This window comes from Cynocephalus volans, chromosome 14, assembly GCF_027409185.1.
Source record: "Cynocephalus volans isolate mCynVol1 chromosome 14, mCynVol1.pri, whole genome shotgun sequence".
In the NCBI taxonomy this organism is placed as follows: Eukaryota; Metazoa; Chordata; class Mammalia; order Dermoptera; family Cynocephalidae; genus Cynocephalus; species Cynocephalus volans.
The window spans coordinates 67,772,347-68,058,519 of NC_084473.1; the positions used below are offsets into that span (position 1 = coordinate 67,772,347).

Genomic DNA, 286,173 nt, shown 5'->3' on the forward strand with positions numbered 1-286,173 from the left:
CTGCTTTCCTTCTAAGATTGGGAAAAATTAAAAGATATCCACTCATCACTTCTATGCAACATAGTACTGCAAAGTTCTAGCCACTTCAAGTTCTAGGCAAGAAAAAGAAATAAAAAGCATACAGATTAGAAATGAAATAAAACTGTCTCTATTTGCAGGTGACATGATTGTCCACCCAAAAAACTCCAAGAAATCTACAACAAAATTCCTAGAATCAATGAGTTCAGTAAGGTTGCAGGAAACAAGATCAACTGACAGATGTCCATTGTATTTTCTCTACCCTGACAGTGAACAAGTGAAAACCAAAATAAAAAATGTAATACCATTTACACTTGCTCCAAAGAAAATTTCTTAGGTATAAATGTACCAAATATGTATAGGCTTTGTATGGTGAAAATTATAAAATGCCTAGAATAGCTAAAGTAATTTTGAAAAAGAATAAAGTGGAATCACTTTCCAACGTTAAGTCTTACTATATAGGTGGTGTAATCCAAAGCATGTGGTACTGGCAGAGGGAAAGACACAGATCAATGGAATAGAATAGAAAACCTGGAAGTAAATTTACACAAATATACCCAATTAATTATTTACAAAGAAGCAAAGGCAATTTAGTGGACGAGAGTAGCCTTTTCAATAAAAGATGCTGAAGCAATTGGACATCTATCCACAAATAAATGACCCTTGACCTAAATCTCACACATAATATTAAAAACTCAAAATGGACCATAGAGTTAAAGGTAAAACATAAAACTATAAAACTTCTAGAAAAAGACCATACAGGAAAATCCAGGATCTAGGACTTAACAGAGTTCTTAGACTTGACACCAAAAGCACAATCCATAAGAGGAAAAATGAATAAATGGGATTTCATCAAAATTAAAACTGAAAATTGTTCTGTGAAGGATCTAGTTAAAAGGATAAAAAGACAAATTATAGACTAGCAGAAAATATTTGCAAATCACATTCAACAAAGACCTTATAGATTTCTCAAAACTTAACATTTAAAAATCCAATTAGAAAATAAACAAAAGACATAAGATACTTCACTGAAGAAGAAATATAGCTCAAAAATAAGTATATGAAAAGTTCTCAATATCACTAGCCATTAGAAAATACAAATTAAAACCACAGTGCGATATCAGTACACCACTATAAGAATGGCTAAAATAAAAAATAGTGATAATACCAGGTGCTGTCAAGGATGAGGAGAAACCGGCTCACTCATACATTGCTTATGAGAATGTAGAAGGGCACACACAGCCACTCTGCAAATAGTTTGGCAGTTTCTTTCAAAACTGAGAACGTACTTACCATATGACCAAGAGTACTCTTGGGCATTTATCCCAGAGAAATGAAGACATTTTCACACAAGAACTTACACTTAAATGTTCATAGCAGCTTTATTCATAATAGCCTCAAGCTGGAAACTACCCAATTATCCTTCAGTGGGTGAAGGGTTAAACAAACTGGTATATTCATACTATGAAATACTATTCAACAATTAAAAAAAAAAAAAAAGAAACTTGATACACACAACAACTTGGATGAACCGCAAAGAAATTAGGCTGAGTGAAAAAAAATCTCAAAAGGATACCTACCACATGATTCCATTTATTTAACATTCATGAAATAAGTTAAAGATGGACATACCAGTTATTGCCAGAAATTAGAAATGGGAGAGAAGATAGGTGTAGCTGTATGAGGGTATTATTAAGGAGTCCTGTGATAGTACAGTCTAGTATCTTGATCGTGATGGTGGGTATGCAAAGCTACCTGTAACAAAATTGAATAGACCTATATACACACACAAATGGCATGCATGTATAACTGGTGAAATCTAAAAAAGCTTTATGCCATTTGTTGATTTTGATATTGTACTATAGTTGTTTCAGATGTTAACTTTGGGAGAGGATGGGTGAAGGATGCTCAGGACTTCCCTACACATTTCTTTGCAACCTCCTGTGTTTCAAAATAAAAGTTTTTAAAATTGGATTCTAGGATTGCATTGGTCATATAAGCAAGGAGTGCATTGATAACCTCTTTGCCAGGGGTGAATGGGACATAGTAATCTGTCATGTGCAGTGTCATCACAATTATTCAAATTATTATCACGAGTAGCATCAAGGGTGAATGAGCACGGTAGAGGACAAAACACTGGGAGACCATGCGTCTGAAGCACTTAAGTCACTATAACAACCATAGTTATTATAGAGATTCTAAAGTCACCTTTTTTTAACAGCCTCATTTGAGCATATTTTGGGAAAAAATAAAAGTTATGAGCATACTATTAAAACAGGCACTAAGAACCAGAAGCCGCCTATGGCAGCTATGAAGGAGTCCCACGTCTTCTGGAGTCACGGGGCAGATAAGGGTGAGGAGTCCCTGATATGACACATTCCCCCAAAGAACCTGCCAGCCACCTGATAGTAGGATAATCATACTCAACCCTCCCCATAATGAAGGGTACAGTGCTTTGTCCTCACAGCTATATACGCATGTTCTGGGTATGGATTTGCCTTCCCTGAACTCAGGGCTTCTGATGACACCACGATTTGTGACTTATGGATGGACTTATCCATCACCATAGAAGACCGCCCAACCTCATTTTGACATGGAGATACATTTTCTAGTAAATGGGCTTATGCCCACAGACTTCACAAGTTTTACTATGTGTTCCATTACCCAGCAACAGTTGGCTTGATAGGTGGAATGACCTGCTAAAGACTAGTTATGACACAAGTTGGAAACATCTTGGAAAGTGTAGATGTTGTGCTACAGTTGCTTCCTGTGTCTTCAATAGAGGCCAGTATATGGTACCATCTCCTCGATGGCTAGAAACACGAGTTTGGGATCCAAGAAGTAGAGGTGGGAGTGCCCCCTCTCATTATTACACCTATTAACCCACTTGAAGGACGTCAGTTTCCGTCTCTGTGACCTTGGCCTCAGTCTTTCTGGAAGTGCCTAACAGAAACGTGCATACACCAGGAAATAAGAGCACGAGTCTAATGAATGGGGAGTTGAGGCTGCTCTCTCACTTTTTGGGGTTCCTCATGCCACTAGGAACCAATAGGAAAGGGAAAGGATCACTGTGCCTGATGAGGATGATTGGTCTTGTTTACCAGGGGGAAACTGAGTTGCTGCTACACAGTGGGGGCAAGAAAAACTATTTTTAGAACTCAGGAGATTCATAGGAGTGCTCTTTATGACTCTCTTAACCAGTGGTCCTGGTCAGTGTAAACCTGTGGCTATCCAACGAAGACAAGACCGGTTCTAGAACGTTGCTGTGGTAGCGCTCGGGCGCCGTGTTAGGACCAAAGGGAGGGAAGAGAAGCGCTTCAAGAGGCGAGAACGCGAGTGGGAGTGGGGTTGCAGCCAGGGCTGAGGTGGTCCCCCCACCTCCTGCCTCAGTGGGTCATGCCCAGGGCGGCAGCAGCGGCAGTTGCTGGGCATGGGGAGAGTGACTGGGCCGTGCCGGCGCTGGGGACGGTGCCATGTCCAGTTACACCGCAGCGATCACATCAAACGGCCGCCACAGAAGCACTATGGCCTTACTTGTCATATCAGTTCAGGAGCCCCCAAGGAGACTGACTGCATAATCACACAGAAACTAAGTGACACTCTGAAACCCTTTGGGGTTTTTGATGAGGAAGGGGAACTGCAGCTCAGGATTTTAATTTTGGGAAAATCAAATAACTTGGTAAAAAAGTGGATATGAGAAATGACTGAAAGCGAGAATCTTCCATGATCTGTAATTGAAAATGTTGGAGGGAAAAAAAAATTTTTTTTTTTTTAAAGATGACCGGTAAGGTTATCTTAACCTTTGACTTGCTGTTGTCAGCACCACACTCCCCAAGTGAGCCATCTATATAGGGATTCAAACCCTTGGCCTTGGTGTTATCAGCACCACACTCTCCCAAGTGAGCCACAGGCCGGCCCCCAAGGAGGAAAACTTTACATTTGGGATCTTACAGATAAGGAGTACATACAAAAGGTGCAGATATTGACCTCTTGTGTGTTGCACCAAGACCTGCTGGTGACTTTTTCAACTCATTCTATGATAAATTGAAATTACAGGAAGAAGTAAAAGATTTAAGAGCTGTTGAAGAGGCATTTGTACCAGTTATCAAACACTGTTTTGATGAGATAGAGATTGGTATTTTGTTTGCCAGATTAGCACTGCAGACTATTCCAGAAGATCTGGACTTACGAGATGACAGTCTGCTTAAAAATTTAGACATAAGATGCATGAGAAGTCTTAACAGTTATAGGGTAACCGATGAAATTTTACTTCTAGTAACAAACATTGACAACTTCAGATTAATTCTGAGAGCTATCAAGCTGTGAGCCAAACACCACAACATCTATTTGAATGTATTAGGTTTCCTTGGTGGTGATTCCTGGGCTATGCTAGTAGCAAGAATGTGCCAACTTTATCCAAATGCAATAGCATCAACTCTTGAACCTAAATTTTTCTTGGTATTTTTAAAATGGTATGTGTTTAGATTATATTAAAATAAAATTGATTGTAGACCTGAAATATAGTCTTATTTCTATGACATTTCTGCACCTGATTTCAGATTCAAATTTCAATTCATGATATACACATTTAGATAGCCTTGGGGAGATAACATATATAAAATGGCAAACTTAAACCCCATTCTTTTACTCTAACTTCTCTGGGATAGTAAAGCAGATTCTATTAATATTTCGTTGCATAAACTTACCCTCCAAGTGAACTCTGAATTTTAGCTGTAATGTCTTCTAAAATCCAATTTATTGATAGGTTGGGATGTCCACTATTTTTGGATAAAACTTACACATTACCACCTCTTTCAGAAACTTTTTGAGTTCTTGTAAGTCTATAGGCCATTAGTTTATGTGATTATTTTTTGCTTTCATTTTACCATTTGTCTTTGTAAATGTAAATTTTATAAAAAGCTTTTTAAGAATAAATTAAAGTGCTTGGGGGAAAAAAAGCAATTGATAATCCCTTTTAAATTAGACATTAACCCAGGAGAAATTTTATTTTTAAAGTTCCCTCATTTCAAGATGTCCACATTTGTCAACCATGATTTCTTTTAAGAAAAGTCATATCTTCTTAGATTTATAAATCTTCTTAGATTTATCTTTCATCCCTATTCCTGCCAACTCCTGCCCACTACGCCCCTGCAAAAATAATTGTTCTTCTTTAGTAATTTTATAAAAATTAGAGTTATTGGAGACCATTTGAAATTCAGAACTGTGGCACACTTTTCAATACACATTCTGCTGTTTGGGATTTGATACCACTTAATCATATATAACCAGTGTGATAGGATTAACTAAACAATGTCAGAATTTCTCTAATTACTGCACACACATAAGCAAATAATACTTTTAAGAAACTAACCTTGACATATTAAGGATAGCAAATGTTTCCCGTTTTTAAAAAATCTCTTCCATAAAGAACTGAATTAGCTAATTTATAGAACACATCTTGAAAACGTGTTTACACCATGAAGTTTTACTACACTTACTCATGTTAACAACTTTTAAGTCATGAGGTAGAGAAGGATTTTTCTAATTTTATAATTATTCATATCTCTGTCTATAATCAGAAGTAACTTTTTAATTCTCAATTGTCTTTGGATGGAACGAATATAAAGACAGGATTTTTTCTTTACAAAGGGGGATTTATCCTGTTCAAGGTTGAGGTGAACACATCAGATGTCTTGGGATGGTGCTTCTTTAGTGCTTTATCAGTTCTTTGGAAGCAATAGATGTTTGACTTCAGTCCAAGAAAGCTACCAAAATGGGTTAATTTCATAGTTAGAGGAAAAGTATTTCGAGTAGTCTAATGTCAACAGAAAGGAATAAAAGGTTATGTATGCCAAGAGGGCAAAATGAATGAAGAAGGATCACATTCACAAATGCTGTATATTTAACAAAACATGTTTAGACGGTATTATCCAATAGTCTTATCAAGTGCTATAATCTTTTTAAACAGGGAATGGCCAAATCCAGTACTATTATAACAGTGTGAAGAATGAGATCTTAATTTGCCTGTATGGGAACCAAGGGTTAGAATATTGTTAGTCCGTTTCTGTGTTGCTGTAACAGAATACCTGAAACTGGGTAATTTATAAAGAAAAAAGGTTTATTTGTCTTACAATTCTGGGACAGTTGCATCTGGCATGGGCCTCAGGCTACTTCTGCTCATGGCAGAAAGTGGCAGGCAGCAGGCAGGTTCAAGGAGATCACATGGCGAGAGGAAGCAAGAGTGAGAGCGAGAAGGGGTGCCAGGGTCTTTTAAACAACCAGCTCTCATGGGAACTAAGAGGGAGAACTCACTCACCACCTCTAACCCCTAGGGAGAGCATTAATCCATTCACAAGGGATCTGTCTCCATGACTCAAACAGCTCCCAATACTGCCACATTGGGAATCAGATTTCCACGTAAGTTTGGGGGGGATAACATGTCCAAACTCTATCATATATTATTTGTTCTACAAATTCACACTGTGAGATAACAAGTAAAAATCATCTGCATAAACACCAGGGAGACTTTCCAATTTTTTTCATATGAGTGGACATATCTGTATTACACTTTCTTTTAGATAACTTCATCTATACTTGTCCTTTGATGTGAGAAGCATAATTATGTACCCTGTAAACCATATTTAATTGTACATAATTTTCAATACAAATTTCACTAACATTTTAATTTATTCTGTGTAGAACTATCTTGTAGGTCAAAGTTGTGTGGGCATTTGTGCTTTAAAAAAACAAAAGGATACTAAAAATTTCTGTTTTTTAATGGATCTAAATATTTTGTTGAAATTGAGTTGTTGTAGGAAAGCTGTTGCTTAATGTTTACATGGGCAGATGACTTCTAAGTAATGTCACTTTAATTTACCATGATGTAATTGTAAACATTGGGTTAGATAGTTCAGAGATGACAAACATAGTTGGGCTAAAGAAGAGCTTTCATTCTGTTTCTCGAGAAGTTATGACATTTACTGCTTACTCATTTTTAATGTTAATAAACATGCACTTTATCAATAAAAAATTTAGGTTTAAATAATACTTTCTAGTTTTATAATATTCAGTTTTTCTAAATTAATTTGCCATCTTGTTCTAATATCAAAAACTTAAGCTCTGTTGAATTACATCAAGCTATGTATTTTCAAGTTTTCTAAACCTCAAGGCATTTGATTTTGGAGGATGTGAGGTTACAATTTCTTTTGTGGAAATATGCTATTTATCACAGTATAGAAATAAGATTAACAGTTAGTAAATCATCACATTTTCTCTAAAAATGATATCAAGGTGGATAATGTAATTTCACCAGGTGTTAATAAGCATAAACTCTTTATAACAAGGGTATTTTAAAAGCTAAATTTCATCTTGTTTAAAATTAGTTTTACACAGACATAAAGTGTAATTGTGTGCGCATCCCCATTTTTGTTGTTGGATAAAGAAAAACTAAACATTCAAATAAATAAATAAATAAAGACAAGACCACCAAGGACTCAAATCTGCCTAGCTTTCATCCAGGCAGAGTGTAAAAGAAACATGAAACAGGTAGTGGAAAAACTAAACTGAGATTACCAACATAGGCCTTGTTATCACCTACAGAGGAGGAGATTACAGCAGCCATGCTGTATGCCTTTTTAAAATCTCTTTTCCCCCTATATGTCTTATATGCTGGGTGGTACAAACTAAGGATGCTCTGGTAAGTACTCAATACTAAAACCACTAAGAGGAAGGTTGAATATGGGTTGACTTCAGAGTCTACGCTATAGGAATGGGGACTTGAAAGGGATCACCTTGGAGGGGAAGGTATTCTCAAACGTCAGGGATGTCATCAGGATCTGATTTCTGAATCAAACATCTGGGTAATGATTGGACAAGAGAGCAGCTGTGAATTAAAAGGTATGAAAGACTGTAGCCTGCATTGTCCTGTTGTCTCAGCAGAACCTTTGGCTCAGTCCTGTTTTTCTTGAGCTAAATAGTGAAGAATCTCAAGAGTTCTTCCTTAGCTGGCTCTATAAAAAGAAAGCTCTTGGGAAGGGTGGGGATTTGCCAGGGTCAGGGAGTTAAGTGGGTTCCCTGAATTTTGGGGAGCCTGTTTAATAGAACATGTTGTGGAAAGACAGAGCCCCACAGAAGTGACAGGGTTTGGGCCTTGAAAACCCTTCACGGCTCTGGCCAGCATTCATCCCAAAGATGATTTTCCTCAGGCTTCTCTGCTGCATTTGCTTCTCCAGCCAATTCCTTCTTGGTCAGGATAAGGTTCCATGTAGCAGATCCCTTCTCCCAATTCATCTTCTGAGAGATGGAATTGTCCCTGGTATAAGCTGAGACATTACCAGATGCATATCTCTGAGCTAGTGTAACTTCCCCAAATGTTCAAAGAGTGGAAGTCTCTCTCACCACCTCAGCTTGCCCCTGTGCTAGAATCATCTCCATTAGTCATATTCTCCAGTTTCTCCTCTCCTTTCATTCTCACCTAGTGCCTTTTTTGCTTAGATCTAGGCGAGGATGTCCATGCAGGAGTATGTCTTCCTGATCTGTAGTTCTTTTTCTCCCTCCTGGGATTTATGCTTCTTTAAACAAGGAGTATCTTTTACCACATTGAGTTTCTGTAAATACCTCTACTGTTAAAACCTCAAATGCTTCCAAGATTTTTATAGATATCAGAGACCATAAACGTTATTTGTGGCTTTATTTAAAGTTTTAATCCCATGAAATACTAGCCATACATTTCAACAACAGCAATAATAATAATAGCTAATATTTATCAGATGCACAGGATGAACCATAATATATGTAAAGCACTTATCCTATGAGGCAGATATTCCTATAGTTCCCATTTTACAGATGAGAAAACCGAGGCTCAAGAAGATATGATAACTTGCTCAAGGCCATGCAGCTAGTGGTAAATAGAGCTAAGATTGGAATTCAGGTAGTCTGACTCCAGAGTCATCCTTTTGCACAGCTGTTGTTAAGGGACACTGAGGAAATTGCAGGTTCCCCTGGCTAAATCTGGGTTCTTGGTGTCTCCAACAAAGAATTGGACGAGACATGCCAGAGGCAAAAATCAAAGAACAGTTTATTTAGCAAAGTGAGAATACATTCCCGAGAGGATGCAGCAGGCTTAAGCAAGAGAGTGGCTCCAGAACCCCGACAGGTACATTCCCAGAGATTTGTCGTCTTCGCTGGATTCCTGTTGTATGGGCATTGGTTGAGCCCTGAGTGTAGTCTCTGTTGATTGGCGCTCTAGCTGGTGGGAGCTCATTGGTCCAACCAAACGGTGCCCAACGTGGGGGCGGAGCTCCCTTTCTGGAATTGTCTTTATCTCCTGTGGCCACTTTTGCTTATATGCATGCCTAGGTCCTGTTTTCTCCCTTGCAAGTAACCAGGTTTCCTCCTTAAGGTCTTGTCTCTGTCTAACTTCCTGCTTCATTGTCATTGATCTTTTCTTGTCCTACTGGTTTTACAGTTTTTAGCTGAATATCATCTCCCTCACCTTCTCCCGCCTCCTCCTGAGTCCCCTTAGGTTTCCACTAAGGCCAATCTCCAGACAAACATTCTTCTCAGTCTTTGTGAAATGTACTGTATCAGAATTCAAGGGTACATTCATCTGGCATTTTTGATTATGATCTAAAGAGCCAAAGTCTGTTCTTTGATACCACCTAGGTCAGTGGTTCCTAGGCTTTTGTCTGCATAAGAATAAGTGAGGAGCTTTTAAAAGCCAGATTCCTGGACCATTCCCAGATATTTCGATTCAATAGTTCTGGGAATGGAGGGGGACCCAGGTGTGTCCATTTTTCACAAGAATCTTCTGATGCAGGAGACCTTCAGATTGACCATACTTGAAGAAACACTGATAAGTCAAATATTCACATCTCTCGGTGTCTTTTCTTTTCCAAAGTCCTGGCCTTCAGCCAAGAGGGAAACAATGAAAGCACCACCAGTTTGTTGCCCTCTTAACTCCTAGAGGTGTTCCTTAGACATTTTCTGGCCTTTTCTCCCCCAAGAATCAAAAGTCCTTTGGTGTATGAGCTTCAGGAAGCTCTGGCCCCTCTGCCTTCACTGAGACACACAGCAGGGGCACTGGCACCTGCTCCTCTTGCCTGCATCAGCTCTGCCTGTGCCCTTATTCTGCACTGTAGCAGGGAACCAGCCATCACCAGCATCCCCTGCCAGCGTCGGTAGCAGGTTTCCTCACATTTGCTGAGACTGGTGCAGCCTGGGATGTTGTAACTTCTTCCAGAAGATGAGATAACCCCACCTTGGAAAAAAGTTTGATTCCTGTTCTGTTCCTCATTCTATCACCTTGGTTTCAGTCTCCCTCTCTTTCCTCAGAAGCCTTGTGTGTGTGTGTTGCTCAGGGTTTTCCAGAGAAACAGAATCAATCAATAGGATATACAGTCATGTGTCGCTTAGTTACAGGAGATGTTCTGAGAAATGCACCGTTATGCAATTTCATCATTGTGCAAAAGTGTATTGTGAAAGGTAAGAGCAATAAGTTTTCCTATTATCTACACTGGCCAGTAGTTGCATGAGTGTGGACTAATTATGTTACTAAGTCCCTCTGTGCCTCACTTTCCTCATCTCTCGAATGGGGATTGGAATAATTCTACCCCCACAAAGTAAGTTATAAAAATTAAATTACTGGGGCTGGCTGGTTAGTTTAGTTGGTTGTAGAGCGTGCCACACACACACACACAAAATTAAATTACAGGTAAGGATTGTGCCTGGCACTCAGCAAGCACTCAGTGAGTGTAGCTAACTATTATTAACCATAATTTTGCTATGGGGATGGGTGAGAATCATTTAAAAATGCAAGTATTTTATTTTCTTAATTTTTTATTTTTTAAGTATTTTAACATTTATTTGTACATATTTGTGGGGTACAGTGTGTTGTTTCAATCCATGCATATACTACACATTGATTCACTTAGAATAAATAGCATAGCTTTGTACCTCCACTCCCTGACCCCCTTCCCGATCTCTGGTAACCACTATTCCACTTTCTATTTCTATGAGAAACTCTGTATTTAGATTCCACATGAGTGAGATCATGCAGTATTTGTCTTTCTGTGCCTGGCTTACTTCACTTAACATGATGATCTCCAGTTCTATTCACATTGCTGCAAATGACAGGATTTAATTTTTTTTATAGCTGAATACGATTCGATCGTGTATATATACCACAGTTATTTTTACCCATTCATCCATTGATGGGCACTTAGGTTGGTTCCATCTCTTGGCTGTTGTGAATAGTGTTGCAATGAACATAGGAGTGCAGGTGTCTCTTCAATATATTGATTTCATTTCCTTTGGGTACATACCCAGTAGTGGGATTGCTGGGTCACAGGGTAGTGCAATTTTTAGTTCTCTGAGGAACCTTCATACTGTTTTTCACAATAGCTGTACCAATGCAACCCCATCAACAGTACAGGAGGGTTTCCTTTTCTCCAAATTCTCACCAGCTTTTGTTATTTTCCGTCTTTTGGGGTAATAACAATTCTAACTGAAGTAAGATGGTATTTCATTGTGGTTTTAATTTTAAAATGCAAATATTTTGAAATCGACAACAACCTTTTCACTTGGGATCAGATCTAAAGAACCAAATGCTTGGCTTTCTATCTTGAAGGTCTGAGCTACCTCTGGTAGGGTCATTCCGTGGTTAAGCTAGGCACTTCTCCTCAACATATTTTGTAGATTTGTTTGCATTGTGCTACAATGTTATAATGGCTAATGTCACTAGGCGATAGGAGTTTTTCAGCTCCATTATAATCTCATGGGATCACTGTCATATGTGCAGTCTGTCATTGACAGAAACATTGTTATGTGTACATGACTGTGTGTGTGTATATATATAAAGAGAGCAAGAGACAGAGAGAGAGAGAGAGAGATTGAGATTTACTATGGTAGTTAGATCACGCTATTTTGTATGCCAAGAAGTCCTACAATATACCATCCTCAAGCTGGAGAACGCGGAAAGCCAGTGCTGTAATTTCAGTCTGAATCCAAAGGCCTGGGAGGGGTGCAATGGCTGCTGAGGCCTGAGAACCAGGAGCTCAGCTCTGATGCTTGAGGGTAGAAGGAGATGAGTGTCCCAGCTAAAGAAGAGAGAGTGAATTGGTCCTTCCTCTGCCTTTTCATTCTACTGGTGCTCACACACACTGGGGAGGGTGATGTTCTTTATTCAGTCTACTTATCCAAATGCTAATCTTTTCCAAAAATATAATATTCTCACAGAGACACTTAAACCATCACTCTGTGTGTGTGTGTGTGTGTGTGTGTGTTTTTTTTGTTTGTTTAGGTTTTCCTTCATCCTGTCTAGAGGCTCCTCATCCTCTGGAATAAACTCAGAAGGAGGACTGTGCACACAGACTGACCTGTGTGCATTATTCCCAGAGCGGTGCTCCTGCAGCTCAGCAGGTAGGCCACTCTCCATTCCCTGCACAGGATGAGTGAGGGCTTTTAGGGGAACTTCAGTGCTGAGACCCCTACCGCCTCCATTCTGAGCACACTCCTTTCCATGGTATCAGCAGCCATGCCTAAACAGATAATAATAAATAATTTCTATTTATTGACTGTTTACTAAGTGTTTATTATGGTAGATTCTTGGGAAAGTCCCTTTCATGGCAAATTGAAACCCTCTGACACTACCCTATATTTCTCTTCTCAGAGGAAGTGGTTGAAATGAACAGTGTGTGACCAGGGTCTGTGGTTCTTAGCAAGATTCGTAAGGATCTGTGTGGCCTTTTCAGAAGACAGAGAACATAGACATCATGCAGTGTTTTCATGTTATCTCTTAAAAATCTGTTTTTTTTTTTTTCTTCTTTTTATTGGAAATAGAAATAGTATCAAACTAGTCCCTTAGTTCCTTAGGTTGGAAAGCTGACAACACCCTCCCTCCACCCCCACTTTCTGCACTGAAACAGTAAGCAGTAAAAGTGATCTGAACACCAGCCCTTTTCAGCAGTGGTCTGGTTTCTCTAACCAATTGTCAGAACCATGGTGGTTTAAAAAAAAAAATTTATTCTCTCACAATTCTGGAGGCCAGCAATACAAGATCAAGGTGTTATCAGGGCCACATTCCCTCTGGAGTCTTTAGGAGAGGATCGGTTCCTCGCCTCTTCGAGCTTCTGGTGGCTGCATTCCTTCACTGTGGCTGAATCACTCCAGTCTCTACCTCCATTGCCATGTTGCTTTCTTTGTGTGCACCTGTCTCATCTCCCTCTGCCTCTTATGAGGATGCTTGTGCATTTAGGGCCCACTGGGATAATATAGAATAAACTCCTCTCAAGACCCTTAATTTAATCACATCGTTTGCCATACAAAGTTATATTCACAGGTTCCGGGGATAAGGAAGTGAACATATGTTTGCTGGGGCATTTTTCCTGCCTACCACACTTGACTATGGGAAGTAGGCACCCTTTGCTGTCAGCCCCCAGAGACCAAGCAAGCTAAGCTCACCTCATGCCTCTCCTGGACAACCCAATGATTAAAAAATCTCACCTTCAGCAGAGGGTGGGAACAGAGTGGACATATCTGCATTTGATAGGAAACAAAGGATAAATAAAATCTTTTTGACCATCCTTGTCTCAATGTGCTATAATTTCTTAACTGCTATGATAAAATGAGTAAAAATTCCATCTAGGCCAGAGAAGAGAGGCACCCCTAATTTTGGAAGAGTAAAAATTACATTGTACTTTACATACATTTTATTCTCATAATCCGCACCACAAACTATGATTATATCTATCTTACAGATGAGGAAACTAAGGCTCAGAGAAATTAAATCAATGGTCATATGGTAACATAGTTACCATCTATCCCCATTCCCTTTCCCTGATATACCCTAACCTATCAGCTTCCTCTGCCCCGAACACAGAGCATGTGGTTCCAGAAGACTTGAGTTTACAGAAGCAAATATTAATTGACATTGCCGATTCAAATAATTTTTCCTTAAATTGCCCAAGCTGGGAAGGGCTCTACTTGTTTATTTCTATTCCCAGAGGAAAAACCAAACTGTAACTTCAGACAGAGTTGTTAGAATTGAACAAACTCCGCTGGTAAATATAGATAAGTCTAAGAAAATTGAGGAAAATATATGTAAATCCTTATACTGTATAACCTTGGGATGAGGCAGGGAACCATAAGGGAAAGGACTGATAAATTTAACTATATAAAAGTTTATAATTTCTGCATGTCAGCCAGGCTGTCTGCGAGTAGAATTCATCTTTGGGGCCTGTAAATATCATAATATCACAGACCCCAATCAACAAAAATTCTCCTGACATTAACACACACACACACATACACACACTCACACATACACAACCCTAGTTCTCACCTTGTCCTTTGGGGAGTTTTGTGGGCTACATCAAAGCTCTAGCTCCTCATATTTTCCACTCTCTCCCCTCTCTTCTCTCCTTGTCTGATTCTAACTGTAATTCCAAAGGAGAGGAGAAGACAGGCAGAAATATAGGATACTAGTGGTGCTTAACCTTGGTTATCAAAGTCAAGATTATTTTGTAGCAAGAGACAGAACTGGTCCTCTCCAGCCTTAGCTCGCCCACCCTACCCCACTTAATCTGCACTCCACTCCTCCCAGGGCCTTGACCCAGAGCACTCTCTTCCTTCGTTCTGGAACACTGTATTCCTCGCCCCCATCTCAGTCTTGCCCAGCAAACTCCTAACTGGCCTTCAGATCTCATCTCAAATAACTCTCACTGTCCCGGGAACTAGATGAAGGAAAAATGTGGAGGCATGCACTATAATGACATTTGGTGTAGCTGTCAGGATTCCTGGCTGCTAGCAACAGCAGCCAAGCCTGGGCATCTGAAGCAAGAGAGGATGTCAGGAGAGCTTTGGGGGCTCACAGCAGAGGAAAGTTGGAGGTCTTGGCTTGGGAAATGAACAAGACTCGGATAGCAGGAGCCGCAGCTGTGATCTTCCATCTTACAGCAGGAAAAGGCTGGTCATTTGCTATCACTGCAGCTGCCACATCTGACATCCTGAAGCTCCTCAGGACTTCAAATCCTGAAAGACAGCATCCAACTGGCTGAGCCTGGGCCACACTGTGCAGTGATAGGGAGAGGTAGGCTCTGTAGCTTCCAAATTCTCTGAAGCTCTGAAGCTTCCAAATTCTTGAGATAAGCTTGGGTGGTCTCAGAGAAAGTGATTCTTTTAAATAGAGAAGATAACGAAGCATGTCCTACACTTTATTTTAAACTTTATCTAGGAATAAAGTTTGGGTGCACATATGCTCACTAGGGCATTATTTCTGCACAGACTGGGCTGTGCCAAAAGAGTCTGAAGACAGCCTGCTGTATGAATAAGGATAACAGAGAAATACAAGGAGGATGCTTAACCTACACAGAAAGCCAGTTCTTTTCAAATCACTTTAGTCACACCATATTTGCAAGCAGCTAGGTTCTCCTTAAATCCAAATTTAGCTCTGTCACAGAGCAGGTTCATGTTACTTTATGCATCTGAATAGAGCTAGACTGTCCTTTAAAAATAGGCCATAATTTGGGCTTTCCCTACATCAACAGAGTTTCTTGCCCTTCTCTTCAATGCAAATAAATTTCACTTTCTACTTGGTAACTTTCTCTAAAACTTGAATCTGGTAAATGCCTGCCACATACAAGGCACCTATAAATGTTGGTAAATGAATAAATGCATGAAACAATTAAACAGTTAGGGGCTGGCCAGTTAGCTCAGTTGGTTACAGTGTAGAGTTATAACACCAACGTCAAGGGTTTGGTTCCCCTTACAGGCCAGCCAGACCCACCCTCCCAACATCCATCAGTCAATTACTTCATCCAAGCCAAAGTTAGTTTCTCCAGCAGTACATAATAGCCAAGTTTTGTAGTTAAGAACTTGATGGCTTCATGTGCTCTGCAGAATTTCTGCCCTTTTTCTTCCTAGCTTTGCCTGATTTCACTACATCCTTATTTTCACAACCTTGGTCCAAGTCGCCATTATCTTTGTATCTTCTAACTCTTCCTCCACTCTGGCCCCTTGCACTTCATTCTCCAAAGCAACCAGAGGGAGCTTTTGAAAAGTGAATCAGATGCTGCTACTCTTCTGGACCTAACAGTCCTTAGGCAGCTTCCCTAGGCCTTGAGTGGTCCTCTCCAGCCTTAGCTCCCCCACCCTGCCCCACTTAATCTACACTCCACTCCTCCCAGGGCCTTGACCCAGAGCACTCCCTTCCTTCTCTCTGGAACACTGTCTTCCTCTGCCCCCACCTCAGTCTTACCCAGCGAACTCCTAATTGGCCTTCAGATCTCATCTCAAATAGCTCTCACTGTCCCAGGGACTAGACGAAGGCTCCCACACTTCCTCATTTCTGTCCTTTATTGCACTTACAGATTTGTAATGGTGTATGATTGACTCAATTATTCGATAAATGTCAGTTTCCCCTACTTAAGTGGGAGCTATTTGAGGTCAGATGCTGTATTAGTCTGCTCGGGCTGCCATAACACAATACCATAGACTGGGTGGCTTAAACAACAGAGTTTTATTTCTCACAGTTCTGGAGGCTGGAAGTCCAAGATTAAGGTCCACAGGTTTGGTTTCTTCTGAGGCCTCTCTCCTTGGCTTGTAGATGGCTGCCTTCTCCCTGTGTCCTCACATGGCCTTTTCTGTGTGTGCATGCATCCCTGGTTTATCTTTGTGTCCAAATTCCTCTTTCGATAAGGACACTCATCTGATTGGATCAGGGGCCACTCTAATGGCCTCATTTTAACTTAATCACATCTTTAAAAACCCGGTCTCCAAATACAGTCACATTCCAAGGTACTGGGGATTTAGTCTTCCACATGCATATTTTGGGGCACACAATTTAACCTATAACAGAGACCATGTCACTCCTGTTCATCATTGTGTCCCCATCATCCAGGACTGTGCCTGGCTTGTTGTAGGACTCGATACATACCTGTTAAATGAATGATTGAATTTCAACCTCCCTTTCCTCTCCCCCCCACCCCCCACCATATATTATGCTAGAGGCAAAGAAAAGAAGGCATAGATTGCTGCAAGAGGACTGTAAGTGATCACAGGAAATCTTTGCTACACTAATCTTGAAATCACAGACCTTTGGGGGAGTGTTGTTCCCTCCTAGTACCTCACTGTAGGACAAAATCAGCCCCCTGTCAGCAGCTGGCCCTTCCTGCCCTGGGTATGTCTGCTTCCCCCCATGGGCTGCTCCAGGAGAAGTTTTGCTGACAGCTGTGCACCCATCCAACTGGCCCTTTTTAGAAGGTGAGTCACAGGCTGCTGGGAGTGTGGATCCACACAGCTCCTGGAAGCAGTTTAGCTATAGGAACCAGAACCCAAAAAAGGTCACGTCTTGCAACCTTACAGGAATTCAATCTGAGGAACAAGCAGAAGGGAGTTCAAGATGGGTTTATATCTCAGTTTTTATTTTTTATTTTTAAAAATTGTTTCTGACTATTATAATGGAGAGAATTAGAGAAGAGCTTAAATATGTAACAGTAGAAGAAAGCTTTGTGAATTTGGTACATTCATATAATAGGCAATTACAAAGCTATTGAAAAGATTGTTTATGAAGACTTTTGAATGATGCCAGAAAATACTAGATGAAAAAGTGAGATACAGACTGCAGATGCACTCCGATCTCAGATATACGAATATAACAAATACTATAATCTATATGCATATGTACATTCAGAGGGAAAAGCCCGTATTGGTAAATATCCAAATGTTAATACTGTTCTGTTTTGTTTTCAAAACCAGAGAATTCTTTCTTTATGCTTTGCGTGTTAAAATTAGCATGTGTTACTTTTACAGCAGAAAAGAGGGGGCAAAGTTTTTCAGGCAGCTTGCGCTGCCCATCAATGAAATTCCTCAGCTCCGGGTTTCTCCTAAGGAAAGCGCCTGTGCTGCGCCTGCTCCCCAGCCAGTCCCCAGGATGCCCGGGGCGGTCGGACTGGCCTCTGGAGAGACAGTGCTGGAGGCCCCGCGGAGGGAGGAGGTGACCGGCGGGGCGAAGCGCTCGGCCGGAGTTGGAAGGGCAGGGGAGGGGCCCAGCCTTTCTCCCATCCGGGAGCGAGATCTGGGCTAAGCTGGGTGTCTTAAGCCCAAGTCCAGCCCCCGGCCACCACGGCCGCCGCCCAGTGCGCTGTGCCTCGGCCAGGTGCAAAATGCCGTGTCATTGGGAGAGTCCGCGACCGCAGCATTAAATTACAACACAGCGGGGCCCGGGTAAGGCGGCGGGAGTGGAAGATGAGCAGGAGCCCCTGTTCTTGCAACAACCGCTGACCAGCGGAGGGAGCTCAGCCGGGGCGGGGACCGAGCCTGGCCCACTGGAGCCGTCTGGGGTGGCCTGTTCCCCTTTCAAAGCAGCAGCTCGGATACGCGAGCCAGAGATCCGAACCGGACTCGCTCCGCTAGCCTGCTCCAGTGAGCGGACCCACTCACTGCGCCTCGGCCTCCCGCGACCTTTCCCAGCCCTCTTCGCGCTCTGGGCGCACCGGGCCCCACGCGCCCCAGGCATGTTGAGGGTCTTCATTCTCTACGCTGAGAACGTCCAAACCCCGGACACCGACATCAGCGATGCCTACTGCTCTGCGGTGTTTGCAGGTAGGAGGGGCCCGCCATCTCCGCCGGGGTCGGGGTGGGGTCGGGGAGGGGGAGCCGAGCATCTCTACTCTGATGAGCTCCCAGACATGAAAGACAAGACTCTCCTGCTCGGCCAGACTCAAGGTGAGTGTTGCAAAGACACACACCTGGGGGAGGGACTACTCAGAGGGAAACTGAGGCTTCGAGAGAGGGTTGCTGAGCGGAGCTTTTTCGGGACCTGGAAGCTGAGACCGGTTGGCACTGAGGTAGGCCAGGTAGGCCAGGAAGGCAGGAACAGCATCTCTCCTCTCGCTCCTTCTGGATCTCTTAAAAGAGGTCTTTCTGCGTTGTACTGCAGGTCTCCCTTCCTCTCCCCGGAAGGCCTGATTCCAGGCCTATTTATAACCCAACTCTCTTCCCCCCCCCCCCCCCCCCCCCCCCCCCGCCTGGGTCTGGATGCAGCCTTTGCTCATTCTTAGAGGCTGGGCTGGCAGGCCGGGGGTGAACAAACCGCCCACTCCTCAGGGATCCTACCCTTGCTTTGGGCACAAGTTGGGGGAAATTTAGCAGCTGGGCATAGCTGTCACCAGCACCAACCTTTAGGGACTTTTGCCTCCCTTCCCCTCTTTCCCAACACAGCCCAGACTGGCACATGTAGCGGGTGGTATCTGGTCTCCATCATCAGATTGGGGTCTCCTCCAGCAAAGAAGCCTGCTCCCTTATTGGACTGGGACCTCCTACAGGAAGGTCTTCACAGAGTAATGCTTGGACTTTTCCTCCAGGAAGTGAAGGCTGGACCCTGTCATCTTCCCTGGGACCCTCTCAAGGATAAGCCAGAGCTGGGATCTACACAGCTGGGTCTTTGTGCTGGCAGCCATACTGGGGTAGAAAGACCAGGGGGCAAGAATATGAGCCCATCTCCCTACCCACCCTATGGGTTCCCCTCCCGGCCTCCATTACCTGCCACTCTACTTGTTCCCAGTGATCTGATTTCTAATTTACCTACATCCCAGGCCCCCAGAAATCATAGTATTAGCTGGTCCCTGGCCATCTAGCACAGACATTCCCTTCCAGTTTCATGAGCTCCTGGATACACCTGTTCCCAGATACTCGTGTGCACATATGCTCCCAGACACATGCACATGCTGGAGCACCTGGGACACCTGAGATGTTCCAAGGAGTGGAGGCTCTGAGGACGCAGGCACCTGTTCCCCACAGCACACGCAGATGTGTTTTGTGAGGCGCACCCACTCCTGGGTGTGAGGTTCAGGGTTCTGTCTCTGCTGGACAAGGGCAGAGCTGGGGAGAGGTCACTGAATCGGCCTGTGGCCTGGAAAGCAGCGTGCACCAAGAGGAGGCACCAAGGGGTGAGGGTGGCACCAGCTGTGCCTTTTTCCTAGTGTGCTGCTTTGATCTGTTCTCAACCAGTTTCCCACAGTGGCCTCTGGAAATGAGCTTTATCCAGGTGTTTCCCGTAGGGAGGACAGGATGTCAGTGGGGGTCCTTCATGCTTCCCATCTGCATCCTCAGCTCTGGGAAGGCCAGGTCAGTGGCCTGGTTTAGCTGCCTGGCTGAGGGCCCTGGCTCCATGTTGTACAACTCCAGGGGGCACCATTCACACTGTGAATATCCCCCTGGCTGTGGGCAGGGAGGACACTGTCACCCTGGAGGAAGGACAGGCACCACATGCATTAAGCAGCTGCCTCCTGTCCCAGCGCCCCCTCCCCGTTCACAGTCCCCCAATCTGAGCGCTGAGCAGGCTTTGTCGATGGCGGCCTCTGAAGCCGTGCAGTGCACATACACCCGTCTGCAGCCCTCCGCTCAGGGGCCTTGTCTCCTCTGATGTCCATCCACTCTCCTGAACCAGATTTTCCTCCACTTGCCCTGACCACACCTGCTTCCACTTAATACATGTTCCCTGTGCTGCCGGCTGCCACAGCACCCCCAGGCTGGGCTCAGAACCCTGGCAGGAGAAGGGGAAAATGAAAATGGGTGGGAAGCACTTTCCAACCCCAGAAAGTGTTTCCCCCACAGGAAGTTCTGCTGGTTTGGCTCCTCACCTGTCGTTATTTGAGCCTCGAGGGCCTGTCTGTGGAGCAGTCTCCTCCATTCTTCATCCTCGCACTTAACACATCCCTGACTGAGCCCCTGCCACATACACCTGCCTGGTGTCAGCCACAGTCCTGCCCTTTGCCCCCTGCCTGGATCCTTTAGGTGGGTTCCCCCTTCCTGGAGCCCAGAGCTCACTGTGGAAAAGGAAATATGTTCTCTGCACAGATTGATCATGGTTTCCCAGGCTTTCATGAGCCCAGGAAGGAGGCTGGTGAGAATCCTTACTCCCAGTCATCACTGTCATCATCAGACAGTCACGAGGAATGCAGTCGCTCCCCTCTCCCAGCCCCTGGACACATTCCACCTCCTGCCTTAGCCAAGCTCTAAACCCAAGTCCAAATTTGGCCTTCCTGCAGCAATCAGGCCCATTTGCCCTCCTCCTCCCAACCAGGGCCATGTTAGTGAACGATTACACAGAAGCTCTGGCTCAGGGACACGTGGCTCAAAGCAAAACACCCAGCTGGCCTTCCTGGACTCCTTAGGTTTTTGTCTCATAAAGCCCCTTTGGCTACATGATTATGATATCCCATAATTACACCTCACAGCTCCTCCGTGCATGCATTAAATTCATTTCAAGCTCACAGCAGCTTTGTGAGGCCAAAGGGCAAGGATATTATCCTCCTTTACAGATGAAGAAATAGTCCCAGAGAAGTGCAGGGGTCTGGCCAAGATCACACAGTGGCCAAAGCATCCTTACTCCTCCCCCATCATCAGTGCCCTCTGTTGTTCTCAGCGACCTTGGCTCATGAACAAGAAAGTGCTTTGGAAAGCATACCATGTGCTGCCCACACCCAGCATGCCGGACCTGAGCCAGCATGCGGAGGGCGGTGCTTGGGGTACCCAGCATGGGGCTGAGTCGAAATAGAGGGAGTTCAAGGCTGCAGAGCACCACTTAAGACAAGTCACCAAAAGACAGAGTATTCTGATTTTTAAAACGCATATTCATCATAAGGAGAGAGAATGGACATTTGTTAAGCACAAGCAACATGTCATTTTCAGATGCTGTTTCTTTAAAACCCATAACAATCCTATGAAAAAGATCTGTTTAACTGATCCCATGCCTATTATGTGCCAGACACTCTTCTAAATAGAACATTTAATATGAGTTACATCATAATCCTATTATAATTTGCACTGGGCACTTATAAGTATTAAACTTCCTGGCAACTATATATGGTAGCAACTGTTATCACCCCATTTCACAAATGAGAAAACTGAGGCACAAAGAGGTTAAGTAACTTGCCTAAGGTTACACATGGGTAAGTAATGGAGTTGGGATTCGGGTTGAAGCAGTCTGGCTTCAGTCCCCCATTTTTAACCTCTGTACTATCTACTTCTGCGTTTAGCTCTGACTTACCAGACAAACAATATTTGGACCCAGGTTGGCTTAGACCCCAGTCTCAGTCTGTGTGTTCATTCCTTACATCCTGGTGCATCATGCACATTGCCCTTACTGCCATTCACTCGCCCAAATATGGACACCCTCAGCTCCCGCTCTCTGGTCTTGAGGATGCTTTCTTATCTCATTGGGTCTCTGCCCTTCTGCATCATCCTCTCTGTATCTGATGGGACCAGTCAGTCATCATCAGCCCAGGATGCTCCTTCTAGGCAATGCCTTTGTGCCAGGCTAGCTCACAGGTCTCTGACAGGCCTATGGTAGCTGCTGAGGGTATTATAAGTTGAGCCCATGGCTCTGGATCATGTGGCACTGAGGTGTTCACACTGTGGTAGTGTGGCAGGCACTCTGGGGCCTCCAGGAAGGGGGCAGTGTAACCGAGGCCCCAAGCTTAGTCAGTCCGATGTGAAGTGAAAGTTGGGTGGAGGGGCTCAGGAGTACAGATAGCTGGCAGCCTTTGTCACAATCCAGTGGGATGAGAGCATCAAACAAGAGGGAGAGAAGGACTGCTTGGGATCTTGAACTTGGACTCCAAGTTCTGCTACTTTCCCGCTGTGTGTCTTTGGGCAAGTCACTCAAGCACTCTGTGTCTCAGTGCTTCATCTGTAAAATGTTAATAATAATAGTACCTGCTTTGGAGGAATGGTTCTGAAGAGTTCGTGTTAGCTCACATAAAGCACTTTGAGTAGTGCCTGGCACTCAATACATGCTAACTATATTATTATTATACACACTTACACATGTATTAATAATTATTATTATATCTAATTACACATGTATTTATTACATTTTGTTATAGTTGACATGTATTATGCATGTACTAAGAAATCATTGCACACATCCAAGAAGCCTTTTAGTATCTTCTTTGCCTGGTCAGTTCTATCGTTGGCTTTGTTTGTCCATCCACAGTGCTGCCAGGCTGAGCACAACTGGTTGACTGATGGGTGGCCATCCCGTCTGCCCCCAGGGACACTAGTCCTGTCTCCTCTGACTGCCCTTCCTAGAGCAGCCCCTTCTGAGGTATAGGCATCTCTGTCTGTCTGCCTGATGGCTGGCCATGGTCCTTACAATGGTGCTATGACTCTCTTGGAACAAGTATTCCCCTGGTGACTCCCCTGGAGCCCACAAACTGCCTCAGTCCCTTTCCCCAGGCCAAACTCACTCTCTTTCTCTACTACCTGTATACTAGTTTCTTTCCAGATTGGTTCATTGGCATGGGAGAATGTTAGCAGGGAGAATGCTAACATCCATTGAATACCTACTGTGTGCCAGGCACTGTGCTGGAGGCACTAGTGTTATGTTTAATCCTCCCAGTACATCTGCCAAGTGTCATTGTCTTAATTTCACAGAAGTGGAAACAGACTCTGAAAGATCAAGTCCCATGCCTAGGTCACACCACTAGAAAAGGGTGGACTGGGATGGAAGCCCATAGCGGACAGTTTCCACTGCAGCGGGTTCTTCCCTGGCAGTCTGGTGATCATGGCTGTGACTGTAACCAGCATTGCACGTGTGTTCTGCACTCTCGGTGGACACACAGGTGCTCCGTCAATCCTGGCAGGTTGGATTGGGACACATATTCTTGAATGAGTGTGAGGAGAGAAGGAAGAAGGATGTATTGGGTCATCCACACTTCTGGAAGATTTTAGATGTTGGCAAATGTGCCTTGAAAGCATCCTGTGAACTCATGCATAGTGTTCCTCTCAAAGTTGATGTCATTGAGCAGAGAGGCAAGGTTTGTTTTCCTCCTGGACACCCCATGTTTATGCCTTGGATAAAAACAAAGTTCTAGACAACATTGGGAGAATGTGGTCAGAGAAGGCGAGCTGGCCCAACTTCAACAGCAGGAATGGGCCTTGTTAGAAGCACTTCTTCCTTGATGGTCGGGGAGGTAGGACCACAAATAGGTGACAAAAGAGGACAGGGGCACAAACTCACATGCGAATGGGAGCCTGGCAGGTGGCCTAACTAACAAGATTAGGCCAGGGAAAAATCATATGTGCGTACTGGGGAAGTGGTGGCGAGTGGGGTGAGCTGAGGGCACACCCTGTCTACAGGTGCCAGATGACTGGTGTTCGGCAGAGAATTTGAGCCCAGGTGCCAGCTTCTCTGATTTTTCAAGAGAAGCCGTAAATCCAGATTTACGTGGAAAGTCTTTTAATGTTTAATTAAGGCACAGTTTTGTTATAAAACATTATTGTGGTCAAAAGACAATATGTCTGGGCCAAGCCCGTGGTGCACTCGGGAGAGTGCGGCGCTGGGAGTGCAGCGATGCTCCCGCCGCGGGTTCGGATCCTATATAGGAATGGCCGGTGCACTCACTGGCTGAGTACCGGTCATGAAAAAGGCAAAAAAAAAAAAAAAAAAAAAAAAAGACAATATGTCTGTAGGCTGGATGTATCCTGTAAGACAACAGTGACAGCCTCTGATGCACGGTGTTTCATTTAATCCTGGAGACCTGAGGTGTGGCTCTCAGAAGAGCAGGTAGCAAAGGTCCTCTTCTTTGGGCTTATCAGTCAGCACCTACCAGTAACTACACCATTGGGGCAAATGGGGGAGAGCTTTATTCCCCTCCCGCCTTGTCTCTATCGGCCCTGAAACACTGAAGTAAGCATAAAGTCTAAGTAAAAAATGGGCTTGCTATGCAAGCCCAGCTTCAATACAAATCTCTGTACCCCATTCCTACCAGACTATAGCTCCTAAGCCAGCCCTATCACCTTCATAGTGGGGCTGGAGTAGTTTGGGGTACTGAGGAGCTGCCCCGCCTGAAGCCATAGGTGCAATGCAGCCCTGACTATGGTGGTGTAAAGACGATAGTCTCTCACTCTCGTGATAGTAGAGATGTAGGCAGTCCTGGCTGGAAAAATTCTGACCCAAAAGGCTGCCTTAGACCCCAGCTCCTCCTGTTTTGTTGCTCTGCTATCCCCAGGGGGATATTGTCTGACAACATGGCCCGGGATGGCTCGCCACCACAATCTGTATTCCAGCCAGAGGGAAAAGGGGGCTAGGAAGACGTGAGATCTATATCACTGTAGTTTTTGTCCATGGTTCCTGGATTGTTCTAACCTCCCCCTGCCTTTCTGTATTGGAGCTGGATGTAAAGAAATTCTCTGACCTCCTACCTTGTCTGATTGTAGGTGATAAGACTCCCACTTCAGAAAGGGTCCTGCCCCATGCGTGGGGGATTGAATGCTGCACAGAAAGCCCAAGAAGAATCTGAACAGACAGGCCTTGCTGGCTTTCCCCACTCAGTCTGTTAGTGTTAGATCACACCCTTTTTGTCCAGTCACACTTCTACATGGTTGTCCATGCTTCAGTTATGCCTATGTAATAAAGCCTTCATAAAAACCCAGGAGAACCGGGTTCAGAGAGCTTCTAAAAAGATGAACACATGGAGGTTCCTGGAGGGTGGTGCACCGGGGAGGGTGTGGAAGCTCTACCCCCCTCCCCCATACCTTGCCCTGTGCATCTCTTCATCTGTATCCTTTGTAATATCCTTTATAGTAAACCGGTAAACGTATTTCCCCAAGTTCTGTGAGCTGCTCTAGCAAATTAATCAAACCCAAGGAGGGGATCGTGGGAATCCCAGTTTACCTGGTTGGTCAGAAGAACAGGAAAGACAGCTTGGGGCTTGCAACTGGCATTGGAAGTGGGGAGCAGTGTTGGGAACTTAGAGCTCAGCCTGTGGGATCTGATGCTGTCTCCAGGTAGATAGTGTTGGAGTGGAATTGGAGGGCCCCTCGGTGTTGTCGGCTGAAGACTTGATTGTTTGCTGGTGGGGAGAAACCTCCACACATCTGGTGTTAGAAGTGTGTTGTGGGAGTATAATGGGAGAAACTGCGTCCATGAGTTTGTTTTTCCACAGGAGGCTTGCCCCTTCCCTTCAAGGACACAACCAGGTGGTTACATACATCTCTTCTGCTCATATCCCATTGGTCATCACTTGGTCTCATAGCCACATCTCGCGGGGGGAGAGGCTGGGAAATATAGTCGTTTTATTTGGGTAGCCAGGCACCCAGATAAAACACTATGGAAATGTCTGTGGAAGAAAGGGAGAAATATATGGGGATGAATTGAGGTCTTGGCCACAGTTTCCATTAGAGCTTCATTCCTGACACAAGTCCCCTTGGGAGGAAGCCCCATTGAGTTACTAGGCCCCAGTATGAAGTCTGCAGGGGAACAGTCTGCTGACAGATTCGGGAGGTGTCCAGGGCAGTGAACAGTGGCCAGATCAGGAAGTTGGAGGTTGGGATGGGAAAGAGGACTCAGGATGTGTCTGGGGCTCAGGTCACCAGCTGCTGCATTTGTGGTTTGCAGAACTGTTGTGTGGCTGGTTCCTTGGACACGAGCCACGGGTTTGTAGAAGTCCCTTGGAAATTTCCTCTGCAAATATTAGCTATACCCCCTACAGATTTCCTGTGCTGACTCTGACAAATTGAAATGGGGTCGGGTAGAGTGTAGTGTGGTGAGGGAAAGAGCAAAGCCAGGAATCATTGTGACGGTGAAAAAAAAAAAAAAAAGAGCTTCATAGTATCTAAACCTTCCGCTAGGGGGCAGTACTGTTCTCTTTGAGAACCACTGGCTTAGGCTCATGGGGTGGTACCCACACTGGGGAGCCAAGTGCAAGGTCCACCACACCAACTCCAGGCCAGCCCTGTATTACACACTAGGAATACCTGGGTCACTAAGACAGCTTTGGTCTCTCCCCTCATTGACTGACTCCACAGTCTAGCTAGACATTAAACAAATAATTACACAAATGGTTATTCCTTACAATTGTGACAAGTGCTAAGAAGGAAAAGTACTGCTATGAGGTTATTTGCCACAGAGACCCGACCTAGACTGGGTGGTCAGGGACTGCTTTGCTGGAGAAGTGATGTTTAAGCTGAGGCTTGAGGATGAATGGCGTGGCCCTGCAAAGAGAGCGGCAAAGGCAGTGGCAGGCGGAGGGGACAGCAGACCTCAGAGATGGGGGGGCTCAGCATATTCTAGAAACTGGAGCTGGAGCTCAGAGAGCAAGGGGCTGAGTGGCCTTATCCTCTGGGCTAAGGAACAGAATCTAGGCTTCATCCAAAGAGCACAGGGGGCCTTTGAGGGGTTTTCGGCAGGGGAGTGACCCGATTGTATTTGTTTTAAGATTGCCTGGCTGCAGTGTGGATAATGGGCCAGAGATGGCCAGAGTGCCTGTGAGGTGACCAGCTAGGATGTGCCACAGCGGCCCAAGCAGGGGAGGGTGGTGGTAGGACTTGGTGGAGGCATTTGAATGCTGTGGGCACATAGCGGGTACCTGTCTTAGTGTGTTTTCTGCTGCTTACAACAGAATACCCGAAACTGAGTAATTTATAAAGAAACAAAATTTATTTTCTTACAGTTTTTGAGGCTGGAAAGTCCAAGGTTGAAGGGGCACATCTCGTGAGGGCCTTCTTGCTGGTGGGGACTCTCTGCAGGGTCCTGAGGTGGCCAAGCCTTCACATCGCAAGGGGGCAAGAGCATGCCAGCTCTCTTCCTCTTCTTAAAAAGCCACCAGTCCACTCCCATGATAATCCATTAATCCATTATCCCATTAACCCATTAACCCATTAATTTGTTAACCCACTAACCTGTTAATCCATTAATTAATGAATGGATTAACCTATTCTCCTCTTAAAGGTCCCACTTTTCAAATGCCATAGTCAGATTTCCCAGCCCATCTTAATACTGTTACAATGGGGATTAAGTTTCTATTCTTTTTTTTGGCAGCTGGCCAGTATGAGGATCCATACCCTTGACCTTGTATTATCAACCCCTGCTCTAACTGAGCTAACTGGCGAGTCAGAGATTAAGTTTCAACATGAGTTTTGGAAGGGACAAACATTCAAACAATAGCAGTACCAAAATCATGGGTATTAGTAAGGCTGATTTAGGCTGCAAGTAATTGAAATCCTGGCTCAAATAGACATAAATGATAAACAGTCTTAAAGGGATCAGTTCACCTAACTGGTGTTCCTGAGACACAGTGAATTCTGGGCATATACACTAGATAGCTCCACAGTATCCTCCCGGACCCTGGCCAACTCCATTTTTCTCTCTGGTCTGTTTCCTTGGTGTCTCTGGACATCCTAGGGCTGGTCCACAATTAGATCTACGTGCTTCCTTGTTTACATGAAGCAGGAGAGGGAGTTAGGCTTCTCCATTTATGGTGTATTTTTCTGCCCCTTCAGAGGAAAAACTTAGGAAACACGAGCCCATCAATAGACCAATAGACATTGCTAGGAGATGGGCTCAGATAGAACAGTCAGGTTCTGCTAGGAGGGTGGAAGGGGGTCTGGATGTTGGGGAGGAACCAAGTGTTCACCTCATCTTGAGGGTCAGTGAGAGGGGTAGGGTCAGGAGTAAGAGGAGAGGGTTCAAGCAGCTAGAGAAGGTACTGGGGAGAGGACAGCCTCAGACTCTCCTTGCTGGCTCCTTTGTGGGCCTCCCATGTCCCTTGAAGGCACTTTCTACAGTGCCTTTATTATTTTTATTTTTTATTTTTTTATTTTGTCGATATACAATGTGGTTGATTATTGTGGCCAATTACCGAAGCCTCCCTCCGTCCTCCCTCTCCCCGCTCCCTCCCAACAATGTCCTTTCCGTAAGCTTGTCGAATCAATTTCAAGGAATAGTAATTGTTATGTCTTCTTCCCCCCCCCCCGTTTTGTGTGTGTGTGTGTGTGTTTATTTATATTTTTAGCTCCCACAAATAAGTGAGAACATGTGATATTTCTCTTTCTGTGCCTGACTTGTTTCACTTAATATAATTCTCTCTAGGTCCATCCATGTTGTTGCAAATGGCAGTATTTCATTCGTTTTTATAGCTGAGCAGTATTCCATTGTGTAGATATACCACATTTTCCACATCCACTCATCTGATGATGGACATTTGGGCTGGTTCCAACTCTTGGCTATTGTAAAGAGTGCTGCGATGAATATTGGGGAACAGGTATACCTTCGACTTGATGATTTCCATTCCTCTGGGTATATTCCCAGCAGTGGGGTAGTTGGGTCATGTGGTAGATATATCTGCAATTGTTTGAGGAACCTCCATACCATTTTCCATAGAGGCTGCACCATTTTGCAGTCCCACCAACAATGTATGAGAGTTCCTTTTCCTCCGCAACCTTGCGAGCATTTATCAGAGTCTTTTGGATTTTAGCCATCCTAACTGGGGTGAGATGGTATCTCAGTGTGGTTTTGATTTGCATTTCCCGAATGCTGAGTGATGTTGAGCATTTTTCATATGTCTGTTGGCCATTCGTATATCTTTCTTAGAGAAATGCCTATTTAGCTCTTTTGCCCATTTTTTAATTGGGTTGCTTGTTTTTTTCTTGTAAAGTTGTTTGAGTTCCTTTTGTATTCTGGATATTAATCCTTTGTTGGATGTATATTTTGCAAATATTTTCTCCCACTCTGTTGGTTGTCTTTTAACTCTGTTAATTGTTTCTTTTGCTGTGCAGAAGCTTTTTAGTTTGATATAATCCTATTTGTTTATTTTTCCTTTGGTTGCCTGTGCTTTTGGGGTCATATTCATGAAGTCTGTGTCCAGTCCTACTTCCTGAAGTGTTTCTCCTATGTTTTCTTTAAGAAGTTTTATTGTTTCAGGGTGTATATTTAATTCTTTAATCCATTTTGAGTTGACTTTAGTGTATGGTGAAAGGTATGGGTCTAGTTTCATTCTCCTGCATATTGATATCCAGTTCTCCCAGCACCATTTGCTGAAGAGGCAGTCTCTTCCCCAGTGTATAGGCTTGGTGCCTTTGTCAAAGATCAGATGGCAGTAAGTGTGTGGGTTGATTTCTGGATTCTCTATTTTAGTACATTGATCAGTGTATCTGTTTTTATGCCAGTACCATACTGTTTTGGCTATTATAGCTGTGTAGTATAGTTTAAAGTCAGGTAGTGTTATGCCTCCAGCTTTATTTTTTTTGTTCAGCGTTGCTTTGGCTATACGTGGTCGTTTGTTATTCCATATAAATGTCTGGATAGTTCTTTCCATTTCTGAGAAAAATGTCATTGGAATTTTGATGGGGATTGCATTGAATTTGTAGATCACTTTGGGTAGTATGGACATTTTCACTATGTTGATTCTTCCAATCCAAGAGGATGGGATATCTTTTCATCTTCTTGTATCCTCTCTAATTTCTCTCAGCAGTGGTTTGTAGTTCTCATTATAGAGATTTTTCACATCCTTGGTTAATTCAATTGGTAAGTATTTTATTTTTTTGGTGGCTATTGTAAATGGGCAGGCTTTCTTGATTTCTCTTTCTGCATGTTCACTATTGGAGAATAGAAATGCTACTGATTTTTGTGTGTTGATTTGGTATCCTGCTACTTTGCTGAAATCCTTTATCACCTCCAAGAGTTTTTTTGTAGAGGCTTTAGGCTGTACGATATATAGGATCATGTCATCTGCAAACAGGGACAGTTTGACTTCATCTTTTCCAATCTGGATGCCCTTTATTTCCTTCTCTTCTCTGATTGCTCTGGCTAGTACTTCCAACACTATGTTGAATATGAGTGGTGAGAGTGGGCATCCTTGTCTAGTTCCTGTTCTTAAAGGAATAGCCTTCAGCTTTTCCCCATTCAGGATGATATTGGCAGTGGGTTTATCATATATTGCTTTAATTATGTTGAAATAATTTCCATCTATACCTAACTTATAGAGGGTCTTTGTCATGAATGAATGTTTAATTTTATCAAATGCTTTTTCAGCATCTATAGAGATGACCATATGGTCCTTGTGTTTGATTTTATTAATATGGTGTATCACATTTATTGATTTGCGTATGTTGAACCAACCTTGCATCCCTGGGATGAATCCCACTTGATCGTGATGAATAATGTTACGTATGTGTTGCTGTATTCTGTTAGCTAGTATTTTAGTGAGGATTTTTGCATCTATATTCATCAAGGATATCGGCCTGTAGTTTTCTTTTTTAGTTGTATCTTTACCTGGTTTTGGTATCAGGATGATGTTTGCTTCATAGAATGAGTTTGGGAGATTTGCATCTGTTTCAATCTTTTGAAATAGTTTGTAAAGAATTGGTGTCAATTCCTCTTTGAATGTTTGGTAAAATTCTGCTGTGAATCCATCTGGTCCTGGGCTTTTCTTTGTTGGGAACCTTCTGATAACAGCTTCAATCTCCTTTATTGTTTTTGGTCTGTTCAGATTTTCTATGTCTTCATGGCTCAGTTTTGGGAGCTTGTGTGTGTCCAGAAATTTTTCCATTTCCTCCAGATTTTCAAATTTGTTGGCATATAGTTGTTCGTAGTAGTTTCAAATGATTCCTTGTATTTCAGATGAATCAGTTGTAATATCGCCTTTTTCATTTCTAATTTTTGTTATTTGAGTCTTCTCTCTTCTTTTTTTTGTTAGCCATGCTAATGGTTTGTCAATTTTATTTATCTTTTCAAAAAACCAACTTTTTGATTCATTGATCTTTTGTATTGTTGTTTGGGTTTCAATTTCATTCAGTTCTGCTCTGATCTCAATGATTTCTTTCCGTCTGCTAACTTTAGGTTTGGAATGTTCTTGTTTTTCTAGTTCTTTAAGGTGAAGTGTTAGGTTGTTCACTTGCCATCTTTCCATTCTTCTGAGGTGAGCATTTAATGCAATAAATTTTCCCCTTAATACTGCTTTTGCAGTATCCCACAGGTTTTGGTATGATGTATCATTATTTTCATTAGTTTCAATAAATTTTTGATTTCCTGCTTGATTTCTTCTTGGACCCATATGTCATTAAGTAGAATGCTGTTTAATTTCCATGTGTTTGTATAATTTCCAGAGTTTCGTTTGTTATTAATTTCTAGTTTTAATCCATTGTGGTCTGAGAAAATACATGGGATAATTCCAATTTTTTTGAATTTATTGAGACTTGATTTGTGACCTAATATGTGATCTATCCTGGAGAATGATCCATGTGCTGATGAGAAGAATGAATATTCTGAGGTTGTTGGGTGGAATGTTCTGTAGATATCTGCCAATTCCAATTGGTCTAGAGTCTTGTTTAGATCTTGTGTTTCTGTACTGATTCTTTGCCTAGATGATCTGTCTAATATTGACAGTAGGATGTTCAGGTCCCCTGCTATTATGGTATTAGTGTCTATTTCCTTCTTTAGGTCTAATAGAGTTTGTTTTATAAATCTGGCTGCTCCAACATTGGGTGCGTACATATTTATGATTGTTATGTCTTCTTGATGGATCAGTCCTTTTATCATTAAGTAGTGTCCCTCATTGTCTCTTTTTATGGTTTTTAGCTTAAAGTCTATTTTGTCCAATATAAGAATAGCTACTCCAGCTTGTTTTTCTTTTCTGTTTGCATGGTAAATCTTTTTCCATCCTTTCACTCTTAGTCTATGTGAATGTTTATGGGTGAGGTGGGTCTCTTGTAGGCTGCATATAGTTGGGTCCTCCTTTTTGATCCAGTCGGCCAGTCTGTGTCTTTTGATTGGGGAATTTAAGCCTTTTACATTAAGAGTTGTTATTGAAAGGTGTTGATTTCTTCCTAGCATTTTATTGGTTGTTTGGTTGTCTTAGGTGTCTTTTGTTCCTTGCTTTCTGATTTACTGTTTGGTTTCTGTGTTTGTTGGTTCCTTAGGTTGTAGATATCCTTTTTGTTTGTTTGTTTTCTCTTCATGAATGCCATTTTTATTATATTAGTTGGTTTTGATTTTTCTTGGGGTTTTATGGCAGTGGCAGCTATTTTTCAGGAACCAAAAACCCAGTACTCCCTTGAGCATTTCTTGTAAGGGTGGTCGTGTGGTGGTGAACTCCCGCAGTTTTTGTTTGTCTGAGAAATATACTATTTGCCCTTCATTTCGGAAGGATAGCCTTGCAGGGTAGAGTATTCTTGGCTGGCAATCTTTGTCTTTTAGTATTTTGAATATATCATCCCATTCCTTTCTAGCTTTTAGGGTTTGTGATGAAAAGTCTGATGTTAGTCTGATTGGGGCTCCCTTATAGGTGATTTGACGCTTCTCTCTTGCAGCTTTTAAGATTATCTCTTTGTCTCTGAGTCTTGCCAATTTGACTATAACATGTCTTGGAGAAGGCCTTTTTGGGTTCAATACGTTTGGAGATCGTTGAGCTTCCTGGATCTGAAGATCTGTGATTTTTCCTATACCTGGGAAGTTTTCTGCCACTATTTTGTTGAATATGTTTTCAATGCAATCTCCGTTTTCCACCCCTTCTGGAATACCCATGACTCGGTTATTTGAGCGCTTAAGGTTGTCTGATATGTCTCTCAGATTTTCTTCAATGTCTTTGATTCTTTTTTCTTTCTTTTTGTCTGCTTGTGTTATTTTATTTTTTTTTCAATTCTTTTTTAAAAATTTTATTATGTCGATATACATTGTGGCTGATTATTGTTGCCCATCACCAAAACCTCCCTCCCTCCTCCTTCAGCCCTCCCCCCAACAATGTCCTTTCTGTTTGCTTGTAGTATCAACTTCAAGTAATTGTGGTTGTTATATCTTCTTCCCCCCACCCAGTTTTTGCTTGTGTTATTTCAAACAGCCCATCTTCAAGTTCAGAGGTTCTCTCTTCAACTTCCACAAGCCTGCTGTTTAAACTCTCCGTTGTGTTTTTTATTTCGCTGAATAACTTCTTCAGTTCAGCAAGTTCTGCTACATTTTTTTTCAGGGCATTGATTTCTTTGTACATTTCCTCTTTCAGGTCCTGTATACTTTTCCTCATTTCATCATGATGTCTAGCTGAGTTTTCTTGTATCTCATTCAGTTTCCTTAGAATTATCACTCGAAATTCCTTTTCAGTCATTTCAAGGGCTTCTTGTTCTATAGGATCTAGAGTTTGAGATCTATTAGCTTTTGGTGGTGTACTTTCTTGATTTTTTGTATTTCTGGTATCTTTTTTTTTATGTTTATTCATTGTGGCAGGGGGTTTCACAGTCCACCAGTTTGAGACTATTGACTAACTAAGATGTTGCTGTGGTTGCCAATTTGGTATGGCTACCTCAGTGTCTGCTCAGTTGGCCTCTAGTGCCTTGTGTGTATGGTTGCCTCGGGTCTTGGGCCTCTCCGGGGAGCCACCTCTCTGGTCAGCTTGGACACTGCTGGGCTGCTGGATCACGGGGCGGTACCGCAGGGTGTGTGATCTCTGCTGAGCTTTCACTTCCTGTGCAGGACTTCTCCCTGTTCCGTGCGCTCTGGCCCGGGCTGTTGGATCGTGCAGTGGCGACCCCACAGGGTGTGTGGTTTCTGTCGAGTCTCCGCCTCCCTAGCCGGACGTCTCCCTGCTCTTTGTGCACTGGGCTGAGCTGCGACGTGTCTTCTGCACCCCTCGTCTATCAGCTGGGCCTTCAAGACCCTGCTCAGCACCGCCTCGACCAGGAAGTCTACCAGGTTTCTGCTAGGCGCAGACAACCGGTCGCTCTGGGTGCCTTTGTAGCACTGTGTAGATCTTTCTTGGGACTTATCACCTTCCTCCTGGTATCGTGGTTATTTGTGTACTTGTCTTATCTCCCACACCAGAGCGTGAGCTCCTCGGGGGAGGAGACCACGGTTCACCTTTGTATCCCCCCCGGCACGGACCGAGTCTGGTGCCCGCCCGCAGTCAGCTCTCCAGCAGGTTCAAGCGGACTTGGGAACTCTCCAACCACACTATTCCTAACCAGGCATCAGTTAGGCATTTTTCTGACCTGGTGGCTGCAGAGATGGTATCTGCCTCCCAGTAACAGGAAGTTTACCGGGGGCCGGAGCCCAGGGTGCTTTGGAGTGACAGTCGGCCCCGCCCGTACTTCCTTGCCCTCCTGACGCTGGCCGGGGATGCCCCACGCTACCAGCCCCGCCAGAGAACCGCAGAGGGAGTTGGAGTGGAGGCCAGCCCCCAGGCCCCGGGAAGCCCCATGCAGGGGCAAGAAAGTGGGAAGGCTCAGTGAGGAGCCGAGCCGGGCGAGGAGGACAGGCTTGGCTGAGCCGGGCCAGAGCTGCCACCACCTGACAAAATGGAGGCAGCCCCAGGGGCGGTGAGTGGCCCGGTGATGCAGGCAGAAGCCGGGTGGGCATCACCCCCCCGAGCAGGGCCGGGTCAGGGGTCACTCACAGGGCTGTGCCAGGTCGGGCGGCTCCCTCTCTGCCTCTCCTTTGTCGCTGTCCTTGTTCTCGGCTCCCGCCACCTCGGGCTGCTCACTTGGTCCTGCGGCGCGGCTCGGGCGCTCCCAGGAATCTTCTTTTATGCCAGCCTGAAACCTTGAATCCTGAATAGGGCAGGTGGCTGCCTTCAGAGCAGCCCCAGCCTCCGGGATCTTGGCTGCATCCACAGCAGCCCTGGCGCCGTGTTCCCTGTTTAGAGACTTGCTTTTGCAGCTAAGAAACAGTTCTTTTCCTGCTCCATACTTCAAAGCTGTTGCCTGTAAATGAGGCAGCCTCTCCTGCCAAGGGCAAAGTGGCGGTCACCCCCCATGACTGGCCAGCAGCAGCGGTCCTGCCTTAAGAGACAGCAAGAGGAAGGTCCACAAGTTTCCTGGCTGCCTAAGGCCCAGTGGCCGCCTTTTCCACCTCAGCTACTCCGCGCTAACCGCTGCAGCCACCGCCATCTTGAAGAACAGCATCGGGTTCTCTTTTTTAATCCAGTCAGCCAGTGAGTCTTTTGATTGGGGAATTTAAGCCTTTTACATTAAGAGTTGTTATTGAAAGGTGTTGATTTCTTCCTAGCATTTTATTGATTATTGTTTGGTTGTCTTAGGTATCTTTTGTTCCTTGCTTTCTGATTTACTGTTTGGTTTCTGTGTTTGTTGGTTCCTTAGGTTGTAGATATCCTTTTTGTTTGTTTGTTTTCTCTTCATGAATGCCATTTTTATTATATTAGTTGGTTTTGATTTTTCTTGGGGTTTTATGGCAGTGGCAGCTATTTTTCAGGAACCAAAAACCCAGTACTCCCTTGAGCATTTCTTGTAAGGGTGGTCGTGTGGTGGTGAACTCCCGCAGTTTTTGTTTGTCTGAGAAATATACTATTTGCCCTTCATTTCGGAAGGATAGCCTTGCAGGGTAGAGTATTCTTGGCTGGCAATCTTTGTCTTTTAGTATTTTGAATATATCATCCCATTCCTTTCTAGCTTTTAGGGTTTGTGGTGAAAAGTCTGATGTTAGTCTGATTGGGGCTCCCTTATAGGTGATTTGACGCTTCTCTCTTGCAGCTTTTAAGATTATCTCTTTGTCTTTGAGTTTTGCCAGTTTGACTGTAACATGTCTTGGAGAAGACCTTTTTGCGTTCAATACGTTTGGGTATCTTTGAGCTTCCTGGATCTGAAGATCTGTGACTTTTCCTATACCTGGGAAGTTTTCTGCCACTATTTTGTTGAATATGTTTTCAATGCAATCTCCTTTATCCTCCCGTTCTGGAATACCCATGACTCGGATATTTGAGTGCTTAAGGTTGTCTGATATCTCTCTCAGATTTTCTTCAATGCATTTGATCCTTTTTTCTTTTTCTTTTTGTCTGCTTGTGTTATTTCAAACAGCCCATCTTCAAGTTCAGAGGTTCTCTCTTCAACTTCGACAAGCCTGCTGGTTAAACTCTCCGTTGTGTTTTTTATTTCGTTGAATGAATTCTTCAGTTCAGCAAACTCTGCTACATTTTTTTTCAGGGCATTGATTTCCTTGTACATTTCTTCTTTCAGGTCGTGTATACTTTTCCTCTTTTCATCATGTTGTCTAGCTGAGTTTTCTCGTATCTCATTCAGTTTCCTTAGAATTATCACTTGAAATTCCTTGTCAGACATTTCAAGGGTTTCTTGTTCTATAGGATCTAGAGTTTGAGATTTATTAATTTTTGGTGGTGTACTTTCTTGATTTTTTGTATTTCTGGTATCTTTTCTTTGATGTTTATTCATTGTGGCAGGAGGTTTCACAGTCCACAGGTTTGACACTTTTGTCTGACTAAGATGTTGCTGGGGTTGCCGATTTGGTATGGCTACCTCAGTGTCTGCTCAGTTGGCCACTAGTGCCTTGCATGTGTGGTTGCCTTGGGTCTTGGGCCTCTTTGGGGAGCCACCTCTCTGGTCAGCATGGACTCGGCCAGGCTGCTGGATCACGGCGTGGTACCACAGGGTGTGTGGTCTCTGCTGAGCTTCCACCTCCCCTGCTGGACGTCTCCCTGTTCCACGCACACTGGGCTGGGCTGCTGGGATGTGTGGAGGCACTGCAGAGCGTGTGGTCTCTGTGGAGCTTCCCCTTCTCCTGCTGGACACCTCCCTCCTCCATGCGCACTGGGCCGGGCTTGGGATGGAGCCAGGTGGCGGCAGTGAAGCCTACCTGCTGGGTCACACGACTGCGGCCCCACAGGATGTGTGGTCTCTGTGGAGCTTACGCCTTCCCTGCTGGACATCTCTCTACTCTATACACACTGGGCCGGGCTGCTGGATCGCACGGTGGTGGTGTGATCTCTGTGGAGCTTCTGCCTCCTCAGTTTTAGAGGCTAGGAAGTCCAAAGTCCAGGGAACACAGCTGGTGAAGGCTTTCTTTGGTGATGAAGTTTCTGAGGCCTTTTCCCATAGATGCTAAGGGGCAGAGGAAAGCAAATGCTGTAGCAATGTTCGTTCTGAATTCAGAACTAATTCTGAACCCTACAGTGCCTTTAGATGTGGTTTCTGCCCTCTGTTGTCTCTACCCCATCACCATGAGCTCCCTGAGGGGAGGGATGTGATTGGTTCCCAGGGCCTAGCACAGTTCCAGCAAGTCTGAGGTGACAGATAGTGGGTGTAGGGTTTGTTTATTCTTTCAGTCAATCATTTAGAAAATATTTATGAAGAACTTACTTTTTGTCAGGTACTGTTCCAGGTACTGAGGAGACAGCAGTGAATAAAAGAGACAAAAATCCCTGCCTTAGGCTAGCTGGATAGCTCAGTTGGTTAGAGCACAGTGTTGTAACACCAAGGTCAGGGGTTCAGATCCTTGTACTGGTCAGCTGACAAAAAAAAAAAAAAATCCCTTCTTGGGGTAGACATCAGAAGATGGAAAAGAAATAAGATACACCACATAGAAATTGGTGCTAAAGAAAAATAAAACACTTTTTGCAATTTTAAATTGGATGGCCAGAGGAGGTTCCATGTGAGTGGATAGCTGAGGGAAAGGGAGGGGTAAGCATTACAGTCAGCAGGAACAGCTAGCAAAACCCTGTGGAGGCACAGGCCTGAAATGTCTGAGGAACAGCCAGAAGGCTAATGTGCTTGAAGAAGGTGGGTCCTGGAGAGAGGGGCAGGAGAGGGGGTCGGTGAGGACAGGCACGGTGTTGAAGGTCACATAAAAGACTTTGGGTTTTGGTTGGAGAGAGATGGCAGCCATCAGAGGACTTTGAATTAAGGAGTGACACTGGGTCACACTGACTGTGGGGGCCGGGACAGAGCAGGAGATAGGCAGAGAGTCTGTTGCAACACTTCAGGCAAGCGAAGACAGTGGATTCAAGTAGGACGGTTACAGTGGAGATGGTGAGAGATTCTGGACATACTATGAATGAAAGCTGGTGGAATTTGCAGTTTTGGTGACATTATGGGGTTGAAAGCATGGCTGGATGGGTTCAGGAGAGAATGGAGGAGAAAGATTGGTGATAGAAAGTACGGAGAGTGCTTTCAAAGGCCATTGTTGCAAGAAGAATGAAATGAGCAGTAGCTGAAGGGGACACGGGGTCAGGAGGGTGCTTTATTAACAGTGATAACATCATATTTGCATGCTGGTGGAATGATCCAGTAGATGGGGAAAGCTTGGTAATGCAGGAGAGAGGAGGGAGAACTAGTGGAGCCTTGTTGCTGAATGGGTGAGAGGGCATGGGATCTATGCCCAAGTGTGCATTTGCTCTTAGTTAGGAGTACAGATGATTCACTCGTAAAAACAGGAGGGAAGGAAGAGGATTTGGGCACAGATGCTGATGGGGGTTAGAAGGAGTCTGGGAACTGAGGAAGTCCTCTGCTCAAATAGGAAGCAAACTGAGAGTGATGATGGGCAATGGGGTATTGTGGGTTTGGGGAGAGAGAAAAGTCTGAATAGTCCTCTGAGAGCAAGGGAGGCTGACAGACCATGGAAATATAGTACAATTGCTGCAGCAGTGAGCGTCCACTTGAGTTAAGGGTTGTGACTCACTGTCAAGTGACACCGCTCAGGTGGGCTGTGGTATTCTCCAACACATCTAGTGATTAGGGTCCAGGTGTAAAGTAGGCAGACTTGCACTCACCAGGGTTATGGTTTAGCCACGTGAAAATATTTTATCCTCAAAATAACGGAGAGGAAAGGGAGTTGAGATTTTGTGCAGCAGAGTGATAACTAGTCCCTGCATTTAGGCTACGAACTTGGGAGGTGGAAAGAAGGACAGTGCCCTGTCCGATGCTAGGTGCTGAAGTGCTGGGGTATAGAGGTGAGAAGCCGGGGCGCCTGGTCTAGAAGGTCATAAGCTGGAAAAGGACCAAACATAACACGCGAAAGCATGCTGCGTGCTGTCACCGCTCCAGGCCCAGCCATAAGCAACCTTCCCCATGGTGGGGGATGGGGGTGCAGAGATTGCTGGGACGGTAGACCTGCAGGGGACGCAATGGGCGGCGGCTGGATCCCTGGGCTCCAGGGAAGGCGAGGCGAGGCGGGGCTCTTGAACACAGATCTCCGCCTCCCTGGAGGGGCAGCCCTGACTACCTTGGAGAAGCCTCGGAGGCGGGTTCGCGGGGGCTCGAGCCTCTCGGTATGTCCCGGCCCCGGGTTCCCAGCACGTCAGCACGGCCGCCTCGGCAGCCAGCCCAGCCGGCCCGAGGGGCGAGGACCTGCTCCCGGGCGGGCGTGGAGAGGAGAGCGGCGGGCAGGCCGGGGCCCGGGGCGCCGCTCCGCACGCTCCTGCTTCAGCGCTCGCAAAACTTGCGGCTCCTCAGACACACTCTCGTCCCTGTCGCTGATGTCCCCTTCCTCCCTCCCGCAGTATTTCTCGTTCCCACCCATTCGCCCAGCGCCCACGGCGGCCCGCGAAGTCGGCACCGATGCGCTCCAGGTCCCGGCGCTGTGGCCGGGCGTGGAGCCCGAGCGCCGTAGGCTCCCGTTCCGCGTCAGCTGCGCTTCCATTCCTGGCCGGGGGCGGGGACCCGCCGAGCTGGGGACCAGCGCCCCCACAGGCGCCCGTGTGACCCCCGCCCCGCCCCGCCCGCCGCGGCCTGGGCGGATCCGGGCTGGGGCCACGGGGGCGGGTCCGCCCAGCGGGTGTTCGGTGTCCTCCGTGCGCTCGCTCCCAGGAGTTGGCCACTTCTCCGCCGAGGCGCAGCGAAGGCGACGGCTTTCTTTCGGCGCGGCTGCGTGGGAGCCCGGCGCCTGCTCCGTGGGTGCCTGGACTCGGCGCTCCGGCCCGGGGCTGCCCAGCCATGCTGTGCTGCCTGCTGCTGCGAGCCAGCAACCTCCCCAGTGTGAAGAAGGAGCGGCGTAGCGACCCTGTCGCCAGCCTGACTTTCCGAGGTGAGAGCCCCGTGGCCGCTGCGCCCACGCGCGGGAGCCACCCAACACTCCGCGCGCACTGCTGGGTCTGCGGCTCCAGCTCTGGCGCTAACCCCAGGCCAGGTCACAATTTGTTCCTCTGTCAGCAGGGACAGAAACCCTAGCCCTGACTTCCGCAGAGGGGGTAATGAGGACGAAACGGCACAATAAGTGCCATAGGGCTTTGACATTTTGGAAAACTGCATAGTAGGTCAGCCATTATCACTTTTCTAAGACCGATACCCGAGGGAACAAAGTCTGAGCTCTTAGCGCTCTCCTGGGAATAAGGGTGGGTTGGAAGATGGGTTCAGAAGGTAGAGAGGACTCAGGGCCACTTAACAGCTGGGCATGTAAAGACGTCTTTATTTCATTCATTCATTCATTCACCCATCTTTATCAAATGCTGGCCATATTGAAGGTGCCATGTCTCAGTCAGGAAGAAAAGGAACAGAATAGATGGATACGGCCTTGACTCAGGAGATTTTGAGGGGTGTCGAGGGTGTTTTCCAAAATTCAAGGAACCTAAGTCCCCCCATGTGGTGTGTAGACAAAGAAGGTTTTTCTCTTTGGGGCAGCAAAGGAATGACCCACCAGGAATGACCTTCTGCACCCCTTCTCATCAGGCACCTTAGCTCCCACTTGAAGGCAGAGATTCCCACAGGAAGGGGTGTCTCCGGAGGGGAAAGGGAAGAGGAAGGATCTGTCAAAATTAAGAGGAGGAACAATAGCTGTGAGTCAGAACCCAAGTTCTGCAGAGAAAGATAAATAAGGAGAGGAGAGAAGGTTTCCTCTTAGCCAGGGGCCATAATTTGTGGCCTTGAGGAATTAAAAACATCATGTATCACAAGAGATAGTCAAATGAAGAAGGGAGGGTGGCTGGTGTTTTCAGGAGGTTTAAAAACAGTGGGGCACCAAGAGGGCTCTTTAGCTCTGACTAAGATCTCCATCGAACCCCCAAGCACCCCCAAAATAATAATGATTGATGAAAAACACAATTTGGCAAAGTGAGACCTATGTATAGCTTTTATTCTTTATTATGGGACAATTTACATTTATTTCTCTTTTGAAAAGTGTGATTTGAAACATTTTAGAAAATTTTGCTATTTTCATTGATTGGTGACATGCCTGGGTGTTCACCATGCAAGAGCAATTTCAACACAAGGTGCTGAGTTCTCCTCTGTCCGTCAGATGCTGCGTAAACCCTTATGGTATAGAAATTGTGGGGCCACCATTGTCTGGGAAAGAAATTCCCTAGGGATGCTAAGCCCCAGGGTCCCTATCAGCCTAGGTCTCTTGCGTGCTTTGAAACTCTCTTGGGTCTGTTCATAGTTCTTTCCCTGGTTCTGTAACAGTCCTTGGTGACTACTAATATTCCCATTTGGCAAATAAGGAAATGGAAACCCAGGGGAGGTAAATGATGTGTTCAGGTCAATGGTCCTGGTAAGGAACTACCAGCACTTGAAGTGGGAACTGCCCTTGAGTCAGGCAGGTGACCAAGTCCATTGAAGCCCCTCTTGACTGTTGCCCTGGCCCGGGTACCCTGAGAACATGCAGCTGCGGTCCTCCCCAAATCTCTGTATTCTCCACCGTTTACAATGCCTTACTATTTATTTGTACTGATGAGCCCATAGGAAAATGGAAATAAAATGGAACATAACATTTCCAACTCTTCAAAGTCTATTTGTCTTTCGAAGTCCAGCTGCAATGCCGCCTTCTCCAGGAAGGCACCCAGGATTTCCCTGGCCATCATTAGTCTCTCCTCACTGGAGGAGAAAGCACCGTGTTAGGGCTGCTAGTGTACTCACCCCAGCAAGCCTGTGCTCAGTACTCAGCTCCTTACTTAGGACACAGGGACTCCTTGAGAGCAGTGACCTGTCCAATTTATTCATTGGGATGTCCCAGTGCTGAGCACAGGTGGGTACTCTGTAGTGTTTGTGCCTTTCTGGCCCTGCCTCGAGCCATCTCCCAGATGTGCCTGGGTGTCTTCCTCAGTCTGGGGCATGGTCCTTATGCTTTGGAGAATGTGCTTGAAAACAGATTCCTGGGCCCCATCCATAGAGGTTCTGATCCAGCGGGTCTGGAAAGTGCTCTAAGAATTACATTTAAATGACCTGATGCAGGTCACTTTGGAACCACACCTTGAAAAAAACTCATCAGAGATGTGTTGACAGGTGAAATTAATGTGCTCCTCCACAAGGGGCATTCATGAGGGAGTTTGGGGCTGAGTTGATGCCTAGGGAGGGAAGCCATTAGAATCAGACCTAGAACCTACAGTGTGTCTAGGCTGGGGGTTCTCAAAGCTGACCCATCAGAATCGCAAGGGGAGCTTTAGAAAACATTCTTGCCAACATCCCTGATGCCACTCCTAGTTAAGCTAAATCTCTCCAGGTGGGGACCAGGCATAGGTGTTTCTGACAAATTTTCAGGGGTGTTGGATGCATAGTCAGGGTTGAGGAGCACTGAACCCAACCCCCCGTGAAACAGATGGGACTGTGGCTGGCTTGCAGAGAATCCAGCCAGCGCTGTGTGCTTGGCTCCTCCATGCAAACCAAAATGTATGGGCCTGGCCCCACTTTCCTTGCAGTTGTTCCCTGGGCATTCTAGCCTCGGATGTAATTTCAGGACCTGCCTCCTAAAATAGACTATGAGCTCTGGGAGGCTGGACTCTGAGGGCAGTTTTTCGGCTTCCTTGTCTAAGGACCTCAGGGTAGAGGCAATTAATGAATCCCGATCATTCCTTTGTTCTTGTATTAATTAGTTAACTAAAAATACCATGAGTCACTGGGCCATGGTAGATATTTTTGACTGATCATTTGTATGAATGAGCAGCTTCATTGCCTATACCATTTACTGATTTGTACCTTTCTTCTGCCCTGCCCATTTTCCTGTAATGTGATTATTTATATCCCTCTATTCATGTATTTAGTTCATTGAACAAATATCTATCGAGCACCTGCTATGTGCCTGGTGCTGTTCTAGGGGCGGGGGATGCATCCAAGAACAAAACTAGATCCCTGTGGCTTTGGAGCTCCAATGTTTTGTTTCCTTGAAGGCTGGGTGTGCTGTGTCCCCCACTTGGTAAAATTCTGCTCTGTTTCACTAGCTCACCAGCCAGGAACCCAGGAGACACTACTGATCCTTCCCCCTCTCCCTCATCTCATCAGGTCCTCTCTTCTTTCTCATGTTTCTCCAGCCTCCCCTTTCTCTCTTGGGGGGTCTCTAGATTTTGGGCAGGAGCCTGGGGGATCTTATAGAACCATCTGCATGTAGGGTCCTGTCTTCAGGAAATACTCCTGACTCACCTGTGTACGGAAGGTGGGCTGTAGGGGCGCTGGACTCTCTAAACCTGGCTTTTTAAACATTAAAAGTGACTTAAAACATTGAAAACAGCTTTCTGTTTTCTTTTTATAAACATATAATCCCTGTAAAAAATGATGAATTACAGAAAGACATGAGGCAAAAGTAAAAGATGGCCCCAAATCCTGCCACTTTGAATTAGTTTGTTAACAATTTGACATATTTCCTTCAAGATTCTTCTTTCCCCTTTTTAAAAAAGCAATTTTAGTCATAATATATAACACACAAGTGAAGTACATAAAATATAAAAGTATGACTTAATGTAGTGGTTATCCGCTATGGGCAATGTTGTTCCTCAGGGGACATTTGGCAATGTCTGGAGATATTCTGGGTTGTTGCCACTGGGGTGGGGGTGGGGGAGGTGGTGCTGCTGTCATCTTGTGGGTAGAAGCCAGGGAGGCTGCTAAATATCCTACAATGCACAGGACAGCCTCACAACACCCACAGCAAAGATTTATTTGGCCCAAAATATTAATAGTGCCAAGGTTGAGAAACCTTGCTTTAATCAGTAAATTTTGAAGGGAATACCCATGTAATATCACACAGGTCAAGAAATAAAACCTTTCCAGCCCACTCCTCCACCAGAAGTCCGCAGAACCCTCACTTTCCTCTGTAGGGGTAATCCCATCTCAGATTTTTTCCTAAATGTTTGCGTTTTTGCTCAAAAATAAATCAGGAGCATTTTTTTTTTTTTCCCTGACCAGTAAGGGGATCGCGGCCCTTGGCATGGTGTGGTCTACACCACGCTCAGCCAGTGAGCGCACCGGCCATCCCTATATAGGATTCGAACCCACGGCCTCGGAGCTACCAGCACCGCACTCTCCCGAGTGAGCCACGGGGCCGACCCCAGGAGCATTTTTTAAATGTCGGTAAATATTCTTCTACACAACCTTTTAAAACGTCTGCATAGTATTTTATTATATGAATGCACCATAATTAATTTACTCAACGCCTATTGATAAATACTCAAGTTATATCACATTTTTAATATTTATATCCAGTGCCTAAATTGTACCGTCACTGTGAGGACTAAATCTTTGTCCACATATTTAATTATTTCTTTTGGGTAAATACTAGCAGTGGAATTCAGAGGTTCTAGACATATTTAAGTCTTTGCTGCATTTCCCAAATTGCTCTTCTGAAGGTCTGTACCAGTTTCACTCTCCTATCAACCAAGAGTGAGGGCCTATTTTCTTGTAATCTTGCAAACACAAAGCATTACCATGCAAATCTTTGACACTTTCTTAAGGTTCAAATGGTATTTGTGATATTTCATAGTTATTACCTATTAGTATTTATCTCTTACTGAATTACTTTCTGTTTTAATTTGCGCATGGGGTGTGTATGTGTGTCTGTGTCTTTTTCTTAATTAGTTGCAAATGGTTTTTATATATTAAGAATATTAACATTTTATCATAGGTGTTTCCAATATATTCCCCAGTTTTTTCGGGTTTGTTTTTTTAATTGATAAATTAAAAGTATATGTAAATATCTTTCCCAGCTTTCATTGGCCTTTTGTGTTTAAAGACTACCCCTGTGTGATTGCATTCTACCATGGCCATATGTCCACTGCCCACTGCCCTTCCTGGCCACTTCTTTCCTAAACTGTGTGGTTCTATCTGGGATTTAGAAAGATAGATGCTTGCAGTGCTCTGCTGGTGAGAGTGGGGGTGACAGCTGCCCAGTTCTTGGGGTGCACAGTCTTGAGTACACAGATGGTAAGGCAAGTATCAGAGCAAGCAGAGTCCACCTACCCTTATTGTTAGGGGGGTCTGTGCCAAGAAGTGAAGCCACCTTGACCTTCCTTCAGCAGAAGCCAGGGCTGTCTTCTCCTTTTGGTTGTTTGCTGCTTGAATTTCTATCACTTCTTTGTCTTATGGGTATTCTAATGGGGGTGTCAAGAGAGTGTCCTGCCCAGAGCAAGGCCTCAGCAACCATCTATGGAATAAGTGAGAGGCTGTGTGGAGGCTGTCTGCAGGATCTGAAGGCCCCCTGCAGCTTCTTAGAGCAAGTCCTGGTACCAGGCTCATGGGCAGAAGCAGCTGGCTCACTCTCTGGGAGTCTAAAGCACCCCATCTCCCCTCCTTCTCTCTGCTCCCTCTCTAGGCAAATGACACTAGCAGCCACCCGTGCACTTTGCCTTGGTCAGAACCTGGGAGACATCCTCTGCTCCTCTCCCTTTCCCCATTTCCCGCCTGACACTGGCCAGTACACCCCAGCCCCACCGCCTGTGTCCTCACCGTCTCCCACCTGAACTTTTAAAAAAAATTGGTAAAATACACATAACATAAAATTTACCATCTTAACCATTTTTAAGTGTACGCTTATATTGTGTGCAACCATCCCCACCGTCCATCTCCAGCACTCTTCATCTTGCCCAACTGAAACTCTACCCATTAAGCACTAAAGTCCCTGTTCCCCCTCCTCCAGCCCTGGCAACTACTGTTTTACTTTGTCTCTGTGATTTTGACGACTGCAGGTGCTGCGCATGAGTGGAATCATGCAGTACTTGTGTTTCTGTGACTGGCTGAGTGATTCGGTCTGGAAGAGCACCCAGGGCTGCAGCACGGTTCTCACGGTTGCCTGCTGGCCCCCGAGTCTGCAGAGCAGTCTGGGGAGAGGGCAGAGTCCCCTCGTCCCACCCGCAGCATGAGCCGTGAGCGCTTTTATGTCTTGAACTATCAACTCTCTTCAGTCACACACGTGAAGCCACACCTCTCACGGCCAGAATTAGTGATGGGGAGAGCACAGGTCTAAATCCATGGTGAGGGAGGAACTATTTTCTGAACTGTTTCCTGATTGGCAGTTGTGCCTTCCCTTTCCTCGGCATCAGCAAATCACGTTTCTTTTCTGTCTTGCTCTTCTTGGAGGCTGCAGTGCCCGTTAGTCACCCCCTCCCTTAATGTCATCCAGAGGGTCCTAGAGTTGTCCCTTCTAATCAGGACTTAGTGAAATCTCATCGAGAGCCTTTGTTCTCCTCTTCAGGAAAGGGAGGAAGTGGAAATGGTTAAAAGACACTTAACACCGTGCTTGGCACATGGAGGCTGCTCAACTAATGCTGGCTGGGAGCACCAGGAAACGAGTTTCCAAGTGGACAGCTTGAGAGAGGCCACAGATGGAATTTTCCACATTACTCCTGTGGGGCACAGGAATCTGATCTGTGATAGGGGAGGGGAAGTGGACACTTAGCTTGCATGTCTCCTCCAAACCCTATGCAGTAGACACTCTTATTATCATCAATTTACTGCTGTGGGAGCAAGGCCTAGAAAGTTTACGATCCTCACGTAAGGTCACGTAGTAGTAGCTGTTATTTGAATGACTCCAAAGCCATTTGCCTGACCTGTGCTGGAGCCACACCAACATGGCCCACCAGGGGGTTCAGAGTGGTTCAGCCAGGGCAGGCCTGGCCCAGCGCTGAGAAGGCAACTGGAGCCCCTTCCAGGACACATCCCCTCATTGTGCCTCCTTTCGTCCTTTCTATCCATTGACACAGAGCCATACTATTAATGACTGTGTTCCCTGAGAACAGTGCTTCTATCCTCTGGCAAGGAAGTGAACTTGCAGCCAACTTGGAGAAATGAAAGGACTCATTCATTCACCATCCCGTTATTTGACACCTCTCTATGTACTAGGATGACTAACATGAGTAAGGCATGGTGCTTGCCCTCTGGAACTCACAGCCCAACTGGGGACACAGATGGAGAAGCTCATTGTTTTACCGCTGTCAAGCACATGTGGCCACAGCTTGCTGAGGGAGCACCAGAGAGACAGCAGCCATCTCTGTCTGGGAGAGTCAGGAAAGGCTTCTGAGAGGAGAGATGATGGAGCTGGACATTGAAGGATCAGGGGGAGTTCCCTAGATGTGCACAGAGGGGAGGGCTGGGGAAGTGAACTCACATTTAATGCGCATGCTATGTGCCAGGCACCTCACGCATCCTATCTTGTTTAATTTTCACAACAATCCCTTGTGGAGGTATTATGATGACCATACAGATGAGGAAACTGCATCCTCTCATGCAAAAACAACTTTTCATGAAAAAACAAAAAACATATTGGCTGGCCGGTTAGGTAAATGGTTAGAGCATAGTGCTGATAACACCAAGGTCAAGAGTTCAAACCCAGTACTGGCCAGCCACCAAAATAAATACACAAACAAACAAACAAACAAACAAACAAACAGAAAATGTACCTAGTTCACCTTGTCAGTCAAGCAGTCATGAAAGTGTTTTTACATGAAAGAATGACTGACAAACTATGGTTAGTCAGACTTGGGCATTTGGCAGATGTTTTCTTGAAAATGCACAGATGAGCCTGCCACTTCAAGGAAAACAGCTGACGTTCATCACTTGTTGCCAATCATAAAATTTGAGCTTCCAAGCAGAAACTGGAATTTTAGAAAACTTGTATCTTCAGCCTTCCCAGTACTGCAAGACTCTTCTGATGAGACTGATGGTGACATTAGTGAATGTGATTTTTTGGTATTGTATAACAAAATGTGTCAACATTTGGAAGAACTACATAACTCATTGAACAAAAATCTCCAGTGACCAATGCATGTTATAGAATCATTCAGGGATAAAAGATCTATTCAAAGTGCAAGATAGAATAATGAATTTTAATGTGACAGGGTACAAAATGTTCACCAATCTAGTTTCAGTTTACACATTGCAACTTACCTTTAAGAAGTTTAAGAACTACTACTTGTTGAGTTTAGATGTGATATCAAAGAAGGATATTTACAACTCTGAAATTTTATTAAAATATGCCTCCCTTTCCAAGTACATATCTGGCTGGGTTTTCTTCATAGTCAGTGACCAAAATGAGACATCTCAATAGATCGAATGCAGAAATAGATATGATCAGCCAGCCAGGCAGTAAAATGTTTTACACTACAAAAATGTAAAATGCTGTCACTTTTCTTTTCCTTTTGTTTTGGAAGTTGGAGTAATTTTTCATAGGAATGTCACTTATGTTAACATGTATTAGGCTCATTATTGTTATTTTAAAATTAATTACTAAATAAATATTTGTAAATGCCTCAGTTTAAATTTCTAATGTGGTAAAAATGAATACATACAAGCTACATAAGTAAAAGGTCTTTGAGGTCCTTGATAAATTTTAAGAGTGACATCCTGTGACCCAAAAGTTTGAGAACTGCTGCCCTAAGGAATCGCATAAAAAAAGTGTCCATGGTGATCTGTGTCATTCCAAAGTCCATGACCTTTTCCTACATCAATGACTTTCAATAGGGAAGGAGGGCAGAGGTTGGGAACTCACTCTCTCCCACTGGAGAAGGTTTATCAGAATCTCTGGGGTGGGGGACTCAAGTAGGCTGAGCAACTGTTTTCTATAAAATCGCCTGAGAATCCACTGAGCCCCTCTTTGCCTCCTTCCCTCAGATGATTTTCCTCTGCATTCTCTCTCTCTCTCTCTCTCTCTCTAATGCCCCCTCCTCCAAATCCCCCCACACTCCTGGCCACTCCTTGACCTTCTCTGCTTCCCTCCTCCTCTTCTCCCTGCTCTGAACCTGGCAGGGTGGGGCTGACCCTGCAGGAGGCTGTGCCTCTTCTGGCTGGATAAGCGCTGACAACGCTCAGCTTCAGAGAACTCAGGGCTCCTGGAGATGTTTCCAGAGGTTTGAGGGGCTTTCATGGCAAGGCAGGACTCTCTGAAAGCTGAGCAGTGTCCTGGACTTCTCCAGGTCTTTGAGGCCAAAGACTTCTCATTGGAGAGTCTTGCAGAGGTCGGTTGGAAGGGTAATCTTTAAGATGCAACCTACATAAAAGTTCTGTGTCTGGTTGAACACTTTCAGTCATCTTTTGAGCACCCAGTCATTTCTGTTCCTGATGTTATGGGAAAAGTCGGACACGTTTAGCCCTTTTCTGTGTCTGCCTAACACAAAGCACTGCAGAGCAAAGCTTAGTTAAATGGCTTCCCTCCTTCTTTGGGGCCCTCCACAGCTGTTTTTCTCAGTGGATCAATACCTCTTCATGGAAAGATGGGTCTCCAGCCCGGCTGGACTTAGTGAGACCTCTCTTTCTCTCTGACCTATCCACTTGGTGGCCCTTTGAGGAGGGAGGTCAGAAGCTCTGTCCAAACTCATTGTTTTGTGGATTACCCAGAGAGAGGAAGGCACCACCTGGCCCTGCAACGGACCAGGGGCTGCAACCCAGGCCCCTTCCTCCTGGCTCTGACTTTCTTATGAAAACAATCTCCCCACTCAGAGTCATAGAGCCTGGCACTAGATGGAGGTCTCCCTGTGCATCTGCCTCACTCCTTCCCCTCAGGGCTCACCTGCCCCACAGTGCTGGGGACAGGCATCCATCCCTTCATGTCCTCTGGTCCAGAGGCGCTCCGGCTGTCTGTCCTCTGGGGCTCTGTGGCTTGGGTCTTAGCCATCAGTGTTAGTTCTTATTGTCTATCCCAAAGCCATCTGCATCCCTTTGGCCATCCCTCGTGAGCCAGATGGAGCTGCCTCTGGACAGCTGTGTCAAAGAGATCCTTTCAAGGCCGTGGAGGGGAGAGGCAAAATTCACCATTTTCACCATTTAAAAGTGTACAATTTAGGTGGCTTTTAGGTTTCAGTGTTGTTTAACCACCATTACTATCTAATTTCAGAACATTTTTGTCACCCCATAAAGAAACCCCACACCCATTAATCTATTACTTCCCACTCCCATTCTCTTTTCCTCCCTCTCCAAGCCCCTGGAAACCACTAATCTGCTTTCTGTCTCTATGGATTTGCCTATTCTAGACATTTCATGTTAATGGAATCATACAATATGTGGAGGTGGATGTTTTTTAAAAAGAGAAATGGAATATTTTCTAGGAAGACTGTTCATTTTTAGAATAAAACAATTTAAAATTAAAAAACTGTATTTAAAAAGTCAGAATAACAATGACAAACTCTTTGAGAAGACTCAGCCTGGCTGTCTTCTTTTAAAAACATCTGTATTAGTCCATTTTCTGTCACTTAGAATACCTGAAACTGGGAAATGTATAAAGAAAGTGAATTTATGTCTTATAATTTTGCAGCCTGGGAAGTCCATGGTCCAGGGAACATATCTGGTGAGGGCCTTCTTGGGGGTGACTCCCTACAGGGTCCCATGGTGACGCAGGCAATCACATGGTGAGAATGGCAAGAGCTTTCCTGTGCTCTCCTACACAGCCACAAGTGCCACTCCCATGACAGCCCACTAAACCATTAACCATTACTCCACGAATGGGTTAATCCATTCGTGAGGGCATAGTCGTAACATTCCAGTCAACTCTTAAAGGCCCCACCTTTCAAAACTGCCATAGTCTGATTTCCCACCCTCTTGACACTGTTACAATGGGGATCAAGCGTCAATGAGTTTTGGGGGGACATTCAACCCACAGCAACATCCTTCTGATGGGGCTGCTGTTCCGTGGACACAGAACTGAGAGAGAGGAGTTGTGTGATTGGCGTTGGCCCTTCATTGCAGATGGTGGGATTCTCAGGGGATCCTCTGGTTTCCTAAGATTTCTTTTGGCGGTAGAGCTGACATGGGTCTAAGAAACTGAACCTGACTTGGTGGGAGGCGCGGGGTGGGATGTGTCTCTCCACTCTCCCTTTGTGTCTCTCGTAGGGGTGAAGAAGAGAACTAAAGTCATCAAGAACAGTGTGAACCCCGTGTGGAATGAGGTATGCGAGGTTTTTCACCTCCCTCCTTCTCTCTCTCTCTGCTGTCATTGTCTCTGCAGGGACAAATGAGGGGCTTATGGGGGAGGTGGCTTCCTCAGTGGTGTCCTCGACGAGGGCTGGGCTGGGGGCCCAGCATGCCAATAAATCCTCCCGGCTCCAGGAACTTGGGAGGAGTGTTGGTGGCCTGGCCTGGTGGGTGAATGGAGACATGTCCTTGTGATGTGGGTGTGGCATAGAGAGGAGGGAGAGGCCTTTTGCCTCTGCTTCCCCAGCTCCAGCCAGCCAGTGAGAGGGTGTTGCTCTCTTGCCTGCTTCATCCCCTTCACACAGGCCGTTCTGCCTGCCCAAAGCTCACATCCTCCCCGCAACCCTCCCTGATTAACCAGGTCCTCCTCTGGCTCCTGCTGGTCTCTGCCCACTCTACCAATTCCCTACGTTTATGGCTGCTGTGTGGTCCTTTGGAAGCCCTGAGTGTCTTTTGTGAACAGGGTCGGGATGCACAGGGCAGCCTTAGCTCTGAGGAGGGGTGCGGGGCCTCTGGCTGGGCCTACTCAACATGGTGCTAACTCACGCTACCCACCAGGGGCCTGGCTTCTGGATGAGCACAATGATCGTGGTCCCCGAGGATCCTGCAGGGCCACCTGGCATTTTCTCAGCTGGGCTCCTGGCCTGGCTTGCTGTGGTTGGGTTTGAACTGAGCTATGAGAATCAGACCTCTTCCTCTCTTCTGCTGCCTTCATCTCTCACTGTCTCCTCTGAAGCTCTGGAATGCTGGTATTTCTCCATCCATCCATCCCCCTTTCCCCTCACCCACCCACTAGAATCATTCACGGATGCTTGCTCAGTGCTCTGGGGGCACAAAAATAAACCAGACACAGTCTCTTCTAGGGGGCCATAGGTTAAGATGCCTTTTTTCCTTTTCTTCCAGGGCTTTGAGTGGGACCTCAAGGGTGTCCCCCTGGACCAAGGCTCTGAGCTTCACGTGGTGGTCAAAGACCATGAGACGATGGGGAGGAACAGGTGAGGGGGCTAGAGGGGGGCTGGTGGCTTGAAGGTAAAGGTAGAGTCATGGTGGATGTAGACTCTAGAATTCGGGCCCCAGACAGCTGATGTTTCAGCTCAGCATTTATTGGGGGCCGCCTCTCGTGGGCCTGGCCTGGGGGCCAGTGGTGTGGAGAAGGCTGGCCACAGCCTCAGAAACTCGGCCATGGGTAATGCTGAGAGCTGCACAGGCTGCAGGGGAGGGCAGATGGGCTAGAATCAGTTGTCCACATGTGCCCCAGGGAGCAGCCAGGAGAAAGGTCCCTGTCTCCTGCTCCAGCAGGGAGGCTCCTGGGGGTGGGCTGGTGAGGACAGCAGCACACTCCAGGAGGCAGGCAGAATAAGCCAAGCACAACTGGCAGGGAGCTGTTGAGGAGAGGTGGGGCTGGAGGTGAGATTTGTGGTTTGGAGTCAGAATAGTAAGAGTGGGTAACACTGAGTGGACACCTTTCTATGGCAGGGGTTCTATTGAGTTATTTCATGTATATACTGGGGAGGGTTTCCAGGCAGGGCAAATAGCAGGAGTGAAGTTCTGGTGGCAAAAGCAGGCTCCCTCCAGGCAGGCCATGGGTCCTGTCTCTTGTCCTTGAGCTCCTGGGCCTCATATGGTGAGGAGGGGGGAGGGTGGTATGGGCAGGACAAACCCAGCTTGAAGGTTGAGGGCCTCTTGATTTGGATGTGGGTGAACTGGGAGACACAGCCTGTGAGGCTGCATAGTGACAGGGTAGGGGTTCAGTTGTCCCTGCTGGGCATAACAGGGTCCAGCTGTGTTGGGTGCTGCAGGGGTATGTATATGCTCCTGGTGTCATTTACTGAGGTCTAGGCGCAAGGATCAGGCATGAGCTTGCTGTTTTTTGAACCGCTCACAGGGGAGTCTTTGTTTGGGAACTGGGTCAGCTGGTGTCTGAGGCCTGAGGCCTGGCTATGTTATCCTGGAATGGGGGAAGAGAATGGGGAAGGAGGAGGATTCAGGAACCAAGGAAAGCCCAGTGAGGGTCTCAGGTTGCAAAACACCACCTGGAACGTTTGAAATCTTAAAAGCTTGGAAGAAAAACCATCTCTCTGTGGCTCTGCTGGCCATGGGTGCAGGGTGTGGGATGTGTGGGGAGGGTGGGACACTTTCACTCGGCCCTCCAAAGGTGGGGCTGCAAGGTGTGGGGCCCATGCCTACTGCCTCAGGTATCTGGAACTCATCTCATCCAGCTCTGGACCTCAGCAGCCTCCACCTGCCCAGGGGTGGGGATTGGAATCAGTTCAGGCTAAGCTACCTCTCAACACAGACCAGACACTTTGTGGAATATAAGGCAGCCTCTGACAAGCATGAATGGTGGACTCGCAGGCCAGGGAGAGAGCAACTCTGGCTGCTGGGCAGTCCTCGAAGGCTTCTTGGAGGAGGGCCACTCAGACTGACTTGGAGGCAGGGTAGGCTTTGGAGAGGGGAGAAGGGGAGGGTATTCCAGTGTGGGGGTTTGGAGTGCAGCTGGGCTCAGGCCTCACAGGTGGGACTCAGTCTCACAACATGTGCAGTCCAGAGAGAAGGGAGTGGTGGGGCTGGATTGGGAGGGGGCCTCCAAGACCAGGCCGAGGATAATAGCAAAACCACACAGCTGGCACTTACCAAAAGCTTAGCCAATCAGTTAGGTACCACTATTCTAGTCATCATCATTACAGATGGAGAAAGTGAGGCTCCGAGAGATTGGGCAATTTTCTCCAAGGCTAGTGATGGTGCAATTGTGATTGCAGAACAGGTCTTTGTGACATGCTCATAATACTGAACCTCTCAGAGGCTGCAGAAACCTCCGGAGGGTGCTGGGCCCTTCTGGAGAGTTCAGTTCCCCGATGACACTGGAAATGAGTTTACTGAGGCAGAGGTGGGACAGACTGATTACTGCAGGGCACACAGAGGACATGTGTGTTTCATTTCCACCATCATGTGCAGTATTTTTGAGGCCCCGTGGGGAGATTTCTAAGATCATGAAGGCAGCCTAAGAGCAGGGGCTGTGAATGTATTTTTGATCAATTCAAGGGCCAGGCTGGCCCTCAGGGTGAGCAGAGGGCTGTCCTGGCCTGTGTGTCAGAGATCACACAGGGGAAGGGGGCAGTAGGCATGGAACCTTGTCGCCCTCCCATTGGCCCCTGTGGATGTTCTTTAGTTCTTGGGGGGCAGCCAGCTCTCTGAAAACCAGTTCCCCTCATGACCAGTTCACTGCAGGGCCATTTGCTGGAAATCAGTTCCTCAAACATCAACTTGCTGAACAGCTAATTCACTAAACTTATTAATTTACCAGAAACATCTTCCTCATAGCTACTTGAACATAATTTTTTATTTTTTCTGAACAGTTGTCTCAACTTTGGATTTCTGGCAATTAAAAACTAAATTTTAATTAAATGAAATTGAAATTTAAACTTATATTTGTAAATATCTGAAGAATATCAGAGGCTACCAAAGCAACACTGTCAAGTGAGGAAGTGACAGAATTTTGGCTTCATATCAGGAGCAAATGGGGTACATGGCCTTAATGGCAGCTTGCTTGAACTTGTGGTGCCTGGGGGTAAGCCTGTCTGGAGCAGTGGGAGGGAGGACAGGGCACCCGTGCTACCAAACCGAGTAGGGTCTGTTTGTCCAGTGCCACAGAAAGCCAATCGCCCAAGTACGTGTCTTTGCAGCAGAGAAAGAAAGTTTAATTGCAAGGTGGTCGTTGTGAGAAGGTGGGAAACTAGCCTCTCAGACCCACCTTCCCCACCATGGGGAAGGTGATGTACTTATGGGTAACTGGTTAGGGGTGGTGTGAGGTGTGGGGGATCACAACTGGTCTGTGGGTTTGAAGGAATCCCTCAGTGATCTGTGCTGGGGCAGGCCGTCTGCATGTTCAGAAGATGGCAGAATCAAGAGGATCTGGAGGGGGAGCCCTAGCCCTCTGATGTCAAAGGTCAGACATTTGCACAGCCTCAGTAGGGATGTCTGTAGGCTCAGCCTGCCTAGCCCTGTTTGGATTGGGCCAAGCTACCCTCAACAATCCTGAAAAGAAACACAGTTCCTGACTTCCATGCCAGAGGCATTATCTTAAAGAGAAGATAGGAAGAAACAGAATGAGAGGTTAGTGATGGAAATTTGCTGAAAGAATGAGCAATTTTAACAAGGAATAAACTGTATCTGATAGCCATGGTTGCACTTGCATGAGAATTCTGTAATGTCCCATGCTTAGATCTCGAAGTACTTTCACCCTACACATGAAATGTGAGAAAAGAATCAGAGACTGGAAGCATTTAAAATTCTAAAACTGTAAAAATAAGAAACATACCAGGAAGTGACTAGGGCAACCATGTGACATTTTAAATTTTGAAAGAAAAGGAATTCAGTGAATTCAGTTCAATGAACATTTTAAGTTGAACACCTGCTCACTGCCTTTGAGTTTTCACTGTTTGGAAGTGATTCCAGGGGACACTCAGCTTCTGGCTGAGGCTCCTCCAAATCTGTTACCAAACCCAAGTCTGGCTGCCCGCCCCAAAATGAAAATAAACAACCCCAAAAGTCAAATGTTTTTAAAAATGGAAGTCAGCTTTTGTTCAGGAGTACTGGTGACCTGAGGAGAGATGTTAGGCTGACCAGTCTCTCCAGTAAACTTGAAGGAGGAAGGCCAGACTAAAGCTGTCTCAAAGACCCAGGTTTACTACAGGGTCTTTAAAGAGGGGGTTGAATGGAACGTGGGAAATAAGCATGAGGGAGGGGGACGTGAGCCGTGGGGGCTCCTTGCAAGGAGCTAGGTACAAGGTCTCCCCAAGGCTCCGTCTGGTTTCTGCTCCCATCTTTGCTGTTATCTCAGAGTCCTGCTGGAGGGGTGGAATCAGCATAGCTTTAATGATGTCTGCCTTGATTTCTCAGGGTCTAGATAGTAGGTGTCTTGTGGCAAGTTTGCAGCTTCACACTGGCCAGAAAACAACTTTATATTTATGTAAATAATGTCATCTTGCCCCATAACCAAGGTTTGAAATATTAAATAACCATAGGAAAAGAGGGAGAAATGCTTGCCAAGAAAAAAATTGTATCCTTTTAAAATCTTTTACCTCCCATGCAGTTTTAGGTCCCAACATGGCTTCAGTCCTGCTCACTCCAACGAAAGCAGTCAGGGACACGGCAGGTGTGATGGTGATTGTTGTCATCTGACTGTCCTCAGGCTTTTCTAGCTGGTGGGTTTCAGTGAGGTCCCCTGGGATCATCATGCAGCCACCCCCTTCACGTCTGTGAGTCCTGGGTGTGTCTTCCGTGAGCTCACTCACCACCTGTCCTCCCCGGGCAGCCTGCAAGCGAGATGGATCCCAAGCCCTCGGCGGTCGGTTGTCGTTAACTCTCTCAGTCTCCCTGTCTCTCGCCTCCTCTGCCTCTTCCTCACCTCTGTCCTCTGCCCCCATCTGCGTCTGGATTTCCCCTCCATGCCTGCCTCTTTAAGACTTACTTTGCTTCTTCTCCTTCCTGCCCTCCTCTCCTTCCACTCTTTCTCTCCTCCTTCTCTCCTCCCTGCTCAATCCCCACCTCCACTGTCCTTGCATTTCTGTGTCTTCCTTGATGACCACTGGTAGTTTGTGGGGGACCTCATTAGACCAGTCTGGCCTGCTGGCCCGGAGTGGGATCTCGGGGTGCCCTCCATGCCTCAGGCAGAGAACCTTGGGCTGGGAACCGCTTGTGGATTGCTTGGCAGCCTGCCCACCTCCAGAGGGGCAGCCCTGTGCCTGAGGGACCCCTGAGCCAACTTTGTGTGGATCAAGTCAGGTTTCAAATGCACATGAAAGGAAGCTTTGCTCCTACGGATGGAAGACACTCCTGCCAACCCAGCTGGAGTCCCTGGAACCCTGTCCCAGGCTGCATGGACAACTTCCCGTTTACTCTGGGCTTCTCAGAGAGAAGCTGGTGGGGAGATGACCTGCATCCCTGACCAGGTGTTTTGGCCACTGGGATGTTCAGCTCAGAGATTCTTAATCCAGACCATACAATAGAATCACCTGGGCAGCTTTTACACAGACTGGTGCCCGGGCCCCAGGCCGGAGCTCTGATTTAATTAGCTCAAGGCATGGTCTGTGCAGCCTCACTACCTCCCCAGGTGCCCCATGCTTCCATTGTGCAGCCTGGGCTGAGACCACTGATCTGGACTCCAGACCAGTGCTGCCCAATAGAACGTTCTGAGCTGATGGAAGTGTTCTGTCTGTGTTGGCTAGGGTATCTGAGGAACTGAATCTTAACTTTTATTTAATTTTAGTTAGTTAAATTGAAATAACTGCATGTAGCTAGTGGCTACTATATTGAACAGAGCAGCTCTAGATTTTTAGAACAATGTTCCAACCCTGGATGCATCTTAAAAAGACATGGGAGTTTTAAAAAATACAATGTCTGGGCTTCACAGCAAATTGATTAAACAGAAAACTCTGAAGTGGATTGCAGGTATCAGCACTTTTGGAAACTGCCCAAGGGAGGCCAGTGTTTACCCAGGGGAGAAGCCACTATGTGGGAGCAATGTGGGCCCTTCTGGAAGGAACTGCTGTCTTGTAATAGGTTCTGTATGTAATTATTGGTGAAATAATCACTATAACATAATAGTGGCTGAAACTGCACATAGTAAAATAGTTAAAGAAATGAAAAATAGACTGAAGAATCCTGTTGATAACTGCAAACGTTGACCTTGGAAAATCAGACTTAATAGAAATAATTCCATGAAAGAAAACTCAAAATGGCAGAAATCAATATTTGATAAAACTTGATGTGGACCAAAAAGTGTAAAAAAAAAAAATCTGTGAGCAAAATCTGTTGGGAAATTTAAGCAGAGAATCATTGTTCCCAATGAAAATAATTTTGATAAAATGAAAGTAAAGATGGTAAAAAAAAAAAAAAAAAAAGGGAACAGTTTAATTGCACTGAATAGAAAATGTATCAACACATTAATTTAGTTTGTTCTGGAAAATGCCTTTCCTGTGGAATTTAATAAACGTGGGTGTATTTTTTATTTAAATGTTTGGTAAATATAAACATGGAAGTAAAAATCTCCATGGGGTCAAAATATCTACCTGGCAAAACACCAGGGTCAAAATGATGTTCACTTTGACCCCAGTAACCCATTAGCCCCGAGGTAGGGGGACCAGATTCAACAAAGAAACATATAGGACACCTGCTTACGTTAGAATGTCCCAAATATTGCATGGGACATACTTATATTAAAATATTGTTCATCTGAAATACAAACTTAACTGGGTCCCCTCTATTTTATCTGGTGGCTCTATTCTCCTCCCATCAACCCAGAGTAGCTATGCACCCAGCCCCCTTACTTTAATCAAACACTATAGAAGGAGACCTAGATTTACAAGAAGAATCAGTTAGGAGGCACCTAATTTCCTTTGAAGAAGCTTTCCTTTAGGTGTTCGTAGTAGCATGTTCTTTGGGATAGTGTGATCCTCTCATGACCTTTTAGCAACCCGTTGGCTCTAGAAGTGGGGTGTTGAGGGGCCTCTCACTTACACGCAGACACTTGTCTGCCTCCACCCTTCCCCATGGTCTGAGCATCAGTCATGGCACCCACCACTGGCTGGGGCCCCAAGAGTCAGGTCAAGAACCTCTCTGAGCACTCATGCTCCTTCTCCAGCTTCCTCCATCAGCTGCTCCTCCTCCAGTCCACACACTGAGCTGGATGACCTAGTCCAGTGGAGTGTAGACTTTCAGAGGAGGTAGGGTCTAGCAGGTCACCTAAACTCCCCAAGCCTCGGTTTCTTCCATTCTTCAGAGTATTAAATCAAGTACCAAAGCACACCTAAGGGACCTGCCACAAAGGGGTGCTTCACAATGTTAGTCATCCCCTGCTGCCCTTCTGCTGCCCCAGTCGCTCCAAGTCTCACTGGTCCAGCCCTCTCCCATCGAAGGCTGCTCTCAGCCAGCTCTGGTTTGAAAAAGGACTAAATCATACTAATTCATAGGTGATAGCCTATGGCCTAATGTTTTGCTCTTTCTTTGGAACTTGGGGGTTGTTTCTTTATAGCTCAGACTCTGTGTAGAAAAAAAAGAGAAATGCTAATTGTGAGCATCCAGGCATGGTGGGTCTTCCTGACATAGGTGACTCTCTCCTGTAGGGCTGTCTTTGAGACTGGAGTAGGCCTCAGTGCCCCAGGGTGGAGGTGAGGGTGGCCTGGTTCCTCCTGTGACAGTGAGCTTAATCTGTTGAGAGAATGTGAGGGTTTCCAGGGAGGAGCTGGACCTGCATCTTAGTCCTCTAGGGTAGGAATGCATGGGAGATGGCAGAGGCTCCTGGGACAGGGCCTGGCCTCCCCCAGAAGTAGGCTGATGGAGATTGAGGGGTTCTGTCCTGGGTGGTCTAGGTTCTCCAGGCTGTCCACCCGAGCTGGGCGGGACAGGGATGGTAGCATGAGAATGAGAGTCAGGGGCTTTACTCAGGGACCCACTGTTAGGAGTGAATCCCAACCTGACACTGTCTATGACCTGGACCTCCCTGAACCTCTATTTCCTCATCAGGACAATGTCAATAAGAGTACCTATGTTGCAAGGTGCTTGTGGGTTTATTAATTTATTTTATTTGTTTTTAATTTTTTTTAAAAAGATGACTTGGAAGGGGATCTTAACCCTTGACTTGGTGTTGTCAGCCCCACGCTCTCCCAAGTGAGCTAACCGGCCATCCCTATATAGGGATCCGAACCCGTGGCCTTGATGTTATCAGCATCTCACTCTCGCAAGTGAGCCATGGCCAGTCCGGTTGGGTTTAAATGAGCTAATGTTTGCGTGTCGAATGCCTGCTCAGTGCTTGAAACACTGAAGGTGTTCAGTGTATGGTGGCTGTTGATGGTAGCAGGCGCACATAGATGAACATGCATAAACCACACAAGCGTGCACACGATACGTGCAGACCCCGTGTGGACACGTGGCTGTTCCTGAGTGTCCACTAACATATTGCATACATATATGCACGTACACTCTTTTATTTAAAAAAAGTAAATCCCTCCCAAAACACAAAAGTATAAAATTTTGAGTAATTTTTATAAGTAAGCTTCATTCTAAAAAAGTTATACAAGGGCCGAGCCCGTGGCGCACTCGGGAGAGTGCGGCGCCAAGAGCGCAGCGACACTCCCGCCCCGGGTTCGGATCCTATATAGGAATGGCCGGTGCACTCACTGGCTGAGTGCTGGTCACGAAAAAGACAAAAAAAAAAAAAAAAAATTAAAAAAAAATAAAAAAGTTGTACAAGAAAAAGTGCAGGTTCTCCCACCTTCCACCCATCCATTTCTTCCCTTCCCTCCAGAGATGCTCATTGTTAACAATTTGGTGCATATCTTTCTTGACTTTTCGTGTGCATTTGCAAGCATCTGTTTACATACATGCATGTGCATTTATTTATAAAAAAACGGAATTATGTTACACATATGGGTCTATATTTTGCTTTTTGTCGCTTCATCATGACCTTTTCCCAGGTCAGTATGTCACTTGACAGTATGTCTACCTCATTTTTAGATGGTTATGTGGTATGCTGCAGTGTGGGTGCACCGTAATTTACCCCACCGTACCCTTATTAACTGGTGTTTAGTTTCCTTCCAATTTCTTGCTCGCGAATGACTATCCAGTGAATATCTTTATCCAAATGTTTTTAATATTCTTATGCTATTTCTTCTTTAGGATGGGTCCTTAACAGTGAGATTACTGGATCAAAGTGTATACGTATATAACATTTTTGTAGATTCTGCCAAATTATTTTTCAAAAATTTCCTAATTGTGTCTACCAATATGTAAAAAAGTGCCTGCCAATCTTTTATTTTTTGCCAGTGTGATGGGAACCGGGGAAGGTATTTTGTAATTTGTGTTTCCTTGACCACTTGTAACGTTGACATCTTTTCACATGCTTATTGCACATTTGTATTTCTTCTTCTGGGAATTGCCTGTCCTTATATTTTGGGCCGCTTGTCTTTTTCTTATTAATTCATAGTAATTTTATGTGTTTGGGATTTTATTAGGAATATTAACCCTTGCCTTGGTCTTGTTATATTGTGGAGGGTATTTTTTTCTGTTTGTCACCTGTCTGTTGCTTTGTCATAGTGCACTCTCACACGGGAATGGGCACTCATACCGATGTGCATGTGTGCATGCAGGCATTTAAGCAGGCAGGTGGGCTGTCCGGTTAGCTCACTTGGTAAGAGCGTGGTGCTGACCTGATAACACCAAGGTCAAGGGTTCGGAGCCCTGTACTGGCGAGCCACCAACAAAACAAAACAAAAACAGGCAGAGCAGTGGTTGCTGTTGCTAGGAGTTGGGAAAAGCAGGCATCAGTTCAGCCTCTGGCTTTCAGCCAGTGGGTTTGCTGCCCCCTTTTCTGTAATCCCTGGGAGGCTGTTTTGCACAGGCCTATTTACAGTTCACTATCCCATTGTTCTCAGCAGGCTCAGAAACACTGATCATATCCTTATTTTCAAGGATTTTTACAACTATATTTTTCCCTGGATTCTATCCAGGACATCCCTAGGTTTCAGAATAATTTTTCTTTTGTTTTCCTCTGGACTGAAGTGGAAAACTATTTAGTTACCCTTGGGCAGCCCCTGGGGAATTAGATATTGGCGGGAAAGCTGCTGGAGCCTAGGCAGGCTCAGAGCTGTGGAATGTCCTGCTGTCCCTCATTTCCTGCCCTTTACTGCCAGGCACTCATGGCTGGGGGACCAAGGGTCTCTGCTCATGGAATTTCCTCCCAGGACTGGCTCTCTGACTTTCCTATGTGTCTGGCTCACTGAATCTGATGAGAGGAAGGTGCAGCTGAGTCAGCGATGAGTTGTAAAATATGTCATTTTAACTGACATGTCGTTTTCTTAGTTTCAAAGATGAAGAATTAGAAACTGACACACAATGACCCTTCTGAGCATTTTAAGAAAATCAATTCAAACTTATAGAAAACTTGCTAAAATATTACAAAGAGCATTCCTATACCTTTTGCTCAGATACACTTATTAACATTTTACTCCACTTGTCTTATTACAGTCTCTCTCTCTGTCTCCATAATTCCCTCCTCCTTTCTCCCTCTTCCTCTGTCTTCCATTTCAGGGTAAGTTATATTCATCATCTTTTATCCCTAAATACTTCAGTGTATATTTCTTAAGAGCAGGGATATTCCTTTACGTAACCACAGTACAGTTATCAACTTCAGTAAATTTAACATGGATACTGTGCTTTTATCTAATCTGCTGCTTGTACTCCAGTCCTCTCTACAGACCCCACGATGTTTTTATAGCACCCCTCCTTTTTCCCCCTCCCCCAATTACAGGATCTAGTCTAGGGTCCCATGTTGAATTTAGTCATATTTCCCTAGCCTCCTTTAATCTGGAACATTTCCACAGTCTTAGTCTTTTATGACATTTTTGAATAATACACGCACCTACTTTTTTTTTTTTTTTTTTAAATAGAGTATTCTTCATTTGGAGTTTGTCTATGTTTTCTCAGGATTAGATTCATGATTAGATTAGGTTTCTAATTCCTGGCCAGAAATTGCCTAAGTGATGTTGTGTCCATCTGGAGGCAAATGATATTCTTCACCGGGAATGTGAAGTCTGATCAGCTGGTTATGGTGTTATCTGATTTTTCCACTGTGTTTGTTGTTCTTTTTTCCTCCTTGAAATCTGTGAAGAGATGCTTTAAGACTGTGCGAATGTCCTGCTCCTCATCAAAATGTCTCTGTAGATTTAACATCCACAGCTGATTCTTGTCTGTCCCAGTCTTTCCCATTGTGGTCGTGAGCATATTTTCCATCTCCAGCGTTCCTTCCATGCAGTCTGGGCTGTGGGAGCCTTTCCTGCCAAAGCTCTCGTGGTCATAGTGGTGCCACTGTAACCTGTGCCATCACACCCTGATCCCTATCCTGTGCCCCAGTGACGCATTGCTTTCATCCGAGCCTCACCTCTCAGCCAGCTACATTCTCTCAGAGTTGACAGACCCCCAGGTCATCAGGTCAGGTGTCTCATCTCCTCCATCCCTGAAGGACAGTGCTTGAGTAAGGAAGAAGCCCATTCTGGGGCTGGGTTATTCTGTTAGAAAGTCCTTCCACAGAGCCAGTCTTTCTCCCTGAAATTTTGAGGGTCTTACTTCTATTCTACCATTAGGAATGACCAGAAAGAAATGAACTTCTTACATGTGACAGCACGTCAAGGCATGATCTAATGTGACCCTCACAGTAATTTGGTGGGATGGGAATGTGCAGAGAAGGAGAGAGGGTGAGTGTGGCAGGGAGGAAGGGAAGCAGCATCTTCCAAGCCCAGTCTGTGCTCCAGGCACACATGGGGGTGTTAGGTTCATGAGCTGAAATTTTACCAGAACCCCCTGAATTGTGCTTTCTTCCCAGCAGTGCAGGGCGGTTGTCCGTTTTGTTCTCAACAGAAGCCCCAGTGCCTGCAACAGTGCCTGACCCTGCTAGTGCTCACTACATACCTGCTGAAAGAGTAAACGACTTGCAGATGAGGAAACAGCCTCAGAAAGGTTGGGTAACTTGTGCCCAACTGCACAACTGTTGAGCGGCAGAGCTAGGTTACCACCCCAGATAGGATGACTTTGAGAACTCTTATCCGTTATCACTGAATGACAAATATTTATTTTTGGAAGATAGTTGAGAGGAAGAACATTTTCAAGGTGTTGCTATAGGTTGAAAGGTGTAGTTTGAAAACGTTGGTTTGGTGTGTGTGACACCCTGAGTTTGGTCACCCGGGGTTTCCTACGAACCTAACAGAACAGGAGCTGTGTGTCTTGCTGCCTTCCTGGGTCACTTTCTTCGGGGTATTTGGGGAAGCACCAGGATCAGTCAGGAGACTGAGAGAACAAGGGGACAATGCAGGCAAGAGCCTTTTTTGTGGTTTCTGCAGGGCGGATTGGGCTAGGCAGGGTAAGCAGATGCAGGACTGGCTAGGTTGAGTATTTCCAGTGGGCTCTGGGGTGCAGGGACTGTCCTTAGTTGTCTGGTACCTGGTCCTGGCGTGATTAGGACAGAGGACTATTGGTCCTGAGCATGGGAGCCTGATGAAGGAGTTGGAAGGTGTGGGCTCTGGATTGGCTGGTTTGCATATGAAAAGCCTGCTTGTGGCTGAGTCCCTTACTATCTCTAGGAACTGGCTAGCCCTGGGAGGAGCAGTGCTTCCAGGACCAACAAGGCCCCAGATGTCAAACCATCTGAAATACAGAAAATGAAAAGGTGTGATTAATACAGTTTGAAATTATATTTTTTTAAAAAATTGAATCAGATCAAATTTGTAGGCTGTGCTTCCCTTCCCATGGATGAAGCAAAACCAAGGACCTTTCTGTTTCTTTCATGATGTACTCAGGGGGCTCTGAGGTGTCCCTGAAGGGTTCAAAGCAAAGCCTTTCGAGTCAGGCTCTGCTGGCCTTGTCCTTTGTGTGAAATCAGGCAAATCAAATGCCTTTCCAAGTCCCAGTTTCCTCGCCTGTGAGATGGACTAAATTAATAACAGTATCTACCCCATAGGACTAGTGTCCATTTAAACGAGGTAGTGTAGACTATGTTTTGTTGAATGTGCTAAATAAGTATTTGTTGAATTAATAAATTCTAAGAAATTTTGAAGTTTTTATGTTTTCTTTTTAAATTTAATTTTTGAGTCAGTTAAAAACTTTAAGGAATTAGAAAAACAAATTATATTTAAAAATGCAGTGAAAATCCTTCCTGTCATCTCTGTCGCCATCTGCTCAGTTCTTACTCTTCCCCCATAGGTAACCACGGTTCATAGTTTCTATGTGTCATTCCAGAGTCCTTACGTTATTGCTTAATCACCAGTATAGATTCTGACTGTCCCCTTGTTTATGCAATGGGTAGCATATCAAGCACACTCTTTTGCACTTTGTTTTTTCACTTAATGTATCTTGAAGACTTTCCATGTAAGTGCATGGTGCGCTTCCCCATTACTTTCATAGCTGTATAGTATTTCTTTTTATGAAGGTACTGTACTTTCTTACATGAACATTGGGGTTGCCCTTGTGTTTTGTTCTTACAAATAATGATGGAATAAGGCCCAATGTTTTAAAATAAATTTGTTTATATTTCTTCATGTTTCATTAAAATGAACTTACTTGGCCACCTTAATTCCCACCTTCCCATCTACTTCTTGAGGCCGAGATTTGCAGGCCAGCACCCCATACCTCTTCTCCCTTCTCTGATAGGGCAGTAGTGCGCAGACCCTTATTGGTAGGCAAGGACCACTCGAGACAAAATTATTGATGCTCAAATCACACAGTTTATTGATCACACATATCACACGCACAAAACTTTTACTTTTAATTACTATATATCCTAGCCTACTTCTAACTTAAACTAAATGACCCCTTAAGGGTACACTGCACACAGCTCCTATTTTTTATCCTGTTAGGAACAGATCAGGGATCTTACGTCTCCAGTGCGAGGTCCTTTCCTGACTCACCTCCACAAGGAAATGGATGCATCTGATGGCGTGTAATTGATGATCCTTGAGAATGTGGCTTGAGAGCGGCATACACCCAGTTCCCTTCTCAGTGTGGCAGAGGCAGCACTCAAGGTCCCTTACCCTTACAAGCTAAAGGCCCTGTGGGTTTCAACAAGACTGGCTTCCACCTCTGTGTGAGAGTAGTCCACACCAAGAAGTGTCAATTCCAGTCTGTTTCTGTCCACTGGATAAAGGGTCCGAGCAGCTGGCCAGCAACATCCCACAGCTGACAGATGCCTGTTTATACTTTGTTTGAGGTCTGACCTGGGCTGATTATCTCCTTGTCGTGGCCTCGCAGATGCTCTTTCTAGGACCAGATGGTGACATCTCAAAAGGGTGAAAACTGGGAGGGTGTGTTGTTATCTCATCACGTGAGCGGTGTCCCGCTTTGCCTTCCAGGTCTATTATGTCATTAGTAATGTAAGTCCCTTGACCAAAGTTCCTCCATATTCTCTAGCTAACTAAACCTATTTCTGCTATAAAACAAACACAAACTAGTAATAATATCACACAATTTGTACTCCCAACAAGTAGCACTATTGGATGATGAATTTGAGAAATAGTTGTTTTCATGGAGGAAAAATGTGTGCCCTGTGAACACATAAGCTGCTTTGGCTTCTCCCTCCCTCCCCAACACCAGTTCCTGACTTCTCTTTCTGTTTATCGGATGGCAGCAGCTCTTTCAGCCCCCACGCTTCTCCTGCCCCCACATTCCACTAGCTCCAGAATACAGCAGAGCCAAGAGAGATGACCGGGTCTGGGGAGGCTGGGAGGGCCTTGGAATTCTTCTAACAGCAGGCTGCTGGGGGGTGGAGCCAGGGCCCTGGGGTTTCCTTCAGACCTGCCAAGCTCTGCACACACTCAGAGCTGGCTCTGGGCCCGCAGGCCCCTCCTTGCCTTATTTGACCCCTATTGAATCCTGTCTGCCACCTGCCAGGCCACAGGTTGGTGCCCACTGAGCGAGCAGCATCCCTGCCACGCAGAAGAACCTGGCCCTGGAGCCTGCGCCTCTGTCCTCATCTCCAGATGGGTGGGTCTCCTCAAAAGTCTAGGCCTTCCTGGTCTGAGGCCCCCTGAATAAAGCCACTGTCTCCTCTATCCTCCGTGAAATGAATGGATGAATGAAGAGTGGCCTTCAGGGTGTCCTGCCATCAAGCCTCAGACCCTTCCGACGGCTCCAGGGAGTCCCTCCTCCGCTCCCGCCCCTCCTCCCCAGCCATGCTTCCCCTTGGGCTCTGGGAGAGGCGGCCTGCTGCGCTCCCCAGCCCTTCTTCCCGGAGGAGTGGGGGCTGTGAAGCCACCCGGCTCCGGCTCCCGGGGGGGGGGGGGGGGGGGGGACTGGCCCCAGGGCGTATGGCAGGGGTGGGGAAGTGCACTTCGTGGCCCAGAAAGAGGTTGCGGGGGAAAATAACAAGCAGTCAGTCCAGGCCGCTGTCCCTCCGCAGCGGCAGCGACAGCCGGTGGCTTCCGAGCTGGCAGGGGCGGGGCGGCGCTTCCTCCCGCATTTCCTCCCATTGTTCCCGCCTCACTTCCGGGAATTCTCCCCTCTGGCTGCCAGGGCCGGGCTGCCGGCGGGAGGAGGGGCCTGGTTTGCTCTGCGCCCTCCGGCCTGGCTGCTGCTCTGCTCTGCTCCAGGCTTGAGGGCCCCAGGCTGGAGCCCCAGCAGATCTGGTGGATCAGGCCTGCTGTCTGTTCCTTCCGCTTCCCCGCTACCCAGCCCTGCCTCCTGGTCCCCAAGGCTAGAAGCCTCAGTGACTCAGGAGATTGCCCAGAGAATCTGAAGACCCGAGTCCTAGGGCTGGCCCCGCCATCTACTTGTTTGAACAAGTCACTCTGCTCTGCTGCTCCAGGTTTCCCGTGATGGACAGGGTGACTATGATCTCTGATGTCGCATGGACTCATGATCCTCCACACCTACTCTGGTCTTTTTCTCATTGCCTGAGTGATACTGGAACAAGTGACTCCCCCACGCAGGCCCCTGGGATAGACACAGCAGGAGACCTGCTTAGAAAGCTATGGCACAAAGCCTGCTCCATGCTGCGAAGGAAGAGAACACAAAACAACCCATGTTCTAGAAAGTGTGACGTGAGGGGTCTCAGAACCCTGAAATGAATACCGTTACCGGGGACTAGAGTCCCGTTTGCCTTGGTTTTTCCCCCCAAGTCAATGAACAATCAGAAACCTGAGTCAAAAGCAAAGCAAAGCTTTCATGAGCACAGAAGAGGACACACCAAGGGAGAAGTGGGCCAATTTCCTGAGCAGAGAATGGCCCTTACACATAAGTTTAGGGGGTTTTAGTTTTACTAGTTTTGCGCATGCGTTAGTTTACTTGATTGACAGGCCAGGGTTATATAACCTTTCTCCTACTGCGCATGTCCTTACCCAAAATTCAGTCTGTTACAATACTATGTATTTATGGATTGTATATTTATAAGCACCTAATGAGCATTAGCATGTTTAAAGGTCACCTAAGGTCTCAGGTTGCCCCTTCTGTGCCTGTTCTTATACCTGGAAAGTCCCGAGCTGGCTTTTTCTTTATCAAGTTGCCCACAAAAAAGGTGGATTCTGGTTGACGTTTTCGCTAAGTTACCCAAAGGGGACAGACCTGGGTGTCATAGTGGAGATGTTTAATTTTCCATTTCTGTCTACCTGCTGGTGACTAACTTCCTCGCAAATACCGGTGAACATCTCTCCCCTTTTAGCCCTTTGTTTTCAAGAAAGAAAGATTGATCTTGAGCACATATCACATTTATTGTCTTGCTAGCAAGGGAACCTGCAAGGTGACTGAGAGTGGAATCATACAATATTTGTCTTTTTGTGACTGGCTTTTTCATGTAGGATAGAATCTCCAAGGTTAAACCATGTCGTAGCATGTATCAGAACTTTCTTCCTTTTTTTTTTTTTTTCTGGAAAAGCAAATGGAAGTCATGTTTATATAAACACTGACATTACAAAGTACAGGGAAGAGGGGAAGGAAGAAGGAAACAAAACCCTCTACTAACCCTGCTAGTACTTTCTCACTCAACAAGACCATAATGCTTTGTCCCATATTCAATCACTTATATAGTAAACCACAAATAAAATCTTCTTTGGAAGATACATTGCTCCTGTTTGAGATGGCAGGGACAAGGGACTGGAAGTTCGGGTAGGAGGCTTTATTCTTTTGGCAGAGCCTCTCAGTCATTATAGATATTACTGCACTATTAATAAAAAATACATGCTTCTCTGTAAAGCCTTTAAAAAAACTACAAGGATGAGATGGCTGAGGTCTCAGCTTAAGTATCACCAAATAAATTTTTGTCCATCCCCTGACCTTTCCATGTGTTATTTCTTGGTTGTCTTCTAGACCAATGCCATTCTCTGTTTGTGAGCTTCTGTGGTGCGAGCTTTTTTGTAGCGTCAGATTTCTTCGGAGCCAAATCCTGGCGCTGTAGATGTAGCTGGACATCTTTCACCTCCAGGGTGCTAGGCTTGCGATGCTGAGCAAGCTGGCAAGCCACTGTCACCACATTCTTGATAAAATCATCAGCAATCTGCAGCAGCATCTCCTCCACATCTTCATCCAACTGCTCATTAGGATCCACTTCTTTTTCTAAGTCCTGTAACTTCTTCTTGGTCAATACCTGATTGTTTTCAGGGCTAAGATGACCTCCTGTCCCAGGAGTGCCAGGTATCTTTACTACTGTAGTGCTATTGGCCATGGAGCCTTGTGGAGGGGTACTGGCTGGTTCAGGTTTTACGGATGAGAAATTAGAGAGGTTGATTAGTGCGGAGTGGCCGAACTGGTTCATAATCTGCTGAGCTTTGGACTTCAGCTCACAGAGTTTATCGAGATCCTGTTTCTTTTTGGAGCTATGAGGACCAAGGCCAATCAAAGGCAGCAGTGTCTATCTCCCCATGATATGCGGACACTCAGACCTTTCTTCGTTTTTAAGGCAGAACAACATTCCACTGTATGTGTGCACCACATTTCATTCATCCGGGATGGACACTGGAGCAGCTTCCTCCACTTGGCTGTTGTAAATATGCTGTTGTGAGCACAGGTGTGCAAATATCTGATTGAGTTCCTGCTTTCAATTCTTTTGGGTATATACCCAGAAGTGGAATTGGTAGAGCATATAGTAATTCTGTGTTTAATTTTGTGATGAACTGCCATACTGTTTTCCACAGTGTCTGTGTCTTTTCCCATTCCCACCAGCGGTGTACAAGGGTTCCAGTTTCTCCACATCCTGGCCAACACTTTTTATTTTTGTGTGTGTGTCTGTTTATAATAGCCATCTTAATGGATGTAAGGTGGTATTTCATTGTGAGTAAATGGTTTTAAAAATTGGCTAATTAGGCAAAGATTACAATTTTATTTCATAAAAACTCATAATCAAATCAGTTGTTGCAGAAACTAGAAAAAAGACGGTCCCAGATAACAAGTGTGCTGTTTACTCATCAGGAAAAAAAATTAAGAAGCAAATGATAATAGTACAACTGTGGCTATACATTGGACTAACAAGGCCCCGTGCCCTGACAGTAACGTGCTGTGGGATCTGTTCCCAGGGAAATATGCAGAAGTCAGTTGCAGAAACCAAGGGACAGGTTCTGGCTGGCACAGGCCACTCGTGCCCCAGGCTTCCTGACTCCACTGCAGAGGTGCAGAATACGCGGTGTACCTGTTTCTGAGCTTAGGGAATGCAGCCTTTTCCCTCAGCTCTTTTTGAAGGGCTCCTCACTGGTCATCGTGCTGTGACCTACTCTTTCCTAGGAGCCCAGTCAGAACGCAGTCTTAGCTGTGTGTGGTGTGGGTCATGATGGGCTCTCTGTGGACTGGGGCTTGTCTTCCTGGCCCCAATGTTCTTTTCTCCCTGTGCCTGAAGACAGAAAGGTTTCTTTATGTTTTATTTATAATCGCTGCTGGCCAAGTCCTGGGACACCAGTACAGACGGCCTGTGTAGACGTGGGTTGTGGGTACTGCTGAGGCTAGGGAGCTGTGTGGGTGTGCTGGTGGAAGAACTACTCCTGCCTTCAGCAGATGCTGACCTGTGGACTGTCGAAGTCTTACTGAGAAGTCAGCCCTTACATCTGACAGGGACAATGGCTGGGCCTCTGGGGGGTGCAGAAAGGGGTCATGGTTGGCCTTGGGAAGAGGAGGTGTCTCTTATCCCTCTCTTATGCCCAGGTGTTTCCCCAGGGGCCAGGGATGGGCATGGTTGTGACTGGGGTTGGGGTGCAGGGGGAGCTCTGGAGGTCCTGGGTGGCTGGTGGTCCAGGCAGATCAGTATAGTCTGTGCAGTGGTGGTGGGGAGGGGTCTGTGGGATAAGAGCTGAGGAGTTAGGCTGGTTTTTGACATTCAACTTCTCTCTCCACTCAGGTTCCTGGGGGAAGCCAAGATCCCACTCCGGGAGGTCCTGGCCACCCCCAGTCTGTCTGCCAGCTTCAATGCCCCCCTGCTGGACACCAAGAAGCAGCCCACAGGGGTAAGTTCCATCGTCCTCTGCATTAGGTCACTTTCTAGTTTGAGGCCATGCCTGTTGCTCTCTCCCTGGGTCTTGACTACCTGACCCTAGAGGTGTGTCCAAGGAACCAGACCTGGCCCTCCCTGCCCAGAGCTGGCGGTGCCTGGAGGGGCACTGGCCTGGGAGAGATGGGGCTCCCTCCTCGACCCCTGGCCCACCTGCAGGGCTCAGGTCAGCCTTGCCTCCCCCCAGCTTGGCCTGCCCCTGGGTCTTTCTTGCCCATCTGGGCACCTCCTGTCCCAAGCTTCCCAGTCAGCCTTGGCTATACCCTCTGCGCCCCCCCCACCCCTGCCTGGACCTCCCTCCCACACTGCTCATCCCCCTTCTCCAGATTCAGAATATCTGAGTCATCTGGGTCACAGATCACAAGGGAAGGGAGACAGACAGCCCTCTCCCCTGCCTACTAGGACTTGTCAGACCCCCTTCTTTTTCCTCCATTGTCCTGCCCGCCCCTCCCCCAGCCTTCCCAGTGCTCTCCCAGTACAAGCAGACAATACCCAGCCCTCTCTCTGGCCTCCTGTTATTCCTGTTATTTTTAGCGAGCTAAATATACCCTGCAGGGTTCTTTCTTCCTGGTCAGGAGAATTCCTGACCTTCCTTCTGGGGTCAGCCCAGCCTCCCAGGATGCATCAGGGAACTATCTTTTTTTTTTTGACTGGGATTTGAACTTTTGACTTTGGTGTTACAATGCTACACTCTAATCACCAGAAAACTATTTATTGGTTTGGAAATACTTCCTCCCAGTGGGGCCTGGGGGATTCTTGGCTCTGAGTTCTGTCAGACGGGGGACTGCATCGCCCCGTGGGATGTGTTTGTGTGTGTGTGAGGGTGGGGCCCTTGACTGGCCTAGTGAGTCAGGAAGTGGCCAGTCTGGGCAGAGCTCTGAGTGGAACTGCAGTGGGCACTGAGACCTAGAGAAAGAGAGAAACTGGTGCCATGTCCAAGTGGGTACATGAACCAGGGCACATCTCCTAAACTCTCTGGGTGGAAGGGACTTGAATGGATTCCTGGTTCACCAGATGCCCAGTCTACCACCTGCCCGATGCTGGAATTTTCTCACAGCATCCTAGGCTAGTGATGGCTGGGTTGCTTCCTTGATGGGGAGATGCCACTACTGAGGAGAATCCATTCCTTTCTCAGTCAGTGCTCGCTGGTAGAACATTCTGGTTCAGTGCAGTATTTATTCACTGAGCCTGTCTCCGTCACCTCCTGAATCCCCTCTTGCCTCCCTTTGGAGCTCTCCAGTCTCCTAAAACTCTTTGTAGTCAAGGAGGACCCCAAGAACTTCTGGAACTATCCCTTCAAGTGATCCTGGGGGTCCTACCCAACCCTAAAGGCACAGAGAACTAATGAAATTATAGGCATCCAGGCAGCAGGTGCTGAGAGGCGCCGGGAGTAGAGGGATCTGCTTGGTGCTTTTGTGTCGCATCTCAGGGATGGGCTGCCTACTTTGCTGTGTAGTAGGCCCCAAAGCCTCCAACCAGGGTTTCTCACTTCCATGCTGAGACATCACCATCTCTCCACCCCAGCCCTGTATGCGCCCATGACACTGGGTTTCCTGCACCTGCTCCCCTTCAAGCTCCAAGGCCTATCCAGCCCCCAAGACAGAGCTTTCCATACCTGGTCCCTGTCCATGGGCTGAGCCAGGCTGGTGGCCCTCCTCTGTCTTTCTCACCTCTCCTCCTGGTGCTTCTTGTTCTCAAACTCTGTCCAGATCTCATGCTCACCAACTGGGGAGCCTGCTGCTTTCTCTTCCCTGGCTGTCTACAGAGCTTGACAATCTTTCACCAACCATGTCTCCAAGAAGGGCGCGTGAGAGCCAGGAGGTGGTGGGTGGGAGGGGAGGGCTGGACCCTGGTTGGTTGCATCCTTCAAGTGGTGCAAAGATTCTGCCAACCCACTGTGTGTCAGCTCAGGGCCACGTCCTGCACTCTGCCGGCTTCTGGAGGTTGTGAGGGAGAAGCCTGACACGGGCAGCACCAGGCCTGGCCTGTCCCCTCGCACAGTGTGTGTTAGGGGAGGTAGGCACAGGCTGGCCTGGGGCTTGGTCTTGATGAGCTCAGTGTTGGGCGACTGTGGCCCAGGGGCAAGCAACAGGGCTGAGCATGGTCAGATGGGGGAAGGACCCGAAGCCAGGAGGAGGGTGGGGGCCTGGAAGGGTCTGATGAGGCCGTTCCCTGCCTTTGCCTTTGGTTTCCTGAGCTCTCTTAGCCTGGGGGCCAGCCAGAAGCCTCCAGGGTTCTGCTGATGTTGACTGTGGACCCCAAGATAGCAGACAGGGTGCCGTGGGCACCCTGCTCCAGGGCAGCGTGGTTTGGTGGACATGTGATTGACTGATAATGCGCTCGTGGCAGGATAACCACGCAGTGTTGCTGGGGCTGGAAACCTGAGGAACTAACTGGGCTCTCAGCTAGAGTACCTTGATGTGGAAGGCCTTGAAGACGGTTCCGCTGGGGTCTTTAGGCCAACGTCATGTAGTCTGGGAGTGTACAGGGCTCACATACATCCCGCAGGAAGAAAATCTCAACTCTGGTTGCTTGGAGAAGGTGACAGGAGCTGAGTTATGATGTCACAGCAAGGGTGGGAGCACTTGGCCCTGGGTGGTGTCCACAGACATGCTCCCTCCCCCTTTAGATCCTCAGTAGAGCTAGAGGTCTCCATTATTAACCATGCCTGTTCCTGAAGCAGTGGTCCTTGGAGCCCGCCCCTTGGTGGCGAGATCTGTTCTAGAGCCTGGGCTTTAGAGCCTCTGCAGCTGCCAGGGATGTCCCAGTGGCTCCTGGATGGGCTGTGTAAAAGGTGGACCTGGCTCTGTGCTGGAAGTCTCCTTCAAGTGCCCAGAGACACCCAGATGTTGCCAATACTCCAGGAGGTTGGCATGGAATGACAGCGTAGAAGTACCTGAGACTTAGGAAACCCCAGGAAGGGATGCTGGGATGGTCTTTGGGTTCTAGGGCTTGCTGCTCGTTCCTGCGTCTTGTAGAGCGCTGCTCCCAAGCCCCTGTGCTGAGGTGCTGGCACCAGGCCATGGTGTGGAGCAGTTACACTTCTGCGACTCTGCCTCTGCACAGAGATGGTGTACCAGACCCCCCAAGTTCTGTGGAGGGAGTGGATAGGCAGCGCAAGCACCTAGAAATAGAAAGGGGTGCTCTTCAAGGACATATGCTCCTAGGTTCACAGTCCCAAGGGCAGCCAAAGTGTGACCCCTTTAATATTTTGCTTACGTCTTCCCACCTCACTGGAGTCCACTCAGACCACCTGATTTAACACTGCAAACTGCAAGCCCTCCTGCTCCCCTGATCCTTCTTGCCCTGGTTTACTTTTCTAACATACTCTATAGGTGACATATTTATTTCATTTATTATTTGCTGTCTGCTAAGATTTAAGCTCCACTGGGATGGGAGCCTTTGTTTTATTCAAGAAAGCATCCCCAGTATCTTGAACAACGTTTGGCTCCTAGCAGGTGCTTGATATATATATTTGTGAAGGGAATGAATAAATGAATTAATGAATGAATGGGTCAGGCCAGACATGTCAGGCAGGGTCCCCACTTCCTATCTTTCAGGTGCAGGCCCAACTCAGGCCGAGCCAAGTGAACACCCGCACAGGACTGGCCTCATGGGACAGGGGCCCATGCTCAGAAGGGCCGGTGCTTGGTTTAATTCTCTACTGTTGCCACCTGAAATTCATAACAATTGTTTTTTCCTAATTTTTCATGAGAGGCTCCATATTTTCATTTGCCTTGGGCCTGCAGATCATGTGCTGGTCCTGATCCCGTATTCATACTACTCCTGGAGGGCGGGAATGAGCATGAGTGGGTGAAGGGCTTTATCTGTTGAGTGAGATTCCTGTTGCTAAAGCAGAAGCAGGATTTCTCAGGTTTTTAAAAACATTTTATTTTGAAATAATTTAAGATTTTGAGAAAAGTTGCCAAGAGTAGTACAAAGACTGTTTTGTCCCAAACCATTTGATATTAAGTTGCCAACCTCCTGGCCCACCATCCTAAACTTTAATTTGTATTTACCCAGTTAACGACTTTCTTCTATACAATGTACTTCAAATGTTCACGGAAAGATTCATATTATATTTCAATTCTATTTTTCCAGGAACTTTTTGAAGTACTCTCTGTATAACCACAACACAACCTTCAACATGAGGAAACTAACATTGATACAAAAATTTCATCCAATCCACAGGACCCCCCCACTTCAAGGTTCATCAGTTTTTTTCAACAGTGTCCTTTATAGCAAAAGGATACAATTAAGGATCATGTGCTGTTTTTAGTTGTTTTGTCTCCTCAGTGTCCTTCCATCTGGGATAATTCCTCAGTCTTTCTTTGACTTTTATAACCTTGTAGTCTTGACACTTTTGGAAACACAGGCCAGTTATTTTGTAGACTGTCCCTCAACTTGGGTTTGTCTCATGTTTACTCGTATTAGATTTGAGTATGCATCTTTGGTGAGAATGTAACACAAGGGACTCATTCTAGAATGTGACTCTAGTTCTACCCTATCAGGTGGTACAGTTTTGATTTGTTTCATTACTGCATTGTTAACCTTGACCATTTGACTACACTGGCATTTACTGGGTTTCCCCACTAATCATTCATCCACTCCCTTTCTAATAAGTAAGAATTTTACGGGGAGGTACTTTGTAATTCTGAAAATATCATATTCCTCATCCAACCTTTACCCATGAGTTTTAACATCCATTTGTTATTTTTTGTTTGAATTAATTCAATAATTTGATGGTTGTTAAATGGCAATATTTAAAATCGATTATCATTTTTTTGCATTAATCAGTTGTCCGTCCACTGTAAGGAAAAGCTTTCTCTTCTACTTATTTACTTACCTATTTCAATATGGATTCATCTATTTCTATTTCATTCAATAGTTTAATCTGGTACTATTGCTATTTATTTTCATGTTTAAATTGTCCCAGATTTGGCCAGCGGGAGCCCCTGAAAGCTGGCTTCTGTATCCTTTTGACATGTTTTTATCATTCATTGAGCATTTCCTTCCTTTCTAGCACAAAAAGATGGCCCAGGCTCATCTTGTACTTTTCCTACCCTAGCCCTGGAATTAGTTATTTCTCCAAAGAGTCCAACCCGCCTTTTGATTTAGTGGAGGAAAGCCCCAGGACGGTTGTTAAAAATGCAGATGCCCAGGTCCACCCCAGACCTACTGAATTGGCATCTCCAGAAGCTGGGCGTGGCATCTGGGTGAGACCAGGGAGACTGTGCTTTACTGTTCCCTGGTTTGCAGGCACTGAGTGTGCTCAAGTGGCGACACCTGGTGGTGGTTTAGGAACCTGCAGGGTGATGACCATGCTTTGCATCTGGCACTTTCAGTTTCAGTTACAGTTGCCTCCTTCCTGGTCTCTTGGGATGCTGAACTGGTTCCTGCCTCTTTCCTCAGTGTTCTGAGCTGCCCCTTCCTACCCATCCTGCCCTTCCTTAGCCTGGCTGCCCCTCCCAGGCCCCAGTCATGAGGGTTCAAGCCTGAGAGCTGGATACATGGGGGGGCCTTAGGCCCCTTCAGTCTGGGGACAGGGTTTGCTCCGAGAGTCTTTCAGTAGAGATGCTCAGTGAACTATGCCAGAGCCACTCAGAATGAGATTATGCATCACTAAAAATTATGTTTATGAAGGGTTTGTCAAGACCTGGGGAAATGCTTATAGCTAACATTAAGCAAGAGAGAAGCATTTTATATACAGCAGAGATGTACACTGTTTAAAAAGATTGGAGAGAATTATATAAAAATGTTGAGTGGGGTAATTATTGACAGTTTGTTTTCTTTTGCATTATTTTTCTTCTTTAAGGTTTTTGTACCTTCCAAACTGTCTTAAATAGAGCACTTATTACTTTGATTAATGATTAGCTGCCCCAGGAGGCTCGCTGGACCTGTGGCTCCAGGGAAGGGTTCAGCCAGTCAGTCCCCTGCTGGTCAAGGAGCTGCAAGGCTGGAGAGCCTACAAAGTTGTACCTTTTCCTGGGGTTCAGGTGTTCCTTTGAACAATGCAGATCTCAGGGTTGGGAGCATGGACAGGAACAATGCAGGTTGGGGTGGGCTGGGAGCACTGACAACCTTCCCTTTTCCATGTGAATGGTGTGACCAGTCACTCTCCTCTCTTGGCTGGTCGAAGCCAGAGCAGCTGAGGATGTGATAGGGGGTAGGGGTGCTTCTAGAGGGGGAGAGGGATTAGAAAGGCTAGTGGCACCCCAAGACCCTCTCAGTGCTAACTGTGACCTGAAGCAGAGCAAAGCAAAGCTGAGTTGTCTATGGAGAAGCAGGGGAGGGCCCTTGGCTGAGCAGAGTGGCCAAGGGGACTTTTTCCTGAAGACAGACCAAGACTGAGAGTTAAAAAATCTTGCAGGAGAGGTGAGGCTGGATCCCTAATTTGTTTGTGGACGCTTACTACATGTTCTATCAACTAATTTAAACCTCATTTGATTCTATGAAGGAGGTGCTGTTGATATTACTACCTCCAATTTATGGATGAGGAAACTGAGGCACAGGGAGGTTCCAGATCTTGCCCAAGGTCACACAACTCCTGAGCAGTGGAAGCTGACACCAGATTCTGTCTCTTAACCACCTCACTATGCTGATGGATCCCTGGGGGTGGCTTTCCACAGCCTCCTGCTAACCTGACCCTTGTCAAAACGTATTTCCTGATGGAGGGATGCAGGAAACAGGAAGGATGTTGGAGGGCAGTGGTGTGAGGCCAGTGCACTAACCTGCTGCCCACTCCCTCATCTCTTCCAGGCTTCGCTGGTCCTGCAGGTGTCCTACACGCCTCTCCCTGGAGCTGTGCCCCTGTTCCCACCCCCCACTCCTCTGGAGCCTTCCCCAACTCTGCCTGACCTGGATGTGGTGGCTGGTGAGGAGCCCACCCTCGGCCTGGCAGGGCCCCTGGCAAGAAGGCTAGCAGTGGCACCTGAGCTTGGGGGTTGGGGGCTGCAGTGAGGCTTCGTGGCCTTTGCTGCCTTCCCCAGGTTGGGGGCTGCCCATGCCTGGAAAAGAGAAGATGCGGATGGGTGGGGGTCCTGAGAGCTGCCTTGTGCCATGAGGAGAAAAGGGGAGGGAGGCACGATCCCTTGGGTACTGCTGGGAGTGGTGTGAGGTGGGGGTGCTCTGCACTGAGCAGTTCTGAGATGGATGTACTGGGATGGGGTCTGTCCCAGGTGATACCTGAGGCCTTGCCCACTCCCCGGAACTGAAAGCTTCCCCACCCTGGCACTCAGCAGTCCTTTAGTAATGGTGTGACAAAAGAGCTATTTTTTCCTTGGGAGAGCCCTGAGCTGAAGTTAGGGGACATGAGTTACAGTCTTGCCTTTGACACTGAGTAGCTGTGTGCCTTTGGGCCAGTCACTCTCCCTTTCCACACCTACAGATCACCATTTCTGAAATGAGCAGACCGAATTAGCTAAATCCTGCCTCAACTCACCTCACTTGTCCCTGCTGGGCTCGTCAAATGAGGATCCAGCCCAGGGCGGCTGGCTTGCCAGTGGTGGGCCTGGGCATGGAAGCTGGTGGCCTCCGTAGGGTCCAACCTGCTGGGGCGGGGAGGCAGCCACACAGATGGGCCAGTGTGGACTTGCCCACACAAAAGATCCTTGAGTTTCTGTCACAGTGAAGGGAGCTAGAAGCAAATACAACCTTAAAGCCCATGCAGCCCCTGTCTTAGGAGTGCCCTGAGCCTGTCCTGGAGGCCAGTCCTTGCAGGGCTCTGCAGTGAGGGCGGCAGAGAGGGCCATCATCTTGGGGCTCAGCTTAGAGATGGGAGATCAGTCTGGACTGGGGTAACCCGGGAAATCCTGAGCTGGACTAGAGCTGGAATAGGCTCAGGGGAGGAAGACGGGGCATTCCTGGTGACAGAGGGTGGGGAGGGGGAGGGCCCCAGATACTCTGGGACCACACTGAGGTGGGTCTGACAGAGTTAGCTTTGGCTGGTCAGGGGAGGCTCCCAGTCCTGCCTGGAAGGTGGTGAGAAGGGACAGTCCCCCCCAGACATGGCGGCTGTTTCTGGGCTTTGTGCCAGGCTGGGGTGGGTGGAGAAGGCAGGGGCAGGGTTGGGGTGCAGCAGGTTGTCTTCCCTCACCCCAACTCCCTCCCACCCCTCCTGGGGCTGTGCCCTGCCCATGTGCCAGGCGGGGGACAGAGCCGGGCCGAGACTTGGTCCCTGCTTAGTGACAGCACCGTGGACACGAGATACTCTGGGAAGAAGTGGCCGGCCCCCATGGGTGAGACGCGGGCCAGGGCTGTCCCCATCTCAGATCCTACTGCCTGTAACCATCTCACATGTGCCATGCTCAGCTCACCGAAGTGCGGCAAGGTGGCCAGAAGGCTCATCCCGCAGGACTTGGTGGGTGGGGAGGGCTAGGGCCATTCTCTTGCCTTCCTGTTGACTAACTGGACTGACTGCCTTCAAGTTTCAGCTGCTGGAAGCTCCTCTTCTTTCTACCTCATCCATTCTGGCTTGCCGATGGGGAGGGGAGCGAAGGGAACAGGGGAGGTGGGTGGTTGGTATTAGTGCCCCTGCCCTTTGCATCCCCAGATGAAGGAACCAGCCCTCATCGGCACCCTCTCCTCCCAGACACAGGAGGAGAGCAGGACACCGAGGACCAGGGGCTCACGGGAGATGAGGCAGAGCCATTCCTGGATCAGAGCGGTGCTCTAGACCCGGGGGCTCCCACCAGCCCCAGGAAGTCACCTTCTCATCCTCCCCCTTACCACCCTGGAAACAAGAGAAAGAGACGCACGCCCACGCCCAAAAAGCTGCTGTCGGACAAACCGCAGGACTTCCAGGTGACGGGTGGGCTCTCCCTGACCCCAGTCTCCTCCTTTAGCCCTTCAGCAGCTGTGGTGCTGGCACCGGCCTGGTCTGTCCAGCCTCAAGGGCAGATGTGCCTGGGATCCTAAGGGTCCTCCTGGGCAGGTTTCCTCGGGCCCTGGGCAGGTGCTGAACAAGTCACTGTAGAGTTTCAGCCTATCCTTGCATTTCTTTTGTGTTTCACTAACCAGGGATTGTCTAGCTAGCTGGCTTCTTGCTACTGAAAGGGCGATCTGCGTCCAGCAGAATCAGCATCACCGGGTCCTTGTTAGAAACGCAGAATCTCTGGCCCCACCCAGACCTGCTAAAGCAGAATCTGCATTTTAACAAGATCCCTAAATCTAAGAAGCTTTGTCTAGCATCTTGTTTCTCCCTCTGTTCATGCCTCTACCTATAGGTATATATTTTTCTGAAAGTCATGTGGAATTTGAATTTGTTCAATCTTCATGGAATAAAAACTATTCACAGTAAACCTTTGATACGATCTTATCCAAAAATCTGTCTCATTTTACTTGCCTTTTAATTTTGATCCTTTGTCTATTTTTTCTTTTTTACAGAATTTTCCATTTTGATGTCACATTTAGTGATAGTTTACTCTTCAGAACTACTTTTTAAGTTGAAAATAGGAAACTTAAGTCTCTTTGTTAAGCACAACAAATCATAAAAATATATTTCAATTCTAAATCACGGTAATTCAAGGAAAAGTTCTAGCTATAATTGCTATGTTTGCCCTGAGAAACAAAATTCTAGCTCCCATATTATTATTCAAAACATGTTCTTATGCTTTTTTTCTCTTTACAAAAGGAATATACGTTTATTGTAGAAAATTTGGAAAATACAGCAAAATGAAGAGAATAAAAATCACTCATCCAGTCTCCCATTGGTGTTTATAATGCAGTATATCATTCCGTAGTATGCTACTTTTAAAAAAGAAATTGGTCAATAAATAACAGTTGATTAGAAAGTAGAACCAGTAAACATCTTATTTTTCCATGAAAATTGTTTTAATATTTTAAAATTTTATGTTTTAAAAAATATTTTACCTAATATTTGGAAGCACATATATTGTTGAAATCATCATTTATTTAAAGTTCAATGGTGAAAATTCTTAATTTATTTCTGAGAATGTGAGAAAGCATTGCATCTTATAATATAAAGAAGGGAGACTCTTTACTTCTCTGTGTAAGTCCAACCGCTGAGGGAATTGTCAGTAAAGCATGTTCAAGCCACTTGAAAATGTATCAGGGGGGCTTGTGCCAAGGGCTGAGTGAGCTTGAAGACCGGTAGCTTTCTTGTGGGGCATGGCAGCTCTTGTGTGGAATTATGGAATTTTATAGATGCAAGGGACCTTGGAGGGAAAATATAATTGTTCTTATAATGCTCTTCCCAGTTCTTTTTTGATGCTCTTCCCAAGAAGCCAGCAGTGAGATGTCCCTGAGATTTGTGACTTCTGGGGCAGATGGTGGGTGGTCCCTTCCTTCCTGCCTGCCTAGTCTTTCCACCTTTCTCTTCCTCATGTCCCCTCCTGGCTTTCAGATCAGGGTCCAGGTGATCGAGGGGCGCCAGCTGCCGGGGGTGAACATCAAGCCTGTGGTTAAGGTCACCGCTGCTGGGCAGACCAAGCGGACGCGGATTCACAAGGGAAACAGCCCACTCTTCAGTGAGGTGCGAGGCACTGGGCATTGGAGCTAGCACCTCGGTGGGCCCTCCTAACTGGGAGCCCAAAGCAGACACCTGGTGATTCATCCAAGAATCCAAGAGCTCTTAGATATGGCGCTGACTTTGGGCTGAGAGATGTGCCAGGTTCTGAGTATTTGGAGAAAGCGCTCTGGCCATTATTTCTGCCTTGGGCTCCTGCTCGTCATCCTGTAGGGCCAACCAGCCACCCATCTCTGAGATGACAACCTGTGAGGTCAGGGGTGGAACACCTGAGAACTTGTCCAATACCCAGAGCTCAACACTAGGCTGAGCTTGGTGTACATTCTCTGTGTGGACTAAACTCCCAGGCCTGAAGGCTGGTGGGCGGTGGCCGACCCTCTCCTCAGCCTGAGGGTTCAGCAGGCCCTGATTTGTCTCCCTTTTGCTCTGGACCAACAGACTCTTTTCTTCAACGTGTTTGACTCTCCCATGGAGCTGTTTGATGAGCCCATCTTCATCACGGTATGTCTCAGCAATCAAAGTACTCTCTGGGGGGGCCGTGTGTACATGCATATACGTCAGTGTGCACGTGTATATGTGTGCGTGTCATTACACGTGTGTATATGTGTGTCAGTGTGTATGTGAGTGTGAATGTGTGTGTGTGTGTGTGTGAGAGAGGCAAAGCCTAGCACACGGATGAGGTACAGCAATGCAGTCAATCTCTGCTGGTCACAGAAATGCTATGGCAGCTCACCTGAGAGGCTCGGCATCCCCAGTGCCTCAGGCCAGGGTCCTTAAGCCACGTCTCAGTGGACATTTTAGTTTTCATCTTATTGGTCCATACTTCTGGATAAGATGTTCTTTCTCTGGGCCCCATCTCCCCCCCCTCCCTCTGAAAGGCAGTGTAGTCTAATGGTTAGAAGTGTGTGCTCTGCAGCTAGGTTGTCTGGATTCCAGTCCTGGCCATGCCATTCAGGGGCTGTGTAATTCTGTACAAGTCTTGTCGTCTGTTTGTGGCTCTATTTCTTCGTCTGTAAAACAGGGATAATGATAGTGCCTGTGCACCGGGTTCTTGGAAGGTTCAACATTGCTTACAATGATCTCTGGAATAGTGTCAGGTGTTGGCTGCTATTATTTGAGAGGGAAGAGCTGTTGAATTGGACCTTGTCTGGGTCACACTTTCACTTGTAAATGTAAGTTTTAAATAATGTTTCTCTCCAGGTGGTAGACTCCCGGTCCCTCAGGACAGATGCTCTCATTGGGGAGTTCCAGGTAATTGATTATTTTCTGTGAAAGCGGTCAGTTCTCCCGTCTTCTGGTCAGTGCAGGCTGTGTGGGTTGTATGCACAGGCTGGCATTCCAGAGTTTCTGTGTGTCTTGGTCTGTGTTGGGAAAATATACTTTCAAAAAAAACCTCCCAACCCCCGACAAAATCTCTCAACCCAGAAAACATCTCCACAAAGGCAATAGAGAAATAAAACAATTTTCTTATTGAATAGGCGTTAAACCCGACTGTGATGCGCATCACAGGCAATCCACTAAGAGATTTTAAAGACAGAAAGAAATCTCACCTTTTAATATAGCCAGTGGGTACACTCCATTCCATACATGTTTTCAAGATAAAAATAACGAGTCCTCCAGTAAGAGGACTTGATAGTGCCACTGGTCACACACAGTTTATCCTAAATTCACCTGGTCATTGGGTGACCATTTATGTTAGTTAATTTACTTTATCTGAAGGAAAAAACAAAAATAGAAGCCATATCTTCATAGCAGGAGGCAGTTTTACAAGTTGGAGCAAGGTGCCACGGAAGTTAGGCTTCGGCCTTCCTTCAGAGACTGGGTGACAGTGGTGGCACCACTCCTGATGTTTACATTTCAAAGAGATGGCTCCCAGGTCCTTGAGAAAGACATTCCTATATCCTGAAGCTGACAAAAGGCTTAGTTTCTAAAAACAGACATTTCAAAGCCTTACATTTACAAGTTTTCTAAGGTAAATGTTGTGACAAAAAGAGAGGGGAGGGAAATCTCTGACTTTATTTCCAACAGGGGGAATCAAGCCCCTTATTTATTTATTTTTTATTTTTTTGACCGGTAAGGGGATTGCAACCCTCGGCACGGTGTGGTCCGCACCACACTCAGCCAGTGAGCACATTGGCCATCCCTATATAGGATCCGAACCCGCAGCCTCGAGAGTGCTACCAGCTCTGCACTCTCACGAGTGAGCCACAGGGCCGGCCTCAAGCCTCTTATTTTTAATTTGTGTTTGTCCCTGCATCTGGGAAGGCAGAGTGGGATTTGCCTGTACACATTCCTCCTCCTAGTTCTGGTCATCTTAGTCCAGCGAGATTCCCCACCCCTGCTCTCTGCTGTGACCTGACCCTCCTGACCTCACCTGGGAGTGGGGTTCAGACGGGGACCTCCAGGGAATGGACGGGTGGTGGAGGTAGGGGGGCCTGCCCACTGCCTGCTGTTTGCCCCAAACAGTCCAGAAGTGAATGGTTTACTTTGGAGAACCAAGACCTGACTGTACAATTCAGCTCATAGGATGGATTTAACAAATTACATAAAGTAAGGGTAACTAGAAATTACGTAAAATAAAGGAGTCCTGAATGGTGTTTTAATGTAATTCTTATTGATTTTCTCATTTTAGGATCTTAAAGCATTTATCAAAAGGAAAGAAAGAGTACAGGCTATTTTAACCTGCCTCTTCTAATCCAAATAAATAACGCCCCTTTTCTCCGTGAAGTAGTCACAAGATAAAAAACTATGTTTGTTTTCCTGGAGAAAGATTTTTTATAAAAGGAATGGATTTGAGCCTGAGTCATTCTGTAACGCACAAAATCTTAGATATGTTTTGAGTCTTTAATCTTTGCATTCTTGTCCTGAGAACCCAAGGGTTAAATTCAAAAAATTATTTCTGTTTCTAATGATGAAAATAATCTACTATTTTTTTTTTAAAAAAGGCAGGCTTTATTTTTTAAAGCAATTTTAGGTTCACAGCAAAATTGAGTGAAAAGTACAGATTTCCTGTATATCCCCTGTCCTGTCCTTGCAGCCTCCCCTGCTATGAACATCCCAATATTCTATGATTTTTTAGTAGAAAATTATAAAATACAGAAAAGAATGGAAAATGAAATAAAAATCACACAAATCTACCACTCAGAGATAGCATAGTTACTATATTGTCATGTTTCCTTTCTTCTTTCTTTTCTGTGCATGAGCATACTTTGTCAAACTGGGATCAAAATGTATTCCACTTTCTTTCCACGTAGTATCAAATGATGAATGTTTTCCTGTGTCTCCAACTGTTTTTCAAAAACACGATTTTTAATGGAATCATATAATGCACCATGCTTTATTTAGCACTTCAGTGGCAAGCGTGTGATTTGTGTTTCCTCTCTTGGATTTCAGATCGACGTGGGCACCATTTACAGAGAGCCCCGTGAGTTCTCACCACTTTGGCCATATCCTTGAATTTTGGTTCGAGAGGCTGCTTGGGGACAACCACTTGGGACACTCCCTGGGGGTTTTAGAGTTTAGGGGCGGGATTTGATCTTGGAAGAGAAGGCAGGTATTCATCCTCCAAATGAAGCAGGTCTTCAGAAAGATCAGACCCCCCACTGTGTCTCAGCCCATTCAGGGATGATAAATCGGGAAGGCCCCAGCAAGAGTTGCTGGAGACTGGGGCCACCTTAGACAGGGATGGGTCATTTGAGTAACAAGTCCAGGATTTCTCCTTACTGAAGTTTCTGCTCTGGTCTTGTCACTTCCTGAGGGCAAGGAAAATGGCCGTGGGTTTGGTTTTGGAAGCCTCTTATGGGGTTTCCGTTGATATTTCTGACCCACATGAACACTCAAAGTATGTTTTGATTCTAGAATTTGAGTCCTGCCCCCAAGTCCCAGTGGATGAGTCCTTGATCCCACTGTGTGGCCCACACTGGGCTGCTGGATGTGGTTGCAGACTTGAGTCTTTCCGTTCTGGGGTCACCAGTGGATATTGTCTCTTTTAGGGCATGCCTATCTCAGGAAGTGGCTGCTGCTCTCGGACCCTGATGATTTCTCTGCTGGGGCCAGAGGCTACCTGAAAGCAAGCCTTTGTGTGCTGGGGCCCGGAGACGAAGCTCCTGTGAGTCCATTTGCCTGGTCCTCCTCACAGCGCCTTCACGTGGTAGTGGAGGTGCCAAGCAAAAATAAAAAAACGTAATTTTTTTCTGATTTACAAGAATACATGGTAATAATGAGAAATGTAGAACACGTGGAAAAGTATAAATGAAAAATGGATCACTCATAATTCCACCACTCGGAGAGAGCCATTGTTAATATTTTATTGCATGTCCTCCCAGAAGGATATACATGAGTATTTTTCTTTTTGCAAAAGTGAGATCATTCTATATATGTTATATTGCAACCTGAATTTTATTGCCTAAGAATATATCATGATCATCTTTGCATGTCAGTCAGTAAAGTTGGCAATGGTGAGAATGGGGTAAGTGTTTAGAGATGGGCGGTATCAGCATCTTTGCATGTTTGAAAAGAGGAGAAAAGTTTGGAGTCGTGGGAGAGGAATGAGGGTGAATTAGATTGAAATCAAGGATTTCTGAGCAGACACAAGATCGCCCACTCTAGGTTGGAGACTTTGTCTGTAGTGGAGTCACCTGCCTCATAATACTCAGTGGCCAAGAAGTGGAAGAGAGGCAGGTGGGTGGGGAGGTGTCGGGCATGGTCAAGCCTGGAGTGGTGAAGGTGGGGGTGAGGGAGCCAGGGCAACCTGAGCATGGTGCTGGGCTGTGCAGAGAGGGCACAGGGGGACAGGGGCCAGAGCCAATGAAGAGGACAAAGAATAGGGATGGGCTAGGAAATGCACATTTATTGAGCACCTGTTGTGTGCCAGGCTCTGTGTTGGTTGCCTCACTCTTCATGAGTGGGGGGTTGGTAAGTTGGGTATACTGGAAGCTGTCTCTAGAGAAGGGGTTTCAGATGTCATGGTTTTGCTAAAGGACTGGTTTTGAGTGGCCGGAGGTTTGAGGTGGCAGCTAAAGGGGAGGGGATATTAGTTGTTGGAGGACAAGGAGTGTTGGGGAATGGGTCATCCCTATGGATGTTGACATAGATACTGATATTTTGTGAGAGAACTGACAGTCAAATAGGCAACTTGTGAAGCAAGTGCTGAAATCACCAAGGAATAGTGAGCAGGTGCCCTGGGTGTGGAGGATAGTAGCAGTGAGAACCAGAGAGGATGGGACCTGTGCATGGTGTGGGCCTCCAGAGAGGGGAGATGGTGGAGTGATGGTGACAGCACGGGGCAGCTGGCGGGAGCGAGGATGCAGGAGGGCAAGTGCATCTCCAGGGAGAGCGTGTGGGGAGCCGGAGTGGTCCAGGGACAGCCGAGTGGCTTCCTGGAGGTAGAGGACAAGTTCCTTGAGGGGGTTAAGGCTGCGGGGCTGTTGGCTGATGACAAGAGCTCAGGAAGCCACAGTGAAAGGGTTAGGAGAGTGAGAACCCAGTGCTGTGCAGGGGGCAGATGGAGCTCAGGCTCGGGTGGACAGTCCCCACCCGTGTGCATCTGTCCCTGCTCTCTCATCCCAGAAAGTCCAGCCCTGCCCCTCTATAGCACATCTCTCCAGACGCTTAGCCTTCTTGTTTCTTCTATATGGCATCTCTAAGTCTATTCTCTTTTCCTAAAACACTCTTTCTTCCTCTTCCCACTAATTGCAGCCTTGTTTTTCCCTGATGAAGCCACTTCTCTTGAGGCCGGCTCAGCGGGAAGCCCCTGTTTTCTGCCCCACTCCTTCCCCTGGCCTCCGGATGGGAGGAGTCTCCATCTTTTGGTTTCTCATACAGTTTTCAGGGCACTGCAGCCCTTCCCTCCTCCTTTGAAGTCTGCTTCGCTCTTCTGGTCCTCTGGGCTGTTACCTGGCCCTTGTGCAGGCAGAGCCAGTCCAGGGGGTTCTTGCTTACAGATCCCCAGTTTCCCTCGCCCCCGGCTTTCACTGTTGCTGAGTTGTGACACATCCCCACCCACGAGCCATCAACATCTGACCTTATTCCTGAGCTCGGGAAACAGCTCTCTCCTCCACCAGTCTCTTTCTGCTGCTTTCCCTCCCTCATCCTTGGTGACTGGCAGCTCTTCCTTGCTGAGATTACAGCACCCTGATGCCTCTTGGTTTTCCCAGCCCACCAGTTCCCTCCTGGGTTCCCAGCCTGGACTTCCTCTATGATCACAATCCTCTCCATGTGCTTACTATCCCTGGGGTCCTCTGCCACACCTTGTGTGTCCCATCACCCTCACCATGTCTCCTTAATCAGTTTGGGTGGCAGAGTCCCCGGGAGGTGCTGGCTAGACCAATGCAGGTTTCTATTTTCCAACTCAGTTGGGCCCTTGGTGGTGCCAGCCTCTTTTAGTTGAGGGTAGTTTACTCCTTATCCCATTTTCCATGGTGGCTGTTTCCAAACTCTCCTATCTCTCCTAAGCTCTAATCTCAGCTTCCCGTAGAGAGGCAGAGTGGTTTCCCCTGGCCCTCAGCTCCTCTCCCGTCTTCACTGTCTTCCCTCCCTTCCTCCACCCTGCACCCCTCCCCCATCCTGCTACCTCCTTTGCTATTACCATGAGCGGGAGTCTTCCACCACCTCCTTCAGCCTTCTCTCCCCTGCCTCCTGCTCTTTGGTCTCACTAGGCTCAAGAGCCCTCATCCTAGGACACCCCTCCCTTGGCCCACTTCCCCCGCCACTACTCTTCAAGCTGCCATCCCCTCTTTCTCCTTCCTTCCAGTTATCAGCACCTCCATGAGAGTACTCTACAGCCCCTTTCCTCCGCTGCTTTCCCAGCTGCTCATTCCTTCTCGTCTTCAGTATGTTTCCCACCACCTCCCTGAAATCACTTGCTTAAGGGTCATCCATGGCCAAATCCTAGGAGCTCTCTTCCAATTCGTTTGCTCCTTTGCTCCACAGCGTTGGATTCCGGAACCCGTATCACATTTGAAACGATCTCCTCCCTTAGCATTCGTGGCTCGCCTGATTCTCCCCTCTCCCTCTTTTTAATGGAGTCTTCAAATTCAGTGGCTCAGCTAAACTCTTCCTCCTGCCCCTTTGCTGTGTCCTTGACCCTCACTATCGAGGAGCCCATCTCTTTATCATACCACTTGAGCCTTGTCAATTGCTCATCTCCAGCCTGGCTCTTCTGAGCTCTGGACACTCAATTCCTCTTACCTTGTAGCAAAGCCACATTAACAGATCCCTTAGGCCCCTCTAACGTAACATAGGAAAACCCAGTATCATTCTCTGCCCACTCCCCACACCTGTCCCCCATCCTGCATTAAGTAACATCTTAGGAAATGACAGCATTATCTACTTAGTCCCCCAAGCCAGAGTTTCATTCTTTATCCCTCAGTCCCACATCTGTCCATTCCTATGGGAGCAGTTGGCCAGTCTTGGCACAGCAACCTCAGCACATGCTTCTCCTGTTTCCCATTCCAAGACCAGAGTTTGAGGTCAGGCTCCCATCGTCTCTCACCTGGTCCTCTATGTAAATTAAGATGTAGGTTCAGTTGGTGTAAGAAGGATGCCTCAAATCATAGACATTAAGGAAGATAGAGTTTATTTCTCTCTCTCATAAATGCCTGGGTAAGCAGTCCAGAATTGGCACGGTGCTCCTGCAGTGATCAGAGACCTCGGCTCCTGGTCTTTGCTCCACCATCTTCGTCATGCAGCTTCCATCTCATGGCCCAGGACGGTTGCTCCAGTTCCCATCATCATATCTGTATCCCAGCCAGTGGAATGGGAGAAAAGGACAATGGAGGCCACATCTCTTCCTTCAAAGGCATGACCCATTGTATACACATTTATGCTCAAGTCTCATTGATCAGAACTTAGTCACATGGCCTGGGAAATAACATCCATCCTACGGACAACCTGCCCAGCTAAAAATTGCAAGTTCATTAAAGGAAACAGAAGAGAATGGATGTGGGGGGACAACTAGCAGTTTCTGCTGCTTCCTCCTAAGTGTCCTCTGAGCTACCTCTTATGCCTCCCCAGCTATCCCCACTCTACCACCAAAGTCATCTTTAAACTCAAGTAGTGTCATGTGATTCTCCATAAAAAAGTTCAGTGATTTCCCCCTTGCTTTTAGGATAAAGTTCAGAATCCTTAGCATGACATTTAAGGTCCTTGACAATTTGGCCTCAGTCAAAATTCCCAGTCTGACTTCCCATTGTGTATCTCCGTGGACCCTGCGCTGTGGCTGCACCAGACGGTGTGACCCTTGCCAGAATGCTCTTCCATCCTTCTGCCTGCCTTTTCACCTGCTGGAATGACTTCTCTCTCTTTGCCTACCAAACACCAATTTGTTCTTCAAGACCCAGTTCAGATGGTGCTTCCTCCATGAAGCCTGCCATGTCCTCCAGGGAAATTTATTGGTCTTTTCTTGAGACCACCACCCAGTTCTTTGTTAGTCTAGTTAGTTTATGTGTCTGTCTCCATCATTGAGGTTCAGTTCCTTGTTGATGGGGACAATATAGCAAATATGATCTCTTTCACCCCCTCTCACGTTTGGTACACAGTAGGTGCTCACTCAATCAGTGCTGTTGTCCAGGGGAATGGACACATGTATGAATGCCTGAAAGCAGAGGAGATGATCATTTTTTTTCTCACGTGAGCTGAAGAGAATAAACACAGAACTAATTCCTCATGGGCACTTGTGCCATGTGAGGCACTCTGGGATGGAGCACTTTGCTACCAGGAATCTGAAGCAGATTTCTACATGTCAAGTGTGGACTGAGTGAGAAGTGTGGCAAGGCTAGGCCAGGCAGCTTTCCAGGGAGTAGGCTACTGGGCATTGTCTGACCTCACCACTTTCCTGTCCCACGTGCCCGAGTGCAGCCACTGGGATCTTCTGCCTGTTTCTCCAACTGCCAAGTTCCCCTCGTGCCGGGACCTCTGCGTGAGTTGCCTGCTCTGCCTGGATGCCCTGCACTTGGAGCTTATAGTCCAGGTGTCAAGCTGGGAGGCCTTTCTGACCACCAGCACTGCCCCCTCCCTCTAGATAGTTACAAACACCCTGCTCATGTTCTCTGGCATGTGGGTTCTGCCTCCAGCCTATGCTAAGCCTTATCTTTTTTATCTGGAAAGGGGAGTATTCTAGGGCCTTGCACCCAGAGTGTAATATGTGGACCAACAGCAGGGATATCACGTGGGCTTGTTGAAATGCAGTGTCATGGTCCCCCTCCCCAGTCCTGCTGAACTGGACCTGCATTTTAATTGGAATGCAGGGCAATGGTCTAGACCACACCGTTGCCACCTCTGTTGCCAGTGGAATCACCTGGGAAGCTTTCAAAACCATGGCTGCATGGGTTCTCTCTCCCAGAAATTCTGTTGTAACTGTCTAGGGTGTGGCTGGGGTTCCCCAGGGGTTTCTAATGTGCAGCCAAGTTTGAAACCCACCACTCGGAAGGGTGCTGTGAGGATTAAATGACAGTTTATGCATATAAATCATAATATGCAGCCCACATTATTGCATTCGGTGGCTTAAAGTTCTGTTTTCCATGCAAGACGGTGAGCTCCAAAGGGCGGGGCCTCTGTCCACCTTGGTCACTGCTGTATCCCTCGTCCTTCAGCACGATGCGACACTCAGTAGTCACTCAGTATATACTTGTTGAGAAATGAGCTCAGACCTCGGGCACTAATGTAACTGTTTTTTAACTGCGTGGAGTGGGAAGGGGCCTGCGGTTTGTTGAATGTCTGCTGCGGGCCAGCCACTGCCATTTAAGTCCTTACTGAAGACGACCCTCCCAACAGTGCTGGGAGCCAGTGTGATTGTCTCCACCGTACCGAGGAGGAAGCAGAGTCTCGGGTGAAGGAACTTGCCCGAAGTCACACAGGAGCGGGTGGCAGAGCCAGAGCTGCCCTGCTTCAGAGTGCGGCGAGTGAGGGCTGGAGGTCGAGCTCTCCGGAGGGGAAGGTAGGACCTTGCCCTCGAGAGCGCATTAAGGAATCGTGTTTGGTTTGCTTTGTAGCTGGAGAGAAAAGACCCCTCCGAAGACAAGGAGGACATCGAAGGCAACCTGCTCAGGCCGACAGGCGTGGCCCTGCGAGGAGCGCACTTCTGCCTGAAGGTGTTCAGGGCCGAGGACCTGCCGCAGAGTGAGTGTGGCACCCCCCTGGGGGTGGGAGGCCTGCAAAAGCCTTGGGCAGTTCCAGGGGAAGTGGAAGGTGGGCTCCCTGGGGCAAGGAGAGTCCTCCAGCTTGTAGATGCACAGGGCCTTTTCTCAGCTCCTGCCGGAGCCTCCCTCTCCTCAGGGGCTGCCCCTCTGCTCCCTCTCTTTCTCCCTGGGCCTGGCTTCCTCCCCCTGGCCTGCCCTGAGGGTCTATTAGAGACCTCCACCCTGCAGTGTGGGGGATGCCTCAAACCGTCTCTAGGTTTCCCAAGGGTTTTTTTTTTTTTTTCTTTCTGTTTTTAACAACAGAAAAGCAATCAGAATTTAATGAAAAGTGGTCAATGCTGGTGGGGTTACAAAGATACAAAAAATCTTGAAAGTGAGAGCTGCCCATCGGCCCAATGCCAGGGTCCCCTGGCTGGGCTGGCTTAGCCACTCTGTGGACTTGTTTTCTTGGTTCTCACTGGGGAGTCAGCACCGTCTGGACTCTGTTCTGCTTTCAAGGCTCGATGTCATCAATCTTCCTTCCCCCTGTGAAGAAGCTGTGGCCTGCCAGTCACAGTTGGCAGATCCTGGGCTGGGGAGTGGTTGCTGTCTGTTGGAAGGTTTGCACGAAGGACTCCTAGGGCCTGTTGTCTCTGCAGATGAAGAATGCTGGTCCCCGCGTGACCTACCATCCCAGTTTGCCTGCAACAGTCCTGGTTTTAGCACTGAACATCCCACGTTCCAGGAAACACCTCAGTCCACAGCAAACTGGGACAGTGTGTCACCTGACTTGTGGCCATCTCCTCATCCTCCCAGGGAGGCCAGCATGGCTGCTGCCGGGTTTCTCACTGTGGCTAGACTGGTGCTGGACTCACCCTGTGTGTTTAGCAAATGCTGGGGGAATTACACTGAATATTTTCAAGCCGCGGGTGCCGGCCCAGGCTTCACATTAGGCTAACCTGAGGAGCTTTAAAAAAGAACAGATGCCTAGACCCCACCTCCAGCATTTCAGATTGACTTGGGTTGGGGGAGGGCTCACTCATTGGCAGCCAGGTGATGCTGACGTGAAACCCAGTTGTGAGCCACTCTTTTAGAGTGCACATTAGTATAATCAAGCCAGTCACTGTCCATAGCAGAGTCAGTAAGAACGTTTGCAACTTCGGTCCTGTTTACAAGTTTTACATAAAGCTAATTGAGTATTTCTGCTTTGACTAATGACATCAATAAATGTCAAAATGTAGAAAAGAAATAGGTTTCTTTTTTACAAGGATTTAATTGGATGCAAATCATGGGGAAAGACTTTAAATAAGTGTTGGTTATTAAATGGGTATTAAAATACATGCTTAAAAGCATTCTGCATTTATTGGTTTCAACTGTGTAGAAATGAGGTTGGTGAGCTTCCAAAGGAGCATAGGGAAATATAAACGTTTGCTTTTCTTAAGGTGAAGGAGGTTTGTGTTAAATTCTCTGCAATGTTGTTTAAATATAAATAAAAACAAAATAGATGGGTAAACAGAACATAAATATTTGCTAATTGTTGGCACCTGTTGTATTCATGTAGGCATTAACTAACATGTAATCTTTAACTGTCACCCTCCTCTCATGCATACGCAGTACATATAAACATAACACATATGTACATATACACACACGTATCTATCTATATGTATATACATATGTTAGTAATCTGGCTGATTCAGTAAAATAATTGGTTTGGAGCAGCATTAAAAACTCTTTATTTTTAAACAGAATTGACTTGTTGGTTAACCTCAGGTAAATCACTGTGCTAATGATTATAAAGGAAAATGTCAACCAAGCACCAATAATGGGATATTATTATAACAACTTCCAGTCCCTTTCTGAATTGTTTACTGCCCTTAGCGATGTGGATTTCTAATCAAGCGGTCAATCAAGTGATAGGCCTGTTGTGAAGCCTTTGAGTACAGAGGGCACAGTGAACAAGCTCTTTGGGGCTGGGTAACAAGCAGCCCATTGCCCTCAGGAGCTGTGGTTCTTAGCCAGTCCTCCCTCCTGGGTGTCCCTGGGCTGAGTCCCCAGGCGAGGAGGCCAAGTGTCTTGCTTGCATAATTTCAGGACTAACTAGAGACAGATCGGGGAACATCAGGGTTTTGGAGGTAAGACAGCGGGGTGGGGCAGGCAGTGACTGGCATGTTCTCCCCAGTGGACGATGCCGTGATGGACAACGTGAAGCAGATCTTTGGCTTTGACAGTAACAAGAAGAACTTGGTGGACCCCTTCATGGAAGTCAGCTTTGCAGGGAAAATGGTAAGAAGCAAGGGTGCAGGAGGGTTCTCGGGGTGGGGGTGGTGGTGACTGCGGGGCACCCCTTGGACGGGTGGCAGGCAAGTGCCAGACAAAGTGAGGCATCCCCATCAGAGGCAGGTGCACACAGAGGGGCTGATCCTGGGATGTGCCATGAGACACTCACATGGGCCCAGCACTCTGCGGCTGCCACCCACATGCATGTGGACAGGTCTGCCTGGGGTGTCTCACACAAACACATAGGTGTGGATGGACCCGGAGAGGACAGATGGACAGTGGATAGAGGAATATTTGCGGGGAAATGAAGCAATAGCATGGAAATCTGATGGGAAGCCATAAAGCCAGGGAAACTTTCTTTTTTTTTTAAGTGTGTGACGAAAACATAATGATTATTTTAAAAAAGTTGTGGCAGGAATTGGGCAGAGAAAGACTCTGATGGTTACCATAAGGATCACTCATACATTCTCCTCTTCTTTGCAGCCCATCTTCCTGCACAGAGGCAGGGCTATCCCTTCCTCCAGTCCCTGTTGATTTCTGTCCCAGCCCCTATTTCCTTACAGGCTGCACCCCCCAGCATGTGTGTGCCCACCCTACAGGCTCTCCGGCAGCTTTGGCCACACGCAGGCTTCGGCCACCACCTCTCTGCAGGGTTCCCCACAGCTCTCTAGCTCTGATCTCTCCCTTCAACCCCAGACCTCTCCATGCTTCTGAACAGCTCTGCCTGCTGCCCCCACGCCTTTAAAGGAGTGAGTGATTTTCTCTGCCCCAACCCGCCCCACCTCGAGGAGCCTCCTTCTTAAACAGGTACCACCAGCAAAGACAGATAATACGGGCCTGCCCTGATTCTTCCCTCTTTTTCCTCTCTCTACATCAAACATGCCACCTCTAGCTCTTGCCTTCAACATGTCCCCAAGGCCCATCCTTGCCTCTGCCCCCACAGCCACTGCCATATCTTCCCAGGACTACACAACAGTCCCCACCTCCCATTTTCCTCATCTCATGGCACTGAATTTTTGATGAGCCCAGGCCATTTGTCCAAGTCCTAGATTTGTCCCACTGTCTCCTCTGGTGGTGTTTAACTTGTTTCTCTGGCTCCTGGATTTCCTATAAACTAGAAGTTAAGCCTAGAGATCTGATTAGATTCAGATTAAGTATTTTGGCAAGAACTCATCATAGGTGATGTTCCATATGTCATATTACATCACAACAGGAAGCAATAACGTCAGGCTGTCCCATCATCTGTGGTGATCTTCTGGTCACTTGGTTAAGGCAGTGCCTCCAGATCTCTCCCTTATAAAAGTAAATATTCCTCCTCTGTAATTAGTAATTGATCTGTGAGTGATATCTCGGCGCTGTGCAGATATCCTATTTCTCAGCAACCTCTTACCTAATGGTCTAAGCACCCATTGACCTCCTTGCCTGAACAGGTCATTTACCCGGGGTTGCAAAGTGGTGGTTTTGTCATTATCATTCTTTCCCTCTTTACCAGCTGGCATTTTTCTGTAAAGAAGAGCTTTGTTCCCCCTGCTCCTTTGAGTGTTACCATGGACCTTGTTAAGTTTTAGTTCGTCAAGTTAAAATCAGTCCTCATTGCATTAGATGCACGAATTGTCCTGAAGTTGGCCATTGGGAGCCCCTTCTAGCTGGCTCCTCCATCCCCAGAGTCTAGCACAGGCTCTCAAAGAAAATGTATGTGGGGAAGGCAACACAGATTTTAAACTCATTCACATGGACTGTAAGTGCTCATTGCAGATCCTTATCCAAATGCAGGTTTTGTTCTGGGCTTGTGTCTGGCCTCAGGAGGGGCTGGGACAGATGCACGATGGCAGGAAGGAAACAGGAAGGCACGGCTGGACAGTTTTGTGGGACACTTGCTCCAAAGGCTATGATCCATTTTTCCACTTGACAGATGGGAAAAGCCCTGTCTTGAGATTCTTTTTATCCCATATTCCCAGTGTGGTAGGGTGCTGTGATGCTGTCTATAAGTAAGAACAACTTGCCTTCAAGTTCACCACTTTCCTTGGAGCTAAGTCTCAGAGCTCTGGAGCTTCTGGCTGCTCCCGGGTCCTTGCCAGCACTGTGGTCTCCCAGGTTCTCTGTTCTGAGATGCCCTTGCTGGTCTGGGGATTTTTCTATGAAGGTATACAATGAGAAAAAAGCGACACATAGAAGGCTAAGAGAGAGGGACAGGCAATGAGGGTCGGGGGGAGGCCACAAGGAAGTTGCTCAAGCCAGAGAGGAGACCACCAGAGGAAGCTGATCAGGTTGAAGCTTTTAAGGGGGCAGGTTTCACCTCCTCCTTCACTATAAGCTCATTCAACTCCCGCCACCTCCACCTCCTTCTAGAGGGAAAATGGGAGCTGCAGCTCCTTGCTTGAGCCCGGCCGCTGGCCCACTGTATATAGTTCCCTGGCCACATGCCTCACCTCCATCACCTCCCTTAGACTTTTTTCTCATTGCATCCTAATCTGAAGAGCCCTGCGGTTTTGTCCTCTAGCCTGGCTGTCTTTGCATTTCCTCTTATGGACACTGGGTGTCACTATTGTCCAAGATGTGAATCATACGGATGTGACCAAATTACTAAGGGGAAAGGAGGGTGTGTGTGTGCTCCTGTGGTGTGCACATGAGCACTTCATGGTATGGGAGAAGGAAAGGGGAGGTGCTTGTAGGACAGGGCAGGAGATTTTAAAGCAAAATTTTTCTCCCTTGAATTCAAGAATAAAACCCATTAATTGTAAAAAAAAAAAAAAAAAAAAAATCAGAGAAAAGGAAAAGAAACAAACAAAAAAATCACATATTTCTGTAATAACCCCCCGTCCTGAGATAACTACTGTTTGGTTAACATTTGTATGTATTTCCTTCTAGTATGTGTTCTCTCTTTGGCTCTCACTTTCCCTGGTCCACTGCCTCTGCCTGCTAGAAAAAAATTGGATTCAGATTACAGTTGATCTTTGTTATTCACAGATTCTGTATTTGTGAATTTGCCTATTTGCTAAAATTTATTTGTAACCCTAAAATCAATTCTCTTTTTTTTTCATGACCGGTAAGGGGATCGTAACCCTTGGCTTGGAGTCGCCCGCACTGCGCTCAGCCAGTGAGCACACCGGCCATCCCTATATAGGATCCGAACCTGCGGCCTAGGCACTCCCAGCGCCGCACTCTCCTGAGTGAGCCACGGGGTCGGCCCTAAAATCAATTCCTGTGGCACTTTCATGGTCATTTGCGGACACGTGCGGAGCTGAAAACAATCTGTGTTGCCTGACTTGCGTGTTGGTTGCTGAGGTTGAACAAAGTGGCCCTGTGCCTCCTTGTTTCAGCTCTCACACACTGTAAACAAGTGTCCTTTTCTCGGTCTACTTAGTGCCATGTTTTTTTTTTTTTTTTTGCATTTTTCGGCTTTTTGTTGGCAGTTTCACTGCAGTGAATAATCTCTTACATATGTCACTCTGTGCATGTGCAAGTATTTCTATAGGATAAATGTCTAGAGGTGAAATTGGTAAGTCAAAGGGAATATGCATTTGAAATTATGATAGATAATGGCCAATTGTCCTCTGGAGGGGTCAAACTATTTCATTTTCCTGAAATCCGAGAATGCAGTTTTCCCATAGCCTTGCCAACTGGGCTGTTAGACTTGGGAGGTTTTTACAAATCCGACAAATGAGAGATGGTACCTCATTAGTTTTATTTGTGTTTCTTTTTATTATGAGTGAGGTTGAGCATCTCTTTTTATGCTTTACAGCCCTTGAACTGTCCATTCCCATGAATTGTCTATCCCATCCTTACTGGATTGTTGGTCTCTCTTCTTTCCTTCCTCCACCCTTTGCTAATACAAGTGCCCAATCCTGACAACCACCCCTGCTCCCAGCCCTGTGCAGCCTTTGCCTGGGCTCTTTTTACAGCGAGGAGAGGGTAGGTGGGGGCAGGGGCTGGCACTGGGAGGACTAGAAATGGAGGAAAAGTCCTCTCCCCATGGAGGATGTCCTGATCTGAGTCAGATGCTCGTTAAATGAGATAATGCACATGAAATGTGATGCAGGGACTATGGTAAATGCTCTGAAAAGGGCTGCTTGTTATTCCTATGTTAGCATGTGCAGACCTACCAGGATATGTCTGAAACTGTCTTTACCTGCTATCCCCAGATGTGGTTACAGGATACCCTGGGTCTGGCTGAGAGGTCTGGTGCTCCCCATAGACTCCAGGAGCAGAGCTGGCACATGAGCTGCTGGTTTGGATCTAGTTACCACTTTCCTGCTAGGTTTCTTTTTGTGAAAAGCCAGTCTGTAGGGCAGGGCTTGTCTGAGGCAGAATGTGGGTTTCTATAGATAGGGATTGTGTCTTTACTGAATTTTCTTTTACTCTCAGATGCAGGTGCTTGACCCCAGCCTTCCCCTCCCTCTTCCCCTGTCCCCCATCTCTGATTGTCTAGGGTTCATGATCTTCCAAAATGGCAGATGATCTGGGTCGATGGGCAAAGGGGAGTGTCTTGGGCTATAAGGGCCTCTGGGAAAGCCAGTCTGGACTCAGAGCTCTCACTTTTAGGGTCATGGCTATAACAGGAGATGGGGGAGAGGGATTTCCAACAAGAGGTACAAGTTCAGGGTAGAAGGGCTGTGGCATTCAGACAACCCACCCACCCCTATCTACTCCCCAACTCTGGGCCTGACCTTCTATTGAGCTTGGTCTCTGCAAGACTCCCTGTGTCCAAGCCTAGCCCTAGGGCAGCCAGTGTGGCGGAGGATGGCCGCTGGCTGGTGTGGTGATCCCTGAGGGAGCCCAGGGTCCCCATGACTCTTGACTCACCTGTCCTCTGTGTCTTCCAGCTCTGCAGCAAGATCCTGGAGAAGACGGCCAACCCTCAGTGGAACCAGAGCATCACGCTGCCTGCCATGGTGAGCCTGGCCCTCCCACCAGCCCACCCCAGGAGGTCCCTGACTCCCCAGCATCCTGCCTGCATCCTGGACTTCTGCCTGGAGGAGGGGTTATGGCTTTCTTCAAAGGGACTCTATGCCTAATATGTCTCTCTTCCCTTCTCAGTTTCCCTCCATGTGTGAAAAAATGCGGATTCGTGTCATAGACTGGTAAGTTCCGAGTCTCAGAGTCTTTAGTGGGGGCTATCTTGAGGGGTCACTGACCCTTCAGTTTCGTTCAGCTCAGTCTGCACGTAGTGAGAGAGGATGTTTCTGGTGAGCTGGTCTCCCCTGGGGGAGGCAGGGGAGAAGAGGGCGTGGGCAGTTCTTGGGAAGCTTACTCATGGCCCTGCTTCCTTGCTGTGAGGCAGGACATCTGCACTGAAGCTGGCAGATAAGGAGGGCACAGGCGGGTAGGGCTGTGAGGAATCCATCCCCGAGGGCAGGAATGGTGGGAAGTCTTCCTGGAGGAGGTGGGGCAGGGGTGGCCTGGCAGGAGGCATGGGGCGAGGGCATTCCAGCATTCTGGTGAGGAGAGGATTGTAAGACCAGGCAAGGAGGCTGCAAAGAGCAGAACTTCTGGGACGATGGCCGTGGTGCCCCTATGGGTTGGTAGAATGGAAGGGAAGGACGCCAGGCTGGGAAGTGGGCCAGGTTGCCCAAGCAGGGGAGGGAGCAGGTGAGGGCAATAGCCCATGGGCATCTTAGAAAAATGACAGTTCCTAACACTGGTTGAGCACCTACTGTATGCCATGCTCTGTGCCCAGCAAGCACTTAGCATGCACGATCTCATCTGGCCCTCGACTCCATGGCATAGTCCTACTTCACAGGTGAGTAGGTTGGGGGAGATTGAGTGACCTGCTCGAGGTGACAGCCGGAAAGTAGCCAAGGCCAGGCTTGAGGCCAAGCTTGGGGCTCCCAAAGTCTGTGTTCTTAACCATTAGGCCATGCTGCCTCCTGCTGTGCTGAGGCGATTTCTCCTGCACTTGAGGGGGATGATAGGGACCCACACATGTGACCTCCATGACACCAGCCTTTCCAAAAAGAGAGAGTTGTCCTTTCTGTGCCCTGAAAAGTCTTGGCTGTGTGGTTCCCCAGCGTGTTCGCCTTTGGTCTCAGGCCCATGGCACCCCCAACCAGGAGGATAATGAGAGACTAGGGAAAAACCCCCAGGCCACAGAGCCATTAAAGTGTGTGCCAGTTCCCCAGACCTAAAGAAAACAGCTTGTGAGAATTAGAGGAGAGGAAAGGGAGCAGCCAGGGGGCCTGGGGGAGAGGCCTCTCGGGCCGCGACCACGGGTATGTACCGCTGGGAAGCGGTTTGGAGGAGAGACGTCCTTTGCATCCCAGAACGATCTCTTCATCTCAGCTTGCAATGTGTGTGTGTTGCACTGACTGTGGGCTATCGGCTGTGCGTGTCCGTGCGTGTTTGTGCATGTGGATGCTTGTGGGTGCGGCTGTCCCATGTGCTGTGGATGTGTCTGGCCCGAGGCCATGTGAGCTGTGTCACGGGCATCAGCATACTGTACAATCCAAACACATTACAGAATCTGGTGGTTGCATCTCTGGTTTGGGTTGAAGTGGCATTTTTATTGTGAGTCTATTTTCAGACTTGCTGTATTTTCCAAAAGCAACCCCAAGCCCCAAAACCCAACTCTTGGCCAGAAAGCATTCTGCTGCTGGAAGTCCCTATCCAGAAAAGTGCTTTCTTCCCAGAAAATGCAGATAAACTTCTGTTATTACCTGGAAATAGGACATAGCCCATAAGGCCTTTTCTCTGTAACTTAATCTTCCAGTCAATTCTTTAAAAATACCTTTTTCATTAAAAACAAAAAAATCCCCAAATCCACCCCCACCTCCATAAAAACAAAATGTCTCTGATTCTCCCCTCCTCTCCTGATTCGGATAAGGCCAGAGGTCAGAAACCCAATTCCTCTTCAAGTGCTTGTCTTTTCTAGGGCTTGGTCATGAAGGCAGTTGAAAATTCCATCAACAGTCAGTTATCTGGTGTCGACAATCTCACTGTAAGATGTTCAAGAGCATTTTTAACATCTTCAGCAGGAAAAATGATAAAGATTTGCACTGACCGTTTACTCTTCCAAGTACAGCCCCTGTCCTGATGTAAACTTTAAAATCAAAGCTTCATTATCTCCCTGCGAAACACAAAGAGGAAGGAAGGGAGCAGCAGAGATTGGCGTTAGGATTTAAAAAAATAAGATCACTATGCCCAGGTGTGTCTTTCACAGTAGGGCTGGGTACACTATTCCCTGAAGCCGCCGTACTCAGGGTACTCAGGGCAGGGAGAGAGGGCCTCAGGGGCACTGAGAAGAGGGAAAATGCTCCGGAGGAGTTTCCTAAAGGAGACAGGTCTTGCCAGCCCAGTGTTTCCCAATCTTAGCATTATTGACATTTAGGGCTGGAATATTCTTTGCTGTGGGGGACCGTCTTGTGCATTGTAGCATGTTTAGCAGCAACCATAGCCTCTACCTACTAGATGCCAGTAACACTCCCTTCTCACACAAAAAAATGTCTCCAGACATTGCCAAATGTTCCCTGGGGGTCAAAACCACTGGGTTGAGAACCCCAGGTCTAGCCTGCCAAGGAAGCAGCAGGTTGCTGCAATCAGAGCTCTGGTTTCCGTGCCAGCATATCTGGCCTCAAATCCCAGTTTTGCCATCTTGGCAAATTATTTAACCTCCTAAATCTCAGCTTCCTCATCTGAAAGTGAGGCTAATTGTAGGACCTACCTGATAGGGCTCAGGTGAGGATCCAGTGAGCTAAGTCCCATGACAACTCTGTAGGTGCTCAGTAGACATTAGCTACTACTGTTTACTATTATCAAGGGGGGCAGATGTGGGGCACAGAGGGAGGGTCTGCACTGGTGTTGTTGGCTAATGGATTGATCAATTAATTAGTCTCCTTGAGCTTCTATCGACAGCCCCCTGTGCTGGTTGGGGAGGGAGAAGCCATCCTCCTAAGAAGCAGGACAGGCCCTGTACCATGCCCTGGAGCCCCGTGTCCCATGACACGAACACCAGACCAGGGTTCAGTCCCTCCCTGGCTGACCTTGGCCAAGTACCTTCATGGCTCCGAGCTCAGTTTTCTCATTGGTGCAACAGAGATGATGATAAAAGTACTTGTTTCTCAAGGCTTTTGTGCTCCTGTGAGATGATGGTTAAAGGTGCTTTGTCACATAGAAAGTCAGATACAAAAAGGAGTCATGCATTAGCATTGGCTAATTCACGACTGTGGTCTTGAAGATAGTTTCTTCCTGGTACCTGGTTTTCTCCTTGACCTGGATATTTCTTTAGCCTGTAGAGCCTCACCTGTCCCTGGGCATAGGCATCTGGCTCCCTGAACAGTCTGCTGCTCCCTGCCCCACCTGCCTGCCTGTGTGCCCACAGAGATCCAGGCAGGCGGCCCAGTGTTGGTTGGCTGAGGGGATGCTGATGGCCAGCGAGAAGGATTAGTTCCCTCTAGGGCAGTCATGAGCCAAGCTTTCTGTCCAGTCTCTTCTTCCCTGGGATTACCAGGTCTCAGTCACATACCCAGTGTGAAACTGGGACCCCCAACGATGTGGAGCCTCAGCTACTTCCCTCCTGGTTGGGCTGTGGCCTTCCACCCCCCACCCTTGTTCAGGCCCTCTCTACCCCTTGCTCTAGGGATCGCCTCACTCACAACGACGTCGTGGCCACCATCTACCTGAGTATGTCAAAAATCTCTGCCTCTGGAGGAGAAATAGAAGGTACGTTCCACCTTTGTGCTGCCTCCAACCCCACGTGCTGTGCCCATCCCACCTCTATCCATCCTTCACCCCTAGCTTTCAGAGTTTGCAGAAGAGGGAAGATCATAAAGCCTTTTCTGCCTGTTTTCCATGGAGAAGGGCTCTGGCCAGTGAGAGAGACGGCTTGCAGATCTTTAGGATTCCCCACGCTCAGAGGGTCGGGATACACCACTGAATGGTACAAAGAGAATAATTCGCTCATGCAGATAATACCAGTGGCTGCTGCCACACCGTCCACTGTGTTTTACACTGGCCGACTGTGCTCTAGCAGTTTCTATTTTGAAACAGCTTTCATTGGCCTATTAAAAAGTAACCCAATATCATTTCATAAAATTTTAAATTAATAAGTAATCTGAAAGAAGAATATAAAATTTATCCGTGATATAACCCATAAGCCCACCCATCCAGGCAAGATCTAACTATTAACATTCTGGGACTTTTCTGTATGTATGTATGTATGTATGTATATGGACATGCATATATATATATGTACACACATACATGGATATGTACATATACACATTAAAAATAAATTGCAAATTGTTTTTTGTCAGTTCGCAATACAACATAGATTTATTAAATGTTATTATTAAAAGTTCTATAATACAATTTTGAATGAATACACATCTTCTGTTATGTGAATGTATCATAACCCACATGAATTAGTTAATATTGAATATTTAGGTTTTCTACATTATAAGCAACTAACTTTGCAATAAAAATTTATGTAGCTGAATCTTTATATCATTCATGAGTTTCCTTTTGGATGAATACCTAAAAATGGTATTGCTATGTCAAAGGATTTCAACATTTTTAAGGCTTTTAGTGTATATCAAAATTGCCCCATGAAAAGGATGGAGTAATTTATACTCTAGTCACTGCCATCAGCTTATTTTTCTGCACCCTCACCAACATAGGGTAAAATAATAATAAAAAGAACTTTATTAATTTGATGGGTGAAAATGGTACCTCATTGTTGCCTTAATTTTCATTTCATTGATAGCTGGTGAAATTGACCAATAAAAATTTAAAAATATTTTAATAATAATTTTATATTTACATATAATGTGTTTTTATATTCTTTATATTTATTCTATTATAAATTCCCTGTTCATGTTCTTGGTCTGTTTTTCTGATGGTATGTTTGCCCTTTTCTCATTGTTTCATAAGTTCCGTATATATATGGATATTAACTTTCCCCCTGTCATATATGTGGTGAATAATTCTTGTCAATTTTATTTTACCAGTCAATAGTTTTTGACTTATGGAAATTTAAAATTTCTCTGTGGCCGAATCTGTTAATCTTTTCCTTAGTGAATAAGGCAGGGATCTAACATTACTTTTTCCAAAATTGTTCTTTGGTGATACCAACATTAATAATATTTTTCCTATATTTTGAAATGCCACCTTTATCACCTACTAAGTTCCTAAGTGTGTTCTTGGGTCTGTTTCTTGATTTTCTATGATCTTTGATCAGTATGTCTGCTTATTATTTCTTTGGTTTTGGTATCTGGGTTATGCTGGCTCTGTAAAATTAATTGAAAAGATTTAAAGTCTTCTCTAACATCTGGAACAGTTTATACAACATAAGAATATAGTATTTTGAGGGTTTGAAATAATTCACCCATAAAACCGGATGGGCTGGGTGCCCTTTTTGAGTGGGTATTGTAATAGCTCTTTAAAAACTTTTCAATTTTTCCTGTGATTATTGTTATTTTTAGTTTGTTACTTTTACTCTAGTCAATTTGGATAATTTATATTTTCTTAGAAAAGCATCCATTACATTGAGGTTCTTCTAATTTATTTAAATAATGTTATACGGAGAAAACTTTGATAATGTAAACTATTCTTTCTACCTGTGGTGTTTCCTTTTTAAAAAAATTCTAATGCTATGTGTTTGAGTTTTCTTTCTTTTTTCTTGATTAGCCTAATTAGAAGTTTTTTTTTTTTTTAAATGTCATTGGACTTTTTATCTTTGTACTTTTTTCTTTAACTTTCTTTAGATTTATTTTATTGTTCCCATTTAAAACAGTCTAACTTCTTGTGTTTAATTTCAAAATTTCGTATTTAAATAATGAAATGGTTTCTGCCTTATATACATGCTTAAAAGGTCTTCAGGATACCACAAGGTTATATTTAACTCCTTTTTCGTTTTTATTTTTCACATTTAAATATTTAACCTATTTTTAATTTATTTTGGTGTATTTTCTGGGAGCAGTCTGATTTGACTCCTTTGTAGGTAGTCTATTTTTTTTTCTGACTATTTGCTGGTTGTAGGAATTTATCTTTTTCCTTGCAGTCTAGAAAATTACTTTGCTCTATTTAGGGGTAGAACTGTTTCTATTGAATTTTGTCTGAGACATGGTAAATTCTTAAATCTGAGTTTAAGAATAATTTTTTTACTCTAACATTATGCCATGGATAGCTGAAGGCAGGGTAGGGTAGTGGTGAAAGCTCCAGCCCTGGAACTAGCCAGCTTGGGCTCAAATTCTGTTGGCTTTGCTTCTTTGTAACTGAGTGAGTTGCTGCAGATTCACATCTGTAAAATGGGGATCTTACAAGTCCCAACCTCATAAGGTTGTTGTAAGGATCCAATGAGATTATAAATGTAAAGTTCTTATAGTGTCTGGTACACAGTGAACCCTAAAGGAACATTTGCTGTTTATTATCATTATTACTGGCTTTCTGCATCACTCATCTGATTTTTTTGTTTTCTGTACCAATTCTGCTTTTTACTGCTTTCCATGTAGTTTAAAATTGGCTATTACATTTTTGGTTTCTTGCCAAGCCTTCTTTTCCTTCTATCACCCCTTTTATATTTTCCTTTTCTTCTTTGCTCCTTGTCTGTTCTCTTGCAGAAGTTTTGCTTTGTTTCACAAAGGCTAGATCTTCTTGCATGCTGTTGAGGAGTCCAAATCATTTTCTGAAAAATTCAGATGGACACTCTCCTGAATCCTACAGATGCTGTTTCCCTGTCTTGGTTGGCACTCTCTTATTTCCCCACCTCCTTTATTCACTCTCTAACAAGATCTGTTCAGTGTTGGTGTCTTTCCACAGATAGGGTGTGTGGGTCTCTGTCCCCACATCTTCTTAGGTTTTAGCTGGTGAACAAGTTAATGTGCCCAGTTTCTGGCAGACTCTCCCAGTGCTTTTGAGACTGGTATCTTCTCCAATCCCTTCTTCTAGATTCTCTGAAACATTAAAAAAAAAAAAATGTTTGTTAATTACCGAACATTTCAAAGTACACACAAAAGTAGAGAATTGTACAGTGGACTCGCCGGTTCCCTTGCTCAGCTTCAACACCTAGCTGCTCTCTGCCACTCTGATTTCATCATTGATACTTTGAATTGGTAGCACACACAAAAATGACCTTCCAGAGCTGTGGAAACTACCTGTCCCAGGATGCAGCCGTCTTCACTGATTGCCATCCAGATAGTCTCTGAGGAGAGTTCTCTTGCATGTACAGGTAGAAAGATTTGAGTTGGGCAGGGGCGGTCACGGGGTGTATGCAGAGGTGTTCTCACAGATCAGAACTCCCGGTATGGAAGACATCTCTTCTCCAGTTTTCTGACTGGTGCTGTCCAGGCGTCTGAATCCAGGGACAGACTGGAAGAGGCACAATGTGACATTTCTGGCTGTTTTCCAACAGCCGCTGTTTCTGAGAGCCAGCTGATAGGGAGTTTAGATCCTTTTTCTTCCCCCCATCAGTCTTCATTTCTGGTGGTGATGTTCGCCTTCATCTTTTTCTGTGTCAGCCTGAATATTTTAATGGGAAGGAGAGAAAGATGTTTACATGACCACTGGATGGCGCTCAGGTCACGGGCAATCCAGGGAGGCATCCAAAGACAGGACTACCTTCTCTCCTCTTCTCTCTCCACCTTCTGGAAATAAATGAGAATCTTCTTGCAACCGGCTAACCAATTTTGAATATGCAATTAAATAGCTTGATCTGTGTGACAATAAAAGAGCTAAATTTATTGGTGAAACTGGAGCTGTTCTTTATGACTGCTCAGATTCTCTGATGTCCCTTTCTGAGGAGGTGGGTGCCTTTCTGAGGCCGCCTCTCTCCAGCCCTGAGCTTAGCACTGGTCTTGCTCCCTGCCAAGCTTCTCCCATTTGTCCTGAGGCCCCCTCAGAACATAGCACTCCAACTTTCCTTTCACCTCTTCTCTGTTTTTCCTCCACCTTGTGGGGTTCCTGCACATCTGGGTGATGCACAACGCTTTATTTTCTCACAGCTCTCAAAAGCCAAATGAAACTGAACTTAGAAACTGGTTCTTTCTCCACATTCTCTGGCCTCATGGCTCACAGATTATTTGGTTCAACCAGGAGTTTTTGTGTTTGTGTTTGTATTTCCAGTGAGGACAAGACCTAGGACTAACCTCTTAAGCACTTCTGCCCACAAGTTTGCCTGGGCACACGAAAGTATTCCTTGGACCCTGTGCGTCAAAATGTTAAGTACAGATTTTGTTTATTAAAAAGGAGTGCTTTCCTTAGAAGCTACTGTTCTTTCGAAAGGTAACAGGCACATGAGACCTATGAAGCTACGCAGATTCTTTGATAGCTTTACGCATATGAAAGTCACACTTCACAAATAGCACTTGTATCCTACAGTTCTTTCATGGCTAAGAAATCTGGAGTTAGTTTTTTTTGTCTTTGGAGTGTAAATGATGATGCGTTCTCAGCAGTTCTCAGTTTCTCCTCCTGCCTGGTGAAGGCTAGTGTCAGGCAGCCAAATGCCATGTGCTTGGGGGTGGCAGAGAGGCAGAGGAACTGGCGGGCTGGCCACAGGCAATGGCCTCAGCTCTTCCAGGAGACACACCTGTCCCCAGGGACTGTCTGCAGGGCTGTGACTTGTGGCTCATTGGGCTGGGAGCTCCTGCCCTCCGTCTCCTTTGGCTTCCCCCAGGTGAGGGACTTGGGCTTTGCTGCTCAGGCCACAAAACTGGGAGTATTCATTTGTGTTTTGGGGCTTCCACAGCCTTGGTTCCTGGGGCTTAGGGAAAACACACCAAAACACTTGTGTTTTGGCAAAAGGGTGATGAGGACTAAATAGAAGCTTTTTCTTGGGTGGCTTCACTGGTCACTCTGACCTTGACTTTATGAACTATCTGCAGACACAGGGGAGAGAACTTGGGATGAGCCTTAGTACCCACAGACCTGAGATCTGCCCCCAAGTTAAGAATCCCTGTTCTAAGGTCATCAGGGCCATGTCTCATTACACACTCCTAGTGCCTAGCACTGTGCCTCATTAGATTACCTGAATGAACAAATGAATGAATGAATGCGTGAACTAATGAAAAGGGGTGGTTGGGAAACAGCGAACTGCACAGCCACCCACTTGGTCCTCCTAACCACCAGAGGCATATGTTGGTCAGATGGCTGGAGGGATTAGGGGCACATCTGTGTCTGGGCTGGGCACCAGTCTGCAGCCAGGATTCAAAGCTGGTCTATGAGTGGGAAGCAGAATTTGCCTCTGCAAGGAGCACATGGGGTTCGGAACTATGACCTCAGCCTCATTAGCGTGAGATAACCAGCCGGGACTATTAGTAATCATTTGGAAGGAGCTTAACATGGAATCGGTTTCCTTCTGGTGGTCGCTGGCCACTGCTCTCCTCGGGGCTACAGCTGTGCCCATGTCAGTCCTCTTGCTGTGGCAGAAAGCTCCTCTATGGCCAGAGGCCTGGCTCTCCCAGTGATGAAAACCTATTCCTGGGGACATGAAAACAACCACAGATTATGATTTCTGCAGCGCTGACTTCTGCCAGCCTGCATTCACAGCTGAGGGCTGGCAGCTCCTCGGGCTGCCTTGTCCCCCTCTTCTCCTGTCCTCACCCTTTCTCTCTGTGTCTCTGCTTATTCTTCCTTCATAACATGTTCCTCAACTCTTGGCTCTTGACCACAATCATGGGGCCGTGGGAAATAGTAGCAGGTATTACTTTTGGAGGAGAGCTATAGGAAAAGGTGAATAACAAATAAAAATAATCAGCAAGTTCACCAGCCATGTCCCCAGGCTTGGTCATGACTTCAGACTTGGTTACACTTTGCTGGGTGGAGAAGGAGTAAGGGAAAGTGAGAGCGCAGGAAGAAGCAGAAGTCAGACAGGACAGGGGAAGAAGACAGACGGGTGCCGACTCTCTTGGGGGCATCTCATACCTTCCTAGAAGTGAGGGATGGATTTCAAGAGCCCCAAGGTGTGCCAGAGCATTTCCTGCCTTGCTTCTCTTATTTCTAGACATCCCTTACCAACATTTAGGGGTACGCCGAAGCGTGCAGAGCCTTCAGCTAATGCACAGCATCTGGCACTGTGCTTCACTGAAAGTGGCAGGCACCAGAAGGCAGATCCCAGTGCCCGCTGTTGTGAAAATGCAACACGATGCCTTCAGTGGCAATACTGGAAGTGACCACTGGGTGGAGATGTTGTGCCTTAAAATGCCCCTGCTCAGTGTCAGTCCCAAGTGTCATCCTGCCTGCTCCGGTGGGAGCGTTGGGTGTGCCTTGCTGCCTAGCTCTGGTCTTTTTATGTTTTCCCCACCCTTTCTTTGTGTCTGTATTTTGTTTCCCTCACTTATCTGGTTATAATATGGAAAAGCACATTTTCTTTTCTGCATTATTTCTTGAATGTATGGAATCAAATTTCGAGTCCAGTTTTCAGTCTTCAAAGAGAACACACATAGCCAGATCAGGTGTGGGGGGGTGGGGACCTGAGGGCTTACCATGTGCTGGGGGCTGTGCCTGGCTGGGGTGTGGGGGGGGTGGGGGCGGTGATTATTTTGTGATAAATTCTTGCTGGGCTGGGGTGGGGCTTCAGGGCACATCTGTTTCCCACACAGGAGCTGTCTTTTCCTACTGCCCACCCTCCATCCACAGCCCATTCACGTAACCGCTCCTCCTCCTAGCCCTGCCCATCCTAACCCCTTTCCATTTCTTTACGCTTCAGAGGAGCCTGCAGGTGTGGTCAAGCCTCCGCAAGCCACAGACCGTATGTTGCTGTCACCTTAGGGATTACAAGGGGAGTGGGGCCTTGGGGTTTTTGCTGGAGGGAGGGGAATTTTTTAATTGGCCTGAGGTAGGATTGAGACTCACCCACAGTCCCTGAGCTTACTACCTTTGGCTGCTACCTCTCAGCCACTACTGAATATGTAAATCTTTTGGAATGCTTTAAGAGCAGTTTCCTCCCATGCTCCCCAAACCCTTCCTAAACCTGCTGGGCTTGGGCTGGTGTTCACATGAGACCACTCAGCCTGACAGTGAGGGTTTGGGGCAAGCATAGGGGTCCAGGGGGAGTGTAAGGTGTCGTGGGACCAGAAGGAGGTCAGGGGGAGTTGAAAAACTCTTGAAGTGGAAATTCACAAGGTAAATCATAATTGAGGTGATTAACACAGATAATTAGTAATGCTCATGTTGGTTCCATCTGCCCCTCCCTCGCCCCCTGGTCTCAGCAAGGATGGGAGCACTGACAGTGCTCCACCTTAGGTCTCACTCAAGCACTTCTCTGCTGAGGCCATTTATTTTATGCCTACCTTGGCCCATCCTTGTGTGGATCGTGTCCTCCCAGATGGTTCCCGCTCCTGGCCCTTCCTCCTGCCTTTGGCATTCTGGAAATGCCCTCTTCCCCTTCCCCCGAAAGGGACACCCTGTCTTTTCAGGGTTTTCAGAGTATGGCCAGTAAAGTCCCATTCTGGAAAACTCACTGTGAGCTGGAAAATGACATTAACAAAGGAGAGCTTCCAAAAAGGAGGAAATGATGTGGAGAAAAGATTTTCTCTCACCGTTAATGTGATTCTCCTTCTCTCTCTCCTCTGCCCTGTTCCACTGAAAATTTGTTCTTTGCACAGTGGGGGAGGGTTTCCTGGGATGAGTCAAGGCCATTAGGACATGGGGCATGTGCTTGGGGCTGCACTGTGGGGGAGGGACGTATACTGGGCCCCCTCCCTGTCCCTGGGAGACAGCTTCTCTGGTCACCAGGCTCTGGGACCTCCTTCGTGCCTCCTCACTGGCTGGAGGGCCTGAGGCACTGATGGAAGTGCAGGATGGCGAGCGGATGCCAGACTGTGTGGGCCTCAGGAGGGCACAGGCAGGGAGGGTCTCAAACGCCAGCTTTGCATGCTGGCTGAGTGCATGGGCTTCAAGGTGACACCATTTTAGGTCCTGTCACTTTGTATTCTTGTGTTCTTTTGCATCTCTGAGCCTTCAGTTTCCTCATCTGCAAAATGGGACTTATAGAAATAAAAGTATCCACATCTCAGCGTAGTGGTGGGGATGAACGGGATTAAAGGGTCTTATGGAAGATCATTAGCATCATGATTTTTTGTATAACCACAGGGGCTACATCTGCTGCATGTGGGGGGACTGAGGGCCAGGGATGGGCTCAGGTCTGAAGGTGGCAGTTAAACACTGGAAAGCCGCACTGGGCCAACCCCTCTGATCCCTGCTGTGTCCCCCAGTGGATGACCATCTGGGCTTCCTCCCCACATTTGGACCCTGTTACGTCAACCTCTATGGCAGCCCCAGGGAGTTCACAGGCTTCCCAGACCCCTATGCAGAGCTCAACATGGGCAAGGTGAGACGCCAGACCCCTGGATCCTTCAGGTACCTGGGCCTGCATGTGGGGTCTTCCAGCTTGGCCTGGGCAGTGTCTGGGCTCAGCCTAGATTCTAAGGGCCTGATAAGGCCTGAGCAGGCCCAGGCCAGGCAGCCACCCACTCAGATTACCCTCCTTCTACTTGCTCCCTCCAGGAACCTTTCTCTCTTCCATTCCCCTTGACTCTGCCCCTCCCTCAGGGTCAGTCTGACCCCTCCATTTTCCTTGTTCCTGTGGCACCCAGGCTCCATCTCAGATTTCATCTCCCCTTGCGCTGGGCTGGAGGTTGGCACTGACCATCTGGGTGGCTGGGCATGTCCCCTGAGCTCGCTGGGCCATGATTCTCTCATCTGCAGAGTGATGGGGTTGGCTCAAGGACCTCACGGGTGCCTGGCAGATGAGCTACCTCAGGGCCAGATCATGCCCATTTTTCTTCCCCTCTTCTGCTCTGTCTCCCCTGCTCCTGGTGACCTGACCACCTCTCTCAGGGGGAAGGTGTGGCCTATCGAGGCCGGGTTCTGCTCTCCCTGGAGACCAAGCTGGTGGAGCACAGTGAGCAGAAGGTGGAGGACCTCCCTGCAGATGACATCCTCCGGGTGGAGGTGAGGGTGTGGCTCTGGGAGGGGCATGGGCTCTGGGAGGGGGTGGGAGAGGAGTGGACAAGCAGGGACTGGCCTCGAGGTGCCAAGGCCGAGAGAAGACTCAGCTCCGTCCCACACACATTGTGCCTTTACCTCTTGGCCTCAGTGGCTCTGCTGTAAAGTGAGAATAATCCAACACCTACCTCGCCACCCTCGAGGAAGTTTCAGTGGCTCAGAGAAGATAAATGAAAGTATTTTGAAAGTCTAGAGCTTGATGCAAAATGAGGTGCTATTTTAAAATAATAATGTATGAATAGGAAACTATTAAGTGTAGTCTATTAAGCACGTACCGTATTTCAGAGATTGAGCTCCTGACACTCCTGATGTCATTGAATCTCCAGCATCCCACGAAGTGGCTGCTGTTAGCTCCATTTTACAGATGAGGAAACTGAGGCTCAGAAACATCAGAACAATGAATGGTAGAGCTGGGCCTTGTGCCCAGAGGCAGTTGTATGGAGTCTGCACAGTGGTTTAAGCTTTTAGACATTGCAGTTATATGGCTCTGGTTTGAATCCTGGCTCTACCACTTACCAGCTGTATCAGTTTCCCTCTCCATAAAGTGGGGATAATAATTATGCTGACCTCATCAGACTGTTGTGAGAATTAAGTGAATAAATACCTGTATGTAGTAAGTACTCAGTAAGTGTTAGTGTTATTACTACAAGGGTACTTCAAAAAGTTGGGGGAAAGATTCATATTATCTTTTAATTCTATTTTTCCTTGAACTCTTTGAAGTACCCTTGCATTTACATTCTCCTAAAACCCAATTGCCTGACCTCTCTTTTCCCATTCTTCTATGAGGGGAATCATAAAGTCATCTTGGTTCAAGTCTGGATGTGTGATTGAGTGCTCCTGTGTTCTCAGCCCTGTGCCCAGTGCCCAGAGGGGACATGAGATTCATTCATCCCAAGCTCATGGCCATGGCAGCCTGCAGAACTGGCTGGTGTGGTGGAGACTCTGAGTGGCGTGGGGTGGGAGCTCTGGGCAGGAGCATGGTGGTTTAGGCTCCCAGCACCTCCGAATGGCCTATGAGGCCTGGCTTGCCCTGAGGGGCACTGTGGGAGACCTTGCTCCACTGACGTGGCAGTGCCATCGCTGCTGGTTCGGATTAAGGAGCAGCATGACCCTGGAGGAGCAGATCTTATTAGAGAAATATGGCCAAACACACACAGACCTGGAATGAGTTTGTTCAGTTAGTAACTAAATCTGGATGCTGTTTCTTTTTTGGACTATTTGCCACCCCTCAGTCCAGCCAGCAGTTACTAGGTGAGGGTTATGGTCAGGGCCTGCCAGACACGTGACCCTCCCCACCCCGGCCGTCTTCCCTCCCCCTCCTGTGACCCTCTGGCTGCCCTCTCTGCTCTCAGAAGTATCTTCGGAGGCGCAAGTACTCCCTCTTTGCCGCCTTCTACTCGGCCTCCATGCTGCAGGACGTGGACGATGCCATCCAGTTCGAGGTCAGCATCGGGAACTATGGGAACAAGTTCGACACCACCTGCCTGCCGCTGGCCTCTGCCACCCAGTACAGCCGGGCAGTCTTTGACGGTGAGGCCAGAGCCGCAGAGAGGGGCTGAACCCTAAATTGGGCCTCTTGTGGGAAACTGCTGGAGGCCTACTCAAAGGACCCAGCCCTGGCGAGCCTGTTTGGGGTGCCCCCTGCTCTGCTCCGGGTGGGCCAGCTGCCAGCATACACGGACTGGGCTCCTGAAACCAGTTGCCCATCTCCATCCTTATGTGGAGTCTGTTGAATGTGGCTTAGAGGTCTCGGGGAGTGTGGGCTTGGGTTTCCCAGAGTCGTTCTAATGACCCCTCTGTTTTGATGTGCTGTGGAGCCCTAAATGAGGGCAGCAGCTGTCTGTTTAACGACAGACAGCTCAGGAGCTCAGGCACCTTGTTTGGACACTGGGGAATACAGGTCACACCATGTGTCCAAGCAAGTGAGTTCTTAGATAGGAAGGGGAGCAGGTGCCTGTCTACATCCCACCATCAGCCCCCGTCTCAGCTGCACACCTGCTAGCCCTGGAGTGTCTGGGAGGCCTGAGCTCTGCAGTGTCCCTGCCCACCCACCCCTCCACTCCTGGCACAGTCCTCAGGCCCTGCTCCCCACCCAGGATGCCACTACTACTACTTACCCTGGGGCAACGTGAAGCCTGTGGTGGTGCTGTCATCCTACTGGGAGGACATCAGCCACAGAACCGACACTCAGAACCAGCTGCTTAGGATCGCTGACCAGCTGGTGAGTGAAACCTGCCCCAGCCCACACACACCTGTGCATGACCCCCCGCCCCACCCCAGCCCGCACATACCTGTGCATGATCCCCTGCCCCACCCCAACCCGCACACACCTGTGCATGATCCCCCGCCCCGCCCCAGCCCTCACACACGTGCATGACCCCCCTGCCCCTGCACCAGCCCTCACACACCTGTGCATGACCCCCCCGCCCCATCCCAGCCCACACACACGTGTGCATGATCCCCCACCCCGCCCCAGCCCACACACATCTGTGCATGACCTCCCCGCCCTACCCCAGCCTGTACACATCTGTGCATGATCCCCCGCCCCGCCCCAGCCCACACACATCTGTGCATGACCTCCCTGCCCCACCCCAGTCCGCACACACCTGTGCATGACTCCCCCTGCCCCTGCTCCAGCCCGCACACACCTGTGCATGACACCCCCCCGCCCCTGTCTCAGACCCACCCACCCACAGGTGCACACACTGACACATGACTGTGCCCACTGACCTTCATGGCCTAGGGTCCTCTGTCCTGACAGTGCCAGGCTTGCAGTGCTGTCCTGTATCTGGGAAGAGGAGAGAGGGGATGAGAAGAGCCCTGGGGAAGCCCCAGTCTGATGTAGGAGACAACACAGAGGAAGGGAGCTGAGGAAGCTGAGATTGCAGCAGCAAGATACAGCCTTGACTCACTTGTTCAGCAGATGCCTTTTGACCCCAACCACATGCAAGGGCTTGTACTAGGAACTTGTAGGTAAAAGCGAGAAGCCAGAAGTGAACAAGGAGCTGCCCCTGCCTTCAGGGAGTCAGTTTAATAAAGGAGGGCACAGGCTCACCCGCACCTCTCATGTAGGCTTTCCAAACTTAGATTCAGGTGACACACCAGGCCAAGGGGCATCCGGAGGGCAGTGTATGGGCAGTGTCTGGTGGGGGCAGGGGATGGGAGGTGGGAGCCCAGCTAGGCTGCCAGTGCAGGGGTTCAGAGAAGGGTGATGAGGTCCTGGGAAGGAGACGGACTTGGGGGGAAATTGTAGGACTTGCTGTACAAGGCCTTGGTGGCCCATTGGACTTGGGGAGGAGGATGGGCTGTGAGAAGTGACTCTGGTGGCTGGGGGACTGGGAAGGCGGGGAGAGAGGGTAGCCTGTGGGAAAGTGGAGGAGACAGGTGCAGGCCCCACTGCTGGAGCAAGTGAGGAGCAGCCCGTGGAGGGAAGGGGGCTAGTGGGGTGTGGCTGAGGGTGAGGAGGTGAGCTCAGGAAGAGGAGAGAGGGAAGGGGAAGGGAAGGACTGGGGTCTGGAGTGGCTGGAAGGGGTCCAGGCCCAGGTGGAGGGCCATGGTGGCCCACACCTTCCTTGCAATTGGCAGCTCTAGGGAAGGGAGGATACCAACAGACACCAAAATAGGGAGAATTTGGAGTCGATGCTGCATTTGTCCAGACTCTGCCTTCTGGATGGATCCCATCATTGTCTCACAGCAAGACTGTAGACCCCACGAGAGCTGGGACTGTGCTTTCTTTCTTGGGCTTGTCCCTAGACTGGTGGTCCCAGTGCAGAGCCCACGTCGTGCTCAGGAAGGCTGACGGTGGGGAGGAGTGCATGGAGGACTGAGGAACGAGCCTTGACCTGACAGGCACTGCGAGAGTGGTCTCCACCTCCCAGCTCAGGGCTGAGCTCATGGAGAGCTCCAGAAAAGACCTCAGTAGAGGAGACCAGATGCATCCCAAGGAGTGACCAGGCTATGCAAGTTTATGCAAGGAACTCCCTGTGATTGGAGGTGGCTGGACTGCTCCTGGAGGAAGGTGGACTTGATCTCAGCCTAGCTGTGTAGTAGAATCTGGAAGGGAGAGAGGGTTCCAGGTGGGGAACCAGAGCAGGCTCAGAGAGGGCCTCTTCCCTGTGGGCAGTCAGACCTGGCTTGAAGGTGGCAGGGGTGGAGCAGGATGCAATCAAGTTCTGTTGAAGTCTGTAGACTGACCTGTGCTCCTCGTGACCACGTGCGAGGTTGGAGCTTCAGGCTTGGGACTCTCAGATCTGTTTGGGTGTGAGGAGCCCTGGAAAGTTCCTAAGCCAGGACAGATGCTGGCTTATTGGGTCTGAGCTCTGCCTTCGTTGCTCTGTTCGCTCCTTTTTGGCTTAGGGACTGGGCTGTGGTGACAGGGCCTGGCCGTTGGGTCCAGTGTGTTCCTTCCACCCCACGGTGATACTCCTGACCCTTGCTTACCCGTCCCACAGGAAGCTGGCCTGGAGCAGGTCCACCTGGCCCTGAAGGCTCAGTGCTCCACTGAGGACGTGGACTCCCTGGTGGCTCAGCTGATGGATGGGCTCATTGCAGACTGCAGGTAGGGGGTACCTGGCACCTCCAGTGCCCTCCCGGCCTGGCTCAACTAGGCCTATTTCCCTGGGAGTGTTCGTGTGTGGCGGTGAGCGATGGCACGTCTCCCCAGCCACGCTTGGCCAGCAGTCCAGCCTGTGCTGAGTCCAAAGGTGGCGGAGCCAGCACGGGGAGTTGAAAAGGTGACATTTAGAGCAGGTCATAAATCTCCCCGCAGCGGCAGCAGCTGTGGCCAGGCGGCCAGCTCACCTGAATGGCGAGCATTGTGTCTCTGATCCCCGACCTCTTATTTCCCTGATGGAATCTCCAGGAGAAGCCGGCTGGACGAGGCGTGGGGGGGTGACGGCACCCCTCCTTCCCCCAAGGCCATGTCGGGGAGCACAGTTTCTGTTTAGCCTTCTATTGACACGGCTGATTGTCAACTTCAGGAAAAGGAGGCTCTGGGGGGATGGAGGATAGGGGGGTGTGGAGGCCCAGCAGAGGGGTCCATCTCAGCATCTCCTCCACTACTGGGTGGTTTTGGGGAGCCACTCAAAGGCTTTGAAAATTGGTTTCCTCAACTTCAACCTGACATGAAGAAAAACTACTTTATAATATCTCATAAACAGAGTCTCCAGCCCTTAGGAAGGATCTAATAAACGGTAGCTATAATTGTTAAGAAGAAGAAATAGCAGGAGACTTAGATCCCTTTAACCAGCTTTGTGGTTTTGAGCAGCTTCACTTCCCTGGACCTCAGTTTTCTCAGCTATTAAATGGACTTAATAATAAATAGTTGCTCTTCTGCTCTCTATGGGGTTAACATGTGCCAATGAGTGAATACATGCAAATGTATGCTATGCCCCCTCCACATCTCATCCCTCCGCCCTCAGCCTGGTTGTAGAGCCCTGTTGAAGGTATCTGAGAAATGCCTTCATGCTGAAAATTGGTGACCATGGCTTGTGGTGCGGCGTCCCTCCCAGTCCTTTGTACCCCAGTTAGGAAGTGCATCTTCATCAAAATGTTACCCCAAAGAAACGCTACCCCACTGTGATGGGATTACAGATAGGTCATTCATGCATTCTGCAGATCTTCCTGAAGCCTGGCAGTTTCAGTGCCAGGCATCCGGAGTGCATTGGCAAGGGTGCCCCTTCAGTCCTCCAGCGGGTGACGGATGCAAAAATGAGCCAAAGGGGTTTTAGAGGCATGGGCTGTAGGAGCTTGGAGCAGGTACATCTAATTCCAACAGATCTAATTCAGAGAAGGAGGAGATGCCTGATGTGAACATGCTGATGTGAGGGAGGAGTAGGAGTTCGCCTTTGGAGGGGGTACAGCCCAGGCAAAGGGGAAGAAGCCTGAAATGCCTGCTGCCTCTGGGGGATTAGCAGGGGGAAGCTGAGGCCCAATTGGGGCAGGTCTTAGGGGCTCCGCCAAGGAGAACTCAGCCCTGGGAGCCGTTGAGGGGCAAGGTGGTCCTCCATGGCTCCAGTGTTCACCTTGACTGCATTGTGAGGGATGGGCGGGTGCTAGGGACCAAGTGAGGGGAGGCTAGACATAGGGCTATGCAGGCGTAGCTGAGGTAGTGACACTGAGAGGGGTGGGAACCAGAGGAAGCAGAGGACAGCAGGGACCGCTTGGGAGGTATTGTGATGACAGCTCACCTTTTGTGCCAGGCACTGTTCTAAGAATTTTGCATTTGTTCGCTAATCATAAAAATCTAACCAGGTAGGAAGTAGAATGATCCCCATTTTACAAATGAGGTAAACCTGCCCAGTAAGTGGCAGAGCTTCCTCACTGTGCTGCTGTGTCGTGGTCAGACTTGATGATGGATTGGATATGGAGGCCAAAGGGCGGTCTAGAATCCTCCCCTGGCTCTGGCCAGGGCAGCTGGGTGGGCATCAAGGCCATTCTTGGAGGGGCTCAGCAGGGGGAGGAGCAGGCTGGGGGTGGAGATGAAGAGTTCAGGGCAGGCCATGTTGAGAGGGAGGGACTTCTGGGACCAAGCTGGCCCTGTGGTCAGGAGGTGGACAGGCAGAATGGGGGCACACAGGGGCACAGCCTGGGGGGCTGTGGCTGTGGGGATGAGCTCAGCTGGGTTTCCCTGTGCCCCCAGGCCATGCTTGCAGCTTTACTCTCTATGCCCTATTGGCACAGCCTCAGGTGTGGTAGGTGGGCAGGGCTCGGGGCTCTACCATAGCACCACTTATGATTCATGTCTTGTGTGGAACTTGGCAGGTCCGAGATGCCTGAAACATCTGAGATGGGTGGGACCCAAGTCCTGGGCTGCCCTCAGTGCCTTCCTCAGGCTCTGCTCTTGAACGACTTGGCTAAAGACACTTCTACCAAAGCCTGGCCCCCTGGAGTCACTCTCCTGGGGGTAGGCCCAGGCCTCCCTGGGGCATTGGTCCCAGATCAGGAGCTTGGGAGGGGAGCTGGGATCCTATTCCCTTAGGAATGCACAAATGGCTCTCCACAGGGAGGAATTGATCAATCAGGACTGATTGCTTCAGGCACCACCGGAGGCCACCAAGTAGCCCTGGACCTTGCAAAAGGGCTTCTTCCACCTTCCCTCACAAGCAGGGCAGCCAAGTGGGGGGCCCCTGCCCAAGCCAGCTTGGCTGACCACAGCTGTCCACCTGTTCCCCTGGCTGGCCCTGTCCGCATCTCCAGCACTGGTGTTCCTCGTTCCATCTCAGGCCCTTTCCTGGCTCATCTCCCTGGGAGCCTCCCCCGTCCCCCCAGGTCAGTGGCATCCACTCTGTTCTTCCACCCCAGCCCTCTTCTCTGATCTCTAGACCCATAGACCCAAATGCCTGCTGGACATCTCCATGTGATGTCCTGCCAGCACATCCATGCTGTGTCTGGGGCTACGCATGTCCCAGACAGGTTTCATCACCTCCCCCATTGTGTTTCGTGGATCCATCTCCCCAGAACCCCTGCTGGAAATCGGAGCCAGCTCTGACCGCCCTCCCTCTCTGTTCCCCTCCCCAGCTCTGCTGGCTCTGCCTCTTCCAGTCCTTTTTCCTCTCCAGTCTCTCATTTCGGCATCTCCACGACCTTCCTAAAACTGTGCCATGACTGCCCCACTTCAGCCTGTGGGGGCTCCCATTACATTCAGGAGAAGTCTCAGCTCTCGTTCTGCTGAGCAGGTCCCCACCACCTGCCTCATGGACCCCCAGCCCCTCTGAGCCTCTGTGCTGGCTTGTCCTGCCCTCACCACCCACAAGTGTCCGCCTTGCCTCTGAGCCTTTGCTTTTGTGCACCTGGGGTTCCATCAGCCAGAGCACTCTTCCTGTTCTCTTTGGTCTGACTAGCTCCTGCCAGTCCTGCCAGGTGTAGCTCAGGGCTACTTCTTTCAGAAAGGACTCCTGATTCTGAGGCTGCTTGAGTGGGGATTGTAGACTGTTTGCCTTTCTGTTCTGGGTGCTCCAGGAGAGCAGGGCTGGTGGTCTTGGACCCAGTTCCCAACCCAGGCCCAGCAGAACTGTTGCTCAGGAAGAGTGAAATAAATGACCTGAGGCCAGTTCATCTTTCAGGCTGGACACTGTCACCTCCTGCGCAGTCATCTCTGATACAGGCACCCACGTGGTCCCGCAGGGTCTGGCAGCGATGTTGTGAGCAGTGGCTCTGCTGTCAGCCTGCACTGACTTTGCTCTGGGCCTAGGTGATTTCCAAGTCAGTGGGGTTGGCAGGGCCTGTGCCCTTGCTTAGGGTGGGGGCACCACCAGGCTCCCCTTCCCCATCTCCTCTTCTTTCCATACCCCCTGCCTTGCTCTTTCCTGAGGTGGGAAAGGACCGAGACAGCTTGTTAGTGGCACTTACAGGTCCTGGCTGTTTCTTGGGGAGTCTTGGCTGGGCTGTGGCCTCCGTGAAAATCCCCCTTTGGTGGTCTGTAGCGCAGCCCCTCCCCGCTCCCGACCCAGGCCGGGCGCATAAATCACCCTGGCTGGCCCGGCTCTCCTACCCCTGTGCAGACCCGCCTGTCCCCGCCCTCAGGCCCACTCCGGCCTGGTTCCCAGGCAGGCCCCAGCCCAGGGCTCTGGCCCAGGCCCCCCTCGCCCGCCGAGCGTGCCCCTCCGCCGCAGCCAGCGGGCTGGGATGGAGGCCTGCGCTCCCGGCCCGGGCAGTCCTATCCGCGGCACCCGCGGGCAGTAAATATTATATTACCACAGGGTGTGCAGTACGTGACCTGAGACAGGCCCCGGGGCTTAAGTTTCCCGAGATGGAGTTTGCGTATTGCTCCCCCCACCCTAAAAATTCAATTAAAAAAAATAACAGGAAAAATGTAGTGCGCCGAGGGCCTGCCAGAGTGGTGTATCTGGCGGCGGCGGTGCCGCTGCGCTCCGGCGGTAATTGGTTCTGCATAGCTCGGGGAAATTGGCAGAAAAATAAATCAGCCGGGAGCCGGGAGTCGAGACGCTGCGGGGAGGGGAGCAGGAGGTGGGGGGGCCGTGCAAGGGGTGGGAGCAGACCTGGCGGAGCGGGGTTGACTAATGTCCTGTTTGGGAGTCGAGGGCTAGGCTGGGGGTGGGGTGGAGGCCTCCCCATACCCTAGATCAGGGACAATCAAGAGGTGTCCTGCCTGGTGAGGGAGAGCACAGATGCACAGGGCCCCCCGTCCTGTCCTGCATGACCCTTGTGTGTGCTGACCCTGCAGGCTTGGAACCGTGAGGAGGAGCCCCGTGGGAGGGGGGTGGCAGAGTTCTTTGCCTCCAAACAGGATTGAGTTTAAACCTAACCCCTTACTTGGGGCACAGGGCTGTGTTTCTGGGACTGCATGAACCCCGCCTCCTCTCCAAAGGCTTCCCAAAGCAAAGGGGTCTGGCAAGGATGTTGCACGGCAGCCCTGGGTGGACACATCTGTATACTGGCTGCTGACCTCCTTGCAGCGTCTGCAGTGGCTCGTCAGGGGTCTATAAATTTCTTTCTTGAAGAAAGTGTGCACAACACAGAGTGGATTTGTTTTAGTGGAGGGCAACTTAGCGCTCAGGCTTCTGCTCTAGGAGGACCCAGGGGCAGGAGAGGGCCCTTTGGGCCCTCTGAGAACTTGCAGTCAGTTGGGGAGAGGGGGACACTCATGCAAAAGAACTTACCAGACTGGAGTTGAGGATAAGTTCCAAACAGGTGGCTCCAAAGCAAAGGCTGGTGGGCTTCAGAGTTGGAAGCGTGCTGCCGATGTGGCTGGGCAGGCTTCTGGGAGGAGGTGAGGATGGGGCACGTCCCACAGAGGTGACTGTGCATGCAGATCAGGCTGAGGGTGTGGGCCTGTTGTGAGGGCCGGTGCACAGGCGTGTGTGTACCTGGACCTGGAGGAGTGCTGGGCTCCTGTTCGTCAAGCAATCCCATCTGTCTTTCCCTCACAGCCAGCCCCTGGGCGATGTCCACCAGACACCCTCTGCCACCCACCTGGACCAGTACTTGTACCGGCTGCGCACCCGTCACCTGAGCCAAATCACTGAAGCTGCCCTGGCCCTGAAGCTCGACCACAGCGAGCTCCCGGCTGCCCTGGAGCAGGCTGAAGATTGGCTTCTGCGTCTCCGTGCTCTGGCGGAGGAGGTAGTTAACTCCGCGAGGCATCTTCTTTCTTCTGCCCTCCTGCTGCCTGGATCATCAGCACTGGGAGGGACAAGGGACCATGATCCAACCCTGGTTCCATTGCTGGGTGACTTTGGGCAGGTGACTTAATCTCTCTGGGCCTCAAGGTCCCATTGGCAGAAGGAGGAGAGAGGATGCAATGGGATACTGGGTGTTATGGAGCCTACCCAGAGCCTGGCGTACAGTAGGTACTTAACAAATGCCCCCTACCCTCCAAAGTATGTCCAGACAGAGTTGAGACCAGAACCCAGGATGCCTGGCTCCAGGTGCAGAGCCCGGGCCTGCTTCCCCAGGGACCTGACTCCTTCTGGCCAACCTGGCCCCAGACCTGCCTCTCACAGGCCCTGTATTTTCTGCTCTTCTGGATGCCTTGTGCCACAGGCCTGGGGAGGCAGCATTTGCTGTAACCCTGAGCTTTGTCATATCTAATCAGAGAGAATTGGCTCCAGTTTGTCTTTGGGAGCACCATTTCCACACCTGCATACCCTCCCTCCCCAGGTCTTCAAGGCCAGATGCACCCACCCAGTTCTCTGGCAAGCAGGCAGGCCACAGATTTGTCCAGAAGGACAAGAAAGGTCTGCTCATAAGTAGTGAGCAGACACAGCTGCTGCCCACTCTGATCGGAGCCATCTGGACCCCTAGGGAGGAGGTGGGGGTGGTGAGGAAGGGTGTCCCCAGAAGGAGTGTGTGGAGAAGGGCAGGTCCAGGAGAGGGGCTTCTGTAGGAGCAAGCTGTTGGAGGGGAGAGGGAAGCCCAGGTGATGGGAGGGTGCTCAGGAAGAGATGATGGTTTGTGGAGTCAGTCTTGGATGCCTCCCTGAGCAGGGCCTGCAGGCACGTGGTCAGTTCCCTGGGGGGGACTATGTCGCTCAGCCACAGACCAACCCTTCAGGCTGGTCTCTGGCTGCCCTCCATCATCTTGGCCTAGACTGACCTTTGAACTCTTGGCACAGATTGTGATATGGCTGGGAGGGGTTAAGGCCACTCGGGTGTTATTTCTTCACTGGAAGGTGGACAGAGCCCTTCTCAAACCTGAGTGTGTGTCAGAATCCCTTGGAGGGCTTGCGAAACAGGTTCCAGGCCCACTCCCAGAGTTCCTGACCCCCAGGTCTGGGGTGCTGCCTGACAGCGTGCATTTCTAAGTTCCCAGGAGCTGCTATGCTGCTCGGGGGCCACACTTCGAGAACAGCTGGTGTAGTGGTTAGGAACACCTCAACCTCTCTGAGCCTGAATCTCCTCACCTGTCAGATGGGATGCCTCCCAAGCTCACTACAGGGATTAAATGAAACTGTGCCCATGACATGCTGAGTGAGGGCTGCAGGAGATCAGCTCAGCAGTAGCCCTGGGTAGAGACCCCACTCCACCCAGGGCATACTTTGCTCACCATCCTTGGAAGTAGATGGACCCTTGCCCAGCTGTCTCTCCAGAGTGTCCCATGGGCAGCAGTTGTCACTCACTGCTAGAGGCCCTGGGGGGCTCAGGGGCCTTGAGGTTTTGGTCTGGGCTAGTCACCACGGTCAGAGCCAAGTGTCTCAAGGCCCCCAGGTCCCTGTTGTTAGAGCGAGGAGGAGTGGGTGTCCTCTGGGAAGGGGCACATCCTCTGTGGATTTGCTGCTGCTCTCAGGGGGGTGGTATCTTAAGTGTGGTGTCATCTGCCTGGTCAAATCTAATCCTCCGGTGTTTACCCATGGGAACATCTACCTAGTAGAGGGGACCTAGGAACTTAAGCTCTGAGCTCCAGGCAGAGGCATCCCTTCCCAGAAACATGTACTCAGCTAGGTGAATTTTTGGTGGGCTCCTCACGTGAGCTGGGGGCAGCCTCCTGCCCTGTCCTCTGCGGGCTCACAGCCGCTGAAGACGGGCACTTAGCTAGCCCTGAGAGGTCAAGGCGAAGGCCCGGGCGGGTAGCGTGTGGGATGAAAGCTGAGGGAGGAGAGGCCTTTGCGGCCTCTGAGTCAGAGGTCAGCTCACGGTGTGGCTGAGGGGTGTGGACCTGGGCATGTCAGCTTTCCCGCCCTGACGGCCACCCTCCCTCCAGCCCCAGAACAGCCTGCCGGACATTGTCATCTGGATGCTGCAGGGAGACAAGCGTGTGGCGTACCAGCGGGTGCCCGCCCACGAAGTCCTCTTCTCCCGGCGGGGTGCCAACTACTGTGGCAAGAATTGTGGGAAGCTGCAGACGATCTTTCTGAAAGTGAGTTTTCTTTTTTCCCAAGTCCTGATCGTATTTTCTCAACACAAGGTTTTTCTCGCATCTCTACCGTCTCCTTCTCCTGTTCTCATCCTCTCTCAGAGTCCTTGGGCTCTGGTCTAGGAAGGGGCGGAGGTCTTTGGTCCTTTACCTCTGTTCCCCACAAAGTACCCAGACTCTACACATCTAGACCAGAAAGTTAGCAGGTTTGAGCTGGAATTATGGGGCCTAGAAATGAATGAGGTGGCGTCTGTGGCCCCAGGCCATCTAGGAGGCTGATCCCTGAGTAGCTGTACTCCTGCTCCCAAATGGGTACCTGGTAGGGAAGCATCAACCCCCAGCCCCAGCCTCTTATAGTCCTGGCACAGACCTGGGCTCCACGCCCTGCCTGTGTGCCCCCGACTCCAGCTGGAGCCATGCTCAAGCTCAGGTTCCTCCCTGCTGGGAAGGCTGATGTCTGGGGCTTGGGTCCAGGTGTGTTGTGATTTGGACCCACTGGAGAGCTGGGAACATGTAATTCTGTGCCCCAGTCTCAGCTGGCCCCCACCTCTCCTTCCCTTTCTCCTCTTCCAGCACCATCCCTGCTCTGTCTCCATCTTCTCTGGGGGGATTGACCAGCCTTGAGGGTGGGCTGATGGAGAAGTGAGGCAGGTGCTTGGGGCTAATGTGGAGACATAGAGCCAAGGCTATTTTGGTCAGGGGACTGCAGCCTGGTGGTCGGAACATAGTGTGGGGAAATCCCATCCTGTGCTATGGCAGCCGAGGCCCAAGGGGAGGGTCCCTCTTTGAAGGGCTGTCATTGAGGCTGCCCCTGTCGGAGGAGGAGTGGCCCTGGAAGCGGGTCTGCTCTTTACCACTTCCTGTTTGCTCCGAGTGGCTCTGTTAGCATCCAAGGCTCTGTTAGCTTGCCTGGCCTTCATCTCAGCCTGGCCCATGTCCCCAAAGCCCCTTTGCTCTTGACCTCCCCCTTCCCCACGTCTCTCCTCCCACCTCAGATCTTCTAGGAAGTCATGGTTGACTAACCTTAGTCTCTAACCCTCTGAGCAGAGCCCTCTGAGTGACTGTTGGTCAACCCATTTATAGAGTGGCCAGCCATTCTCTTTGCCCCCTAGGGTAGGTAGAGAGGACAGCCTTCAGCAGTACAGTGTGTGCAGACGGGCTGGAACTCTGTGTGGCCTTGGGCAGGTTGCTTAACCTCTCTGAACTGCCTGCTGTCTTCTCACCTATAAAATGAGGATGAGGTTACCCATTTCACCAGTTTTTTTTTTTTTTTTTTTTTGGTGGCTGGCCAGAATGGGAATCCGAACCCTTAACCTTGGTGTTAGAAAAACTGTGCTCTACCCACCTGAGCTAACCAGGTAGCTTTCCACCCCCACCCCCCACACTTCACAGGCTTTAAAGGTTGAATTAGGTAATAGGTAATGGGTTTTGCTGAAGCTAGGTGATCAGTGGGTACTAGTTTCTCTCCCCTCTTCTCCCCTTTCCCTTTTGGGGAGCTCCCTTGCACCCTGGGGAGAGGAGGCTCCATAAGTGCCATGTCTGAAAGCCAACCCAAGGCCAGGAATGAACAGAAATCTGCACACAGAGTCATTGGTACTTCAGAGGAGAGGCCAGCATTGCCCAGAAAGTAGAATCAGGTGTGTGTGTATGTGTGTGTATGTATGTAGGTGCATGTATGTGTATGGGGGTGTGTGTGTGGATGCAGCAGGCTCCCCCCTCCCACCTGCTCACATGCCACCTGGGGCACATTTCCCATGTAATTCCAACCTCCTAGAATATTAACCTCTGTGAATCTCCCTCCTAAGCCAGTTTCCCGCCTAGTGGGGCAGAAAGGAGAGGAAGTCAGGGAGAGGCCACATCTGAGTGGGGCGAACCAGGGAGGGCTGTTTGGCAAGAGCGGAGGTGGGGCTGCAGGAGCAGGTCTGCTGGACTCGCTGGAAGAGGATGGGCTCCAAGATCTGACCTTTCGGCCTCACAGCCTTGGGGAAATGCACTGAAAATTTTCCCTGATTCCAAGCAAAAAAAAAAAAAAAAAAGATATAGAATTGTTTCTCGAAGTCTTCCCTACTGAGTTTATGAACCCCGCCAGTAGCTCCTGAGCAAGCTCTACAAAAATGTTGGCAGCAAGCAGAGACCAAGAAAACATTGGTGTTTCTTAACTTAAACCAAAGTTGGAAAAAATGAGCACCAGCAGAGAAGGAGAGGAGCCCCAAACTAGACATTTCTTTATTTGCTGTTGCTATTTTGGGTCCGGCAGGCTGGCCCCGTCTGGGGGAGGGCAAGGGAGAGGGCTGGGGGTGGATGGGGGAAGAGCGGGTCAGGCATTCTTGCCATCTCCCTGGGGCTGGTGGTTTGGAGGGGAAAAGGCAGCTAACCACCCGGGGGAGAGGACAGCTGAAGCGACAGCCAGACAGCCGGACAGCTGGACGGCTGTGGGGAGGTTTCCAGGGGGTGGCACATGGGGTCAGGGGCTCCTCCAGGCGTCACCAAGGATGAACCAAAAGAAGAGGGGCTGGGTCTGTGGTCGGGAAGTGTGAGATGGTCACTGCCTAGGCATGTCCAGCACCCTGTCTTGAGCCTCCTACCTGCCTGGGCTCTCCCTCTAGGAGTCCAGGCCTCTTCCACTGCTGTGGGACCCCTTGCCTCAACCTCCCTTTCCTCTTCTGAGCCCATTCAAACTGCCGTCTCCTCCGGCTCAGCTCCCCCGAGCTCATGCACACCAGGCCCAGGCACTCAACGTGTTGCCTCCTCTCGGGGACAATGTGTTAATCTAAGAGTGAGAAACTTCTGCTCCTTAAGCTATATCCAACCTTTGCTATCAATCAAAATGGTGAAGTAATTGTGGAGAATAATTTTTGTATGTTGGGTTGTTGTGGTTATTTCATTTTGGCAGAGCTTCTGAAAGTTTCAGGATTAAAAAGCAGTTGAAGACTAATGAATAGTGGTTAACATGCTGATAAGCACTGGAAAGAGCAGGGATATTAGATGACACATTACTGCCTCCACCCCCCAAATACTGGAAATGAAGGGGAGGCTTTAATTTCTTCCTTTCCAGACCTGTATCATTGTATCTCCTTACAGATAAGTTCTGGAACTGTGCTTTCCAATATGGTAGCCACATATGGCTGTTTAAATTTAAATTAATTAAAATGAAATACACCTGAAAATTCAGTTTCCTCAGTCACACTAGCTATATGTCAAGTGCTCAGTAGCCACATGAGGCTAGTGACTACCATCTTGGATGGTGCAGATATAAACCATGTTTATCACAGCAGAAAGTTCCTCTGGACAGTGCTATTTCAGAAGAGAGTGGAAATGAGGGTGGCAGGAGAAAGGGAGAACGAGGCTCCTGGTCTGGACATGGCCCCTCTCTGCAGACAGCTCCTAGGTGGGGATGAGGCAGTCTCCTTTGATGGGAAGGAATCTTGGCAATGGGGAGAAGCTTTCTTAATTATACACTTTTCTTCCATGAAGTTCTAAGTCCTCCATCAGGGCTCACACCGAATGGGGTGTCAGGCTGGTATGCCCAGGCTTGGAGGACCCCTCCTCCACTGGGACAGCCTGATTCTGAAGGGAGTTGTGGACTTCTGTCCTTCTCTGGTTCCCAGTATCCGATGGAGGGGGTCCCTGGTGCCCGGATGCCAGTGCAGATACGGGTCAAGCTCTGGTTCGGGCTTTCTGTGGATGAGAAGGAGTTCAACCAGTTTGCTGAGGGGAAGCTGTCTGTCTTTGCAGAAACGGTGAGTGCCTGCCAGCCCGCCCCTGCCTCCCCCCAGAGCTGCTGTGGCTCCCACTTACTTCTCCCTCTTCCTCACCTTCCAGTATGAGAACCAGACCAAGCTGGCCCTGGTGGGGAACTGGGGCACCACGGGCCTTACCTACCCCAAGTATTCTGACGTCATGGGCAAGATTAAGCTCCCCAAGGACAGCTTCCGCCCCTCAGCTGGCTGGGCATGGGCTGGAGACTGGTTCGTGTGTCCGGAGAAGACGTGAGTCATGGGGAGTGAGGTCTTGGGGAGGGCCAGGCGAGGCTGCCCACCAGCACCCACCCCAGTCCTGGGCTCTGTCTCTGAAAGGCCTCAGCTCTGTGAGTCCCTCTGCTGCCTGCCGTCTGCTGCTCGGAGGGACTTCCACTTGAACTCTCCCGGGGCTGGGCTCACGAGGTAGCGTCCCTTTCAGAAAGGTCTGTAACAGTCAGAAAGTCCTTTATATTAGGACTCCACTCAACTTCACATGCGTTGGCTGTGTCTCCGTCCTCCGGGATACCTGGACAAGCCCCTCTCCCCCTCCACGTTAACCCTCGCGGTGTCTGAGGCAGTCACGCACTCCCCGGAGCAGTCCTCCTGCCCTCTTGGTCCTTCTCAGATCAGCATCCTCCGTCTACCTCTTTCTCCTTGCTCTTTTCTTGTGGGGAAAACAACTTTTCCATGGGGCATTCAATAACTTTTTTTTAATTTAAAAAAATTGAAGTGTAACTTACCTATTACATGGTCCAGTAAGAAGTCTTAAGCGTACAGCTTGATAACATTTTGTATTTCTACAGCTGTCTCTCGAGCTTTGGCTATCCATCCAGCTTTTGGGGTCTTCAGTTGGTCTCCCTTTGTCTTTCTTTATCTTGGGTGGTGTGTTCTTATGTTCTTGCTCTCCGCCCTGGTCTCTGCACCCTCTTCCCTCTCACCTCATCTCTCTTGTTGTTGTCCAGGGCGAGGCCAACACAGACACCTTGGCCAAGGCCCGGGTGCTGTCCTGGAGGCAATGGGGGTGGGGAGTGTCTTTTTGGCAGAGACTCTGACCGGCCCTCCCCCGCAGCCTGCTCCATGACGCTGATGCCGGGCACCTGAGCTTCGTGGAGGAGGTGTTTGAGAACCAGACCCGGCTTCCCGGAGGCCAGTGGATCTACATGAGTGACAACTATACTGATGTGGTGAGGGGGTGCTCAGGGACAGGTGGGGTTTGCCTTCCCTGGAGTCCTGGACAATTGGTCCCAGGAGGAGCCTGTGGCTTAGAGAAGGCTGGGACATTTCTCCCCTGCTCACACCTCCTGAGCCTCCATGCTCTGGGGTCCAGAGGGACAGTGTGGGGTCCATCAGGGGCAGGACACTGATCCTGAGTCATGCAGGTCCCCAGGGGCTGTGCCCTTCTGTCTGGGGCTTTGAGGATGTATATTGTCAAGTTGCTTCTTTTCTGCCTCCGTGCTGACATCCATTGGTCTCTTCTCATGCTTGCCTGTCCTTAGAATGGGGAGAAGGTGCTTCCCAAAGATGACATTGAGTGCCCCCTGGGCTGGAGGTGGGAAGATGAAGAGTGGTCCACAGACCTCAATCGGGCCGTTGATGAGCAAGGTGGGCAGCACATGGAGCCTGGTGAGCCCCACCCCCAGCAAATTCTGCAGATAGGGACAGCTGAGTGGCCTGGAGCACTGACCTTCACTGGGCTACTTCATCTGGGGGACTTCCTGAAGGCGGTCCCCACTCCAAGCTACAAATTAGGACCAGGAATCAGTGGCTGCTCAAGAGTCTGTGAGCATGTCCCAAATCTCCCAGGAAATCTCCCAGGAGAAATGGGGAATGAGTGACAGGTGTCCCCTCCCCCAGGCTGGGAGTACAGCATCACCATCCCCCCGGACCGGAAGCCGAGGCACTGGGTCCCTGCTGAGAAGATGTACTACACTCACCGACGACGGCGCTGGGTCCGCTTGCGCAGGAGGGACCTCAGCCAGATGGAAGCGCTGAAGAGGGTGAGCCACCAGGCAGTGGATGGGAGTGAGGCCCCTTGGTAGGGTGAGGCCAGTGGGCACAAGTACAGACCTGTATGCACAAAGACATGTACACGTGCAGGTGTGCATGTAGTATGCACAGGCACAGGGGACTCCTTCAAGATGCTCACAGATCACACCCAGCACATACACAGATGCACATACAGATCACATCCAGCACACACAGATGCTCACAGACAAAGAACACACCCGGTTGCCCATGACTACTTGATGAGGTCACAGGCAGAGTTTACACAGACCTGGAAGGTGGAAGAACATCCATGGATTTTGTCTTAGGCTGGGTTTCCTCCAGGCAGAGTCTAAGACAGGAATTTGGCTACATGTTATGGAGGCCATGCTCTCAGGAGTGTGAGGAGCAAGGATGTGGCCTCCGCAGAGTCAGCCTTGGCCTGAGGAGGGGTGCTCTGTTGAGCACCACAGAATCAGCCTCACCCGAACGCAGGGGGTCAGGGTTTGTACCCTCTGAGCCATCCATCATTGGTTGAGGGCTGCTGGGGTGGGCTGGGGCACAGACTCCCCAGTGAGGTGGCTCCCTTCAGCCGTGGGGATTCCCTGACATACCTGGCAGCTGGGGCTGATGAAGGGGCCAAGGTGCACTCCATCAGCATTCACCCAAGGACACGCGCAGTGTGAGCACATACGTGTGCAGTCGTGCACAGATACCACAGGACGCAGACAGGCCTGCAGTGCACATGTGTGAGGGCTTGTAAGCACATGCACTTGCTGCAGAGTCACGTGGTGCCCATGTTGCACAGCCTCCGTGCCTCCTTCCCTGGACCCCCTTGGTCTCTATCCTTCTTCCCAAGCGCACATTTGAATTTTGGATTAAGAACCGGGCCTCCTCCAGCCTAAGAGTAGCCTTTGGCATTTCCCAGGTTGCTTCTTGCTCTTTGGCTACAGAGAATCTAGAGAATCACAGAGAATCTAGAGAGGAATGTTGCTGAGTCCGGGTGAGGCAAGACTTTTGGATAACCAGCTGTTCCTGGCGAGGTGAACCAGACAGATTCAGCTCTCTCCCTGAAGGTGCACCAGCACCCTTTTTGGAGCGGGGTGCAGCTGGCCTCCAGGACTGGCCCTTGTCACTGTTCTCCTGGACCAGACCTGAGGTGGTGTCTGAAGATAGTCCCAGGTCCCCCTCTCCCAGGAGCTGGATGGTGAGGGACTTTCAGGACTCCCTCCAGGTTTGGGAAAGGGCCCCCTTTGAAGGAAGTGCAGGGGGTCCCTCCACAGGTGACCTAGGTCTAGCCTCCTGTGGAGAAATAGCCTGGGGATGAGAAATGGGATCTTCTTTTTGCCTCTGAATTATAGACCCACTTTCATTTTTATAAGCCAGAATGTGAAGAAGAAAAAGGAAATGACAAGAAAACTTGGATTCATGAAATCCACCCATAAATCAAATAAACAAGCAAACCAAAGCCCAGTGTTTTTATCACTGCTTCAGTCTACCTTCCTTTTCTGGCTTCTCAGTTCTCCCACAGCCCACAGAGCCTCTTCTCTCCTCCTGATTTTCTGATCTGGGCTTCTTGTTGCTGCGGAAGCTGCACAAAGCCCCCCTCGTCCTGGTGGCCCTTCCAGGTTTTCCCACCAGGAGGTCACTGGTGTGGGAGCCAGTGAGGAGTGGTTGTGAAGGGCAGGAAGGCACAGCTGGGGCTGAGCCCAGGACTCCCCAGGGGCCACCTACTGGCCTCTGAGTCTGCCCCGTTGTCCCGTGCAGCACAGGCAGGCTGAGGCGGAGGGCGAGGGCTGGGAGTACGCCTCGCTGTTTGGCTGGAAGTTCCACCTGGAGTACCGCAAGACGGACGCCTTCCGCCGCCGCCGCTGGCGCCGCCGCATGGAACCCCTGGAGAAGACAGGGCCTGCAGCTGTGTTTGCCCTTGAGGGGGCCCTGGTAGGTTGGGCTGTGCCTGTCTTGGGTTGGGTAGGGTATAGCTTGGCTTCCCAGGGTTGTTTCGGGCTGACATGGGAGAGGTGCAGGAGCCCTAGGTTAGGCCTTTTGGACGGAACATTGGCCAGTCATCCTGGCTTCAGTTCCTGTGGGGCTGCATGTGGAGAAAGTGGGCAGCAGTCTGGGTGTTCACCTAACATAAAAGCTCTTTTCTTGGCACCAGAAGACCTGCTGCTGCTTTGAGTAGTTAAGATGGGACCAGAGGGGGAGATGGCCTTGGCCTTCTGATCCTCTGATGGTTCTGGCTCTTCCTGAAGAGACTGGCAGGGATGGGGATGTGTGGGAGGCTTTGGCCTAGCCCACGGTGGTAGCCAGAGAGGCCTAGTGACCCCAGAATGTCTTTGGTTGCACATGTGTCCTCCTAAGACAGAGACCATCTCATTGGTATCCCCAGGGATTTTCAGGGAGTGATGTGGGTTAGAAACTGAGCCTCAGGTTGGCTGTCCTTTCCCAGTGTGCACTTTCTGTGGCCAGTGGAACTGGGGTCGGTCAGGGTTACCTGGGGTCTGGGTGATGGGCTCTCCAAAAGAAATGGGCAGGTACTTCCTGGACAGTCTGAGTAGGAATACTCAGGGCTAACACACAGCCTGTTTCCTGCTGGCCTGGGGATTCCTGGAGGTGGGAGTGAGAGGCCCTGAGTGAGACAACCCCTCTGAAATCTGGCCAGGACTGTGCACCTTCCATGGGGACTTTGGGCTATGACCCTGGGGAGCAGGTCCCACCAGGTGCGCTGGCTGATGGGATCTGAAGGTATCCGTGTGCATGTGAGGTAGGTGTCTTTGGTTGGGGCCAGGGCTGGGCAAGATCTGTGGGACAGCCCACCTATGAGGGCTCAGGGAGGACAGTGGGGCAGCCTCAGGATCTGTTAGGAAGAGATTTAGAGCCAGCAGTGGGAGTGGGCAGGGTAGGGAGGTCCTATCAGTGTCAGGCCTTGATGATGGGCTAGGCCCAGTGGTGGCAATAAAGAACAGGAAACCCTCTGGGGGCCTGACATCAGAGAAGCCTGTCAAAAGCTCTGGAGGGAACACACTCCCTTGGCCTGGGGTCAAGTCAGGGGAGGCTGAGGGGTGACAGCAGAGCTCTGGGCTCTCTGGGCTCTGACTTGCTCCTCAGGCCAGGGCAGGATGGAACTTTTGCCTGGGTCTCAGCAGCCACAGTGGGGGGTCTCCTCGGGCAGGGCTGGTGTTGGGTCAGAACTCTTTGTCTTGAGTCAGAAAGGGCCTGGCTTGGGCCAGTGATGGGTGGTGGTTGTGTGGTGGTCATGCAGTGGTCATGTGGCTCCAGCTGGGGGTGGGAGAGAAAGACCTGGGCAGGCCTCAGAGTCAACGCTGGCTCTGGGAAGTCCAGGCTGGCACCCTAAGGAACGAGGATTTGTTTCCATCAGACAGAAACTCAACTCAAATGGGCTAAAGAGAAAAAGGGGGTTTATGGGTTCACACAGCTGGGAAGAGCCCAGAAGGTGAATCAGGCATTGGCCTGGCAGGAAATAGAGGCTCACACAGTGTCCCAGCACTCGCTGCTCTGTCTTGGCCTTGTCTCATACTGGCTCTCTTTACATGGTGGCAAAGGGTGCTGGTGACAAAAGGCTGACATCATCCCTACAGCCAGCAAAGCCCTGCTAGGTAAAAGAGCACAGCCCACCCAGCATTGCTCTCTGCTGTCCTCACAGCTGGAGACCCCACAGTGCTGTGTGACTGGCTGGCTCTGCCTGGGCAGAGGGATGGAGCGTTCTGATTGGCCTGCCTGTGATGGACAGCACCGCCAGGGTGGGAGAGGAACTTCTGAAAAGGGAAAAAAAACAACACAGTGCTGGGCAAATAGCTCCAGATGGCAACCACAGGCCTCTATTCAGTGAGCAGTAGGGAGCCAGTGTGGGTTATTGAGAGGAGGAATGCTCTGCTCAGAGCTGGGCTTTGGGACCATGGCAGATGCTCAGGAGAGAGAGCTTCCCATCGGGAGACCAGCCGGGGTCTTGGATAGAGGTCCGAGGATGCTGTGACCACTTGGTGTTGGAGCCGCAAGACCAGGGTGGAGGGAGACGCAGCGGCAGGGCTCGGGGTGGAAGGGTCAAAGGGGCCTTAGAGGCTTGGCTGGGTCAATGGTGGGGCTGCTGCCATTGCCAGGCTGCGGGGCAGGGCAGGGCGGGCCTGGGGCTGCGATGAGTTCACGGTTGGCCCTGGTAAGTCTGACACACACGGTGAAGTGCTGTGTGAGAAAGGCAGATCTGGCGGCTGCCTGCCAGGCGGCCCAGGGCAGGGAGGGCGGGAGGAGTGGGAGCTGTGTCAACTGGGAGGTGAGGGGCCAGGAGCAGAGAGGGCATGAGGCTAGAGGTGCCCAGAGACACGTGGACTGAAGGGTGGCTGGGCTCTGGGGCTGGCCTGGACCTGGAGGAAGAAGGCGAGCAAGACTGGGGGACCCACTGCCAAGCTTTCATGGCTCAGTGACTGGTAGAAGGGGGGGGGGGGCGCATTTCCCAGAAACAGAGAAGCCGATTGACTTATTCTTTATGTGGGAGGAAATGTCATGAGGGATCACTGAAATCAAGTGTCAAGTCAACAGGCGCGGGAAGGTGATTGATTGTAATTCAAATACGACTTGCCTGTGATATGCAGAAGAAACCATTACAGTGAAGCCCGCTGAGTCCTGGACGGACTTGGCTGGCTTAGAGAACCAGAGGGAGACAGTGGTTTGAGAGGCTGGGTCCCACAAACCTGGAGTTGGAGGACCGCAGAGTTCTGGAAAGTCTTTAGGTGTGTCCAGCATTTGGATAGGGCCACAGGCCTATTTTGACAATAACCATCTGGACCACACTGTGCCTGAGTGATTTGAGCCCCCATAAGCACCCCCCACCCCCCTTCCATGGTCGCCTTTACATGCTTCCTGCCAGGACTAGGGATAGTCTGGGCTCCCTTCACTGAGCCCATTGTCCTTGTCCTGGGATGTACTGATGCCTCCAAGGCACTGGGCTAAGGTCTACCCTACGTCTTGGGGGTGGATGGTTAGGTTTTCTGGGTGCCAGGACCCAGCTTTGTCCTGAGTGCTGGTCCTTGCCCGCTGGTCCTGATGCCTGTTGATTTGCTTGGTGAAAGCATGGTGGGATGGGCAAGGCTTCTGTGTGGTACAGATGTGGTTTGAATTCTGCTTCCTTTGCTTACTAGCTGTGGACAAGTCACTCATGCCTTTAGTGAAAGAAACTCATGAAAGTAACTGCATCCCGGGGACATTGTAAGGATTAATGACAGCGCAGGTAAAGAAGTGTTTCTCAAACTTAATGAACACAGGAGCCACCTGGGGGTCCTGTTAAAATGCAGACTAGATTCAACGTCTGGGTGGGGCCTGAGAGTCTCCATTCCTAACAAGCCACCAGGTGATGCTGATGGTGCTGATCCAAGGGCCATATCTGAGTAGAAGGGATGTGGAGTACATAGTGCATCGTGAAGATGAGACACTGGTCATATTGGCCCCCCACCTGCATGCCTTTCTGAGAGGCCAGGTGTGCCGATACCTGGCTGAAAGTGTATGGCCTGGGTCCTGGAGAAGGAGGCAGGGGAAGATGACATATGGAAGAGCAATGATCTTTACTTCTAATGAGCCCCTGATCTAATGGCAGCAGCCTAGCCCATGGGAAACTCCTGTCTGATTAGGAAAGGAGATGTTCACACATGTATGCAAATAAATGCAATAGAATCTTTGAAGTGCTGGAGGGTAGAGTAAGAGTCACTCCAGAGTGACAGTGCCTAATGAGGGGAGGCTTCTTGAAGAAGGATATTGGGAGGTAGAACTTGAAGGGGCCAGGGAAGGACAGTGGGTGGTGGCTAGGTAGGCTTCCTGGTCATGTGACAGTATTGGATGTCTGAGCCTGAGGACCAGGCCTATGGTGTCCCTTGCCTCCTACCACCCCTGCCCTGGCCCATGTGTCCCCCAGAGGCCTGGGCCTTGCTTGCCAGCTCCCTCTGGAAGACGTGTCATTGGAAGAAAGGCCCTGTCTGCTCATTAGCGCGGGCAGCCTTTCCCTGAAACTTTCTGCAGGGGCCAAGCCTGGCTCCCTGCACGGAGCGGGAGGCCCTGGCTCCGTCTGCTAATCATCTGCTGTCTCCATCCCGAGCATTATTTTATTTTCGTATTATTCTTTTTCCAGCTAATATCCTGGCATTCCCAAAGACACTGGGTTTCATAATCTTCCTGGCGTTCCCAGGGAGCTGGGAAGCAGAGCACAAAGCCGCTATTATAGCGCCTTCCATCCAGCCTGCCTCTCCGCCCCACACCCCTTGCTGCTGTCTCAGCCACCACTGCCGGCTCCCACCCAGTCACCCCCTCCCGACGCCACCGGCCTCTCTGGGAACTCTGGTGACGGCTGCGGGGATGAGCTCACAGAATCCATCCTGTCGCCCTTGCCCTGGGCCTGCCCTCCATGCTCGAGGATTTTTCCGAGCCCTGCCTCTGTGCTTGGCCCTGAGTGTCAGGAAGGGTTTTCTGAGATGCCTGAGCCTGCAGGGAGGAAGGAGGCAGAGCCGTCAGCAACCTGTGCTCAGAGCTTTCGAGATTTTCAGAGCTGGAAGGAACTTTCCTGTTCTAAAGGAGCACTCAACCTGCCTTGGGAGCCTCTTGAAATTGGATGCAAAGTTGCGCATGCATGTGTGGGCACATGTGTGATCTGCGTGTGTGTGTATGCATGCGTGTGATGTGTGTGTGCAATGCGTGCATGTGTGTGTGTGTCTGTGATGGGTACGTGGTTCTATCCAACCTTCCAGGGGATCCAGGGTCTCAAAGAGGGTTAGAATTACTAAAATTTATTTTACCATGTGCATAAAACCAGGCTAAGAGCTTTAGATGCCTCACCTCATTTTATCCTCACAGTGACCCCAGAAGGTTGGATTCTATTATTAGCCCCATTTTACAACTGGGGAGACTGAGGCTGTAGAAGTGCATTGTCCAATACAGTAGCCACTAGTCACCTGTGTTATTTACATTTATATAAAAAGTAATCAAAATAAGAAATTCAGTTTCACAGTCAGACCAGCCACATTCCCAAGTGCCCACGCTTTGCTAGTGCCTGGCTGCCATACTGGGCAATGCAGCTGTAGAACAGTTTCATCACTGCAGAAAGTTCTACTGGACAGTGCTGCTCTGGAACAACTGAGCCCCTATTGCTATCCCAGAAGATACCAGGGCCTGAGAAGGGGTTTGCCACAGCACAGCATGGGTCAGTACCAGGACCAAGGTCAGAACAGCGGGCTCTTGTGCCCTCTCTTCTGCCCCCTCCCCAGGTGTCTCCTGACCAGTGGCCAAACCACCAACTGGTGCATTCATTTTCCCACTTCTATTAGGACATAATGTCCATCCTCCTGCAGAAGGCTCTTGGGATGGGGTCCTAGGGAGGGAGGATTTGCTGTGCAGGCTGCAGGGCAGCTGGCTGGAGCCCTGGGCCTTGGCATCCTCTCACTTTGTAGCCATGCAGCTTGGCCTCCCCGGGGCAGATTGTCCCCACCCCAGGGAACATCCAGTTGGTTGACAGAATCCTGAGTCCTGACCTGAAGTAGGGAAGACCCAGAAAGACAAGCGTCCCGAGCCTGGGCCAGGGAGAAGGGAAGGGCAGTTGGGGAGAGGCTGATGCGAGAGAGGAGTAACTGGGCATTTGAGTTGGCTGAAAAGGAGGTCCGATGTGGGTGGAGAGGGGAGGCTCCGGGCTGTCTCAGACCTGAATGAAGCCATACTGTGTGCAGGGCATCAGAGCTGGCAGGCACTTTGAGCAAGAGCAGCCCCTGCGAGGTGCGAGGGGTCGCCTTGTCAGTAACCTAGGCTCGTGTTGGGCTGGTGCTGGGCTATTGGGAAGGTGGCTCTGTGCGTCCCTGGACTATGTTTCTTGAATACACAAATTGAGCACCTGTTATACCTGGTACTGTGCTAGCAGTGGCAGCGTGAGGGCTGGCTTCCCCCTCAGGCAGAATCTTCCCTGCCCCTCCCTCTCCCACACATAGGACAATTTAGGTAATTCCTCTACATGTGCGGACCCTGGGTCTGTCTTGCTCAGGATTTGGATGCTGAAATCTGGAGGATCTGATCGTGTGCCTGTGGACCTCAGACAAAATGCCGTTTAATGGATGCATGGGTGCTGAGGAGTGCATTAGAGCTGGGGGGATGTGTTGGGTGTCTGCACGTATGTCATTGTACATACATGATGGTCTTCATCCATCACTGCTAGGGTGACTGTATAATTTATTGTCTGGTCTAGGACACTATTAATAATAGTGCTGGGAAAACAGACAAGGAGGACCATTCCAGGCAAACTGGTACATACAGTTGCCCTAATTACCAAGGCACTCTAGTAGGGGATAAAATCTGTCTGAGGTACACAGCCTCCACACGTGGAGCTGTGGAAACCCTAGAGGGACACACATGCACACATGCTTGGGCCAGCTCACACGTGGCAGTGTGGCTTCTCCAGGTTTCCTGATTCCACTCCCAGTTCCCCAGGGGCCAGTTGGGAGTTTTGCAAGGAGTTTAGCAGCTGCTTCCAAGCCCTGGCTCCAGCTGTAAATTAAATGGGGTTGCACCCTCGCCTGCTATTCTACTTAAGGTTGCAATCAGCCCTGATTAGGAAGGGAGGTCTGTGTGTTCCCGCGTTCTGCCATACCCTCTTTTAAAGGTTTCTCCTCCTTGGGCCTGGCCTGCTGGCCTGTGTGGGGTTTCCCTGCAAGCTGAGGCTAGGGCTGCCAGGGCAGTGAAGTGGGTCCTGGGCTCCCCACAGCCCCAACTTGGTACTCAGCCTTGTGCAACTCTAGAGCCCTGCTCAGGTGCTCTGAGTTCTGATGGGGAAGTAGGAGTCTGGAAAGAACCCTGAGGGTAGGCAGGGAGACCTGTGGTTCTGGCAGCTAATTTGCTGTGTGTGTAACCCCAGCAAAGACACGAACCTCTCTGGGCCCCAGTTTTTTCACCTATCACATGGGGATGATAACACAGCAAAAATAATAACCTCCTCTTATAGAGCAGGGGTGGGTAAACTATAGCCTGCAGGCCAAATCTGGCTCCCTGCCTGTTTTTGTAAATAAGGTTTTCTTGGCACACAGCCTATGGTCCACCAGTTATGTACTGTCTGTCGCTGCTTTTGTGCTACAACAGCAGCTGGGTAGTTGCAACAGAGATTACATGGCCCACAAAGGTGGAAGTGTTTACTGTCTGGCCCTCTAGACGAAGTTTGTCAACGCCTGTCTAGGGCCCATACTATGTGTTAGCAATTGCCTTCTGCCCTGTTTACATATTATCTAATTTAACCCTTCCAGCAATTCTAGGAGATAGGTTCTACTAGTACTCCCATTTGGCAGATAAGCAAACTGAGGCACAAAGACGACAATTACTTGTTCTAGCTGTATTTCCTCCCACGAGTACTGTGAAAAATCTTAAGTACAAAGGCTTGGTTGTGCAGGGTTTATAGCACTCTACTGTACATTGTTGTGTGGGTATTTGGCTGTCCCAGCAAAGCCTATAGTTAAGAAATACTGAAGACAGTGAAGACCTGGAAGGTCGCCCTAGGGCTGTGCTGGTCAATGTTTAACAACCAGCTCCCTAGGAAAACAAAACAAAACAACACCCAGCCCTAGTGTGTAGATTTGCTGATTTCCACAGTGTAAATGCCCTGGTCATGGCTGATTTCAAGCTTGAGGTGTGGTGCTGCTGAACATGGAGTTGGGGAGACATGGGCAGTCGCACACCATTGCACAGTATTTCCATCACACATACACATTAGATGTAAATAACCTCAGGAGCAGAGATAATGGTAAAAGGTAGTAAAATAATTAGGAAGAGTTTGAGTATTTACCACTTTTGTTTTTAAAAATAATTTCTTTAGCTGTACATTTATATGATTTAATTTTTACTAATGGCTATGTTTAACAACTGGCTTGCAAAATTCCTGAAAATTCAATCTGTTCTTGTGAGCCATGCAAGCAGGCTCCAGTACCTGATGCTCTCGGGGGTCCGTGATCCTGTTCACATAAGTAAAGAGAGGGGGATGGCTCCAACGCTAGTGCCCTTCCCAACAGCTTTTTTCTGTGTGTTCTCTGGGTCTGTCCCTGTAGGAAGTGAGTCCTCCCTGTGAAGTGAAGGAGGGCAGTGGCCCAAGCTGGTCCACACCCATCTGCTTGCCTCTGCTGGGCAGGAAAGGTCTCTGTGACCTCACTGGTGGCCCCCTGAGATGCCTCAGAGGTCCTGTCCTTTCCTTTCTGGCCACTGTGGGTATGGCTGTTGTGCGCTGTCCCCTGCCTGCTGCATCCCAGGAGGCCCGCTACTCGGCTCTGTCTTGTTGCTGCATCCATATCTGCTCTTGTCCCTCTGTCCTCCTGCCTCCACTTGATAGATCCTGAACCAGACCTCCAGGCCCTGTTTGGGGCAAAGCACCATTGCTAAAGGGAGGAGATGCATATGTACCAGACAACCGCGGTGCAGAAGGAATCTCAGATATGCTGGTGGGCTCCATCTTGGTCTTGCTATGATTTACGTGTGTTGAGGAGTCCTTTTTAGAGCTGCCTGTTTCCCCAGAACCTGCCCAAATCCTCCGGCTGAGGTGCTTAGACATCAACCCACTTGGGCATACTCACTTGGGTTTGGCCACTGGTTCTGTGGACCTCTGGGCAAACCCTGTGGCATCTGGGAGGCAGAGAGGTCCTCTCAGTCCCCTGCTTAGACTCCTGCAGGGAGCTGTGGCCTCCTGCCGGGCAGCAGTGGGTTGGAGGCTGCCCAGTCCCCTGGGCGAGCAGCAGGATCCCTTACACAGCTAGCCCCAAGACGGAGTACGTGGCCACAGACCGCGTGGCTGCCAGCCCCAGCCTGGGAGTCGTGTCGGCATGAGCTATCGAGGCAGGAATGTGATTGTGGGAAACCCAATGCCCTGGGCCTGGGCCTGGCCCTGGGGCTGGGCAAGAGTGTGCCTGCTAGCGGGGGGAGGGGTGGGCAGACCGAAACCAGAGCATCCGCCTCCCCTGCAGTTTGGCTCTGTGCAGGGGGTTCAGAGTGACAGCTTGCCCTCTCCCCATCTTGCCCCTCTAGCCCAGCCTTTCCCCTAAGCTCCAGTGTGCTCCAATTCCAGCACCCTCCCTCTGTACTCCTCCAGGAAGCCTTTCTGAGCAGGACCTTCCTAGGGCCCATCTCATCCCATTCCACCCCACAGATAGCCTCATCCTTGGGCCATACTAATCCCCCTTTCTGTAGTAGTGTCCAGCCCTGAGCCTCCTGAGGGTGGAGGGGGTGTCTGATGGACATTTTCCTGTCCCTTGCCCTGGGGCTATAGGACTGTGCCCTGCACATGTGGCTTAGGATAAGGGAATGCTGGTGACTCATTTCATGTGATAAATCTTCATTGGATGCCTACTACGTGCCAGATGCTGGGCTGGGTGTGGAGGACAGAGTGTGCATGCCTTGCCTATGTACATGGAGGGTGGATGCCAGAGAAGAGCTAGGAGAGGCTGGGTAGGAGATGCTGATGAAGGCTGTGCAGTCAAGGAGGGATCCATACCTCAGCAATGACTGAGCTGAAGGAAGAGCTCAAGTTCACTCAGTTGAGAGGGCATCCAGATGGAGAGGACAGCCTGTGCAAAGGCCCTGTGGCAGAGGGAAGATGACGGACTCAAAAAATTTAAAGCTGGCCAGAGGGGAGGGAGTGAGGGAGTGAGGGTATTGTTTAACATGAGACTGGAGAGATGAAAGAGTTAAAACGACACTACTAGTACCATTTACTGAGACTCAGGTACCTGCCAAGGGCTCTGAGTGATCATTTCACTCAATTTTCACTGGTTGGTCTCAGCTGCAGGCAATTCCCTGGCCACTCTACCGCTCCCCCACCCGGGACATTTGGCAATGTCTGGAGACATTTTTAATGGTCATAACTCAGTGGGAATGCTACTGGCATCTACTGGGTAGAGACCAGGGATGCTGCTAAACATCCTACAATGCACAGGGCAGCCCCCACAACAAAGAACATTCCAGCCCAAAATGTTAGTAGTGCTGAGGTTGAAAACCCCTGCATTTTCCACAGTAGCCCTATGTGGTGGGTGTTACCATGATTGCCACTTTACAGTGAGGAAACTGAGTTTCATGAACTGGGGTTTCCTGCAGCACTTATCCTCTTCTCCATGCCAGCTACCCTTCCTGAACTCACACTGGGAACCCTAGGCAAGTCCCTCGCCTTCTGCCTTTCCTGGTGCTTGACATGGAGTCTGACCCCCCCTCCGGTGAACTGCAGCCTGGATATACTCCACATCAGACCTTTGGGCTCTGCAGCATGAATTTGTTGCCTACATTTTCTACTCTGTGCAAATTTTATTCTGTATCTGCTGGCCATTCTTTTGTTATGCAATTATTGAGGTACTTTGCCCCGTGTCCCTGTGTCTAAAATGAATGCAGTAATAGTCTGTAGCTAGAAGGTTGTTGTGGGGATTCATCTCTTGGAATAGTCCGGGCATGAATCAGGTACCATGGAGCTGTAATGATGGAAGCTACGAGGTGGTAAATCTGACACCCTTCACTGTCAGGCCCTCTTCTCACCTCTGTTGACATCCTCACTGTCGCTGGGGATCCTTCCCTCAATTAGATTCAGCCCCTGAGAAAGCTCCATAAGCCCCAAACACTTCCTCTAGAGAAAGGGTGCTGGTGTGATGAGAGAGGCTCACTGTCTAAGGGAGGAGGGGGCACACCTGGGACTGCATCCATTGAGTCAGTCAGTATTTACTGAGGGTGCTCTGTTCTGCCCTGTGGCAGGTGCTGGGGACGCAGCAGGGCCCTCACAGAGCCCGCATTCTGCGGATGAAGTAGACAATAAACACAGATGCTAAAGTATCAATTGTCTGGCTGCAGTAGCAAGCTCTATGAGGACTAGTAAAGCTGCATATGCAGGTAGAAAACGCCATTGTGGGTGAGCGTGTGTGTGAGGGAATGTGGGAGGGTGTGTGTGTTAGGGCGTGAGTTTCGACAGGATGATCGGGGAAGGCCTCTCCGGGGAGGTGACATTGTCTACATGAGCAGCAATATCCATTTTCTGATTTACCCGGGGAATGCCTGGCACAAGTAGGTGTTCAGTAAACACGTGCGGCATGTCAGAGGATGGACTGCCAGGAGGGGGTGCTTTCATGAGGCTTCATTGTTTGCTTTGAGAGAAATCTCGTGAGTGTGAGCCATGCCGATGTCCACATCCCCAAATTACAGCGTACTTCAGAGTGAAGAGTGTGTGAAATTGGATTACCTGTGACGGTGCACAAACGGATTCCTCAGCCTGGGTGACGGCTGGCCTTGGTGGTCTGCTCTCCCCAAAGCTATGCTGTTGTTTTCTCCTGAGGCGTGTGCTTGTTATTCGTTCATTCATTCGTTTGTTCGTTCCCTCATTCGCCAGTGATTTGTTGAGCACCTGCTGTGTGAGGTGTTCTGTTGGGAGTCGGGCTTTCGATGAAACCTCATAGAGCTCTTGGCAGGAGACAGACAAGCAGAAAGGGATTTACAGAGTAAGGTGGTAGGTGCCATAATGGGGAAATTCAGGGCACTGTGGCAGCACAGGGGAGGGGCACCCAACTCATCTTTTCAGGATGACCTTGGAGATGACACTGGACGTTTGAGGGAAAAGCCAGGGAAAGCAGAGAGAACTACATGCAAAGGGCTGGGGGCAAGAAAGGGTACCCTGGAGTGTTCCAGCTGGTTTGAGTGTGGAAGGGTGTGAGTGTTTGGGAGCTTCCTGACTGCCAGAGACTTAATTCAGAGGCCACGGTGGGCCAGGAGGCACCACTGCCTCCCCTCTGCTCCCAGGGACTCATGGGGGTGCATGGAGAGCTTGGGTTCCCTGGGATGGTCAGCAAGCCAGAGAATGTGAAGATGCTGGCCAGCAGTGCAGGTGAAATTCTGTCCAGAGTGTGGACCAAGGTGGCCACGGGGCTGGGCTCTGTCAGGAGTAACTGAGCTTGTGGCTGCCCTCAGCTTGGCTCTTGGTGTGCATATCCCCAAGCTCCCCAGAAATGCTTCTTCCCCAAATCCTTCATCTACCTCCTTGAGCTAGAAGGAGAAGGGGAGGAGGCAGGCCCACACTTGAGTGGCAGATGGGGTAGGGGGTGGCAGAGGGCACTATGGACCAGGTGTGGGGTGGCTGGGCCCCCTCCTCTGGAGGCAGGACAGGTGGAGGAGCCCAGGTGGTGTGAAGGGCATTCCCAGATTCCTCTAGCTCCTCCCCCTGAAGAATGGCCATTCGCAGGGACAGGGCCTACTGTGGGCTAGGCACCAGCTGGGCCTGGAATACCAGCCCTGACCTGCCTGGAAATCCCAGGAAAGGGACTCCCGTTCTGATTGCAGGCAGGAGGCCTTGCCCTTGGACAGAGACACAGAAAGTGCTGCCAGAGCCCCAGACAGGGCCCTGTGATGGAAGTGGTGTTAGAGGAGGTGCTGGGGAGTGGGGATGTGCCAGGGCAGCCAGTCGCAAGCAGGGTGGTCCCTGCAGGCGCCTGCAAGGGAGAGGTGAGTTGTGGGGTCTGTGGAGCTGGTGCCCCTGAGGGTGGGGCACCTGTATATGGTGGGCTGAGGTGGAGGGCTACAGAGACCCTCACCCTGCCCCTCTGCCCCTTGCTGAATCCACTCCTACCACCCACCCCCACTCCTCCTACCCCCTGCCCCCAGCAGCTGAAGGTTTACCGAGATGTGTGCGACGCGCTGTTGCACTGGGGCCAGCCAAGCCCCATTTCCAGCATCCTGACCTGCTTTTCTTGGTGTCCTTGCATCTCATGCCTGGGTGGGTGGTCTGCTGGGGCTCCCAGGTCTGGCCCTATGTACAGCCTTGCAGACCCCACAGACCCAGCAGACCCTGCAGCCGGGATGGGTACCCTGCGGCTCTTAGCTGTTGGATTTGGTGGTCACTTTGGTGGGACACCTTTGCAGCACGGCCAGGCCAAATGCCTCGGGGTCCATACCTGCCTGGGGGGACGGTTTTGGGCACATGGCCTTTGGGTCCTTCCCTGACTATAGCATGACACCCCTCCCTGTTGTCCTGCTCTCATATGCGCACGCGCGCGCGCGCACGTGTGTGCGTGTGTGTGTGTGTGTGTGTGTGTGAGAGAGAGAGAGACAGAGAGAGAGAAAAAGAGAGAGAGCACCTCCAAATAGAAGACACACTGCCTGGAGGCGCTTGCTTGCCTGCCTGATTGATTTTCATTTCTGCCCAGGGCTGTGTCTCCTTACTGAAATGCACAGTAAACTGCAGATTGGCTTCTGAGCCTGACTGTAGACCCACCCTGCTCCCATCCTGTCCCGGGCCCTGCCCTCAGCTTGAGCCCTCCTGACCCTCAGCACAGTGGGAACTGGTGAGGGTCTAGCTTCCTGGAATAATTCTGAACAAACATGAGATATACGGACACCACCCTCAGCACAACTACAAACTTCATAGTATCAAGGCCTATGCCTTATTTCTCTCGTAAGATCGTTCATAACATTTATTGAGCATTTACTGTGTGCCAGACAGTGGGTTAGGAATTACATGTTTTTTATCATCTTTAACAATCACAGCAACTTTCTAAGCTAGGTATTGTACTGTATAATTATCCTAAATTTACAAAAAGATTGATTCACAGAAGTTAAGCAACTTGCCCAAAGTCACACAGTCTGTAAATGGCAGGGCCAGAATTGGAGCCCAAGTTTTTGGGCTTTAGAGCCCATGTTGAAGTTGTGGCCAAAGGAAGTGGGGGAGGTCACTGTATCTCCCTGTCTAAAAGGGGGATGTCCTCCAGAGCTGCCCAGTTGTAGCAGGACCTCAGGGATACCCCTAGGAGAGCAGAAGGACGTGTCTTTCCTGAGTGTGTATTTGGGGCTCCCTGCAGGGGTATGCAGAGGAAGACCCGCCTGCCTTTAGGATACAATTCTTTGCTGATCCAGCGTGACAAGGGTAGGCTTCACCTCGGTGTCCTACAGTGACCTGAAGATGGGGAGGACTGGGATGGTCGGGTTCCGGCTAGGGAACAGCATGATGTCACCATGGGAGCGAGTGTGAGTTTAGGCAGCTTTGAAGAGTGTGGCCTGCCTGAAGCCTAGGGCTGGCTGTGTTTGGGGGAAGCAAGCCTTGGTGCTGGATGGAGAAGATGGGGTAGGTCCCCAGGGATCTGATCAGGACAAGGCTGGATTGGCCCTTCAGGTATAAGAGCCACTGCAGGATTCAGGCCAAGGAACCTAGTGGTGATTGTGGGTAATGAAGCTGGTTCTGGCTTGGGAGGTGGGCTGGTCCAGAAGTGGGAAGATAGGCGTCCAGGGAGGCTTCCTGGGGACGCGGGGGTCTGGGGCTAGACCCTGAGGGTCGGCATGGTTGAAAGAAGGGCACAAAGTGGCAGTGGGTCTTGTATTTGCAGGTACTGGGGAACTTCATAGCTCCAGGGCCCAAGGAGAGGTCAATATTCCTGGGAAATGGCTCCAGCCAGGGTGGAGGTCAGGGAGTCCAGCAGAAAGTTCCTGAGAATGGGCTACTCTGGGAGGGCCTCGGAGGGAGGAACAGGCCATCCAAGGAAGAGGCCAGGGTTTTCTTTTGGGGATGCATGTACATATTTACGTGATAAGGAGAGGGACTGGGCAAGGAAGCGGAGCAGAGACACCTCCTTACTTAACCCCGCTGCCTCTGCAACGGAGCAGGTGACAGTCTGGGGAGAGGGCAGGAGGCACAGGAGAGAGGGACCTCAAGAAATCTAAGAGACTGCAGTGGGAACAGATGGCATGGGGCCTCTGGGAAATTCCCCGGCTCTCCCCAGTCCCCCTGTGGGGTGTGGCTTGGGTTCCTGGCCCTGGGAGGCGGGTGGGCCTGAAGGAGTGCCCTGGGGAGGCTGGCGTCTGGCCTAGGTAAGTGGTCTGGTCTTGGTGCTCCCCAAAGTGGTTTGTGGCCCAGTGGTTGGAGCCCAGTGCTAATGAGGACAAGGTTACAGGGCTGACCGTCTAGGTTTATGCACAGTAAACTGTAGATTGGCTTCTGAGCCTGACGGTAGACCCACCCTGCTCCCATCCTGTCCCTGGCCCTGCCCTCAGCTTGAGCCCTCCTGACCCTCAGCACAGTGGGGACTGGTGAGAGGTGTTGTGTGCAGTGCAGTCTCCCCCAAGAGCTTGGGACCTGGCTCGGTGACTGTGTGTCCCTGATACTGCACTGTCTCTAAACACGCAGAGGGTGGACAGAGAAGGGGACCCAGAGACGCTAACCTGGGACCTCCAGACTTGGGCTGTACTGGACTTGCCCCTCATGGACAGCCCCCTAGAGTTCTTTCTTCTACCAAACTCCAGCTTCATTGGAACAACTCAAAATTCTACCCTGGCTTGTCTGGCTTTCACTAAGGAGTGGGGAGGATTTCCCACAGTCCTTCGGTGCTTTGACAGTGGAGTCTGGGGATGCTTTGGGAGAGCACGAGCTTCTCCAGAGTGAAATTAGAGGCCAGTGGCTCAGCTTTCAGCAGCTGAGTAGTGTTGTCTAGGGCTCTTCAAGCCTGGGGGCCAAGCTCTCAGGCCAGTGTCTCCTCCATGCCAGGGCCCCAGGGTCAGAATCTGACATGACCAGCTCTATGTCCCCAGGGTGGTGTGGTGGATGACAGGAGTGAAGATTCCATATCCGTGTCCACCTTGAGCTTTGGTGTGAACAGACCCACGATTTCCTGCATCTTTGACTGTAAGTGATGCTTGGAGGCATCTTGGGTGATATGGGTATGTAACCTTATACGTCTGTCTGCAAGGAGTTATGTGGTCTGGTTGTATGTGGGGGCTCTGGAGGACTGAGTCTGTGTGCTTTTTGGTGGGCTAGTGTCTTTGGTGTGTGTGTGTGTGCATGTCTGTGTGTGGTGTAGGCATCAACTCATGTGTGAGACTGGGCCCTGTGTGTTCTGGCTGCCTCGTCATCTCTTCAGCCTCTCCTCCTCCTCCTCCTTCTCTGCCCCTCCCCTGAGCTCTAACCTGGCCCAAGGACACATGACTCAGGGGTCCTTCTTTGAGCTGTGGTCCATTCTCCTGTTCCTGGGAGAGACACACTTCTGCATCGTGGCCTGTGGCAATTCTGTCGTTCAACCCCTGTGTCTGCTGCTCTCACCAGGGACAGACTCCACCCTCCCCTCTAGCCCCAGCTTTTAGCCACCCCCAACCCTCACTCCAGCATCTCTATTTCTTCCTTGGTGAAGATGGGAACCGCTACCATCTACGCTGCTACATGTACCAGGCCCGGGACCTGCCTGCGATGGACAAGGACTCCTTTTCTGGTAGGTGGGAGAAAAGGAGGGAAGCCAGAGACTATGGACTGAGAGATGGGGCTGGGTGCATCGGGCCTTCAGGCAACAGGGAACATGGCCTGAGGATTCTCCTTGTGGGTGGGGAGCTCTGTTTGCTGGGTGCTGTTGCTGGGGTCCTGTGGCTTTCTTTTCATCAGGTGTAGCAGCCTCTTGTCCATGGCCTGTTTGGCTCCTCTGTAGGATTCGGCTGACTCTCCTGTCCTTTTGGAAAAGGCCCCTGACTTTTGCTCTCAGGCCACCGCCTTCTCCTGGGTCTCCTGCAGCCTCCTCCTCTATCTGTGTCATTGCACATACTGCATGACCTATGCAGTTCATCCTGTCCACGCTGAACTCCTGATGACCATGCCCCTCCCAGGCCTCCTCTGCGTTCCTCAACTCGGTCCTGGGGTCCCTGGGTCAGCAGCTGTCTATTACCCAGGCTGGGAGCCCTCAGTCACCCTGTCCTGTGGATTCTGCCTCCTGAGTCTCTCCCAGTTCTGTCTCCTCTTCAGCGTCATGCTGCCGTCTTGCACTGGCCTTGGTCATCTCCCAGCCTCCCTGCTGTCTTCCATACTGCCCCAGACACACCTGGTCGCATCACTCCTGTGATTTCAGATATAGACACTGACAGATAAGCCCCGACTCTTCAGCATGTCAGCTAAGTCCTTCAAGATCTGTCCCTGGGGTCTCACCTGCTGCCTAGTTCCCTCTATCCGCTAGCTCCAGCCCCACCAGCTTTTGTCCATATCTGCCAAGATTTTCCATATGCCTGACCTTTGCACTCAGTGCTCTCTCTGCTCAGAATGCATTCCCTCCTGATTTCTAACCCAGTGAACTCCTCATCCTTCACGACCCAGCCCAGAAGCCCTCTGATTCCTCCCCAAGCCAGGCTGGTTGCTCCTCAGCACTTGGCTGGCACCTCCCGGAACCTCTCTCAGAGCCCTTGGCCATGGCACAGATCAACCGTATTTGTCTTTCCACATCCTGCCTGCACGCCACAAGCTCCCCCAGGAAGGGGCCTTGTCTTACCCTTGAGCCTGTAGCACTTGGTATCTAAACAATGAACCCTTACTGAATGCTCACTGTGCCAGGCATTTTTCTGGCATTATTTCATGCCACCCTTACAGTGGTCTTAAGAAATAGGTGTTCAACACTCCCATTTTACAGGAGAAGAAGCTGAGACTCAGACAGGTTAACTAAACTACTTGAGTGGAAATAGCTGACAAGTGACAAAGCTGGGAACTGAGCCCAATCACCCTCCAATGCCTGCTGTTCAGTTGAGTAAAATTGAGTTCTATGAGACTGACCTTCTGGTCACAGAATGGCTCTGCAGCCTCCGTCCATCTGCCTTGCTTTCCTTCCCAGCCTCTCTCCTCTCCCATGTGGGGACCACTGTTTTCCCCTCCCCAGCAGCTGTGGTCCCTGCGTTCCTTTTCTCTGTGTGACCTGTCGTCCAGCCTCATGCAGCCAGGTGCAGAGTGAATGCAGTAGCTTCTCTTCTTTGCTTTGGGGCCAGGGTCCTGAGAGCACCCTCTGCAAAGCGTATGTAAAACCAGCACACTGGAACAGGCAGGACAGGGGCAGATCTGCAGCAGCAGCTTCCTGGGAAACTTGGCCAGGAGTCTGACAATTAGACCTTACCCCGAGAAAAAAGAAATGGACAAGTTCACAGTCTCGCTTCCTCTCCCTTCTAGGGAGGGCATGGGAGTGAGGGTGCAGGCAGCTGTTTGTGCAGGGTGGGTGGCCAGTCAGGGCCCAGGTGGAAGGCCCCTGTCCTCTCTGGGCCTGGCTGGCTGGGGACCCTGCAGGGATGGAGACCTCCAAGAGACCAGAGTTAGGAGCAGTTCTTCCCTGTAGGGACTGCAGCAGCAGGGTCAGCCTGGCATTGGCCTATGGGAGACGTCACACTTTCCATCCCAGCCCCACCCCCTCCCCCAAATAAACATCCCCCGAGCTTTGAGGGCACTGCCCAGGGCTTTCTCAGAGGCCACGAGCTTCTGAATGAAAGGCCTGATTGAGCAGCTGCTGGAAAGGGAAACAGCAGCCAACATGGGCGAACCTATAAAACCCAGAGTGTTTATTTTCACTCCCAAGCCCTAAACCAAAGCAATTTCTCCCCTGGAACTGACCCTGGGGTGGCTGGCGGCCGGAGGTTGTGCACAGCCATCGGCTGGCATTTCTCTGAGGAAACTCATGTGTGAATCCAGAATGTCTGGGGCCAGGGGAGGGTCTAGCACAGTCTGTCGCTGGTAGTGCCTTCCAACTGCCTGCCAGTGTCTGGGGCAGAGAGGGCCCTCTGCGGGAAGTGCTCCGGCCACTCTGACCACTGCTCTGGGCCTTTCCCAGGCTCTTGAGTCCCTGTGGTGGGCTCCCATGGCCATGTGCTGTGCTCTCTGCTGTCCCCTATATGGTGGGCCTTGGGGCTGTCCAGAAGCCAGGTCCATGCCTGCTCTTTCTTCCTGGCTGAGGATTTGAGGGGATACTCAGGAGTTGCCCAGGAAGCACTTGCTGAACAATATGGCCATCCGGGTGGCCTGAGGATTGTGTCTCTGGTGGATTTTGAGTGTATGGCCAGCATCAATGCTCTGAACCAATGGCAGAGCATCTGCAGCATGTGCTTGTGTGTTTATGAATGTGTGTGCCCTGTGTAGCAATTAGGCATAGAAGTGTAAAATGATGCTTAATTCAAATGACTTCTCTTTGATATTGGGATGAGGATGGCACTGCTTTGTAAGCATCTGTTATATATCCTGGATTTGCTTTGGACTGAAAAGCTGTGACTTGAGAGGACTTAAAAATCCCACATCACCAACACCATACCTAGCTCTGTCCTGCCCACCCCTTTGGTATGGAATGGGCAGCATGGCTTCCCTGAACAGCAGTTTGAGCTGAGTGGCCCTTCATGGCAGACTGATATTTCTCAGAGATAATCAGGGAGGAAGCTGTTTCCTTCGCCAAATTGTTCCCCAGGGGGTCCTGCTTTGCCCCCTCCTCCAGGTGAGAACTGCTGCTGTTGCTGGAGGGAGAAGCTCTCCTTACAGAGCTGCCACCCCGCACAGAGGACCCTCAGGTGGCTCCCTTGAGAGGTCACTACATTCTGGGGGTGGGCCAGAAACTTCTCTTTGAGGGGCTCAGGGGGCCTGATTTGGCTAACCAAGCCAATGAGAGATGGCTAGTAGACCAGATGCCACATTATTCATTAATTTATAGGGGTGGGGCATCTGTCAAGAAAGCAGAAGGTCCTGTGCCCTCTTTGCTGGCCTCCTGGCTCTTGGGAGGTCACAGCTGTGTGCCAGTTGGGTGGTCCTGAGGGGTGTTCCTGCCAGGCCAAGCCATAGAGAGATCTGAGGAACCATAGCTGCCCCCCAGCTGGGGCCACCTCTTGGTGACCAATGCTTTAGTATCCCTCAAGATCCCAACTCTGTCCTGGGTGGCACTGGGGAATTCTTGCTTTTGGGCTTCCCATGTCTGGACTCCAGTCATTCCCTACTCTCCTTTTTAAAGCACAGCTTTTTGTTAAAGTTGGCTCTGGCGGGAGCAATCCACCCGACGAGCTTAAGGAGGTGTTTTCCAAAGTGCACTGGAGGCTTGTGAAATGCTCCACTTGAAAAGGGTTCCTGAGTGAGAGAGACTGGGAAACACTGCATGCTTGGCGATTTACAACGCACGGTGGCTCTGAGGCGGCTGCGGGAAGGAGCCTGTTTAACCTGTTTAAGCACTCATTAGCTCCCCAGAGAACTCACCACTCCAAGAACACATTTTGGGAAACACTGATCTCCAGGATTCAGTCCAAATTGCTCAGCACGAATCCAGGACGGTTTGTCATTCGCCCCTCCTCCCCTCCCACCTCCTTTACCCTGCTGCTCCGGGTGATCCCCACTTTCCCATAGCCAGACCAGCGATTTGCTGCTTCCCAAGGGCCCATGCTCCATGGGGTCTTTGCCTGTGCCGTGCTGGGTGCCTGACATGCCCTCTCTTTCTTGCTTTGCGCTGGATGCCTCCTCATTCTTGAGACGCAGGGTAGGAGACCTCCTTTGGGAAGCCAGATTTGATGCCACCATACTACATCAAGTACCCCCACTCCAGCACCTGTACAGTCCACTATTAAGTTGCACATCACCGTGTATTATAACTATTGTTTAGCTACCATTTTCAACCAGTAGTCAGAATCTTAAGAGCTTGGATTGTGTCTCATTCATTTTCAAATTCCTAGCACCCCACTAACCTACCGCATGGTAGCCAATCAATAATTTTATAGTGAATGAATGATGTATTACAAATAAAGCTAGAGTGAACATCTTTGTACATATAGCTTTTTGGTTAATTTGGATGACTCCCAGGAATATGGGGAAAAGGGTATAAACAGTTTTATGTTTTTCAGGGCATACGGCCCAATTGCTTTTCTGAAGGGCTGCTGAATTGCTTCCAGCAATAAAGGAGAGTACCTATTTCATCAACCATTTGCCAACCCTGGGTTTTATAATTTTAATCAATTTTTCTTAATTTTATAGGAAAAATATTGCTGTAGTATAGTTTTAATTTGCATTGCTTTGATGACTAGTGATCTTCTCCACCCCCTTGCAAGGGCTGCTTCCTGTGAGTGGGGCATGGTGGAAGGAGCACTGGAATAGGGGTTAGGGGGGTCTAGTCCTGGCCACACATGACCATGGGGTGGTGACAGACTTCCTGGGGCAAAGCTCCCTCTTCTGACAAATAAGGTAACACTGCCTGCCCTATCTCCCACCCCAATGGTCTGAGCAGATTGGTGGAAAGGCCCTGGAGCTCCCGGAAGGTCTGAGTGGCAGAACTCTGGATCCAGCCAGAGCATCACCTGCCTGGGGCTTAGTGCTTATCCCTTGCTCTCTGATGGTGATAGAGTCTGATAGATTCCTTGCATGTCCACGGCTAGAGCCTCCCTGGAGCAGCTTGTGGTCCTCGGAGAGTTCCAATCTGAACGTGCTCGCCTCAGCTCAGGGGGTGCTCCATATGGCTTGGCAGGTGTGGCCCCAGGGAGAACCCTAGGCTGGATGGACCTGGAGGCCCCAGCTCCTCACCTTCCCCTCCACTCTCTTTGGGAATCTGCTTCTCCCTCATCCTGGCTTTCCTGGAAGAGGGATGTGTCTGTGAGTCTTCTGGCTTTTCTTCATTTGCCCACCTTGCTTTAGCAACATCCCCCCCACCTTTTTTGGAGGGGCTGGGCACTGTGTGGGGAGAAGCTAGGCCCCAGCACACAGTAGCCCAGTGTCTGAGGCCCCAGGCCTCCAGGCTGCTCTTTACAATACCTTTGTTGTGTGTTTTCCTCCCATGGGCGGGTGGGGCACGCGTGTGGGTCTGGGTGATTTTTGTTTGAAAGCCACCCCCTCCCCACTCTCCCCCCAGCGCTGAGCTCATTGCCTGGGCTGATGGGGCTGCTGGAAGGAGTCGGCCGGCTCGGGGGCCAGCATGGGGGGTGCTGCCAACACCAATACAGCGTTCACAGCCGCTACAATGTGCAATTGTGATCTTTGTGTAAACGCGGCCGGTCTGGGGCCCGCACGCTTATAAAAATAAAGCGTTGAGAAGCATGGGGGGCGGGAACAAAAGGGGCTTTTTCGCCGGCTCTCTAATATGGTTTTATTTATCGGAACGCGCCCTCCTTCCCTTACTGGAACCGGGAGAAGTTCTCTGCCGAGCTTGGAGCTGATGGTATCACAGCCAGACGGTTTCATTAAATGCACAGACGCCGCTGGGCCCTGCCAGGGGCAGGAGGGAAAGGGCTTGGGGCCAGCCCTGCCAGGGCTGTTGTGTGGAAGGGAGAGCCCCATGCCAGGGAGGCTCCCCCCAGGTGTGGGTGGTGAGACATGCTGGGCATTTCTCCTCTGCCCTCTCCCCTGCCAAGGGCCTCCCATTGCCTTCTTCTACTCTTGAATCAGGTTCAGAGCCAGTTTCCTGCAGGCAGCCCTCCATGATTGACCCCAGTGTGCTTCTGTGCTCGAAGGCTGATGGGCTGTTCCCAGTCTGGTGACCACCTCCTCACAGCCACCTATACACCTCCTAACGTAGCTTCCTATTAGCCAAACACAGCATTGTTCAGCCAGTGGGTGCCCATAGCTTCTGTTCCTTAACTTAGAAGTTCCCTACCCTAGTTAGCTCTTCAGGCAATAGTCACAATCTCGGACCCTGATGTCTTCATTCCCTAATGGGTCCTGTCATTGCCCACCCTTCTCACCTCCTGTGCAGTGGCCATGATGTGCCACTTAGTTTCCTTGTGGCGAGGGAGCCTGTCCTGCTCCCCTTCCCTTTGTGGAAAAGCGTTGTCTCCCCATCCCAGCCCCAGGGTTGTGTTCGGATATCCTGCACCCTTCTGGGGCCACCGTGGCTGTCTTGAGGTCACGTGGGGAGTTAGTGGTTATGCTGAGGCTGGCCTGTGGGGCTCAGCAGGTGCAGGGCACTGCAGGATGGAACAGGATGCTAAGGTTATAGGGCATGTGTTGGGGCACTGGACTCAGACCTCCCTGACATCCATCCAGCTGCCAACCTCCTGCATCCCCAGACTTTCCTGTCCAAGTGCCCCCAGCATCTGTCATGTTGAGTCTTACAAAATGCCAACTAACTGGACCCTTCCTCTAAGCAGTTGTCCTATTGGGAGAAGCTGGAGCAGCCCCTCATCCAAGCCCTCTGCTCCTCTCCCAAATTACATGCACTTAGTCCCATAGGACCTTCTCCTGCATTGGTTTCCAAAGTGTGGCCCTGGAAGGCAGCATCTGCATCACCCGGGAACTTGTTAGAAATGTAAATGCTTAGGTTCCACCCCAGACCTGCTGAAACAGAGTACCTGAGGGTGGGGCCCAGCAGTCTGTGTAAGCCTTCCAGGTGATTATGCCGCACACTCACATTTGAGAACCACTGCCCCAGAGTCTCCTCTAGTGACACTAACTTGCCTTTGGGACTAGGCAGAGGGAATGACACATGGCTGGGTTCCAGGCTGGTGCAGCTGGGGCTGGCAGGCTGGAAAGGAGTATGGGGGAAGCAACGAGCTGCAGGAGCCATGGGTTCCTCTCAAACCAACCACTGCTAAACAACTCTTGAATCCAGGTGCTCTCTATAGTGCCCCATGCCTAGCTAAGCCACCACCATCCCTGCCTGGACCACTGCAGTAGCCTCATGACTGTTCTCCCTGCACCTCTTCTGCCCCCTCCAGCCAGCTCTCCATGGGGCAGCTAGAGTGAGCTTGCTGAAATGCAGACCTAGTCACAGCAGTCTGAAGGCATCCCAGAGCTCACGGAGATCAACATTTCTACTCTCCCTTCCTCAGGGAAGCCAGAACACTCCCATACACACTCTTCTGCACTTTATTTCCATTCTTCAAAGCTCTGATCCAAATTATAATTTTACATTGGTTTGTGTAGATATTTTACATTTTGCTCAAATTGTATTCTCAGCTCCTAGCACCTTGCCCCTAGAAGGCGTTCAGTAAATGCTTATTGGATAAATTAAGGAACAAATGAATGAATGAATAGACCATTTAGGCACTCACTTTCTCTAGCTGGACTTTGTCCCCAGTGGCCAGCCCAGGAAACAGTGCAGAGGTGTTTTCTGGATCTGTGCCCACTTACCTGGACCCAGGCTCCAAGTGGCCTGCAGGCTGGCCTCGTGGAAGAGCCGAGAGCCCCCTGAGGAAAATGGGTTCCAGCCTGAATGCTGTAGCTCTGGAGGGGCAGCCCACAGCCCTGCTCCAGCTTTGGGGCCCTGCATGTCTCCTGAGTCAGCAACTCTTATGGTGCCTGCTGAGTCCTGTCTTCCTTCCCTGCCCCGGCCCACACAGATCCGTACGCAATCGTCTCCTTCCTGCACCAGAGCCAGAAGACAGTGGTGGTGAAGAACACCCTGAACCCCACCTGGGACCAGACACTCATCTTTTATGAGATTGAGATCTTTGGGGAGCCAGCCAGCATCACCGAGCAGCCACCCAGCATCGTGGTGGAGCTGTATGACCATGACACCTATGTGAGTCTGCCCACCTCCCTCCCTTTGTCCCCTCACTGCCCACCCCCTGTAGGGGCCCAGGGAGAGAGATGCTGAAGGTTGGATCTCTGTGGACACTTGGCTCCCCAACCAGATGGGGGCCCCCCAGGGCTGGGACTGTTGGCCTTTCCCCTGACCCCACAGACTATAATTAAAACTGTTTTAGAGTAATTAAAAATGGATTGCTAGCACATGTGCTGTGCCCTGTGGCAGAGATTGCTAATCAACACGGCAGAGAGAGGGGACAGATCTGGAAAGGTGCTTGACTGTGGGTCAGGAGCCTGGGTTTTCTCTGCCTCTAACTTGCTTATGTGATCCCGGGCTGGTCCCATCTCCCTATCAGACAGCTGTGTTGATTCCACAAACATCTATCAAGCACTTGTTTTACTGAACTGCGTGGCCCCTTGCTTGGGGTTCCCTGTCTAGGCGGGAGCCCAGACTCGCCCAAAGAGTGGAGAATCCTCCCCATGAGACAGTGTGTCCCCAAGTGCACACAGCTCTGTGGCATAGGCAGTTCTAACGGAGCTGCCCAGCAGAACTTCCTGTGATGATGGACAGCTCCACAGTTGTGCTGTCCATAGTGGGAGCCACTAGCCTCATGTGCCTACTGAGCACTTAAGAAGTGACTAGTTCACTGGGAACTACATTTTAAACTTCATTTAGTTTTAATGAATTAAAATGTAAATTTAAATGGCCACAGGTCAGGGGATTAGGGAGAAGGAGCAAGTGCAAGGTATGGTGCAGGCCAGGCCAGAAGGCCAACAGAACAGGTCTCAGGCTGTACCAGAGCTCCATGCGGCCTGCCCATCCACATCCAGTCACAGAAACTCTTTCAGGAAACTTCTTCCAAACCCTTCTTTCTTCCCTATCATTCCACGGCCACCCCCAGGCTGGGCGCCTCTTTGCCACACACCCAGTTGGCTGACACAGACTCTCTCTTCCAGTAGCATCCGACCTCCTGTTCTTAAAATGCTGCTCTGACCCTGCCCCTCCCCTGCAGGCCAGTGCCTGGTAGGGATCCCTGGGGAGAAGGGCCATAGCTCTTCCAGGGGGGTGGTCTCCAGGGTCCTGGGGGAGAGCTGGGGCTGTGCCCATCATTAATGTGTTCAAACAAATCTGTTCCTGTTCGCAAAGATTTGTCCCAACTCTCCCAACTGCCCTGGCCTTCTGCCAGCCCCACCACCTCTCCAGGACCCATCTACCAAAGGGCAACACCTATCCTAGAAGAGCCTTCAGGACCCCTCCCAGTGCTATGGCTGCTGTCCACCCTGAGTGATTGGTGCTGGACTGTCACCTGCTGGTGTGGGCATTTATGCAGGAGCTAGTGGCCATTCCAGGATGGCTCTTGGGGTTGTCTTCAGCAGTGGCATGACTGCAGGCAGTGATCCCTCCCAGTTCCTACTCAGGGTCTTTCCAGATGAGAGCCTTGGGCAAGGCACGAGGGCTTGTGAAGTCCACAGCGCCATCTGGCTGAGACCCAGGTTCTGCCCACGACCCTTGCCCTTGGAGATACTAACCGCAAGGCTGGAGTCCACAGGCCAGCAAGATCACAGAGGCCCACATCAGAGGGCTGGGCTTGGGCAGGGGCTGTGAGTGATGGGCTTTCTTTGTGCAGCGGCTGAGAAGGGGAGAGAGGGCAGTGCCCTTGGGGAAGTGGCCCATGTACAGGCAAAGGAGTGAGAGGCCCGTTGAGGCCAGGGGGCTTGAGTAGAGGGTGTAGGGGAGAGAGTGAGGCTGGGAAAGAGAAGGGAGCAGGCTACAGTGAGAGGGCCTGCCGTGCCTGAGAAGAGCTTGCACCCCATCCTCTGGGCAGCAGGGAGCCAAGGACGGTGCCTAAACAAAGGAATTATAAGACAAACTTCATTTGGCAAGGCTCATTTAATTTGATGAGTATGACCAATCTCCGCATTTGGCAAGTGGAGAAATTTAAGGGTGAAATAAATAGGAGATACAAAAGTCCTTGGAAATCTCAAACATCCATACTGCTGAGGGCATTAGAGATATGTGGGGAAGCTGTCTTTCTGGTTTCTAACGGGCTCAGAGCTGGATTAAATTAAAGCAGGGCGAACACTAGTTGGACATACAGAGGGACTTCCCAACCATGATGGGAATTCAAACGTAACAACAGTGGCCAGAGCTGCTCACATTTGCCTTGTCCCTGACTCCCTCTAAGAGGGCAGGTTCACCATTCTGCGTGAGGTGGCTGCTCTGACTGCCGAGGCCCTTTCTAGTTCAGGAGGCCGTTGTAGGCCTGGTGATCTCTCTGGGGCCACTCAGAGCCCTGGGCTGGGGGGACGCTGACTCTTCTTTCTCCATGCCTGGTCTAGGGTGCAGACGAGTTTATGGGCCGCTGCATCTGTCAACCGAGTCTGGAACGGATGCCCCGGCTGGCCTGGTTCCCACTGACGAGGGGCAGCCAGCCGGCGGGAGAGCTGCTGGCCTCTTTTGAGCTCATCCAGAGAGAGAAGGTGAGGCTGTCCATGTCCAGATCCAGAGGCCCCAGAGGTGGGGTGGGGTGAGGACACAGGCAGGGAAAGGCCCTGGTGGGAGGAGGGGCTGCCGATACACCCTTCTTCCCCCACCAGGGGTCAGCACACAGTGGGAGCCTGGACCCCCATATGCAGACTGGATAGAAGTAGGGCTGCACTGGAGGAATGTCTGGAGGGACCCAGCATGCTGCCAACCTAGCTCCCCCTGCACCTCCCACCCCCCTAAGGAATAGTGTCTGCAAAGCCCTGGACTGTCTGGTCATTGACATGTTCCATGAGTGTCATTTCCGGCCAGGTAGAAATGAGGGTGATGATGCTTGGGTGACAAGCACATGACCTAAGCTCTCTCTCTACCCTAGCCGGCCATCCACCATATTCCTGGTTTTGAGGTAAGTCTTGCCCTCCTCACCTTTTCTTCTTCTAATTGATTGCGAGCCTCCCTGTGTTTGCAGCCCCCTCGGGGCTAGGAAGGGCAGTCAGGCATATCCCACCACCATCCTGCGCTGAGCCCCCAGGAAAGCTCCTTGAGGCAGAGGAGGGCCTGGGTGGAGCTGCAGGGGCAGGGTGGGAGGGGCTGGGGTCCTCATTTTACTCAGAGACTCCCTTCCCAGCTCCGATCTTTCCTGCCCTTCTTCCCTGAGAAGTCTGAGAATCACAGACTCCCAGATGGAAGGGACCTCATGGTCATCTAGCCCAGTGGCCCTCAGCCAGGCTCACATTAGAATCCCCTGGGCAGCTTTAAAAAATCGCCAGTGCCCAGGCCCCACCCCAGACCAAATGAAACACAATCTCTGGGGGTGCAGCCCAGGCCTGGGTGTCTCCCGACACTGCCCAGAGATGTGGATGTACACAGGGGCTGGGAACCATTGACTCAGCCCCATGGCCCTGAGAGGGTGGTCCCACCAGCAGCGTCAGCACCACCTGGGATGTTGTTGGAAATGCTGGTTCTTGGCTCCCACTTCAAACCCACTGAAGCAGACTCTGAGGGTGCAGCCCAGCAGCCTGTGTATCAGCTAGCCGGCCAGCGCTCCTGATGCTGCTCGAGTTTCAGAAGCTCTGCTTCAGACTGCCTTTCCCACTACTTGTTCCCACCATGACCCTGTTTTCTTTCTCCGCTGGTGGTGGGGCTTCTTTCCCTTGTCGCTGCTCTCCTTCCTTCTCCTCGGGGTCTTGGTAGAAAACATAGACCTTCAGCTGGCACCTGGGCTGATCTGACTCATTACCCTACTCCAGACCAGGCTCAGCTGCAGCTCTGAGAACTGGTCGCTGGGGCTCCGTGTGGATGCCTCATTCGCCCCTCACAAAGCAGCCCACACATGTTTATACAGTTCTTACCGTACGAGCCCTCCTGTGCCACCCCCCATCCCACTCCCCTGTCTGCCTCTCCCCCCCTCCTGGTTTCTGTCCCTGTCCTGTCCAACCTCCAGCTCTCGGTTCTGGCTTGTGCATTAGCCTTTCCCACCAGTCTCTGTGCATCCATATCCATCACACCTACTTTCTCAGGGACCATGTGGAGGGCATGGCTAGGGAGCACACCATCCTTACCCTTGATGAGGTTTCTGTTGGCTCCTCTTAGTAGTGGCACCTGGTGTGCTGATCTCTGGACTGGCCTAGTGTTCCTTGTCACTAATGGTGTTCCCCCCCACCATTTCCTTCTCCTGGATGTGGAACCATCACACTCATGATTGTGTTCCAGGTGCAGGATACATCAAAGATCCTCGATGAGGTGAGCTGGACCCTTGAGGCTATGGCCCAGGGCTGGGGGAGGGTGGCCAGAGACAGAGGGAGGTGAAGGCCAGCCTCCAAATGTAAGCCCAGTAGGCACCTGCCACGTGGAGACCTACCTGGAACTTATTCCCCATCCTGTGTGTGGAACCTGGGCTGCCTGGGTGTGCCTTGGAGTGAGTCTAGCTTCAGAAGGCTTGCTGCCCTGTTAGGAGGCCAGACCCACCCAGACTGCATGGACAACAATACTGAGTCTTATTTGGTTGACTACCAGGTAGCACGTTTGCAAGAATAAAATGTTTGGAGGGGGCCAGAGTAGTCAAGGAAGGCTTCCTGGTGGAGGCAACATTAGCCAGACATTGTTGCACCACTTAGGAGGGAGGTGGGAAACATGCTTTTGGCCTAAGGGGCCAAGGCCCAGTTTGGGGCTTGGCTGGTTTAGGGGATGGGGTGGGTTGGGACTTCCTAGGGACTGGAAGAAGTTTGGAGTTTTTGTCTAGATGAAGCAAGGCCATGTCCTTTGCCTTGGGGAGTGAGGAGCATGTTCCGTTATGGCCTCCTGTGCTTCTGTGAGCAGATTGATATGAGTGAACCAGGGGCAGAGGCCTGGGTAGAGAGACAGGAAGGCGAGCCCTGGTCAGATGGAATTGGGGAAAGGGCAGCCACTTCCTGTCATCAGGGAATCCCCAGGCTGGGAGCGGACACCACTTGACATTTTCAGTGCAATTTGGAACTTGAAGTGCAGGGTCAGGATGTGGGATCCACAGGCCCCACACCCCTTACCTCACTTCCTTTTGCTCCCAGACCGAGGTGGGGTCCGCCAAGTGAGCCGGCCTTAATTGCGCCTGACAGGCAGCCTCCTGCTTCTGGCTGCAGTTGCGAAAGACTGCCGATTTGGAAAGGGAGGCAGAGCCCTGTCCAGGGAAGCAGCACGGAGCCCTCTCTCTTGATTGAGAGCACTCTGTGGCCAAATCCCACAGCCTGCTCTGAAGAAGACCCAGCCCAGGGATGAGTTATTAAAAAAAAGTTAAAATTCTTAATAACTGGATTTATAATATGTAACAGTGAATACTCAGATTCCGAGAGCAAGGATCTGGCTGTGGTCTCGTCGTCAAAAAGCAAATCAAAACTGCAGCTTTTGGGCCAGACCTGAAGAGAGCCAAGTGTCCTGCTACAGGGCCAGCCAGGCCACAAGCTGAGGCCAGGTGTGGGTCAGCAGGGCCATGGGGCAACAAGTCCTGGGGGTCTACTGGGCTCAGGGCTGAGCTGAGCCAGCAGTTTCAAGGGTCTGAGGCCCATTACAGTGAATGGAGTATCAGCTGGTCCAGAGAACAACCCTGGAAGATGACCTTGTGACCCCCTTATCCCCAGGGAGCCTCACTTGTCCCTGGTGCCCATAGCTCAGACCACTTCCCCCTCCCTTGAAGGCTAAGACTTGTGCCAAGATCCTGGGTCCTATTTGGTTTTAGGAATCCCCGGGGGCTGGGTGGAGGCAGGTTAGTCCTGCTGCTGCCACTGGTCTTGCAGGAAGCCTGATGCCTCAGCAGGATTTTTCTGTTTTCTTTGCGGTGGCCAAGCTCCTGCCTTGGATCCCCCATTCAGCCCCTTCCAGGCTCCCAGCCTGATCCTGGTAGAGAGCACTCCAGCCTTCCTGGAGGGCCATGAGAAGCCATGCTGGGAGCTCAGATCCTGGGCCACTGGCCGCTGGTGCCCTTGAAAGTCTGGGAGCAAAGAGGGGAAGGATGGGTGTATTAAGAAGCTGTCTGGCTGCAGGGGGTGTGGGCTGGGGACCGAGGAACTGGGGAGAGACCAACTAGGAGGCTTTTGAGACTGTTGGGATAATGGGGGCCTGGGCTGACTGGAGAGGGGCCAGGAGGAACAGATGGGACAGGTGACTGTGAAGTATGGTTTAAGGTCGGTGTCTCCTGTGGGAAGTGCCTTTTTTGGCTGGCACAGCCAGGTGCAGAGATTCCCATGTGCCCTGTGTCAGCCAAAGTGTCTGTGAATGAGATGAAATGCTTCCTGCCCATGCTGATGGCTCCCTGAACAGGACAGTGGGGGTGGCTTCCTGAAGAAGATGACACTGAGCTGACTGTTGACAACAGGCATTGGCAGAAAGGGTGAGAGAGAGGGCCTTGGCTGCAGTGCCTTGGGCTGGGGTCTGGTCACCGCCTGGGGCCAGTTCCGCAGGCAACAAGCTTTCCCCTCACCCAGCTCTATGCCATCTGGAAAGTCCCTCTTTGGAGCACTTGGTGGGGAAGTGGGACTGTTGCATTGTGTGTCTGAGGCTTTGGTGATGTCCGGGAGACCTGGGCCTTTGCAGGGAGGGCTGGTGGACAGAAGGGCTTCCTTCCCGCTCTTTTTGTCTTTGTCTTTCCCTCTCTTTCGAGCTTCTCCCTGCTCTCCCTTCGTGTTTCACTCTTCCTGTTTGCTCCTTGGCCCCGTCTCCCTCCTTTTCCCCGCCTCTTCTGAGCCCTCTGTCTCGTTTCTTTTCCTTTTTGTCTGGAGAACAAAGGCGGTCCGCGCTGCCAAGGGGAATGAGTTCAAAGAAACTGCAATTTTAGATTTCCTGAGAACTGGGGAGTATGTGTGTTCATGTGTGAGTGTGTGCGGGTGTGTACGCTCACGTGAATGCACACATGCACACACACGCGGCAGAAGAGGAGATCTCGGTGGGCTCCTTAATACCCAGGGGCCCCTAGGATATGGAACACGTGTGGAAGACCCCAGAGGGGTTTGCTGCCCTGACCATTTCGGGGGGGCCTGTTTCGCTTCTGTTGCTTTTCTCCTGCTCCTGGGCAGGGGATGCCCTGGTAGAAGCAACTGTGTGCTTCCTGGCTGTTTTCACTGCTGGCTCAGGGGATCGACCAGATGTCCCTCCGTCTGCCCTTCCAAATCCAGGTGATGTGGTATATGGCTTTCGCTCTGAGATGTATCCAAGGTATTCTGCTGCACCCTCGAATCCATTAGAAGGAAAAATTTGGTGTTTCGCAATCAGGAAAATAAACCCAGTGGTCCCCCATCCCCCTATTCCTCCCCCAAGGCCTTAATTTAAAACACTGTTTTTCCTGGGAAGTGTAATTAGAGCAACATGTTGTTCCTAACGAGCTGGGTGGGGCAGGCAGACAATGAAGCCCTCCCAGCCGGCCTGGCTGCCCCCTGCCTGGAGCTCCCCGAGGAACCAGGATGTGAATGGCCAGAGGGTCCCCTGACGGTCCCCTACTGGGTGAGGTGGGAGTCTGTGGGCTACTGGTGACAAGGCTGACCTAGGTGGCTGGAGAGGCTTGCTAACACTTCCCCTGCCCTGGAAGTGAACCTGTCTAGTGTGGTGGCCCCTAGGACTTGGGGGGAGCCCCTTCATGGCTCAGGGCCTTGGCTCTGTGTGCTGGACTGGCCAGCAGAACAGATAGACTGAAGGGGGCTGAAGGGTGGCGTCTGCTCTGATGGGGTAGAGAGCCTTGCTTGTCTTTGGGGTCTTCTTGGTGTGAGCTGGATGGGTAAGCACCCTGCACACCTGTAGCTCCATCAGTGTAGCCACCCCAGATCTTCCCTGCATTCGGGGTGGAGAGGGTAAGCAGGGAAGGGGCTGGTCAAATGTGGCTTCCTCTAGTTAGGCTTATGTTATATGGCTGCCCATGAAGTCTGTGTCTTTAGAGTCTCTGTCACCCATAGGACAGTGAATCAAGATGTCCTTTTAGTCTGCTTAGCCCCCTGCCTGGCAATGCCGATATGTCCCCCCAGTGCTGAGGAGGGTCACGGCATCCCCATTGAGAATCTCCTGGAGAAAGGGTGCCACACCCCTCAGCTGGGCTGGACCAGGAAGAAGTTGAGAAATGGGCTCCGGAGCTGGATGTCTGGCCGAGGCCTCAAGATTCCTACATGTGAGATGATCTGAGACCAGTCAGGACCTCGGGAACAGGGGGCCCAGGGTTATGAGAAGTTACACAGGGTTAAGAGAAGTCAGAGAGTAGGTCATAAGAAATTTCTGGAGTGTTTGGGGAAATTTTCTGGAGGATGGAGAACTTGAACGAGGCCCCGTAAGATGTATTAGATTCAGGAAGGCAGCAAAGGAAGCCATCCAAACTGAGGGAGCAATGAGCAGGCATGAGGGGGGGCTGGTGAGCGCCCCAGGTTCCGGCCAGAGCAGGCAGGAGCACTGGAGGGTGGGAGAGGGTGTGCTGGAGTCATCTCTCCATCCACCCATGCCCTCCCTCCTCCCTTCCTTCAATTATCTATTCATAATCATTTATTGGATGGGGGCTTTGGCTATGGTCCTGTATATAGAATTGTTGGTTTAATTAGGGACACAGAAAAGTGAACACATAGAGATGGCACAGAGTGACTGATGTGCCTTTCAGTGCAAGTAAGTACAAGTTGCTATGGGAGCCATGGGGGTACTTAAACTCAAGCTCAGGGCACCAGGGAAGATTTAAATGGACGTCTGAAGTCTGAGTGGGAGGTACCGAATGAAGTGGGGAAGAAGCGCGTTCCAGACAGAGGGACCAGCGAGCCCCAAGCCTCAAAGCCAAAGAGAGCATAGTGCCTCCTGCGACCTGCTAGTGTTCAGAAGGGCAGGTGTTGAGCATGTCCAGGGAGGTGGCTCATCGCTATTTGAGGTCCTAGAGGGAAATATTTATCTAATGAGAGATGAGCCCAGAGAAGTCAGCAAGAGCTAGAAGATGAGGGGTCTTGGAGGCCACGTCAGAGATTGCACTTCATCCTAAGTGGGTGGGGAGACTTTGAGGGGCTTTCAGCAGAGACTGACATTATTAGAAAGCTCACCCCAGCTGCAGAGTAGGGTGTGTGCAAAAGCAGATGCAAGGAGACCACTTAGGGGGATGTTGGTGGATCCAGGTGAGAGAGGGTGCTGGCTTGAACTGAGGAAAGGAGACGGGTGGATGGGCACGAGAGGTGGTTAGGACACAGAATCTCCAATGGTTGGTGATCAGTCAGGCATTGTGATGAAGAGGAGGAGCCAAGGGTGGCAGGGGGCTTTGGCTTGGTTGTCCAGAGGACGGTCAGCTGGCTGGATGCTGCAGAGGGGGACGGAGAGAGGGGCTCACAGTGTCCTTTGGGTTGAGCTACAAGCAGGTGATAGTTGACTTTGGAGGGAGAAGTTTCTGGGGAGGGGTTTAGGAGGCAGCAGCAGGGTGCACTGGCACTGGGTGGCAAGGACATGAGGGAGGAGGAGCAGTGGATGGAGACGGGAAGAGAGAAGAGAGGGCAGCTGCTGGAGGGGCCAGAGAGGAGGACATGGGTGGCTTTGAGAGACATGGGTGTCTTTTAAGTGGGGACAGAGGGGATCCAGTGATGGTGTGAAATTGGGGAGGACTGGAGGAGACAGGGTGAGGGATTTGGGGAGCATTAGGAGTGGACGCACAGCAACAGCTCATGGGCACTGAGACAGCCAGTGTGGTCTCAGGGGAAAGAGGCCGGGCTGGGGGCAGCCACAGAGGCAGGGAACCTGGGGAATTGGCAGCAGATGGCAGGGAGCAAGAATGTCCTGGGGCCCCTGGGGACAGCGAGGTGGACAGAGATGGCCTCGGGATGAGGATGGTGGCCTTGCGCTAAGGAAGCTGGCCTGGGACCCCACTCTAACCATGTCTCTGCTTGTCTCTTCCTCCTGCCTCCGCGGGCCTGGCGCTCCACAGCTGTGTGCTCCTGCCTTCCTCCTCCAGGGCCTTCTCCAGACGGTACTAGAGCTTGACCTTCTCGAGGTCCTTGTTCCCCCAGCCTCCTCGGTAGGCAGGTTCCTGAAGGTGGGGAGCCTGGTCCTCAGCGTACAGAGAGGAACATCCCCAAGGAGCTCCAGGGAGCCTGGAAGGAAAGATGGAACGTGGAAATGAGGGATAAAAAGGATGCTGCCCACGGTTTGGGGACCTAGAGAGGAAATGCTCCGGGAGAATGTATTCAGGAGTGTTCCTTGGTGATTTTAAGAGAACAGCCATGTGAGAGAGGCTGGTCTTTCTCCCATTCAGGGGAGCTTGGGGCTTTTTTTGTCCCTGGTCCGTCCTTTTTTGCCCTTTTTTGTCTTGGGCTTTTGGCCCCAGGCTCACATTTGGTTGGACATCAGCCACAAGAGGCCATGAGTAAGCAACAAGCGGCCCTTTAAGCACAACCTTCCTTTAAGAGGCCACCCCTACTGCACAGCCACCTACAGCTGGTGGCCTTGGAGTGCCAAGGGTGAACATCAAACGGGGTCCCTCTGGCAGCCGGGCCACTGCAGTGGCGATGCAGGCCCTGCTGCCATCCTCCAGGGGCACCTTTCATGCAGATTGTGATGTGCACAGTGCCCCCTGGAGCTGTTCACCGTGGCAGCCCTGTACATCACACCTGCTTTCCCGTGGGTCTGGAGGAAACTGACGAGTTCCTTCACCTTGTGCCTTGGTGACTTAGGGATAATGATAAAGCCAAAGTTGTTCTGAAAGATGCTTCTGGTGGGTCCGCTCTCCTCAAGTTGCTCTGGGAAGATCAACACCAACATCAGTGGTAAAAACAATGTCACCAACAATTATCGTAATAATCATAGTCGAAACCGTTTATTAAGCACCTCCTGTGTGCCAGATACTCCTCACGTTTCTTTCCTCATTTAATTCTCAGAGCAACTTCTGAAGGGTATTGTTATCCCAGATCTTCATATGAGGATACTGAGTCACTGAGGTTGAGTAATTGTCCCAAGGTCAAATAGCTAGGAAGTGGCAGAGCTGGAACTAGAGTGATCTGTCTGATTCTAGAACTGAGCTTCTTACCGCTACAGGTCAGGGAAGCATGGTGTAATCAGGGTGTCACTGGGCAGTAGTGCTGGCTTGGATTGGTTGCGAAGTGATTCACGGAGGTAGGAGGAAGCTGGTATTTTTCTCTGCTCCAACTGCTCCTGCTATCTACATCAGGTCATCTGTGGATGGCTGTACCTACCATCCTTTCAGAAGGAACCCAAAGCAAGTCACTTGGAGAATGAATCCAATGATTCCATTGTTTTTTCAATGAGATTAAAGTGTCCAGCTCAGCCCTTTTAATTATAGTTGACATTTTCTGAGTGTCAGAGCCTCTGTGTATGGACGTGTAGGTTGGGCACCACACAAGGGCACTGTGTCTAAGGGAGTGCAATTTCTAGCACAGACATCACTTATTTATGTTTATTATAACAACTTTCCAGTAGGTGGCAGTGAAGTTTCTTGGTCTAATACACTTATAAAATATGATGATTGTCTCACATGGAAGTAAAGAGTCTTAAGAAAGGGACCGCTTTCTCTAATTGTCACAAAGGCACTACTTGGGATAGTAGTCCTATCAAGTTTGCTTGAACCTGGCACTCTTTTAGATATTGAATAGGTATTAACTTTTTCAAGCCTCACAGTAATCTTTAGAGATTGATAACTTTCACTAACCATTTTATAAGTGAAAAAATTGAGCCATAAAGAGGAAAAATAACTTATTTAACTTGATAAGTGGTAGATCCAGGATTCACAACCAGAGCCTGTGTTCCTAACCATTATTTGTAGTTAACTAATCTATGGTAGTCCCTGCCTCCCTGCCCTACTCTGCTTCCCGTGTAGTTCTTTGTTGTCATTGAGGATTCTCGCCCAAGTCTTTTTGGCAAATTCTTAGTAGGTCAGAGTTCACACATGCTGCATTCATCTCTGGGCTGTGGTGGCACGGGAGCCTCCCCAGCAGTGCCCTTTGGTGCTCTGGGGATGACAGGCATTTACATCCCATTCTCCCATTTGTCAATTGATCTACTCTTTGTAGTTCACAGTGCAAATGTTCTGCCCTCACTGGGGATGGGTGTTAGAGGTGGGGGTTTAGGGTTGGAAGGTGTCTGGGTGTGGGTGTGGGGGGTGGGGACAGAACACCAGGGCAATGGTAAACCGAAAGGGTCTGAGCTAGGGAGCAGGAGAACCAGGCTAGAGGGAGGGCATGTGATCCTCTCTGGGACTGAGAGGGGCTGAAGTGGTCATTTCAGCATGGAGAGGGCAGTGTGTGCATGCACGTGTGTGTGTGTGTGTGTGTGCATGCGTGTGTGTGTCAGGGAGGGGGTGGCCCTGAGCAGCTCATTGGTACATCAGAGCCTGCATTGTGGGAGGAGGGGCAACTTGGGATTCATTTGAAACAGAATGACCTAAATCCTGGGTGAAGGTGCTTAAATTGTGATCCTGGGGAAGATGGTGTCTGGCAAAATCTGACTTAACTCTCTCATTTCTGCCTGCCTATTTGTCCACGTTTGTGTCTTTGCCTGTTTCTGTGTCTCTCCACGCATGTCATTTCTTTCTGTCCCATCTGTCCTTCTTTCCCATCTTTTTGCTTTGGTCTTGCTCCTACCTTGTCTCCATTCCACCTGCTATCCCCTGCAGTCAGAGGACACAGACCTGCCCTACCCGCCACCCCAGCGGGAGGCCAACGTCTACATGGTTCCCCAGAACATCAAGCCGGCTCTCCAGCGCACTGCCATTGAGGTAAGTTCAGCCAGGGCAGGTGCTGGGGCTGTGAGCAGCCTGGCCCTTTCTCTTCCTGGGGGGCCTGGGGCCTTCCAAGCTGCTCTTCTCATTCTGTGTCCCCAGATCCTGGCATGGGGCCTGCGTAACATGAAGAGTTACCAGCTGGCCAGTGTCTCCTCCCCTAGTCTCGTGGTGGAGTGTGGGGGCCAGACGGTGCAGTCCTGCGTCATCAGGAACCTCCGGAAGAACCCCAACTTTGACATCTGCACGCTCTTCATGGAAGTGGTGAGTGTCATTTCCCTGCCATCCCCTTTCAGGGTCCTGGTGGCTAGAATTTCCTCATAGCCCCTAGCAGCCTGGGGTTGTGCTCCAACTCCCTGTGGGATCCCAGGTAGGTCACAGCATCTCTCCCACCTCACACTCTACACACTGAAGAGTTTAGGCCTGTGTGTGGTACAAAGGGGCCAGATTGCTCCCTGCTACCCAGATCCTGGATCAGCAGAAGTCCCAGAGAGCCACTCCATGGCTGTTTCCCCTTCTAGGGCAGGTTTCAGTCCCCTGGAGCTCCCTCAGAAACCTTCCAGGGCTCTGACTTTCAGTGACCCCTTTGAACCCTCCCTAACCCAGTCCTTCCTCAGCCTGGGCCCCCCAGAGGAGCCCACCCCTACAGCCCTGCTTCCCCCCAGCCCTCTTCAGGTCCCTGATCTGCCAGTGCCTAGTGGCCATAGTAAGGCAAATCTGAGGAAAGGAAAATGGTTTGCAAGATGAAAGTGCTATGGAAATTCCAGGCCCAGTGGCTGTCAGCAGCAGCCTCGTCTCGGCTGAGCCAAAGCCGCCACTGAAGGAGAGCATATAAATTATTTCAAGTTGTGTTCAAAGTGCTTTTGGGGTGGTGGGGGAAGAAGAATCTCGGTCTGTAAGCCAACTCTTGAGTATCCACCTGGGGGGGACTGTCTGCAAGAGATGTTGACTCCTGGGCCAACTCTCCTCTCGCCCTCCCCAGCCAGGGAGGGTTCAGGAAAAATAGACGTGTTTTAACTTCAGGCTGAACTGGATGTATTTGGAAGGTAAAGCTGTGGGGGGAGAGCCGGCCTCCACATACAGGGTCTAAGAGGCAGAAGGACAAAGCGTGTGGCTTCTGCTCCACTGGCCAGCTCCTGGGCGCGGCCAGCCACCATCTTGGATTTCTGTCTGTTGGAGATTATCTGTGGGTTTATGGCCATTTTCTGTTCCTTGGGTTTGTCCTGTGAGAGGATCCCTCCCACTGTCACCTGAGACTTCCCAGAGATGGGTTCAGGCTGGTGTCCAGAGCTCCCCTCCTCCCCCACCCAGATGCTGCCTAGGGAGGAGCTCTATTGTCCCCCCATCGTGATCAAGGTCATTGACAACCGCCAGTTTGGCCGCCGGCCTGTGGTGGGCCAGTGTACCATCCGCTCCCTGGAGAGCTTCCTGTGTGACCCCTACTCAGCGGAGAGTCCATCCCTACAGGGTGGCCCAGGTAGGGGAAGGGGCTGTTGATGGGGAGGGCCAGGGCAAGGGGGCTCAGAGTGGGCAGCACTTCCCAGCCGAGAGGTGTCCCGAAGCCCTTCTCGCACAGGGACGTGAGTGAGCAGTGGTTTCTACTCAGCTAGACAGGAAGGGTGGGAACCTCACCTTCCTCGGGGTACAGACTGGCTCTGGGCCGGGCAAACCAGCAGCAGGTGACCAATACCCATGGGAACTGAGCGGTGACAGAGATGCAGGAAGACAATGAGGTGGGGAGGGAGGCAAGAGTGTGAGGAGAGGAAGAGAGAACTGGGAGACAGGGATGTGAAGGAGGATGGGAGACACAGAAATGGGAAGGGGCAGAATGAGGTGGCAGGAAGAGAAAGATAGAGATGGAGAAGTGTGGAGAGGCTGGGGGGTCCTGCCTCAGGTTCCTGGCTGAGTCTTGTGGCTGATGAGGGTCGTTGTGGAGAGACCTCGTTCTCAGGCCTGGACACGACTGTCCCCTACAGACGACGTGAGCCTGCTCAGTCCTGGGGAAGATGTGCTCATTGATATCGACGACAAGGAGCCCCTCATCCCCATGCAGGTAGGATGGGCACCAGGTCCCTGGGGAGAGGCACTAGCTCCCCCAGGAGCCGGCCTTGGCAGCCCCCTTCCCCTCCACTCCACACCTCTGCCCACTCCTCCCTCACCTGCATCATAACTTAGCCATGAAAACATCTTCCTCTGTACCCTGGTGGCTGGATACCGTATGATGGAGGGACCTAGATGGGAGCTTTCAGTCTGGTCAAGGGAGGGATGTGTGGTCTTGTGGGTAAGACCCCGTCCTCTACCTTGGGGGTTGGGTTGAGGGCTTTCCCCTGGAGATCACGCAGTAACTCAGGGTGGGGTAACAACGGAAGAGAACATGGGGTGGAGTGACTGGGCAGTCTCTCAGGCACTCCAGCCCCCATCGCCCAGCCCTGGACAGGCCCCTTCTCGGCGGGCATGTTCTACAGGCTGTGCTTGGTGGCAGCTTGGCGGTAGCTTAGCAGAGGAGGCTGCGTCCGTGTCAACAGTTCCTCTCAGCCCATTCCCCCCACCTCCAGAAAGAGGAAGGGAGAGGGGCAGTAGAGGGACATTATTCTAAGGGTCTTCAACCCTGTGGGGAGGTCAGTGTTGTCCTTTCGTGGTATACTCAGCAACCTAGGGCCAGCTGGTGACCACATACTAATGCCAAAAAGCATGGCAGGCCTGTGGCATCTTTTACCAGGGGGGTAGCACTCTTCCCATCTTGGGCCCTGGAGTGGCTCTGGATGCTGTAGGGCTGAGCCACCCAGTCCTTCCTGCATTGGCAAGGGAGAAGGTTCTCACCATGAGCACCAGCCTAGAACTCACTGTCTGCTTCAGGTTGTCACCCTCCTCTCAGGCTTTGCATAATGCTGGTCACACCTTTGGCACCCTGGGGCTCCCAGAGCTTCCAGGCTGCCCAGAGGCAGAGCCTCCCAGATCCTGTAGACAGCACATGTGTCCACAGGCCCACAGCCTTTACCCAGGGATGGAGTGGCAATTTAGGAGGGTTCTGTGTTCTTGAAACCATCAATCGAATATCATCCTTGAGAGCAAGAGAACAAACTAGGGCTCTGGGTTGGGCTCAGGATCCTCGAAACTAGTTCGAAGCTGACCCTGGAGATGTGTTTATAGGGCTTCCCTCTGACATTTAGGGTTGTTTTCTGCTTCTTTCTCACTCCCTCATCTTTCTGCCACTTCCAAGCACAGGTCTCTGGCATTCAGCACTGGGGCCTCTGAGTCCGTACTTTCACTGATGCTAAGAGGTCCTTAGAAGCCCTGGGCTCTCCATCTCTCCAGCCTCCATGGGTCTGCCCTGCCATCCCTTCTTCTGGGGAGATCTCCATCCCTAATCTCTTGGCCAACTGGTTATTTTTTAAGACTCATTTTAGGTGTCTTTCAAGGAGTCTTCCCTGGCTCCTCCCTTCTTCTGTAAGACCTGTCTTATGTGTCGGTCACTGTATGTGCCCTAGGTCTTGCTTGTCTCTGTAAATGCCAGCATTTTCCCTAGACTAAGCTTATGGCAGCAACTAAGGTTCCTTCCTCTTTGTGCACTCAATGCCCAGCACAGAGCCTAGCTTAGAGCAAGTGTTCAATGAAAGTCTGTCTGTCTGGGTGAATGGGTGAAAGTGTGGATAGATGGGTGAATGGGTAGATGGAAGGTAGATGGATGGATGGGTGGATGGGTGGGTGGATGGGTGGATGGGTGGATGAATGGGTAGATCGATGTGTATAGATGAGCTGAATGGTGGATGGATGGGTGGTGGATGGGTGGATGGATGGCTGGGTGGATGGGTGGATGAATGGGTGAATGGGTAGTAGATGGATGTGGATAGATGAGTGAATGAGTGGATGGATGGGTGGATAGGTGAATGGGTAGATGGATGTGGATAGATGGGTGGATGGGTGGGTGGATGGGTGGATGAATGGGTGAATGGGTAGATGGATGTGGATAGATGAGTTGATTGGTGGATGGATGGGTGGTGGATGGGTGGATGGATGGATGGGTGGATGGGTGGATGAATGGGTGAATGGGTAGTAGATGGATGTGGATAGATGAGTGAATGGGTGGATGGATGGGTGGATAGGTGAATGGGTAGATGGATGTGGATAGATGGGTGGATGGGTGGATGGATGGGTGGATGGGTGGATGAATGGATGAATGGGTAGTAGATGGATGTGGATAGATGAGTGAATGGGTGGATGGATGGGTGGATGTGTGGATGAATGGGTGAATGGTTAGATGGATGTGGATAGATGAGTGAATGGGTGGATGGATGAGTGGATGGGTGAATGGTTAGATGGATGTGGATAGATGGGTGAATGGGTGGATGGATGGGTGGATAGGTGAATGGGTAGATGGATGTGGATAGATGGGTGGATGGGTGGATGGATGGGTGGATGGGTGGATGATGGGTGAATGGGTAGATGGATGTTGATAGATGAGTGAATCGGTGGATGGGTGGGTGGATAGGTGAATGGGTAGATGGGTGTGGATAGATGGGTGGATGGGTGGAAGGGTGGATGGGTGGGTGGATGGGTAGATGGATGTGGATAGATGAGTTGAATGGTGGATGGATGGGTGGTGAATGGGTGGATGGATGGATGGGTGGATGGGTGGATGAATGGATGAATGGGTAGTAGATGGATGTGGATAGATGAGCGAATGGGTGGATGGATGGGTGGATGGGTGGATGATGGGTGAATGGGTAGATGGATGTTGATAGATGAGTGAATGGGTGGATGGATGAGTGGATGGGTGAATGGGTAGATGGATGTGGATAGATGAGTGAATGGGTGGATGGATGAGTGGATGGGTGAATGGGTAGATGGATGTGGATAGATGGGTGAATGGGTGGATGGATGGGTGGATGGGTGGACGGATGGGTGGATGGATGGAAGCGTGTGTAGATTACCTGCCCAGTGCCTGTATGGGTCTGAGGAGGAACCTCTCTTTGCTAGGGAAACCCAAATGAAAATTTCAGGTGGCCATGCATGAAATTTAGCTAAACTTAATGCTAGTGCCTTCTGGCCTGGTTGGATGTTTATAGCTGAATTAGACAGATAATTTCTCCCAATCTCTGGGCTGCCTCCTCCTGGCTCCTGTCTTCTGCTCCCTCAACAGGCCTGTCTGAGACTGTGCAGGGAAGTGCAGGGCCTGCCCAGCAGGACTTCTGTTCTGTGTGTGCTGTCTTCAGAATGTCTGCAGACTCAGACGGGGAGAGACTATTTTAGGGCCAGAGCCAGGACTATGCTCTTTGTGGGAACACATGGACACTTTGGCTAGAGCTGCTAGCCAGACAGAGGGATGAGGAACTGGAGTCTGGGCTCCTGGAGGTGTGCCCATAGTGGGAGGAGCTAGGCCTCACCTGGCCACAGAGGTGGGCAGAAGAAGGAGGAAGAAAGACCAGCCTACTCTGATGGAGGTGGCTTGGATCTTGCCCTCATGAGCACCCTGTCCAATGGTGGAGACAGAGACCTATTCTCAAGGAGCACCAAGTCCAGCAGGGAGACTAGTCCTGGTCTCCAGGGAGGCCCTCTGGGGAAGCCCCCAGTCTGGTATCTGATTTTGTACTGTGTTTTTCTCTGAGATCCATTGATCTGACTTGGCTGATCCACGAAACTTTCCACTCACTACATTTCTCATCCATGCCCCCTGGCACTTTTGAGGACTAGGCACTCCAAGGCTGACCCAGGCAGCAGTGAGCTCCAGTTCTAGTGGTTTGCCAGATAAGTTTGGCTGAGCTGTCTCCCCCTGTGCATTCCTCCAATACAGATAGAATGAAAGGCCCTGGCCTCCAGGAACTGGAGGAACAAGAAGTCTGCCAGCACATGGATGTCTCCTGGCTGCTGTTTGCCCACCATTGTTTCTCGGTGGCCCCCAGTACTGTGCTCACCAAATCCTGGCTGTGGGCATGGTCTAGGGCACACCCCCAGGTGCAGCCTTCCATCCTGGTCCCCTCCCATCTCTTTCTTCAGTTATGCCTTCTCTCTGCTCATGATGCCTTCTCATCACCATCTGTCCAGGTCTTGGGATGAGCCTGCCATACATTTAGAAAATGTCACTTGAGACTCTCCTGATGCTAAGGCCATGAGCTGGCACTCAAAATGGAGCACTTTTCGGGTGTCTAGAAATGTTTGGGAATGTGCCAAAAGTGGCCAGTTCTGGAGATGATTCAAAATGTATGCATAAGGCAGATCTGTCCACTCAGCCCTCCAGGGTTCATGGGTTGGCACCTGTCTCAGGCTGAGGAGCCCCCGGCTGGGTGGGTGCGTGGCCTCTCGCACTGTTCTTCATGGTGACATGAGCTGGGATGAGAGATGCTCATGACTCCACCATCTGTTCTTGGTCTGTGAGGTTGTCCCATGTGTGGACTTCAGGCTGGTGGCCTGGGGGTGGGGGTGATGGGAGTGTGTGTGTGGTATGTGCATGGGGGGGGGAAGATGGGAGGAGTGTGTGCCGGCTCCCAGGGGTGCTGGCTGGAGGCATGTCTAAGGTTGGTGGTGGCGTTGCAGGAATGGTGGCCCTGACTTTTAACTTTCTGAGGGCAGGCCTGGGTGTGTCCTTGGAGAGGGAGAGCAGAGGCACCCTACTCCATCTAGTTCTCTGCTTTAAAAAAGGATAAATTTATTTGTCTTTGATCATAAATGTGATACATGTTCATTATATAAAATTTGAAAAATATATACTATAATGAACAAACAGGCATTACCTCCACCAAACTGACAATCAGAATGTATTGCTACCAACGTTTCATTTCTATCCTTTGCTCTCCCCTTGTGTTTCTTTTTCTTTCTCTGAATCTGTCTCTGACTCTGACTCCATTCCTATCTTTAAAATAGAATTAGGGTCTTTCTTTGCTTGCTAATCTGTTTTTTTTTTTATTAAACTGGTTCTTGGTGTTATGATTATGAAATGGGGAGAGAAGCAGCATGCAGGAACACATGCAGAGCACGCTACCCACCCCCTCCTATTTCCTGTAGAGGGTCTTGGAGCTCAGAGTAGAGGATGGACCCTGCACATCACCCCCACATCACCCCCACATCAGCCCCACATCTTCTACCTTCCAGGCATTGAGGAACCCCCAGAGCTAGCTTGGTGCGTTGAGGGCGACTCGTGCCCAGCATTCTGAGAGATCACTCCTGGGTAGGGGTCTCCTCTTTAAGAATCCATAGAAGGAGAATTTCTGGGGGTGGAGAATATGTGTGTGTTGAGGAGGGATAAAGACAAAGAGAACACTTGTGAAGTTTCTGCTCTTATCACAGGGAGATGAGGTGTCTAGCAGATCTCAAATGAGTGATGTCAAAGTGATGAGATGCTTTATTAACAAGGCTGCCAACATCTTGGACTACCCTGGCCTTGCAGGGTCAGTGGGGGCTAAGTAATCAGGGAAGGTTCTCCAAAGAGGTGTGGCTGGAGAAAACCCTCAGAAGCCAGGTGGGGCTAGAACAGGGGAGGGGAGGGGGAGGCTTTCCTGATAGGCAAAAGAGCTTGGCAAAGGCTTGGAAGTGGGACTGTGTGTGTGTGTGTGTGTGTGTGTGATAGAGGTGGTATGTGGTGTGTGTGCATATGTATGTATGTGGTTAGGTGGTATGTGTGTTTGTGTGTGTGTGAGCACGAGTGTGTGGCAGGCGCGGGGTGCTAGCAAGGAGATGGACCTGGCAGGCTGGCGTGGAGGAGGCATTGGCAGGCGGCATAGACTTGCTCCCCAGGCCCACGGGGTGGGGTGTTGGGGCTGGCCCACCCCCAGGCTCTTGGGCTCCCAGGCTCCCAGGCTTCCAGGTTCCCAGGCTGGGGCTAATTTTGAGCCTGCTGTTTCTGTTATAGTCTCCAGGACACCGTGAAGGTGGGAGCGCACTCCCAGAACTGGAGCGGCAAATTAAGCCTGAGTCCGAAAGGGGAACGTGTAATTTCTGAAGCTGGACCAGATCTTTGGAGCACTATGTTTAGCTCTATTTTCTCTCCCTTTTGCTCTGGTGAACTGCCGGTTTCCCTCTCACCTTTCTAAAAATGAACTGTGTTATAAATAACTATAAGGCTTCTGTGGGGTTCAGGATGAGAAGGGGAGGGCAGAGCTGTTGCCCAGCTGTGCCATTCTCCTGCCAGCTGGGGTTGCACGTGGAGTTCATCCAGTCTGTTCCAGGGGTCACACCATGCCCAGCAACATGTAGTCAGCACCCAGAGCAGTCCAGTGGCCCATTGGCCATTCTTCCCTGAGAGGACCCTCAGTGATGCCCCCTTCACAGAGCAGGGATGGGTTTGTGAATCCTCAAACTCCCTCCAGGTGCCAGCAAGGCTTCATCCTCCATGTATTTGTCCAAGCCCTTCCTGAACATCAGGAGAGTGCCTACCAGGGTCTTCCTGATGAGACAGGGAGGACGGGCAGGGCTTAGGCCCCTTGTGGAGTCCTGCCAGAGCCCTCTGCTTGAGGCTCAAAGGAGGAGAGTCTAGCCCTGGCAGCTCTGGCGCAGCTGGTCTCCTCACTTCTCCTTTTGCCCACTGCCCAAGTGTCTTCTACGTGACCCATTGTTCTTGAATGTGCTTTGCTTCTCTCACCACTGCATTTGCTAGTCCCTCTGCCCAGAATGCATCTCCTTGCCCTTGCCCACCTGCTAGACTGGTGCTCCTCCACCCGGAGCCCCAGCACCTGCCCCTGGACTGTGGCAGTGGCCTCCAAACAAGCTTGCCTGCTCAGTCCTGAGCCCCGAGGCCTTCCTTGATGCTGCAGCCCAGGGGTTTGCCCTATAAACTATTGGTTCACAGTACTCAAAGATTGCGGGCAAGTATCTGATGCCAGAAAAGGATGCAGAAAGAGCCATGATGGAGAGTTGGAGTGTCCCAGAAACAGGCAGATTTTGGAAAGGCAGGGAGGACCTGAGAGAGAGCAGGCAAGAAACAGGCATTGGTGGAACCCACGTGCCTCACCTTGTACTGGGCATGCACAGCCTTCGTTGCACTCATGCTCACTGCGGCCCTGTGAGGTAGGCCTTGTGCCCATTCTCCAGATGGGAATGCTGATTCAGAGAGGCCAAGGGGCATGCCCAAGGTCACACAGCTGGAGAGGCAACAGAGCCAGGCTTGTCCAACTCCAAGGCACATGTTCTTTCCACTTGTGTGACCTCCCTAGAGGAAGAGCAGAGGGTGCCTGGTGGGAGACGGCTGCCTCCTCGGGGCTGTCCAGCCTTCCCTGAAGTGGAGTCTGGAATCCTGTCACTAACCAGCATGTTTTTTTTTTTTTTTTTTTTAATTTTTTAAATTTTATTTTGTCGATATACATTGTAGCTGATTAATGCTCCCCATCACCAAAACCTCCCTCCCTTCTCCCTCCCCCCCCTCCCCCCCAACAATGTCCTTTCTGTTTGTTTGTTGTATCAACTTCAAATAATTGTGGTTGTTATATCATCTTCCTCCCCGCCCCCCGGTTTGTGTGTGTATGTGTGTATGTGTGTGTGTGAATTTATATATTAATTTTTAGCTCCCTCCAATAAGTGAGAACATGTGGTATTTCTCTTTCTGTGCCTGACTTGTTTCACTTAATATAATTCTCTCAAGGTCCATCCATGTTGTTGCAAATGGCAGTATTTCATTCGTTTTTATAGCTGAGTAGTATTCCATTGTGTAGATGTACCACATTTTCCGTATCCACTCATCTGATGATGGGCATTTGGGCTGGTTCCAACTCTTGGCTATTGTAAAGAGTGCTGCGATGAACATTGGGGAACAGGTATACCTTCGACTTGATGATTTCCATTCCTCTGGGTATATTCCCAACAGTGGGATGGCTGGGTCGTATGGTAGATCTATTTGCAATTGTTTAAGGAACCTCCATACCATTTTCCATAGAGGCTGCACCATTTTGCAGTCCCACCAACAATGTATGAGAGTTCCTTTTTCTCCGCAGCCTCGCCAGCATTTATTGTTCATAGTCTTTTGGATTTTAGCCATCCTCACTGGGGTTAGATGGTATCTCAATGTGGTTTTGATTTGCATTTCCCGGATGCTGAGTGATGTTGAGCATTTTTTCATATGTCTGTTGGCCATTTGTATATCTTCCTTAGAGAAATGCCTACTTAGCTCTTTTGCCCATTTTTTAATTGGGTTGCTTGTTACTAACCAGCATGTTTAATTTGTAGCTTGCAGATGGTCTGTCGAGCTTGGCCCCCACTAACATGGCATCTTCTCCAGCCAGTCCTCATGTATGTATTGTTTACCTATTTGTGGGCTCCTTGATTTCCTTTGGGGGGCTGGGGGTGGGGGTGGGGAATTAGGAGGGGAACAGAGGAGGGGAGAGTAAAAGGGGAAGAGAGGAGGTATTTCCTGAGTCCCAACAGAAAACGTCCACCTGTCTGTCCCGTGTAGTAATGGAGGGGTAGGCAGAGAGTGATGGGGTAGACTCTCAGAAACGGACATCCCTATGTTATCTCTTGGTGCATCCTGGGATTTATCTCAATCCTTTTTCCCTGTGTGAGGGGGTTGGGTGGGGCTGCATAGGCCAGTGGCAGCAGGGAAGTCTCTAGATTAGACCCTGGCTTCTGGGACATGGGACATCAGAAGCCTCTGTGGGCGAAGGCAGGCTGACTTTCTCTGTTCCTCCCAAATGCGTGCAGGGCGTGTGTGGCTGGGGAACCCTGGCTGGCCCCAGTAGTTCTGAAAGGTCTGCTTGGGCCATTGGTCAGCTCCTGCAGTTCCCAGAAGAACACTTCCTGACTTCCCGAGCTGATTTCCTAGGTGTCATCTTTCTGGGTTGTGGGTCCCTCCAGCAAGATGACTTTGGTGTCTAGCCTTCAGCGTGAACCCCCAAAGTCCCATGCTGGGGGCCAAGGGGAGCCCCTGACCTGCTGGGGGAGTCATAAGAAACAGGACCTGTTGAGAGGCAGTGAGTTAAACTCCATTTATGGTGGCAAGGGGAAGCATTGCTGTATTGGGTGTCTTATGGGCTTCTAGGAGGAGGAAAAATATATTTCTAATTTTTAAAAATTTATCTTTTGTGGAAAACGCAAAAAGTGTGAGACAGAGTTAAAACCATTGTGTTTCTACCAGTTAAAGATAAACACTGTTAAGATTTTGATCTACATTTTTAGATATCTTTTATGCACATATACCATGTACATACTTTTTAAAAACAAAATTTTGAATCATATTGTACTTTTTTATAATCTGCATTTTTTAACATAGAGGTATATCGTAAATGTTTTTCCATATTTTTATATTCTTTACAAATATGGCTGCATGTCATATGAACATCCATAAAGGTTTAACTGCTCCTTATCATTGGAAATTTAATTTGTTAATTTCCCCTATTGTCTTCTTTTATGTCCCTTAGAGGAGTTATTTTAGCTTACTTTATATAGATCCAGCCCATTTCTTGTTAAAATTTATTCCTAGGCATTTTATAGCCTTTTTGGCTATATTAAATGAAATATCTGTTTTTCTTATGGCTTTGCCTGACTATTGCTAGAATACAGGAAAACAATATTTTTGTATATTTACTATGAAACAGACTATTAAGCTCCTTCATTAGTTTTAACAATTGTTAATTGATTCTGTTGGGTTTTCCAGGTAGATAATATTGTTTTCTTCAAATAATAATAAATATGTCACTTTCTTTCTAATAGTTATGTTGTATTCTTTTTTCCAGAATAACATTCAATATTGAGATGTTAGAGAGCAAACTTAGTCACTGATTCTAAAGAGAATACCTCTTGCAATTTTCCATTAATTATGATAATGATTGGTAGTTTCAGATAGATATTCTTGATTTTGTCAAGGTTGTTAGTTTATTAATAGCTTAAAAATTAGGTATGGAAGATTAATTTTATCAAGTGACATTTGGTGTTTATCAATATGATTATTTTCCATTGACCTGTTGATATAATTTATAATTGTTCTGTATTCTTGGGGCAAACCCAAAGTGGTCAACTGGTCATGGTATCATAGTTCACTGCAATTGAAGCCCTCTTATGCTATGTAGTCAAGACAGGTAGTTGGCTGGCTAACTGAAAAAGCTGGTTGAATAGGGACCCACTAACAGGCATATGTATTACTGTAATTATTTTTAACCATGTCCGTGTGTCTTCATTTGCCAATCATTTGACATATGCCAAGTCCTCTTCTTTGAATTTGGATGTGCTGACTTGAATGTCATGTCATCCTTGTGGTAGAAACCACATCCAAAATGTGTTATTTAGGATTTTTAGCTTTAGGTTTATTAAAGTTTGATGAGAACTTAATGATACTTGCAAAAAAATCTGAGTGTACAGTCCTTAAGATCTCCCTCACTCATACTTAATTTTCATCATATTTTTTGAAAAAAGCATTAAATTAGTAAAATTTTATATGTCTTTGTAATATGTAATTTATTTATTTATCTAGTTACCATATTAGTACAAGATTTGGGAACATACACAATTGACAGTTGGTAAACATACAGCTCACCTGCTAGAGTTGCAGTGAGCAAACTAGAATAGCCACAGGCATCCAGCTGGCTCTGGACCATAGTCAGACTGTCCGCAGACAGAATGGGTAGCGTATGTTAATCTTGGCTAAGAGGAAGTTTGTATGGAGGACTTCTACTATATATTATTGAGTTAGATTTGCTGTTACTTAGGATTTTTGCATCTCTATTATTACTTTTAGGTTATCTTTGTTAGGCTTTGATATCAGGATTATACTAGTTCCCTAAAATATTTTTCAGGTGTACTCCTACTTTCTGTGCTCTTGGAACAGTCTCTATGGCATGAGAATGATTGTTTCTTAAAGGTTCAGAAACACGAGGGTACTTCAGAACTTCATGGAAAGATTCCTATTATCTTTTAATTCCATTTTTCCATGAATGTTTTGAAGTACCCTCACACATTAGAGCTACTCTTTATAAATTTGAATTATGCAAGTTGGAAATTACATGGTATAAAAATTTTAGTAGTCTGACTTTACATACAAACTGTGTAATAACATGAATCAATCTAAATTTAAAAAATGACTAACAGTCATGTACTTTGAAAGGTGTTGGATTTGTATTTATGGTTTAGCTGATAAACAGGATATCCGTTGTCTTTTCTTGAAAATGGTGTTCTATTATATGAGTTTTGAATTATAAAAGATTTTCAGGAATGCATATCTTATATAACCATATAATAGATGCAACTGACCTGTACTTCTTTGTAAAACTGGGCTCAGCACCTTTTTTGGCAGGGAATTCTTTGAATGTTTTCTATTTCTTCAATCACCCTGGTACCTTAGATGCCCCCCGATATTGCTTATTAACACTGGTATGGATTTGTACATACTGCTACAATAAAAGAGAGTGCTTCTGTATCTGTAGTGTTTTCATTCTCATTCCTAATTTTGTATATTTGTGTTATATCTTTTTTCTTTATTAGGCTTAATAGCATTTCATCTATTTTACAGTTGTTTTTTATCCAAAGATCCAGGTCTTTAAAAATTCTGCTGATGTTAAGTTAGTTTCTTTAATTTCTGGATTCAAGTCATTTTTGAGCTCTCTCACTCTGAAATTGCTATTATATATATTTTGGATATCTTGGGTTATCACTTCATCTCTCTCTATTGTTTTTTAAAAGAAACCTTAGAAAGAAGATACTTGTTTAAATTTTCTTATAAAAATTCTGAAGTTTTGCTTTTCATACTTAAGTGCTTATTCCACCTGGAATTGACTTGTGTATGCAAACTGTGAGGTAGAGATTAGACTTCCTTTTATTTTTTCCCATATAGATAACCAATGAGTTTATATCATCATAGAAAGATCTATCCTTTCTCATTGATCCGTAATGACATCTGTGCCATATATCGGGTTTCCACATACGTGTGCGTCTATTTGTGGGCTCTCTGTTCTGTCCCACTGGTGTATTAGTCTTCCTCTATATTCCACTGTCTTATTTATTACAGCTTTCTAGTAAGTCTCGCTATCTGGTAAAAGAATTACTCCACCTTGTTCTTTTTTAGGAGTGTCATTTCTATTCTAGTCCTTTGCTTTCCCACCTCGATTTTAGAATTAGCTTGCCAACTTCTTTTAAAAAACTGTTGGTATTTGTGATTGTGTAACAGTGAATCTCAGGATCAGTTTGGGGAAAACAGACATTTTTATTGTACTGTCTTTCAACCATGAACATGATACATCTTTCCATTTATTTAGGTCTTTAATGTCTTTTGGTAAATTTTTATAATTTTATTTTTAAAAGTTTGATACAAATTTTATTAGACTTAGTTCTATTTTATATATTTTTTGTTCTTTTTACTTGAATTTTTAGAGGTACATTTTCTCATTAGTTTTTGTTTATATATGAATGGAATTGATTCTCACATACTGATTTTATATCCAGAAACTTTGCTAAACTCTCATTAATTCTTCTGGATTAAGTCTTGATTAAGTCAATTCTTCTTTGAGAATTTTCCTGTGTTTTCTGTGTGGTCAGTCATATAATTTGTGATGAGTCACAGTTTTGATTCTTCTTTTTATGTTTTGTTTTATTCTTATTTGTTTATTTTTTTGTTGTCAAAATGTTTATTTTCTTTTTCTTTTTTTCATTTACTTAATATAAAGATCTCTATAATATATGTTTATTCGAGTTACTCTAGGTAGAGATTCAAAGATTAGTCACCAGTCCTTACCATGAAGAAGTGTGTGTAGTGGGTGAACTGGAGGGGTGATCATGAAGGTAAGTAAGGGGAAACACACGTAACTATACTGAAAGCAGAATATGCTCTTAAATGCAGAATATCCTAAGAATCATAGGTGATGACATTTTATTAGAGACCCAAAGAGGAAGATATTAAATCTAGTTGTGGCATAGAAGACATCAGGGTAGAATTTCAGTTATTGTGCTATAGCATTAGTACAATCAATTTCAGATCACAAATAATTGAGGAAGAAACAAGGAATGTCAGAGGTCATGTTTGAGGACATTTTTCAATAAGCGTGATTTGCACACATATAAATATATTTTAGAATTAAAACTTTTTTGAACACTTTAGATTTATTTATTTATTTTTATTGGTTATGAATTTTCATGGGGTACAAAGCTGACCTTTTCTTGTCTTATTGCATTGGGTAGGGCCTTCAGTTGGATGTTTTATGTAACTGGTTATAGAGAGTATTCTTTTCTACTCCTAATTTATTTATTTTTTAAATTGAAATGTATTGATTGTACATATTTATGGGATACAGAGTTATATTTCAATATATGTATACAATATGTAGTGATCAAATCAGGGGCGTTAGCAAATTCATCATTGCAAAAATGTATTGTTTCTTTGTGCCATTTGACAACATACAATAAATTATTGTTAATTATCGATCCCTAGTACTACTGTCTACCAATAGAACTTGTTTTTCCTATCTAGCTGTAATTTTGTGTCCTTTTACCAACCTCTCACTATCCCACTCCCCACTCCCCTTTCCCATCTCTAGTAACCAGAGTTCTGATCTTTCCTTCTGAAAGTTCAACCTATTATTATTATTATTTTTGGCCCCCACATATGAGTGAGAACATGTGGTGTTTCTCTCTCTGCCTGGCTTATTTCACTTAATATAATTTTCTCCAAGCTCACCCATGTGCTGTGAACAGCAGAATTTCATTCTTTTTATGGTCGAGTAGTATTCAATTGTGTACACCTTTTCTTTATTCAGTCATCCATCAATGGACATTTAGGGTGGTTCCAAATCTTGGCTATTGTGAGTAGAACTTTGATAAACATGGGAGTACAAGTATCCCTTTAACATGTTGATTTCCTTTCCTTTGGGTATATATACCCAGTAGTGGGATTGCCAGATTGTATGGCAGTTCTATCTGTAGATGTTTGCAAACCTCTGTACTGTTTTCCATAATGTCTATACTAATTTACAGTCCCACTAACAATGTATAAGAGTTCCCCTTTCTCTGCATCCATGCCAGCATTTGTTATTTTCTGTCTTTTTGATAATAGCCAATCTAACTGGGGTGAGATCATATCTCAATGTGGTTTTGATTTGCATTTCTCTGATGATTAGTGATGTTCAGCATTTTTTCATATACCTGTTGGCCATTTGTATGTCATCTTTTGAGAAATGTCTATTCAGCTCTTTTGCCCATTTTTAAATTGGATTATTTGTTTTTTACTATTGAGTTATTTGAGTTCCTTATATATTCTGGATGTTAATTCCTTGTTGGATGCATAGTTTGTAAATATTTTCTCCCATTCTGCACGTTGTCTCTTCACTCTGTTGATTGTTACCTTTACTGTGCCGAAGGTTTTTAGTTTGATATAATCCCATTTGCTTATATTTTCTTTTGTTGTCTGTGCTTTTGGAGTCTTATTCATAAAATCTTTGCTCAGTCCTACATCCTGAAGTCCTTCCCCTGTGTTTTGTTCTAGAAGTTTTGTAGCTTCAGGTATTACATTTAAGTCTTTAATCCATTTTGAGTTGATTTTGGTAAATTGTGGGAGATAGGGGTCTAGTTTCATTCTTCTACACGTGGATATCCAATTTTCCCAGCACCATTTTTTGAAGAGGTTGTTCTTTCCCAAGTGTATGTTTTTGGCACCTTTGTCAAAAATCAGTTGCTGTAAATACATGGGTTTATTTCTAGATTCTCTATTCTGTTCCATTGGCCCATGTATCTGTTTTTATGTCAGTGCTATGCTGTGTTGGTTACTATAGTGTTGTAGTATATTTTGATGTTAGGTAGTATAATGCCTTTAACTGTATTCTTTTTGCCCAGGATTACTTTTGCTATTTGGGGTCTTTTGTGGTTCCATATGAATGTTAGGACTTTTTTTCTATTTCTGTGAAGAATGTCATTGGTATTTTGATAAGTATTGCATTGAATCTGTAGATTGCTTTGGGTAGTATGGTCATTTTGACAATATTGATTCTTCCAATCCATGAACATGGAATGTCTTTCCATTTTTATGTGTCCTTTTCAATTTTTTTCATCAGTGCTTTTTAGTTTTCATTGTAGAGATCTTTCAACTCCTTGGTTAAATTTATTCCTAGGTATTTTATTTTTTTTGGTGAATGGGATTGCTCTTTTGATTTTTTAAAATCTTCTAGTTCAGTGTTGTTGTATAGAAATGCTACTGATTTTTGTATATTGAATTTGTATCCTGCAACTTTACCGAATTCATTTATCAGTGAGAGTTTTTTGGTGGAGTCTTTAGGTTATTGTATACATAAGATCATGTCATCTACAAACATGGACAATTTGACTTCCTCTTTTTTAATTTGGATGCCGTCTATTTCTTTCTCTTGCCTATTGCTCTGGTTAGAACTTCCAGTACTACGTTAAATAGGAGTGGTGAGAGTGGGCCTCCTTCTTGTGTTCCTGTTCTTAGAGGAGAAACTTTCAATTTTAACCCATTCAGGGTAATGTTAGCTTGGGTTTGTCATATATGACCTTTACTGTGTTGAGATACTTTCCTTTGATACTTAATTTATTGAGAGTTTTTATCATGAAGGGATGTTGACTTTTATCAAATGCTTTTTCCATGTCTGTGGAGATGATCATATGTTTTTTTGTCCTTTATTTTGTTGATGTGGTGTATCACATTTACTGATTTGTGTATGTTGAACCATCTTTGCATCCCTGAGATGAATACCACTTGATCATGTTGTATGATCATTTTGATGTGCTGTTGAATTCTGTTTGCTAATATTTTGTTAAGAATTTTCGCATCTATGTTTATCAAGGATGGAATTTTCTTTTTTGGTTGTGTCTTTGTGATTTTGGTATCAGGGTTATGCTGGTGTCATAGAATGATTTCAGGAGAATACTCTCTGCTTTGATATTTTGGAATCATTTGAGAAGAATTGGTATTAGTTCTTTAAAGTTTGGTAGAATTCAGCAGTGAAGCCATCTGGTCCTGGGCTTTTCTTTATTGGAAGACTGTTGATTATTGATTCAATCTTGTTGTGCATTATTGGTCTGTTTGGGTTTTTTCTTTCTTCTTGGTTTAGTCCTGGTAGGTTGTATTTGTCCAGAAATTTATCCATTTCCTCCACACTTTCAAATCTGTTGGTGTATAGTTGTTTATAATTGTCTCTAATGACTCTAATGATTCTTTGTATTCTGTGGCATCAGTTGTAATGTCTCCTTTTTCATGTCTGATTTTCGTTATTTAGGTCTCTCTTTTTTTCTTAGTCTAGTTAATAGTTCGTCAATTTTGCTTATCTTCTGAAAAAATCAACTTTTTGTTTTGTTGATCTTTCATATCTTTTAAAAAAAATCTCTGTTACATTTAGTTCTTCTCTGATCTTGGTAATTTCTTTCTGTCTGCTAATATTAGTGTTTTTTGTTTTTGCTTTTCTAGTTTCTTGAAGTGTAAGATTAGGTTGTTTATTTAAAATCTTTCTACTTTTTTGATGTAAGCACTTATCACAATAAACTTCCCTCTTAGTACTGCTTTTGCAGTATCCTGTAGGTTTTGGTATGACGTGCTTCTATTTTCATTTGTTAAAAGAAATTTTTTGATTTCTTGCTTAATATCTTCTTTGATGCATTGATAGTTCAGGAGAATAGTGTTTAACTTCCATGTAGTTGTACAGTTTCCAAAGTTTCACTTGTTATTGATTTCTAGTTTTATTCTGTTGTGGTCTGTTAAGATACTTGATATGATTTCAATTTTTAAAAATTTACTGAGACTTGATTTGTGGCCTAACATATCGTCTATCCTGGAGAATGATCCATATGCTGATGAGAAGAATGTATATTCTGCAATTGTTGGATCAAATGTTCTGTAAATGTCTGTCAAGTCCACTTGGTCTATAGTACAGTTTAAATCTAATGTTTCTTTGATGATTTTTTTTGTCTAAAGGATCTGTCCATTGCTGAGAGAGGGGTGTTGAAGTTCTCAAATGTTATTGTATTAGGGTTTATCTCTCCCTCCCTGTAGATCTGATAATATTTGCTTCATATACCTGGGTGCTCTGAAGTTGGGTGAATATATATTTACAATTGTTATATCCTCTTGCTGAATTAATCCCTTTATCATTATATAAGATCCTTCTTTGCCTCTTTTTATAGTTTTTTGGTTTAAAGTCTATTTTATCTAATGTAAGTATAGCTACTCCTGCTCATTTTTGGTTTCCATTTGCATGGAATATCTTTTTCCATCCCTTCACTATTAATCTATATGTGTCTTTACAGGTGAAGTAAGTTTCTTGTAGGCAGCATATATTTGGGTCTAGTTTTTTAATCCATTCAGCCAATTTATATCTTTTAACTGGGGAATTTAATCCATTTACATTCAAGGTTGTTATTGAAAGGTATTGCCTTACTCCTGACATTTTATTAGTTTTTTGTGAGTGTTCTATATATCTTTTGTTCCTTTCTTTTCCCTTTATTGTTTGTCTTTGGTGTTTGTTGATTTTTTGTAGTGATAAGACATAATTTCTTTTTCTTTCTCCTTTGTGTATCTGCTCTACCAGTGAGTTCTATTCTTTCACATGTTATCATGATGGTAGTTATCATTCTTTTGCTTCCTAACCCTCTTAAGGATTTCTTGTAAGTTGATTTTGTAGTAGTGAATTCCTGCAGTTTTTGTTTGTCTGGGAAAGGCACTATTTCTTCTTCATTTCTGAAGGATAGCTTTGCTGGATATAGTATTCTTGGCTGACAGTCTTTTTCTTTGGGCACTTTGAATATATCATCCCACTCTCTCCTGGCCTGTAAGGTTTCTGCTGAGAAATATGCTGTTAATCTAATGAGGATTCCCTAATAGGTGACTTGATGCTTTTCTCTTGCTGTTTTTAGAATTCTCTCTTTGTTTTTGACCTTTGACAATTTGACTATAATATGGCTTAGAGAGGACCTTTTTGGGTTAAATCTGTTTGAGGATCTTTGAGCCTCTTGGATCTGGAAGTCCATATATCTCTCCCGATACTTGGGAACTTTTCAGCTATTATTTCATTAAATATGTTTTCAATGCCTTTTCCATTCTCTTCCCCTTCCAGAACACCCATATATCAATGTTTGTACTCTTAAAGTTGTCCCATAGATCTCACAGTCTTTCTTGTTTTTTGTCTGATGAGGTTATTTCAAAAAACCTGTTTTCAAGTTTAGAAATTCTTTCTTCTGCTTGATCTAGACTGTTTCTTAAGCTATTGGTTGAATTTTTTATTTCATTGAATGAATTCCTAAATTCCAAGGTTTCCAGTTGGTTCTTTTTTTAATTTTTGGCAGCTGGCTGGTCTGGGTATTCAAACCCTTAACTTTAGTGCAACACTGTGCTCTAACCAACTGAGTTACTGGCTAGCCCCTCCTGGGGTTCTTTTTAATGATATCTATGTCTTTGTTGAATTTCTCCTTGAGATCCTGAATTGTTTTTCTTATGTCTGTACTTTCTTCCATCTCATTGAGTTTCCTTAAAATTATTATTTGGAATTTATTTTCAGGCATTTCATATGTTTCCTTTTCTTTGGGGTCTGGTACTAGAGAGTTATTATATTCCTTTGGGGGTGTCATATTTCCTTGTATTTTCATGTTTCTTATATCCCTATATTGATGTCTGGGTATCTAGTGGAATAGTTTCTTCTTCTAACACTCTGGAGTAGGTTTTGAAGGGAGAGACTCTTTCCTGTAGATATGTTCTATAGTGACAGCTGGGTATGTTGTTTTAGGTTTGGTTCTGGGTGAATGCAGTCATGTAGTCTCTGTGATTTCTTTGACTGTATTCAATGTCAGAATTGCTTGTGAGTGCCTTCATGGTCTAGGCACTGGGGCACTTGGCAACTTCTTGCTGAGATGGGTGACATTGGGCTGAGTTTCAGGGGTTATGGATGAGGTCTTGAGCTCTTGGGAGAAGTGTTGGGGTGTTCTGCTGCTTCTCACTGTACTGGGTGACCCTGGGCAGATTCTCTGATGTCCCAACTGGGATCCTGTTCTCCTCATAGATTCATTAAGGTCCTCAGCAGCTGCTTAGCTGGAGTGGGCCACTCTGGGTGAGGCCACTGAAATGATTGGTGGGGCTTTGTGCCCCAAAGAGAGATTCTGGGGTGCTCTACAGTTTCACCATTGAAGCTAGCCACTCTGGGTGAGGTTGCTGGGGGTCCTGGGTGGGCCCAGAACCATCAAGAGAATCAGTGGGTTACTTTGCAGCACCACTGTTGGAGTGGACCACTCAGGGTGAGGTTGCTGTGGTTTTGGGTGGAACCCCGTGCCTTCAAGAGGGGCTGGGTCACTCTATAGCTCTGCAGCTGGAGTGGGCCACTCTGCATAAGGTCCCTGGGATTGTGGGTGGGAACCTGTGCTCCTGAGAGATGTTGGATCTCTTTGTGGCTCTGCAGCTGGAGTAGGTCATTCTGGGTAAGGATGCTGTGGTCATAGGCAGGATTCTGCTCCACCAAGAGAGATGCTGGGACTCTGCAGCTGCTCAGCTGAAGTGGGCCACTCTGGATGAGGCTTCTGTGGTCATGGGCAGGTCCCTTTGCCCCTAAGAGAGACACTGGGTTACTTTGCATCTCTCAGCTGGGGTGGGCTGCCCAGTGCAAGGTAACTGGGGTTGTGGGAGGGCCCTTGTTCCCCAGGAGAGATGCTGGGTCACTCTGCAGATCCTTGGATGGAGTGGACCATTCTGGGCAAGGTTTCTGGGGCCATAGACAGGTCCCCATGCCCCTAAGAGAGACACTGGGTCATTCTGCAGCTCCTCAGGTGGAGTTTACTCTCCCATGCAAGATCACTGGAGTTGTGAGCAGGCCCCTGTGCCTCCAAGAGATGCTCCCTAACTGAGGCAGGTAGTCCTGGGCAGGCTCACTGGAGCTGGAGACAGGGCACTGTGCCCCTGACAGAGGCACGTGGGTACTCCACAGGTTCCCAGCTGCGGTGCATGGGTCTGGGTGGGTTTGCTGGAGACACGGTGGAACTCATTTTTCCTGTGAAAGGTGCATGGGTGCTCCATTGAAGAGAGCAGGGCTGCCGGCATTGGCAGAGGGCCCTGATCAGTCAGCTCTGTGGCTCTAGAAAGTGTACACACCGACTCCCTCTGTCCTGAGGGTGGCCTCCACACTGTGCTGGACTGCCTGTTCCCAGTGTGCAGGATGCCATGTGGGCTTGGATGCTGGAGATCTGCTCTTAATTTAAGTGTGAATGTTTGTATGTTTCACTACTGAGTATGAAATATATCAAGTGAACAATTGGTAGTTAGCTAACAGTTTTTTATAATGAATGTTATTAAATTTTATTGAATGCTAAAAAACTTTCTGTTTTAGAATTTTATTGAATGTTATAAAACATATCTGTTGAGGTGATCATATTTATTTTTATCTTTTAATCTGTTAATGTGATAATTACATTAATAGTTTTGTTTTTAGTGCTGCAACAACTTTGCATTTCTGAAACAACCTAACCTGGTCATGATCTATTATCTTTTTTTTCTGCATTGCTGGATTCAGTTTTCAAATATTTAGTTTAGGATTTTTTTTTGCATAAGTTTTTATGAATGATAATGACTTGAAATTTCTTTTTCAGGTTTTGGTATCTAGGTAATATTAATCTTAAAAAATGACTTGGGATGTAGATGCTTTTTTTCTAGTCTCCAGAAGAATGACATAAATTGGCATTATCCGTTGCCTAAATGTTTGGCAGTTTCACTTTTAAAACTGTCTAGACAGTATTCTTGGGAATATTTTAAACTGCTGATGCAAGTTTTAAAATGTCTATAGGACCTTTGAGATGTTTTGTTTCTTTGTGAGTCACTTTTGTTGGTGTATATTTTATAGGAATTTACCCATTTCCTCCTAAAAACATTGGCATAACGTTTTTCATAATAACTCTTTAATTTTTTGAAAAAAAATTTCTTCTCCATCTAGTCATATCTCCATTCATTCCTAAGGTCATATTTTATTATTCTTGTCAGAATTTGTCAGATTTTTTTCAGTCTGTTCAAAGAATCAATTTTTAGTTCATCTCCTGTATTGTTTCCTTATTTTCTAGCTTATTAATTTGTATTCTTTATTTTTTCTTTCCTTCTGAATTTTTGAGTTTATAATATTTTTAATATCTATGGAAATATTAAAGGTATCAAATTCCCTCTAAGTACTGCTTTATGCATCCCACAGATTTGGACAAGTAATATTTTTGTTATTTTCCATTCTGAGTATATTCTGATTTTTGCTATTGTTTTTGGACACCTGCATTGTCTAAAAATATGTTTTGGAAGTTCCTAACTTATGTTGTAAGTTTTCTTTTTGTTATTAGTTTCTAGCTTAACTGTGCGATGGTCCAGAAAATGCAGTCTGTATGTAATGATGCTCAGAAATGACCTGACACTTGTTTTATGGCCTAGCTTAATTTTTTTAACTGCTCTGTGTTTGTGCTTGAGAGGAATGCATATTCTGCAAATGTGGTTTACTTATAACATGTCCATTTAGGCACCAGAATTGTTAATTGTGGGTTTCAAATCTGTGTTTCTTCTGATTTTTATAGGTGTGTGGTTTATCAATTTCTGAGAGAAGTTATATTAAAACATCCTGCTTTGGTGTCACCTTTGTCAGTTTCTCCTTATAATTCTGCCTACTTTTCCTTTATATGTTAGATTCTGTGTTTTAGGCACAAACAAGTTTAGAATTCTTATATCTTCCTGGAGAATTGAATTTTTTAACTGTATGTAGCCAGCCCTTGCTCTCTGCCTTTTAAAATCTCTACTAATGAGTTTTTCTTAGAGTCTGTTAACATAACTGCAACAGCTTTCTTTGGTTTAGTATTTCCGTAGTACATCTTTTTCTGTCTTTTTTACTTTCAACTTTTCTGTGACTTTACGTTTTAGGTGTCTCTCCCTATGAACAGCAAATAGATGGATTCATTTTTTTTTAATATATTCTGAAAATTTTTACTGATATATTTGGATCCATTTCCGCCAACTTATTTTGTGTCTCTCTATTAGTCTCTGTCCTTTTATTTTCCTCATTTTTTCTTTTTGGATTGAAAACTCCCCTTTCTTTTCTTTTCTTTTTTTTTATTATCCCCAGTCCCCTTTTCAGTCTCAAAGAAATTATACATTGTTTCTATTCCTTCAGTGATTAGTATAAAGATTTAGCATGCGTATTTAAATTAGGAAAGTTTAAATTTAATTTGTATTTCTAGCCTCCTCCAGAATATTACAAGGAAATTAGAATGCTTTAACTTTAATCACCTACCAATTTATAAACTTTTGTTTAATATTTTAGTTCTATCTTTTTAAACGACATTTTTAAAACATTGTTATTTTTTAAGTAATTAATTTTGCTTTCAGCTATACTTACATTTACTATTTCTTTTTGGTATCAGCCTTCTTCTTGCTGGAATCATTTTCTTTCTTTCTGAAGTAAAGCCTACTGAAATTCCTATAATCAGGGCCAGTTCGTTATAAACTTTCTCTCTCTCTCTCTTTTTTATTTTTTTGAAAAGATGACCGGTAAGGGGATCTTAACCCTTGACTTGGTGTTGTCAGCACCACGCTCTGCCAAGTGAGCTAACCGACCATCTCTATATAGGGATCCAAACCCGTGGCCTGATCAGCACCGCACTCTCCCAAGTGAGACACGGGCTGGCCCTAAACTTTCTCACTTTTTAATTATCTGAAAATATTTTTATTTCACCCTTCTTTTGGCAATACTATTTTGACTGATAATTGTTTTCCATCAGCACTATTTTCTGGCTTCCATTGTGCTGTTGCCTTCCTAAATATGAGGACTGTTTTTGTTATTATTATTGCTAGTTCTCAATCACTATCCCTTCAAATACTATATATTCCCCTTCTCTCCATCATTTCCTTCTGGAACTCAGACTAGACACACGACTGACCTTCTCTATTTTCTACATCAGTTAAACTTACTTTCATACTATTTGTTTCATTGTGTTGCACTCTGGCTGACTTCTAAAGCTATATGTTTCAGTTCACTAAGTCTTTAGCTGTTTCTAATCTGCTATTTAACCTCAACTATTAAGTTTTTAGTGATAAGTATTATATTTTTATTTCAAAAAGATTTTTAAAAAATCTGCTTATTTATTTTTGAAGGTGTCTTGTTTCTTTGTCAAATTTTTAATACCTTTTAATTTTTTAAACAGTTTTTTAAAAAAGTCCTATTTTTGACCATTCTGATTTCTGTTGTTCCGACAGGTCTGATTCTGCAGTTCGTTTGGCTCTAGCTGGCACTTGCTCATGGTGTCTCGTTCCTTATGTGTTTCACTATTTTCGATTGTGAACTCATGTTCCTTGGAACTTTATCTGAGAATTCTTTGAGGCCTGGATGGAAGTCACATTCTTCCAGAGAAGATATGTGTTTACTTTTACCAGATGCCTGGAGGCACTACAAACCCAGATTCACTTAAAACTAAATGTTTAGTTTGTGGCTTTTTGTGTCCCTTAGTATGCATTTTGGCTCCCATTTCTCTGGATTTTTCCTGTCTCCTTTGCCCCTAAGGACTTTCTTTACATTCCCATCGGCTCAGCCATGCATTTAAAATGGATTTTAAAGATACCTGTTAATTTAGGTGTTCTTACTTAGAGGGTTTCTCTGCTTGTCTAGTTTGTCATTTTGCTGGAAATTAATGTCTTTGTTATAGGTTTAAGTATGACCGTCATGTTTTTCATCGAGCAGGTTCTATCTCCTTTAGGACTGTGCACTCTTTCTTGTTTGTGGTGTCCTCTTGAGACTTCTTATGAGCAATTTGTTTCCTTCTGTTTTTTACTCATCTCTTTAGCATAGGGAGACATTTGTCTTAGCCCTCGGATCACTCTCCTTCTTTCGAACCTTTGTATCTTCTATCTCTCTTTTGTTTATCCTTATGGAGGGAAGTACTTCTTATCGAGTACTAGAGCTCAGATGGGTTCTGTCTATTAATGCCTGACTCCTTCTAATCTCAAACTCAGATAAAAGGAAAAAGGAAATAGTTTAGATTTGCTGTAGTTTTGCTTTGCCAGTTAGAATCCCAGCAGGCTGGGAGAATTAAGAAGGAAACCAGGATTAGAGGCAGTTACTTGGGGCTTTTCTTCTGGGCTGAAGAGTTTGCTTTCTAGGTTTGTTATGACAGTCAGGTGTTAGCTAGGCTGAGTCAGAGCTGTGGTCCTTACCTGTGGACGCCAACATAGGAGTTTCCTAAGTAGAGTTGATCCTCTCCTACCAGGTCCATCAAGCAGGGGTGTTACATTACGGAAATTTCTATAGTTTTGGCTGAGTGGATCCTTAACTTTGTGGGTTCAGACACCCGATGGATCAATTTTCTCAGGCCTGGATGCATATTATTCAAAATTTTAAATTGAGGTTGCCAGTTTATGAGTTTACAGTGAGAAATATACCTGCCTAAAGCATGCGACCTTGGACACTGGTCCAGCACATTGTCTCTCTACAGACTCAGCAATTGGAAAGGCAAATTGTGATTGGAGATGAGTGAGAAAGTGGTGAGACAGTTCTGTGATTTGAAATTTATTAGTGGCAGCTAAACAAGGTGGATTGGTAATCCATCTCCAAAGGTAGGGACAGCTTTCGTCCCTAAGTCCTGGCACCCTCTCCCCCAATGGTGCTGCTGTGGACAACCCTTATTCCCCTTTTCCTATTCTTGCAGGACTGACCAACTCCTCTTTGTCACTGAGATATTCTTTCTCTAGATGTGTTAATACGTTCTTCCCACTTATGGTTAAGGCTTAGCGTAGGAGGCATTCTTCCCTGTTGAGGTGATTGTGCCTGTCCTTGCTCTGACCAACGGTGCATTTATTTCATGGTCTAATTCTCCAAGGGCAGCCCTATTTCCCCTAATTTCAAGTTGTGTGTGTGTGGGGGGGTCCCTCACTGCAACTCATGAGTACGGACAACAATTTATCCCAAGACTTCGAAGCAAAGGTTTTCTGAGCAAAGGAATCAATTGCAGGGTGTGGCTGTCGAGTGAGGAAGCATTTCCAGAAGGCATCCAAGGCAGTTTGTCTCTGGACTTCATGGTTGCACCTCTGAACTCAAGTTTGAGGGGGAATATTTTAACTTTAGCAACATTCATAGTTTTACACTTTCGTACATATCGGCTGTGCTAATTAGGACGAGGATTGTCTTCCCCTTAAAGTGGGTTTCCTAAGGACGTGTATTTGGCAATTTTGGTTGAGAATTACTGTATGTGCTTGAAAGTAACAAAACTGTACTTCTTTAAAAATACCTCCAGATCAGATGTGTTGCCAGTGCAGCCAGGCCTCCCCCGCTCCCATTAGTTCTGATGAGGGAGGTTTGATGCCGGTCACTGGTGTAATCTGGACCTTCCTTTGTGACTCATTCTTTCTCTCATTTTCTCAGAGCAAATACAAATCGCCCGTCAAATGACAAGTGAAGGCACAGAGGGGGCGAGGGGAGGAAAATCAGAACTGAAATCTGTTAGCTATTTGGAGTAATTGGTTATTTGCTGTGTTTGCTGGTTGGGAAGCAGAGCACATACTTTACGGTCTCTCCTGTTACGGGGGCTGGAGTCACCCGCCGATATTGGATCCTCGTTGCCGGAGCCCTTGGCTCGGGGCGCCTTTCCCCTGCTTGGCATTCCTGTGGTCTCCTCGGGGGTGCACTCCTCCTCCCTCGATGTGCACTGCAGGGGGGACAGCCCGGGGTGAAACTCGTCTGGCAAACTCCAGGGCCCCATCAGGGAGGAGGAGGCCCCGGCCCCGTCCAACTAGCCCTCCTTGCCTCTGCTCCTACGCCAGCCCCCTCCCCAAGAGGTCTTCCCCGGTCCATGAAGGACCTGTCTTCCCATCCAGAGAAAAAAGGCTCATCTCTCACTGGAGGGACATTCTCGGCTTTCCTTAGAAATGTATAGGATAGGAAGTTCTCTCCGAGGTCTAACTCATGCCTTGCTATCTCTATTGGTACTATACACTGTTTCCCCCCTAGTCTGGCTCAAAACCGTGCTCAGAACTTGTGCAGCATTCACTGCTAAGCACAAGGCCCTCTGAGGGTGCTTGGTGGGCTTAACCTACCTGGCGTCTTTAACTTTTCTCTACATTAACTGAGGCACAGGGAAATCAGAGTGAATTAGTAACAAGTTCAAAAATAAAATATTTGAAAAGTAATGTGATTTTGTGTATGAAAATCTACACAGTAACTAGAAAGTGGGTTGACTTTGGCACATGGTAGGCTCCCTCCAAATCCTTTTTAAATTGAATTTAAGATAGCTAATAATGGTGTCTGTAGTTTGATGAATGCTTCTGTAGTCCTGGGAAGGCCTTCAAAAATAGTTTTCCTCTTAAGTAGATTGTTGGAACTCTTATTGAGCAATAGTGTCTACATAAGCAGAATGAAGGTAAGGCAAGCTTTGGCCTAGGCCCTACTGGAATCAACACAGATTCCCAATTAGAGATGTTTCATTGCTTCATAGGTTTGAAGACTCTGATGGAATCTTCTTTCACTCAACCTACTGGATAGATCCTATTCCCCCAGGCTCCCTGCATTGGTTTATGTGGTCATGCTGCCCTTGGAGGACTAAGTCATGGCCCCAATATTTATCTTAGGCTCTCGAGTTGGGACAGGGCCAGCAGGGATTCCCCACCCCATATGAGTCCCCCATCTGGAACAGGCCAGTAGTCAAATGATCAAAGGCCCCGCACCATCTGATTGGCTCTGCTGAATTTCAGGAACACTTATTCACTGGTCTTTGGAAGCAGTTCAGCACTTTGGTTAAAGATCTTCCCTTCCCTTCCACCTCCCCTGATCCAGCTTGAAGTTAGAATAAGCAGAGTAATGATCTCTTTGACAGACAAGAGGCTGGACTACAGGGAGTGTCAACAAGAGGTTGAAAGCCCAGTGTTCCACTTGTGGAAATAATCAAGTGATTTTTGTTATGAATGTGTAGAGTTCTGCTAAATCAATGTGGTAGCTGGTTGTGGGCATATGTATGTGTCGTTCTGGGGGGCATGAGTGGTTTAGTATGCACGGGATGGGTTGAAGTCTGGGTATACGCATGTTTGGGGGTTTGTCTGGTCTATATGTAGGCATGAGTACTTGTATGCTACCTTATGTGTTTGTATTTGTGTGTACACGGGCAAATGGTCTCAGTTTCTTAAACCTCAGGACATTAATTAAAGAATTAGAGGAATCATCATATCTTTATTACAGTTATGCAGATGTTGAACTATGAAGTATTAGGACTGGGACCAAACTGATGCTGCTGCTAATATCCAAAGAGTGTCTATCATGGTAAACTTTACAGGGCACAGAACATATTCACAGACATCAACTCAAAGCCTCACAATGACCCCAGTTATATTATCTTGCTGGTAATGATTTATGCTTAGAGAGAAATTACTTTCAACACAGTCTAGGATGTCTATCTCTGGGTTGACATAGGTAACGAAGGCCTGCTTAAAATCATAAAATAATGGACTGCTTTTTCTAGAGGTGGGTATTTAGTTTTAAATAGGGACCCAAAGTTTTAACATTATAACCTTGATGATAAATGAATTTTACCAGAAACTTTTCTCTTTGATTCAAATGATCATCCTGGGGAGAGCACACAAGTTTTGTCCCCACCTCCCAACCTTCCCTTCCTGACTTCAGAGAAAGGAAGAGAGAGAATTGTTGTTGCCAGGTTTGCTATCCACATTCATGAAATGTGTTAGGCCCACCAAATGATAATGGGAGATTAGGTGTTCAGAACGTACCATACCGATTTCGGTCTTCGGAGGGATTAGGATGCCCATTAGACTGGATCAAGCCTGTAGAGAGACATGCCTTTGTTACATGCCTCTGTTCCTCAGCACTGAATATTGGCTGTGAGCTGAAATTGGAGAGGCTTCCCATCCTTGCCTTGGTCAGACTTACCTGGGTTAGCTGACCCAGCGACGAGGGGCCTTGAGCCTCGGGCATGGGGGAATAAAGTATAAGTGGCCAGACTGCCTGTTAAAGCCTGAGATGACACTTCAGAAATCAAGCCTTTTAGTTTTCTTTCTCCTCCTTGCCGTGTTCCAAGTCTGCATGCTTAGCTATTGCAAAGCGAAGTCAAGAACACACTTGGAATTAGAGAACATAAGACCATTTCCCTTTCAGAGCTTCATAGCGTGGGATTCCACTAATGTCAGTGGGTTAGTTAGCTTTGGCACATCAGGTTAAGACAGGGAAGAGCTGTCCTGATTTTGAGGGGCTCATTCTTATGGGGGTGCTAACTTATTCTTGGTCTTTCTGGGGAAGAGAAAGAAGAGGTGTGCTTGAAATAAATTCATCCGAAGCCAGATTAATGAAATAGCAGGAATGATATTTTAAAGTCACAGGTGTGAGTGTGTTAAAAACATAACTTTATTTTTCTGTAAGTTGACTTAATCTCTCCTTTGAGACCACATTTTTTTCCTGATGGCAGAAAAGTCCTGGAAATCTTCAACATTTTAGTTTTAAACCTAGTCCGTTTGGACTTTCTCCCCTCCATACTCCTGGGAGGCAGCTAAATTCTGGGTTGGGCTTCCATAATGTCCTAACCTCCTCAGAGAGGGAACCCTGGTCACCAGGATGTGTCTACCTTGGCATCCATAGGCTCACTGATTTCTGGGCACACAGATCATATTACATTTGCTGACAGCGTCTTCTCTTCTCAGCCCCAAGATCTGCCGAGGTCTCCTGCTCTCTCTCAACCAACTTTCAAGCCCTTCTGGGGACTGTGGTGCAATTCAACAGCTCTCCCACAACAAGCTGGGATCTACAGGAAATGCTGAGGGATCCCTTGGATTCTCTCTCCCATGACACCCATGCCACCAACTTCTTTCAAGTGCCTCATGTCCCAATTCCTCTGGCAACTTCTGGGTGGCTGCTGCTTTCCGGGTACCCAAAGTTATGGAGAGGTCTCTTCCATAAGACACTTTGGAGATAACCTGGGGGGCAGAGTGTGGGATGCCTTACCAGCAACTGTCGCAGGTCTCGATCTTGCTTTCTCTTCCCCTGTACACTTCCATCTCCTCTGCCTATGGTGGGGAAAAACTGGCTGGACAAAACATTCCCTTAAACCTATCTTTTTAAATTAGTTTTTATTCCCCCCAGCGGCTAGCTGGTAAGGGGATCCGAACCCTTGAGCTTGGTGCTGTGAGCACACTCTAACCAAGTGAGCTAACTGACTGGTCCTTAAACCTATTATTTTAATGGTATGTTATTTGCCTTTAGAAACTTAAAAGCCAAGGAATAGCAGCCCCCCGAGCCCCCTGCTGTTTAGGTGTTTATATATCCTAAATATTTACTGGACTACAAATATGTGCCAGGCAATGTTCTAAGTATTGGGGATATGAATATTACAAAAGATAAAGGGTTCTGCCCTAATAAACAGATACCTAAGTAAAGTATATGAAGGTCAGATGGGGATAATTGCCATGGAGAAAAAGCAAGGAAGGGAGTGTAGGGATTGCTGGCAGGGCAGCTGTGATTTACAATATGTTGAATAATAAGACTGAGGTTGCGTTGGAATCAAGACCAAGGGAGATGAGGAAGTGGCCCATGGATATGTCAGGGGGAAGAGAATTCCTGCCAGGGGAAGGACACGAGGGTGCTGGAGGTGTTCAGGACCAGGAAGGCCAGTGTGACTGGAGCAGCGTGAGTGTGGGAGAAAGTGGAGGGACGTGAGGTCAGGGAGGTGTGGGGGCCGGATCACGAGAGACGTTAGAGGTTGTTGGAAGGACTTTGGATTTATTCTGAGTGTGTTGACAAATCACTGGAGGATTTGCGCAGAGGGGTGACATGATTGGATGTACGTGGCTGTTATGTTGAGAATGGATTAGGGGGAGGGGGCAAAGGTAAAGGCAGAGAGGCCAGTTAGGAGATTGTGCAGTAATTCTGTATGAGTGATGTGGGCTGGTCCAGGGTAGTGGTGACAGGGGAGAAGCAATCTGGCTCTGAATATACACTGAAGGTGGTGCCAACAGGAGTTACTGATGAATTGGAGGTAGGGAGTGAGGAAGAGGAGTTGAAGGTGGCTGCAGAGTTTTTGACCTGAGCATCTGGAATGAAGGATTTGCCATTTGTTTATAGGGGGAAGACTGTGGGAGGGGTAGACTGGGCAAGGGATGTTCAGGAATTGGGTTCTGGATGTGGTGCATTTGAGAAGCTTATCCGATGTCCAGTGAGAGATCTCCAATAGGCAGCTGGAGTTCATGGGAGTCATCCAGGCTGGAGAGAGCTCAACGTGGGACTCATCAACGTGTGTGTTACTTAAATATGCAAGACCCAGATGTAAGAACCCCAAGGGAGTGAGAGGGGATGGAGAGGAGGAGAGGTCCAATTACTGGGCCCTGGGGCACTCAGATGAACAAAGGGTGGGTGACAAGGAGAGATCAGCAAAGAAGAAAGACTGAGGAGGTGTGGCCAACGAGGTGGGAGGACCACACTGGTGCTCTGGACAGTGGGGTGCTCTGCAAGGCAAGGGGAGATGTTTCAAAGAAAAGGAGTGAATGCCTATGTCAAATACTGCTGCGAGATCGATTATTGAGACCTGAGTCATTGGTGACCTTGACGAGCATATTTTGGTTAAGGAGAGAGAATGGAAAGCCAAGAATTAGAGACAAGTGTAGACCACTCTTTCTGGAAGTTTTTCTGTAGAGGGGAGAAAGAAATGAAGTAGGAGCCAGAAAGAAAATGTGGTCAGTGAGAAGAAGTACTTTTAAATGGTGGCGACTAGAGTCCCAAGTTTGGATGTTGATGGGAATGATCCAGCAGAGAGAGAAGTTTGGCGATGCCAGGGAGGGTGGGGAGGATCATGGTGTGCTGTTCTTGAACGGGCCAAAGGGATGGGACTCTAGGGAGGGGTGCAGGAGTTGGCTTTGAGTTGGTAGCAGGAGGAAGGTAGCATGTGGCCCAGGTGTTGGTGGCCGCTCTTTCTTAAAGGGCCAGAGAGGGTAAATATTTCAGACTTGGGGGACATAAGGTCTCTGTCACAACTATTCAACTCTGCAGTTGCTGCTGAAAAGCAGCCACAGATGATACTGATATTAAATTATAAAACTAGGTCGCTGGCCAGTGGGCCATAGTTTTCAAACCTCTCTTGTAGATGATCCGGTGGCTTTTCTCTCCTTGCTCACGGATGTTGAGCCATTCCTGCATTCTGGACTAACCCAGCCCGACCCTGCCAGATCTGCTGCTGCAATCTGTTTATTAATATTTTATTTGGGATCTTTATATGTTTACTCAGGAATGAGATTAATCCGCGCGCGTGCGTGTGCGTGTGCGTGTGTGTGTGTGTGTGTTGTGTGTGTGTGTGTGTGTGTGTGTGTATTTCTTTGTCAGGCTTTGTTCCATAAAATGAATGGGGAAAATTTCATCTTTTAAATGCTGTAGAACAAAGAATGGTTTATTCTTTGAAAGACTGATGGAACTTTCTCCCAAAGAAACTATCTTGGCCGATGTCTCTTTTGGAGGTAGTTCTTTGAGATTTTTTTCACTTTATTTCAGGGTTATTGACCTCTTCATGTTTTCTATTACTTTTGAATCGATTTTGGGAATTTATATTTCTCTGGAAAATCATCCACTTTATCTAGGTTTTCCACGATTTGTCATTGATTTAGGCCTGGTCAATCTCTTAGTATTTTTATTCTCTTTATCTTTTTATTTGATCTTTCTCATTCCTAATGGTGTGCGTACTTTAAAAAATATGAGATTTGATAAGTACTTATCTATTTTATTGGTCTTTTGAAAGCTTTCTCTGAGGTTTGATTACCAATTGTAGTATTCTTCTCCTTTCCAATATATTTATTTCTGCTTGCCATTTTCTTTGGTCTTCTTGCTCTTTTCAATTTCCTGAATTATCAAGTTATTTATTTTCATTGTTGTGTATGAAAGTGTACACATTTGAGATTGACTTTTCCTCTGAGTATACAGGCTTGGTACAACCCATCAAGTCTGGAGCATATGCCTCTCATGGTTGGTATTTTCTAAGTACCTGTGGTTTTAGTTTTGGTTTTCTCTTTGACTCAGGAGGGTTTTAAGGTGTGCCTTTAAATTTCCAAAAGGTTGAGATTTTAATTTAAAAAATTCTCATTCATTTGTAGTTTTTATTGCAGTGCAGTCAGAAAATGTGACTGAAAGGAGTTTTATTTCTGGGACTTTACTGAGATTTGCTTTGTGGCTTTTTATTTTTTCTAAGTGCTCCAAGGGTGCTGGAAAAGAAGGTATATTTTCTGTTTTTAGTTACATAATGTTTGTCTTTGTTGATAGTATTATTCAGAACTCTGTCTTCTATTCTTTTAAAATTTACTTGGTTTTTCAAGACAGAGGGAAAGGTAACATCTTTCCCACAATTCTTATATTTCTGCCTTTTCTGGTACAAAACACTGGCTGGTTGCCTGTCTGTGCCTGACTGTGAGCCTGATTTATAAATTTAAATCTTTAAGTATCTGTTCTGAGAAAGAAAATAAAGATTTAGGAGGAATCAAACAGCTAAATTGAATTCCATTTTAACTGTTTCTACCTAAGTCTACATATTTTCCTGTGTGTTAGGATGTGTCCTTGTGTATTCTTGTGGGAGTATATGTTTGTTTCAGCATATCTATCTCCTTTGTGCCTGACTGGGTAAATATTCTTCTGTGTGTTGGTCACTGTGTGAGTTTGATATGTATGTCTGTATAAGTGTGTCCATCCCCAGCATCTTTTTCGTTAAATTGAACTTCAAACATCAGGGCTAGGGTCTGCCTTGCTCTCTACTGGCTTTTTCTAGAGTGGTTACAAGTCAAAAAGCTCTACTACCCTGTGTCTAACCCATCTGAACCTCTTTTCATCCCTCCTGGCTGCAGAAGACCCTCCGGGTAAGTTGAACGGATAGTGACAGCCTCACTCTGTCACTCATTCTCCGTGCTGTGTGTCTGGGGACCACATCTGGCCACACCAGTGGTGTTAGGATCACACTTCCAGGATGGGTGGAGACTCTGAGACCCTCCTCCTACCCTCTCCCCTGAGTGCCTGTTCAGGTGCCCTTGGCCTGGCCCCAGCTTGTGCTCACCCTGAAAAAGCTGGAACTCAAAGCACTTAGCATTGATTAAAAGGGCGCAGCCAGCACTTGCAGAAACTTGATGGTAGATGTTCGGTTCATTTTATAGAATCAGAGCAGGCTCCTGGGAGATCTTCTAGCCTATCTACCCGTACAGAGGAAGAAAGCGAGTCCCAGAATGGGCTCTCCTGACCCCATGTCCTTGGCCCTTCCCACCATGCTGGATGAGCTTCTGTGGTACGGGCAGGCCCAGACCTAGTGTCTAGCTCTAGGTGGGTTTGGGGGGAAGGGCTGGGGAGGAGAGACCATCCCACCTTCAGGGAACTGCTGACTCCTTGGGTGACAGGACACACCACCTAGACAGGACACAGCTGGGGGAGCATTCTAGGCACAAGAGCTAGGAGAGCATGTGGACTAACCATGTGCAGGAGGAGTTAAAAGTGTGGAGACCAGTATTTTCTGTAACAGACCTGTCCACCTTTTCCTGCAATTATAAGTGACTGGAGGAAGGAAGGGCAGAGAGTGGGTTGTCAAGAATTTCTTTTCTTCTCACCTAATTCCCCACATTTACAAGTGTCTTTTGAATAACAGACACTTGGGTATTTTCTGATTTTCAGGGACTCTGCCTTGATTTGACCTTGGGGAAAGCTAAGTTCTGATCTCCAACACTTCCTTTATTGCCAGAGTTGGCGGGGGTGGGGGTGGGGGCAGGATAGCTCTTTTGGGTCTAAGTTTTCCTGGATCTACTGCATTTTATTTATAAATAAGAGATTATCGACATTTTCCCCAAAGAGTTACCTTATGTATGCTCTGATTTTATCCTGAGCGTGTCCCTGGGATGTGGGGAAGTACCAGGACGATTATGCCCACTTCAGAGAAAGGAAAAAGGAAAAGAGGGGCTCGAGAGCTTGACAGAAACACACAGCAAATGGGGGCAGAGCCAGTGCTGAGCCTTGCGTCTCAACGCCAAGCAAGTGTTAAACCCTTTTCTTCCAATTTGCACAGTTTTTGCCCCTGGAGAGGCAGGAGGCTTCAGCTCTCTGCTTCACTGAATTCACCCCACAGGAAAGCCTTGAAGTCCAGGCTGGCCCAGCAGCCTTGGAAGGTGTCCAATTCAGAAGGATCTCGCTTGGCAAGTTCTGTTTCTTAAACGGTCTCTTTTTTTCTACCCAATCAGGAAGAGGAGTTCATCGATTGGTGGAGCAAATTCTTTGCCTCCATTGGGGAGAGGGAAAAGTGTGGCTCCTACTTGGAGAAGGATTTTGACACTCTAAAGGTGAGGCCTCTCTCCAAAATGGCTCCTTCAGTCCACAGTCACTGGGCACATGGAATTGGTAGTGGAAGATACAATAGAAAGAGATCGTGTGTGTGTGTGTGTGTGTGTGTGTGTGTGTGTGTGTGTCTCCTCTTTTGGTGCCTGAGGGTGATGAGTCCTGATGAACTAGTTGAGGTAAGAAAGGTCACTCATCGATTTAGAGCAAGAAGTCAACATGGGCTGGGATAGCCAGGGAAGTATTTCTGGGAGGATGCTGAAAAATACTGAAGTATATACAGGTGAAATGATGCCTAGGATTTGCTTGAAAATGCCCCCCAACCCCCCAAAAGTAAGGCGAAAGATACATAGTGTGGTGGCCCTCTGACAGATATTTAAAATATTAAAAATTATTATAATTGCAAAACATTGAAAAGTGTTAAAACTTGGAGACAAATACTTAGGGGTTTGCAGCATTAGTCTCTTTGTTTGTGCGATTTGAACTTTCCTATAATAGAAAATTTATGTTAAAATAAAAAGAAAAGTCAGCTTGAGAATATAGCTATGAACCTCCACTCCTACTATTGGGACAGAAATTATCTAGCAAATATAAAAATATGTTAAACCCTGTTAGTGTGGGAAAAAACAGGGAGAAGTCAGCCAAATTCTGGTATTTTGAGGAAATTCTACAAATATAATTACTCTTTTTAAAAGTGGGCTACTTTTTAAAAAGATAACCAGAGATGACTCAAAAATGACTCCTCAAAGGAGTAATATAATCTCCCAGATAGAGTTGCCAGATAAAATTCAGGATGCCCAGTTACATTTGAATTTCAGATAAATGATGAATAATTTGTGTTTATTTTATCTTATAAATGTGCTTCAAATATTGCACAGCACATACTTATCTAAAAATGATTTGTTATTTATCTGAAATTCAAATTTTACTGGGTGTTCTGTATTGTCACTTGCTAAATCTGGCCACTCTACTTCTGGCATATGAACGGGGAGATTGTGTACCCCACGATTACCTTCCAGGCTTAAAGAAGAGAAAGTGAGAGGTGGGCATAGGCTGTTAGAGGGGGCCTGGAGAAGTGAGAGTTGAGGCGAGATTGGGGAGTGGGTGTCCTGGGCTTTTGAAGATTCTTCTGGCTGAAGGCTTTTGCTGGAGACCCTGAGGGCAACTTCGCGGGTGGCAAGAGTAGTCTCTGATACGTTGGTGGCTGCCTGGCGAATTGTGCCTGGAGACCTGGCTGCTCAGAAATGAGGCCACAGGCAGCAGCAGTGGCTCCTTAGGCTCCTCAGGCAGCAAGTTCCTCACTGACTTGGTAGCTGGGTGTGTGAGGTTGGGCAAAGAGACAGAACTATTTGTGTACCAGGAAGAAGGTCCGACACATTAGGTCTGGCATGTGGTACTGTGGCCTTGCCAAAAAAATGAAACCAGCCAAGCAAGAATGAGGACTTCTGCCAGGGTGGCCTATGGCCCGGGCCCCTTCATTACTTCCTCTGATGCCGGATGCCGAATTGGCACCCAGCCCTCCTGCTTGACCTCTCTGAGGAGGTCTCCAACAGCATCCAAGTGAAATTAGGCTGTCCAAGGCAACTTGCACTCAAACTGTTTCTGAGGGAAAAACTAGACCTGGAAGGAACACTGGTCCTTTAAGGATAAGTAAATAGAAGAAAACAACCACCAACAACATGCGTCTTTGAAAAATAGCCTGTAGCATTCTGGAGAGATTGGAGTACACAATGAGCAGAGAAAAAACACATTTTGGAAATCACTAGCATAGGGGAAAAAACAATTCATGGTCTATATGGCAAAATATAGAAAACAAAAGATGCAGCAAGAAAGTAGTAAACACAGAAATCATAGAAAAAAACACAGTAGAAAAAGAACATGACATATTAGTTTTCCTAATAAATAAAAACGGATTAAACTCCCCTATTAAGTGATAAGGACTATTAGACTGCATCTAATGTCAAAATTCATTAAAAAGTCTTTAAAAGACACATCTAAAACAATAAACCTAGAATGGCTAAGAAATAAATATTTTGGTAGTGAAAACAAAATAAATGTAAAAAAAGAGAAACAGAATTTTAAGAAAAAGCAAAGGAAACAAAATAGAGTGTCTTATATTAATAAAAGATATACATTTTAATGACAACACTTCCAAATATTTATGCATAGAAATAGTAAAGCACAGAAAACATAAAGCAAAAATGAATAGGAATTGTAGAAATTAATACATCACACAAACAAAAGCACAAAATGACAGAAATTAAGGTTTCAGTGGGGAGTTTAATATGTCTTTCTGCTTGACCATTCAAGCAGGCCATAAATAAACATGGACATCAAAGATCTGTATAACAAGGTAAATGTTTCTAAGGCTACATCAAGTTAAAGTTGTAGTTTTACATGAAGCTAAAGTTGTAGCTTTAAAATGGAGAATAAAAATAATAAAAATAGAGAATACATTTTTTACTAATGCTCAGAGAATACTTGCAAAATTTGATCACATATTAGTTTAAGAATAAGTTACCAAAAGCAGTAATTATACAAGATAGATTAAAATGCAATCACATAAGAAATTAGAAACAAAAGTTTAAACAAAAAGTCTAACCACTTGGAAATTAAAAAGGTATTTTATTGGGACTTCCAGTATGAACAAGGCTGCATAAGTCAGCATTTTCCCCCTTTTCTCTTGGAAATTATTCAAACCCACAGAATCCATTTTCAGAAAAGTTGGACACAAATAAGAGCTGCAGTCTCCAAAATATATGTAAGGGCTTCCCAAAGACAACTGAGATTGGGTAGAGGCCACTCAGCAGTAAATGAAGAGAAGATGCGTGAAGAATGATGAAAGGTCATAGTGGCAGCAAATCTCAGGAAGCCCCACCAAAATATACTTACTAAAGGAAGGATGTTGATAATTATTTGACAGTTGATGGGTACATTGGGGTTTATTATCTATTCTCTTTACTTTTGTGTGTGATTGAAAAATTTTTATAATAAATACTTTCAAAATACAGTTCCTGAAATTGAGGTTTCATCATGAAATATAAAATTTATCTCTCCTGTTTGCAGCAATGGATATGGGAACTTTTGAGACAGGTTAGGGCTGATGACAGAAGCCTCCTAGACCTAGTTTGGTTCAGAGAAGCAGAGAAGGTGGAGCTACCCAAGAATCATGCAGATGAGCCATATTTGCAGGAAGCAGCCTGCCTCTGTGGTGGGAACAAAGGAAACAGCCGGTCTAAGAAAATTCAGCTCATTTAGTGACAAGTAATAATAAAAGAAATGGCACAGCATTAATTAAAAAATCCTACAAAATAAAGAAGAGAAAACAGACACCAAAACTAACCAACAGATAGGATATATCCCACCAGAAAAATTTTGCCAAGGAGCAGATGAGATGAAATGTTTTGCTGTGAACTTTTTAGAAATAGGGCAGTCAGAATGCAAAGCAGAAATGAAAGAACTCAAGGGATGATGAGATAGATGGAGATGAATTCCAAGCTGATAGGACTCATGAAAAAGAGAAGAAAACATGAAACCAGGAGCACAGGGCGGAAGGCTACATGGAGAACATAGTCAGGGGCATAGCGGACAGAAATGATAAAAGTAAGCTAAATGAAATGAAATTTTAAAAAGTCATAAAGAAATAAAGAGAAAATGACAGATGTGGAAGTCAGGAAAAGGAGATCCAACATTTGCATAATTGGAGTCTCTGAGGAAGACAACCAAAACAGTGAAATAAAACAAATAAACATACAATAATTTAATAAAACTTCAGGGAAATGAAAGAATAGTTGAATATATTGAAAAGGTCCAGTATATGTCAGGAAAAATTGACCCAGACTGGTCAACCCTGAGACATATCCTAGTATATTTACTTTAGAGATAAAGTACTTACTTTAAAGTACTTACTTTAGAGATAAAGTTAGTGTACTTTAGAGATAAAGAAAGAATTCTTTGAGTAGTCATAACTCTTTCTTACTCCTTGAAAACAACAATGACATTAAGTCATTTAAAAAAAGAAATAAATCAAGATGGCTTCAAGTTTTCTACAACAATATTCAATATCTAAAGAAAGTAAAGCACCATATAGAAAATAATCAGTGAAAGACAAGGTGACCCAAGGATTTTATATTCAGCCAAGCTTCCCTCCAAGCATAAAGGCTACAGACAACCAGTTATACCAGTTATGCATATTTCAGGGACTCAGGTAGTGTGATTCCAATGAGCCTGTCTTAAATCAACTCCTAGGGGATGAACTTTAGCCATCTAGGAGATAATTGGGAAAACGAGAACAAAAGAACTGGTGATAATCATATTTTACCTTAGAACCAAAATGAAAACAAATGGAAGGGTTAAGGTTACAGGAAAGAATGTAAATATCATCTATAGTGAAAATGTAGAAATGATGAAACTGACAAAAATGAGGTAGGGAAGGAGGAAAGAGGGTGAGATGTAAAGACATTGAATAATAAGAATAAATAGAGTTGACAGATATTTAAAATGGGGAACTCAAATAATAGGAATATAAGCAAATCGTAAGCATCATGCAAAGGTAAATGTTAAGGAAGATAATATTGTTAAAACTGGGTGATAGAGAGGGAGGGAAATAAAATTTGATTATTTTATTGTTGCTATATTAGGGAACCCATAAATACTGTCCCTAAAGCCATAGAGGAGTAAGAGTATTCAAATTTATATATACAAGAAAATTATCAAAGAATTACCTCCAAAGAAAGAGCTGGTGTCAGAGGATTATTGAGGGAATTTCCTAAATCTTGAAGAATAAATAATTCCTGTGACAGATACACTATTCCACAACAAAGAAAAAATTAAAAGAGAGAAAACCTTGATTTTTATAGGGCTAGAATTACCTTACCACCAAATTTGATAAAACCCACCTATACATATAAATCTCATTTATGAAATGAATATATGTACAAAATCTCAAATAAATAATAGCAAATGGAATCTAACCACATATTAAAATAATAAGTCATGTGCTGATTGGTTAGCTCAGCTGGTTAGAGTGTGGTGTTGATAGCACCAAGGTCTGGGGTTCTATCCTGTACTGGCCAGCCACCAAAAATGAAAGAAATAGTGAAATATTAAGTCCCAATAACCAAATTGACTTTATTTCAGGAATATAAAGAGTTCAACATTAGGAAATCATTAACAATATTCATCATATCAAAAGGTAAAATTAACAAGGATTATTTCAGTAGATGCTGAAAAATATTTGATAAAATTCAATATCTATTGATGATTCATAAGAACAAGTAATATATTGAAAATAGAAAGGAGTTTTCTTAATGTTGTAAAGAGTAGCTCTCAAACCACCGGCCAGCTTCCAACTTCATCATTTAGAAGGTCTCTTTATCCCCAGAAATTGAATCTGTATTTCTAAAGAATGTTCATAAGTACATTTGTCTGGGGCAAGTGTCCATAGCTTATTGATTTGAGATGGCCGAAGAGCTCTGTGACTCATTATAGGTAAAGACACTGAGTGAAACACTAGGGACAACCCTTTCGACAAACACAGGGAAAGACTCACTAATATCACATTCACATTATCATTTAACATTGTTCTCTGTGCCCTGACCGTTTCAATGTCAACAAAGAGAAATAGGTCATTCATTTTAGAAAGGAAGAGACAACATTACCATTCTGAGCAACTGACTTGCTTGACCACCCGAAGACAACCAACTGGAAAATTAGTAGAACCATCAGAAGACCCCAGTAATATGTCAGCAACTATTTAGAAAATCTAGTGGAAGAGTTACAGTCACAATACCAAAAAAATATTTAGCTTAACCAGTAATAAACTCAGCGATAAATACTAGGGTACTTCAAATAGTTCATGGAATAAGAGAATTAAAAGATAATATGAATCTTTCCATGGGCTTTTGAAGACCCTTGTATGTAGGCTCTATATGAAGATAACTATAAATAATAAAAGAAGTCTTGAGTAAATTGAGAATCACATTGTATCCGTGGATAAAAAAGTCAATACTATACAGATATCAGTTCCCCTCCCCCAAATTAATTGTAAGTTTAAGCAAGTCTAACAAAAATTCCAAAGAAACATTTGTTTAGAACTGGACTTAATGTTTCAAAATTTCATAAGGATAGATACCAGGCAATAAACAGGTCATGAAGCGGCAATAATTAAAACATAGTGTTGGTGAAGAACAGACAGATCAACACAGCAGAATAGGAAGACCACAGACAAAAGGATGTGTAGGCGTCTAGTGTGTGGTACAAGTCACTGGGAAGAAGAGAAACGGTGTAAATGAATATGATGCTTAGACAATGGCTTAACCGTATGGTGAAAAATAAGTTGCATTCTTCCTCACATCATGTACCAAATTGAGCTGAGTGTTTAATAATGTTGCTCTGAAGACATTCTAAACATAGTGTGAAAGGCAGAGGCTATATAAAGAAAAAGCTCGTTAGATGAGACTGTCTAGAACTTTCTGGTATGGCTACAAAAATCATAAAAATAAACAAATATTCCATAAGCAAATATAAACATACCATAAACAAACATGAATATAAACGTAAACACACCATAAATAAAAATTTTGTAAACATGTCATAAACGTAATTGAAAGGCAAGTGACAAACTGGGACAAAATATTTGTAACACATTTGATAAACCAAAGGTTACTATCCTTTACATGTAAAGAGGTCCTTCAAATCATTAGAGAACAGAAAATAGACACCAATAGATGGAAAATGGACAAATGACAAGGATGAACATTTCTCAAAGAAATACAAATGGCTGATAAACCCATCCACGTTTCTCTAGTATTCACATAAATGCAAATTAAAAATTCAGTATGCCATCTTTCATGTATTTAATTAACAAAGTTAAAAAAGGATGCAAATACAGAGCAGCAGTGAAAGACTGGCATATGGGCACACTTGCACACTGTAGGTGGAAATATATATCCAGTCAATTTTTCCAGAGGGCAATTTGGCTGTGTGCATCAAAGGTCATAAAATGTGTATACTTCTTGACCAGGAATTCTATTTCTAGGAACTTATCATAGAGATAAATTTAAACAAAAGCAGAGGAACTTGTATAGTGATTTTTAAAACTCCTGTAACCTATAGGTGGTTTATAAAAAATAAGATTGAAAAACTGCTAAACTTAATGTTCGTAATAACTTGTGCATTTATACAATTGAATATTATATTGTCATTAAGAAGGGTGTTGTTGAAGTATATTTTTTGACCGTAAAGATATTCTTGGTACATTGCTAGGTTAAAAAACAAGCGACAATACAGTTTTATATGATACGATACAGTACAATCACAGGATACAAAATGGTATCCTGTGATTCCATTTTGGTTAAGGCAATATTAATGTTTTCTTTATATTTGCATATATTTTCTAATTTTTAATAATGAACCTTATCACTTGCATAATTAAATATTTCTTAGAAGAGATAGAACTTGGGCTTCATGGAAGACATAGAACTTGAACTGGGCTTAATGAGAAATAATATTTAGAAAGATGAGACAGAAACTTACCTGAGTAGCTCATCTGTTAATTTCAGATATAACCAATTTCGCTTGTATATTTACCTTTTTAAAATGACTATTTGTTTGGTAAATTTTACCTTCTGTAATAGAAAACTGCTGCCTCATTTAAGTCTGAGCAATTGCAAAACACTGCTCTAACAAATAATAATCATTGGCTGTTTGAGAGGAGACAAATAAATAAATTGAGTTAAAAAAATTTAAGGTGGTTCTCAGAAGATAATGCTTGGCTTGATTTTGATACCATTGTCATTGGATGTCCTGTAAGTGAGCATTTTTGCTTGAGATGCTGACCTGTTAATTTTCCAGAGTTCTGGCTCAGTCTTCAAAGCAAGTCAGTTAACTTCTCATTCATTTGTTTGTGATCTTAGTCTCCTAAAAAAATGTACTATCCATGTACAGATGTGATGACTCTGAGATACCTAGAATATGAGAGTACTTCAAAAGTCTACGGAAAGATTCATATCATCTTTTTTTTTTTTTTTTTGACTGGTAAGGGGATCACAACCCTTGGCTTGGTGTGGTCCACACCACGCTCAGCCAGTGAGCATACCGGCCATCCCTATATAGGATCCGAACCCGCGGCCTTGGCGCTACCAGCGCCGCACTCTCCTGAGTGAGCCATGGGGCCAGCCCCATATCATCTTTTAATTCTATTTTTCCACAAACTTTTTGAAGTACCTGTATGTGAGTAACCAGAAAACCCTGTTCCCTAATGGAACTGAACAAATGTCTTCCCTCTTCCTTCCTCCTCCTGGGATTTTCTTTCCATCTCTGCTTTGTTCTCATTTTCTTCTCTGCCTCTGCCCCTTCTGGGCTCCCTCTCTTACCTCGCCATGTCTCCAACCCTGCCCTTCTCTTTGCCTTCCTCCCCTTGTTTTGTTTTTGGTCTTTTCCCCTCACTTTCTTCTCCTCTGTCCCTTCTCTCTCCTTCTTCTCTCACGCTGTCATATGTCCCCTCCCCTTCTGGTTTCCTCTTCCTTCGCTGGCCCTCTATTTTCTCTTTCCTGTGTCCTCTTCTTGCCCGTACATGTGGCAGGTCTACGACACACAACTGGAGAATGTGGAGGCTTTTGAGGGCCTGTCTGACTTTTGTAACACCTTCAAGCTCTACCGGGGCAAGACTCAGGAGGAGATGGAAGATCCATCTGTCATTGGGGAATTTAAGGTAAGTGCTTGAACACATGTCCCTAACCCAGGTGGGCCTAAGACTGTGGTGCTGGAGCAGTAATGAAGAAGGGAGAAGGGTGGTGTGTATAATGGTGACCATGTGGGTGATGGAGGTGGTGCTGGTGACAGTGATGGAGATGCTGTTGATGGGATGGCATTGGGTGTGGTTATCTCTGTGGTGATAATGCTGGCAGAGATGAGAATGGTGATCATAATGGCGATTGTGTTGGAGACAATAAAGATAAAAAGGAAAGTTAACCCCACATTCTTTTCAGGGCCTCTTCAAAATTTATCCCCTCCCAGAAGACCCAGACATACCCATGCCCCCGAGACAGTTCCACCAGCTGGCTGCCCAGGGGCCCCAGGAGTGCTTGGTCCGTATCTACATTGTCCGAGCATTTGGCCTGCAGCCCAAGGATCCCAATGGGAAGGTAACTTCCTAGAGCCCTCACCACTAACACCCTCCTTCAGAGTAGCAGGCTCAGGTCCAAAAGGCCTGCAAAATCTCGACACGATCTCTGCCCGGGAGTTCACAGTAAGCTGGGGAAACCAGACAAACATATGCAAAACTGGGATGTGACTCAATGGAGTTCTGTCAAGGACCAAGAAGAGAGGTCTGGGAGGTCAGAGAAGGCCAAAGTTAGTTCAGGACTTTGGAAAAATGGGAAGCCTTCGGGAAGGCTTCCTGCAAGGAATAGGACTGTTAGGGATCGGTGGAGTTTTGATAGGCTAGGAGGCAGAAGAAAATAGTGTTTAAGAGGGATCAAAAGCACAGGCAAAGTCTGAAAGAAGGTTGCTTAATGCATGTCTAGAACAAGGATAGGCAAAAAGATGAGCAAGGGTGGAGGTGTGATTGGGTCTGGACTTTGGAGGGCTTTCAGTGGTGAGGGAAGGAGTGAAGGAGGGAACAAGATTCAGAACTGTGCTATGTCTGGCCATGGTGGAGCTGGAGGCAAAAGGAAAAACCAGTAGTACTCAGCCTGTTTTTACTTAAAATTTTGATATTTTGTTCACGATGGACTATTGGCATTGACTTTAATTTTTAAAATATTGCATTAAAATATTGTTTATGTTGATTACTGAGTTTTTTAGCCCTCCTTTAAATTTTGTGCCCGAGTCAAGTGGCTCAGCTGTCTCAGCCTAGTCCTGGTTGGAGATGGAAAGGGGAGATTTGAAGAAGGGGAGGAGTCTGGAGTTATGGGGAGATGGCAGGGGTGGGGGACTGAGTAAAGTGGGAAAGAGAGAGAAAGAGGAAAGAAGAGAGGCAAGGGTAAGGGACAATTGGAGTTTAGAGGTACAAGGCCAGGTGCCTCGTTAGTTGGGTTTAGGTCTAGCATGTGTCCTTGAGGTAGTGGGTAGAAGCCAACCTGGTGTTCCACTTCTGTAGCCCCACTTTTCAAGGCTGAGAAGTCATAAGATCACAGGGAAGAAGGAAGCAGTCCTCAGCCTTGGCACCATCGATGGCCTCTGATACATGGTTGTGGCCAGTGGGTTGGCTTCTACACTTCAAGCCTCTGGATGCCTGACCAGTGCTGGGCACTCTCCAGCACCAGCTGCTCTGGAGCTGGCTGAGGGGGTGCTCTTGCTTGCAGGAAGCAGTCAGGGGAGACCAGCCTGGGATAGCTGAGGTTGCAAAGTCTTCCCATCTCTCCCCCTTAACATCTGCTTAGGCAGAGATCACAGAGAGGACCCCATGCTGGCCTGGTCACATATGTAATACACACTGTTGTGTTTCTGAGGATATAGAGGCTTGCCCTCCACGGCCTCTACCCATGGGCAGTGGGTTGGGAGTATGGAGAACTCAGGCACCCCTTTCCCACTGCTGGAGCCGAGGTGAGAAGTCCATGTCAGGGAACATGTGGTGTGTGGTGTGTAGGACAGAGTCCCTGTCCTGTCAGGACACAGTCTACATCGCAGCTTCCTGATGGCTGACCACCTCACCCCATCAGGAGGCAGGGGACTCAAGAAGCCCCAAAAACACGTCGAGAGAGTGATTTCACTTACGTGTTTCCATCTCCTCCTCCAGTGTGATCCTTACATCAAGATCTCCATAGGGAAGAAATCAGTGAGTGACCAGGATAGCTACATACCCTGCACCCTGGAGCCTGTATTTGGAAAGTAAGTTGGGGACATCTTGGGTCTTGGGCTGGAGGAGCCAGTCTGGATAATCCACAGTCCAGTGGGGGAGATGTGGCCACCACTGGGAAGTTGTTATCTCCTGTAGCAAAACCATATTCCCTAAATCTTGTATGGCTGTGGGAGCATAGCCTCAGCTAGCTCTTCTATATGTGCTAAAGGCTTGAGTCCTAGCAGAAGCACCCAGTGAAAGACACAAGCAATTATTTCTCAGATCATAAATCTACACGGTGGCTCAGAAGATGCATTTGCTCATTCTCCTTTTTTTAGATGAACTTTTACTTCGGAATAATTTTAGATATACAGAAAAGTTACAAAGATAGTACAGAGTTCCCATACACCCTTCACCTAATTCCCCCCACTATTAACATCTTACCTAACCATAGTACATTTGTCAAAATGAAGAAACTGACATTGGTGCATTACTATTAACCAAACTCTAGACTTTATTAGGATTTTTCCATTTCCCATTAATGTCTTTTTACTGTCCCAGGATCCAATTCTATATACCTCACTGTATTTAGTAATTTTTCTCTTAGTGTTCCGTGTGCTTCTGTCATGGATAGCTAGAGAACGAATGTAGACCCAGGAATCAAATGATTCCTGAAATCTAAGAACAAGGAAAGGAAGAATCCAGTGCATGGGAGTGGCCCAAGGCATCCTGAATTGCTGTTTGGGTGTGAGACTGTTTAGGCCTGAGAAGGGAGGATTGCAGAGGGAGGTTGGCGGCTGTTTCTCTAGCACTTGTAGAAGACACCGGTGTTCCAATATGGTTAAGTAACACCTTGAATTCATAAGCTGCTGTCTGTGAAGTTAGTTGTGGTCACTCAGCCTGCAGTGAGGATCACCTGGGCAAATGCAGTTTTTAAAGGGGAAACAGTCCTGGACAGTGATGAGCCACCACAAAGTTGGGGTTGGAGGGAAGATGGTGTGTGGGAGAGAGGAGCTGTGTTTGGTGAGGGCTGGGGGTGGCATGGGCCACAGGCTAGTGGTGATGGGCAGTGCACACGGCCTGTTCTACAGTGGGGTGTGTGGGTGTCAGGGCCCAGGGCAGGTGGGGGAACGAGCGCAGAAGCATACCCCTCCCACTCCTGCCTGCCCGTCTACCCCAGATCATGGCCAGGCTGGTCTGCCTGGTGCTTTGAGCCTCCCTCAGATCACAGCAGAAACTCTTTTCCTGTATAGCCCATGCGTGTTTCTCCCCCACCCCCCTCTAGCTAGCCATGAGATTTCTGACTCCTACAGGGCCAGGACCAGTGAGCTCCAGTTATGGGGAAGACCCCTGCACCCCATCTCATGTGCTGCCCACCCCAGTCATCCGGGCACTCTGAGTGGTGCAGATGTTTAAAGCCCATTGATTTTCTTGTGGGTGCTTTCCAGATCACCCCTCTTTGGAGCTCCTCCCACTGCACCTCCTGGGATGTGGTTGATGCTGTGTCTTTAGGGGGCTTCCCCTCACCGCCTGGTTCTCAGATGGTCCACTCCACAGTCTCTTGTGTCTCCTACCCAGCCATGGAGGGGAAGCAGCTCCTCCCAAATGTGGCCCCTGCCCACCTCCTCTCTGCACAAGCTGCTTCAGTTTCCATGGCATGAGCTGGGTGTCGGGCTTGTCCCCCACCTGCAGGGAACTCATTTCAAGCAGAGAAGGGAAAATACCTCCACTTTTGGCCCCCATGGGGGTCTCAGACACAGCAGGAGCTCTCTCCGAAGAAATCTCACAAATTCTCCCTCTATCCCACCGGCAGAAGTAGGTGTGAGGCCCCAAGAGTCCAGAGAATGGGTCCCAGGCCATCCCCTGGGTAAATTCTAAAGCTCTGGCACCTGGCTCTGAAGTTTCACATCTCTTGTCTCCTGGCCTTGTGGTGGAAACTTGAGTTTTGATGTTCTACTCCAATCCATTCTTTCATTCTTTGGTCCATCAGGCAGGCACCTGCTGTGTGCCCAGCCCATTTTACTTGGGAAGACCACACATATACACACACCTCTATCTCACTCTCTCAGACAAGCCTAATACAGTGCTGCTGTAGGGTAGACCTGAGGACAGGGGATTCCCTGGGTGACTTTCGAGCTTCTGTCCTTGCCCTGCAACTCCCTTGAGTTCCCACTGTGTCAGGCAACATCAGGAAACTGTCAGTGTTCTGACGTCCACCCCTCCTGCAGGATGTTTGAGCTGACCTGCACTCTACCTCTGGAGAAGGACCTGAAGATCACTCTCTATGACTATGACCTCCTCTCCAAGGATGAAAAGATTGGGGAGACAGTCATCGACCTGGAGAATAGGCTGCTGTCCAAGTTTGGGGCTCGCTGTGGACTCCCCCAGACCTACTGTGTGTATGTGCATGGGGGCTGGCTGCTGAGCATTTACTGTGTGTCGGCCCTGGGCTCAGCACTTCCCAGGCATTCTCTCATTGAATCCGTTTGGGGTCTTGTTCCCACTCCACAGATGGGGAAGCTGAGGCTCAGAGATATTATGGCTTGTCAGTGGTGAGATCAGGATTTGAACCCATTTGTCTGACTCTATGAACCTGGCTCTTCACCATAATTGTTATCATTCCAGTTCTCTTTAATACACCACTGAGGCCTGTAGAGGGCTGGGTATGCAAAGAGAGAGGGAGGGAAGGAGAGAAAGAAGGAAGGAAGACAGACAGACAGTGGGACACATGCCTCAGCTGGGCCTTGGGAGGACTTATGTGATGGTCTGTATCGGGGAAACTTCCGTGTGGATGGCACCACTCTTCCTATCAGCTTGGGTCTTGCTTGGGTTTGATTCTCTAATTCTGGAAATTGGAAACATCTAAGTTCCAATTTCATGGTACTTAAGTGATTTTATCTCTGGGCCTCAGTTTTCTTCATCTGTAAAATGGGGATGCCCAGTCATGAGGAGCGTTTAGATGGCATGCCCACTGTAGATGTGAAGGGTGGGTGAGGCTGTCCATAGAGGTACACAGGTCACTGCACACCCCTCTGCTCTCGTCATTGTACTCAGAATGTCTCATCATCGTCTTGTGCTTGGGCCTCAGCTCTGGACCAAACCAGTGGAGGGACCAGCTCCGCCCCTCCCAGCTCCTCCACCTCTTTTGCCAGCAGCACAGAGTCAAGGCCCCTGTGTACCACCCTGACCGCGTGGTGTTTCAGGATAAAGAATACACTATTGAAGAGATAGGTGAGCTGCCATGTGACCCCAAGCCATGCTGTGCTCTCCCTCTATGTCCTTCTCTCTCATCAGACCATCCTCTATCATAAAGGGTCCAAGTAGACATAACCCACATCTGCAGGGGGTGGGCTTGCATCTTTCCAGGGCAGCATAGATAGCCTAACTTGCACTTGGTACTTTTTGGACCAGTACTTACCTGTGATACCATTGTGAAAATTAAAGGTTACGGTCAGGGTTAGGATCAGTCTCCTTCTGGCTTTGAGTAGTCAGGTTTTGGTCAGAGTTTGGGATGCAGCTGACCTGTGAGAAATAGAGTCGCACTAGCTGCTGGCTTGACCTTGATGGTAGCTTCTGAGCCACCCACTCCCAGCCTGTGCAGTCAAAGCATCCAAAGGGCAGCAGGAGGCCCTGCAGCATCCCCACCCTGCCCCTGGTTCTATTCATGGCTGAGAACCTTACCATGTGTGCTCCGTGTGTGTGAGAGAGAGATGCCCGAGGCCTGCATCACCCACCCAGAGCAGCTCAGGCTCCCCGGAGGTGTTTACAGGCCCAGCTGGCCCCTCACCTCCTGGTTGTTTTGGAGATGTTTGATGTCAGAGCTGGTGCCGAGGTTATAAAAGGGAAATGACGGCTTTGATGCCTCCGTCCCCTAACCCCCTCCTTCTTGGTCTGTTTTCCTGACTCTCCCAGGTCATGGCGGAGCCAGGCTCAGCCATTAGCCCATTAGCCACTCTCCCTGCTACCCCCCCATCCTCTTTTCCTATAGAATGTGCATCTGTTTTCGGGGTAGTCTCATTTCCTTCTACTAGTATGTGAGCAACTTAAGCACAGGGGCTGGGGCTCATGGTCATAAAGTCATAGGAAACGAAAGCCAGAAAGCTAGAGATGGTGAGGTCCAACATCTGCCTGTTTTTACAGATGAGGCCATTGAGGCCAAGAGTGGTTAACGACCTGCCCAAAATCACCCAGACAGCTAGGAGTAGACCCAGATTCCTGGTCCTGTGTTCTTTCTGCAGTGCCATGCCTCTTCCTTTGGGGTCCTATTAAGGTGATCAGGGCAGGTTTGATGGGTGAATGTGTGTGTGTGTATACATGAGAATCTCTGTTGGTGTACATGGGTGTACCTGAGTGCATGTATCTGTGTGTGTGTGTGTGTGTGTGTGTGTAGACAAATGTGGACCACCATCACCTCCTCCCTCCCGGTCAAGGCCTCTGACACAGGAGGCTTCAACTTCACGTTGCTGACCATTGGTGGGGCTTCTCAGTGTCAGAATTGCTGCATGTCTTTTCCCCTCCCACGGCACCAATCCTTGACGCATCCCCTGGCAGGGAGGAGCTGTACCTGGGAAGCATGAGGGCGAAGAAGAGGGTGTCTAGTCACGCACATTTCCTAAATGAGCATGTGATCTCAGCTGCCCAGCTGTGTGGCTTTTCTGTGTCTTAATTTTCTCATCTGTAAAATGGGGATAATAATAGCACTTAGCTTCTCGGGTCCTTATGAGGATAAATGTATAAGTATCTGTGAAGAATAGTGCCTGGCACATGGTTTTTGCTCTAGATGTGTTTGCCGTTATTGCTGTTATTTTAGCTACTGCCACTAATAGAATCATTTACAAAACCAGAGAATAGCACCAGCTGCATTAAGCTGCCAGATCTGGGGTAGAGGTGCTGAGGCTCAGAGTTGGGAGCAGTCAGAGAGGGCTTCTTGAAAAGGGTAGGCTTTGGTAGACTGAAAGCATTTATACTGGTGGAAAAGAGAAAGAAGAGCTGTACAGAAGAGGCTTGGTAGAAATGATGGCAATGGGGAATCTGGATTTTAAGCCTGGAGCTGTGGACCACGAGGTTCCTCCCACAGGAAGTGAGAGGTGAGGACCAGAACCAGTGTGTCTGGGCTGAGGCTGTGGGGGTTAGGGGCCTCCTGTGGCCCTCAGCCAGCCTGCTCAGCCTGCTCACAGGGCTGCCCCTCCATCTCTTGCTTACTCGACTGCTGCAACTGTTTTGTCTTCTCTCTGGGCCAGAGGCCGGCAGGCTTCCGAACCCACACCTGGGCCCTGTGGAGGAGCGTTTGGCTTTGTATGTCCTCCAGCAGCAGGGCCTGGTCCCAGAGCATGTGGAGTCACGGCCCCTCTACAGCCCCTTGCAGCCGGACATTGAGCAGGTAGGACCTTGACCCTTGGCCCCCAGAGTCCTTGAACCCAAAATATCCCCATTTCAAGTGTGGACATCCCAGGGGAACCAGTGGGGACCTTGGGACCTTGGCCAATCCCTTTTTGACCCATTTTGTCCACAGTCTGAGAGTAGGGGGTCTCTAGGGCCTGGCCTCCTTGGTTACCTGCAGCCCTCAGGGTCTGGGGAGCCTCCTTCATCCCTGTGTAGGCCTGGCTTCCCACTTCCCTCAGTCATTCTGAAGCCACACTGTGTCAGCCACCACCAGCTTCCAGGGACTCAGCCTCAGAGGGCTGGCCCTGTACTTGGTTACAGTGAGGTGTTCAGACAAGATGACGAGTGGCAGAGCAACCCACAGAGAAACAGTCATCTGGAGGGGGCAGGGGAATCCCCCATGCAGAAGGGAGGATGGGCACAGAGACAGCAGGCTTGGGACTGTGACCAGGGAAAGCTTCCAGGAGGAGGTGAGCTCAAAGCTGGGTTTTGGAGGAAAAGGAAGGAAAAGGTCAGAGGCAAAGAGAAGAGCCAAGGTGAGCTGTGAAGGTGCCTTTGTGAGCTCGCAGAGGACATCCTCTCTGTCTGGGCCTGAGCTCTCTCTTCCCCTTGCTGGCTTGGCTACCAGCCTCCCCGAAGTAGCACAAGAGGTGTGGAAACTTCAGCAATTTCATCCTCTAGCTCTGGGACCCTGCAGAAGAGACTCAAGTTACTCTAATCCCTGCTCCTTCTTCTTTAAGATGGGGACAAAAATCACATCCAGCTTGCAGGGAGGGAGGGGGCTAAGAGTGGGCGGGTAGAGTGGTTTCCTGTCACAGAAATTTTCTGAGCTCCCATGCTAAACCATGCCCCTGACCCTCCATGACTTTGCATGTGCCATGACCCTGGTGTGCCGAGACTCAGCTCAGCCATCACCATCTCAGAGAAGCCTGCCCTGACCCTTGAGCCCCAGGCCCAGGCCTAGGTCAGTGGCCTGTGGGGCAGTGGGCTCACCTGTGCAGTCGGTCCTGTAGTTCCTTGTTTAGGGTCCCTCCCCCGCAGGATGGTGAGGCTGTCCTTGGTAGGGCCTGGGTTTCCTCTGTCCTGTTTCCCAAGTGTTTGGCACAGAGCAGGTGCTTGGTAACTACTGGCTGAATGGAAAAGGTGCTGAGAGAAGGGCTCGTGTCTCCACAGGGGAAGCTGCAGATGTGGATCGACCTGTTTCCTAAGGCCCTGGGGCGGCCTGGACCTCCCTTCGACATCACTCCCCGGAGAGCCAAAAGGTCACCTACCCAGGCACAGGCTCTGAGCTGAGCTGGGGGAAGGAGGGATGTAACTAGCTGTGGGTAGGACCAGGAGGTCACTCTTCAGCCAGGATTTGGGCTGCTCAGGCCACTGAATAAGCTCTTGTTTGGGCCTGGCCGAGTTTCCAGCCAGGCATGGAGTCTTCTTGGATGAGGTGACATCTCAGCCAAGGACCTCCCACCCTGTGGTAGGAAATCTATATGGATTTGAGTCATTCTTCTTCCCAGGTTTTTCCTGCGTTGTATTATCTGGAACACCAAAGATGTGATCCTGGACGACCTCAGCATCACGGGGGAGAAGATGAGCGACATTTATGTGAAAGGGTAGGAAGTCATCGTCTCCCACCCGTCCCAGCCCACAGCACCTCCCCTGCTCCCTCAGGGTGGCACTGGGGTGGGGGGCTCCAGTGTAGGGAAGGGGAGAACATGCAAGCTTCAAAGGGTTGGACTTGTAAGGTTTGAGGATGCCCCTCATGGGTGGCTGAGACGTTAGAACATTTTCAAATTTATGGCACATTCTGTTCCTCATGATCCCCAGGGGACTGTTTGTGCAGTATCACCTACCAGGTTCACTTGCCTTCTTAATCCTCATCGGCCTAAGTTGAGGATGTGCATTGGGGTGGAAATATTCATGAGAAATGTTCTGTAAAAATGTGTCTGCCTAGTTGGATGGTCGGCTTCGAAGAGCACAAGCAGAAGACAGACGTGCATTACCGCTCCCTGGGTGGCGAGGGCAACTTCAACTGGAGGTTTATCTTCCCCTTCGACTACCTGCCAGCTGAGCAAGTCTGCACCATCTCCAAGAAGGTAAGTGTCCTTCCTGGCCCAGTGGTGCCAGTCCAGGGCTTTTTAATGTCAGCATGACCCCACCACTACAGTCACTGGCAGGCCACCATCTGGGCCTCCCTGCTGCCTGCCACTGTTTGAGCCACCACTGCCATCTCTACTTGGCCACCATCACCACCGATGTCACCACCACCACTGTCCTATCACATCTGGTGTCACCATCACCACCATGCCATCACTGCCAATGTCACTACTGCACTGTCCCATCACTGCCAAAGTCACCATCGCCACTGTCCCATCACTGTTGATGTTACCACCACACTGTCCCATTACGGCCGAAGTCACCACCACCATCCCATCATTGCTGATGTCACCACCACTGTCCCATCACTGCCAGTGTCACCACTACATTGTTCCACCACTACCAAAATTACTATCACTATCATCCCATCACTGCCATTGTCCCATCATTGGTGGCACTAGCACAGCTCCCACCACTGCTCCCATTACCACCATAGCTGCCACCATCTCTGCAGCCCTTTCTTCCTCTTCCATCATTGCTGCCGTCTCCAGCATTGCCATCACTCCACGACCACACTAGTGCCACAACCATCGTGTGTAGCTAAGTCCAAATCCTAAAACCACTGCCTTCCTCCTTAGCCCAGACAAACCAAGCAGCAGGAAGGCCATGGGGTCTGAGAAGGAAGAGAAAGGACACCCAGCTTGGCCATCAGTGGGGCAGAGGGGCCAACTCCATAGGGGGAGCTTCCCACAAGGGCCAGCCTGGCCTACAGATAGCGTTGTCCATAGGATTGGGAGTTGCGTGGCTAAGTCCCTCCTGCCACCTCATTTCCCACATCTGTGTCTAGTGCCTGTAGTTGGGGTCCAAGCTCAGCGGTCACTGGGAGTGTCTCTGCCCTTCCAGGCCTGAGCAAGTGTCCTCCTGCTCTCTCCATGCCCCACCTCTCACCCCAGGCTGAAGGCACCTGGGGAGACCTGGCCAGCATCAGCCCGTGGGGAGAGGTGGATTTGGGGACCTCAGTCTCTGTGTCTTAGCATCTCCTGGTTTCAGTCTCATCTGGGCCATAAACCCTTTACCCCCGAAATAGGCAGAGCTGGAGGGCAGCTGGCCTCCTCCTGGTGGCACCAGGCCTGCCCGCAGGGAACAGCCACTGGAACACAGTGAGGGGAGCTGTGGGCAGTGGGGGCTCAGGGCCAGGGTAAGTGGAGGCAGAGGGGCCTCTGCTGGAGCCTGTGCCCACCCTTGTTCCACCTAGCGTTCATTTCCACCTCGAAGTGCTCTCCTGCTCCAGGGGCATGCCTCTCTGGTGTTCAGGTCCTGCTGGTGATTTCCTTCCAGAGGTGGCTCAAGGTTTCCTGCTTAGCTTAAAGAAGGGAAACACATAATGTACTTCTGCTGCATGGTTCTTCTCAACTCTCTTCGTTACACCCTCTGTGCCTGGTCCTTTCCAGCCCAACACACGGGATCGTCTTCACTTTAGAGAAACCAAAGTGTTCTGCTGAGCATCTGAAACCAGCAAACAAAAGAAAATGTAGATTAAACAAGGTCCCGTGGATTCTTTCACCTGGGGATTGCTGCGTAGTGTTGCTGGAAGGCAGAATTTAGCAACAGGGTTGCACAGAGTCAAGGAAAGCCTAGACTCTTTGTAGGCTTAGACTGATTTGCCTTCTGCTCAGTGTGCTTGTCCAGCACAGACCTGTTTCCATTACAAAGCAAACACCACATCTGTTGGGACAGCCCTCAGTCAGGCCGGCGTGCCTGCCTCCTTTTGCTGTGGGTGGGGGGGGGGGCTGGTAGTGGAGAAGGGAGGGCTGAGCATCACGCCCACCATCTCTGGGCCCACCTACGTGGGGCTAGGTGTGGATGGGGAACTGAGGCCCAGAGATGCGGACTGGCTGCTCAGGAGGTGGGACAGCCCCTTCATTGTGACAGGTGGAGATGTGGGCAAGGAGCAGCAGGAAGAGAGGTTTCTGTTCCTTTCTATGAAGCAAGGGGAGAGATAATCTAGCACTGTGGCAGGTGATTTGAGATACATGAGAAAGGCTGGAAATAGCTGTTCTGCTGAGTGAGAGAGAGAGAGTGATAGTTGGTGGCAGAGAAAGGTTACCTGGCAGTTCTGAGGGCCCAGTTGGGATTGCTGATTAGGAATTTGGGGTGACTCCATTCTGGCAATGCTGGGGTTTCATCTCTGCATTGTAAGCCCTGGTAAGAAAGGAGAGTTGGGATGACTCATGGCAGGAGTTCCAGAGGACATACTGAAGGGACCGCTTGGCCTGATGGCCGATAGAGTCTGGGCTAGACTTGGGAGGACGAGAGGCCCACAGTGGGAGCAGGGAGAGAGGAAGAAGTGGAAGGAGAGGCACGCCTGATGCCAGGCGCTAGGAGAGGGCGGCCGGAGGGAGGGGCCCAGAGGTCAGAAGAGGAGGTTGAGAAACAGAGTTCAGGTGGTTCTGAAGTCAACCCGGAAGGTGAGAGAGGAAATGGCTTGGCCCGAGGCAGAGCCAGGGGGTCCCTCTGTGGGAGAGGGGACCCTGGGAGGCTGGCGGAGCCATGCCCACAGTGGGGCACCAATTAGCTGTCTGGGCTAAGAACCGAGTCTGGGTGGGTTAGTGCAGGGCCACCGCACAGCCTCTGGGCTCCCTGGGCCTGCTGCAGAGCCAGCCCTCTGCTGTGGGGTTCAGGGCCTCTGGCAGGCAGGCCCTCCAGGGACCCCATTAACCAGACGAGACTGTTGTAAAGTACAAGGTCTCCTTTCATCCGGCTGCTTTGAACCGCCGCTGGTTGTCCCAGCCGGCTCCCCACCTGGAGCCCAGCACACCCACTGGGGCCGGCCTGCGCGTCAGGCACCCACCCTGCAAATAAACAGCTAGTAAAAGGGCCCAGGCCGGGAGCATAATGAGCGCCTGGGACCTGGGGGGGCTCACTCCCCAGGCTGGAGTGCTGGCCCAGCTGCTCCCACCAGGGGCCGTTTGAACCTCTGGCTCATTACCGACCCCATAAACCAGGCCGGCCCAAGGAGTGGAGGATGCCGGCGGCCCGTGCAGGCGGGCCTGCTGAGCTGGCCGTAAAAGCTCACAGAGGAGGGAGGCACCTGCACGAGGGCTGGGGCCCGGAAAGGGGGAGGCACAGACAGGGCTGGGGACAAGGGGCCAGCTGTGGACCTGAGCCCCTTCACCAACCCAGGCAGCAGTCCAGACCATGGCTGGGTGCTTTGCACGGTGACCACATGGTGACCACAGGGGTCATGGTCATCAATTTGGGAGATTGGTGGGATCTGCATGACCAGCCTCTGAGGCTGGGGTGGACACCCAGTGGCATGGCCCTGGCTGGGTAGTGTTTACCAGGCTGACAACTCTGTGTGGTCAGCAGTGCTCTCTGACTCCCCACGGAGTCTGCCCCCTGAGACTTGGGTCCAGGCCCCTGCTCTGACCTGGCATTCAGGACCTGGCCCTCACTGTCTACAGGGTGGCCAGAATGTTTCCTATCCTTGGCACCCCTTCAGGCAGAGCTACAGTGAGAGAACAGAGAACAAGCCAGTGTGAGCAAGACAGCCCCAGTGACAGTCCTTTGGGTTGAACATGGAGGACCCAGGAGCTAACCCAGGCCTCTGCATGCCCAGCCCCGTGCCCCTCGGCTTCTCCCTGAGGCCTCTGTGGGGAGAAGCCCAAGATGACCCTGTTCCAGGTAGAGCTGGTCTGAGGGAGATGAGCTGGGGAGAGACGGGTCCCTCCTCTCCTTTCAGCAGGAGGGCAGAGAACGTTCCAGCACTGTGAGTTTTTGCCTTGCCAGGGGTGAGTTCTTAGAGGTGATGGTGGGGTGGGGTGGTGAGAGGGGGTCTTGGTCCAGTGCCATTTTCTTATAGAAGTCTGCTGGGGGATCCTTCAGCAACAGCCAGGGTGGGTCACCTCAGCCAATTCACGCTGACCCTGGGATCATATGTGCAGAGCAGGGTCTAGGGTTGAGAGCAGGACTCTGGAACCTGACTACCTGGGCTTGCATCTCTGCTTGCCACTTCCTAGCTGTGTGACCTTGGACAAGTGACTTGCTTTGGTTTCCTCAGCTGTAAAGGTAGTATCTCTCATTGTTGTTGAAAGAATAGATGACTTCATAGTGGTAGAGAACTGACACATAGGAAGTGCAGTGTTAATATTATTACTATTAGCTGTCAGACCTTGGGCAAATTCCTTTACCTCCTCCAAGCCTCTGATTCATCATTTGTAAAATGGGAGTGATAACCTTGACTTACAGAACTGGCAGGATTAAAGGAGCCATCTTATGTGAAGTGAGGTGCATGGTACCTCTTAGGCCCTTGACCACTGCCTTCTGGGATCTGCCCTTCCTCATCTTCCGACCAGGACCTGGCTCTGGCAACAGCCTCAGGGACACTTACTCTGCTGCCTCATCCAGGCAGCCTTCCAGGTTGGTAGGACCACTGTCTTTCTCTAACCTTGCTTTCCTGCTTCCTTCTCTGCTCCTACTCTGGGTCAGGATGCCTTCTGGAAGCTGGACAAGACCGAGAGCAAAATCCCAGCGCGAGTGGTATTCCAGATCTGGGACAATGACAGGTTCTCCTTTGATGACTTTCTGGGTAAGCATCATTTCCAGTCAGTCCTGTTCTGCGTGTTGGGGCTGCCCAAGAACCCCCACTGTGTGTGTGTGTATGTGCCATTCTTGGACCCTTTCGGAATCTTGGCTGGAGGAGTGGTCCTACTTTTTGCCCTCAGGGAGCTCAGGGTCACTGTCACTAGGTCCCCAGCACTGACTGAGGCATATGACGCTGAGCAGCATCAGCATGACCAAGTGGCCACTGGGAGGCCTGTCAGTGGAGGTGGCATTGAGCATTGGGCTGTGTTGGATGGTAGGCTCAGGTCAGGAAGAGGGGGGACGGGGAGTGACTGCTATTGGGTATGAGATTTCTTTCGGGATGATGAAAATGTTCTGGAATTAGATGGTTGCACAACTCTGTGAATGTACTAAAAGCCACTGATTGGTACACTTTAAAATGGTTAAAGTGGTGAATTTTATGTTATGTGAATTTAACCTCAGTAAAAAATAGCAAATGAACCTGTGAAAAAGGCAGCCCGAGAAGCCAGGAGTGCTGGCTTCTAGTTCTGTTCTGCCACTTGGGAGCAGAGTGGCCTTGGACGATCACTGAAGCCCCTCCTTGGGTGGCCCTTGTTTGAAGAAAGGTGAGTTGGTCTTTGCTGAGGAGCAGCTCCCCACAAGGGGGCCACATCTGGCCTGGTCACCTGCACACGGGGGACAGAGCTGCTCCACGATTCCACTGTAGAAGAGTCAGGGTGTAAGATGGTGGTGGCACCAGATTTGACTTTTGTTATTTTACTCATTATTCTGTACATAATTCCTGTAGAAAAATTAGAAAATACAAATAAGCAGTGCTTCCTTCCCACCTTAATCTCACCACCCAGAGATAACTACCACTGACATTTTGGTATATATGACTATATTTTATATTATTTCAGATATAGACAAACATATGTAAGTTTTATGTGTATTATATATACATACATACATATATGACATATATACATATATTTATATATATGAATGGGTTCATATTATACATACTGTTTTATATCCTGATTTTTTGAGAAAATATTTCAAGAACATCCTTTCTGGTCAGTAGGTATCTACCTATATTTATGCCTGCACCATCACTTAATGCCTGCTGATGTGCCATCATACAGATGGGCCCTATTTTGCTTAACTAATCCTCTCTTGGTGGGTATTCAGGCCATCCTCAGGTTTTCCAATTTGAGTGACCCCCTAGGTGTACATCTTTGGACCCTCTGTGTAGACCTTTCCTTAACTCTGAGAAGTAGATTTGTTAGTTTTTGTGCATTTTAGTAGTTTTCAAAACAGTTTGTTTAATTGCTCTCTAGCAAGATTTTTATACTCTCACCTGTACCCTATTTGTAGAAGGGTGCCATTTCCCCTAAACTTTTGCTACTACCATTACATTTTTAAAAAAAAATCGCCAATGTGATATCTCATTTTAATTTTTATTGGCATTTCTTCATTACTTGTAAGGTAGAACTTTAAAAATATATTTATTACCCATATTAATAATATGGGGTTTTCTTTTTCATCTTTTATTATTGATTTTCGAAACTTTTTATATATTCAGGATACATGGCAAATAATTTATCCTATTTTTTCATTTGCTTCTTAATTTTTTATGGAGTCTTTTTTGCTTACAGACTTAAAATTTTTTTGCCATCAATCGATCAAACTTTCCTTTATGGAGTGAGGCTTTAAAAAATTAATTTTGCAAAGAAAACAAAAAACCCCTGCATTTTTGCTGTATGAGAAAAAAGTATCCAAAGTAAAGTTTAAAATGCTCATTCATTGTTTTTAAAAATAAAACTCAATAAAACCATTAACAAATACTACCTTTTAACCCCACGAGATTTCTCTTTTCCATCTTTATAATGTTTTCTAATTAGATTTTTTATGTTTTTTTGAATTCTTATTACTTTTTTATTTTAAAGGTAATATTTAAGCATCCATAATCTCACCATCTAGAGATCCTGTGTTTCCTTACAGTCTTTTATGTAGATCATGCTGGGATAATTTGTGTGTGTGTGTGTTTTAATATCCTGATATTTACTTAATATCATATTGGGAGCATATTTCAAATTGGAAATAAACTAAATGTTCATTTGCATGGGAGGGAGGGAGAGTTATGTGAGTGGGTGGAGTGTTAGATTAATGCTGATACAGATTTGAACAAATGGATAGATGGAATAACAGTCACCTTGAATGAACAGATATAGTGCTCAACAGATGATAGCTGTAAAGAGATGTAGATAGGTCAAAGCAGATGAATGGATAAAAGGATGGATGGATAAGTGGACGAGTAAAAGAAAGAAAACTAGAAAATGGTTATGGTAACTGAGCATTCCATGCTGAAAAAAATCTGATCTCCTTTGCATGGTATTCAGGAATTTTTAAAATTTGGTCTCAGAAAACAATTTTTCAATTTATTTCTCTCACTTGATCCCTTTAGTAACATATGCTACAAGCCCATTGAGTCCATCATGTTGCTGTGATGGGATTAGATGAAACCACATGAAATTGCTGTTTTTATAGGTCAAAGGTGTTTGAGTATCAGCATTTTCATATGGTTCAACCTAATAGCTAGAGCTGTCCAGGGAGATGGTGGGTAAAATGGGTATGTAGATGAGACAGTATAAAAAGGCAGCTGCTTGGATAACTAGGTGGGTAGACGAAGAAGATTGATGGATGAACTACAATAAGATACCACTTCATGCCTATTAGGACGGCTAAAGTATTAATAATAAGAACAGTAATGATAAAATAGAAAATAACAAGTGTTGGCGAGGATGTGGAGAAATTGGAAACCTTGTACATTGCTGGTGGGAATGAAAAATGGTGCAGCCACTGTGGAAGTCATTGTGGTGATCCCTTGAAAAGCTGAACGCAGAATTACCATATGACCCAGCAATACCTGCTCTTAGGTATGTATCCAAATGAATTAAAAACAGGGACTCAGACACTCGGTATGCCAATGTTCACTGCAGCATTATTCACAATGCCAAAAGTTGGACACTGCTCAAGTGTCCATCAACAGAAGAAAGAATAAACAAAATGTGGTGTAGACATACAGCGGAGTAGTATTCGACCGGAAAGAGGAATGAAATACTGACATGTACTACAACGTGGATGAACTCTGAAAACATCATGCTGTGAAATAAGCCAGACACAAAAGGACATATTCTTTATGAGTCCACTTATAAGAAATATCTCCAATAGGCAAATTCATAGTTACAGAAAGTAGACTAGAGATTACCAAGGGCTAAGAGGAGCGGGGAATGGGGACTTACAGCTTAATGGGTATGGAGTTTCTGTGACGGAATGAAAAAGTTTTAAAAGTAGTGGTAATGGCTGCCCAACATTGTGGTTGTAATTAATGCCACTGAATTGTGCACATAAAAAAATGGCTAACATGTCAAATTTTATGTCATTTATTTTTTTACCACAATAAAATAATGTTAAAAAATTGATGTATAGATGTACGTAGACAATGGGTGTATGGATGCATCTGTACTTAGTAAGATGAATAAGTGAGGAGGTGGGCAGCTTTGCTAAGGTGAATAAATACAGGTGGATTAAGGGGCATATGGCTGCATGAGTAGGTGAATGGGCAGCTGTGAGATGGGATGAGAGGAATGGATGGAGAGATGGCGAGTTTGTGGGATTCTACCCATGGCTAAGCCATGCAAAGAAGCTGAGGAGGTGAGTTTTTCTTGAGCCTGCCCTGCCCCAGGGTAGCCCTAGGCTGGCAGTGATTGAGAAACCCTCTGCCAAAGAACACCTCTCTGCTGCAGGCTCCCTGCAGCTGGATCTCAACCGCATGCCCAAGCCAGTCAAGACGGCTGAGAAGTGCTCCTTGGACCAGCTGGATGACACTTTCCACCCAGAATGGTTTGTGTCACTTTTTGAGCAGAAAACAGTGAAGGGCTGGTGGCCCTGTGTAGCGGAAGAGGGTGAGAAGAAGATCCTGGCGGTAAGTCTCCTTCCTCCAGCCCCAGCGGAGGGCGCAGGGGCAGCTTTTTCTAGAAGTCATCGGGTACATACGTGCCTACTGTTCTTCCCCTTTCTCCCTCTCTCCTGCCCTTCATCTCCCTATTTCCAAGTCATTCTCCATCTTCCTTTCCAATTCCCAGCCTTCCTCCCCCTAGAGGCTCCATGGGAAACCTATTCAAATTGAAAGATGACCTGCTTATACTCTGCTCATGGGCCTTAACAGTGATCTGTGACCTGGGGTCCCTCTGATCTGGGCTTCCTGGCAAAAGGACCGGGTTGTGCCTCTTCCATTTCCTCAGTACCCTCCAAGGGGCTGTCCTTGTTCTACTCTTCTACTGAGAGGTCTGCTCAGGGAGGCGACTGGAGTCCAGAACAGCCACGGAGAGGAAGTTAATCTCTCACTTAGGAACGGCCGGCAGCCAGCCAACCCTTAAAGTGGCCCTTGAAATAAAATATCCTTGTTATATAAAGAATTACAACAGTAAGAAATACCAACACCCCAAAGGAAAAATGAGAAAAGGCCATACATAGATAATTCACAAAAGAGTTAGAAATGTGAACTAAACATTGAAAATGATTTATTCCTTCTAGCAATTAAATAAAAGAATAGTTTTAAATGTGCTAACTTTTTTTGTCTATTAAATTATATTTTTAAAAGAAAAATGGACAAGTTCATTGCTGGTGAGAATGCAGAGAGGCAAGCGCCTTGTTTGCTTCCGCAGGGGGCGCTAATGGTTTTACTGTGTGGGGAAGCAATTTGGTAATATACAGCCAAAGACTGAACGATATTTATGCCCTTGGACACTGTCATCCTACTTCTAAAGTCTCTTCTAAAGAAATAACCAGATAAAATTAAAAATCTAGGTTCTGGGATGTTTGTTGAAACATTATTTATAATATCAAAGAGTTGGAAACCACCTAAATGAACCAAAATAGGTAGTTTACTAAATAAATTATGGTCAACCATCTTGTAGACTGTTTTGCAGTCATTAAAAACCAAACTCGAAGGAATATGTAATTATATAGTGAAATATATCTCTAAGCAAAAAAAAAAAGCAAGCTATAGCACTATATATACACAGTGTGATATTTTATACACTTGCAGAGAAGAGCCATGATGCATAGAAGTATTAACATTGCTTGTCTCCACATAGTGGAAGTATGGGTGGTGTTCTTTCTTTATACATTTCTGAAGTTTCTAAATGTTCTATAAGGAGCAGTACTGCTTTTATGATCAGAATGATCCTACTTTTTTCTTTTTTTTTTTTTTTTAAAGATAAAGGTGCCCTTATGTTTGTCCTGGCCTGGCTCCTCTCCAGGAGGCTTTGTGCTCCAACCAGCCTCTCTGTCCCCACAGGGCAAGCTGGAAATGACCTTGGAGATTGTAGCAGAGAGTGAGCATGAGGAACGGCCTGCTGGTCAGGGCCGGGATGAGCCCAACATGAATCCCAAGCTCGAGGACCCAAGGTTAGTGCCCAGTCCCTGACCTTGATGCCCAGATGTCTGGGGGTGTAGGCCTCAGTCCAGGAGGCACCTGACTTCATAGCCATGCGGAGGTCACAGGCCCACATGGCTCACAGAGGGGCATGAGTCGTCCAAGGCTACACACTAAGTTAGAGGCAAGCGATAGCTGTCATTCCAGAGAACACTGGGCTGCTCAGCTAATTCCAGAAGCAGGTGCTGTTGGGTACCGGTTTGTTGTACACATTGTCCTATGGAACCTTCCCCACTGAGTAGTGATTATCATCCCCATTTTACAGATGAGGAAACCATCTCAGCAAAGTTAAATAAGGTCATTCCAACTAAGAAAGTGGTAAAGCTGAAATTCTCTCATCTGGTCTGATCGGCTCCAGAGCCTGATCAAGGTCTTTTCCCTCACCAAGCTGCCCTTCATGGCTCTCCTGTGGTGCCAGTGTGGCTTTCAAATGGTCTTTCAGCCTTAACTTTCCCTTCTGTGAAATGGGGAGACCAGGCCCCATCTTTCCTACATCACAGGCTTCTCAGAGAGGTTGACCAAGCCAGTGGATGCAGATGTCTGAAGGCCGTTACCAGGGCAGTTACTGAAGGATGGCCTTTGGGGCTCAGGGCAGTGTTTGCTGAGCCCCTCCCACAGCCCGCTTGGCTCAGATGGATGTAGCACAGTTGACTCACTTTATCATGGTGCTATCCCCAGTGCTGTGGGACTGGCCGAGCAGTGAGAGGCACCCTTGCCTCAGAATGTTGGGATGTGGGTGGGGAGACAAGAGAAACCCACGGGACTCAGGACGTGCAGTCAGAGGTTAACAGAGCCGTGACTGAGACACAAAATCCTGCATGTTCTTTGAGTTGTGGGGCTGATCTAGAGGGAGGGTTGTGAGTGAGAGAACATCAGCTTTCTGGGTTCTCTTTCCACCATCCTTCCCCGAACATGGACAATTCAGGTGCACCCGGACAGGTAGCTTGGCTTATCTGGGGCTCAGTGGGCCATAGCTCACCTAACATAGCAGGCTCTGCCCAGCTCCCAAATCTGTGATCAAGTCCTGGGTTGGGAGGGAAGGGGGTGGCTGGGAAGATAACCTGATAAGAGTGGCTGAGAACTGGGCCCCTGGAGTTGCTGGGCATGGAAGCACAGGTGAGCTCACACTGCAGCAAAGGCTGGTGGGGAGGGAATGCTGGTGCCAAGGGCTGAGTTTGGGGCTAGGGGCTGGGGGCTTCTGTGGGCAGGCTGTGGAGGGCCAGGATATCTGAACTGCTGTCGCAAGTGGAGAGCAGAGTTTGGAGAGAGCAGCCCTGGTGCAGGGTGCCTTGCTGACCTCCGGGATCTCCTTCCAGGCGCCCCGACACCTCCTTCCTGTGGTTCACCTCCCCGTACAAGACTATGAAGTTCATCCTGTGGCGGCGTTTCCGCTGTGCTATCATCCTCTTCATCCTTCTCTTCATCCTCTTGCTGTTCGTGGGCATCTTCGTCTATGCCTTCCCGGTGAGCAGGCCTGGTGGGGGAGGCCCTGACACTGTCTTGGGGGAGCTCTTGGTCTAAATGGTGGAGTCCATCCTTGTCCTCAGAGAGCTCCCTGCCTCTGATGGAGAGAAGTGATTTCTGTTCGTGGAGAGTCCCTGGTCAGATGGGGAGACATAGCCCCTACTCTGGGGAGTCTCTAGTCAGGTAGGAAGACAAAGTCTACCCTTGGGGAGCTCTTAGTCCAGTGGGGAAACTGAGTTCTTGCCCTTGATGGGGAGGAATAGTTGTCTTCAGCAATCCTGTAGAATATGTGATCAAGGGGTTGGCAGAAGATGAGGCCCCTTGGGCTGGGATGGGCAGGGGAATCTTCTTGAAGGGTCAGGTTGAGGAACTGGGTCTGGAAGGGTAGAGAAGATGTGGATGACAGAGCAGGGGAGAGGGCCCTCTGTGTCAAGGACAGCATTTGCTAAGTCTAGAAAAAGAAGGAAGCCGGGGCTGGGAGAGGGTCCTGGTGCCCACTGAGAACTGTTACAGAGCGTGCCCTCCCCCCGTGGCAGGTGGGCACGAGGAAGATGTAGGTGCACAGGAGGCTGGCCCAGGAGCCCCTCACTTGCACATTGGGGTCCGTTTCACTTGGTAAGAGGTCAGCTGACACCTAGCAAAGAGCTCACCAGAGTGTCACCAGAGACAGCTGCTGTGCTCTATTGGACCCTGCTTGAGGGAAGAGGGTCCCTGCCTGTGCTTCTCCAGTCCTCACAGCTCATCAGGGACCCCGAAAATGCTCCAGTCCTCCAAAGTCTCTGGTACTTCTGACCCTGAAGGGATCGCAGTGTTCTCAGGCTGACATCTAATTTTTAATGTTCTTTAAGATGTTTAAAAACTTTTTAATATGAAAATTTCAAACCTATATATGAGGGTTCAAAAAGTTCATGGAGAGGTTCATTTTATCTTTTGAGTCTATTTTTTCCACAAACTTTTTGAAGTTCCCTTGTAAAAGTAGAGAGAATGGTGTGATCAGCCCTCAGTGCCCTGATTTTAGTAGCAAAGACACAAACACCCAGAGAGGGGAAGACACTGGCTCCAGGCTGCACAGCAATCTGTGCGCAGTTCCTAGCTCAGGGCTCCAGCCACTGTGAGCCTCAGTCCTGGTCAGCACGAGGACACCGGCCCAGAGCATGGTCCCCATGGTAGGCAGGCTGCTCGGGGAATTACTCCCACATGACCTTTTTGCTTTGTGAATCCTCTGGGAGATGAAAAGGGGCAGACTCTTTCTCCCACTGTAGCTGGCAATGAGTGCCTTGTGTCACAGAGTGTGCCTCACAGGAGGAAGAGAGTTGAAACCACAAGCCATCCCATGCAGTCCCTAACATCACGAGCCATGAGGGACAGCGGAGGCACCTGTCTGGTTTGCATGTCCAGGCCCCAGCCACCCTCTGTGCCACAGCAACAAAGGAGAATCTAGAACCAGGGTGGCCGGTGGGTCCGGCTACAGGCCAGGCCCTCTTTGCTGGCTGTGGTTGCCTGGGGTGCTGTGTTCAAACATTTCGGAGGCTCAGCAAGAGGAGTTATGACCTATTGACAAAATATGACCAGGGGTGGACCCAGGCTGTGGGGACCTGCAGTTTGTACACTTATGGGGGTCTCTTGAAGCAAAAGAAGTCAGGATGACAAACACAAGATGAGATACAGGACCATGGAAGGGCACATGCAAGTGTGGTGACCCAGGCATGGGCTGCCGCCCGTGATGACCTGGAGTCTGGGATCAGGTCCCAGGACTTCTGCCTGGAGCTTCCTCTCACGGGGCAGGCCCAGGGTGCTGAGTTGGGGGAGGCGCGACTCCCCTGTCCTGGCCCGCCTCAGCTTACCACCCCTCCCAGTTCAAGTGTGCCTGGCTGCCATTAATTCAGCCTTGCGGGCTTTATTAAACACTCTTACATGTCTGGGTGGTGAGGGTGTGCTGTGAGCATGAGAGAGAAGGTGAGGCTCGTGCCCCTGGGGAGTTCTTTGTCCCTCATGGAGACAATGAAACTAGGGAACAAGGAAAACTACCATCTTCAATCAAACACTTCACTATGAGGCCCAGGCTCTGGGAGTTTAGAAAAAGGAGAGCTAGAGCAGACCCTCCCTCTTCGAATGTGGCGTGAGGACCTGTAGCATCAGCATTAGCAGGGAGCTTGCCAGAAACGCCGAGTCCCAGGATGCCCCCGTCTGCTGAGGGAGAATCCGCACAGGCGCACTTTATGGTTGGAGAGATGTTCTTGGACAGGACAGAGCTATGCAGGACACCTCCTGTGTGACATTGGCAAGTCTCTCCCCATCTGCATGAGGAGGGGCTGGGCTGGGTCAGCTCTGGCTTCAGTGGCTATGACTGTGGTTAGGGAGCCCCTCACCTTTCCTGGGGGCTGCACATCAAGCCGAGCCTCCTCCTGAAGGGCCAAGGGGAGGGCAGGGGCAGGTCCAAAGTGGCGTCATCACCACCCTTTCTTTGCCCAACCCCAGCCCCAGCCAGCTGGCCCTGCACTGTGAGGCCCTTGGGTGGCACATGCAGGCCTTCAGGGACCCGGGGAAGGAAGCCTTGCTGCCTGGTTGGGAGAGGAAGGGAAGATTCCGAGTCACTTCCAGCCTGTGGTCACTTCCTCGTCCCTGGGGTAGCCTTAGCCCCAAGCCCTGTGGGCAGGAGCAGAATAGGTCTTTGAGGGGCCCTGGTTGGAACCCCTCCCCTGTCTCTTGGGCCCCCCAAACAGTGGCATCACTCTCCTTTGGGTTCTTCTGGAAATTATCCTTTTTAAAATATGGGCCCTGCCTTCTCTCTCCCAGAGCTGGCATGTGGGGTCAGATCCTTGCAGATGGGTCTGGGAATCAAAGGGGCAGCCTGGGACTGAGGCTGGGGACTGTGCTTGCTTGCAGACCTTTACTACAAGTTGGCAAATTCTGCTTCCCTCCACCCAAGTCACTCAATCACCTGGCCAGTCCTAGACCTATGAGGGCTGGCCCTGGTGACCCTCACGTGGCTTTCAGGCCATGGGGGCTGAGGACCTATTCTAGATGCCTGAAGCCAGGGCTGGTGGAGAGGGGCCCAAGGCTGGGACTGCTCCCTTCAGTTGGCATAATCCCCCATTCTCTTGGGAGCTCCCCTGGGACGGGGACGAGGGGGGCTGCCTGTCTGATCGCTCTCGGCTCCCCCTGCAGAGCCAGCCGGGAGCAGGGCCAGCCGTGGGGAGGCAGGAGGCGATTTGGCAGGGAAGGAGGGCCGGCTTTGTTTCCAGAGCTGGCTTTCCCGGGCCGGCGCTGGGGAACATACTGTCCCAATTAGGAGCCCTGTGTTGTGTTGTGTGTGTTTTCATGGTTTTTGGAGGGAGGAGTAGAGAGGGAAGGCTCCTGCGAGTCCTGCAGTGGGCAGGGCTTCATCAAGGGCAACCATCTTTGGTACTGGCCTGTAGTGGGCCATCCCTGTACACCTGGCCCAGCTCTCTCTCTGCTCTCTGGACAGGAGTGTGGTTGGGGAGAACCCTGGCCTGGCCTTCAGCACCTGTCTGATGGAAGAGGCCAGGGCAGGCCCCCCTCTGGCCAGGGCCTGGGGGATCAGAGTCCCCTTGGCAGCTGGTTGGAACACAGGAGTGGCTCCTGGATTGATGGGGGAGAAAACAGCAATTCAGGCAGCTTTGGCCCCCAGGCGGGAGAGAGTGAGTGTTGTTTGGGAGGGTTTGGGTTTGCCTGATTGGTGAGAGCACTGGGCAGGGTGGATGCTGAGCCGAGCGTGGGATGGAGGGCAAGGTGCAGGCAGGTGGTTGGACAGCGACCAGCCTCCTTTCCGAGCCCCTGCCTCCTGGCAGCTCTCCCCAATCCTCTGAGCCCAGATCCTGGGATCACCATGTGCGCCTGCCTCCTCCCTCCCTCCAGAACTATGCTGCCATGAAGCTGGTGAAGCCCTTCAGCTGAGGACTCTCCTGCCCTGGAGGAGGGCACCATGTCCTCCTGGCCCAGGACTGGCCTTCCTCCTCTACCCAGCTCAGCTGAGCTCCTCCAGACCTCCAAGGCATGACCGTCCTACCAGGGTGAACAGATAGACAGATGGACTGGCACATGCTCCAACAGTTGCTGACACCAAGTCCTGGGATCATCTCACTTTTGTCATTTCTTTCTCCCCCAACTCAACCTTTTTTAGGATCAGCTCATGTGTATTTCAGTATAAAACAGTTTGAACCACAAAGCGGTGTTGGTGTGTGTCTCTCTACAGTACCTGAAGGGGGTGTGACTGTGTAGTGGGATGTGTCTGGGTGGGCAGGGAAGGTAGGTGGGGGTGTGGGTGGGTCTGTGCTGTTTCTGGCCCAGCCTTCTGGAAACAGAAGCAGCCAAGATGGATAGGGTCCCGGAACTGTTTCTTCTTTTACAGGACTGGTTGTGGGGTTGGGTGGGCTTCCAGGTTTGGTGTCTGGTTTGCCTAAAGACCCAGAATTTTCTGCCTTCTCTCTAAGACTATCCCCTTTTCCTGCCCACTCTTCACTCAGACATCCCCCCTTCCTTTTTTAGGCTGCCCTTTGCTTAGGTGGGCAATTACCTGTACTTTCTGGTTTCTCTGACCAAGCTGGAGAACAGGTTCCACTTTATAAAAATGGAGCACCAAGGAAAGGGTTGGGCCAGAAACTCTCCAGATGGGGAGAGCAGCTGGACCTCTGTCTTTGACCTTGTCCCTGCCACGTTCTTGGGATTTCCTGGGATTTCCTCACTCTGCCTTAAAGATCTGATCTGGACCAAGACACGTTTTCTTTGTGATCTGAAGCTTAGCCTTAGCTGTTGGTCTGATATTTTCCACAGAAATCAGGCTTAATCTACAGGAGCAGCAGGAATATACTTAGGGAAAAAGTAAAAAGCTTGAAAACCTCGTGTTTCCAAAAGAGAGGCCCCTGCCTCTCTTGGCCAAGAGGCTAAAACTCTGTTACTCAGGAGGCTGCTCCTATTTGCCACTGTGAGCCTGCTCCCCTGGCCTGGGTCCAGCTCTTCACTGTGCTCTGGGACCAGGCTGAGAACTCACTTTGTCTCCACCTGATTGGCAGGCCTGGTGTGGTGAGACCGGGTTGATGTCCAGAGCCTGCCTGGGTGAGAGAGCCATTCCTTGGAAACAGAGTGGTTCTTACTTCAGCAGAGCTTTATGCTGGAGGTGGCCCCGAGCCCCAAAACCTGGGTGGCCAGTCCCGAGACCCTGACACCTGAAGGCTGGAGCCAGGGCCCATACCTCACACAGCACACAAAACAGGGACCAGGGTCCAAAGCTTTTTTGGGAAGGTCAGTCTGGTGATGAGACTTCACCAAGTGCCTCTGTGCATTCTTGCATGGAGGCAGAGAGAGGATGCTCGCCTTTAGAGAAGGCTGGAGGAGGCAGGAGGGAGGGCTGAGGCTGCAGCTTCAGGGGGTACCAAGAGAACTTTTTAGGATAAGGTAGGGATAGGAAGCCACTGGGTAGGAAAAACCAAAGACACAAGAGAGAATGTGGGGGTAATTAATGGAACCAGACTCTGGAGAAGGAGAGGAGGGTGTTAGCTTTGGAAAGAAGGCCCACTTTTTCTTCCAGGCACAGGAAGGCAAGAGGAAATTAATGCACACCATACGACTGTCGGCTGGGTTAAAAGGGTTTTGGGGGTCATTGGGCTCATTTTTTCATTTGTTTTTTTCTTGCTGTCCTGGATTGCAGGTAATAGAAAATCGCACTCAAACTAGTAAAAGGAATTTAATGTCTTTATGGAAAGGAAACATCCAGAAGGGTGGCTTCAGGCAAGGGCTGATCCAGCTCCTCAACTAGGTCACTGAGAGCTTGCATTCTCTCTCTGCTCTGCCCTCCTCCAGGTTGGCTTCAGTCTAAAGCTGGCTCCATTCATAGAGCTGGGCTTGAAGCTGCTCCCTGGGACCATATAGGCCACCAAGTAAAACTCAGGGGAATGGAGAATGATAGCAAGGGGATGCCATGTCCGGCAAACATGTGTTGAGATGCTCCACGTGGCAGGCCTAGGGCAGGTTCTGAGGATGCACCAGTGAGTTGCATGTGACTCCTGGCCTTCCAAAGCTCCCAGTGTGGCAGGGAAATTGCACCCTTCTGGGAGTACAAGAGAAAGAGCACCCAGAGAAGGAGCAGAGTTGGGCTGACCCAGCAAAGGGGAAAAGGTGTTCTCAGCAGCAGAGGTGGAGGCCGAGTAGCAGAGCTGGCAGAGCGTTCGGCTAGTTCAGGGCATGGTCGAGGGAGACTGAGCCTGGAGGAATGTGACCCAAGAGATGAAAGGGAAGAGGGGCTGGGAGGGCCGTGTGTGTGCAGCTGAGGAGTCTGAACTTCACTCTGGAGGCAATGAAGAAGCACAGAGACTCAAACGGGACTGACCTGGATCAAAAGCATGTTTTTTTTGGAAAATCATTCTAGTTATATTTTTATCTTGGGAGGCAGGAGTCCTCTGGGGCATGTGGGAGGGCTTCAGGTATATAAACTTTATGGCAAACTGTCTTTGATGAGGTGAGGGTCTGGTGATCTCACCCAATTCTCAGAATGGTCTGTGGTCACAAATGCTGAAGAAAATTGCTCAGGATGCTGGTTGCAGAGGGTCATTCTAGAAGCCTGGTTCATTAATCCAGGATCCAACTGGGGAAGAGCTAAAAGGCAGGGTAAGGGTGATTCATTCATTCATTCATCAAAGAAATATATATTTACATATTTGTATGTATATATACACATATACACATATACTTACATGTATATAGATACATGTGTGTATATACACACATATATATGGAGAGAAGAGTGCCATCTGTGTACCAGACAGGGTGCCAGGCTCTAGGCTCTAGAGGTACAATGTTGAATAAGTTAAAATGTGAGCCCTCGCAGAGCCCACAGTTGAGTGAGAGAGGCAGACAAGTAGACAGGTGATGCAATATGCCAATGGATGAGCAGGAGTTACAGGGTCAGGAGTAGGGGGTAGACAAGACAATCGAGAGAACAGAGTGTGCAAAGATGGGCCATAACCAGAAATTGGTTCAAAGATCTATAGGAATTTCCACCTGGGTACAGGGCAGTGGTTCTCGACCAGGGGCAATTTTGCCCTCCAGGGTACATTTGGCAATGTCTGGAGACAGTTTTGATTGTCAAAACTGGCAGGGGGAGGTGGAGGGTGTTACCGGCATCCAGTAGCTGCTAAACATCCTACAAAGCACAGGACAGCCCCCTCCAGCCCTCCCTCAGCCCTCCAGCAAAGAATTATCCAGTCCAAAATGTTGATGGTGCTGCTGTTGAGATGCGCTAGCACAGAGACAGTGGATTCCAGACTTATCGAACAGTTAGACTTGATAGGACTTGAGGATTGACTGGTTAGGGCTCTGCAGCGTGGTGGAATGGGCGATAAATTCCAAAGGACTCCCAGTTGTCTGGCTGGATGAGAGGTCAGATGGTGGTGCTGTTCGTCAAGTCAATTTTGGATGAGTAAGTTGCAACAGGTTTAGGACAGTTAAAATACCCTTCTTTTCCCATGTCTCCCTGCAGTGGGGTCTCTCTCCTCCCTTTGCAAAATTCTAGGAAGCACCATCTACACTTGCTGTCTGCATGTCTTCACCTCGCCCTCATTCCTCCACACACATTGTGTAAGAAATCACAGTGATGCTGTCACCCTCTCCAGTGACGGGTTTGTGAAGAGACGTGACTCAGGTATGGCCAATGGGAACTGGTGGTGGGGGTAGTTATGAGAGGGGCTGGGGCATTTCTAGGAAGGTTTTCTCCCCATGAAAAGGACTCACAAGGAGACACGTTCTTGTCTTCTGCCTCTTGATCTTGTGGAAAAATGTAATGGCTGGAGCCATGGTGGCCTTCTTGTGATCATGAGAGGACAAGCCTGAGGAAGACAGCCAACATAGAGGGTAGCAGAGCAGGTGGGAAGGACCTGGTTCTCAAAGGAACTATTGAGAAAGAATGAACCCTGAACCAACCCTGGAACCACCCTCCCTTCAGATGAGGCATCCTGTGGTGCAGGATCATAAATGCCTTATTGTTTAAGCCATCTCTTTTTGGGTCATGTGTTACCCACAGCTCAAAGCATCCTTGCAGGTGAATTTCATTCTGCTCCTCTGAAACCTGTTTTCACTGCAGCCACCAATAACCACGGCTGCTGTGTCCAGGCACCACATCTAAGACATCATAGGTTTATTTATTGTAACAATTTTCCCACAGATGGCAGTAAAGTGTTTTGTTCTAATAAAATCAGTGTGTTACAGTAGTTTCCCAATAGAAGTAAATTACCTTGAGGAGGGGGCATCTTTTTCTAATTCCCACGGGGCACCGTCTAGCCCTGGTTGTTAAATCTCGGGACTCTCACTCCTCACAACTCTCAGCAGCAGCTGGGCGTCTCCTGCTTCTTGCTAAACTTTCTGTCTGCCCCTGGCTCCCTAACACCACAGCCATCATGTTTGTTGTCTGTCTCTGCAGCACGACCTTCTCAGCATCCTTCTCTGAGGGTCTCTGGTGTTCCCAGGGCTCTTTCCCTGGCCCTGTCCTTCTCATACCACTTCCCGCCGAGGCAGCCTCCCTTCCTGTAGCTTCACTTGCCCTTCACAGGCTAACGACCCCCAAATCCCTAACTCTAGCCAGATTTCTCCCTTGTGCCACCGGGCATCAGCTCAGGGTGACTCACAGGCACCACAGACTCAAACCCTCTCACTCAAAATCTCCATCCTCCACCCCATTAAAATAGTTCCTGCTCTGCCATTCCCTCCATGTGCCCAGTCACTGGAGCTGCATGCGTGGGAGGTGTCCTTGAGTCCTACCTCCGTCCCCACCCTGCCCCCATATCCAAACCGTCACCAAATCCCAGATTCTGATTCTCAGATCTCTCTGAATCAAGCTATTTCTTGTCCCATTACCACCATCTCCACTTATGATCAGGCCCCCCGCGGGCCAACATCATTGAACCCACTGCCTTGGATTCTGCGTCCCCTCACAGTCAAATGCGACTCCAGCCGTGGCTCTCGCCTCCCCTGGCTCACTCTCCTGCTCATCTTCTGCCTCTCCCTCTGCCTGTGCCTGTCTCTTGGTCTCAGCTCGGCCCTTTCCTCCGCATGTACCCCTTGGACTGCCCTGGTGCCGCCTGCCACGCTCAGTCCTTGCGCGGCACCTCTTGTTACAGTGCTTGTAACACTCCATTGAAACCGGACTTGACCGCCCCGCCCCCACCATCGTCTGTGCCTCGAGGGCTGAAATCACATCTCAGTCCTTAATGAGATGTCTGCTTCCTTCGCTGAAGGGACTTTACTAAGTGTTTCATTGCAAGTCCTCTTTAAATAGCCAGGCCCTCAGAGCCATTTCAAATAGCATTTTATGTTCTGAAATTCAGTTAGTTCTCAACATTTGAGACCCGTTCTTGCTGCAAGGGGGAGAATAACTCTCATCTCTTAAAAAATGGTTCAGTAAAATTTGGTAAGCATTTTATATCCAGAATACTCAGTACTCTACCTTTGTTTTCTCTGCTAAGGTTTTTGAGAGAGAGATTCTACACACAAAGACTACACGTTCTATGTGAACAGCCCAGGACAGGGTGACGGGGAGGTTGGACAGATACAGAGCTACAAATGCAGACCTGGCTGTCCCTGCCCACACCCCCTCCCTACTTTGCCACTCCCCACCCCCCACCCCGGGGAACTCAAACTTGTCTCAATCCTCCCTCCACGTGTTTCATAAATGTAGGATTATGGGATTTCCAGAGGAGCCAGGTGGGCATCCCCTGACCGGGACCCGGTGACAGCCCAGGAAATGTTTCCTGCTTGGGAAAGAGAGCTGGCTGAGGGCAAGGTTCACCTGGCCCGCCGGGTCCTTCCATGGCTGAGACACTGAGACGGGCACGCGGCTTCCCCTCGCTGCTTCCGCACTTGCCTTGTTGGTCTCTGGGGAAAGCAGCTGCAGCTCCTATTCCCTGTGGCTTGACCCAGTGGGGGTTTCAGGCCCTGTTTCTCTGCCTTTGTTTTTGTCTCTGTTTTTCATGGTGCCTGTGTGTGTGTGTGTGTGGCAAGGGAGAAACTGATTCACGGGAAGGGACAAACAGGAAGGCGGTGGCAGCGGGGGACAGGAAAGAGACCCAGAGCCTCACACAGCTGCTGGGACATTTCCTCAGCTTGCTCACCACTCCCTCCGTGCAGAGCCGGCTCCCTTCTGCCCTCCCCACTGGCTTCCAGGCTTCTTCAGCGAGGAGCAGGATTGGGGGGTAAGGAGAGACAACACCCTTGGCCTGTACCTAGTTCAACTGGGGTCTTTCTTCTCTCTGCAGCGCTGCCCCAGGGAGAGGAGCTGAGTGCCCGCCCCAGCCTGGCTGGTTCTCCATGTTTCCACCACCAGCCTGGGGCCTGCCCCCTACCCCACTCCTGCTGGGCTCTTCAGGAGCCCACGTGTGTCCCCCTCAGTTCAGGCCTAAGTAGGAAACTCTGCCCTTTACTGCTGGGTTCAGCCGAGATGCTCTGAGATCTTCTCAAAAGGAACTTGGCCAGGAACCAAAACCAAAACACACAAAGAAATCACTTGTACACATAACGGGTCATGAATTTTCAAAATATCTGCTGGTGTGTTTTGCCCCTTTGTAATCTGTTTTCCCTCTCCTTCTCCTGGAGCACTTCTACCATCCAGGCTTACTGCCTGGAGGAGGGAAAAAGGATGTCAGAGATGCCTCAGGGTAGGAAAGACAGAGGATATCCTGAAACACCAGGAAATGCGGAGTGGCCAGGCCTGGGCGCACTCACACCTGCAGCCCCCAAATCAGTCGGAAGGCACGGAGTGGCAGCAGCGCTTCAAGGGCCAAAGGCTTCTTCAGTCTGCCAAAGGATTCCCAGACTGACAGAGAGATCTTCCTAGGATGTGGTGGTAAGGGCGTGACGTGTAGAATCAAACATGTAGCGGTCTGCGTCCTGCCTCCACCACTTAGCCTGTGACCTTGGCCAAGCCCCTTGACCTCCAGGCCTCAGGTTTCTCATCTGAAACACGGGAGTAATGATGGTCTTTCCCACCAGAGTGCTGTCAGTCTCCCTGAGATGATGCACAGTGGGTGCTTGACAATGAGAATTGGTGTCATTGACCTTGAAAAGGAGCTCCATGCTGAGCTGGGTGTGGGGAAGAGAGAAAGTATTAAAGAAGAAGACAGGACAGGCAGGAGGTGGCTTCCCTCTTTGGGGGCTCCCCCAGTGTGGGGGTGGTGCCGACCCCATTTCTCCACCTGGGAAGGGCTGGGCTTTCCCCTTGATGTAGGGAAGGAGCTCAGAGAATCTGTGACATACTGGCAGTGTGCGTCACCCCACCCTGTCTCAGCCACTGTGTCCAGCCATTCCTTTCACAGCCAGCAGCATGATCACAGTTATTTCACTGACTACCTTTGGGTGAGCTGGGTGAGAGTCACCCCAAATGACCAGAATAGGGGTTCCTAACAGATATATATGATGGAGACCTTGTATACAAACCCGCTCACGAAGATGGCTACACTAGCTCACACTCAGGACCTGGCTACACTGAGGACACACCCATGCTCTCTCAGACTGGATCACAAATGCAGGCATCGGCACAGGCACACAGCAGCAACAGTGCTCCAAGTGTGCTGTCAGTGCATACATGCTGTGCTCACTTCGGCTGCACATCTACTAAAATCAGTGCACACACGCTTTCTGTGTGTGTGTGTGCGCGTGCGCACGTGCACGTGCATGTATACGTGCTTCACAATGTTGGCCAGAATATGTGCTGGAAACCCAAGCAGAAAGGAGCGTGTGTATGTGGCCATCATCAGGGATAAATTAATCCCAGACATGTAAAGGGTTTCTTTTCATTCTCGGCCCTACTGCAAATTCAATTATGACTCTCTGCCAGCTACTGAAATGAGGGGACCAGTAAGTACGTGGCTGGGCCTGGAAAACGGGGCAGGCAGGGGACCCTTCTGGATCCACACCCTCATCCCCCTTCACTGCAGTCCAGGATCCAGGAAAGAGTTGCCGGCATTCCTGGGATCCCTGCATCGATCGCACCTTGGGGCGATTAGCTCTGCTAATGAGGGTCTGCCCCTTGGAGCTGGACCCGCCTTCCTCAGACCCACACAGTCAGGGGCCTTAGCCTGTGAGCATGCCTGGGGGAGCCCTCCTGGGTCAAGAATGTCTCTCCAGAGGCCTGCGGGGGGGGGGGGGGACACAGCCAGCCTCTCCTCAGTGATACCCTTCTGGGGGCTGTGGGAGGCTTGACTGTTCGTGTCTGCCCCAGGCCAGGAACACAGCTCTGTGACAGAGCTGCCCCCTCCTCTTGTCCTTCTAGAGGGGAGGGCCATGGTGGGGAATTAAGTTACTTTAAGGGGACTGCACAGATGAGGAGAATTGGACATGTCTGATTCCATAAGAATGTCCAGGGAAGGTCAGGTGGAGGCTAGTTTTGAAAGAGGATGGATGAATTGGTGGAGATTTGGTTTTTCCGAAGGTGGGGGAGGGGGAAGGAATGTTGTGAGTGGGCAGTTAGGGAATACGAGGCCAGGAGAGGGGAGCAGGAGGGAGGAATGGCCCGGGTGACCTGAACAGAGGGACTTGAAGGGGGGCCTGAGAGGCCCCCAGGGACGAAGCCCTGTGGGGAGAGGCGGAGCCTGGAGAAGCAGGTCTCAGGCTGGAGGCAGGGGCTCTGCCTGCCCCTCCCCAGGGCCCTCTGAGCCTCTCACACAGCTTTGGCCTGGCCATGGAGAGCTGGATTTTCACGGTGAGGCTTAGGCTGCCAGAAGAATGAGAAAAATGGGCCCAAGGGAACACGTCCACCGTGGAGAATATGAAGGAGGTGGACAGAGAGGGGGCAGAAGGCTGGCACCCAAGAATGTGTATGCATAGTGGGTCGGCTATGCAGCCCAGGTCAGCCAGTCCCTGCCTTCCACAAAGGACTCTGCATGGGGAGGCTCCACTCCATGTCCACCCAGCCTGCCTCTGATGCCTGAGACTCATGTGCCAGGCTCGAGGCCCTCATCCAGGAGGAGCCCATCCCCTCCCAGCACCTCTCCTCTCCTGTCCAAGTGAGGAAGGAGAGCTTGGGAAAGGGTAGGAGAAAGCCCAGCCCTCCCCTTAGCTCCAGAGTTGGCTCATTCAAGGTGAGGTTGAAGTTTGAGGATGACTTGCTTCCAGGCAGGTCAGAGAGGGAGCCCTGGCTACTGAGTGCCAACTGCGTGTCTGGCACTGTGCTAGGCTCGGTGTCACCTTTCATCCTCACCCTCAAGAGATAGCTTCAGTAGCCTCATTTTAGAGATGAGAAAACTGAGGCTCAAAGAGGTCATGCAGCTGTTAAGGAAGGGTAAACCTGGCCATGTGGAAACAAAATGCTTGCTCTTTATGCCACCCCACCCTCCCAGTTCAGCTACCCCACCCCCACCAATCTCACTCCTGTTGACTTCCAGGCTGGACCCAGAGCCTTGCCTGGTGGGGAGGGGTGGGAGTCAAGAAGCAGGCAGGAGCCATTGTGTGTAGAGGTAGCATTGGCACTGTGAAGTTTGTGGTTTTTCTTTCACTCAATAAATATTCATCGATCAACTATTATACCCAGGCTCTGTTCTAAGCATAGAATTCTAGCCCTTGTAAAAGCTGCTTGTCAGGGAGCCAAATGATAAACAATTTCAGGTGGTGATAATGAGTGCTAGGAGGACCAATAAAGCAATGTGAGGAGATGCAGAAATGGCTAGGGGTGGGGACTGTCTAAATGATGATCCTTTTTAGATGGGAGAGGGGAGAAGCCTGGAAATGTGACATGGGAGCAGAGATCTGGCTGAAGGTAGAGAGTGAGTCATGCAAAACCCAGTGGTCAGCATTCCAGGCTGGGGCACAGCAGGTGCAAAGGTCCTGAGGCAGGAATGAGCTGGCTTGCCAGACTATTCCCACTGCCTGGGAGTGTGGCTCTCATCCTTTGTGTGGCCCATTCTAAACAAGGCCAGGGAAGGGGCCTCGGCTCATTGTTATCATTCCCTGCATGACCCTTGCTAGGACTAAAGTGGGTTCCCTTGCCCACTCTAGGCTGAGCTGGTGATGCAGGCACAGAGCCCCCCTTGGCCATCTTCTTTCCTATAGCTGGCCGCCTGGGGCCCAGCCAGGATGTGGGGAAATACTTCCAGAGTTCACGCTCCTCACTGCCCACTCTAACTGCTGTTGGGGATTCAGGCGACATTGCTATTTCCAGATGGACAAGGGTGACTATTTTATTTTATTTTAAAAAATAACTTTTATTGGTTTTTGTCTTATTACAAAAGTAATATATGTTCATTATGGAAATTTGAAAAAAACAGCTAGCAAAAGAAGAGTATAAAACAGTCACTAATCCCATTAACCCAGAAAAGAACCACTGTTGGCACTTGGGTATCTCTAGAATTTTCCATGTGAGTATAGAATATATGTTAGTATTTTTTAAAAATGTGATCTCACTGTACATAGTGGTCTGTAACCACAATCGTGTGAATATTCATCTGCATCACTGAATATGCCTCTACATGATTTTATGGCTGTATTCTACCATTTGGAGGAACCATGGTTTATTTAGCCAGGCCTCTATTGATGGACTTTTAGGTAGTTTCCTTTTTTGGTGTGTGTGTGTGTGTGTGTGTGTGTGTGTGTGTGTGTGTGTGTGTGTGTGTGGTGGGCATCTTGTTCACAGGGCTTTTCCATGGCCATTTAGGAGGCTTTGGTAAAGTGTCAAAGCAGTCCTTGAGATGTGAGGCACGATAAGATGCTTCAGGATGCCGGAGATCTGGACAGGAGTCCAGGTTGGTCATGCGGGTTTCTGCTTCTTTTTCTAGCGCGGGGACTCTTTAGGTGTCTCAGATACAGATACCTCCCCCTGCCCTCGTCCCCCCCTCAAGTTGAATCACTGGGAAGAGTGAAGAGATAGGATATAACTAAGAAAACTGTTGTGTCACAGCTGTCCACAAACAGTGTTGCTATAGAGGATGGAGACTCTGGACCTCTATCTGTGCTCAGGGCACCTCCACGGTCCCTGCTCACAGGGGGCTTGGGTTGGGGATAATGGCCAGGAGGGAGAATGGGAGGCCAGGGGCACCTGCCCTGGGGTGAAAGTCCTGAGAGTCTGCAGAAGGCATTGCAGGAAAGCTGGGGATGGGGATGCGGGTGGGAGGTATCAGGTGAGGACCCAAGGGAATGCAGGTGCAGGCTGGAGGACTGAGGCTGTCTGCGATCACGGACTGTGTCAAGTTCCTTTGCTTTCTTCACGAAGCCGGCTCTGCTGTCGTGGTTTGTGTCTCCCTCCGAGCCCTAACCTCCACCTGCATATGTTAATGGCTATTACTTGGGCCAGCCTGAACTTGCCGCCAGCTCTCTGGCTTCTCTCCCCACCGTCGGTGAGGCCTGGGGCGGTTCTGTCTCCCCTCCCCCATCAAATGTGGGGTCACCATGTCTCCTTTAGTTGGTTTCTGTGAGGTCCAGGTGCCAGGAATGTAGAATTTGGCACATGGCAGATGCCCAGTTTTTAAATATTTTTTTTTTACATTTTCTTCTCCCACCTCAGATGAAGTCTTTGAGAGGATATAAAACATGTTCTTTTCCATCTCTGGGCCTTTCTCCACCCCTAGTGGTGGTCTCCAAACCTCCCTTGGGGTATGGTAAGAAAATATGTTCAAAATCAAAGCTGTTACTCTTCCTTAATATATAATATTTGGGTTGACCCTGGACCCCACTCATACCACGTGGCCAACAGTCTTGTGTTTTATGTGAAGTAAATAGGTGTCCTGAGGGAAGCATGTTGCTTTATGTGTCTTAGCTTTTGGTGTGAGCCTGGTTAATTAAGAGGATTTACAGATTACATGATCTGGATTTAACTAAAGTAACCCTCACCAAAATGGACACGTGGCTTAGAAAGATTCCTGCCATGAGACTGTAGTACTCTGCTTGAAGACAAGCTAACAGTGCAAACAGAACAGAACAGCAGATTGCAGATGAGCTGGCAGGCAGAGCTGACATGTACATCTGCCCTGAGCAAAGTCTCACCCAACACATTGCTTTCAGAAGCAAAAAAGCAATAAGTCAGTGACACAAGCTGAAATACCCAGTGGACTCGCATCCATTACCTGCAGCAGTGACCCTTGTCCTAAACCTACCACATGACTTGACATATTCACTCATGGAGGTGTCTGTGGATACGCTGTATGGAGAGACAGACACTGCTGGAGGAGCCTGCTCAGATGCTTCACCCGCAGGGGCTTGCTTCGCAGGGTTTAGAGCCCACCGCTTCACAGCTTCCAGCACCAGACTGGCCCACAGCAGGCTGGGGAAGCGTGTGCGGGGCCGGCCTGTGTCTGCGTGTGAGCGTGCCTCTGTATGTGAGTTTTACAACTAAGCATTCCGGTCGCCTGCCTCCTTCCCAGCTCTCGCCCCTCCTTCTCCTGCCCCCCGCCCCCCACTTTTCTTCTCATTTATTCCCTCCTGCCAGTGGGTGCCCCTGCCTGACCCTCATTAACTCAAAGTGTAAAAACCATTTGTCTGCAGCCCCCTTCCCCCCTCATCCCCCAGCTGGGGGCTGGGGCCAGGCCCTTCTTTCCTCCCCAGGAAGCTCAGACCTCTGTGGTTTACGAGCTCAACCCTGATGGCTGGCCCCATAGAATAGGCAGGACTTGTTAGAGGATGGCCTCAGGGCTGCTCAGAAGACCTGTAAAGAGTGAGAGATACCCGTGGGGGAGCCCAGGCCTGCCCCTCGTCCCTCAGAAGGCTGCACAGGTTGTGCACTGCTCACCTCTAAGGGCCCCATCCTCAATGACAATGATGTAGATGTTCCCCCTCCCCAGGGGTAGGACACAAGCTGTGCAACTGTGTGTGGATGGATGCCTTTTTGCCTCTCTCCTCTCCACTGCTGCCCAAACCTCCAGGGCAGCTCCTGCCCCAAGGTCCTTGGACCCCTAACCTTCCCACCTGGAGGGGGTTCATCGATCAGCCCCAAAGGAAGGACACTCACAGGGAGGAAGGAGAGGAAATTGGATCTGAGATTAAACCAGTTGATGAATGTCTAGTACTCAGAACTGTATAGAAGTGTTTGCCAAGGTGGTGATGGATCAGGAGGGGCAGCTGAGGAGGGACAGGGGCCTTTGGGTAGCAGTGCTCAAGGTCCTGAGGATTGCACACTATCCTTAAGTGAGGGGTAGTCTTCCCAGAGCACGGATGCCAAACTGCCACTCACAGGCAGATGCCTTTCTTCATCAGCCTGGGCTTCTGAGGCTGTGTGTGGCATCCATAGGCCACACTGGGGGTCTACCCTGGGGCAGGGGACCCAAATCCTCCTCTGTGTCCATCTCAGCAGGCTGCCAGAGGGGCTGGGTGCCTTCCTTCCTAGGGGCAGCCCAGCAGGGCAGGCAGAGGTGAGCCGGGAGGGGTGTTCCTCCACCTCCCCCATGCTGGCGGGGGACCAGGGGAATCTAGGAGTCAGAAACGGATCCAGGGTTTGTGGCCGGGAGCCCAGCCTGGCCCTGCTCAAGAAGGCATTTGAGATTTCATTACTCAGGGGGAGCCACAAATGGTCTTGACCAGAGTGTGGTTGCATTTATGTAATGCACACACCTCAGCACACAGTGTTCCACCTGCGGGGAGGACAGGTGGGGGCCTCATATGCTGGCTGCTGAAGGCTGAGGCTAGGGACAAGCCGGCTTCCTCCAGGAGCTGGGCAGGGGCTGCCTCAGCCGAGTGCCAGGCTGGAGCGAGTCTGAACTGCCCAGCAGTGTTCCCTCACTGGCTTCAGCTAGTCATTCGCCCAGTTCCTATACAAAAGCTGACCCAGCCTCCACACTTCAATAAGGGTCACTGAGCAGATACCCCACTCAGGGCAAGTGGGAGGAGACCCTCCATTCCTCTGCCTGCCTCCCCAACCTGGATGGCCCACAGTGACCTGGGGGAAGTGAGTGTTGGTGCTTAACTAGGAATGTAGGGTCTGGTTCCCACAAGTCTCCAACTCTATGAATCTGTGCACACGGCAGGGACAGACGTGAGTGTCAGGGGAGCAGCGCCGGGGACAGATGTGCAGCCCTGCCCTGTGGGGCCTCTTCCGGGGCTGTGCTCACCCCACACTGCTTGGGGAGCTGCCTGGGTGGCCCTCAGTGGGTCTGGGCTGTCCCCCAGCTCCTGCTCCGTCACGGCTGCCCCAGACAAGGCCCTCACTGGCCCCTGTGGTGGCTTCTCTGGGACTCACTCAAAGCCACTGCTGACCTGCCTTCCCGCCTGCCAGGGTAAAAATAGATGTTTCCACCGCAGCCACCTCCACAGCATCAACTTTCTCCCACTTGAGCCCCTGCCAGTGCTTGGCTCAGTGAGTGGAGCACAAATCACAGTGCCCAGCCCGGTGTCGGGGCCCTGCTGAGGAGCCAGGCTGCTCATGAATGCCCTATTGTGTGGGGAGGTGACCATGAGTGTCTCTCCTGCCACCTGGGGTGGCCCTGCTCACCCCCAGGCATCTTCTCACTCCCTTTGGCTTGGTGCTGCCTGGCCTCTCTGATCCTCACCTTCCACCTCGTCTTTAGGGAGGCGTAGTCCATCCCTTACAGGGCCGGCTCTGCGGCCACACGACCTGCACAGCCACCAAGGCTCCACACTCAGGAGGGCCCTGTGCCTGGTTTAAGGCTCTGCTATCAGTGCCTTGAAATTCTTAATAATTTTTGAATAAGGGGCGCATTTTTATTTTGTTCTTATCTCCACAGATTATGTAGCTAGGCCTGCTCTATTAGAAGCCACTTGTCTGATGGGGGAGACATAGTCTTTGCCTCGGCAGAGCCCAGGTCTGAGGGGAGAGGCACGTCTTCTCCTTTATGAGCCCATAGAGAGGAGGAGGCACGGCTGCCCTGGGAACACACACCTACGGGGCAAACACGGGCTTCGCCTCTTGTGAGTGCCCAGGCCGATGTAGGAGGGAGCCTCGGGTCTGATGGGGAGACACAGCCCCTGCTTGGAGAGCTCAAAGGTCGGTGGAGAAGGCATGGCCACTGCTCTTAGAGAGCAGGTATTCTGAGGGGGGAGAGAAAGGCCTGTCTATACTGAGCCCACAGTCAAGTGGTGGGGACACTGACCCTGCCCTTGGTACCAATGGCAAAGACCAAACAGACACACATGTAGCAGGGTTGGTCCTGGCTGAGACTCAAGGGCATTCAGGGATGGGGGTGCCCGACCAAAGTCAGAGCGTGGGGCCCTCGGCAGGCACTGGTTCCTATGAGAGTGGCCGAGGAGGAAGAGCTTGGGCCTGGCCTGAGGGAGAGGAGGAAGTGAAGGAGAGGAAGGCAGTTGTGCTGGTCCTGGGGGGGCTGCAGCTGGCTTGTGAGGGGTTCTGGGAGGGTCAGAAGGACTTTTTGGAAGACTCCAGGGAGCACACTACAGCTCGGAAGCTCCTGTGGGTGACAGCCCAGAACAGCACGAACATACGTGTGTTCCGGGCAGAGCGGCCTGCGGGCCGGGGCCCTGCGTGCCGGGGGCTGGGACAGAGCGCAGCAAGCCCCTGAGGAGTAGGACCCCTGCTCAAATCCGGGACCCACTGAACTCCCTGAGAGAGGGTGGGGGTGAAGGGTGCTCCCAGGGGTTCTGTGAGGGGGGATGTTGATTGGTGACTCGATGCGGGGCTACCAGCCCCCTCAGCCCCAGGGGATGCGAGTGGGATGGCAGCAGCTCCGCCTGAACCCTTGAGTGCCAAGGGACTGCAGACCACAGGAGGGAGCTCCCCATGAGGGGAGGCTTCCTGGAGGAGGGACACACCAGGGAGCTCTGAGAGAGCCTCTTCCTGCACACCACACTGCTATTTCTTTGGTGTGCACATTGCCCTCTCAGGGCTCCTAGTTTAAAATGACCCCCAGGAGGAGTCCACATTAGAAATGGTGAGGAGAGAGCTTTCTGGTAGGTGATGGGGCTCTCCCTGCCCTCTGGGGAGCTAAAGTGCTCATGGGCACGGACAAGAGGCAGAGAAGGTGGCACCCCAGGAATACTTCTGCCTATGAGGGTGTTAGTGCCTTGCCCTAGAGGCCTCCCCTCCTCTGTTTGAGAGCTGGCTGCAGCCATTGGCTGGCTTCTGACATCTCCCTTTGGCCTGGCAAGGGCACTCAGCCAGTTGGCACCCAAGACCAGAGGCAGCCAGGCCTGGGGGAAGCTTCTCATGGACTTCCCACCATGCAGACTCTTGGCAAGCGTTTTGAGGGAGCACTCTGAGTGGTCAGGGGCTGCGTCACAGTGCTGCTCTGCCTTGGAAAGGGCCTTTTTGCAGCCCCCTTCCCTGAGCTGGCCTCAGTCAGCCCACAACTACCCTGATCCCCAGTGAAGCCTATGACAGGGATTCCCAGGGAAATGGTTGGACCTCAACCATTTGTGGGGGAGTATGAGGCTCAGAGTATGCAGTGGGGGTCTTGGGCACCCTGACGTCTCTCCCAGTGGGATGACAGGTAGAGTCCCTCCACCAGTAGTAGAGGAAGGAGGGAGCATTGAGCAGGTGAGGATGGAGGATGGAGAGATGGTGGGGAGAGGGCCTTGGGGGACCAGGCTGACGACTCAGTCTAGGGCTGGAACAGACGTTTTTAACCTTTGCAGAACGACTGTGTCCACCCAGGTGAGGAGAACTGGGGACCTCGGCCTTCAGGTCCACTCAGGTCTGCCCTCTCAGCAGACAGCGTCCCTCAATCAGGCACCCCAGGCATGGTCCCTGCCATGCTCAAGGCCTGGCTCTGCTGTGTGTTATGCTCACTGTGAATGCTGGAGATTGAATGCCAAGATGCCGAGCCCTTCCTCAGGAGCTCCTGCCATGGTGCTCACCACTGCTGAGTGGTGGGATGTGTGTCAGGCAGGGGGAGGGCAGAGAAGAGCAGCAGGGCCAAGTTCCTACACTCTCTGTCCTTGTCTGCCCCTTCACTGCACTGTGGCAGGCCAGGCAGCAGAGGGAGTGCAGTCAGACACCTAGGAGGACTTCTGGATGGCCCCCATCCTCCCGCACCAGTGATCTGGGTACATGCGCAGTCTCTCCTCCCTGGAAATCGAGGATGAGGACTCCCACTGGCTCACACCTAAAGCGGGGTGGACCAAGTGCCACCTTCTTGGGGTGGGGGGAGTAGCTCTTCTCCTTCCCCCACCCCGGTTGCTGACTTCAGGGCTCAGCTCAATCCCCGCAGAAGTCTCCCCAAATTCTGCAGCCCCCACAGCAGAGTTTGCCTTCTGTGCCCTCGCACTGCAGTCCCCATGGGAACCTTTCAGCCGTGGCCCTTGGATCCCACCGTGTGGGGAGAGCACAGCACCCCTGTCGCAGCTCTTCACCTCTAACCTCAAGGTCAGAGATGGTGAGGAACCTGCCCAAGCCTGCACAGCCAAGCAGGGGCAGCAGAAAACTGAGCTCCACTCTCTGTCTCTGTCCAGCCTGGAGGAGAGTCATCACTTCATTCATCTGTTCATTCAGTCACCAAATATTTACTGAGTGTGTGCTGAGCCCGGAAGGCTGAGCAAAGAGGGCAGAAAGATGAGAACGATCCTGCCCTCGGGGAAGCAGACAGATCTGTACAAGCAAGTGTCCCGGTGCCCTGCAGGGTGGCCAAGGCTGCTTCAGGGCCAGGGAGGGTGGTCAGTCCTGCTGGAGGGTGGGGGAAGCTTCAGGAGTTGTGGGATGAGGAGGATGAGATCAGGCAGGGGGCAAGCAGGAGCTAAGGCTGAGAGCCGAGGAGGCTTGGGTTGGGGGGCAGCCCAGAGTCCAGCTCTCTCCTAGGACTGCCACCCCAGGTCTGCAGGTCTGACCTCTGCTTGACCTCCCCTTGCCCCCAGGACTGGAGCCCCCTTGGTCACCCCATCTGCTTCCTCTCGCACCTCCAGAGGAAGTGTCCCCCTCCCCTCGCCAGGCTCCCAGCATGACACGCGCCCTCCTCCGCCTTCTCCTCCTCTTCTTGTCACCTTCACTCTAGAAAGAAGCCTTCATTTTCCCCACCTGCCTCTCTCCTCTCAATCCCCAGCATCTGTTGGGGAAATTAGACCATTTGAAGAATAAAGGCGAAGGCTGGAGGGAGGAAACTCCTGTCTCAGGGCCCAGCCCACAGCTGGGGTGAAAACCTGTTCCTCGTTAACACCCCGAGTCAGTGACCAGGATGGGGGGTGTCCTGCCTCCCCAGTCCTCCTTCAGGGACCAGAGGGTGAAAGGCATGCTGGGAGACATTAGCTCCAGTTATTGGGAGCAGATGGGAAGGGATGGGGGAGGCAGGGAAATTGAGGAGGAAGAGGGTCGGCGTGGGGGCGGGGTGTGAGGGGAGCATGAGTGGGAGGGGACTATGGAGACCCTCACCCAGCCCACCGGGGTCCTGAGCCCATCATCTGGAACTATCTCCTCCCCAGGAGATCCTTGGTCCCGACTGAAGGAAATTCCAGATTTGGGGTACACAGAGGCCTTCAGGAGGAGCAGAGCCAAGAGCCGGGTTTGTCTGGGGGTGTGTGTCCCAGTGGGAGCCCCAGCGTGTGACGGTTTGGGCTCTACACCACCCAGCCCCTCACTGCAGCCCTTCTAGGATTTGAGGATCCCTGTCCAGGTCGCTGGCAGGGGTGGGCTGAAGTGAGAGCCTGTGTTCAGGTCTGGACTGTGCACAGGGTCACCAGGGTCTGCAGCACCCGAAAGGGAGGCCGGACATGTGCCCTGGGGAGAGGAATGAGGTGGCTGTTTCACAAAGGGGGCATTCTCGAGGTCGCTGCTGGTGGATGGCCAGTGTTCAGGGGGTTGGTGATGGCGGTGACAGTGATGTTGGTGACTGAGGTGGTGATGGTGCTGACGGTGACAGCAGTAATGGAGTGATAGTACAGCAGACTGAGGTCATCACTTGGCCTACTTTTATGGGGTCTAGTGGGGTATTGGGTTGGTGAACATTCCCCAGCTTTCTTGTCAGCACTCTCCTGTCCACCCCACCTCCAGCTCTCAGAAATACCTTAGGCCTTGGGGAAGCGGCTTAAATTGGAGATCTTAACTTCAAAGTTGCTGAGTTCTGGGTCACAGCAGAGAAAAGGCAGACCTGGGCGCTCCCCCCTGTGGGGCTCAGCCGAGTGCAGCCCCCACCTGAGTGTGTGCCCTGGAAACAGGCGCAGGCTGAGCTGAGCCAGGTCCTCGTCTTCACCCCTCAGCCCAGAGCTGCTTGCCTCTGCAGAGAGTAGTGGTATGGTGTGAAGTCCGTAGCCACTTTACGGATTTAGTTCCTGGAGGAAGAGGCAGGGTTGGGAAGGGTGGGGTCAGGGCCAGAGTTGTGTACCCGCTTGCCCTGCTCCTCAGTCGAGAACTCTTCCCACTGAACCCAGGCTCAGGCAAGCACTGGTCTGTATTTCCTGCTCCACAGGGCTTGGGCCCAGAGTCATCCAATGTTTTAATTAGATCCCATGCTCATTAGCTGTCCAAATGCCTTCCAGACACCCCACAGCTGCTCTGGCCCTCCCCACACCTGCCTGTCCAGCTGGGCCTCCCCCACACCTGGAAGACATCAAGGCCTCCAGCCAGGGCCCCTGAACAACAGCCCCTCCCTATGGCCTCTAACAGCCAGGGCCAGGAGAAGAGAGACAGATCCTTCCACTGAGAGGGTGGGGCTGCAGGAGAGGGGCTTCCCCAGCCCCTGCCATTTTGGGCCTTGCAAGGAAGGCTGGAAAGTATGTTACAGCCCCAGCACAGGAGACAGGAGCTCAGATGCCCCTGGGTGCCGCGGCCAGGCGAGCCAGTGTGTCTGGTTGCCTTCCTCCTTACCATGCCTTGGCCCTTTCTGCAGGGTCCCTGTGGGAGGACCTGCTCAGGACCCAGAGGGTTGCCATCTGTATGTGGATAGAGGACAAGAAGGGTGTGTGGGGAAATCAGAGAGCTTGAAATGGGGGCTGAGGGCAAGTGTAGCTTTGATCTCAGTAGGTTTTCCTATTGGGGCAATTTCTGGAGCATTTGCCGGACAAAATCATCATTCAGTGAGTGGCAGAGAGAGGGTCAAAGCCAAGGTCTTGGCCCAGGCTTGAACTCAGATTTGCTCCTATCAGCAGTCTCCCTTCCTGGTCTGCTGAGATGCACCAACTCCAGGGGCACAGTCAGATGGAATTAAATGAATTAATAGAACACTCACAGAGCACTTGTGAAGAGACAGGCACTGTTATTAGAGCTTCATAAGTGTGAACTCTTGTACTCCTCACACTACCCCAGTGAGATAGGCACCATTGCTTCTCCCCAATTCACGGATGAGAGACAGAGCATGTGAACAGCTTGCTCAAGTTCACACAGGTTGCAAGTGGCTGGTAGTAACAGGATTCCAATCACTGTCATCTGTGCTAGAGAGCACAGATGTTCCCGTGCCTGGCTATCTCTCTAGAATAAACTGGGTAATGCTTCTTGGAGTGGGGCAGTGGTGTCCCTGCTTAAGGCTTTCCCCCAGTAACCAATAGGAGTTGGAATTGCTGCCATCCATCCCAGGGCAGGAGGGAGATTCTAGCTGTGTGGCCAGGGCCAGGCGAGTTCATCTCTTCCAGCCTTGGCTTGTGTCATGGAAAATGGGAAAACCGTCCTTAGCTTATAGAACTGCTCTGAGCATGAACTAGAGAATGGCAGAGCCTCCCCACACCTCCCTTATCAACTGCTGCTCAGTACCTCTGCTCCCCCAACCCCCAATCCAACCCCTAGGAGGATAATTTTTTGAGATGTAGATCCCTTTTACCAAATAAAATGTATGAGAACCCCAATTTATTAAAACAGATGAAAAAAGAATTGAGCTGGTTCAAGCCCGGTTTGGATGGGAGTGATGGTGAGGAGCCTGGCCCCCAGCACCCCTCCATCCTCCAAAGCACTTTGAAGAGCACTTGGACTCCCCAGACCTTGGAGTCATTGTCCTGAGGGGACAAATGGCCGTCTTTTAGGGAGCCAGCTGATGATCTGGATGGTGTCCCAGCCAGTCCCTCTTGAGTCTGCTTTAGGCCTCTGTTCCTCCCCTTACATGATGACAATTCTGGGCTGAATAAGTTGGTCTGGAGAGGATGCATGGGAGTGAGAGCATTAAGCTGGGGTTTGCTTACAGAAAAGGTACAAAGAAGGGGAGCAGAAAGAAAGCCCCCCCTACACCCTCCCAGTCACCCTAAATGGATATGCATATATGCCTGTGTGTGTGTGTTTAGTAGCTTAAATAGTTTTCTATTTGTCCTCCATTGTGTTTCCCCATCAGGAGACTGGGAGGGGCTGGTTGCCAGGACCAGCTCAGATGTCAAGACCTGAAAAATCCAACCAGTCCCCAGGGCCCTATATCCCCACCCCAGGTGGCAAAATCACGGGGGCAGGGATAGGTGGAGAATGGTAAAGTTAGCCTCCATATACCCTCCATGTTCCAACTTTGCAAAATAATTCTGCTGCTGGTTTGGCTTCTGAGTCACCCAGGTCTAGGCTCCTCCCCAGCCATCCCACACACCTCAGCCAACTCAGACCATGTCATCCCCCTGCTGCTCAAGAACCTGCAATGGCTCTCTACTACCCAACTATGTCATAGATCCTCAGCCTAGTATCTAAGTTCCTACCCTCAACTCGTCTTACCAGTTTCATCCCTGACCACTCTGCACCCCCTTATAGAGTCAACCTTCTGGAAACCTTCTTTGAGCAACATCAATTTTTCTTAGTACACAGTCTTGTCCTTGGAAAGATGAGCCCCCTATTCAACGTGAGTGGGCATATTGTGTCTGTGCACAATTGGATTGCAACCTCTGGAGAGTGGGAACATGGTCTTCTGATTCAATCAGAGCTGAGTTTGTGCCCAGCTCTGCCTAGCTGTGTAACTTTGTGCCACTCACTTCATGTGCACCGACTCTAGTTTCCTGACATTTAAAATAGGGATCACAGTCCTGTTTACACCTTAGGAAACCTGTAAGTCTCCTATGAGGTCACAGGTATGAAAAGCACAACTCCCTAATCCTGCATTGCTGAAGTGAGTTCCTGGAATGCTTATAGTGTGGTAGTCTGTTCAGGCTGACATAACAGACTACCACAGACTGGTTGGCTAAAACAACAGAAATTGATTTCTCACAGTTGTTGAGACCAAAAGTCCAAGATCAAGCTGCCATCAGGGTTGGTTTCTGGTGAGGTCTCTCTTTCTAACTTGCAGACAGCTGCCCTCTTGCTGTGTCTACCATGGCCTTTCTTTTGTGCATTCTCTTAGAGAGAAAGAAGAGAGATCTGGTGTCTCTCTTCTTATCAGGATAACAGTCCTATTGGATGAAAACCCCACCCTTATGCCTCAACTTAATTACTTCCTTAAAGGCCCTACCATATTACAGTCACACTGGGGGGTAGGGCTTCAACATACAGTCACAATTCAGTCCTTAGCAGTAGGTTAAGAAAAAAAAAAAAGAAAAGAAAAGAAAAGAAAAAGAAAAAAGACTTCCATGGTTGAGTAAATTTGAGAAAAGATGAGAAATTTGAAAACAAATTAAACAGAATTCTTGACTGCAAGTTTTCTCAGAAACTTTCACTGTGAACAAGGATGTTCCAAGGTGGGACTGGAGGAGATAACATGCTGCGTTTCCTAAACACATTTGACCTTGGAACTCACTTTGGGTTGATCATCTTGCAGACCTAGTGTTTTCTGGAACTCTATTTGGGTCCGCTGCCCTAATCAATTGCTGCATAGCCTTTTCTCACTTGAGTACCTATGGGCAAGGTCAGGATTACTGTTCCATCCAAGAATGGAACAGTAACCAGGGTTTATACTAGATCACTGGTGAGTAACCTCAGTTTGTGACATTGTCAACCCTGCTTGTTAGAGTGGAGTGAGGACATTGTCAATCCTGCTTGTTACAGATTTTTTTTTTTTTTTTTTGTGAGGTTCATAATGCTGAGCTATACATAGGCTTGGCCCCCAGGTCATAGCAGTTGGCTTGGATCCCTGGAGGGCACCTCTTTGCCATCATGTGCCATCATGTCTTTGCTGCATTTCAGTTGCAGACTTGCCTGGAGGCTGAGCAATGGACAGCCCTCAGAGGGGTAACCAGTCATCTTCCCATATGACCTTTCATCATGAGCCCAAAACTCTTTGCTGAAATTTATACTGTTCAGGAAATGTGGCCCAGGGCTTTGCTAGTCCAGGGTCTGAGGACCAGCAGCATTGGTATCACCTGGGAGCTTGTTAAAAATGCAGAGTCTCAGGGCCCATTCCAGTCCAATGGAACCAGAGTCTGCATGGAACAAGCTCCCAGGTGATTCATTGTCAGGCATGTTGAGGTTTGAGAATTACTAGTTTAGAGTAGTGATTTTAAGAACCACAGGTTAAAAAAAAAAAAAAAAAAGAACCACAGGTTATAACCCATAGTGGGTTGTGAAAATAATGCCATGAGTTGCAATCAGAACTTAATAAGAGTAGAATTAAAAATATAGGATGCATTGACTTAATAAGAGCAAGTAATTTTAGGGGAAACTGTGTGTGTTCTGAGTTATGGTGTACAATGTGTATCCCTATCAAAAAAGTTACTGGTCTAGGGACACTCAAGGGTGGTAAGACAGGGGACTGGCTGGGACTGCGTGGCCCTTCCCACCCCACCCCCACCAGGCCTCTCCCCAGCTGCCCTGGACGACTAAGGGTTTCCCATCATTGACCACACACACCTTGTGACCACACCCTGTGGCCCAACGCCTGGGCTTTGGGGTGTGGTGGGGGAGAGCTGGAACCAAAAAGAGTGACTTTTAAAATAGGTTCTGCCCCAGGTTTATTTTTCCCCAGCTCCTTCTCCTTACTTTTCCAATTCCTTTCCCCGGTTCCTCCTTCTCTCTCTCCTGGTCCAAGCTGGAAGGCAAAGCCAAGTCCAGCTCATCAGAGACAGAGCCTGTCTCCCTCCACAGTGTAGACTTTTCCTCCCCAAGGTCCCCTCACCCCATACCAAGGAGTCAAAATAACTTGGCTTACTCCATGTCTGCAGGGCCATTCCCACCCCTGGCAGTCAGCCACCAGCCTATGTCTGCAATAAAATCGATCTGATCTTTGAACCTAGCACTTCCCTGGAGATAAACCTGGGTGACTTCTAAAGACATCTGTGCTGCTGTAGAGTACTGTAGAGTTGGGGCAAAAGGAGGTGAGGAGGGCAGGAAGAGGGCAGGAGGCCCCAGGGCAGAGGGGCTGGGAGGTGCGGGGACTGTCTGTGGCCATTTCTCCCTCCCTTCACACTCAGCCTCTGGTTCACGACTGAAATGGAATGCCTGAAAATCTAACAGGGGCTCTTCTTTTTGGAAGCCCTTCATTGCCATTGTCATTTCATCATCATCACTACTATAGATGACATAGGGTGACCATATGTACCTGCGTGCCTGAAACAGTTGAGGTTCATACCTGTTGTCTAGGTATAAAAATTAATATTGCCCCCTTTCACTCTCAAAAGTGTTCCCATTTAAATCTTAAATGATTTCATCATCCTATATAAGAAAACTAAATGTCACTTGTCAAAGGTCACAAACTAACAAGCAGTTCAACTGGGACTTGATGCAAATCACATGCTCCCCCAGAATGCCTCGCTTTCTGCTTCTTCTACCTGGTGGGAAGTGTAGAGTGCGTTGGTGTATGGAATTGTGGCCTGGGGTTCTAGATTCCTTACAGGCCTTGAGAACCAGCTACAGGGAGTCAGCTTACCCTCTACCGTCTCAGCCTGCAGTGTGCAGCAGAATCCTCAGCAGTTCTGAAGCCTCAGCTTTCACCTCATGGGTGGGCAGGGCTGCGATGGAGGTTGAGGTATTCAGAGATGTAGGATCTTTCCTCCGGGAGCTCTTTGGTTTCCCCCCTTAGGCTTGCTCAGAATCCAGCGGTAGAAAACTTGAACTTCCTGGGGGCGAAAGACACACGGTCTCCCTCTTCCTGTTCTCTGCAAGGGTGTGTGTGGAGGTTGGAGTGGGGCAGGTGGACCCGGGAGTTAGTGGTGTGGTGGGATGGGGTGGGAGCAGGGGCTAGTGCTTTGCATGCTGGGGGAGCTTAAGGCCTGTGGGCAGGATTTGGGTATGCAAGGACAGCATTAGCTGCAGGTGGTCTGTCTGGCAGTAACTGCCTCTTGAACTTAGACTTGGCAATGGGGTAACAACTTTGAAGCACAAGTCCACCCCAAAGACTCTGTATCCTCATTCCTCCAGGCCACTCACAGGCACTGAACTGCTGACAGGTTTCTGGCTCTGTCAAGGCTATTGGCCACAGACAAAGAAGACCTGGTATCTTGTCTCATTGGCCAAACCCTGAAGCTTTGCTGGGAATCTGCCACGTCTAGTTCAAGGAGTGTGCAGAAAACACAGGTAAGGGGGCACTGCAGGTGCCTCCCCAGAGAACTTGGCTGGTTAGGATGGAAGAACAGCATACTCTCAAAAATACACACACACACAAAAGCAGATGTAACAAATTCACAAATACCCACATACCCCATGCACACCCATGCACATACTGAACATACACTTACATATAGATACCCCCTATACACTCACTCATCCATATCCACGTTCATGTACATGCACAAACATACACCCATACACATAACCACACATGCATTCATATACACATGCATGCGCATCCACATGCGTGCATACAAATATATACTCACCTTGCATAACAGGTACTCACATGTCCCCTGCCAGCCATGCAGGAATGGGAAATGGCCACCTGCCATGAGAGAGGGGAGGTTCAGAGCTCTAAGAATAGGGCTGTGCATATGGAGAGCACCCCTGTTCTTAGGGGCTGGAGTGCTCAGAATACTGGAGAGGGAAGAGTTGGTGGTGCTTGGAGCATAGGTGCAGCAGATAGGGTAGAGGGACAGCATAACCAAGGCACCCTCAACCAGGCTCCCACTTCATTGTCCACACTCCTTCTCTACCAAGGGGTGAACCTCTCTTTGTCCCTGTGCCCCATACCTCCTCTCCTCCTGACTTAGAGAGAGAACAGATTACCTACAAAAATATTCCCAAGTCAAATTGACACTAGACTTCTTCCCAGCAATGATGTATGCAAGAAGACAGTAAAATTTTATTTAAATTTCAGGCTCGTCCCCACTGAGTTTCGGGCAGGTCCTATATCCACTCTCGGATTGGAAGGTTGGGGAGAGAAACTATTCTGTGACCCTCCTAAAAGACACTTCTTTTCAGAATCATGTGGATTAAAGATCTTTGAAATCTTAGTGGGACACTCAGACTGGCCTCCCAGGGCAGGTGGCACTGGAAGTGGCAGGATGAGAGTAAGCAGAAAGGAGAAGAAGGCATGCCTGGGGGGGCACCCCAGTGCAAAGGTCCAGAGGCCAACAAGCTGATGAGCTTGGCAACTGTTCGGCCTCTTTCAGGTGTAGTGAATGGTGATTTTGAGCCTCCTTCTTGCCCAGGAGCAGCCACTCAGGCTCTGCTTACTGCAGGTGGCCCTGGGTTTGCATAGGACAGACCCTCCTCCTCTTGGCCCACATGGCTCTCATTCAAGCGTAGCCAGACTGATATCTGTGGGCCTGTGAGGCTGTGCTATGGTGTGGTGCATTTACTAACCCTGTTAAGAGGTCAGAGGTCAGTTTGTGGTCAGGGTCAGTGTCAGTTTTGTAGCCAGGGTAGGGTTAGTCTTTGGACAGGGTCAGTTTTGTGGCTAGTATCAGAGGTTGGTCTTGGCCAGGACTGGAATCAGTCTGACTCAGTGTCAGGGTCGGTCTGTGGCCATGGTTGTGGTCAGTCTGAGGTCACGCTGATGTGACCAGAATTAGGGCTAAGCATGGCTGGGAAGTAGTTTATCTTCAATGTAACTGGTGTGGATGAGACTTGCAGTGAGGTCTGAGACCTCACAAAGCCCCAGCTGATGAAAAGTCTCCCGGCCCCTCCTCCAGGGGAGGACCTCCAGCAGAGACTTGTGCAGTGTCTCCACATTAGCAGCTCCAAGTTCTAAACTCCTTGGTGAGGGCTGGAGTGAGGGGCAGCAGGGCCACTGGGCCACGTGACCCCACAATTGGAAGGCTCCAGCTCCCCACTAACAGGATTCCTGCACATGGCTATAGTCTGAGGGGCCTTATGGGGACCATGGCAGATGGTTTCCCTGACTTGGGGCTTGGCGTCTGGAGGCCAGGCTTTGGCGTGGAATGCAGCCTATGGCAAGGGCTTTTCAGATGTGACACAGCAGGCCATGGCTGTTCATGGCCTTTAGTGAGACCCTCATTTCATGGAGACCCTTTCCTCATCCCCTAAAGCTACCAGGGACCCTATTCAAGGCCATTCCTTTGCCCAAGGAAAGGGGTAACTGCATTTGTCTGTTTTCTGTTGCTCATAGCAGACTACATAATTTATGTGTAATTTATAAAGAAGTGAAATTTATTTCTTGCAGTTTTGGAGGCCAGGATGTCCAAGGTCCGGATGGCACATCTGGTGAGGGCCTTCTTCTTGGTGGGGACTCTATAGAGTACCGTGGCAATGCACTGTATCGGGGGGAGAATCGTGAGGGCATTTGTTAACGTGCTCACTTGCTCTCCTTATAAAGCCACCAGTCCACACCCACGATAACCCACTAAACCATTAACTCATTAATCAATGAATGGATCTATCCATTTACAAAGTCATAGTTCTCACGATCCAATCACCTCTTAAAGGCCCTACCTTTCAAATACCATAGTCAGATTTCCTACTCTTTCAACACTGTTACAATGGAGATCAAGCATCATTTGAGTTTTGGGGGGACATTCATTCCTCAGCAGTATCCAAACAGTTTCTTTGTTCTAAGCTCATGGGTGTTGTCACAGAAACTTCCCATTCCAGAAAAAGCAGGAATAGTAAGAGTTTGGAAGTCTGGAAAAAGGCCAGGTACCTCTGTTCTGGGTCATCCTGGTGCCAGAACAAGCTTGGAGGAACTGAAGGGCTGGGATCTTGGGACCCTCAGATGCATGCCATGCCCACTGGCATCACTTGGGACCCTGCTATGCTCCAGGCTTGGCTTGAGTTCTGCAGGGAATTCAGAGGGGAACCAGGTTCCTAGTCTCAAATCTAGGAGGGCTAGAGAAATGTGTCCATCTACGGTGGGTGGGTTGTCAACCGTGGGTTGGAGTAGGGCTCTGCAAGAGCTAGAAATGCTTCAGTGGCTGTCAACCCAGGTTGCACATTAGAATCAACTGCAGAGCTTCTAAAAAGCAAGTTGCTGGAACTCTACTCCAGACCTGTTGTAATCAGAATCTATGTAAATTAATACTCAAGAAGGAGACAGGATGCCTCCTGGGCCCCCATGAGCAAAGCTTTTCTTAAAGCATAATCAGAAATGATGGTGGTGATGATGCTGATTAATAGCAGCAGCAACAGAAGTAATAACACTTTTCCTTATTGAGTTCCTATTATGTGCCCCTAAGTCCTCACAACAACGATGGGGTGTTTAACATGGCTGCCAAATTCTTTGACACTCTTTCTAGCGAGAGGTGGGGTCTAGGTACCCTCCCATGCAATCTGGGATCTCTGATAGTTTGACTAACAGAATATGATAGAGTGGTTAGCACAGTTGGTTAGAGCTTAGTGCTGATAACACCAAGGTCAAGGGTTCAAATCCCTGTACCAGCTGGCCAGACACCAAACAAAACAAAATAGAGCAAAAAAGAGTTGAAAAGAATATGTTAGAAGTGATGTTGTGCCAGTTTCTGGGATGAGGTCTTTCACCTCCTATCTTTTGGGGCATTTGCTTTTGGGACCCAGCTACCATGCTGCAAAGAAGCCAAGCAGCCACATGGAGAGAGCACCCTTAGGTGATCTGACCAACAGTTCCAGCTGAGGTCCCAGCTGACACCCCCCACCAACCACCAGACAGGTGAGTAAGCAGGACTTCAGGTAATTCGTACCCCCCGATAGCGTGTCACTCCCAGCCTTGAGCCATCCCAGCTGTTACTGAAAGGAGCAGAGATAACCTGTCTCCTGAATTGCAGATTTGTGAGCAGAATAAATGACAGTTGATGTTTAAAGCCAGGGTTTGGCAAACTTCTGTAAAGGACAAGATGATAAATATTTTAGGCTTTGTGGGCCATTAGATCTCTGTTGCAACTATTCAATTTCATTGTTGTGGTGTAAAAGCAGCCACAGACTATACTCAAAGGGATGGGTGTGGGCTATGTTCCAATACAACTTTTATGTACACTGAAATTTGAATTTTATATAATTTTCACATGCCATAAAATAGCATTCTTTTGATATTTTTCCAACTCTTTAAAAACACAAGATACTATTCTTAGCTCATGGGCTGTAAAAACCCAGGCAGTGGGCCAGTTTACTGACCCCTGTTTCAGGCCATTATGATTGGGGTGGTCTGTTATGCAGCATTGGAGAACTGGAACAACCCACCATATAGATGATTTTGTGAAATTTATGTGAAACTGAGGTGTGGTGAATTAAGAGTCCTCTGAGTTCACAGCTACGGTAACACATTTACAAGAAGGGTGGGTAAGTTGGAATAATCAGGTTAGAATTAAAAAGATCAGAGAAACAAGAGCTGTTTGTTGCTTTCCAGCCGTGTTCAGGGAGAGGGGCTTTGAAAATGGCAGCCACGGGAAGTTGGGATATCTATTGGGATATTTGTAGAGTGTCTCTTGTGGAGCTGGGATACTTTATTAGGCTTCCCTAGAGCAAAGTAAAATCTCCCTCTAAACCATCCCACCTTCCTTTTCTAGATCCACATTCACTTAGCAATCTTCTGAGTAATAACTTGTCTTCCTAGGTAGTAGCAGTTGTTATTGTTAACATTTATGGGGTGCTTAGGGTAGGCCAGGCACTGTTCTAGGCTCTTTATGTGTGTTAACTCAGTACGTCTTCAAAATGACCTATTATGATCGCAAATATGTAAAGGAGGAAGCGGAAACTCAGAGAGCATAAGTTAAATTTTAGGGCTAGGATTTGAACCCAGGTGGCCTGGCTTCCGATCTCATGTACTTAACTACTCTGTTGTTCTGTTCCCTACCTACCACTCCACCCCTGGCAGAAGGTGCCCTGGAGTGGAGGGTGCATTTCAGGCACTAGAGAGTGTGTCAAATTTTCACGTGTGTTTAAAGAAAAAAATGTTATCTTCTGCAGTTGTTGAGTAATGTCTATGTCCATCAAATAAATGTTAATCCTGTTTTTCAAAAGTTCTATATCTCTACTGATTTTTTTTGTTGTTGTTGTATTAATTACTAACAAGAATGTGTAAACATTACCAAAGTAGGGGATGGAGTGAGTCATTTTACTTTCAGTTCATCCTTACCCCAAGGTTGCAGTTCTTTGGAATCTCAGCATAAGTCCTGGGATTTGATTCTCTTTCCCTCTTCATGAGGGGTGTGAAAACTACAGCTCAGTTTTGAAGCTTTTTCTCACAGACTGGTAAGTAGTCTCACCAAACAAATCACCCACTCTGATTGTGGATTTGTCAGTTTTTTTTTTTATTTTGAAGTTTTGATAATTTTTTCTTTAAACACTTGAGGCTATGTTATTAGCTGCATACAGTTTAAACTTATACCTTCCTGGAATGTGGGTTATGATTGTGAATGGATCTCTTTAGCTTTAGTAATGCTTTTTTTTTTTTTAAAGTCTGTTTTGTGTGAAATGAGCAAAGATACTTCAGCTTTTTTTTTGTAAGTATATCCATGGCATATATTTTTAGGGTTTTGATGTCTTATATAAACACATTTAATTAGATTTGAAACTGTTCAGTGATATAATAGTGATAAAACTAATTAAAAGTATAATCCCAATTACATAAAATTTCACAGCTCAAGATTCCTTGGATGTCTCCAGTGGCAAATTTGGTTGTTGATTTCAATGGAGGGCCTGTGTTTTTTTTTTGACCTCTCAGTGATGAGCTTTTTTGACCTTTCTTTCTTCTTCCTCCATTCTTCCTTCCCTTCCTTCCTCTCTTCTTTTTTTTTTTTGTCTTTTCCCCAGATCTGTTCTGCACCCAGTCAATGCTAGGCACAGTACCGGGAGGTGTGGGTCTGGGGGCTGGGGGGGGGGGCGGTGAGTGGTCATTTTACTTCCAGTTTGTCCTTACTCTGAGGTTGCAGTTCTTTAGAATCCCAGCTTCACACAGTGGTGGTCTATCAGCTCTCGGGAAGGCCCTGGCCTTTTATTCTCTTTCCCTCTCGATGAGAGGTGTGAAAAGCCACAGCTCAGTTTTGAAGTTTTTTCTTACAGATTGACAGTACTCTCAGTTTTTAGGGGGCTCCCTTACCTTTCTGGACAATCTCTTTCTAGATTTTGGCCTGGTTATTCCTCACATTTTTGTGAGCTCATCTATGTTTTTAATACTAAGTTTTAAAAAGTAATCTCTCATTACTTTCAGTGGTTTTCAGTGGGAGAATTGATCCAAATAATTTAGCCCACCATTACCAGAAGTAGAAGTCAGTTGGATTCTTTTTGAAACTCTGCCTTTCCCTGGCTCACATGGTGTCAGTCACTCTTTCCTGATTTTCCACCCATCTCTTCTACCCTCTCTCCATCTGCTTTGGAATCTCCTTGGACCAGACTTTAACAGTCAGTGTTCTGTAGGGCATGGTCCCTATGTGTTAGTTTTCCTCTCCCTCTACATATTTTCCAATGAGCTCCCCTATTTTTTGACTTATTTACTACCTGAGATGTTCATGACTCCCAAATCATCACCCCTAGCCCAGACCCCTCTCCTGTGTTCCACAGTGTATGTCCAGTTGTCTACTGGGTATTCCTCTTGAATCTTTTGCAGACACCTCAAAATCATCATGTTCAAAGTTGGGCTTGTCATTTCCTCCCATGTCTGCTTCTCCTTGGTGTTAACCCCTCAATAAAGAGCATCACCATCCATTAGCTCCACACTAGACACCTGGCAGTGCAATTACCTAAGATCTCTAGTTATCAAGTTATACTTACCAAGCATAGGAGTGAATGGCCATTGTTATGGGTTGGATTGTCCTCCCGGCTGTTCGCCAGTACCTCAGCATGCAAACTGACCTGGAAATAGTGTCTTTGCAGATGTAATTAGCTAAGAGGAGGCCATTAGGGTGGGCTCCAATCCAATCTGACTGGTGTCCTTATAAAAAGGGGAAATTTGGACACAGACACACACACAGGGAGCGTGCCTGTGAAGACATAGGCAGATGCTGAGCTGATGCTTCTACAAGCCAAGGACTGCCAAAGATTTCCAGCAGACCACCAGAAGCCAGGGCAGAGACGGAGAACAGATTCTTCTTCATAACCCTCAGAAGGAACCAACCCTTTTGACACCTTGATTCCAGACTTCTAGCCTCCAGAACTGAGATGGTAAATTTCTATTGTTTAAGGCCCTTTGTTACAGTGGTCCTAGCAAGTGAATACAGCCATGGTCCCTTTTTCACAAAGCATTTAAAATGACCTTTTCAAAAAGCATAAATCAAATCATGTTCCTTCTCTGACTAAAAACCCTCAGGTGACTTCCTTTCCTCTTGGGATAAAGCTGAAATGATTTACTGTGGACTTCAAGATCTGGCCTAATCCTCCAACTTCGTTTTCACCGAGCTTCTTTTCACTCACTCTGCTCCAGTTGCCCTGGTCTTCCTTCTGTTTCTCAAATGCTGTCGTGCTCTTTCCCCCTGCCAAGCCTTACATTTGCTAGTCTCTCCCCTGGAAATGGCTTCAAAGAATACCTTTCCTCAAACATTTTAAAATTATATTACCCTGTTTTATTATCTTCATAACATGTATCACTACCTGAAATAACCTTGAATTTGTTTGCTCATTTTACATTGCTCCCATGTCATTAGAATATAAACCACCAAAGAGTAGGGACCTTGTTGTCTTGTTCTCAGTCCTGTATCCTCAGTGCCTAGCAAAAAACTTTGCATGTATTAAATACTCCTTGTATAGCTGTCGAATAAATGAATGAATGAGTGAATTTTTTACTTCTCTCTGTCTCTCCTTTCCTCATCCAAATATTCACCATGTCTTGTGGTTTCTGTTTCCTAATGATGTCTCAGGACTGCCCACGTCTCTCTGCCTCCTACTTCCATTTCCTGAGTTCAGGCTGCGACCATTGCTCCCCTGGACATCAACAAGTGCCTCCTACGTGGTCTGCCCACATCCCCCTGCCATTCACTCTCCGTACTGTGGCTGGAAGGATCCTTCTAACATACAATAGATCAGGTTACCCTCTGGCTAAAACCCTTCCAAGGCCTCCTATTGCTCTCAGGATAAGTCCCTTTAACATGGAGTCCAAGGCATGGTCTGGCCCCTACTCACTTCTCCAGCCTCCTCCTGCATCTCTTTTCTCTCTCCCCCGTTCATTCTGAGCACCAGCCATGCTGCTCTTCATTCTCAAACAGCCTCCTTTTCTCCCACTCTGGACCTTTTTATACATAGGGGGCCCTAAGTGCAATTTCCTCTCCCCTCTGCCTCCCTAGCCTTCAGAAGGCTTTCCTGACCCTCGTCCCCCCATTGGCGGGGCTTGCCTTTCCTCACCCTCCATCTTCACTCTCTACTTCTCAGCACGCTTGATCATGAGCAGCTGCCAGAGTAGCTCCTGAGTCTCTTTCCTTCTGATACTGGCACTATCTAGCATGCTGCCTAGCAGATGGTGGGCTCTTGGGGCATCTTTGTGGAATGAGGGGCCTGACATGGGGACCTGTGAGTCGGTTGCACCAACCCTGCATGGCCAGCCCCTTCATCCACACCATTGTAGAAGCCCTGAAAGCCATAGCTGGGGATGGTTTAGCAGTTCCTCTCTGCAGGGTCCTTGCTGAGCTCATGTAGAGTACCTAGTCCTGGCTGTCAGGGACAGTGAGGGGGAGCATTCAGGTTACGAATGCTCCCCCTCACTTTCTGAAGTGGAGTGTGGGTTACTGCTTCCCACAAGACCACACTGAAGGGGGATTTCCTCAAATTGGAAGGAGGTTGAAGGGAAGGCAAGCAAAAGTCTGGTTAGTGTGGATCATACTCTTGATCGAGAGAAATTGATGGACTTTGTGGGGTTTGGGGGCACAGACAATGATGCTCTGGGACTGACAGGACAGTAAGGGGGATAGATAAAGATGTTCTCCCCAATTCTGCATGGGACCCTGATGACTCCTCCAAGGAGAACTGGCAGGAAAGCAGAGCAGTTTGACATTCTGCAGGCTTGGTGGTCTTAGAAGCTTGTGGACACATCTGGGCATGGAGGGAGGTCTCAGGGAACAGTGGCAGGGTGCTGGGGCAAGACTCTTCCAGGTGGCTTATGGGTGAGTGGACATGCGAGGGGAGGCTTATTCTCAGTCATGAGTGAGACCCTCCCTGGGACCTCCAGGGGATGTAGGAGACACTACCATGCAGGCAGGAGATCCGGAGTTGTCCGCCTTATTTACTACTGTCTGTAGATTCCTTAATGGGGGGCATGACTGATTTCTCAAATCTTGGAACTCGGAATCATGATCCTGCCCCAGAGGAGCAACTGAGGGGTCCTGTGAGGGAACTGTTAGGAACAAAGAAACGTTTGCCAGGAGTGTTGGCCCAAGCAGCCTGCTAGTCAAGGGTTCTGCTCTTGGGGGTGGGGGTCCTGGCTACCTTCTCTGAGGCCCCCACCTAGGTCAGATCCTCGGCTTGTATGACAAACCCCTCAGGATTCTGGAATCCATAACTTTCCATTTCTTTCACGTCCATTTCTGGCTTGAGACTTCTTGTGGAAGAGGCCTCAGCATCAGTCCTCCAGGGATTGGAAAGTGTCGGGGGTCCTGACAAGCTGGTCTGCAGAATGAGATGCCCTCTATGATCTGCCTCAGTGCAGGGCCATGCTTCCTCCGAGACTGGCACTTGCAGAAGAGACCAGCAGAGCTGCTGCTCTTGTCTTCGCTTTGAGGACTTCTCCAGAGCCTGGGAGTCCATCGTCACCAAGCTCTCCGAGCTGTTCCCCTTCAGGCCCCTGGCTCTCACTTCCTTTGGGAGCAGGAGATCCAAGCCGATTTGGGAAACGCTCACTGCTGAGGAGTCTGGCACAGCATCCAGGTCGGCAAGTCTATATTTAACTGGCTATATTTGCTGTCCCACTCACTTGTCCCGACCCGGCCCTGCCCGCCACCCTCTCCCCCTCGGCAGCCTGTCCTGCACCATTGGGGCCCGCCGCGTCGCCCCTGCTCACCCTGCTCCAGCTGTGCAATTGTGGTCTGGGCCACAGGCTATTTTTTGCTTGGTGCCAAAGATTATTCAGTTATCAGGAATGTGTGTTTAAGTGGCCGTCTCCGGAACAAGGATTATAAATAGGAACTTGGGGTCAAGGCCTAGGCCCCAGTGTCCTCCTCCTCTTTGTCCCAGTTCCTGTCCTGGCTCCGGGATCTTACTTGGGGTGAACACCATGAGGCCATGGCAAAGGGTGACAGACTCTGAGGTTGTCTGGGGAATAGGACCCCAGACTGGGAGGCCAGAGGTCCAGGACTGAGAACACCTCTGCCGGACGAGTCACCCAACCTCTCTGAAACTTGCTTTCTCCATCTGGGCAATGGAGAGACTCAGACCAGGTGCTGAATGGCAGACACTTGGCAGGTCTCTGCCTGTCTGTGGAAGGAAATTCAAGTTAGACAAATGGTATCTGGGAAGAGACAGCATCAGCCTTCAAACACCAGTTCTTTGGGAGAAATAGATTATAGGATTAAAAAGACAAGAATAGTCAAAAAATAGGCTTGAGGGTAAATATATAAAGTTGAATTTGCCTTTAGGGAGCTCCCAGTCTGACGGTGGAAGCTGGGCCTTGGCTTAACCGCAGCACCAGTTGCCTAAGCAGGATGAAGTGGGCATATCTGGGCACAGGTACCCGAGATGAGGCTAAATCTTCCTCTGATGGAGTGAGGGCTAGTTCCCAAGGCGCCAGTTCTCCTGGAGAAGAGGTTCAGCCAGCGGCTCTGGCTCAGGTGGTTTGGCTGGTGAGTGTGGGCAAGGACACCTGGTCAAGAGGGTTGGGCTGCCTCCTGGTGACCAGCAGCCCCTCCTGTGCTGTGAGAGCCATCCTCTCATCACCTGGCGCGGGCAGCTTTGGCTCCCCATCACCCCACCTGGGGTGGCCAAAGACAGGCTCCACCAAAATACAAGGCTGGGATAGCCCCCGGGGGCCCATTCTGCTCCCCTAGACTTCTCCCCAGGCTCCTGCCTATGAAAAGGGGTGGAGTAGGGGAGGGACATGATGTTGTCCTTTCACCTCAGTCTCTCCATCTGTAAAATGGTGAAAAAAGTGCACAACCTCCCTTCCTGGAGTTGTTAGGTATGAGAGTGGTCTACAGGATATTGTTGCAATAGGTGGTCTTGATATTCCGGGAAGGGCATTGGCTGACTGGAGTGGTCCCAGCCTCCTGATGTCACCAAACTTGGCCCAGCCCCACCAGTCCTGTGGCCTCAACTATCACATTTTGCATTTCAGTCTTCACCTTGGGTGTAGGCTCTTTCATCTGTCCTGCTTTCTCGATGGTCTTTCCCACCCTTCCCCCCACTTTAGCAAATCTCAGGCCTGGATGAGTGATCTGGGACACAATTATGGAGACCCCTCCTCCTGCCATTCCAGATGTCTGGACTCAGAGGGCATGTAGCTGTTCTTGCTTTCCAGATGCAGCCAGTACCTGTCCTACCTATATCCTGTCCCCAGGATGGGGCTGCACTGCCAGCTGTGGCATTTCACCTGCAGCTTCAACCCTTGTTCTGGAGCCATCGATATATGTGAGGGTTTCTTCTTTCTGATAATGTTAGTGCACTAAACGTGCACCGTCATGAAATGGAATTGACTTTTATATCTTGGAAAGTTTTCATTTAAATTTGCAAGTAAGAAAAAAAATTCTTTGACCAGACAACATTTAGTCTTTTAATCAAGTGGACCTAGATGGAGGAGTGGAGCACTCGCAAATGGAGGCAGAGGTCGGGCAGGGGCTGCCTCCCAGGCTGAGGGTTCAGAGGGCTCCACAGGGTGAGGATATCGGGTGTGTGGCCAAGCAAGTCTCCTGGCAGGACAGAGTGCTGGGGATGGCAAGCACGTGGAGTGTCTCATGACAGGCTCTTGGGGAACCCCTGCTTGGTTACTGCCAAGGGCTTCCTTTGCCTTTGCCTCTGGGGGACTGCTCTAGGTTGGTTTGACAATGCTGAAGGTCCTAGGGATCTTCAGTCTGTCTCCAAAGGCAAGAGCAGGTGCCATCAGAGGAGATTTCCCTAACTATAGTAATGGGGGTGGGTGGGTAATAAGTACAGAAAGAAACACAGAGAGGGTATGCTTAGTTTATTCAAGCCCTGCTCCCCACTTCCTACCTGGCCCTCTGACCCTGGCTGCTCCTCAGCTGGCTCATGGGGCAGCTTTGGGCAAGGGACTGTGGACTTGGGCTGGGCAGCCATCAGGATTCGGTTACACGTAGGACTTTTTCTACGACAATGCCAGGATGACTCCTGGCCCAGAACCTTCCTTTTCTCCCCTGCCTTAGCCCCCATAGGGGAGAATCCATTTCCTCGTTTCTTCCAAGATGGATGTTTTCCTCCTTCCTTGGCTCTTAGCTGCATCACTCCAATCTCTGCTTTCGTGGTCACACTGCCTTCTCTTATTTCCTCCTCTTTCTGTCCCCTTCAGTCCAAGCTGGCAGTGTTTCTGCTGCTATAACATCCTCAAGAGCCTGGCTTTGGTGACCCGGCCCAGGCTTTCTTCCCCCCTCTCAGGCCTGCAGCTTATACCCACTGACCTCAACTGCGTACTTTGGATAACAGACATTTAACTTGCTCTTGTGCTTTCCCCCCGGGTGCCTGGCCTAGTGGCCTCTCCTCTCAAGCAAGTCTGAGCCATGGCCCCACAGCTAGCACCAGGGGTAAGGAGTCCCGGTGCCAGCACAGCCCAGGCCCAGAGGCCCGAGAGGGCAGGGCTAAGATTCTAGATCTGGACCACAATGCCATGGACAAGTCCACTCTTTGCAGGCAAAAGCAGGACCAAGACACTGGACTATTCATCTTCACAACATCTCTATGCGATGGGAATTGCCAGCACTCATTTACGGATGAGGACCCTGAGGCCCAGAGAGGAAAAGAGACTGGCCCAAAGTCACACAGCCAGTAAAAGACAGAGCCAGAACCCTTCAGCATCCCCTACTGTAGAGGTATAAGGTGACTCGCTGAGAGGTCACTGCCTCCAGCCTCAGTACCATCCTTAGACCTGGGCAAGGAGGGCCCAATGCCTTTGAGTGCCCCTCTATGGCTGAGACTCACCAGGGCTGGAAGTATCTGGATGGGGCACCCTGAACTTGGACTGGGACCTGTGTGGGCCCCAGTTCCTATTTCTCTTCCTTGGGGTAACTTCTGATCCTCAAACCCATGTGTAGTGTTGATCAGATGACCCAAGGAGCAATGGGTCTCATGCCTATGCAGTCAGCTTCAGGGCCCGTAACTGCACTTGGTTCCAGGCAGGCAGCCTGGCAAGTGAATTGATCCCCTGGCTGGTGAAGTATTTTTTATGTGGGATCACATGAGAATAGGCTTTCAGAATGGTGCTGACATGCTGATTTTGTATGACTCAAATTGTTTATAAAGACAGGAGCCTGGCAAAATAATATTTTCCTGGGGTTCCAAGCACCCTAGGGGTGGCTCTGCCATCCCCCTGACATTAAGGCATCTTGCTGTATTGTTGCTTATTGTATTAATTGATTTTCCCTTTGTTGCTTTGAAACCTCTTTAAAAAGACCTACACCATGGGAGATTTCCCAAATTCCCTTTATTACCCCTCCCCACCATGTTTCACAATCCTTAGACTTTAAAATTGGATCCAGATCTGACTTCCAGGCCCTAGTTCTTCAGCTAAAACAATCTCCCCTTGTCCTGGCCTCAGTGGACAGCGCTCAGCCCCAACTGACCCTTAGCCTTCTTGCAATAAAAGCAGGAGGTCTGCTCACACCTCGGATTTCCAGAAGAGTTGATAAAATCTTGTACTTCCACCTTGAATGGGGCATTTTGGGTTGTCAGTGGAGGCCGTGGCCAAAGGGACTCCCAAGACAGGCATCACTGTGCTCGGCACCTGCTCCTTCTCCCCTCTCTTTAGAGCCTGCTTGCCCAGGTCCTGATCCCCTGGCTTCTTTCTAACACATGCTCTGGTCTGTGCTCCCCAGTGAAGTAGGGATGAGGGCTTGGAATGGAACAGCCACGAAGGGCTTGACATCCAGGGATTGATTGTCCCCTGGTAGATAGAGGTGAATGGACCATCCCTCTCCCCGGGAGGTCAGTGCTGTGAACCACATTTCCTTCCCAGCAGCATCTGCCCATGGGCCCCTCTCTGAGCCTCTTTGTCTCTCTCTTCTCAGTGGGGCTGTCAAAAGCTGAGCCTCACAGGTTGTGACTAATCACTAGCAGATTTTTTTTCCATTCAAGAAGAAGAAAAAGCTAAAGGAGATGAAGAAAAACCCTAACAGTGAATAACTCGGAAGAGTTTCCAACATGTGGGTGTTTTTCTGGGACCAAAGATCAGGAAGATTCCAAATGTAAACAATCCCAAAATAACTCAACTCTCCCAACCCCAGGCATTCCCAGGACTAGATGTCCACACTCCCTCCCTTTCCCTCAGGGAAGCCGAGGTCAGGGAGAGGTGGCAGGGCTTGGGCACTGTAAGGAGTTGCTGGAGTGGGCCCTTCACGCAGAGTATATGCTCTGTGAGACTGGGATTGAGTCTTCTTCATCAGGTAACAGTGATTATCTCTCTTTTTGAGAGAGGGACTTTTTCCTGCCTCATCAGACCAGATCTCCTTGGGGTTAAGGACCATGACTATGGCTCTCTTTGCTCAGTCACATCCCATTGTGCTTCAACCAAGCTCCTGAGATTTCTTGCCAGCATAATGTAATGGAAAGAATATGGACTTTGAAGTCACACAGGGTAGGAATCTTGGCTCCACCACTCTCTAATTGTGTGGCCTTGAATATGTTATTTAGCATCTGGGAATCTCAGTTTTCTCCTTGAAAACTGGGGCAATCATTCTCACCCGAGAAGATACTCTATTGAATGTGCCTAGTATGATGCCTATTACCTAGAAAGGGCTCAATGCATGTTCCCTTCCCCCTCTCTCTTCCCATTTATGTGGCTTGAGTTGGAGAAATCAGTAGATTCTTTTTTACCCCTCCCTATCTTTTTCAAAAGAAGAATGCTATGTGTGTTTAAAGGTAGACATCACTCCATGTTATTGAAAATCACGATTGAAACTCACATGGAAGAAGAACATATTCAGTATATAGAGTAAAAAAATCTTTCTGGAGGATGTTGGAAGTCCTGCTGAAAATTATGGAAGTGAGAACAATGGAGTTGACAGTATTTGTGATAATGAGATAATAATGGCAGCGGGAGTGGGAGTGACGTCGGAAGTGATGGTGGTGATGGAAACCATGGAAGAGATACGGAGAAAGTGTTTAAGGTAATGATAGGGATGGATGGTGGTGGGGATAGTAATGGAGGCTATGTCGGAGGCTTTGGCTCTAAACTACAAAAGAGAACATTAGACTTCTTAATCATAGCTGATTAAACACACTTGTTTATCTTGGCTACCTCCAGAAACCCCAATAAAACGTCATTAATGGAATTTTTAAAAAGGCATAAATCCACTGGGAAAAGGAGAATGGGAGAGGAAATGGCAGCAGACAAGAGAAGCTAACAATTTGGAAATTAGAAAGTGGATGAATGAGTGGAACCTGACTTAACAGACCACAGAAAACTAAAACTCAAGCCTGCAAGGGTGAGTGGGTAGATGGCAGGAGCCAACAGGTAGCAAAATATTTCTAGCCACAGAGTCCCAGAAAGGCCTGGGAATTGGAGGCACAAGTTATTTCTGAAGGCAGGGATTCAGAATGAAGCTGATAAATGGGAGGGTTGGTTACAAGTTTTTGAAAGAAGCAGTAAGAACCTTTCCATCCAAGATTTATTCCTGTACCCTATCCATCCAGGTAATCACCCCCTCCCATGCTGGCAGAAAACAAAAGGTTTATGCTCTGAGATGTTGAACCAGAAAGGTTCGAGACACAGAGGCACCAGGCTCAGCTGGGGGAGATGTGAGGAGCCAATGTGAAAACAGGAGGATTAAGTATAAGTCTGATTCCTGAAAGGTGAGGCTCTCAGCTTTCTTCCTCATTCAGGCCCCAGAACAGTGGCAGCCAGGCAGGTTAATATCATATGGGAAGATATTGGAAGAGACTGTCTTGGGAAAACTGATTTGTCCAGGACAAAAGACTTATAGGTGTTGATATTTGGTCTTCCAGTGAAAGTATGAGTTCTACTCAATTACCTGCTGGTGAAGCCCACCTGTCAACACCTTCCTCTCTTCTACTCCCACCACCTTCAATCAGCATTTTAGTGCCTCACACCTCAATATGAATGGGCAACTAAGAATTACTTGGTATTTAATGAAGCCCTTCAACGTGAAAAGTAGAGATCAAAACTAAGAGGAAAAAGGAGCAAAGCAAAAACGAAGAAGAAAACAGCACAGAAACTACGATTAACATTTTCAAAGTGATAAGAGAAGGTGATGCCTCTTTTAAATGAGAACTGGAGGTTATTTTTAAAAAGGAACAGAAAAAAGAAAGTTTTTGGAAAATATCAATATGACATCCATATTTGATTAAAAAATAAAAAAGCTGTTGAAGATAAAATCAAGACGAATTCCTAAAACGTAGAACAAAAATACCAAAGAAATGAAAACTGACAGAAAAAGTTAGATGATCAGTCTAGGAACAGCATCTAAGAATAAAAGTCCTAGAGAGAAATGAAATAAAGGAAGGAGATAAAATTACCAAAGAAAAAATACAAAAAATTTTCTAGAACTGCAGAACATGAATTTACAGATTGAGAATTTTCTATGAGTGCTTGGTAAACTGTATTAAAAACAAAACAAAACAAAAACAACTCACCCCAAGGCACACTGAAATGAAATCTCAAAACTCTGGAGATTAAAACTTGAAATTTCCAGAATGGGGAAAAATTTTATTTACAAATTCTTGGGAATTAGAATTGCATCAAAGTTCTCAACAACTACCAGATAAACTAAAAGAAAATGAATAATGCTTCTAAATTTTTAGAGGAATGCTTTCCAAAATAGAATTCTATACCCAACCAAACTAGCAATTGAGTGTGACAATAAAAATAAAGATATTTTTGGATACAAATAGTATTAAAAAATTACTTCCCAAGCATTTTATTCCAGGAAGTATTGGGAAATGTTATCCGCCAGAATTAGGAAGTAAACCAAGGACGAGGAGGGAGACAAAGGATCTAGCAACCAGGATAGAACTAAAAGGAAGTCTGAGAATCATGATGAGGAAAAGCTCAGGATGACAGTCACCAAAATATGTAGAAAACCATCAGTCCAGACTGGCCATGAGGATGGAGGACTCCAGGAGAGAAATCCCCAAGAAGAAACTGAAACTGATAGTAATGTATCGTCAAAGGAAATTTTCAGTTCTATTGAAGACTTTGGTCATGAATTAGTAAATGATACATGTAAATGGCAAAACAAGGCAATTACTAACTCCTAGAGAAACAAAAAGCTGTATAAGAAAGGAAAAGTGGCGTAATTGTGAAAGGTAGTCATATAGTAATAGTAATGCATAGCCTGCATATGGCTGTGACCAATGTCAATATTCATGTGTGTGTGGGTGGGGGGGGGCGGGCGATGTATGTGGGTGAGTGGTGGTGCAAGAGAACCGAACCCTCGTCTTCCATAGTAGAAGGTCAATAGGTGAAACCTAGAACTGAAAAATGCAAGAAAGATCAGTATTATGTCATTTAGAAATATGGAAATAAAGACTAGAAGAAAGAGTTGAAACAATTCAAAGTCCTTGCCTCAGAAAAGGAGAACTCAGAAGTAAGGAGGACTGAAACAGCAGTCTGATGTTTTTCATTATAAAACTTGTAGAACATTTTACTTTCAAAATATGTACATGTATTACTTTGATAAAAAAAAAAAAAGATTTAAATAGAATATAAAAATGAGAACTCTAGTGAGCCGTACTAGATGATGTGGAGAATGTCTTGACCAAATAAATCGGTCCAGATGGCTCAAAACCAAAATCAGCTAAAAGACCTGCTCCATCTACTGCCTCTAGGTCCAAACCCAAGTCTTGGATGTGTCCACACTCACCAGAAAGCCACAAAAGGGAGCTCAAGAAACACAGAAACATTTTGAATTTGCTCCATTGCTCAAGCCTTTCCAAGACCATGTGGCTGCCACATGGGAAAGAGAAGAGTGGGGAGAAAAGGTTCAAACCAAAAAGGAGAGATCATTAGGCCTTCTCCCTGGGGGAGCAGGCCCCAGCCCTCATACTGCACCCATGTGAACTAGACATTCAGTCTGACACACTATCTCTTTAACTAGCACAGTGCACCATGAATTATTCTTAGACCTGAGTACCCTCTCCTCCTCCAGGGTAGAGCCAGGGGTGGGGGTGGGGGAGAGGCTGTGAATGACTCCCAGAATCCAACAGTGATGGTGGCAGTGAAGCTGGAGGTGGTAATATGATGATGGAGCTGATAGACGTAGAGAAAGTGGCAATGACAGTGGGGGATTTTATAATGAGTATAATATGGGAAGTGACAGGAAGAGTGATAGATACAGTGCTGGTGCTAGTGACAGTGAAAATAATGATACAAATGATGAATTAATCATGATGTTGGTGGTAATGGTGGAGGTAATTATAGTGGGATGATGAAAGTGATTAGAGATGACAGAAGTGATAGTGGCAAGCAAAGGGAAAGATCACAGAGGAGGGGATATTAGCAATGATAGTGCAGGTGATATGGTGGTGATGGTGAGAAAGATGGTAGTGGTGGGGTTGATGGCAGGGATGGGGTGATACAAGGGCAGGTGACAGTAATGGGGATGGCATTAATAATTATGGCAATGAAGGTGGAATGAACGGTGGTATTTAGTGGTAATAGTGATGGGGATGATGGGAGTGATTGTGGCACTGATGATGGAAGTCATAGCGGGGAATGTTGGCAGAGATTACTGGATTTCATAGTGGTGGGGATGGTGGAATTGGGAATGAGGGCAATGATAGTGGATGTAGCAATGACAGGTAATATTGGAAATATGAGGATATTAATCAAGATCGAAAGACAGACACATATGTAGGGCACCCAAAGACATCAGTCTGGATAGACTGGATTATGCTATAGTAGCAAACAGTCCCCACATCTTAGGGAGTTTACACACCAAAAGTTTAGTTTTCATATTAGGTGTTAGAAATAGGTTAGAAGGGAGATCTCCTCTCATACTCACCCATAAACCCACACTGAAGAAGAATCTAATTCCACGTGCTTTTAGGATCACCATGGCAGTAAGAAGAGAATGTGATGAATTATGCACTGCCTCTATGTTGGTTAGCTTGGTTATTGGGTGGTAATGAAGGACTCCAAAATTTCTATAGCCTTCAACAACAGACTTTCTCACTCACACTCTCTGTGCATTGTGGGTTGGCTGTGGCTTTACTTCACATAATTTTCACTCTGGGATCCAGGCTGATGAAGCAGCCTCCATCTGTAACTTTGCCAGTTTTGTGGCAGAGGGAAAAGAGAATATGGTTAAACACACGTTGGATTTTTAAGCTTCTGCTTAGAAATGACACGTATCATTTCTGCCTGCATTTTATTGACCAAAGCTAAACTACTTTCAAAAGAGGCTGGGAAGTGCAATTTTCTCAGGTGCCTGTGAAGAGGAGGACTGGAATATCTGTGAACTCTTTAATGACTATGATAGGCCCTGTTTGCTTACAGCATGTGGGAGGTAGAAAGAGCAATGGAGAGATCATGGGCTGGTGTGGTCATGGAGGAAAGTCTTGGTCAATGTGGAGGGGCTTAGGGATGAGGGGAAAACAATTTCAAGGGAAGGAACTTCAGCAGCAAGAATCAGGACGAGTCATGGCAAGTCCACAAACTTGCTTGCCATTGGTCCTCTTTTCTCTTGGTATTTCTGGTTTCCCAGAAATCCGATAAATTCTGGGAAAGCTTGTGGAGCCACAGCATGGAAAGCTTTGAATGCCGTGCTAAAATATTTTGCAATGTAAACCACAAATAAAATGCCCATAGTCAAATAAGCTTGGGGAATGCTGCACACACTGTCTTCATATGTGCATTAACTCTCTTCACATCAGGAAACCTACTCAGGATAACTCTGCATCCTCAACACATGGTTTCCAAGGTCACCCCTGGTGTCAACATCCTGGTCAATGAGATGGGAAGGAACAAGGAGCAGTGCATGGGAGGTTTTTAATGAACCAGTCTAGGAAGTGGTGCACATCACTTCTGCCCAAATGCCATTGGAGATAGCTTAGTCATGTGCATGACTTAACTGCAAGGGAGGCTGGGAAGTGTGGTCTAAATGTTTGCCTAAACCAAGACCTGTGAGATTGTGGAGGACAGCTAATGGTCTCTTCATGACAGCTCTCCTCAAATCTTTGAAGGACTTGAATATGAATGAAGGCTAAGACTGTCTCAGTATTGCTTCAGAGAAGAGGAAGATACAGGGAGGCAGATATTGGCTCAATGAATGGAAGGACTTCCTTGACCATTTTAAAAGAACTGTGTACTGTCGGGACTGGGAGTGACTGGGAATCCAACCCTCCTCTCTGAGGCTTGAATCTCACTTCCAAGAACCCCATTTAGAAACCTCTAGGAATGGAGCATTCTCCATGTAAAGAGAAATGGGGAAGCCTGTTCCATTTCCAGAAAGTTCTGATGGCTACAAGTGCTGACTACTAAATTCACACAGAATTGTAAACAGGAGTAAATGAGCAAAAATACGTATTTTTACCCATTGTGTCAATCCCTACCTCCGTCCCTTTCTTAACAACTTGTTGATCTAAATTGGTCTAAAAACTAAGGTTTTGTTTGTGGACACCCACCCTCCTCAAATTCCTCCATACCCCAAAGTACCAGGGCCACAAATGCGGCAGGCTTTACTTATGCTCTGGGGGTAATGTTTGAGAGGTTGGAGCCCTGCAAGTGCAGCTCAGGTGATAGCTTCAAGAGTGATCTCTAGACCTTACTGTTCTGGAAAGTCCATCCATCACCTCTGCTGCTTGTTCTCATTGTCTGTATTTCTCTGCAGACCTGGCCTTGCTGCCATACTTTCCAGCCCCAATCCCTCTCCTCATTTCCTAGGCACCATCTCCTGGACCCTTGGGTTCTCTTCAGAAACTGTTGAGTTTTGATTTTCTTATGCTGAGCAGTTTATTCCATTTTGCCTCCCATCTCTTCTCCCTGAGGCCAGCTTTGCAAACCACATGACTCTCCAGGGTACTCTGCTTAACACTAAGGTATCTGCTTAGAGGCATTATATCACTCCCTCAGGCAGAATCACTGCAGTTAGTCAGGGTGTTAAATGATTTGGGGTTTTTTTCCCTGCTGTTCATCCATTCATTCATTTAGCACCTTATTCATGGAGCGCCTACTGTATGCCGGCCACATAGCAGGTAGAGTACTTAGTGCAGTTTAAGGACTCAGTTACTGGAAGTTCATTTTCTTCTCTCTCTTCCCTTGAAAAATTCTCCCTGCTGGTAAAATGACACTTACTACCATGAGACCTCTAGCTCTGGGTGCTGGGGAGAGCTGTTCAGCTGCAGAATTGGCTGTCCCTGAGAATGGGCCCCTAATCCCTCAGACTATCACAGTGAAGACTATCCCGGGGAAGGGTCAGGCCTGAGAGTTCAACTCCAAGACCACTTCTGGCCTATAACATCTGTGATCGACAGTGGCAATTACCCCAACAGTCTGATATCCCCTGTGCAGATAGAAATCCAGTCTTTATAGTTGATAAACTCACAGAGGTTCTGTGCAGAGTGCTTCAGGGATGTTCGATTCAGCCTCCCAGGTGCCAGATCTGATGGGGTGTCCCTATCTTTCCTTGGCTTAGCTTTGGGCGATGCAGTTGGCTGGCAACAGGCCAGCTTCCTCCTGCAGCCACCCCTTAGGAAGCAGCATGAACTTGTTTAGACTAGAATGTCCTGAGCA

At 48.4% G+C, this 286,173-nt stretch overlaps 1 protein-coding gene and 2 pseudogenes across 7 annotated transcripts; 2 read left to right on the top strand and 1 right to left on the bottom strand.

Moving 5' to 3' along the window:
• The first annotated feature begins 3,414 nt into the window (after positions 1–3,414).
• On the top strand, positions 3,415–4,512 carry LOC134362556 (poly(A) polymerase alpha-like; annotated as a pseudogene).
• Positions 4,513–17,984: 13,472 nt separating this feature from the next.
• DYSF (dysferlin) lies at positions 17,985–239,528 on the top strand. Of its 7 annotated transcripts, XM_063077907.1 has the most exons (57): positions 40,356–40,552; positions 51,538–51,593; positions 52,522–52,613; positions 71,474–71,579; positions 78,383–78,497; positions 79,768–79,860; positions 80,214–80,425; positions 81,987–82,115; positions 82,548–82,610; positions 83,310–83,360; positions 85,503–85,533; positions 86,102–86,217; positions 92,099–92,225; positions 94,407–94,510; positions 99,328–99,396; positions 99,542–99,585; positions 103,077–103,159; positions 110,139–110,180; positions 111,646–111,761; positions 112,271–112,384; positions 113,791–113,968; positions 114,535–114,659; positions 116,890–116,996; positions 122,329–122,521; positions 124,598–124,753; positions 128,359–128,490; positions 128,573–128,739; positions 129,560–129,674; positions 129,987–130,092; positions 130,345–130,487; positions 132,241–132,414; positions 148,027–148,120; positions 148,623–148,700; positions 156,514–156,695; positions 159,041–159,181; positions 159,562–159,591; positions 160,899–160,928; positions 166,579–166,620; positions 169,279–169,380; positions 169,486–169,647; positions 170,695–170,860; positions 171,360–171,436; positions 205,460–205,558; positions 214,138–214,266; positions 214,544–214,699; positions 216,295–216,386; positions 218,565–218,735; positions 219,425–219,567; positions 221,577–221,716; positions 222,892–222,980; positions 223,230–223,325; positions 223,667–223,808; positions 228,298–228,397; positions 232,182–232,360; positions 233,738–233,847; positions 235,192–235,339; positions 239,219–239,528. In XM_063077907.1, the coding sequence occupies exons 1-57, from the start codon at positions 40,462–40,464 to the stop codon at positions 239,255–239,257; spliced, it is 6,387 nt and encodes a 2,128-aa protein (XP_062933977.1). In that variant the 5' UTR covers positions 40,356–40,461; the 3' UTR covers positions 239,258–239,528. The 7 variants fall into 7 exon arrangements, with proteins under 7 accessions (XP_062933979.1, XP_062933982.1, XP_062933984.1 ...); XM_063077909.1 differs by lacking the exons at positions 40,356–40,552; positions 166,579–166,620 and adding an exon at positions 17,985–18,615; XM_063077912.1 differs by lacking the exons at positions 40,356–40,552; positions 79,768–79,860; positions 166,579–166,620 and adding exons at positions 17,985–18,615; positions 179,533–179,595.
• Positions 69,368–69,919, bottom strand: LOC134363426 (transcription initiation factor TFIID subunit 12-like; annotated as a pseudogene).
• Positions 239,529–286,173: the final 46,645 nt, after the last annotated feature.

Bases quoted from the DNA above. Each gene is read 5' to 3' on its own strand.
- DYSF (XM_063077907.1), top strand. From the start codon at position 40,462: ATGCTGTGCTGCCTGCTGCTGCGAGCCAGCAACCTCCCCAGTGTGAAG. The intron at 111,762-112,270 runs GTGAGACGCCAG...CACCTCTCTCAG, and splicing joins CAGAGCTCAACATGGGCAAG to GGGGAAGGTGTGGCCTATCG. The intron at 228,398-232,181 runs GTAAGCATCATT...TCTCTGCTGCAG, and splicing joins CTCCTTTGATGACTTTCTGG to GCTCCCTGCAGCTGGATCTC.